Source organism: Rhinolophus sinicus, chromosome 8, assembly GCF_057876585.1.
Source record: "Rhinolophus sinicus isolate RSI-liver-muscle chromosome 8, RSI-T2T, whole genome shotgun sequence".
NCBI classification, from domain to species: Eukaryota; Metazoa; Chordata; class Mammalia; order Chiroptera; family Rhinolophidae; genus Rhinolophus; species Rhinolophus sinicus.
Window position 1 is genome coordinate 44,054,850 of NC_142508.1, and position 277,003 is coordinate 44,331,852.

General features: G+C 49.2%; 18 protein-coding genes, 3 long non-coding RNA genes and 1 other non-coding gene across 41 annotated transcripts; 11 read left to right on the plus strand and 11 right to left on the minus strand.

Moving 5' to 3' along the window:
* Positions 1–918: 918 nt before the first annotated feature.
* DLL3 (delta like canonical Notch ligand 3) lies at positions 919–14,446 on the minus strand. Of its 2 annotated transcripts, none has more exons than XM_088800162.1 (9): positions 10,068–14,446; positions 9,659–9,934; positions 8,745–8,802; positions 7,420–7,662; positions 6,148–6,365; positions 4,992–5,214; positions 2,985–3,576; positions 2,670–2,745; positions 919–2,324 (listed from the first exon to the last, which is right to left on the minus strand). In XM_088800162.1, the coding sequence occupies exons 1-9, from the start codon at positions 10,134–10,136 to the stop codon at positions 2,319–2,321; spliced, it is 1,761 nt and encodes a 586-aa protein (XP_088656288.1). In that variant the 5' UTR covers positions 10,137–14,446; the 3' UTR covers positions 919–2,318. The 2 variants fall into 2 exon arrangements, with proteins under 2 accessions (XP_088656288.1, XP_088656287.1); XM_088800161.1 differs by having other exon boundaries at positions 2,661–2,745.
* Positions 14,447–14,583: 137 nt separating this feature from the next.
* On the minus strand, positions 14,584–21,678 carry TIMM50 (translocase of inner mitochondrial membrane 50). Its single transcript, XM_019751500.2, has 11 exons — positions 21,523–21,678; positions 20,450–20,606; positions 19,866–19,897; positions 19,628–19,649; positions 18,106–18,164; positions 17,894–18,013; positions 17,369–17,473; positions 17,172–17,270; positions 16,139–16,295; positions 15,731–15,837; positions 14,584–14,796 (listed from the first exon to the last, which is right to left on the minus strand). The coding sequence occupies exons 1-11, from the start codon at positions 21,628–21,630 to the stop codon at positions 14,695–14,697; spliced, it is 1,068 nt and encodes a 355-aa protein (XP_019607059.2). The 5' UTR covers positions 21,631–21,678; the 3' UTR covers positions 14,584–14,694.
* Positions 21,659–22,364, plus strand: LOC109458025 (uncharacterized). The gene is made up of 2 exons (XR_002139134.3): positions 21,659–21,888; positions 22,038–22,364. It is a non-coding gene; the product is annotated as an uncharacterized LOC109458025 (long non-coding RNA).
* A 593-nt stretch (positions 22,365–22,957) lies between these two features.
* Positions 22,958–54,060, minus strand: SUPT5H (SPT5 homolog, DSIF elongation factor subunit). 4 transcript variants are annotated; one of them, XM_019751457.3, is made up of 30 exons: positions 53,956–54,060; positions 53,596–53,673; positions 48,916–49,081; positions 44,874–44,939; positions 44,313–44,324; positions 43,741–43,810; positions 43,545–43,613; positions 43,373–43,438; positions 43,038–43,068; positions 42,581–42,649; positions 36,464–36,715; positions 35,275–35,364; positions 35,110–35,180; positions 33,559–33,664; positions 33,231–33,324; positions 33,001–33,137; positions 32,353–32,508; positions 32,103–32,249; positions 31,104–31,250; positions 30,894–31,019; positions 27,468–27,552; positions 27,014–27,124; positions 26,827–26,929; positions 26,617–26,744; positions 26,422–26,527; positions 25,807–25,965; positions 25,522–25,690; positions 25,213–25,416; positions 23,451–23,546; positions 22,958–23,379 (listed from the first exon to the last, which is right to left on the minus strand). In XM_019751457.3, exons 2-30 carry the CDS (start codon positions 53,668–53,670, stop codon positions 23,236–23,238), a joined length of 3,255 nt encoding a protein of 1,084 aa, XP_019607016.1. In that variant the 5' UTR covers positions 53,671–53,673; positions 53,956–54,060; the 3' UTR covers positions 22,958–23,235. The 4 variants fall into 4 exon arrangements, with proteins under 4 accessions (XP_019607016.1, XP_074170434.1, XP_019607018.1 ...); XM_074314333.2 differs by having other exon boundaries at positions 53,596–53,678; positions 53,956–53,978; XM_019751459.3 differs by lacking the exon at positions 53,956–54,060 and adding an exon at positions 53,845–53,935.
* Positions 54,061–61,338: 7,278 nt separating this feature from the next.
* On the plus strand, positions 61,339–63,483 carry RPS16 (ribosomal protein S16). The gene is made up of 5 exons (XM_019751364.2): positions 61,339–61,498; positions 61,631–61,732; positions 62,902–62,998; positions 63,108–63,155; positions 63,286–63,483. The coding sequence occupies exons 1-5, from the start codon at positions 61,451–61,453 to the stop codon at positions 63,429–63,431; spliced, it is 441 nt and encodes a 146-aa protein (XP_019606923.1). The 5' UTR covers positions 61,339–61,450; the 3' UTR covers positions 63,432–63,483.
* Positions 63,484–67,696: 4,213 nt separating this feature from the next.
* Positions 67,697–77,854, minus strand: PLEKHG2 (pleckstrin homology and RhoGEF domain containing G2). 8 transcript variants are annotated; one of them, XM_088800171.1, is made up of 18 exons: positions 77,053–77,854; positions 76,248–76,377; positions 75,211–75,479; positions 75,032–75,132; positions 74,200–74,266; positions 74,043–74,089; positions 73,664–73,814; positions 73,190–73,327; positions 72,820–73,020; positions 72,249–72,341; positions 72,073–72,159; positions 71,684–71,717; positions 71,492–71,593; positions 71,313–71,360; positions 71,195–71,233; positions 70,696–71,036; positions 69,661–70,588; positions 67,697–69,580 (listed from the first exon to the last, which is right to left on the minus strand). In XM_088800171.1, exons 2-18 carry the CDS (start codon positions 76,354–76,356, stop codon positions 68,010–68,012), a joined length of 4,326 nt encoding a protein of 1,441 aa, XP_088656297.1. In that variant the 5' UTR covers positions 76,357–76,377; positions 77,053–77,854; the 3' UTR covers positions 67,697–68,009. The 8 variants fall into 8 exon arrangements, with proteins under 8 accessions (XP_088656297.1, XP_074170436.1, XP_088656294.1 ...); XM_074314335.2 differs by lacking the exon at positions 77,053–77,854 and having other exon boundaries at positions 70,696–70,872; positions 71,020–71,036; positions 76,248–76,496; XM_088800168.1 differs by having other exon boundaries at positions 73,190–73,814; positions 76,290–76,377; positions 77,053–77,192.
* A 393-nt stretch (positions 77,855–78,247) lies between these two features.
* TRNAI-UAU (transfer RNA isoleucine (anticodon UAU)) lies at positions 78,248–78,340 on the plus strand. Its single transcript is given in 2 exon segments — positions 78,248–78,285; positions 78,305–78,340. It is a non-coding gene; the product is annotated as a tRNA-Ile (tRNA).
* Positions 78,341–81,176: 2,836 nt separating this feature from the next.
* Positions 81,177–85,312, minus strand: ZFP36 (ZFP36 zinc finger CCCH-type). The gene is made up of 3 exons (XM_019751360.3): positions 85,173–85,312; positions 83,605–83,715; positions 81,177–82,790 (listed from the first exon to the last, which is right to left on the minus strand). Exons 2-3 carry the CDS (start codon positions 83,626–83,628, stop codon positions 81,837–81,839), a joined length of 978 nt encoding a protein of 325 aa, XP_019606919.2. The 5' UTR covers positions 83,629–83,715; positions 85,173–85,312; the 3' UTR covers positions 81,177–81,836.
* Positions 85,313–85,980: 668 nt separating this feature from the next.
* On the plus strand, positions 85,981–93,706 carry LOC141567451 (uncharacterized). The gene is made up of 4 exons (XR_012490091.2): positions 85,981–86,097; positions 86,750–86,877; positions 89,749–89,840; positions 93,576–93,706. It is a non-coding gene; the product is annotated as an uncharacterized LOC141567451 (long non-coding RNA).
* MED29 (mediator complex subunit 29) lies at positions 90,339–93,603 on the minus strand. The gene is made up of 4 exons (XM_019751363.3): positions 93,300–93,603; positions 92,763–92,821; positions 92,404–92,488; positions 90,339–90,654 (listed from the first exon to the last, which is right to left on the minus strand). Exons 1-4 carry the CDS (start codon positions 93,513–93,515, stop codon positions 90,412–90,414), a joined length of 603 nt encoding a protein of 200 aa, XP_019606922.1. The 5' UTR covers positions 93,516–93,603; the 3' UTR covers positions 90,339–90,411.
* Positions 93,707–93,766: 60 nt separating the features above from the next.
* Positions 93,767–103,801, plus strand: PAF1 (PAF1 component of Paf1/RNA polymerase II complex). The gene is made up of 14 exons (XM_019751359.3): positions 93,767–94,045; positions 94,576–94,605; positions 100,053–100,145; positions 100,458–100,579; positions 100,673–100,739; positions 100,825–100,926; positions 101,009–101,114; positions 101,210–101,278; positions 101,362–101,465; positions 101,549–101,665; positions 101,765–101,893; positions 102,817–102,922; positions 103,043–103,133; positions 103,212–103,801. Exons 1-14 carry the CDS (start codon positions 93,999–94,001, stop codon positions 103,646–103,648), a joined length of 1,620 nt encoding a protein of 539 aa, XP_019606918.1. The 5' UTR covers positions 93,767–93,998; the 3' UTR covers positions 103,649–103,801.
* A 1,001-nt stretch (positions 103,802–104,802) lies between these two features.
* SAMD4B (sterile alpha motif domain containing 4B) lies at positions 104,803–140,236 on the minus strand. The gene is made up of 13 exons (XM_074314342.2): positions 140,102–140,236; positions 127,365–127,767; positions 117,331–117,801; positions 112,569–112,808; positions 112,147–112,256; positions 111,902–111,988; positions 110,900–111,239; positions 110,119–110,204; positions 109,483–109,601; positions 108,722–108,920; positions 108,423–108,546; positions 106,352–106,435; positions 104,803–106,141 (listed from the first exon to the last, which is right to left on the minus strand). Exons 2-13 carry the CDS (start codon positions 127,558–127,560, stop codon positions 106,113–106,115), a joined length of 2,085 nt encoding a protein of 694 aa, XP_074170443.1. The 5' UTR covers positions 127,561–127,767; positions 140,102–140,236; the 3' UTR covers positions 104,803–106,112.
* Positions 140,237–144,020: 3,784 nt separating this feature from the next.
* On the plus strand, positions 144,021–149,042 carry GMFG (glia maturation factor gamma). 3 transcript variants are annotated; one of them, XM_019751301.3, is made up of 7 exons: positions 144,021–144,175; positions 144,610–144,706; positions 144,863–144,912; positions 145,733–145,782; positions 147,987–148,069; positions 148,574–148,647; positions 148,855–149,042. In XM_019751301.3, the coding sequence occupies exons 1-7, from the start codon at positions 144,173–144,175 to the stop codon at positions 148,924–148,926; spliced, it is 429 nt and encodes a 142-aa protein (XP_019606860.1). In that variant the 5' UTR covers positions 144,021–144,172; the 3' UTR covers positions 148,927–149,042. The 3 variants fall into 3 exon arrangements, with proteins under 3 accessions (XP_019606860.1, XP_019606859.1, XP_088656298.1); XM_019751300.3 differs by having other exon boundaries at positions 144,150–144,199; XM_088800172.1 differs by lacking the exon at positions 144,021–144,175.
* A 5,356-nt stretch (positions 149,043–154,398) lies between these two features.
* Positions 154,399–166,872, plus strand: LRFN1 (leucine rich repeat and fibronectin type III domain containing 1). 6 transcript variants are annotated; one of them, XM_074314349.2, is made up of 5 exons: positions 154,399–154,618; positions 157,127–157,159; positions 159,393–159,479; positions 159,885–161,327; positions 165,079–166,872. In XM_074314349.2, the coding sequence occupies exons 4-5, from the start codon at positions 159,922–159,924 to the stop codon at positions 165,983–165,985; spliced, it is 2,313 nt and encodes a 770-aa protein (XP_074170450.2). In that variant the 5' UTR covers positions 154,399–154,618; positions 157,127–157,159; positions 159,393–159,479; positions 159,885–159,921; the 3' UTR covers positions 165,986–166,872. The 6 variants fall into 6 exon arrangements, with proteins under 6 accessions (XP_074170450.2, XP_074170445.2, XP_074170451.2 ...); XM_074314344.2 differs by having other exon boundaries at positions 159,425–159,479; XM_074314350.2 differs by lacking the exon at positions 154,399–154,618 and adding an exon at positions 154,665–154,925.
* A 5,884-nt stretch (positions 166,873–172,756) lies between these two features.
* On the minus strand, positions 172,757–181,185 carry IFNL1 (interferon lambda 1). Its single transcript, XM_074315895.2, has 5 exons — positions 181,017–181,185; positions 174,240–174,314; positions 173,333–173,473; positions 173,144–173,227; positions 172,757–173,046 (listed from the first exon to the last, which is right to left on the minus strand). The coding sequence occupies exons 1-5, from the start codon at positions 181,179–181,181 to the stop codon at positions 172,948–172,950; spliced, it is 564 nt and encodes a 187-aa protein (XP_074171996.2). The 5' UTR covers positions 181,182–181,185; the 3' UTR covers positions 172,757–172,947.
* A 32,123-nt stretch (positions 181,186–213,308) lies between these two features.
* LOC141567675 (interferon lambda-3-like) lies at positions 213,309–214,779 on the minus strand. The gene is made up of 6 exons (XM_074315898.2): positions 214,770–214,779; positions 214,485–214,666; positions 214,100–214,174; positions 213,677–213,820; positions 213,494–213,577; positions 213,309–213,407 (listed from the first exon to the last, which is right to left on the minus strand). Exons 1-6 carry the CDS (start codon positions 214,777–214,779, stop codon positions 213,309–213,311), a joined length of 594 nt encoding a protein of 197 aa, XP_074171999.2.
* A 2,776-nt stretch (positions 214,780–217,555) lies between these two features.
* On the minus strand, positions 217,556–219,389 carry LOC109458007 (interferon lambda-4-like). The gene is made up of 6 exons (XM_074315886.2): positions 219,305–219,389; positions 218,960–219,135; positions 218,454–218,525; positions 218,206–218,349; positions 217,892–217,966; positions 217,556–217,654 (listed from the first exon to the last, which is right to left on the minus strand). The coding sequence occupies exons 1-6, from the start codon at positions 219,387–219,389 to the stop codon at positions 217,556–217,558; spliced, it is 651 nt and encodes a 216-aa protein (XP_074171987.2).
* Positions 219,390–228,213: 8,824 nt separating this feature from the next.
* LOC141567670 (interferon lambda-4-like) lies at positions 228,214–230,046 on the plus strand. The gene is made up of 6 exons (XM_074315887.2): positions 228,214–228,298; positions 228,468–228,643; positions 229,077–229,148; positions 229,253–229,396; positions 229,636–229,710; positions 229,948–230,046. The coding sequence occupies exons 1-6, from the start codon at positions 228,214–228,216 to the stop codon at positions 230,044–230,046; spliced, it is 651 nt and encodes a 216-aa protein (XP_074171988.2).
* A 2,617-nt stretch (positions 230,047–232,663) lies between these two features.
* LOC141567676 (interferon lambda-3) lies at positions 232,664–234,491 on the plus strand. The gene is made up of 6 exons (XM_074315899.2): positions 232,664–232,828; positions 232,932–233,113; positions 233,424–233,501; positions 233,781–233,924; positions 234,024–234,107; positions 234,193–234,491. The coding sequence occupies exons 1-6, from the start codon at positions 232,819–232,821 to the stop codon at positions 234,289–234,291; spliced, it is 597 nt and encodes a 198-aa protein (XP_074172000.2). The 5' UTR covers positions 232,664–232,818; the 3' UTR covers positions 234,292–234,491.
* Positions 234,492–259,280: 24,789 nt separating this feature from the next.
* Positions 259,281–260,740, plus strand: SYCN (syncollin). Its single transcript, XM_019751332.3, has 2 exons — positions 259,281–259,703; positions 260,575–260,740. Exons 1-2 carry the CDS (start codon positions 259,303–259,305, stop codon positions 260,582–260,584), a joined length of 411 nt encoding a protein of 136 aa, XP_019606891.2. The 5' UTR covers positions 259,281–259,302; the 3' UTR covers positions 260,585–260,740.
* Positions 260,741–261,433: 693 nt separating this feature from the next.
* LOC148757560 (uncharacterized) lies at positions 261,434–262,901 on the plus strand. The gene is made up of 3 exons (XR_016022227.1): positions 261,434–261,971; positions 262,267–262,572; positions 262,775–262,901. It is a non-coding gene; the product is annotated as an uncharacterized LOC148757560 (long non-coding RNA).
* Positions 262,583–267,603, minus strand: NCCRP1 (NCCRP1, F-box associated domain containing). Of its 2 annotated transcripts, XM_019751351.3 has the most exons (7): positions 267,510–267,603; positions 265,360–265,706; positions 264,705–264,767; positions 264,569–264,620; positions 263,842–263,937; positions 263,143–263,281; positions 262,583–263,008 (listed from the first exon to the last, which is right to left on the minus strand). In XM_019751351.3, exons 2-7 carry the CDS (start codon positions 265,655–265,657, stop codon positions 262,868–262,870), a joined length of 789 nt encoding a protein of 262 aa, XP_019606910.1. In that variant the 5' UTR covers positions 265,658–265,706; positions 267,510–267,603; the 3' UTR covers positions 262,583–262,867. The 2 variants fall into 2 exon arrangements, with proteins under 2 accessions (XP_019606910.1, XP_088656835.1); XM_088800709.1 differs by lacking the exon at positions 267,510–267,603 and having other exon boundaries at positions 265,360–266,047.
* Positions 267,604–277,003: the final 9,400 nt, after the last annotated feature.

Sequence of the window (277,003 nt, forward strand, 5' to 3'; positions counted from 1 at the left end):
TTACCACCCAAATGTGCCTTTCTGACATTACAGTTTAGGTTTTTGTTTATCTTTCTTTTTCTTTTTTTTTTTTTTTAGATTTTATTGGGGAAGGGGAACAGGACTTTATTGGGGAACAGTGTGCACTTCCAGGCCTTTCTTTTTTCCAAGTCAAGTTGTCATCCTTTCAATTAGTTGTAGAGGGTGCCGTTCAGCTTCAGGTTGTTGTCCTTTCAGTCTTAGTTGTGGAGGGCGCAGCTCAGCTCCAGGTCCAGTTGCCGTTTTCTAGTTGCCGTTTTCTAGTTGCAGGGGGCACAGCCCACCATTCCTTGCGGGAGTCGAACCGGCAACCTTGTGGTTGAGAGGACGCATTCCAACCAACTGAGCCATCCGGGAGCTCAGCGGCAGCTCAGCGGCAGCTCAGCTCAAGGTGCTGTGTTCAATCTTAGTTGCAGGGGGCGGAGCCCACCATCCCTTGCGGGACTTGAGGGATTGAACTGGCAACCTTGTGGTTGAGAGCCCACTGGCCCATGTGGGAATCGAACCGGCAGCCTTCGGAGTTAGGAGCAGGGAGCTCCAACCGCCTGAGCCACCGGGCCGGCCCTTTGTTTATCTTTTAAGTCTCTTTTCATTTATAGGTTTCCTTTCATTCTTTTTCCTCCCTTGATAATTATTTGCTTTTTTCTAAAACAACTTTATTGAGAAATCATTTAAAGACCACAAAATGCACCTGTTTTAAGTGTGTATCTCCAAGCCATTTAGTAAACTGACCAAGCTGGGTACCATCACCACAACCACTTTGGAATATTTCCACCACTCCAGCAAGATCCCTCCTGCCTATTTAGTTCATTTCCATTCCCTCCCCCAGACCCAGGCAACCACTCATCTATGTCTCTACAGACATGCCTCTTCTGGACATTTTATATAAATGGAATCATACGACATAAATGGCACATTTCATTCAGCATGTTTTCATGATTCATCCAAGTGGCAGTATGTACAGTACTTCATTCTTTTTTATGGCTGAATAATATTCCACTGTAGGGTGAGACCATATTCTGTTTATCCACTCACCAGTTGATGGACACTTAGGTTGCTTCCACATTTTGGCTATTCTGAATAATGCTGCTGTGAACATTTGCATGCAAGTTTTTATATGTACATATTTTTTCTCTTGGGTAGATACCTAGAAGTAGAGATGCTGGGTTATATGGTAATTCTGCTTAATTTTTAAAGAAACTGCCAAAATGTTTTCCAAAAGGGCTTCATCATTTTACATTCCACCAGCAGTGTATGATGGTCCCCGTTTTTCTATGTCCTTGCCAACACTTGTTGTCTGTCATTGTGATTAGTCATTCTAGTGGGTAGGAAGTGGAAGGCTCCTTCTTCAAGAAACCAACTACAGAATCCTCAGTCTGGATTTTGCTCATGCCCATGGTGTTACGTAACATGTCCTTGTGTCCCCTGAATGTCTTGTAAATAGGTATCCAGTGAGCTACATCAAATTGCCAATAACCAAAATTTTAAATCTGAACAGATATCAGTGCACCTCAGGAATAACAGAAGGAATCAGTCTGCTATTCTCTGTGCAATCAGTGAGAAAGGAAAAGTTGTTACCTAGTGATGTCACATGGGACCTTTGTGAAGTTCTCCAAAACAATATATATACATGGGAAAACTTTTAAAATAGAACAAAGGTGTACACTGAGAAAAGGCATTCTTCCCAGGAATTCTTATACACCATGGTGGGAGTGTGGGCTGAGGAAGCAATCTGTTGATTCTTGGTGAAATTGATAGCTATGCCCCATAACCAGGCAATCTCTCTCCTGGGTATATATCTGTGACAGACTCTAGTCTATTCAAAATGTTCACTGCCCCTTCCTCACAGAGGACTGACTTACTGCTCTACAGATACCAGGCTTAGCCATGTGACTTGCTTTAGCAAAAGAAATGTGAGCAGCAGTGTTAAGAGCCTCAGACATGGTTCACTACTTCTTCCTCTCCCCCAGAGCCTGGCAATGTACCAGACAGAGAGGCTGCTCTGTTAGCCTCAGCCTGGGAGTGAAAACACGTGGAGGAGCCCCAACAACACAAACAAATCACACCGCCTGATCAGTCAAAGCTGACCAAAATAAGGGCCTTTATAGAGGTCTCTGGAGAGGTGGGGAGAGAAAAAAATATAGGATATAAATAACCATTATGTACAACTTCCAGTGGTAAAACTCTCCCAGCCACCCCTTCCAGCTTGAACTCCAAAGTCTGAAGCAGAAATTGGCACCACCAGGTAAATATAAAAGTCTCCAGGCTCTGTCTCCAGGCGCCGATGAAGATGGGGCAGGTCAGGCCTAGAAACAAAGTGAGTAGGAGGCATTAGAAAGGGCTGCCCCTCTGCTTCCTCCCCCTCTCCCCAGGGAGGGGAAATCAGTAGAGAATGTCTGGCTGAGGCTCCACACTCTGACCTCTTCAAGCCCACGGTCTTGAGAAGGTAGCAAGTAGCTCAAAATGACAGCAAGAGGAATTACAGATACAATTAAATTGAGTCAGAACAGAAACGTAGATTATGGACCTTCCAAAGACTCTACCCTCCTCATTTTACAGATATGATAATGTAGGGCTACAGGCAATGCAGGTGTTGCCCAGTGTGCGCAATGTGTGCAGAGGAGGTAGAGGGGAATAGCTACCTCCCGTACATAGACCGAAGGAGCAGATATGACGTAAATCTCGCGAGAATCTCCATCTTCAGGATGACTCCAATCTGCGGATGAGCTGCGGAAGAAAAAGATCGAGGCTCTTTACATTCTCAGATCTTATGTTCCCCACCCACCGTTGAGGGGAACCCAAAGCCAACTAGGGGGACTGTGGAACGACCCAATCGGGAGAGAGCTGGAGCAGGGATAAAAGGGACAATCAGGAACGCCCATGAAGGAATCAGGCGAATTGCATTGTAGAGATAGATGCAAGCAGCCAGGAGGAATAAGGCACACGTCTGCAGCCCAGTGCCTCACCTTGGGCCATCGCCGGAACTCTCCGGCGTCCTCATGTTGTTGAGTGCATCAGGGAGCGCGTGGACAGATGGCTCCGGGGTCCCAGCCAGCAAGCGAGACCCAGTATCCCGGCCATGCCCACGGCGTCGCACGTGGACCAGCAAGAGCGCTGCGCCAGCCAAGCCCGCGGCCACCAGCAGTCCCAAAGCCGGCGGCAAAAGAAAGCGCTGTGGGTCGCCCTGCCTCAGGCCAGGCAGGGCCGCGGGCACGTCACCTGCACCGTCGTCGGCGCTGTCGGGATGGACCCGGAACTCGCAACGCGTGCCCATGTAGCCGGGTGCGCAGGCGCAGACGAGGCCGGAGAAGTGGGCGTAGCAGCGGCCGCCGTGGGCGCAGGGCCGCGCGGCGCACGGGTCGGCGCGCTCGCGGCAGTCGCGACCGCCGAAGCCCAGCGCACAGGAGCAGCGGCGCGCGCCGCCACCCTCCAGGCACGTGCCGCCGTTGGCGCAGGCGCGGCCGGCGCAGTCGTCCAAGTCGTGCTCGCAGCGCGGCCCCGCGAAGCCTGCGCGGCAGCGGCAGCGCAAAGCGTGGCCCAGGTCCAGGCAGAGCCCGCCTGTGGGGGGCGGGGCGTCAGGGGTGCGGCCTGGAGGAGGGTTCCCCTCGCCGGCGTTTCTCTTTTCTCTGTTCTGTAAGCCCCCCTCATCTTGTCTCTGGGTTCCCCCCTGTCTCCAACTCCAGGGCCAACCTCTGGGACTGTGCCTGGAGCCCCTCCCTGCTGGTGAAGTCGTGGATTAACCCAGTCTTCACCAGCAGGCAGGTGCCTCTCTTTTTCTCTCAGCTTCAACTGTACTTAAATAGCTAACGGTTCCAGAAGGATGGGTTTGGACCACTTGGCCTTTGCCAAAGGCTTCTCCCATTTCACTTCTTCCGTTTCTCCCATTCTTTTCACCTTTTCTCTTCCCAAGCTTAACCTTCAGGTCTCTGCTTAGATGTCCCCTCCTCCAAGAAGCCCTCCCGGACTCTTCCTCCATACCAGCTCTGCACTTCCCCAATCACAACCCTGACCACTCTGGGCTCTGTCTAAGGACGACTCTGTGTTCCTCTCTGGGCTGGTACCCCCATGAGGTCAGAACCTAGAGCTGACCTGGTCACTGCTGTGTCCCTAGTATCACTCAGCCCAGAGTAAACACTCAGGGAATGCTTTGGTGAGAATTAGTATTATTATAATACTGCACTGAGCCCTTTACATTCATATTTAATCTATTAATCAGGTCTCTCCACTGCTCAGAACCTTACTGTTGCTTTGTCTTCCTCAGGGTAAAACCAAAATCCTCCCCATGGCCCATTAAGGCCCAATATGTCCTGGTCACCTCCCTGACCTCATCTCTCACCACTTTCCCCTCACTCACTGCTCCAACCACACTGGCTTTCCTGTGATCCTCAACACACCAGGCACATTCCTTCCTCGGAGTCTTTGCACTTGCTGTTCCCTTTACCTGGAACACACTTTTCCCCCAGGTGCCCACATTGCTCCCTCCTCACTAACTTCACCAAGGTCTTCCCTAACCACTCCAGCTAAAATGTCAACATGTCAACCTGTCCCCCCGCCTCCCCAATATGCCACATCCCCTTTCTGGCTTTATTTTTCTTCTTAGTTTTTATCACCACCTAACCTCCCACATAATTTACTTCATCTTATTTATTGTCTACCTGCCCCATCATCTCTGAGGGTAGGGGTTTTGGTATTTCATTCCCTGCTGTATCCGCAGTGCCTAGAACAAAGTCTGGCACACAGTAGATGGTCAATTAATATTTATGAGATAGGAATATCGCCTCACCCATTTTACAGAAGAACAAACTGAGGCTGGGCAGAAAGGGTGGTTCACTTCCCCAGGTCTCAGGGCTAAAGGAGGCAAAGCCCGGATTCCCATCCAGGACTGTCTGAGCCAAGCCCTCCTCTTGCCTACTGACCATGCAGGGACCCCACCCCCACCCCCATCCCTGATTGTTCTGGCCTCCCCACCTCACCATTCCGGCATGGCTGCAGGCTGCACCGGTCCATCCTCTTCTCACAATTGGAGCCTTGGAAACCGGGTGGGCAGTGGCAGATGTAGGCAGAGTCGGGGTCTGCACCTCCCACACACAAGCCACCATTGAAGCAAGGTCCATCTGCACATGTCACCCCGCTCACCTCACATCGCAACCCGTAGAACCCACGGGGACAGGTACATTCGAAGGACCCCAGCGTCTCCTGAGCAGGGGCAAGAGGACTTCAGACTGGGGTCTCCTTGGAGCAAAACCCTATCTCCCTCCTCAGTCTTGACCATGGGGTGGAGGTGCTGCTCCTTGTCGGGTCCTACCCCCCAGCATGCAGGAACCTCACCTGGGAAGTCCTCCCCAAACAACCCCTCACTTGCTCCATGTTTCTGGGTCTGCCCATCCGACCCACAGGGAGGAGGGTCTGGAAGCCCAGAGACAGCCCATTCCCCCCTCCACTCCTTTGTCTACCAAACGCTGCCTACCTGGTCTGCCCTCCCTGATTCTGTCCACATAGCCAAATCCTACTTTAAACTCCTAGCTCCGAGCCCCTCTCCTCCATGGAGACTTCTCAGGCCCTCCCCCTAATTTGAACCCTGAGTGTCTCCCTGTCCCATGCTGGTAATGTCCAGATGTCCCACTCTGGGCTCTACATTATCCCAGTGCACACCCGGCTCATTCCTACAGCCACTCTTTTGCTTACCCAAGCCACTCACCCGGTCTACCCTCTCCACTCACCTCCCTTCAGCCAAATCAGACTTCAGAAGCCCCAGCCCTGGGCCCATCTGCAGGAAGCCCTTTCTGATGCCCCCCATCCCTAATCCACCTGGCCCCACCACACCCTACCTTGAGCTCTGAGTTGTTCTCTATCCCAGAGGAGGGGCAGTTTGTTGCGCCCACAGGACTCCTCATCATTCCCACACCACACCTTTATGTGCCACACACTAGAGCTGCTCTCCCAAATCCTATCTCCATCACCTAATCCTACTTCAAGGCCCCAGATGCAGGCTGGACACCTCCAGGAAGCCCTCCCTGACAGCTACCCCAGGCCCTCCCCAGGCTGTTCTCATGGAACCCCTATCAGCGGGTGGTGGGAGCTCCCAAGGCAAAGTACTCATGAGGATGAGGTGGGAGGGGTGATACTAACACTACAGCTGCCCCCATTGGCACAGGGATTCCCATCACAGGGCCCAGGACCCGGTATGAGGCATCCAGTGGCGGCAGAGGATGGGCCCCTGGAGCTGAGACAGCTGCTGGTGGAGACAGGGACGGTGCAGAGGGACCCAGTCCAGCCCTCCAGGCATCGACACTCATCAGGCTGCTCACAGAAGCCGTGGTCTGGGCTGCAGCCAGCTCGACATGCCGCTGTGTGGGGCGGAGAAGCAGAGGGACGGAATACTAATGAGGGCAGAGTCAGTAAGATAGGAATAGAGAAGTTTCTGAGAGTTTTCTGTGCACCACCTGGTTTTGTCCTTGCGACAGACAATCTTCTGGGCTAGATGGTATTGTGACCCCCAGTTTACAGACAGGGAAACTGAGGCCCAGAGAGCAGGGGTGACTCGCCCAACTAGGAAGAGGAATGAGGATTTGAACCCAAGCCACTGGACTCCAGAGTCTGTGCTCCTGGAAAGAGAATGGAGTGGGGGCTCGCAGGTCTGAACTTGGAGAGTGGAGAATGAAGCTAGAGCATTGGGGATTAGGCAGGGACCCCTGGCCTTTCAGGGGAGACAGGAGGGCCTTGGATTAGGGCCGGTCTGGGAGGATTTGGATAAGCCAGGGAATCCTAGGGACTTGGGAGGGGCTCAGAAATTTGGGGAAGAGTCTGAGGGTACCCAGGATAGAGGATGGATTCCAAGGTTTAGAAAGTAATGGGGTCTGGCTTGCATTTGCAAGGAGGGAGGATGAAGGATTCCTTGGTGAAGGAAGGGGGGTGGGGGGGACTACGAGGAGTTTCCAAAGATCCTGGATGGGGGTAGGGAGGGCCCCAGAATTAGAATAGCTTGGGGGTCATAGCATCTCGAAAGGGGTATGGGTTAGGGGAGGAGGTGGGAGGGTACCGCCAGCATGAGAAATGGGTGTGGGGTTTCTATTTGGGGTGACAAGAGTGCTGGAAAGAGTGAAGGGGGCTGGAGTGCACAGGCAGGGCTGGAGAGAAGTCTAAGGTCCGCAGTTTCCCTGGAGGGGTAAGCTGGATCGTGGGAGGGAGTTGAGACCTGTGAATGGAGTTGGAGCACGGCGTGGGGTACAGGGGCAGCGTCATTTCCAAGTTTCCTAGAGGGGGGTGTCTGGGGTACCTGGGGAGGGCTCTGGGGTCCCCAGGTCCCTGAAGAGGGTAACCGGGTTGCAAGAAAGGGGCCCGGGGACCATGAGGGGAGCTAAAGAAGGGCGGGGGATGGGTGGTGCTGAATGCAGGACTCACGCGGCGCCTCGCACTCATCTTCCACCGGGGTGCAGGGGCGCAGTCCGGGGCCGCACCGCGAGGGGGCGCTGCGCGAGCGGCAGAGGCGTGCGCACGCGGCCCCGACGGCGGGCAGCTCACAGCGCGCGCGGTAGGAGAAGCGCAACTCCCAGGCGCCTGCGCGCTGCATGTCCCGGGCCCACTGGCCCCCGGCCGGCAAGCGGCGCCGGCCCGCCACACGCGCCAGCAAGCTCCAGGCGGGTCCTGCAGGGAGAAGGGACCGGAGCTGAGGTGGGCCCCTCCTGACCGTGGCCCCAGTCTAGCGACAGAGGAGGAGCGCGCAGACTTGCACGGCCCCCGCCCCACTTAGCGAGGCCAAGATACCTCTTTTCGAGCCCTGAGAATGGCAGTTACCCCTTAGCAAGGCTGTAAGCTCCCCTAATGCTCCCAGGGACCTTTGATGTCATGATCCCATCTAGTACCCAATGACCGTTACGATGATCACAGTTCTCCCATAAAAGCCGAACTACCCCAATGTTTGGCCCCAGAATCTTTGCATATTAGAGTAGTGATGAAACCTCAAACACCCTGTGACTTTTGATATCTCGATATGGCCAAGGAGCAGTAACAGGTCTTTTGAAGTGAGGTCATAATACCCCCAAACTGTGCCATATCAAAATGGTGACGGAGACCCCAATTACTAAACCATAAATTACCCTTATTGCCTGAGGCCTTGGGATACAGGGAGAGTAGTAAGTTTCCCCCAGCAAGGCTGCTAACCCAATATTGTGCCACAGCTGTCTATCTCAAAATGATGACAACCCCCACTGTGGGCCTTATATGGCACCAAAGTTCCCTCCAAGGAAGGATAAGATCACTCAACGTCCCTCCCTGAAATCTTTGCTCAATATTCTCTCTGGTGAAACCAACATCCCATAGAGCTCCCTGGGACCTCTGTATAGACATGTCACAGAGCTTCACATACAAGAACTATGTTGTACCCTGGGTTCTCAAAATCAGATGGTGACAGAGCAAGAATGTCACTGTGAGATGCTATATCCTATCTTTGGTTCCAAGATAGTAAGAGTTTCCTCCACTTCGCCTGGTGTCTGGACCACGGACTTCTACATCCAGTACCAGGACATTTCTGTACTGACATGTCAAGAGCCCTGGAGCTGTCACCACCCAGCACCTCTCTCCAGGAGCTGTGATTACATCATGGGTCCAGCAATCCCGCGCACTCCAGATGGCCCTATGACACTCTCCTGGACCTCAACTCACATCAGGGCCCAACTCCCTGGAGCCCCCACACTCTACAGTGCAGTCCCAAGACTGAAGATACTCACCTCCAATCTGCTCTCCTAACTCCTCTCTCCAGGCTTCAATGATGAAAGAGAAGGTGCCCTGGTTGGGTGGAGGAAGGGGGAGAAAGAATGTAAGACTGGGCAGGGCAGGTACTCAATGAAGGCCAGAGTTTAGGGATGTTTACCATTCTGGGGACCAGACAGGCAAGAGATAGCTAGTTCCCAGAGGGGCTAGTGCAGGGAAGAAATAACAGTCTGGGCTTTCTTTATTGAGCACTTACCAAATGGTAAGTGCTATACTCAAGATACTTGGTTGAATCCCTCAAAAGGGACCCTCGTGAGGTACCATGATGACCTCATTTTACAGATGAGGAAACTGAGGCTAGAAAAGGGAAAGTTACTTGCCCAAAAGGACAAGGCTCTAAAATTCAAATATAGGTCTGTTCACCTCTGTGATTTTGGGGTTGTGGGGTGGGAGATAAGATTTTAGAGGTGAAAGAATCATGAATACAGACCCCAAATGGAAGATCTAAGAAGGGATAATGTAAGAAGGGGTTGGAGTACCCAAGATAGGGTGTGGGAGGGCCTTTAGGTGCAAGAAGATTTGGAGATAAAGATAAGAATCCCAGTATTTAGGGATTCACAGAACAGAAATAGGGTTCTATGAATTTAGGATTTGCAGGTGGGTAGGGGTTCCAGGAATTTGAGGTCCAAAGAATGCAGGACTTGGATCAGAACGTTCGGGATCCCTAGAGAGCAAGGTGGAGTTAGAAAATTTGGGGTCCCCAGTGGGTAGCGTTTATGGGTCTGAGAATGCGGGGTTCCAGGTGGTAGACTTACTGGTCTGGGAACTTGGGATGGGGGGCAGGGCTGGGGTCTTGGAAGTTGGAGGGCATAAAGAGGGCAAGGTTTGGGTAAGGTCCCCAGCACCGGGATGTCCTGGGGCCGGGTCTCACCGGCCAGACGTCCCGGAAGGGCACGCGCATGAGGCCATCTGGCAGCGGCAGGTCGGGCGCCCGGGACTGCTCGGTGTAGACCGGTCCGCGCGCACTCAGCGCCGCGCCCAGGGCACACCGAGACTCAGCGACCTCCTCGGAGACCCCTGGCTTCAGGCAGACCCTGAAGAACAGGCGGCAGGGGCCCCCGGCGCTGCAGGGGGACCGCGGGATCCCCGGGCCAGGTCCAGGCCCGAAAGAGTGGATCTGCAGCTCGAAGACGCCGGCCAGCCGTACCTGGGACGGAAGGGGCACGGGGTGAGGGGACCGCGGGGATCCAGGTGTCTCGCCCCCCTTGAGGCCCCTCCACTCCACCCCCACCCAGATCGTTGGGTCGCACTCCCATCATCCCTTTCCACTCCACTCTGACCTGGGGAAGGAAAAAGTGTGCCAGGATCACCGTCCGGGACAGGAGTTGGAGCATCCACGAGGCGACCATGGCCTTTCGGAGGTCTGGGGAGCCGCAGCTGCTGGCTCTGGAGCCTTATATCTGAGGGGACGGCTCCGCCCCTTCAGGCAGCTACCCGGCTCCAGGGACCCTAGGGGAGGAGGTCGAGGGGAAGGGAAGCATGCTGGAGCCACAGTGAGATTGTGTCGTGGGCACAGGCAATGTAGTGAGTGTATGATCTTGTGTGTGGTTGGAGGCGCAACTGTGTGTGGCTACGTATGGGGTGAGGTTAGGCGGTGAAGCCTGTAGGTGACGGTGTATATGATGCTAAGATTCTGTGAGAGTGTGTGGTGTAAGCAAGAGCTACTGGACCAGTGTACAGGACTTTGTGATTGTGTCTAGGTGAGATTATGTGTTATGTGGATCCACGTGTGTCTCAAATTGGATACGGTTTAGCCAGTTTGTGAAGCTGTAAATAATTGTAAGATTCCGTGTGGACGCATGCACACCTGCATAAGGTGGGGGGGTGTATGTGATTTCATGACTGTGACTGAGATTGTGTACTCGTGTGCACGCTTCTCTGTGCATGTGTAGTAGATACATGTGAGGGCCTGGAGCACTGTGTGCAGTCGTCTGAACCTGTGACTTTGTCATCCGTGCAGGGGCCTTTAGGAGGCTGGATGTGTGTGTGTGGGGAGTGGGTAGGGTCTGTGCACGGTTGTGAATGACTGAGGGTGCATGTGTGAAGGAGATTCGGTATGGGAGGTCCATGGCTGAGCTGTGTGTGGATACGATTAAGATCGGAGTTCTTTGTGGACGTGTGTGTGTGTGTGTGTGTGTGTGTGTTTCCCCTCCCTAAGACAAAGCAACCCTCCCAAACCCGCATCGCGGATGCACCAGACGCCAGGGCGAGCTCTCGCCTCGGAGGGGGTTCCCAGCTGTATGTAAATGTCGCCATCTGCCGGGCGGCGGCGCCCCTCCCCCTTTGGGCCGCAGCTGGGCTGCCCGTTTGGCCTCCGGAAGGTGTGAGGAGCAAATGGGCAGGAAATTCCGTCTTCACATATCAAGGGCCTGATCCCTCACTCCAGGATGGGGCGGGGGGCGGGGGTGAGAGGCACCCCTGGGGCCTCCAGAAGCCGCTTAGTATTCCGGGACGATGGCAAGGAAAGCCAGTTAGGAGCAGATGTTCCAGCCCTCTGGTCATAATCACTGTGCCAGGTGCCAAGCAAAGCCCTTTGGATGGAGCAATCTTTTTTCCTCCCCAGTATAAAAAATGTAATACTTACAAGCTAGTAACTATAGGGAAAAATACAGGTTCAACTTCTATACATATTTTTCTTTTAGGGAAGATAGAGTGAACAATAAAGCCCAGCCTAGCAGAGCCAGGCATACTGTGCTGTGTCATTTTTAATAAACCAGAGAATTCAATCTAGTTTTCTCTTAATCCTGAGGACGGGAGTTGTGGGTTTTGAGCAGAGGGCCATAGTCAAAACGTGCAGAACATCCCAGGGTCCTTTGCACAGGTTTTCCCTCTACTTGTTCTTTCCGCCCCCTTCTCTACTTAATTGTTCTCACCATTGACTTCACGTCCTATGGGAAGCCTTCCCTAACACTCCAAGCACCTCCTCTCAGTTGCCACAGCCCTGATTCCTCCATCCCAGCCCTGACCACTGTGGTCTGTGGGGTCTTTCTAAGCACAAATCTGCCCATGTCCCTCTTCTGCATAGACTCTCCCATGGCTCCACAGTGCCTTGAAAATACACTTTGAGATTCTAAATTTGCCATTTGAGACCCTCCTTCCACATTCTGCTTACTCCAACAGGTTCTGTGGCCCCAAAGCATGGAGCCAGACCTTGTGGACCAGTTACTAGGAGACAAATGAGGCCCTGTATTGGGGTAGGTAGAGTGAGCTTCCCATCATAGGAGACATTCAAATAGGATTTGGACAGCCATCAGACCAGCTGTGGGAGAAGGCAAATTCCTGCCCTGGATAATTATGGGAGGGTATCTCAAAAAATGTAAAGATCATAAAAATAGCCAGCCTTTATTGAGCGTCTGTGCCAGGCTTGATAGTGTTTCACATGAATTCTTTCACGTGTGTGAAGTACTTTAAGGGATTTCTAAGCATCTTTTTGGCTATTCAGGACTTTTCCTTATGTGCCAACCTTAGAGCCCACAGAAGGCGATGATGAGGTGATATGTGAGCAAAGACCTAAAAGAGGGGCAGGAGTAAGCCATATGGATCCTGGAGAAAAACATTCATGGCAGAGAGAATAGCGAGTGCAAAGGCCCTGAGGTGACCATGCCTGGGCGCACTCCGATATCCCCATAACTATCCTTATTTCATTCTGGTCTCGGCTCAAATACACCCTCCCAAGCCCTTCCCTGACTGTTCCATCCCATCTAAAACAGCCCCAAGTCCCCAAACCACTCCATCTGCTTACCAGACTTTTTCTTTATGCATCTGTTACCCCGAGAAATACCTGACCATTGTCTGTCTCCTCCAAGAGAACATCAGCTGCATCAGGGCAGAACTTTTCACCTGATTTGCTCACTGATGCACCGTAGTGCCTAGAAAGAGGCCTGGCAGCTGGTGCCTAGGAGATACTGAATGAGGGAGGTTCTATCATTAACCTCTTATGAGGAAACTGAGAAGCTTGAGACCTTGCCCAGGGCGACCGGGTTTGCGAGACGTGCGAGGTGGGAATTCAGGCTCTGTTGGGATATGCCTTTAATGCTGGCCCAGTCCTGCTCTTCACATGATGCTGCAATGCAGCCCGAGGGCATTTCAGAAAACCATCTTTGGCTATGCCGAGTAAGCAATGTCACAAAGTCGCAGAGGCTGCCAGTGCACATGGCAAACCCTCTCCTTCCCTCTTGGCTTCTAGCCTCGAGCAGGCGTGGCCTGACAGAGCACCATCATTAAGCCAGCACTGAGGTGGGTGGAGAGGCCTGGGGGAACCCAGTGGGCACTGAAGCACGTGCCACCCAGGGTGCCAGAGCCTTACTCCCTAGGGGCCACTCTTGACCACTGAGGGACAGGGGCCAATGGATCCATTTCCTCCTTTCCTGCCTTGTGGGTGGGCATAGTTGAGTCACATTTCAAAAGCCTCCTGAGAAAGGTCCGCGTGTCACCTGTGTGGTAGGCAAGCACACAGTTGTGGTTCTCCCTCTGTCAACAACTCTCTCTCCCCAGGATCAGGATCACACTGTCCAAACACATAAGCCTTGGCCTCCATGTTTGCTTTCAGTTAAGACAGTCTCCAATTCTCAAAGCTACATGCAAAAAAAAAAAAAAAAGCCCAAAACAAAAAACACCAACAAAAAACCCCTCAATGCTGCGGAGGTCCTCAAGCTAGGGAGTCCTGAGGACTTCAGGAGACTGTCCCCTGCATTATGGACAGTACGCCTCAGGGTTGAGGGCGGGGGTACAAATCTAAATCCTCCTTTGTAGATGTCTGTGAGCCTTTTTAAAAACCTAGAGTTCAGAGGTTCGATCTGGCCCATACAGTTTCAAATACATTTTAATTATTGCAATTACCAGAGGTCTCTTTAAAATATTTAACTAGCACTAGCATTAAATGCAGGCTAGAGCAGGAGAGGCTGGGGCAGCCAGGGTAGCAGCTGCCAAACTGGTACAGGATATTTCAATCTGCGAATAACCAGCCTAGTAAGCCCCATGTGAATACACATATGGCTTGAGTATGAATTGTCCCATTTACTCCACACAAGCACTATACTAAGCTAGGTACCATCCCCTCCATTTTAGAAATGAGGAAAGCTCATCCTCTTGAGTAATACACAACTGTGCTGTCCAGTAAAGGAGCCAGGAACCACATGTGGCTATTTCAATGAAAATTAATCAAAATAAAATAAAATTTAAAAATTCCATTCCTCAGTTACCCTAGCCACATTTCAAGTATTCAATAGCCTCCTGTGGCCACTGGACGGTGCGGACATAGAACGCGGAATAAACATCGCAGGAAGTCCCGCCGCAGTGCTGCCATGCAGTTGGCCTGTTTCAGCTAGAAGCCAACATTAAAAATTGGGAGATTTAATATAAAAATCCCAATTGCTGGCTTCTATTGAAAAATCAGAAGCTCAAACAATGCTACACCCACCTTCCCATGGGGCCACAGGTGGCAGAGCTGGGCAGAGCTGCCCTCTTGAGATGGGCCAATCCCTGTCCACCAGAGCCCACACTTCACATATTTCCACAGCTGCCTGGCAGCTACCTGTCTTTAAAACCCCCAGGGCAGTCCTCTCTTCTCTTTTCCACAGATGGAGAATCTGTGGCCAGAGAGGGAGATGCACTTTTTGCAGATCACACAGCACTCAGGAAGACACAGTCAGAGCAGGGACCCAGGTTTTCAGATTTCCAGGCCAGAGTTAAAAACCAACCCTGATTCACCAAAGCACTTAGTCTGTGTTTGGCAGCCCATGAGCCACTTGGACCTCACCCCGATGCCCCCATCTGGAGACTCTCCGGACACAGGAGTATGGCGTCTGGGATGGACTTTATTGGACATGTGGCTGCCCAAGCCGTGGTCTGGAAGCACTGCGGCCTGGGGCCTGGGACCCAGGCACTGAGTTTGAGGAGGCCCAGAGGTCAGGGCTGTTTGGAGCGAGGCCACAAGCGGCTGGTGAGAGAGCTGAAGAAGAGGTTCTGCTTGCTGGATTTGGAGAGTTCAGCCAGGCGCTGCTGCTCCTCCTGGGGTTGGGGGACACATGGAGGGGGAGGGTCAGCTGGGGTGGGCAGAGTCTCCTCCCAGACTTCCAGGTCCCCAGCCCTCAGCCCAGGGGCCACCTTCTTAAACCTCTGCCCAGCCCAGACCCATTACCCCAAACCCTTAGAATACCAGCCAAGACATAGGAGGAGCCCAGACTCCAGGGATCCAGCCCAGACACTGGCAGGAGCCAGCTCTGAGCCACAGGAGCCCAGACTCCAATCCCATCATGGTCATGATCCCCTTCCCCAGATCCCAGGGGGGTCCCTCCCCTCACCACTGGCAACCTATGTACCCTACCCTGGATGCTGGTGAGACCCCCAAGCCCTTCACCAGACTGCATCATCCTGCCCTCTGAGCCCCTAGTGGCCAGCCTTGAGCCCTACGGCCTCTGTCAGGATGCTGGGGGATGCCAGGCCCAACTCTCCAAGGAGCCCTGCATGGGCACTCAGGAGCTCCAGCCCTACTCCAGGAAGCCAACCTAGAATCTGGTCAACCCCCGCCTAGATCCCTGGGAATCTCTTCCCCAGACCCAATCCACACTCAGCCCCACTTCCAAATCACCAGGATCCCACCAGAACTCCTTCCCTAGACCCTGGGGCCAAGTGTCCGTGGATCCCCCTTCTCAGACCTGATCCAACCCACGGTCCACAGAAAACCAGGGCCCACACATCTGCTGGAGACCATGAAGAACAACCCCTGTCCCAGACCTAACTCAAATGCTTGGTGTTTCCTGCCTCCTTTTCTCAGAGCACAATCAACCCACGCCTCAGGGGGCAGGGGGTGTGGAGAAAAGGTATTTGCTCCAAGTCACACAGCCTGAGCTGGACCAGGCTGCTCCAGGGCTCCTCCTTCAGGACCCTTAGGAACTGCCACGATGTCCGCACCCTGCCTCCCCACAGGGACCTGAGCACCCACCTGCTCCAGCCGGTTTTGCCGCTGTTTGAAGGCCTCCAGCGGGTCGTCCTCCAGGGCATAATGCTCCAGCACGGTCCGGACGTCCTCCACACCATTCAGTGCGATGGCTGGGGGCACAGCAGGTGGGGGTCAGCTAGGCTGAAGGCCAGAGGCAGGAGCCCACCAGGGCAAAGGTCAGCCACTGGGGGGGGTCAGTGCTACCTGGAATGCTTCTCAACACTCGGAAAGGGCTCCGGAAGAGCACCCCAAACATTCTAAGAAGTTTCTAAAGACTGCAAGAGGCCTTAAAAGCCCCAGGGCAGTGGACCTACTGCCCAGTTATACATGAAAAGTAAGCCAGAATCAATCTATCATTCCTCTTGAAGGTCAAGGGCTGTGGGGTCAGAGGCCAGGTCAGGGGTGACTCACTCTTGAGGAAGGCAGACAGGTCCAACAAGACCCGGTCATCAGAGTTGCCATCCCAGGGTCGCAGGGCAACGCCATTGTAGGGCTGTAGGCGGAAGGCTTCCTTCTTGCAGTCCACGACTACTACACGGGCTGGGTCCCGATTCAGACACGAAATGTCCTGGAAGCGGGTGATGGGTCAGGTCAAGGATGTTCCTTCCATTCCCACCAGGAACTCACAGAGGAAGAGAGAGGGAGAAAGACAGAGATACACAGACAGCACCGCATGCTAGGGTCACCATGACAGGGCTGCCCAAAGAGCAGGCTGGGATGACAGCATTAACCCGCCCTCCCCAGGGAGCTGTGGAGCTTGTCACATAGATTCACACAGACAGGTTAACCTGGAGGTTCCCTGGGGAGGGGGCAGGCATTTGAGTGTTCAACCACGGCCCCAGATGATTATGACATGTTGAAAGTTTCTGAACCTCTCATCCAGATAAAGAGGTACGGACAGATCTACAGCCACACAGGGAGTCACTCAAACAGGTACCCAGACACAGACCCTTCAAAACCCTCAATCACAGCCCATGTCCTTCTGCACCCTGAACCATGCAGACCCCCCAAGACAGTCAGAAACCCAACAGACACCTATAACACATGGAAACTTGGACCAGACCCACAGACTCCTGAACCCCTGGATATACTGCTGGTGACAGCAATAGACCCAGGTCAAACAAACCCCCAGTCTCATGTAAGTTACTACAATTACACAGTCCCAGAGACACTCAGTTCCAGGCAGAGACAAAAACAGCTTCCAAACCTCATGTCCCTACCCCTTACCCCAAGTGTCTTCTTTAGGGGGACTCCATTTCCCCCCGCTCCCATTGCCAGATTCTGGGGAAGGGAGAAAGGCCTAGAGGCCTAGCCCAGACTGTGGCAGGCTGGTGTCCTGCCACAATCAGACCCGGGGCAGGGTTGAGGCTGGGGTCAGAGCTGGGCTCTCTTTCTCTCAGGAAGTGCCAGCCCCCCACCAAATCTCATCGCCCTCACATGGCACCTTAACATGGTGTCCATCCATGTATCGCGTAGCATCCCGGAAGAGGCGGTAGGAGATGAAGCCGTGGGGGTCCACACTGTCAATGAGTGGAAATGCAGTCTGGGGAGAGAACAAGGGCAGGCTGAGCACTAGCCCTGCAGCTATCCTGCATCTCCCTTCACACCACCAAACATCCCTCCCCTGCCCCAGGGCCTTACCATGCCAGTCTCTGATGTAAAGATGACGATTTCATACAAAGGAGCAAGCTGCTGGAATAAGGTCTCAATGCCTGGACGCTTCTTAAACCTCCAGCCAGTGGCCAGCTGGGGAGACAGTGAGAACAGTGAAACACCGAAACCCAGACATCCCCAGAGAACAAACCCGCCAAGAGAACAAAGACCCAGCCTGAGGGAGCCCCAGAACCGCAGTGCTCTCCCTCTGTCTTTGTGGCTCTTGGGGGGTTCAGGAGTACATGGCTATGACTGAGGGCCTGGCAGCCTGGAGGGTCTGGGTCCCAGAATAACAGCTGGCTCCTCTATAGCACTTACTGTGTGCCACGGCACACTTACAGCCACCTACGGGGTGGGGAGTATCACAGTTGAGGAAAGGGAGACTATGAGAGTGACACCTGCAGAGCTGGGGCTAAACCCCAGCCTGCCTCCAGAGTCTCTGCTCCTAATCCCATCATCTAGTCACCCAGGTCTATCTAGTATCCCCAACTCGCTGCCTTCCCCAGGACACACCGACCACTCAGGGTGCAAGAGGACGCCGGTGAGCTCCAAGACCAGTGTGTAGGGCGGCTGGTAGTATGGCTCCCGCAGAGGGTCTGGGAGAAGGCAGGGGCTTGTAGGCTCGATGATCATCTGTGGGACAGGGACAGAACGGGGTCGCTGAGACAAGGAGGCAGGGAGCTGGGGACGGAGGCGCGGGGACTGGGCCCAGGGCTCTTGCTCACCTGTCTATAATCTTTGAAATATTTGTATGTCCGGCGCAACTGCTGTACCAGAACTGGATCTAGGAGAACACCAGACACAAAGGGATTCCAAGATAAGCCGCTGCTCAACCTCCGGACAAATCAGGGCTTTACTTATCGACCAGATACAAACCAGGTCCACACACCTACCTGGTTTGAACCAGCTCATATTTAAGTCCAAAGGTAGAAGGTAATGACATGACCACCAGACAGGAACAAATATATTTATTCACCTGCCCCGTTTTAAGTTGAATACTTTTATTCACACACCACCCCAGATATAAAATAGAATGTTTATACATCTGCCCACTTAAAGCCCACATACATATAACCCTGCTGACATGACACCGGTATATTTACTCCATTCTAAACCACTAGGCGCCCAGATGTGCCCACTGTAAGCCAGCATGCTGGGTCTAGTGAACCCATGATGAACATATACACACCTGTGTGCTTTAGACCAGCGTTTCTCAACTAGGAGCAATCTTGTCCCCACCTTCCCAGGAAATGTGGCAATGTCTGGAGACATTTTTGATTGTCAGGATACTGGCAACTAGTGGGTTGAGGCCAAGGATGCTGCTAAACATCCTGCAATGCACAGGGCACTCCCCCACAACAAAGAATTATCTGGTCCAAAGTAGCAATAGGGCCGAGATTGAAGTATCCTGGTTTAAATGAATATAGTGAATCCAGTTTAAAGAATACTTACATGACTGCCTACTTCAATACAGTATTTTCAGTTTTAAAAACCAAAACATTCAAACTAGTTAAGCTAGTAAACACTCACATTTTAAACCTACGTGTTTACCTGCCCAGTTTAAATCAGTATACTGATTTGTTTAATCCAGAATGATTATGTATCTGCTCAGTTAAAACATCACACCTGCCCAGTTTAAAACAATCAATGTATTAACATGCCGTTTTGCAAACTTCCCCAGTACAAACAACAGGTGGCTTTCTGGACCTATCAATTGTATTTTTCTCCTGGGAAGGGCCAGGTGTGACAGAACTGACAACTACTGTCTACTATCCAATTTGTCAGAAACTCCCCACCAAAAGTTGGTTAACTAAAAGGGGGAGGGAGGAAGGAGGCATTGTTTTGGAAACGAGGAGCTGGATGGGGTAGGGACTTGGGGGGGAAAAAGAAGCTGTCCTACAGAGGAAGGGGTTAGGGGCTGCAGATGCTCAGATCTAAGGCACAGGCAGCCATGTGTCTGGCGATGGTAGACAGCCCCCTCCCCCCAAGCACTCCCACCCCAGACTCCCCTCCCCCATCAATCCCTGACCATCTGCTACTGGGTTGAGAGGCCAGGGAAAGGGACTGGGGCTTTGTAATGCCCCTCCCCCCAAATCCATCCAGCTGTTGACTCCATTACCACCCCACCAGTGGAAGGAGGAGGGGCAGGGGAGGGGGGACACTAGATGGGGAGGGCAACATCCCATCCCTACAAATGCCAGAACAAGGAGGGTCAGGGGACTCCGGAATCTATGCTTGTTTACTCACCATTGTCGAATTCATCAGGGATCTAGGAGGTAGAGAGAAAAATGGAGTGTTTGGAACAGCAGGGGCAAAATCCCATCATACCCAGAAAAGGAATCTCCAGGACCCTGGGAGGAGTAGGCAAAGGTCCCTGGGAAGGAGAGGCTCACCCCAGACCAGAAATGTGCCTCAACAGACCAAAGGGGCGGGCACCCACAGGATGGGACCCCTGGCAAGGCCTCTGGGTCTCTTTCCCCCTCACCTTGGCACCAGTTTCATCCACAGAGTTGTTTCCTGCAAGGAAGACAGGGATGAATGAGAGGAATTGAGACCCAGTCTCCTGGGTCTTGAGGGAGGACGAGCAGGGGGCCTGGACTCCTGAGACTAAGGGGAGATGGCTAGAGGCATGGTCTCCTAAGACTGAGAAGAAGGGGCTGGTAGCTGGGATCCATGGGTCTTTGAGAGATGAGGGGCTGGGGCTGGGTCACCTGGGTATCTGAGGGATAAAGGGACTAGGGCGAGAACTGGAGCTTTGGGTGCAGAGGGAAGAGGTAGCTTAGGAGGCTGGTCCAGGCCTATCCTTCCCCATCGTCCCCTTTTCCAATTGATTTCCTATAGCCTAGTGCAGGACCCAGTTAGAAGGAATGTACCCTTAAGCAGAGGTGGTGGAAGGGAGAAGAAGGAGGCTTCCCCCTTTCCAAGATAGAACGTTCTAGTTGACTGTCCTATTATGGGAGAAGCCAGGGAATGAAGATGGGTGAAGCCCTTAGGGAAAAGAGGGGGAGATTCTGCAATGGAATATAGAGCCAACAGAATGAAACTAGGGGACAGGGATATGTCCCTCACCGAAGATATAGACGACACTCACGGTCCCACCGGCCCCAAGCAGCCCCGCAAGCCAGAGTGCAACTTTTTTGGCGTAACTGGGACCCTCCGTGCCCCGCTGCTGCTGTGACCCCTGGGCCTGGGCCTTACTGCTGGCACGGCTCCCAATCTCCTGGGCCTGCAATTGAGAGCGGGTAGGATAGCTAAGTGAGAAGAGAAAGATCAGGGTGGTTCCAGCACTCTGAAGAATCAAGGTCCGTAATCAGGAAGCAGAAACCCACATAGCCTTAGGGGTTGTGTCCCTGCAGATTGAATGGGTCTCCCAGAAAGATAAAAAATTAAGACTGGCTAGTGCCAGGATCCCAAGAATTAAAGAGCTGACAGGCCAGGTGCCCAGGATCCTGGAGGCAAAGCACTGGAGAACTTGGACCCCAGAAAAGCAGGGCAGGGAGATAAGATCAGGGAGCCTGGCTGGGCGTTGGGGTGCAAGGTAATGGAGGACATAAGACGGGAGAGAATGGAGAGCTGAGGCATCCGATGTCTGGGGATCAGGGTATAGAGGAGAAGAGATGGGAGCGAGGGTGGAGGGGCAATCGCTTGTCTGGGGATTGGGGAAGAAGGACACAGAAGTGATGGACCTGGAGGTAAGAAAGGCTGGTTCTCTGTCAACATGGAGGAAGGTCGAATCAAAAGCCCAAACGTCCAACTCACCACCACCACCACCACCAACACCACCACAACCACCATCACCGGGAAAATACCCCTAAAGCCAAGCTGGGACCCCAGCGTCCCGATCCCTTCCCCTCAAATTATTACCTGAACAGTCACTGAGATGGGAAACAGGTGAACCCTCCCCCGGCACCCACGTGGTGTCCAAAGGAGGTGGAGTCCAGAGGACGTACTTGAGCCCCCAGCATCTAGCCCGAGGGAGCAAGTGTCGCCCACCCTGGAAGGCAGGGAAGCGCCCCGCAACACGGGCGGCGTTCCATTCAGCACCCTAAGGTGCTGCGTCCCAGGACCCAGGGGCAGCAGCGGTCCGCCCGCAACTCCAGGAAGGGGCCCACGCAGCCGGGGCCCACCCGCGTCCTTCTCACCTGGTCCGAGGCCCGAGGGGGCGGCGTTGCCAGCCTCGCGCACAACCCCCGCGAGCCCAGCCGGAGCCTGCTCCGCAAGCGTAGGACCAGCGCCACCGAGGCCGCCATCTTGCGCTGACGCCACGCGGCCCCGCCCACTCGCCCCTCTCCCGCCCCGGCCTGGGGATGCAGCCAATGGGGGCGCAGAGGCGGAGCGGGTGGACGGGAGCCCGAGAGAGACAAAGGGCTGCGAGCCGAAAGCCGCAGGCGTGCTCCTCGCTCTTGGCGCTGTGGCTCGCCCCTGCGCGCCAACTGGAGCCCGCCGGCACCACGCCGCCCTCTGGCCCTAGGGTGCGCCAGCAACAGGCCGACACCCATTGATCAGAGGTAAAGCTGAGGCCGTAATGAAGGAACCCAAGGGCTGCCTGACTTGTCCTAAAAGCGAAAGCCACAAGTCAGGTAGCTCGTTGGTCCTTGAGGGGTCTGCCCGGGAAGCGGGCTGGAAGCCAGCCCTCAAAACTCGCTTCCTCACGCAGAGCCGGGAGGCCCATCTGTCCTCGCTCCTGTTCTCAGAGCCCTTTCTTGCCCCACCTCCCACGACCATCTTCTAAACGGTCTCGAAAACCAACCGTGTCATGGGGAGCAGCCAAAGAGCAGCGGCAGTGTCTGGCGGAGTCGGTCGTGTTGAGAGACGGAAATCAACGAATTAGAGGCCGCTGGTAGCCACGAAGGATCTCTCTCAAATTATTTTGAGGAAAAAATGCCTGAATAGTGTTTATGTAAACTTTAAAAACTACCATGTAACAACATAACAACATTTAGGGATAAAAACTAGTAATAAAAGTACAATTAGGCAAAAGACACATGGAATTCAGCGGTGTGGCTACCTCTGGAGGGAAATGGACAGGGGGTGCTGTTCAAGTGGGTACATATTGTTTCCTAAGCTGGGTATTCCTGGTGTATCTTTTTGAACATGTGAAATATTTTATAACACATTTTATATTACATTTGTATAAAGACATGTGACTATCAAATGAGGAAGGCGAAGGAAGGTCAAGGTACTAAGCCCCATTCTCTACACTGCTCCCCATCCCCAGCCACCCCCTAGCCATCAGACAAGCTACAGTAATTCTGGTGTCACTGCTATGTGGGATCAAAAGAAGGGACCATTAAATGCGTCGGGCACCACAGGAGGAGCTTGGGTTTCCTGGGGGATACTGATTTTCACGTAACTGAAGCATGAGAAAGACGTAAGCTCAATCACATGTCAGGCTCTGTTCTAATAATTTCTTTCCGATGTCTTCTCAGACATTCCTTTCCAGGGCCGTCTGGGGTAGGCAGTGTCATCTTCTACATGGGGAGACTGAGGCTTAGGTAGGACCCGGTTATTTATTTGCCTGAGACCACATAGCAAGGAAGTGGGGTTTACAAATGACCTCACAACCAGACACACACACACACTTTGACCAAATAGGTTTTTAATGAAAGACTGTAACATAAAAGCAAGCTGGGGAAGGGAGGATACAAGATGGGAACCCTCCCCCAGACTCTATTCTGATTCCCATGAACATCAGGGAGGAAAACAGGAACCCGGAAAGGAAAATAAAAGTATTGAACAACCAGGCCAGCTAGCCCTGATCCAGGCCCGGATACTGTGTCAGAGCCAAGGGCCAGGCAAGGCAGGAGGGACACTATCTGCCAGATAGCTGCCAAAGTCCATCCCTCTGGCCTATCTCAGGCCTCCAGGAGCTTCCCCAGGAAGCGGAGGTTGAGGATCTTGAGCTGCTCGTCAAGGTCCATGCGGACGATGCCATCCTCACCATCAATGCTCAGCAGGACACCTGTGGCTTCCCGATCCTCACCCAGGATCACCTTCACCTGGGGAGGGGTATGAGGTCAGGGTCCACGTCAGCAGCCCAAAGCCCCCACAGCCCCTTGCCCCCCCTTACCTTGTTGTTCTTGGTGGGGGTGATGGGCTCCAGGTGCTCACTGGAGATGCTGACAACCTTCTCACTGTCCTTCAGGTACACGGAGCACATGCCTCCCTGGGGGTGGGGACAGCCTGGTCAGCCCCGCCTGCTCCCAACACAGGCTGATGCTCACACATAGGGGACATAGGTTCATTCCAAGAAGTCACTTTCCCAAGGTGAGACATAGGAAAGGCCAAGGCTCAGCCTGGTTCCAAGGCCTGGAGTCTGTGGTGTGTGAGGCCAGGGTGACCAGCGCAGCAAGGGAAGCACCAGAATGAAGCTAACTTAGGCTAAAAGGGAGACTGCTCCTCAGGCACTTGACTCTTCGTTTCTCAAACCGGCTTCAGCTTCTTCCCCACACTTGTCCCTCCCCCTGGGCTCATTTCTGGGATGGCCCTATGGTCCTGAGTCCCCAGCCAAAGCTCTGGACCTTGTCTTGGTCAGCTCCTTCTGGACAACCTCCATCTCTGAGGCCTATCCATTCGACCTCTTAAGGGTCCCTCCCTCCTCCCCTTCCCAGGCCCTGTAGTGCAACCTGACCTCCACCGGGCTCCCAGCCCCATCCCTGATAGAGCAACATAGTGAATTAATTCCAAACCACAGAGGTGATCCCTGCTGAGATTCCTCCATGACCCCAGTGCCCTCATGACATAGTAGTTGGTTCCCAGGCTGGCACGTGACCTGGCCCCAGCCACTTCTCTGACCTCATCACCTTCTACCTTGGTTATTTCTATTCCACCCACAATGAACATACTTCAACTCTCCAAATGTGCCAGGCTTTCCCTCACCTCTAGGCCTTTGCAAATCCCCTTTATCTGAAACATACTTAACCCCTTCCCTAGCCATTTCCTTTGGCTTACTCCTATTCATTCTTCAGGCCTCGATGTAGATGTCTCCTCCAGAAAGCCCTTCCTGGTCCCCTCCAAAGTTGGTTTGCATAGCTCCCTTCGCCCTCTGGGCTTCCCGCATGCCAGCTCTGGCCACTCAGGCTGCCACTGTCTGGGGAAATGTCTCACTGGAATGTGAAATCTGTGAGGGCAGGGCCTGGAGCTGTCTTGGTCTCTGATGTTTAGTTAATTCAAATATTTACCAGAGAACCAACAAGGTGCCAGTCCTTCATTTAGGAACTGGGATTACTTAGGAATAAAACACAGGCTTATAATCAAATAATCACATCAGGGTAAACTTGAAGCTTTTAGGCAGAGATAGATAACAAGAAAAAGAATTACATGGACCTATAAAAGACAGATCTGAAATAGCCTAGATGCTTCCCTGAAGGATGAGTAGGAGTTAACTAGACAAAGAATGGAAGGAAGAGAGTTCTAGACAGAGGAAAGTGATGAGCAAAGGCCCTGAGGCTGGAGGAAACTCAGTGACTACAAAATGGAGAGGCCAATAGTGCTGGTGTGGGTGTGTGGGTGCCCAGTGCTAAGCCGAAGATTGGCACAGAGGAACACGCAGTCCATGTTACTGAACTAATCTCAGAGGAGTATGTCACAAAGTAACCACACTCCTGGGTGCCAGTTACCATTCTAGGCAGCTGGGGCCCAGGCCTGAGCACAATAGGCAAATCCCAGTTTTGTGGAGCTTGCACGCCAAACTTTTCCACTTCTCTTTTTCCAACCATAACCATACTGGAAGATGTGGTTTGATAGTTAAAAAGAAAAACAACAGCAGTAACCACAGAGACTGGGGATCCCAAAGGAGATCCTGCCCCACCAACAACCTGAGCCCCACTTACCGTGACACTGCGGATGACACCTGTCTGCCCCACCACCTGCGTATCCAGGTAGGTGTCCCGCACCTTCACCTGGATGTCAGTGGTTACCCAGTCGCTAGAGTTCTGCTCAATGCCTGAGCCTGGTGTGTGTGGGTTGTAGCCACCAGGGGAGGGGGCTCCAGGTGTCATCGGACTGTAGCCAACGGGGCTCGGGCTGGGGCTGGCCTATAGGGGAAAGAATTGGGAGTAGGTCATCTGGCCTGGCTGGGCTTCTAGGTCCGAGGCGCACCCTAGCCCACCACCCTCAAGGGCATGCCAGCTGGCCAGCACCTGATAGGCCATGGGCGAGGGTGTGGGGTGGTAGCTGGCCGGAGAGTGGGTGTTCTGGTAGCTGGCTGGGCTTGGCGCCACCTGGTGGTAGCTCTGGGGGCTGGGGCTGGGCTGGTAGGAGCCTTGCGGAGAGGGGGCCGCATAGGGGGAGAACTGGTCTGTGTTGTACCTGCAGAGACAAGGAGCGAAAGGGGCACTTGTTGGGGTGGCCGTGAAGAGAAGGAGGCGGTGGCAGTAGGGAGGGCTTGGGCAGGGGCTAAGCAGGGCTAGCCCCAGTGGACTCACATGGCTGGCGTCCCTGGCGTCTGCGGGTTGTACTGTGGGTTGACCTGTGGGGACGAGGGGTCTGGGTAGCCAGGTGTTTGAGGATTGGGGGTACCCCCGTAGGCCTGTGGGGATGGGGTGGGCTCGTCATCAAAGGCATACTCGTATTCTTCCTCAGCCCTGTTGGGGAAAGAAGTCTGTTGAGAGTGACTGTGGTGATCACAATGTAGCCAACGCTTCCAAAACAGCACTGCAGCCGGGCAAACCAGGGAAACGTCATCCTCACAAACATCCCTTCCAGAGGCCTCCATTTCACAGCTGAGGAGACTGCGAGGCAGACATGAGGTTGCCAGTGCAGTCACACAACCTGTCACATGACCAAGGCCACACAATCTGTTTCCAGGCCCAGGTTTTAACCCCAGCCTGCTACTGTGGTCAGTGGAGAGGTTATTTTGCCGCCGGCCACACTGCTCCTTCACAGACCAGCCTGGGACTGTGACCAGCCTGACCAGCAGAGAATTCAGGGTGGGCTATACAGACGTCGCCACTCCCCCGGACACCCAGCATAACCACTCACACAAGGCACGCACCCCCGGTGGCTCAGGGAACCCTGCACCCCCAGCTCCTGGTCCTCACCGTGACGGCGTGTTAGGGTTGTTGGGGTCCCAGGCTCCACTCTGGGCAGGAGTGCGGCTGCCATCATGCAGGGGTGTCTGCGAACCATAATGCGGGGTGCGGCTGCCTGGGATGGGAGATGCGTGTCATCAGTTCTGTCCTGTCTCCAGCTTCCCCCACAGCCCCCATCCCCCCCGCCCTCTGGGAAGCACTCACCATCCTGGAGAGGTGTCTGAGAGCCATACATGGGCGTGCGGGAGCCAGAGCCATACATAGGTGTCTGGGAGCCATACATGGGCGTTCGCCCGTAAGTCGAGGTCATACCACCTGGGCACCGTGAGCCCCTGTGGACAGCAGAACTTAGAGGGTGAGCAGGGCCTTCTCACCACCTGCCAACCCCCTTCCCAGCCCTGCCCTGGCCCGTACACTGTGGTGAGCCGCTGACGGTCCACAGAGATGGTCTGGCAGGTGGAGTGCAGCTCCACACGGGCCGTGGACTCCGTGGCATCCTTCACCACACCAATGTAGCCTGGTGGGGAGCAGGAGGTCAGGCCGGGAGGGGTTCTCCTTCACCACGCCCCTCCCCAGGCCTCCACATAGCCTCACAGGTCACCTTTGTAGGGCCCCTGGGAAATGCGCACAGTCTGGCCAATGAGCTCGTTGTCTCTCCGCCCTCGGCCCCTGCTCATGCCGCCGCCGCCTGGGCTGCCAAAGCCATGCTGACCTGGAGAAGGAGGAGAATGTCACCAGTCCCCAGGGCTGTTCCCTCCCCTCACATGCTGTGCCCACAGCCAAGCACCCCCAACCCCCCTCTTTACCTGCTTGACTCTCCCCGTCCCCTGCTGGGTTAGAAGCCTCCTCTGGGCTGCCCCCCTCCCCCAGAGCCTTGGGCTTTCCTATCACAGCCCTGACCACCCTGGGCGGTCACTGTGGAGGGGGGTCCAGTCTCCTGTGGACTGGGAGCGCCATCATGGCTGAGCCATCCCAGAGCAGGCACTCGGTGTGTGGGCTGAATGACCTCCCTTCCCCCACCCACCAGACACCTCCCTGCCCCAACTCCCCCTCACCTCCAGCGCTGGGGTGCATGGGGCTGCTGATCCGTGGGCTCATAGGACCAAAGCCACCCACAGTGACGTTCGTCACATCTCGGGGCTAGAGGAGGGGCAAGAAGTGAAATGGCAGGGTCTGGGTGACAGGCTCCCAGGCCCTGTGCCAAACTACCCACCTGCATTTGGGAACAGTTCCTGTTTGATCCTCCTGGCAGCCATTCCCCCACCTTCTGGTGACAATGCCTCAATTCCCCTTTGGGGAAACTGCCCCCATCCCTATGCCACTGTGGGCCTGTCAATCAAGACACCTGACCCTTCCCTGGCCAAGGAGTGGGTCTGAAATATGGTAGTCAGGAATTAAACCCCTAGCGCCCCAGAAACGGCATGCCACGGAGTTCATCATCCCATCTGCAGGGCCTGGGGAAACCACCTCCTGGTCCCAGCTCCCAGACCCTGGGCTGATTTCCTCTGATAGCTGGTCTGTACAACCTTCCTACAAGTCCCACCTCAGGGCCTTTGCACTTGCTGTTCCCCTGGGCTAGTCACGTGGCTCTCCGTCCCTTCTTTCAGGTCTCTGCTCAAATGTCCCCTCCTCAAAGAGGCCTTTCCTTAACCTCCTCTATCTAAAGCAACAGCCTTCATCATTCTCTGTCTCCTTATCCTTACCTTTTATAGACCACAGTACTACTGAAAAAATAAAAATAAAAAAAAAAAACTAAGGGGAAAAGCTAAGAAAACTTTCATTATAAATGCCAATTAGACCTATTGCTCTTCAGTGCCAACAAGCTTCTTTTGGGTTTTCTCACACACATAAAGAACATAATGTAGGGTGAAAATGAAATATGTCATACTAACAATGTATGAACGTACATGTTAAATCATTTTTAAAACTGCTTTACCAGTAGTATTTGGTCGTTCAACAGTAAAATATAGACTTACGAATTCATTACACAAAATTAACAAGAAAAAAATAGTTTTTTTAAATTGCAACAAGTTTGATATCAAGTTTATATACCACCCATATAAAACATAAAAATTGAACAGACGGAACAAGTTTTCATCTGTTAATGGTTTAGAGCAGTAGAATAAGTTTAAATTTCAAATTCCAAGTAAAAATGTGAGAACGACCCATGCGATTCTGTATTCGTTTTAAAATAAACACATCTCCAGTAGAGAGAGTTCCCTCTTTTGCAGCCCCCCTTCCCGTCCTTACTGCCTCCCACACGGGCAGCATGCACACAGTTCTAGCAGAAAACACGCAATTGAACCTAACCAGTACATGTGATCTCTGCTCAGGAAGGGTGCTCTCCTCCAATGACAGGAGAGCAAAGTTGTGCCGTGTTGCCCGAAAATAAAACCGGGTCTTATGTGCATTTTTGCTTCAAAAGACGCATTGGGGCTTATGTTCAGGGGATGTCATCCTGAACAATCATGCTAGGGCTTATTTTCTGGTTAGGTCTTATTTTCGGGGAAACACGGTACTACTTTTAGATAATTGTTTTTGGTAACGAGGTTTTATAAAATTTTAAATAGGTATTATGTTGCCTCTAAACTATTTTGGGTCACCTTACAACATTCCTAAACAAAACAGTATCCAAGGTGTGATCAAACAATATGGTGACTGTTTAAGTAAAAATAAATTCTTACAATAAAAGACACATTGCCATTAATCTCCCTCAAAATACTCCCCCTCACTTCGAACACACCCCATCATTCTTGCCACTTTCTGAAGCAGTTCTGGAAGTCCTATTTTGTGAGTGTCTTTAGTTGCACTGTCGTGGCTGCTTCAATATCCTGAATTGATTCAAAATGTTTACCTTTCATGGTCATTTTGACTTTGGGGAAGAGCCAGAAATCACATGGTGCCAGACCCAGTGAACAGGAAGAGGACACACCATGATGTTTTTATTTGACAGAAATTGCCATATACCAGAAGCGATGTGTGACACGGAGCCTTTCTGTTGTGATCAGAAAATATGGTAAATGCTGCTGCCAAGTGCCATCCAACAGAAAGGCAGGGATCTTCAACACAGGAAGCAGCGCATGGAACCTTAGTAACAGTGTGTGACAAGTTGCAGCTTGTTCAGTGCTGTCAGTCAGTGGTGAGCTACAGTTGAGAGAAGGTGTGCTGTAAATCATCCTCCATCATGACAATGCTCTGTGTCACACTTTGTTCTGGTTCGGCAATTTCTGTCAAATAAACACATCACGGTGTCCTCATCACCTTATTCACCGGACCTGGCACCGTGCATCTTCTGGCTCTTCCCCAAAGTCAAAAGTGGTTCAGGTATCGAGGCAGCCACGACAGCGCAACTAAAGACACTCATGAAACAGGACTTCTAGAACCGCTTCAAAAAGTGGCAAGAACGATGGGATACGTGTGTTCGAAGAAAGGGGGAGTATTTTGAAGGGGATTAATGGCAATATATCTTTTACTGTAATAATTTTTAAAATTTAAACATTCACCGTATTTTTTTATCACACCTTCTATATTGACCCAAGACATAATTCACTTCAGGAAAAAAATCCAAATTAGAGTAATGCAGTGAGAGGAACTGAAGCAGGAATTATAAGTAGCATGTTCAAAACCCAAGATGTAACCCCAGCCACACACGCAGAGTAAAGAACATCATATTAAGAGGGACATACTATATCATCATTAGTTAAAGACAATCACAAACGTCAACTATATAGACTATGGAACAAAATTAAATACTTATATTTGACTATGGCTGCGTTTGATCTTCTCACAACTTACTGTATTTTAGAAATACTACTGCTGGCGCTGCCACATTATATCCATTTGCCTCCTATTCAACCAAATCCTAAGACCCTTCCATTAGGTGAATGAATTTACCAGATTACTGAAAAGTATAAACCAGCAGATCTGTTCCCTCCCTTTCTGAACCAATCCTTCTTTAAAACACAGCAATAAATAAAATGCTTAGACTTCAAAGACATTCCCTGTTAGGCAGCAGTGATCATATTTACTAAGGAGAATTGAAAGTAAGGCATGAGTATAGCTCTGAAAAATAAGGATAAAGATAACACATTTATTTTTAAAATGGATAAATAAAAGAAAGCAGTCCCCGTCGTTCTCTACCTCCTCCTGTTTTATTTCTCTGCATAATGGTTGTCTTCACCTCCCGTTGCATCCTCTGCCATGTATGTATTTATCTATCTGTTCGTCTCTGGAGCAGTAGCTCCAGGAGAACAGAGCTTTGTCTCTTGTTCACTGCTGGCACCTAACACTTGCTGAATAAAAGCGATTTCGTAAACAGCTCAGAATCGCAATAAACCTTTTTACATACTTTGCCAAGGACCTGACCCTGACATTTGTCTCCTAATCCTCCATAAGCCCATTCTTGTCACTTCTGGGGTCAGGGAAACCCGGAAAAGCCAAGCCAGGTATTCAACAGATGGGTGCCACTATGCCCACCTCACCTTTGAGCCCCCGGCCAGTACCAGGTGGCGGGTCTTGCAGACAAACATGCCCCCATTCTTCACCAGTTTTTTGCAATGCAGGAAGGCGAAGCTGCGGTAGAGATGGCGAATCTCGCCTTCCCGGCCCTGGAGGGGAAAGGACGGTCACTTGTGGCCACACCCTAGCTGTCCCCTTCCAGACACAACTGATGGGCAGGAGCTCATACTCACTGAATGGGGGCCATCAATGACCTTGACGATGTCTTTCACGTGGATGTTGTTCTGTTCCGAGTCCAGGGCCACGGCAAAGCGGTTGTCCTTCTTCCGGGTCACAGCCTGGTGCCTGACAGTCACCACCTTCCCGTACATGTTCAGGACCTACAGAGGGAGCGGGGGCATGCTGAGGGGGTGAGAGTGGCAAGAGTGGGGTGACATGGGTCAGGGCGTCCCTGAAGTGGGACGATCCTGCCTCAGGGGAGACTGCAGGACGCCTAGACTCCCTGGCTCTGGGGCAGGCAATGTCAGTGCCACCTCCTAGGCACTGGCTCAACCAAAACTGTTCCCAATTATCTGGGAAGGCACTGAATCCCCTGATTGAGCATCAGGGCCCCAAGAGATGGGTGGAGGAGTAGATATTAACATAACAGCTTATGTTAACCCATTACTCTGTACCAGGCCCCACGCTAAACTCTTCATACAAGATTTCACTGAAGCCTAAAAACTGCCTTCTGAGATGGATGCTGTCATGATTCCCAACTTACACAGGGGGAGTCTCAGGCCCAGAGAGGGCAAGTCAGCAGCCCAGGGTAACACAGCACCAAAGCAACAGAGCTGAGATGTGACTCCAGAGTCCAGAATCCTAAGCACTATGCTGTGTGGCTCCCACATCCTTGGCGAGGGGGGGAAGGGGAGGGGGGCACCTTTAGCAAGGGTCCTTTAGCAAGCACTGAATGCCAGCATGCATACCTGACCTCAGAGATTCATTCACAACTAAGTCAGTAGATGCTGCCAATACCTCCATTTTACAGGGTGGGAGAATGAGGCACAGAGAGGGTAACTGACTTGCCACTTGCCCAATCTCACATATCCAGTCGTGGGTAACAGAGGCAGGTCTGCAACCCAGAGAAGTCTGGGTTCTCAGCCACCATGCTCTGCCACCTCCCAGGAGGAGGAGCTCGAGGGAGAGGAAGCCCCCTAAAGTAAGCTCGCCACTGAGTACAGCACCCACACCTGGAAGGTCTCCCGCTCCAGCCGCACGATGACGCCCACGGTCTGGGGGTCCAGATGCACCAGCTCCCCCCATTCATGCTGACCCCCGACATCCACACCTGATGCCGTCTCTGAGCAGAGCTGCAGGTCCCGGGGGAGCACCTTCAGCTGCCGGGAGAGGGGGAAGGAAGAGGTGAAGCAGAGTCCAAGTGGCTTGGCTGCCTGCATCTCCTCTGGACAAATCCGCGCTACTCCCACCCTCCTAACCCACCTCGTGCATGGTGAGGTCGGAGAAGAGGATGACGAAGTTCTCCTCCACTCGCACAATAAGGCCTGTGTCGCCCTCGAATCGGCCAGCAATCACCTTCACATGGTCCCCCATCTTGAAGTATTTCCGAAGTTCCTGGGCCGGGAACTCCAGCATGTCCTGTGGATTGGGTGAGGAGACGACGAGCAGGTGAGGGGGACGCTATCACAGCTCACCTGCCCTACCTGTCTTTAGAATCCACTTGAGTTGCTGGAAAAGACCCTGGCCAAGACCCACTCCAGGCTGATACTCCCCAACCACAGGCTACCTTAGGCCACCAGGACAACCCTCAGACCTCCCCTGAGACAGCTGACTTCAGACAGGGTATCAGCCTAGACTACCCATTACGCCACAGAGAGCCAGCCTGTCCTCAGACACGACACAGACCAGACACCACCTCAGACCCGCCTGGAGACAGCCTCACCCCAGACACGCCATGCTAGCCTGGACAAGCCCTCGGAGAGGGGGAGTGGGAGAGAGGGAGGGAGGGAGGGAGGGAGGGAGGGAGGGAGGGAGGGAGGGAGGGAGGGTAAACCCGGCAGCCACCTCAGATTACTCATGGTTACATCACGCTCTCAACCCAGCACATACGTGCAGGCAGTGGGCGCCCACCTTGAGGTCCTCGTGCTTGGGCATGATGGTGATCTTGTTGCCGTCCACGCTGAGGATCTTGCCCTGCAGGTTGATGAGCTCACCCTCACACACCTCCACATTGTCCCCAGGTTGGAAGTTGTGCTCCCGCTCCTTCCCTGCAAGGGCAGACGAAGGGCTGACTCAGAGCCACCCACTGCCATGGGCCACCCACCCCTCCTTGGCCTAAGTTACAGATGGGGACCAAATACCTGTGCTTTCAGTCACCACCTCCAGGTCAATGCCCTCTGGCTGGTCCTCAAACTTCTCCAGCTCAGAGAGTGTGGGCTTCACACCCTCCGTGATCTGAGCCCCGAGAGACAAGGGGAAGAGGAGGAAGTGGACGAAGGTCAGTGTCACAGCCCGGCTGAGCAGGCTAGAAAGACGGTGAGAATTATTCCCCAGGTACACTCCTGACTCGAGGATAACACGGGACAGACCCAGGTAACCCACTGCTCTGGGACCTGGGCTGCAGGAGGGAGAAAGCTTGGCCTCCCCATTCCCTGTGGCCATTAGCACGACCCCCTCTGGGACCCTTACCACAGCAGACATGGCGAAGCTCTTGAACAGAAAGCCCTTCCGGCTGTAACGGTTCCCCTCAAAGATGAGGAAGTCGCCATCAGAGGCAACATCGCCCCCCAGGGACCTGAGATTTTGTGAAGGAGAGAAGATGGGAAGGGGAGGTGAAGACGACAATCTGCTGTACTGTCTCCTCCACTGGCAAAGGGGGAAGAGGAGGACTGACCCAGCCCATCCCAACACACGCACTCCTGGCGGGAGGGACCTCACAGAGCCCAAGGACCCGGCTTGGTGGAGGGGCACACAGCCCCGTACTCCGCTGCCCCTTCCCTGCCTTCTTTCTCACCACAGCACGCGTCACCCACTGATGAGCTACTGCTGGACCTGTCTCCCTAAGTAGAATAGCAGCTTGGAGGTAAGGCGCGTAACGTCTTTGATTCACTGTTTCCCCCGTAACAGTGCCTGCACAGCACAGACACTCAGCACGGGTTCGACGAAGTATCGGACAGTTAACCTTCACGGAGCACTCGGCCTGTGCCTGGCCTGGACACAGCCCGCATCACCGACGCCTCCCCAACGCCTGTCACAGCAGTCATACGTCCCTTGTTTCCAGGGAAATAAGGGGATCGGCTTGGAGAGGGCACAGCACATGGCCTAGGCAGTGAGTCTGAGTCAGGATTCTCTACTGGACCTGCCTCTGCCCCTTGCTTCCACAACAGGGAGGGAAAACTCCCCCAGTCCCCGAAAAGGAGCAGGTGGGGCTCTCATGCCACTCACTCGATACAGTGTTGTCATTCACATGCTCAGTGTGGTGTGGAAGGGGACAAGCGTGCTGGGCATGTCAGGGTGGGCATAAAGGGCCACTCTGATTTGCTCTCTGCCACACAGCAAGGGGTGGTCCAGCTGGGTGGAGACCAGTGCTGTAAGTGGGTCCAATTCAGACACGGGAAGTATTAGCCAGGTCTTTAGGTCCAGATCGGAAGGCACGTTCTATAATCCAGACAATGAAAAACTGTCTGGCTAACTCACAATGGGTTCCAGAACAAGACTTGAGGGAAAGCATCACCGGCAGCTCTTGTTTTTCCATCTCCTCCTCTCCTGCCCTCCCTGTTAGAGCTCCTGCTAGGCCTGGAATGCTGGAATCCCCGGATGCTCTGAACTCTATCCAGCGGGGAGGGTGAGGGAGACATTCTGAGAGGAAGACGCTCTATCCCCCCATCTTGGCTGCCCAGGCATCACAAGATCAGGGAGAGACTTTATAAAGCCTGATGTGTTAATAAATCCCATTTCAATATGTGATACCATGAATCACACTTACTACATGCAAAGCGCTACTCTGGTACACATGCGTATTATTTAATTCAATTTTGACTACAATCTTTGGAAACAGGGATTATTACCAATCTTTGTAAGCAGAGGAAACTGAGGCACAGGAATGTTCAATAACTTGGCTGAGGCTATACTTCCCGCTCACCCCTCACAAACTGTATCTGCCAGGGGTCCATCCCTGTGAGGGCACATTCTGTACCACAGGTCTGGGGACCCAACCCAGTCAAACGCCAAAACACTCACCTGATCTTCTCGGCGTCAAATAGCCTCTGTGGAGGTCGCTTAAACTTCTTCCTTTTGGCAAACCAGTCTTTCTGTGGAGGAAAAGGGGAACGGGTAGAAAGGGCGAGGGAGGAGGGCTTGGCCACCAGCATCCCCCTCCCTGCAGGCAGCAGGTCCCCCCGGTACCAAGCTCATTCGGGCCTTGATGCGGTCGTAGTCGATGCGCGGGATCATCTTCAGGGAGATGGTGTTCTGGCTGGGCTCCACGTAATCCACCTGCAATGGGGCGCCATCAGGAAGGGCCCGCCCACCCAGAGCCCACACACAGGACGGACAAGGAGACGCCAGGCAGAGTACTGGACCCAGGGTGACGGGGAAGACATCAGACGGCAGGCCACTCCCCAGTTCTCTCTCTGGCCTCTTTCCTCTGACTAGCCGTTGCCTGTTTGACAGCTCCACTTGGATGTTTAAAAAGGTCCCTCGAATGTGGCATAACCACGACCAACCTCCTGATTTGCCCCAAACCTGCTCCTCTCCCAGTCCTCCCATTCCGTTCTTCCTTCTGCTCAGGCACACAACCTGAGGGTCATTCTTAACTCTTCTTTCTCTTAATATCTATATCCAATCTGCCAGCAAATCTTGCCAGCTCTGCCTTCAAAAACTCCAACCTTGGCCTTGCCCCACCATCACTGGCCACCTTGACTACGGCCTCACTGGTCTACTCACTGGTCTCCCTGCTCCTGGGGTCCCCTCCAGTCTATTCAAGGGTTTCTCAGTAATGCTTTGTTGTGGGGGCTGCCCCAGGCATTGTAGGACGTCAGCAGCATCCCTGGCATCTACCGACGAGATGCTAGAATCAACTCTCTTTCCAGTTGAAATAACCAAATACGTAGCCATACATTGCTACATGTGACCAGTGCTTGAGAACCAGTCACCAGAGTAAACCTGTTAAAATCAAAGTTATACTGTATCCCTTAGAGCCCTCCCACCTTACTCCAGTAAAAGCCAAAGCCCAGTGATGGGCCTCTGTGAGCTCATCTCCTCCCACTCTTACCCTCACTCACTCGGCTTCATCTGGAGATAGTCCTAGCTCATGTGCTGTTCCTTCTGTCACAACACACTTCCCCAGTAACTCCACACAGCTCACTCCCCCCAATCTTTACTCAGTACGCTTTGATCATGCACAGAAGATGGTCATTCACTTCCTGTGCTCACAACCAAGTCCAGGCTCTGCTTCCCCTAACCTGAGTGGGGTGCGGCTCTGCAGGAAAGGGGCCGGGAAGGACAAAAGGCGAGGAGAGGAAGACAGAGCAGAGGAGCTGACGTGTGAACGTGAGTCCTGGCCCCCCTGGTCATCCCACCCTGCCCCAGGCACCTGTGCGATGTCGTCCTTATAGATGCCCCGCTTGAGGCGGACCCAGGATTTTGGTTTCAGGTTGGCCACCTCCTTCACCACTTTGAGCACGTCCGTCATCTCCTTGATGGGCACCATCTGCTGGTTCCAGTAGCCGAGCCGCAGGTTGCCCACGCCCTCAATGGCCTGCTTCACGTGTGTCTGCTTGTAGGCCTCCACGTAGATGTAGCCCTTCACGTGCTCTGGAGCCACCACCGACTTAATCTGCAGGGGCTGTAGGACCGAGCCCATGGAAGGAGGCAGTGAGACACACCTGCCAATAACAGTAACAACTGCCACTTCGGCAGTCTCTCCTCCAGGACTTTATCCCACAGACACGGGCTGGCTCAATGACATGGACACAACAATGTTCACAGCAGAGTTATTTATTAGAGCAAACAAACAAGATTGGAAATTTTAAAATGCCCCAAAAGAGGGAGCTGTTAAATTACAGCTTAACCATACCATGAAATATAATGCAGGAGTTAAAAAAAAAAAAAATGATGGGGAAGGGGGTTTATCACTTTGTGAGGGGTATAAATGTCTGTTACATTGTTTTGTACACCTGAAACTAGTAAAAAAAAAAAAAAAAAAAAAAAACCTGAAACTAATAAATAAAATTAAATAAAAAACAACAACATGAACCTATGTAGTAACACAGAAAGAAATCCAATATATTTTGTATATAAAACGCAATGAGAACCAAAGAGAGCTGGAGTGGCTATACGAATAGCAAACAGAACAGATTTTACGACAAAAATTGTTACCAGAAATAAAGGACATTTTATGATAAAAAAGTCAATCCATCAAAAAAGATATAAGAATTATAAATATATGTGACCCTAACAACAGAGCCTCAAAATACACTGAAACAAAAATTAACAGAAATGGGGCCGGCCTGGTGGCTCAGGCGGTTAGAGCTCCGTGCTCCTAACTCCGAAGGCTGCCGGTTTGATTCCCACACGGGCCAGTGGGCTCTCAACCACAAGGTTGCCAGTTCAATTCCTCGAGTCCCCCAAGGGATGGTGGGCTCTGCCCCCTGCAACTAAGATTGAACACGGCACCTTGAGCTGAGCTGCCTCCCAGATGGCTCAGTTGGTTGGAGTATGGGCTCTCAACCACAAGGTTGCCAGTTCGATTCCTCGACTCCCGCAAGGGATGGTGGGCAGCGACCCTGCAACTAAAATTGAACACGGCACCTTGAACTGAGCTGCCGCTGAGCTCCTGGATGGCTCACTTGGTTGGAATGCGTCCTCTCAACCAAGGTTGCCGGTTCGAGTCCCGCAAGGGATGCTGGGCTGTGCCCCCTACAACTAGAAATGGCAACTGGACCTGGAGCTGAGCTGCGCCCTCCACAACTAAGACTGAAAGGACAACAACTTGACTTGGAAAAAAAGGCCTGGAAGTGCACACTGTTCCCCAATAAAGTCCTGTTCCCCTTCCCCAATAAGAAAATCTTTAAAAAGAAAAAAATTAACAGAAATGAAGAGAGAAAACTGACAATTCAACAATATTAATCAAGGTGGCCCAGTGGCTCAGTTGGTTAGAGCGCAGTGCTCATACCAAGGTTGCCGATTCAATTCTCATATGTGCCAGTGAGCTGCGCCCTCCACAACTAGATTGAAAACAACCACTTGACTTGGAGCTGATGGGTCCTGGAAAAACACACTGTTCCCCAATATTCCCCAACAGAAAAGAAAAAAAACACACAAAAAAAAACAACAACAATAATAATCAGAGGCTACAATACCCTACTTTTAATAATGGGTTGAACAACTAGACAGAATATCAAATCAGCAAGGAAACAGAACACTTCAGTAACCCTATAAACACCCAGCCCTAACAGATGTCTACTCGTACAGATAGAACACTGCAGCGAACAACAGCAAGATGACATTCCTCTCAAGGGCACATTGAGCACTCTCCAGGATAAACCACATGTTAGGCCATAAAACAAGCCTCCATAAGTGCAAAAGGGCTAAAACCATATTTAAAGTATTTCCAACCCCATGAAATGAAAGTAGAAATCAGCAATACAAAGAAATTTAGGAAATTCACAAATACGGGAAACATACTTCTAAGTAACCAATGGGTCAAAGAAATCAGAAAGAAATTCGAAAATATTTTCAGGGGAATAAAAACAAAAACACACATACTAAAACTTATTGGAATGCGAAGAGAGCCATGCTCAGAAGTAAATTTACACCAACTTAAAAAAAAGAAACGCCAACTTAAAAAAAATAAAAAATAAAAATCTCAAATCAATAACCTAACTTTCTACCTTTAAAAAACTAGAAAAGGAAGAGAAAACTAAACCCAAAGCAAGCGGAAGGAAAGCAATAATAAAGATCAGAGTGGAAATAAGTGAAATAGAGAACAGAAAACAAATAAGAGCAGCACATTACAACCCAATGTTGGTTCCTTGAAAAAAAATCAACAGATTTGACAAAGCTTTAGCCAGAAGGACCAAGAAAAAAGAGAAGACTCAAATTACTAAAATCAGGAACGAAAGGAAAGACATTACTACCAATCTTACAGAATCATAAGGCAATACTATGGACAACGGCCAGCTAACAAATTAAGTAACTTAAATAAAATAAATGTTTTTCATAGAAAGACATAAACTATCAAAACTACCTCAAAAAGAAATAGAAAATCTGAGTAGACCTGCAAGAAGTAAAGATACTGAATTAGTAATCAAAAACCTTCCACACACAAAAAGCCCAGGACTACGTGGATTCACTGGTAATTCCACCAAACATTTAAATAATTAACACCAATCCTTCACAAACTCCTTTTATAATAGAAGAGAAGGAAACATTTCCGAATTCATCCTATGAATCCAGTATTACCCTGATACCAAAACCAAAGACATCATAAGAAAACTACACCACTATCCCTTACGATAGAGATGTAAAAATTTATAATAAAATAGAACACAGAATCCAACAACATATAAAAATTTTATGGAATGTGAATTATATCTCAATTTTTTAAAAAGCAATTAGTTTGCTTCAGCATTGGTTGTGATCATGAAAAATGGAAACAACCTCCTATTTACTGAGCATGGAAAGATAATTATGGCACTGACAAAAGGCTCACTGCAGAATGGTACATATGTAACACCATTTTGTGTTTAAAAAAAAAAGACAGTTTTTCAATATGCAGAGAAGACTCCTGGAAAGAAAGACACACACACAAACCAACAGTAATTACTTGTGAAAAATGGGACTGGTATAAAGAGATTTGGGATTTCACAATATACATGTACTACTCTGAACAAGAACAATAATCAGAGTCATAACTCCAATGAAGTCACTAGACTTTTGCCCAGGGCACAACACCGAGGTTTGTATACATTAAAAATCGTGATTTGCAAATCCTGCAACTGTCCACTTGGTCCCACTGACACACACCCATTACTTCAGCAGGTAAAAGCAACACACTCAGCCGAACACAAATCAAATGAAGTGAAAAAGTTACCAGCCAGCACAGTTACTAGCAGACCTAGGTTTCACGAATTTTAAGGACACCCTTCATAAGGTTTGCCCTAGTTTCAAAACTGAGAATTTTCTGACGTCAACTACATTTATTAAACACAAGCTGCTGGACAATTCCTGGCTGAGAGCTGGACATGCCCAAAGCTATTTAATCTTAATGATGCTGAAGGGCAAGCAAGGGGTCCAGAAAGGGGAAATGATTTGATCAAGGTCACACAAGTAGGAAGTGGCAGAGACAGGATTCAAACCCTGGCAGTCTGAAGAAGAATCTGTGCCCTTAGTAGAGATCACGGATGGCAGAATAGATGAAAGCTGTACTTGCCTCCTTCCGTGAACACATGAAAATTCTAACTAAATTATAGGACAATTACCCTATTGTTCCATCTGAAGAGAACCATCTGAAGTCTAGCTAAGCAGAAGTTTTATAACTGCCATGTTGAGACTGGTATGATGGGCAAAGACATAGAACTGGCAGCTCCACATCTGTGTGTGGTGGTTGAGAATCAGGAGGGATATCTTGGCCTTGGAGGCTCCCCCTAGAGGAGTGAAGGACCCCAGCCCCACACCAGGCTCCCCAGCCCAGAGTACTGGTGCTGGGAAGAGGAACGCCCACAACATCTGGCTGTGAAAAACAGTGAGGATTCTGACCATCCAACTGGGACAGAAGGCTGAGGAAAACCCAGACATCCTCTTAAAGGACCTGCACACAGCCTCTCTCGCTCACTCACTCACCCTGGGCCCAGCAGAGGGATAGTGACTCACGGGGTATAGGAGACATACGGGGAAAGACTGACTTGTGTGGCTTTGGTCTGAGGACTGAAGGGACTGAGGAGTGAAGGGACTGAAGTTGCCATTTTCTATGTGTGGGGTCCTGCTCCCGTGCAGCCAGCAGGTAGGCACCATCTTTCCTATGCTGAGCCCTCCTCCCACGCCCATGGCCAAATCTGAATCTGAGTTGGTCTGGTGAGCTCTGCTCGCTCCATCCTGGTAATGGGACCCCACACCATCCAACTCCCACAACGGTGGAGGCACTTTCTAGGCCAACAGCCAGCCCTGCCCACATTGGACTCTTTCTTGGAAAGCTATCTGGGTTCGCAGACCCCAGTCAGGCAGCGACTGGCCTCAGTGTGCTCTGAGACATTTGCTGAGAAGCTCCATGCTCAGCACTGGCACCAAAACAGAATCTACATTAGCCTGGTGAATCTACATTAGCCTTTCCACACTAGTGACTCCCTGAGACCCCACCTCACCCATCTTGAATACCACAAGAGGTTTTATCAGTGGCTGAACCTTAAGGGAGCCAGCGGGTGGCAGCAGGCTTCTCGGTGTCCTGGCTTTTTGTAGAGCTACCCCAGACCCGGTACTGGTGGGAGCCAGCCTTGGTTCTCAGCGTGGCCTCTCCCATGACCCTCCAAGTTTAGCACAGGCAGCAAACAACCACAGATTGCTTTGTAGCTCCTACCAGGTAGTCCCCAGTTGGTCACAGGCAGTATGGTGACCTGGGCCTGTACTAGAGCCCCTCCCAAGAGACCCCAGGACCAACATACTTGGAGGCTGGCTTCAGACCACAGCAGGGCACCACCAAATTAGCCCCACAAGTGGCACACACAAAGGGCAGTCTCAACAGGCACCAGAGCCCACTGGGGTGAATCCCACTCAGTAGGATAAGCCGTAAGCTGTGGATATGGCCAAACCCCACAGCCAGTCAGCCTGAGGGTAAATTCCACCCACCAATCAAGGCTCAACTATAATAGAAGGACACACAACCCACACAAGGGACACTCAAGGAGCACCTGGCTCAGGTGAGCAGGGAGACTGTGCCAGAGGTCCACAGGGCACCTACTACATAAGGTCACCCAACCAAGACGGGGAGATGTAGCAGAGCTACCTAACACATAGAAACAAACACAGACAGGCAGCCAAAATGAGGAAACAAAGAAATACATCCCAAATGAAAGAAAAGGAGAAAACTCCTGTTGAATAACGACGGTGTACACTTGAAAGTAATATATTGTACATTAGCCATATTTTTAATAGAAAATCTTTTAAAAAAAAATCTGTGCCTTTAATGCAGCATTTGCTGCCTTGCATGCAGATAGCATCTCTTCATGTTTTGTGTGCTAAGTGACCCCGAAGGGGCAGGGACCATCTCTGGCATGGTCACCGCTTATCCTCAGTATCTCCCAGTGTAGGGACCGGCCCAGAGGAGGGGCTCAGCAAATGTTTGATCACTGCATGAAAGGGAAGGAATTCTCCTCCAGATAGCTTTGTTCTTGACCCCCTTAGCCACACTGTCCTGTCATAAGACCCGCTCCCAAACAGTGACAGGGTTGGTGAATAGGCAGAACTCACTCTCAGGCAGAAAAGGCTCAGGAAGCTAGATGGCTGACGTCCAGAGGGCTACAGGGGCTAGGGGACCCAGCCGGAAATGCAGAGAAAGCAGAAACAATACCTCTGACAGGCACAGAAGAACACTTCAATCCAGGAAATGGTCATTTCTCAGTAGAAGTAACTTAACAGGCAGTGGTACCCTTGAACCTATACTGTCCCTCCCTCTGGGTTCTGGCCTATCTCTCCTTCCCAAACTGCCTAGACTTACTGTGTCTGTGAACTGGTAGGCGATGAACTTGCGCATCAAGGAAATAGCTGTGGCCCGTTCCTCCCCAATCTGGAAGAAGAGGGGAAGACTTAAGAGATGATGAGATGGAGGGCAGGACAGGGGAAAGAGGGCTGAAAGAGCAGCAAGAAAGACAGTCATTAGGCAAGAAAGGTAAAGGAGAGAGGGGAACAGGAGAGATGGAGAAATACAGAGCAAGATGAACAGACAGCAAGAAAGACAAAGGTGGGAGACAGTGAGTAAGGAAGGGCCAGGACGGGATGGGGAGGAGAGGGGCGGGAGAGGGTGAGGGGGGCGAGAAGGATGGAGAGGCAGAAAGAGAAGGACCAAGAAGCTGACAGGCCAAGACGACCCAGGACAGACACATGGACGGTTCTCCCCTACAAGGCCACCTCCCGCATTCCCCTGCCCCCCCAAACCACGAGGCCAGAGCACACACCTTACATTTGACAGTCCACAGATTGGGATCCCTAGACAGGAGAGGAAGAGAAAGACCTTTAGCAAAACTGTCTCCTCATCATGAAACATACAAATAATCACACCTATCCTTCTTCCCTTCACTCCACACCCTCTCCCTTATCCATCCTTCCATCCATCAGCAGAAGGAAGGAATAAAGTGGCATCATGCTCTCCCTCCTTCCCCCTCTCATCCACCATTCTGCCTGTGTGACTGACTCTGTGTCCTGATTTATTTCACGGAGTGACCCACGTGAGCACATCACCCAAGTACACTACAAGAGTCCCACCTCAGCCCCCCTGTCCCATTCCCCTTACTTGACTCCCGGGAGCAGCTGCTGCTGGGTGATGTCATCGGAGAGCTCATCAGATCCTCCATATACCCTGGAGAGAGGGCAGTTGGAAAGAAGAGGTGAAGCCCCATCAGACCCCTTTCCCTTCCCACAAAGGGATCACCTGCTCCCCCCCACCCCCCATCCCATGTCCTTACGTCTCTCCTACAGATGACTTGGCGTATTTCTTCATGTAATACTCGCCCAGTTCTTCTTCTCGCTGGTCCCTGTGGTGTGTGGAGGGGGGGTGGAGGGGAGTAAACATGAACTGAAGGCTGAAGAGAGGAGGTGGGCTGACTTGCCCCAAAATCTCCCATGGGAGCCAGTCTCACCCCTTTTCCCCTCCCTGCTCACCTCCAGAGGTTCTGTAGGCGGCGAGCCCCAGAACGGTCTTCGTCCAGGACAACATTATCGATGTTAGAGGCTGTAAAAAAGAAAAAAGGGGCAGATGGGGTGAGTAAGGGGAAGTGAAGAACAGGGGCCTGGAGAAAGTGGTGGGGCTAAGAGGACCAGAGGCAGGCCCTGGGGAGCAGACACCTTACTGAGGAAACCCCCAACCCTCACCCTCCTACTCTGTCCTGCTCAGCATTCTCCTTCTCATGAAAAGACTTGGGGAGGGGGCCTAACCGTTGGGGACATCCAGCTGTTTTCATCTCACAGCCACTGTCTAAGCACGCCCTGAACTCCATCCCACCGCACTCATGCCTGCATCCCTGTCCCCAACAATGCTCACACGCATAGGTACACACACACTTTCCCAGGCCAAGCACTGCTGGAGGCCTGGCCCCCCCGACTCTGGACCCTAACATGAGTCAGAGACCCCAGGGCCGGACAGGATGGGGGTGAGGGAGGGTGCCAAGGGCAGGAAGGAGGAGATGTCAGGATATGGGAAGCGGGTTGGGGAATCACACTTTTCAGATTCTTACCTTCAATCTCTTCTACTTGGAGGAAGAGGAGGTGGTGGTGGTGGTGGTGGTGGTGGTGGTGGTGGTGGTGGGCGAGGGCAGACAAAGTATGAGCCAAATTATAGCAGCAAAATCAACCAATGGTTGTGGGGAGGGGAAGGGAGGAACACAGGAAGGTTGAAAATCAAAAGTAAAGGTCAGGCACCAGGTGGTTGGGGGACAAGCCGAAATGTATGAGGCGCACAGAACGGAAAATAACAGGGAAGGGGGGCACTGGCCCAGGAAGTGGGGGGTATCTTGGGACACAGCCCACCCACCCTACAACCACCAGAAGGGATTCATTGGGCCCCTGGGATCTCAGATCCTCTCCCCACAACACCAACCACCCCACGGCCCCCGCCCCCCAACTCATGGGCCTCAAAGGAAATGGGTGCGGAGCGGATCTCTCTGGCAACGACAGAAAGAAGCAGGTGAGGAGGGTGGGGTTGGGGTGGTGTAGGGCATGGGGGTGGGAAGGTGGGCTCTCAAGACCTTCTCGGTCCCGTCTCCCAGTGGTTTTCCAGAGGTGGGGCCCACACACACCTTTCTCTAGGATGTCCTCTGCCCCGTCCTCCCACTGGTCCTCGTCTTCATACTCATCGTCGACATCTGAAACAGGCAAGCCAAGTGGTCAGGGGGCAGCAGGGACAAACGGGACATCCTGACAACAGTTCCAGGAAACTGCCTCTAGGAGATGGACACAACAAACCCTCACCTTACAGGACACTGAGGATCAGAAAGGTGAAGTTCTCGCCTGGGGCCACGGAGCTGCTCCAAGCAGCAGGGTCAGGTCTCCCAGGTAGATCCACCTGAACCTAAGTCATCCCTTCCCCCAACCCTAGCCACAGATCCATCTTAAAAAATAAGATCTAGGGCCACCCAGGAGACTCAGGCGGTTGGAGCTCCATGCTCCTAACTCCAAAGGCTGCCGGTTCGATTCCCACATGGGCCAGTGGGCTCTCAACCACAAGGTTGCCAGTTCAACTCCTCGAGTCCCGCAAGGGATGGTGGGCTGTGCTCCCTGCAACTAAAATTGAACACGGCACCTTGAGCTGAGCTGCCGCTGAGCTCCCGGGTGGCTCAGTTGGTTGGAGCGCGTCCTCTCAACCACAGGGTTGCCGGTTCGACTCCCGCAAGGGATGGTGGGCTGCACCCCCTGCAACTAGAAACGGCAACTGTACCTGGAGCTGAGCTGCGCCCTCCACAGCTAAGACTGAAAGGGCAACAACTTGACTTGGAAAAAATCCTGGAAATACACACTGTTCCCCAATAAAGTCCTGTTCCCCTTCCCCAATAAAATCTTTAAAATAAAATAAGATCTAAGTAAGCAAGCAGAAAAGTTCCCTTTCAATTACCAAGAGAAGACAGGTATATAGTTTTTAAAAGACAGCATTCATGGTTTGCTGGTTTTACCATTATTCTCTTACATTTATAATGGCTAACACTTACAGAGATCGTATTAGGTGCTCTGCGCTGTTCTGAGCACTTGCTACACATCCCTCATTGTATCTTCTTGGCAACCCTAAGGGAGGCACCATCATTGTTCCAATTTTAAAGTAAGGGCTCTGAAGCCCAGAGAGGTATCTAACTTATCCAAACATTCTTAGCTGGTACCTGAAAGGCAGCCTGGCTCCAGGGTCCATCACTTAACCTGTTCACTATATTATATATACTCTTCTGTATGTATCAAATATTGTATTAAAAACTTAAACAACATTAATACCAGCACGAGGTACATGTGTATACATGTGTACACATGATGTTCCGTGTACAGCAAGTTTCCCTCCCGTTTCTGACCCCCAGTATCTCAATCATGTTCCCCAGAGGCAACTGACATTTCTTGCCTAGAGATAATCTGTGCATATACAAGAACTGTATATAACCCCCCCCACTATTCCCACCCACCCCACCCCATGCCATTTTTTAACACGCTGTTCTGTACCTTCCTAGTTTTCTAAGCAATAATACTAGCTTGGAGCTCTTCCATAGCAGCACATGCCTCATATGCTACCTGATTAGCTACCCCCAAATTCACTTTACTAGGCCCTTATCATCAATGGACATTTAGCTCACCAAACACTTGCAACTGCAAACAGGATTGCAGCAAGCGTCTTTGTTCTCATGTCTTTACATGCAAGTTTAATTGTAGGGTGAATTCCTAAAAAAGGAATTGCAGGGATCAAAGGGTCCCTGCATGTTAAGCATTGATGGGCACTGCCACATATGCAGCCTTCCAGCAGGCAATACTCAACACTCCCACCACCAACACACAGTGTCCCACATCTTAGTCAGATGACGTTATCCATTCTTTCCATCGCGGCCCATGTGTTACCTAAGACCTTTTCTCTACTAAGGCCTCCCTGCCCCCTCAGCCTTTGAGAAAGGGCCAAAGCTCTCCGAGAACCAGGGACACCCAGAGCATTTCTTGCCCCTCTGCTCCCTTGTTTGCCCCTGGAGCAAGGGGTTCCCTAGAAAATGGAGGATGGTGTTCCCCTTTAGTCACTCCCCTTTACATGGGTGCGGAGAAAACGAGCACTCTCATGAACGGTGGGAGCTGGTTGGTGCATCAACTAATGTGACCTTTCAGGGGCCAACATTTGACCGCAGATTTTAAAAAGCTTTAAAAATATATGCATCCTCTTTGCCCAGCAATTTGACTTGTAGGGATTTACCATGTAGGAAATCTGTCGGATCCATCTTAGATGAGAAAAACTATACCTTCATTTCCACTAATCTCTGATTGAGATTTAGCATTTCTTTCAATTAGGAACAATGGCAAGAACCACAGCAGTGTTAGCAGTGAAATCTGATTATTTTCATAGCACAGCTCAGCTGCAGATATCTCAACATAGTCACTTACTGCTACTTCAAAATTAGTCTCACCAGACCCTCCACTAAATCTTGTTATTTAAATGTGTTAATAAAGAATCACAGGGGCCGGCCGGTGGCTCAGGCGGTTAGAGCTCCATGCTCCTAACTCCGAAGGCTGCCGGTTCAATTCCCACATGGGCCAGTGGGCTCTCAACCACAAGGTTGCCAGTTCAACTCCTCAAGTCCCGCAAGGGATGGTGGGCTCCGCCCCCTGCAACTAAAATTGAACACGGCACCTTGAGCTGAGCTGCCGCTGAGCTCCTGGATGGCTCAGTTGGCTGGAGCATGTCTTCTCAACCACAAGGTTGCCGGTTCGACTCCCGCAAAGGATGGTGGGCTGTGCCCCTGCAACTAACAACGACAACTGGACCTGGAGCTGAGCTGCACCCTCCACAACTAAGACTGAAAGGACAACAACTTGAAGCTGAACAGCACCCTCCACAACTAAGATTGAAAGGACAACAACTTGACTTGGAAAAAAAAAGTCCTGGAAGTCCACACTGTTCCCCAATAAAGTCCTGTTTCCCTTAAAGTCCTGTTCCCCTTCCCCAATAAAATATCTTAAGAAAAGAAAAAAAAAAAGAAGCATATACTTCACAATGTACTTCTAGTTTTGATACTGTTTCAATATAATCGTTCTTAAAATCCTCTGTTTTATGCATTTCAGAACATGACTCGGAGAAGGGGTCCATAGACTTCACTAAACTGCAAAAGGGGCCACAAAAAAGGTTAAGAACCCCTGGTCTAGATAATAACTTGCTTATGTGTGTGTAAATACATGTGAAGATGTTCACAACAGGGCTGCTTATAATACTGAAAAATATAAACAACTTCAATGTCCAACAAGAGATTGGTTAAATACATTACAGAATGGAACACTACACAGCCATTGGAAAAAAATAACTGTTTCAATGCTGATGATAGCAGATAACGTTTATGAAGCACTTAGGTGCCAAAAGTTGTTCAGAAAACTCTTCACACGAATTAACTCATTTAACCTACGCTATCTATGTTATATCCATCTCCACAAACGTTGAGTAAAAAAAAACAGTTTATAGAACAGTAAATATAATGTGGACCTACATAACATAAATAACCACCCTGCTTTCTGAGGGCCTACTCTAAGCTGGCATTACACTTTGCGTTGCCTTCAATTTAATGTGCTTTAAATGTATGGTCCCCCAAATCCTCAAACTATCCCTGCTGAAATAGGAAGAACTGTTTGTCCGCCTTGTAGAGAGGGGGCAAGAGGCTCAGTCAGACAGGAGAAAAGAGTAGAGCCAGGCCAGAAGGGACCCACATCTGTCAGCCTCCACTACCATGGCCTGTTGTTTATTTCTAGGTCACCTGAGCTTTCCATTATAAGTACAAATCACTGTCAGTTTTTTAAAGGGTCATAATGGTATTGTGATTGTGTTTTAAAAGGATCTATCTTTAGGAATATATGCAGAAGTTTTGGGGGTAAAATTATGTATTTGGGATTTGCTTCGATGTCATCCAGTAGTGAGCAGGAGTTAGGAGGAATAAGCAAAACAAGCTGATACTAAGCTGGTAACTGTTGACACTGGGTGATGGTACATGGGGGCTTTACATGGTATCCTATTATTGTACGTGTTTGACATTTACCCAAATGTTTTTTGAAAAAGTACATTCAAGAAACGGGACTAAGGGTGAAAGTCCAGCCTCTGCTTAGCACCACAGCCCCGTGACATACCAGCCTCATCCAGAATGAAGCCACCGTGGCGGGGTTTCTTGGGGGGCCGGTCATCATCTTCCTCCTCCTCTTCCTCATCATATTCCTCCTCTTCTTCCTCCTCCTCTTCTTCCTCGGGCTCCTCCTCCTTCTCACTGCCTGCTGCACTCCGCCGCTCCTCCTCTACCTGCAGGGTCAGTTATGGTTGGGACAGCAGGATTGTGTACCCCAAAACCCGGACACCACGCTCCCCATCCCCAAATCTGACCTCAGCTCTGCCTGACCAATCACAGGCCCCTCTGCTCTGCGTACATCCCTTCCCTTCCAGCCAGGCCGCTCTGGTACCATGTTCCCCCGAAAATAAGACCGGGTCTTATATTAATTTTTGCTCCATTAGGGCTTATTTTCAGGGGATGTCTTATTTTTTTCATGTACAACAATCTACATTTATTCAAACAGTCATGTCATCTTCTGGAACACTGTCATAACATACTAAATGCATCCGTCTGGCTGATCTTAACTGGGGCTTATTTTCGGGATAGGTCTTATTTTTGGGGAAACACGGTAGCCATCCTATCTCAGCAACAGCACCACCAACCACCCAACCAATACTGGGAGCTGACCTGGCCTCCCCCTCCCCCAGACTTCCTTGCTTGCACCTCCATGAGGTGCGGCCCTTGTCTCTGCACTCCACAACTCCCCGGGCCATCCCACCCACTTCCTCGGCTGTGGAAGACATCGCTGTGACAACGACTCCCACGTCTGTTTCCAGTCCACAGTGCTCATCAAGGTCATTAACGACCTCTTGTTGCTAATTCTGTGGATGTTCTTTGGGCCTTACTTACAAGACATCTCATACCACTGACCACGCCCCCACTACGGAAACGTTCTTCCCTTGGTGTCTGTCACACCGTGCTCTCCTGGCTTTCCTCCAACCTCTCTGGCTGCTTTTCCGCAGGCTCCTCTTACTCTGCTCTCCCCTCAAACACTGGCTCCAATCACCAGGGCTCAGCCAAGGGCCCCCCCCCATGCTTCTCCCTCTATGCTCTCTCCCTGACCATTTTACCTTCCACAATCTCACTTCCTCTCTCTGCAGTCAATGCACCCATCTGTCACCAGTCCCCCTTTTTTCCAGAACTAAAGATCCCCATGTGCCAGAAGCCTCCTAGATGCCTCCCGATGTCCTGAGCCCTTCACACCCACCGTGTCCCAAAGTGACCTTCGTGCCTTCCCCTAGAACTCTGCTGGCCTCCTCTAGCTCCCATCAGGCACCAAATTTGTGACTTTTCTGCTTTCTGAATCTTATCTCTCCAATCCATACCTTCTTCCCTATCTCATTCACAGCCCCTGGCCTGGGCGAAAATATTCCCCTCTAAAACCTGGATCCTTGCCTCAGCCTCCTTTTTGGTCTCCTGGTCTCTAATCCCTTCCCAAACCAGTCACAAAAAGGCAGCGATCCCTACAAAACAGTGTTCCCCCAACTGCAATCTCTTCCTCATTAACTTGATGACTTCTTGCCATGTCCCCATCAGTACAACCCATTTATCTGACATTTTCTTTAAATTCACTCACAAGTTCATTTAATTTAAAAAGAAACTTTCCTGTTTTGAAATATTTCTGAAGTAAAAACTTTTTAAAGGTTAGCTTGTCATAAATAGAAAATGACCAGAAAGATACAAGCAAAACAATGTTGTGAAGTCCCAGCATGATAACATTGCCGGCTGCAGGCTCTAAGCCTGTTCTCCTTGATACACAGAGAGACTAGCACATTTCAGAAAGGTGTTTGAGACACAGTAGCACCAAAGTGAAACTTTCCCTGACCCAGTCAAAAGACAGGATGTGGAATGAACTTAAAAGGAAATAACTTTCTCAGTAAATGATCCAATGTGGCTGAAGGTCTTATCCTTATTCCACCTAAAAGCACCTCCCCTCGCCCAACCTGGAAAGCATCTGGTAGTCTTGGGAAGCCATGTTCTAAAACATGAATCTGATCATTTGGTCCCCCATTTAAAACAGCCACAACTCCCCTGAGCTCTCGGATAAGGAGCAAGCTCCCCAGCAGCCTGGACGAGAAGCACACTCTGCCCACTGCCTCTCCTCCCACCTCTCTGGGCTCCCTCTTCAAATGCTAGGTCCCAGCCACACTGAACCACACACTCTTAGCACAGTCCATCATCCATGCTGCTCCTCTGCATGAAGAGCTATTTTGCTCTGCCTCTCATTCACAGTTCAATGAAAATACCCCTCTTTCAGGAAGTCATGCCTGCCCTCTCCCCACCAGGCAAAGGCAGGCACATCCTCTGCATTCACCTCCCTCCGGGCTTCCTCCACCAGCGTGACCACGGTGAGATCCCTGAGAGCAGGGACCAGGCTACTATCTCAGGCACTGCTGGGTCGCCAGCCTCACCCAGCCCATGGCCGGGAACACAAGATGACTTAAGAAATATCTGCTTCATACAGAATCCTGACTAGCTCTCAAAATCCACATATGAACAACTCAAACTACAATGGGATCACATCCTGATTTCTAAAAACCTTGTCATCACCCTCAGGCCCAGCATGGCCTTCTTTCCACACCCGGCTCCCCAACCCCCGAGGAGAGAGCTCCCACTACTATGTCTGTGTGACCTCAGGACGTGCACGTGCTCTTACACCATCCGTCCTCAGGATTCCCCTCAGTACCGGTCCCTCTGTTTATGAAACTCTCCCCGCCGGACAGAGGTCTCCACGAGGGAGGCTGTGATCCCAACACGACAGGAACTGAAGGAACACATGTCGGATTAGTGAATGAGCAGGTTACTGGGGCTGAGAAGAGTGAACCGAAAAGTGGCTCACTGTGTACCATCCCCTGACTGCCTATCCATGGGACCCAGTTCTTCAAGGGCCATGCCAACATCTGGCTGTCTGAAAAACCCATCCAGTCCCATCTCTGGCAGTGAGGGTGGGCTTCACACCGCCCTCATGCCTCACCTGGTGACAGCAGACAAGCCAGCCTGGTGTGGTGTTAAGAGTGAGACTTGCACAGTGCAAAGCAGACTACCCCAGCCAGGAAAAGGACGCAGGGATCCTGGTCTCATTACCACCAGGCTTTAACCACAAGCAAAGTGTCCTGAAGCCATGAGTCAGAGACCAAGGACTCTTGAAGCAAAGGCCCTTCCTGGCATCCTCCTACTTGCCCCACTTCCCCACCACGATATCCCAATTCCTCCAACTCTTCACTGGAAGCTGAAGACTCCCCAAAAGGCACAAGGCTTGACAATCAAATGCCTCCAGAGGGCAAGCAGGCAACATAAATAAGCTCAAGGGAATCCCACGGCACTCTCCGTCTGCCTTGTGTTTTCCATAACACAGGTATATGAAATCTTGCCTTTTCTTAAATCTGCCACAAGACAGGCATGATGATAGATGGCGATTTATGTATCCTGGAAACTGGAGAAAACGCCCAATTCTAAACAGGGCTGCCACTTCTTGAGCAAAGAGCTACTATATGGAACAATCCTGAGTCCCAGTTGCTGGCTCCTCGCATTTCCCCAGAAAAGCAGGAAATGTTGATTTTTACACGAAATCACCCTTACAAGTGCTGGCAACTAACTTACAAAATAAATTCCCATTTCTGTAGGCTAAATGAAACCCATGTAACCATCGTGTCATCTCTTTGCTTATTCCCTTGTAACTGCTGCCTACTAAACTCCCTGAAAGGAAAGATTTGCCTTGTTCCACTCTCTCCAACACCTGGGATGTATCTGCAGCACAACGTAGATGCTCAAACATTTGTTCAACAAATGAGGAAATCAAAAATAAATACAAGAGGATAACAGTGAGTGACAATATTTGAAATCAGATGTGTCCCAGGAAATGTTTGATATTTAGTTCCTGAAATGGCGACATTCAACAGACCCAAAGCCGGAGTGATCCTTTCAAAACATTAGATCAGATCCCTCCTTTGCTCAAACGTTCTCATGGTTCCGTCTCACTCAGTTAAGGATAAATTCCTCACCACAGTCTTCAAGATCCTGTGTGATTGGGCTTCTTTCTGTTACTTCTTTGCTGCACTCTCTCTGATCCAGCAAAAGTGGACTCCATGTTACTTCTTGAACACCGCAGACGTGCTCCCAACTTTGCACTTCCTGTTCCCCCTTACTGGAACACTCTTCTTCCCTCACCTCCAACAAGTCTTTTTTCAAATGTCACCCGCTCAGACTCACCCTGATTACCCTATTTGAAGTGCAATGAGGTCTCCCTATTCCCCTTCTCTACTTTCCTCCAGAGTAGCTTCTAACACACTAATGACTTACTTACTATTATGTTGACTTACATTCACAAGGCAAAGATTTTTAAAATCTGCTTTGTTTACTGGTGTAGCTCAAGGGCAAAGACTTGTGCGTAGCACATAGTAGGCAGTAAAAACATCTTTCTAGAATGACTGAACATACCTAAAAATAAAAGCTAATAGTGAGGGCTCACTACATGGCAGGTCCTTTCACCACATCGCTTGTTACCTACCTGTACCTGGGGCAGCCCTGGCCTCCAGCACCTGTCCCCTCTGCTTAACCTGGGCTTCCCTACTTCTCCATCTCTCCCGACAACCTGGAAGCTCCGAGAGTCCAGAGCTCATTCTGATCCGCTCTGAGCTCGCACAGGGGCCTTTCTGCTTTGGCCCTGTCCCCAGGCGCCATGCCTCCCAGTGTCCCGGCCACTGACCTCGGCTTCCTCGCCGTCACTGCTGCGCTCGCTGTCTTCCTCCTCAGAGAAGTTGCTGTCCTCGCTGTCCGACATCTTCTGCTCTTGCAGGAAAAGACGGCGGCCTCAGTGCATCCCCCAATCCCGAACTCCACCCCGAGCCTCAGTATACCCGCCGGTTCCCGGGGAGAAGAAAAGCCCCTTAGCGCACTTCCGGCAGCCTCGTTCTGGCAACCGTGAACCCGAAAGGAGACCCGCCCCCAAAGCCACCTGCTACACCTCCAGAGTCCTTGAATCCGGTCTCTACACCCCCCTGGTTCCCGGCGACCCCTGGGCCTGCTACGTCGGCTTCCAACCCAGCCCTCACCGCTCCGGCCTCACCTCCACCTTCGGCACCGGTTGCTGTTCACACGACGCCTGGCTGGGAATGACGTATCCTCTCGCGATAACCTACCACATGTCCTCGCCTAACGCGAGATTTCTAGGGCTCCTCCTACTCACTTCCCGGATACCGTCTTGAGAGTGGCAGAGCTATCTTTAGGTAGCGCTTGGAGCTGACATCTTGGGAAGGTCAAAGAGGGGGGAAAGTAACCTTATATTGCTGTGTATAATACGCACTTTTTTGCCCAAATTTGTTTGTGTATGTGGGGGGGGGATAAGGATGCGCATTATACATGGGTAGTACTAATTCGGTATCTACATAAATGTGTTTATTTTACTTATGCTTATGAGTTAAAAGTGTAACAGTAGGGGTGGCCGGTTGGCTCCGTTGGTTGGTGTGCAGTGCTCATAACACCAAGGTTGCCAATTAGAACCCCACATGGGCCCCTGTGAGCTGCGACCTCTTTAAAACACACACACACACACACACACACACACACACACGCTAAAGAGCATGGCAACAGAGCTGCCAAGAGACACTTTGGACCTCCTCCCATAGACAGTGTCATCGGATTGTGGAGGCAACAGGAAGAAAAGCTTCTTCAGATGCCGAGATAGAAGAAGGCAATGCAAGGGAAACCTCCAAAGTGGCCGGTTTGGAGCAAGAGGTAAAGACCTGGATTCTGGAGGAGCATCAGACTGGAATCTCTGTGTCAACCAAGATGATACAAGAGGGTAAAGAGATTGCACGAGAAAAAAAATATTGATGATTTCTCAGGGACACCTAAATGGTGCTTTAACTTTATCAAGAGAGAAGGTTTAAGCATGAGGACATGAGTGAAACTTGCCCCAAAAACTTCCAGCAGCCAATGAGAAGCAAGTTTTGGAATTTCATTTTTTATGTTATCAATCTTCAAAAGACTTACAACTTTGAGCTGTCCCAAAGCGCCAATATGGATGAGGTCCCACTCACATTTGATATGCCATCTAACAGAACTGCAGATGTCAAAGGAGTAAAGACCACTAGTAAAACTAGTGGACATGAGAAAACACATTTCACTGTTGTTCTAGCCTGTTGTACAGATGGGACAAAGCTACCACCTATGATCATCTTTAAAAGAAAAACGTTTCCAAAAGAAAAGATTCCAAGTAGAATTATTGTCCACGTACATGAAAAAGGATGGCTAAATGAAGAAGGCACAAAAATCTGGTTTAACAAAGTCTAGTCACAAAGGCCTGGAGGATTACTTAAAAACCCAGCTTTGCTTGTTTTTGATCACTTCAAAGCCTATGTTACACGAAGTGCAAAAGCAATCACAGCGGACTTGAAAACCCAACTCGCTGTGATACCCGTTAGGCTCCGGCCAACTGCAATCTCTTGATGTGTCAGTAAACAATCCCTTAATGGCCCTCATGAAGAAAGAGTGGATGTCGTGGATGCAGTCAGCTGGTAATGATTTAACACCTGCAGGCAGAATCAAGAAAGCATCCATCTCCCAGGTTTGTGATTGGATCCTAAGATCGTGGAACGGTATCAAGAATGAAACTGAGGATGATGAAATTTACTGGATGAGGAAAGTGACTAACTCTTCAGAAAACACCGGTAATGTAGAAATTGAGGAAGACAATACTTCTGATATTGACAGTGATGAAGAGTTTTTGGCCTCCTATGATGTGTAAATATCATAAATTTGTTACCAGTACATATTAATAAAATTCTTGTACCTTGTATCTGTTCTTGTCTTTTGTAATTATTTGTTACATAAAATTTCTTGTACCATATGTTAAAAAATGCTAAAATTCCTTTATAATACAAAAAAGTACCTAAATATAAACAAATAAAAATTTGAATTAAAAAATTGAAAGGGGCCAGCCTCGTGGCTCAGGCTTTTGGAGCTCCATGCTCCTAAGTCCGAAGGCTGCTGGTTCGATTCCCACGTGGGCCAGTGGGCTCTCAACCACAAGGCTGCCGGTTCGACTCCCGCAAGGTATTATGGGCTGTGCCCCTGCAACTAACAACAACAACTGGACCTGGAGCTGAGTTGCGTCCTCCACATCTAAGACTGAAAGGACGACAACTTGAAGCTGAACAGCACCCTCCACAACTAAGATTGAAAGAACAACAACTTGATTTGGAAAAATGTCCTGGAAATACACACTGTACCCCAATAAAGCCCTGTTCCCCTTCCCCAATAAAATCTTTCAAAAAACATTTTTAAAAAATTAAAAGATTTTTTTCCCCCTAAAAGTTTGGGCCAAAAATGTGGGTGCACATTATACACAGCAAAATATGGTATTCCTCATTGGACCTGGCCTTTTCCAGCCAGGAATAAGTACTTGAATTTAGGTCAGATCACTAATACGGTGTGCCACGCCGTGAGGAGGCAGGGGAATTAGCAAATAATAATAATAGCAAATTAGCAAATAAGTCATACTTTATCTCATAGACTCTCTAAAACATTCCTAGGAGATAGGTACCTCCATTTTGCAGACAAGGAACCTGAAGTCAGAAAAATAAACTAAGTGGAAAGTGGCAGACCTATGATCTCTCCCCAACCCCGGGTGACTCCAAAGCCTTTGTTTTCCTTTGCAGTGTCCCTAAGTTTATTTAAATGTGAACTTATGTATTAGTACAATAATTATTTGTCAGAGAGATGGCAAACAGAACCAGGCAGGAGGGAGAGATATGAAAAATTAACCTGATGCAGGAAAAAAACATTAGAAGCTTTTAGAACACATTGCTAAAGTTTCTCGCATAAGCATTGAGACACCTGAATTCAATTTACAGAAATTTAATATACACCTAGTTAATTGCAGGGAAATGTGGGGTGGTTGGGCTCACAGCAGGTTCAAAAGGCAGCTACCAGAGTGAATATACACAGGTGCATTTCTGCATAAGCACACACTCCCCCATCCAACAATCCCTCAAACTGAACTCAAGACAGATTGGGGAAGGGAAGGACACCCTATAGAAATATTTCTCCTTCTACAAGCTTGCTTCCTTTACACAGCAGCTCTTTAAAATAGGATTCCACATACAAACTGCCTATTGACACTTCTGCAGAAAGATATTTACTCCAGGAAAAAGAGGGAACAGTCATTTTCTCATCATGGAAAGTTCTTTCTTGGTGTACCAGTGGTTCTCAACTCTCAACCCTGGCAGTACATTAGAATACTTAAGATGATAAGAGAGAGAGGCATAATAGCCCCAGACAGGAAACAATCAATGTCCACCATCGAGAATGGATAAACAGGTTGCGGCATATCCATGCAATGGAATAGCAACAAGCTACTGATGCACACATAATGAGTTTCAAAATGTTACGCTGAGTGAAAGAAGCCAGACACTAGGATATGTGCCATATGATTCCATTCATATGAAACTCTAGAGGAAGCAAAACTAACCTATATGGACAGAAAGCAGATCAGTGGGTGTCTAGGACGGGAGGTAGAGATTGACTGCAAAGGATGTGAGGGGATGCTTTGGGGTGATGGAAATGTGGGGCCTGTTATAAATTCAGAACACATTGAAATGCATGCTTAAAATTGTACCTCAATACAGTTGATTTTAAAAATACAGATACTCAGGATCTACCAGAGAGCAATTACCAAATTCTCTGAGTTGGAACCTGGCCATCAGTATTACTTGCAAGTTCTCCAGGTGGTAATTATTTGCAGCCAGGGATGTGAACCTCCCTGTCCTCAAGGGGAAGGTATGAGGTTAAAAGACACTTATGCAATGGTCTGTCCCTTTCCTAGAAGAGGAGAGAGAAAGGAGTATCTGAAAGAGCGGGGTATCAGGGGCAGGTGGAGGCAATTTGTCCAACCCCCTGCCCCAGTAGGTCAGAGACTTCAGGCTTCAGATCTCACCTTATTTTCCTCCCTCTCTTCTTCCCCCTGGCTTCTCTTCCCCAGGGGTGTCCTCTGGCCTAGGAGAAGGCTTAGGGTTTGGGACTAGAGACCAAGTCTCCTCTCTCTTTCTCTCCACCCAGCCTCTCCAGGAGTATCAGGGAGTCAGCGTCCTCTGAGGCTCATGCTGAGGGCAGGTGCCAAGCACAAGCCTCCTGTAATAACTCCAAGAGTTTGGCCAGGAAGGGAGAGACAGGTCTGTGGGGATGTTCTTCACAGGGTGGACAACGGCCCAGGGCTGTGACCCACAGCTGGGATCCCAGGGTATCCAGCAAGCGCTGTAGCCGGAATACAGCAGTCCCCACAGATGGGCCCTCCTCGAACCCAATCAGATAGCTCCAGCCGGAAGCAGCCTAGAATCTCAGCAGGACACAGCCATAGGGATAGAGCGACCTGATGTCTCTGGGCAAGGGCCTGATCCCAAATCCCCAACCCTAAGGTTGCTGACTTGTGGGCTGGGACAAACCCCTTCATCTCTTTGGGTGTCAGTTTCCTCATCTGTAAAACAGAGCTCTGAATAATGCCTATCTTGAGGGCTGACACTAGCCCATACCGTACCTGTGTAAGTTAGAAAAAGACACTCCTTCCTTAAGACATTTCTACCCCGTCTTTCCCCGAAAATAAGACCTAGCCAGACAATCAGTTCTAATGCGTCTTTTGGAGCAAAAAGGAATATAAGACCTGCTCTTATTTTAATATAAAATCATATTGTATTGTATTATATTATATGACCAGGTCTTACATTAAAGTGAGACTGGGAAAACACGGAAGTGCTATTTTGTTAGAAAAAGATACTTTACTGCCATCTGCTGGAAATTGACGAATATGTCCAGGATGTGAACCCTGTACTTGCAGATGGGGGATCCTTGTGCAGTACACAACCTTTGCATTTATACGCCGTGGCCCTGTCTACTTCATAGGGCCAGTGTGCAGAGTAATAAGCTAATAATATACTTAAAGCATTTAGACCAGTCCCTGGCACAGGATAAGCACTATTTAAGTGTAGCTATAATCATCACCATCCTCCTTTGTTGTTATTATGTGCTAACCACTGTTCTAGGTGTTGGAGACAGCAGTGAACAAAATATATTCATCAGGGCTGGAGGCTGGGTCAGGGACTGGCCAGAACACTGGCCCCACAGCCTCCTGCCCCTAATATTCATTCATGAATTCCAAGCCTAGTAGATTCTCCCTAAATTTCCACCTTGGCTAGTGAGCTAATGAAATACTCACTGAGAGATCATCTGGGATGTAGAGAGTGCCATCATTTTTGTTTCCCTACAATTTGGGGTTAAGGAGGAGAATCAGATCTTGGAGGAGGAGAGCCTGACCTTCCTCAAATATGCCCCCCACCCTAACCCCTCCCTACCCCCCTGCTGGCTCTCCCCTCTCCACTCCTCAGCTGCATCTTAATGATGGCAACCAGGAAGTAGAAAGGCTTCCTGGCAGAGGGGTGGCCCTAGGCCCGAGGGGAGGGCCTTGACAGCAGGAGGATGGTCCAGAGAGGCCACGTGGGCACCCTGCCCACTCTGAGGCTTGCCCTGGCCCAGGGTCCTGGAAGCCAGAGGTACAGAGAGAGGGAACAGTTTTGAAGACTGGAGTGGGTGAAGGAACTGCCCCTGCCCCCTCCCTGTCCAGCTCCACTCAATCTAGATACTCAGGGTATGTTCTTCAAAAGGCAGGGAAGAAGGTGATCCTAGAGTAGGGAGGGCCTAGGTCAGAGGGCTCCCTGACATAACCCCCCAAGGGAGATAGGAGACTTAGCAAGAGTGTGAGGATCAGTCCGAAGACACTGGAGAGTTTGAAAGCCTCCCCGACACCCCCCCACAAAAAAAAAAAAACAAAAAACAAAAAAAAACAGGCCCATAAAGCAATACAGAGTATGTTGTGAGAGTGTGTGTATTCTGTGGCCTGTCTTCTCATTGGAAAACACTGCTAACCTTATCTGGGCCTTCAGGTGTATAATTGGAGGTCTTTGCTCTGCTTTCTACTATTAGTGTCTCACATATCTTGGGATCTCCATGCCTGCTTGTACCTGTCTGTCTCATTATCTGAGGGTTGGCCTCTCTGCCTCTGAATTTCTGTCACTTGTGACTGTTTTCTGGGCCCATCTCTGACTGACCTGGTGTCTCTCCTTACTTCTCTTCGTCTCCATTGGTCCCTTCTTTGTCTTTCTCCTCCATGTGTGCCTGTCTCTCTCTTGTGCTGTGTATCGGTCCCTGTGTCCCTCTAGATCAGGTTCTGGGTGCTCCCTTCTCCTGCCCCCTTCCCCTCTCCCTCTCTCATCCTTTTGGAGGATCCTCCCTCTGGCCCCAGATCCACCTACCAACCTCAGCCCTATCTCTGCCCTCCAGGCACAAGGTGAGCCACCACACCCTTTTTGAACCTGGGACCTACAGACTCAGTGCTGCCGGAGAAACTGAGGCAACTGTGGGCTACCTGCAGCCCTGAGAGAAGAGCCTCTTGGCTGGGAAGGGAGCATCCTGAGTGGGGCGGGAGTAAGGGGGCAACCCAAACCTGAAGCTGCTCAGGTGGGATGGGGGTGGGCGCTGGGGATGGAGAATTCTGTGGGGAGGGGCCTGGAGAGGAAGTGATTTGAAAGAGAGACTGAAGAGATGATTTGGGGACGCTGTACAGAGGGATTCTAGGGTAGAGACCCTAAAGAGGGGGATTCTGGAGGGAGGGTCTCTAAGGAGTGGAGGATTCTAGCAGAGACAAATTCAGGGGAGGCATTTGCTAGGGAAAGGGGGCTCTGAAGGTAACAAAAATTCTTGGGAGCGGTAGATTTTGAGGGAGGGGGCTCCGAAAGGGAGGAATATTTTGTGAAAGGAGATTCGGAAGGAGGGGGATGCTAGGGGTAGCGGGTCCTGAGGAGAGGAAGATTCCGGGGGAGACGACTGGGTGAAGAGGACCCTCGAGTGGAAGGACATTCAGGGAAAGAGGGAATCTGAGGTGAGGGATCCCAAGGGGAGTTTGGGGGTGGACTTCTGAAAAAAAGATTCTAGGAAAAGGAGGAAAATTCTAAAAAAAAAAGGTAGATTCTGGGGGAGGGGGTTTTAAAAGGAAAAGGATTCTGGGAAAGGACTGTTGGAGGAGGTGGGTTCTAGGGGGTAGGAAGACAACGATTCCTGAGTCGAAATCCTGCCTGACTTCTTGCTGTTGGTTCCAGAGGGCAGACTCTGATGGAGGAGGCTTTGGGGAGGAGGGAGGAAGGAGGAGGGAATCTAGAGGAGAGAAAGACTGCCGCTGGTGAAAGGTCAAGAAGAGCCTCTTTAGAGGCGGGTGAGAATCGATTTTAGCGGGATGGAGAGGAAGGGGCGAAGCAACAACATCCAACAGGCGGAACGCAAAGGAAAACCGGCGGTGACTAATGAAGGCCCCACCCCTTCGCTCCTGGGACCCACCTTCCTCCGCCAGCCCGAAGTCCCGCCCCCTGGCTGCAAAGTGAGCCGTAAAGCTCCCTTCTGTCGCGACGCAGCGCCCAAGGCGCCTGCGCAGACCCTGAAAAGCAGCTGGGGTGGCCCTGCGTTTTCCTTTTCCGGTGTCGGCGCCGCGCGGTTAGGTTCTCTTGTCTACACCCGCAGCCATGCCGTCCAAGGGTCCTCTACAGTCCGTGCAGGTCTTCGGACGAAAGGTGAGCCGGCGCCCGAGGAGGGGCCAAGGGAGGCCCGGGCCTAGGAGAAGCCGATGGGCAGGGGTGTAGGTTCGACATAGGAGCCGGGCCCTGAGCTCACGTGTTTCTGCTTTTCCCCCTCGCTTTCCGCAGAAGACGGCCACAGCCGTGGCGCACTGCAAACGGGGCAACGGCCTCATCAAGGTTAACGGGCGGCCTCTGGAGATGATCGAGCCGCGCACGCTGCAATACAAGGTAGGGGGACTGAAGCTGGGCGTTTGGGTTGCGTGGAGGGCTCTGGGACAGAGATATTGAAATAAGCAGATTTCTGGAATTTGTTGAGTTTAGAAACTAAAGGATCTGGTATCAGCAGTGGGATGTTTAGAAAGCTGAGTTGGGGTCAGATAAGATGGGTTTGGGGGTTCAGAAGATGTGATAAAAGCTTGAACGAAAGAACGTGCATGTCGAAGGTTAAGAGGATGCGTTGAAAACTGGGATATTTGGAAGCTCGCTCGATTGGGGACTAGATGGCCAGAGCATTACCAGAGTTTTTGCGGCATGATTTTTTTGCAGTTATTGGGGGATATGTGTCATGTTTACAACTTACTGTCAGTTTCCACTCCTGCACCTAATAGGTCCCTGGGAGAGGAATCAATGTTTTGTCTTGTAAAACATTGTGCCTAACGTAGGGTCTGGAAATTGTAGGTACTCAATAAGTATTAAAAAAACAGGAATGGAATTTGGATTAGTTGTGCTTGGCTGTGAAAGGGGTTCTTCTCATCCGTGTGTGGGACTAAGTTTCTTTGGCTCACAATGGAAAGAAATGGGAGTCTGATTTCTACCTCTTCTAGTCTATGTTACTTGAGGCAAGTCACCTCACTTCTCTGCTTTGGGATCATCATCTGTAAAATGGGGTGATTAATACCTTTAATGGCTTTTGTGAGGATAAATTAGATTCTCCCCTAAAGTCTGTTACTTTTAAATGTGAAGAATAACGTCTATGTTGCAGGGTTACTTCGAATTTAATAAGAGGGTCTGAGATTCTTGGTATACCAGATACTGAGTATTATGGCTTACTTAGTGATTGTCAGTTTATTTTAAGCTTTTCCAGAAGCCATCACTCTGAAGGCTTTGTATGTGGAGCCTGTGTTGAGAGCTGGGGACACAGCAGTGGCCCCAGACCCCTACCCTCAGAGCTCCCAGTCCAGTGGGGAAGATGGATTGGGCCCAATACTGGACACTGCTTCAGAGTAGTCACAGATGGGATTGGGGAGCCCAGAGAAGGCTTCTGACTGTGTTGAGGGCCTTGGCAGTGACAGCCTATAGTAGAAGAGGCCAGTGGTGGCTAAGCTATGTGGAGAGAGAGAAGGGTGCTCAGCTGCCCAGGTTGCTGTGTAAAATCCTGTTGTATCCCATTCCTCTAGCTACTGGAACCTGTTCTGCTTCTGGGCAAGGAGCGATTTGCTGGTGTGGACATACGAGTTCGTGTGAAGGGTGGTGGTCATGTGGCCCAGATTTATGGTGAGTCCCAGGAATTGGATACAGGTGGGAGGTGGCTCTGAGACCAAGGCCCCCCCACTCTTAGACCTTCACAAAGCTGATGTACTCTTTCTGTGTGTCTTCCTCACAGCAATCCGCCAGTCCATCTCCAAAGCCCTGGTGGCCTACTACCAGAAATGTGAGTGAGAATGGGTCCTTCCCATTGGGTAGATGGGGGCCAGGTGAGGGCCAGCTCTGGTATTTAGATCCAGAGAGTGTAAGGATGCTTCTGTGATTATCTAAATTTCTACCCTATTTGTCATCCTCAGACGTGGATGAGGCTTCTAAGAAGGAGATCAAAGACATCCTCATCCAGTATGACCGGACCCTGCTGGTAGCTGATCCCCGTCGCTGTGAATCTAAAAAGTTTGGAGGTCCTGGTGCCCGTGCTCGCTACCAGAAATCCTACCGATAAGCCCATCAGGGTCTACCTTTGTAATAAACAGGGGTCGTGGGATTTAAAGTTCCGAAGATTGTGCTGTCTTTTGTGGTGGGTCTTTGACTAAAAGGAATGCAGGAAATGCCCCGAGCCCACTGACAGTTTGGATTTTATGCCTTTCCTGAAGCCATCTCTCTGGAGTTTGTGTGGATGGGTGGGGTGGCAGGTGGGAGCAACCTGGTCTCTGTCTCCCTGCAGCTCCAGTAAAATCCATCGTGGGCACAGCCAACGGGGATGACTCTGGGCCATTGGTTATAAACCCGACCCGGTTGTGGGTGTGGGTGGGAGGGGTTCCCCTTGACTGGCTTCTTCCTTCTGGATGTCAACACTACCTGCTGGGGAAAGGCCCCCTATGGCCTCCTTAAAGCAGATCCCAGTTGTGCTCAATGTGGTGACCACCCTTATGGGGCTTGGAACACAGCTCTGAGGACTTGAACTCTTCTGTTGTGCCTGCCATGTAATAAAAGTCAACATATAGTGGGTTCTCAGCTGTACCGTTGGGCTACATGTAATAGAACATTGCCATTGTCAAAGACAGTTTTGTGGGATGGCGCTAGAATAATGTTGGAATCCGCAAGGGATTGGTTCCAGGACCCCCTACAGATACCAAAATCCAAGGATGTTCGAGTCCCTTAATTGGCCCTCCATATCCAGTGTGGAATTCTGCATTGGCCAGTGCAGAACCTACAGATACAGAGGGCCAACTGTAGGGAAGCAAAGTGTTGGCTTGTGGATTAAGTTACCTTTAGGTTTTTTTCCCTTTTTTTTATAGGAAGCTGGTGAGCTTCATTGCCTTGGGAAGGGCATCTTGGCTTCCATACCAGGCTTTGCAGCCAACCTGTGTATCTCAGCCACCTGTCAGATGGGGTCCCACCCTATTGCCCCTGCATACACTGGCTGCCATATCATACCACTTGAATGTTGCTTGAGGGAGAGAGTTATACAAGTTTTCTTTATAATAGAAGGAACTTCAGATTTGCTGTCCAATTGCCCTGTTTGTATCTCTGCCCTACCCAACACAAGTAACATGTGTCTACCAAGCTGGCCTGACAGGTGAGAACAGTTTCCTCAGAAAATTCTATGGGACAGCACCAATACATAGGGAATGCATACAAATATGGATTCAAAGTCACGCACCACTTAATGATGGGAATACATTCTGAGAAATGTGTCATTAGGCTGTTTTGTTGTACAAACATCATGGTGCATTTACACAAACCCACATGGTATAGCCTACTACACACCTAGGCTATTGCCTTATGGGGAGGAAAAATAATTTTCCATCTACCCTTCTGGGTTCTTCGCTGAGACCCCTGTAATAAAAGAATGACAGGAGAAAAAAGTTTTATAATGTATACTTCCTGTATACATGGAAGAGACCCAGGAAAGCTTAGTAACTCACCAAAATGGCTGAAGTCTCCACCTTAAATACCCTCTTTAGCTAAAGACAAGATAACTAGAAGTGGGGGGAGTCAGTTATGGGAAATTACCAGGAAAAGTACAATAACCAAGGGTAAGGTTGTTAGGCATATATAAGTTCTTGTGCATTGATGAAAATTTCTAGAGATAATGACCCCCACAGCGAGGGAGACCCAGGCCCCTTACAAATAAATATACATGTCTTTTACCAAGGGTAACTTAATGGTTTTCAGAGCTGCTCCCATGTCCTTAAATTTAACCAGCCTAAAATAATCCTTATGCCAAATAGACATTTTGGGGTGACAAATTCTGTTGCCCTACAGCTCCTACGCTACAAACCTGTACAGTACTGTTACTGTACTGAATAGTGTAGGTGATTGCTACTCAATGGTAAGTATTTGAGTAATGTGCTGTGCTACATTGTAAGGGCTGTCATTGGCAACAGGAATTTTTCAGCCTCATTATAATCTCATGGGACCACGATTGTATATGCAGTGCATGACTGAAGTTCTTACAGATGGAGTGAGGTTGACAGCACCAGCGAGGTGCCAGGCTAAGCATTGTTGGACATATCTTCACAATATCCCTGCCAGGTTGGTGATAGGCGAGTTCACATTAGCAGATGAGAAAAAGCCTAGGGGCCAAGTGAAATGCAGCTCACCAAGTTTTGCATGGGAGCTGGAGTTAACGGGTTAACTGGTTTGGCTGGCATTAACCTAAAACGTCCCAAGGAGGGCAGCAACCAACCACCTTTCCCTTTTTGAACCTGATTTATGCATCATAGTTCTAAAGACGGCTTACAATAAACCTGCAAGACCTTTACAATACACCTTACAGATTGGACTATAATAAACCTGCAAGAAAGGTATTTCTGAAGAGGCCACGGAGCTGGGCCACGAAGCAGAGGTAGGAGTTGGGCAGGCAGGAGAAATGGAATTCAGGGGCAGAGACGAATCTGAGGCAAGCCTGGTGCTCATGGTTTGCCCACAGGGTCCAGAGACCCCCTTACTGAGGCTCTTGATTCCCTCCCACAGGCACAGCTGGAACGCATCTAGAAAAGCTGAGGGGGCTAGCCTCTCCTTACCCCGCTCCAGGCCCAGGCCTTGGAGTAGACGGTCCCTTCCTCCCTCCCTGCCGCCTCCTCAAATACCGGGAATTCCGGCGCTGCTGGAGCCCAAGCCAGGCTGGGAACTTTCCTACAGTTGGGAATGTACAGCTGGGGGTGGCTGGGAATGTGCAGCTGGGGGTGGAGGAGGGGAGGGCCAGCCTGTCCTGACCTTGCAGAGGCGCAGTGGAGCAGGCCCGGGTCCTGGTGTAGGGCATGGAATCACTCTGAATGGAAGCCAGCAGCTAACATTTAAAGAGCCAGGCCTTGTTCTGCCTACCTTATTAATAGTGACCTAAGTTCCTCGAACACCAGGCTGTAAGCCTCAAGCGGGCAGGGATGTGTTCTCTCCGTTGTGCTGCCTGGCACTGGGCTGGGCCGCAGGGATGTGAGTTCCAGCTCTGCCCCTCCCCGTGACTGGCTGGGCAAGTCCCTTATTCTCGCTGGGCCTTGGTTTCTTCATCACTAAAGTAGGGATTAAAAACCATCGTCACTTGCCTTTTAGGGCTGTTGTGAGGATTCAAAGTTCACATAAAGTGACTAAATGCCTATGGTATGCAGTTAGTACTCAACAAATCTCAGCCTTTTTTGTTATTGTTAGCCAATTGCTAAAACGTCAGATTCCTGGGCTCCTGCCCTTGCGGTTCTAATTCCATAGATTGGGACTAGATCCTGGAGGATCTGGGACTTGAATTGTCCCAGCAAGTAAGAGGCTCCAACAGCTTTGGGAAGTGAGGATATGCTCACTGAATCTTTACAATGATCTTACAAGGCAGGTACTGTAGTCCTCGTGTACACGAGAGGGCCCAGGTTAAGAGGGATGTTACATACCAAGTAACTAGAAAATTCGGGACTTGAACTCGGCCATGACACTGGTATGCCTGAGAATTCCAGGGAAGGTTAAACGAGATAATGTGCTAAAGCACAAGAGGTTGTGTTCAGTTCTCCCTGGGCATGCCATGGCTAGGAGGGGGCAGAAGGATCCTAAAAGCCTTTGTTTCTACAACCTGAATTTTCTTCTTGGTGGGGGGGGGGCTCACTGAGGCACTGTAGAGGTCTCAAACTGGAGAAAGGGGGTAAAGGGATCTGGTATGTGTGGGTGGGCACAAGAATTGGAATATTCATATGGGTGGAGTGGCTGCCAAGAGAAATCAGACAGATGGGGGACAGGCTTTTCCCAGAATCTCAAACTTCATCCACACGTGTTAGCATGGAATTGTCTGAAGTACCAAGACTCAGCAGGATCCAGTTAGGATGGATGGTGGTTGAGATGGTTAGCTTGACGGATTAGGAGATGGTTGTGGGAAAGAGATGTACAGTTGAATAGACAGATAGAAATATGGAAGGACAGATGGATGAATGGAGAGGGTTGGATAAAGATGGACAGGTGAAATGACAGATTAATGGATGCTAGATGTGCGGGTAGGATGATGGATAGATGAGTAGGGTAAAAATGGTTAAATAAATCAAGGCATATGGGTGGGATGATGGATTGGAAGATGGATAGGTGGAGAGATGGCTGAGCACATGAGATGGATGGATGATGGACACGTGAACTGGTTCAATTGCTAAGGGAATGAATTTCTACTTGGAACAAAGCTTCTTAACTTGGCTTTCCCAGATGGGCATCAAGCAGTTCATAAACCCTCTGAAATCACACACCAAATTATAATGGGTCCAGTTTCCAGTAATTCTCAAAGGAGTTTGAGTCTCCAAATGTTCAGAACCATTGATGTGTTGTGCCAGACCTTCCCCATTCAATGTTGTCTACTGTTATCCACCACTATCTCCAGAATGGGAAGAGAGACATAATTGCATAATATTAACAAAATATTAATGACATCCCCTTTCCCCATCCCTGTTGAGTTAATCAAGGTTAATAAGGACCACTCGCCAAAGCAGATCCTAGGAGTTGGAAAGCTGCAGCAATTTTGAGACCTGCATTCAGTGTCTGGACTTCCGGGTGAAGTTCTGAGGGTCTGTGGCATCGGGTTGAAGTCTTTGCTTTTCAAGAAGCCTGATATCCTGGCTCACATGTGGAAAGGGGCATCAGGAGTCCCCTGGGCATTTCGAAGGCTCACAGATTCATGGGTGGAGGCCAGGAGAGCAGGGTGGTTCAACCTGACTTGGGCCTTGGCTGGCCGTAGCCGCCCACCACCCCCGACCTGGATGTTGACAGTGGTGGCATAGCTGAGCCTCCTGGCTGGGGCCGGTGGGGGCTGGGGCTGGGGTGGTGGTGAAGGTGCCCGTGACGTGGGGGCAGAGGAGGACCAGGGACCCCGGGAGGCTAGCAGGGCCTCTCCCCCAGGCCCTTGCCGTCGAGCCAGACTCTGGCTGATGTATGAGGCTGCCAGGTATCTTGAGAGGGCAGCTGCATTGGGGCCCAGCAGTTGACGGGTGGGGGGTGGGGGACTGTGGGGTGGAGTCAAGTCTGAAGACTCTGACCTGGCAACATGAGAGTCCGAGGGGCCTCCTGGTTTGGACAAAATCACGGTGGTCTGCACTGGGGCAGGTAACAGGCCCTGAACGTCCACACAGCCTCTTTGCTCAGGCAGAGGGGTGGCAGCTGGAATATGGACACCTGTGAGGCTCTTTTGCTCCAACAAAGGGGTAGAGTTGGGGACCTGGAGGTCTGTGAGGCTTTGCACCTGAAGCAAAGGATCAGCAGCAGGTTTCTGGATGTCGGGCGGGCCTCCCGGCTTGGGCAAAGGTGGGAGGGCCTGGACCCAGGTGTCCGTGAAGCCTTGTGTGTGGGGCAAAGCTGTGGTGGCTGGAACCTGAACGCCTGGGAGGTCCTGGGGCCCAGACAATGGAGCGCTGGCTGGGATCTGACGGTCTGAGCGGCCTCCGCATGCAGGCAAAGGTGACGTACCTGGAACCTGAATGTGTGGAAGGTCATGTTCCAAGGGTGCTGGGGTCTTTTCTGGAATCTGATTGTTCAGGCTGCTTCCATGCAGAAGCAAAGCGTCGACAGCCTGGCCACAGACAGTGGCTGGGAACTGAACATCCCTGGAACCTCCTTGCTTAGTTAAGGGGGTGTTGGCGGGGCTCTGGCAGTCTAGGTGGACTTCCTGCTTTAGCGTAGTAGTGGTAGCTAAAGCCATGACATCAGAACAACTTCCCTGCTTGGGCAAAGCTGGGGTGGTTGGAACTGGGGTGTCCATCTGGCATCCTTGCTGAGGATAAAAGGTGGTAGCTGGAAGCTGTATATCCACTAGGCCTGTATGTTCAGGCAAACGAGCGATCGCTGGAACTTGCACTTCCAGGTGGCCTTCTTGACCAGGTAGATTTGTAATAGCTGGGCCCTGGACATGTGGGGGGACTTCCTGCCCGGGCAAAGGTGTGGTGGCTGGAATCTGGATGTTCCAGAAGCTTCCTTCCTCAGGCAAAGGGGTAGCGACTGGAACATGGATGCCCCGGTGGTCTGGCTCAGGCAAACTGGAAACATCTAGACCCTGACCATCCAAGCAGCCTCCTGGTTTAGACAGAGGTGTGGCAACTTGAACCTGGGCAGCAGGGACCAGGGGGACAGATTCCTGGGCCAAGGTCAGCGGAAAGGCCAGTTCACACACCAGCACGTGTCCGAAAGCAGGCAGGGGCCCTGTGTGTGAAGAAAGGACGGAGTGAGGACTGGTGCCCCAGCAATGGGTGACCTCTGATGACCACATACCTGGACCTCACCTGGCTCAGCCTGCTCATGGGGCAGGCAGGGGGACAGCTGGGGTTGGGCCAGAGCCCGTGGCCGGCGGCGGGGGGCGTTGGCGGAGGCCCGGGTCTCAGCCCGCTGCAGCTGCTGTATCCGCTCGCTGTAGAGCCGGGCCAGCTCTCGCACTCGGGATGCTGCCCGCTTTGCATTTGGGGCTCCGGCCTTCCCACTCCCACTGCCTCCACCCAGATCTGAATCTTCCAGAATTAGCAGTGGCTCTGGGAAACCTGGCCGGGCCAGCTGCCCCTGCTCCAGAGCCTGCCAGGCGCTCCGGATTTCTGAGCAAGAGCGGAATTCCAGCTCATCCTGGAATCCCCGGTCTTGGGTGCCATCCTGGGGCTGGAAATCTGGGAATGACACCCCTTCTTCATCCTCCTCCTGACCTGCCCTGCTACCTGAGGAGGCCTCTCCCAGTTCTCCAGAACTGCTTCCAGGGAACAGTTCTCTCCTGGTGGCCAGAGCCTCATCCGGCTCCTGCAGAGGTCCTTGCAGCCAGGAGTCACAGGGAAGGGCGGGAGAGCTGGAAAGACCAGGAATGTCAGGGATACTAGGCATAGCTGGAAGGCCAGGCATTTCAAAAACACTGGAAATGTCAGAGAGACTGGGAAGGCGGGGAGTTTGGGGAATTTCAGAAAGGCTGGGAATTTCAGGGAGGGTGGGCACAGCAGGATTTTTGGTAAGGCCAGGAATGTCAGGAACTTCAGCTGCATTGGAACTTTCGAGTCCCTCTAGCACGTGGAGTGGGGAAGGGCCCCGTTCATCCATCTCCAGCTCTTCCTCCTCCTCCTCTTCTGAAGAGTCCCGGCTGGGCAGGGCTGGGAATGTGAGGCTTTCGCTGTCACCTGGCACCTGGGTGTCTCCGGGGAACTTGGGAAGGTCGTGAGGGGATGGCTGTAATGGGCACTGGGGAAGAGGCCAAAGGTGTCAGGGTGGTGGGCTGCCCTGGCCCCCGGTCTGTGCCTGCCCAAGCCGAGCGCCCCAAGGAGACTGTGATGGGACGTCCAGCTCACCCCCGCATCCCGGAGGCCTCTTTGGCTCAGCAGTTCCAGGATTTCTTCAGTGATTGAGGTCCCGGAGGGGTCCAGTGTGGGGGGTCCAGTGTCTTCCAGGTCCTCAGCGGGTTCAGAGGCTGGACCTGGTGGCTGAGGCTCTAAGGAGGGGTAGAGCTCCCCCTCACTGCCAGCATGCTGTGAGGAAGAAAGGGATGGCGGGCAAGTGCCCAGGGCCCCAGCCCTCTCCTCCTTCAGATGGAGGACTCCAACCAACCCCCAGCCCTCTCCTTCATCAGACCCCGGAGTCTGGCTCCCCAGACCCTGTCCCAAGATATTTCTTACCTTGAGTCTAGGCTTAGCTGGGGATGGAGAGATGAGAGAGTGAGATGTAGAAATAAGTGTTACTCCTTGTAACTGATGAGCTGCCCCTAACACCCCTCCCCCGTGAACACTGCGCATCGTATGGGAAGAGACAGACAGACAGGGCTGGACCCAGCTGGGCTGCACGGTCACTTACCATTCTGTGGAAACATGACATAAGGGTCCTTCACTGGCTCTGAGGGGGCAGACACAGTGATGTCAGGGCCCTGCTCTCATCCCAATCCCTAGCTGACCTTTAGGTAGAGGGAACTCACCAGACTGTCTGCGGCCACGGCGGGTAATGGAGGGGCCTGGAGACGGAGCTGTGGGAGAGGCAGGTCAGAACCCCACATGAGCCCAGCTCCAGGCTCCTGGGGGAGGAGGGAGTGGGGGTACAATTCCTGAGTCCTGGGGGGGAAGTAAGGGGTGGGACTCAGGATTCCATCTCCTTTACCTGTGTTCCTTCGTCCAGGGGTGAAACTTCTAGCATCTCGAGGTCGGGGAGACCCAAGTGGGGGTGTCACAGGCTCTGGGATAGGCTTACTTTTAGGAGCACCTGTAGAGAGAGATTTGGGGCTAATCATCTACTTTCTCTTGGAGGTAATTCCTCTACTTCCATACCTCCCAACTGAAGGCCCCAACTCACAGTGCAGTGTGTTTTCAAGGAGAACTTGTTTTGCCTGAAAGAGACAGGATGTGGATTGAGGGGGCCAGTCTCTGAGCACCCCAGTTAAAGTCCCCTTAATGGGTGCTGCTACATGGCAGGTGGGTTACGTGATGACAATTAATTCTCATCACAGTCCTATGAGGTCAGTGCTATTCCTCCTGGTGAGGAAACTGGGGCCAGAGAGGTTGTTACTTGCCCCAGTCACACAGCAGGAACACGGTGGAGGTGGGATTCAAACCCAGGCAGCCTATTCTGCAATGTAACGATCATGTTCTAAGAGAGTGCCCCTGGACTGAGGGTTTCCCAGTACTGAGAGGGTTGGGGATCTCCAGCACTCTGAGGGTCCCCAGCCGTGGCAGGAGCTGTACCTTGGCTGGGATGGAGGCGGGGTGGTTCTCAAAGAAAAGGCGCTGGAGACAGTGAATCCACAGCCGCTTCTCTTCTTGGTTCTTGGCCTGGGGGTGGGGTGAGGGCGGTCAGCAGTCAGATGTGCGGTTGAGGGGCTGGAGAGAACCCTGCCCTCCCAGCCCCACCCTGTGCTCACCTGGAGCAGGTGCCTGTGCTTGGGAATGGTCAGATCCGCCACCTTGAACCCTAGAGGGTCACGAGGACTCTCACTCACACTCAGGTTGCAGCACTGGATGGGGGAGCAGAGAGGGGCGGCAGGCTCAGAGGCCCTGGACTCGGCAATGGGTCCCTTGTATCTAGGTCCCTACCCCCTAGAAAGATGTACCCTGTATGGTAGTATGGTGGGTCCCTTTTCCCCCGTTGACCCTCCTCACCAAGCTGGGCTCTGTTCTCCCTCACCAGCCAGTCCCCCATCTGGAGCATGATGTGCTTTCCCTATGAAGATGCTTGCCTGGTGGGCAAATCCAGGTCCTCCCCTTTCAAGGTCTCCACCCCTCTGCAACCTGCTGGCTTCAACCCTCCTTATCACACCTTGCCCGGTCCTCAGACTCAAGAAAAACGTAGCCTTTTTAAGGGTAGCCCTTTTAAGTCAGGTCGTCCCTCCTTGCAGACCCGGCCCCCGGCCATCCCTTTAGGTCTACGGGTATTGGTATATAAAATACAGCTTGTAGGTAACATTCCAGCCCTGTCCCCAGCCCCGCACTCACGAAGATGTGGCCCTTGTAGGTGTATTCTGGTCCCCGGCGCTTGGCCACAAGCAGCATCCGTGAGAACAGAAAGAGCAGCCGCTCACCCCCTCGAAGTCGGGGGCCGCCCCCTCCGCCACCTCGGAATGAGCCCTCCAGCACCAGCTCCCCGAAAGCAGTGAGCTCCGGGCCGGTCCAGCCACCCAGCCGCCGCTGCACTTCCTGCCAAGACCCCACCAGGTGTACCGGGCGCAGAAACACACCAGTGGATGGCACACATGCACCAAGACAGGGGGGTTAGCAACCGGGCCATGCTAAAGCACTGACCACCCGCCAAAGGCCCTCATGCCCACTCCTCCCATCCATCGGCCCCAGCCCATCCTGAGGTCACCTGGAGGCGTGCAGCATGCTCCTGCTTGCGCTTCATGTCGTTGATATACCAGGCGACCGCTGTCATGGACACGATGGCCTCCTCCACCATTTCGCGGCCCCCGGCGCCCGGGCCCTCTGCCCAGTGCTTGCCTAGCTCCTGCCAGGGAGCCACCGGGCACCCAGAGAGGAGAATAGAAACAGACAAGGAGAATGAATGATAATGACAGGAAACAGAAAAATTTAAAGGTAGGGACAGGGATGGGGACCCAGAGATGGAGACAAACAGGCAGAGACACAAAGTGGAATCAGCTGGTGCCAGTCCCCATTGCCAACAAGACCCTACCCCAAGCGTTGACCCAGTTTCCAGGGGCTGGCTGCCTCCCCGGGTCTCGGCCAGCTTGTCCTGCGGCCACTCTCCAGATGCACGATCAAGTGGTCCATGGGCAGGGCCTTGCCACTCCCCAAGCAGCCCCCCCACAGGACCATAGCAAACCTGCAGCAACAGATGGTACTTGAGGATGCGCTGAACAGGTTTCAGCAGGAAGCTCTGCAGAGGCAGCGAGTGGTGGAGCTGGGCCTGGCGCTCCTGCAGCCACAGGGCTGCTGGCGGAGACAGCGATAGCTCCCGGAGCAGGGCCAGGGAGCTGGGGGCACAGCATGGGTCAGGGGGGCCAGTAGCTCTGGTGGACAGGGCTGGGAAGAGTCAGGGAGTGGCCAGGGTTTGGGAACGGCCAGGGGCTGGCAGGGGTCAGAGACAGGTTAGGGAGAGGTCTGTTACTGTCACAGCCTGGCAGGGGTTAGAGCTGGATGGGTCAGGGTGAAGGGAGGTTGGCTGGCACTTCAGCTGGTTGGCACGGCCTGGGGCCCCTCACCTCGGGTAGTTCATGCAGTACAACGTATAGATGTCAAAATCCTCGCTCTGTGGGTGACACAGGAGGCAGGAAGACCTCAGATCCCTCCAGCCTAATGCAGGCCTGCTTCCTGCTTACCCAGGCGCCAGCCCAGATTGAGCCCTGGACCTTGACTCACCCTCTGCACAAAGCACTCTGCAATGCCCCCTGCACTGCTGCTGCCCTCCAGGTCCTCCAGGAGCTCGCTATGGGGAGAAGGAAGAGTGAAGGACTGCGCTGCTCCCCAGTGCCCCCCAGGGGAGGACTCCAGAAGGCGGGTAGCTTGGTGGCTGCCAATGTCTCAAGAGGATGTCATGTCCAGAGGAAGGTTCTTCTGATTGCTACATGGGATATGGCAGCCTGCTCAGACTTCCTTGGACAGTGTCATACTCCTCAGCCTGAAATCTTGTCACAGTTGGCCTGAGCCCGGGTGTCATGACCCAGGGAGAGCAATGTCATAACCCTCAGAGCTGTGATGATCTTAAAATCCTGTTGTGATCCTGCCATCTTGTCAGGATCTCAGACCTCCTGCAATAATCTTAAAACATCGTCAAGACACTCAGATGTCCTGATTCTTGGAGTCCAGCCTTCCTCACTGGGGACAAACCATCCTGGTTTGTCTGGGACTGAAGGCTTTTCCAGGACACAAATGCTCACACTGTCATGTTCTCCAGGCCCCACCTGAGTCTTGGAGTCATGCTCCCAGGCCTGACACAGTGCTAAGACCCATCCAGAGGCCTGGACCTGTCCCCGGATGTGGACTTCACTGGGGTCTTCAGGCTCCATCCCTTCACTCTTCCACCACTCTGGGTCCTCACTCCCCATCATGATCCCTGCCCAATGTCTCGACACCCCATGGACCAGCCTGGACAGGGCCCTATGGGGCTCCAAGCTTTGGGTTAGGATATGGTCTGCTTCCCCTGGCCCACCAGCCAACACCTCTGCCCATCCCACCTTCCCCTGGTCCTGACCTGCTGAACTCATAGATGTCCTCGATGTTAGCAAACAGCGTGCCCACCTGCTCCGTGCTCAGTCCCAGGACCCCGCCATCCAGCAGGGGGCCTAGGTAGTCCTGTGGGGATGATTGGGGTTATGGGGGTGGAGGGGGTGGCCTGGGTCCCCACTGCACTCCAGTGCCCTCCTGCCTCACCTCCACAATGCTGCGGAGGTCCCGGACATAGGCCCGCTCTGTCTCCACGATCTCACGGGCCACACGCTCCAGCCTTGAGGGTTTCGCCGAACCCGGGGTCCCCACAGGCGACAGATGCAGGCGGATGGGGGGCCCTGGAAAGGGCTCTGGCCTGGAGGCTGAGCAGGCAGGGGTGGGCCCCGGGGCCGGGTCCCCTTCAGAGCCCACTGTGCTCAGGGATGTGGAGCTCCCAGAACCTCGGGGGGAGGCCATGGCAGGGGTTGTGGAGGCTGTTAGGGGTGTGGAGCAGGAGGTCAGGGCGTCTCCCCCACTGGTCAATGTCTTTCCTACAGCTCCCTTTTCTCCCCACTGTGCTGCCTTGGTCCAGTCCTATCCTCTCCCATCCAGGTCCTCTCTGGGCTTCTGGCCTCCACTTCTCTAATCTACCTCCATGGGAAACCTTTATTAATTAGCCCATCTGACCTTGTCATGCCTATGAGTATAACCCCTTCATGCCCTAAGGATAAAATTCAAACTCATCAGGTCCAAGGGACCTGTGCAAAGTGGCCATTAGAGACCTTTTCAGTCTGCTCTCTTTCCACAGACACGCCACTTCTTATACTCAAGACTCCAGTGACACTCAGCTTCTCTTAGTCACTTAAACAGCCTCCTCTTATCTCTGGGCCTTTGTATGTACTGTTCCCTCTATGTGGAATACTCTTCCTTGCTTTTCCCAACTCATTTCTCCTAATCTTTCAATTCTCAGTTCAGATGTCCCCTCCTGCAGAAAGCCTTTCCTGACCTCCCAGACTAGGATCCCACAGCCCCCTGGGCTTTCTTCATCCCAGCTGTGACCACTCTGCCCTGGCCTACCTCCTCTGGACTGACACTGTCTAGGGATGGGTCCATGTCCGCCACCAGACTAGCTCTGTGCAGACAGGGCTGGGGCTGTCTTGGTCACCCTGTGTTGCCAGCATTGGGCCAACCACAAAGGGCTGCACAGTCTTTAATGAAGGAGTGAATGCCCAGCAGACTCCACCCCTCCCTTGCACGCTCACCTGTCTGAGTCTCACACACAGTTGAACAGTCACACACTTCACCTCTGCGGCGCGAGCCAAGGCGAGGGCTGGGTTTGGGCAGGCTCAGTCCACGGGCTCCCTCGGGCATGGCTGAGTGGCTCAGCGGCTTCTGCAGAAAGACCTCCTTCTTGGATATCAAGACCCCATAGGCCTCCCTGCCACCCACATTCACAGATTGGGGGCTGAGAATTAGGAGTGTGGTCTAAATCCAGGGAGGGGCCCCTGAGAGTAACTCACGGAACAGACAGAAGCAAAGCGATAGAAAGAAGGAAACAAGGACAGATAACATAGAGAAAAAGATGGAAAGATTGAGACAAAGAAGGGTGAAGAGAGCAAGAGTCGCCGAAGCTAGGAGTCTGGTCTGTCTGGGGCCCGGAGGCTCAGGGAGGGATCCTGGGAACGGTTGGGCTCTGGCTGGAGCCGAGGGCGAGGGGCAGGGCTGGGAAAAGCCGTGGGCGGGAGGCCGCGGGGTCCCGAGGGAGGGCGGAGGAGGCTGGGGGACCGGATGCCAGGGTCCTGCAGACGGCTCCCTCCCCCACACCGAGGGCGGCGAGTTGGGCGCTGGCCCTGAGCCCTCGACCTCCCCCTTCCAGCCAGTCCCTCCGCGATCCGCTCACTGTCCCCACCGCCACAGACTGGGTCCCCAGCGCCTTCCCACACTCCGCCACCCCAAACTCCCGCCGGCGCCTCCGCTCGCCCCCCGCCGGCACGCCCCCTCATTGTTCAGCGGCAGCGGCACCGCCCCCTCCCCCAGCCAGTCGGGGCCCCTCGCCTTCCCCCTCACCTCCCCGGGAGTCTCCAGCCCCAGACCGAGGCAGCCTGGTTCTTATTCGACCGTAGCACGGTTCCCCCCGGAAGCTCAGAGCCGGGACTCCTGGGTCTCTGCAAGTCAGAGTCGTGAACTTGGGGCTCTCAGGCTCAGGGAACCGGAATCCGGATCTCTTGCAGAATGGGGTGCAGTGGTCCGAATTTCTTGGTTCTCTAAACAGAAGATGCTAGGAGACTCCACTCTTTGAGTCTCAGATGGGGGTGCTGGGGACCCAAATTCCTGAGACTTCTAGATAGGGCCGTGGGCAGCCCGGATTCTTGAGTTCCTCAGCTCTAGGAGCAGGAATTAAACCACCTCCAGGAGGGAATGCAGGGGAGTCCAAAATTCCTGGGTCCCCTTCAGGTAGTAGGCACTTCTGCGCAAAACAGAGTTTGGGGAGCTAGGAGTCTATAACCCAAGTTCCTCTGACCCCGTTAGTCTTGAGCTGGGATTTCTGGGAACCCCTGGACAGGATCTCCGGTCTGGATTCCTAAATTCTTCAACCCGGGGTGCAAGAAGCTCGCCCTCCAGGGTCGCGTGGGGCTGATGTCCCGGAGTCCCGGCTCCTCCAGGAGGGGGCGCTGGGCACCTGGATATCTAGGGTCCTCTACCCTGGACGCGGGGGCCTGTGCTTCATTCAGGGTCTCTCAGGACGCGGTGCAGAGACTCGGGAAGCCGGAATCTGCGACTCTGGACCCCTCAGGTTCCAAGATGGGTGGCACGGGGGTCGGGCGGCAGCGGCAGCGGCGGCGGCGCCACATCTGCGGCTGGAGAGTCTGGTCCCAGCTGTGGGGCGGGGGGCGGTCGCCTGGGGCTTCCCCTTCCCCCAACCGCCTGGGCTCATATCCTGTTCCCGCCCGCGGGGGGGAGGGGCCACCTTCCGGCCACCCAGCCAGCGAAGGGTTAAAACCCCTGCCCCCCTGGGTTATGAATATTCATGAGAAGGCGGGTCGTAGGCAGGCTACACCCTCACATTCCAAACGCCTCGCGGACTTTTCCCTTTTACAGCAAGGTCCTTCCAGGCGTGAGAATCCGGAGCTGGTCACGTACTTTCTCCTATTGGCCAACCAAAAGCTTTTTATTTGTATATGCAACCAAAGGAGGAACTAACCGGCGAGGTCACATATCTATGAACGACTGAAGGACCCGGTGGCGCAAGGGTGCGGCCGGAGCTCCAGTGGCGCAATCGGTTAGCGCGCGGTACTTATATGACAGTGCGAGCGGAGCAATGCCGAGGTTGTGAGTTCGATCCTCACCTGGAGCACTTTTAATTTTTTCTTTTCTCATCAGCTTTTATAAACGTACACATTTTATCAATCAGTCAAAACATCTGCATCACTTAGAGGAGTGACCATTTTCATCTTGGAATTTTCGGACTGTAAAGACTCCAGGGACTCGCGTTGGTCGGTTAGGGAGTGTTCTGTATCACGGAGGTGCCGTTTCCATCCTGGGCGCCAGAGGGTGGTATCGCCTGTTCGATGCCTGGACAATTAGGTCTGCAAATCTCAGTTTAAGACTTGTGTAGATGTGTCAGGCTGTGGGACCTCCGCAAACCTGTGTATGGCACTCGGCCTTTTTCTCCGTCTTTCTCTGTCTTGGTGTCTTGGATTGTTTTCCGTTTCATTGAGATATAATTGTCATTTAACATTGTACTATATTAGTCCAAGGTAAACAACATAATGATTTACGTATAAAATGTGAAATGATTATCAGGTTAGGTTTAGTTAACATCAGTCACCTCATAGTTACTAATTATTTTTCGACTATGTCTTAAGAGTTTTCACTCTTTCTCTCCTCATTTCTGAATTGTTTTGTTTTTTTCAACAAGTGCTGAACATCCACTCTGTGACCAGCTCCTATTTAGGGTTTAGGCGTGAGAAAGACAAAATCCCTGTCCCTGAGAATTTGACATTCTAAGGGGAGACAGATTCCTATAAACATAGGAACTAAGTACATTTTATATGTTTGATGATAAATGTCATGGGAAAACTACAGCAAGTTAGGGAGGATGGCGGAGTGGGAAGTGGGATGTGGATTGCAAAAGTCAGAGGTCATCTTACTGAGGACACATTTGAGCAGAGACTTGAAGGAGGGGAGTGAGCAGTGCGGATACCTGGGGGAGTATTCCAGGCAGAGGGCACAGCCAGCACAAAGGCCCTGTGGCTGAAGCATGTCAGATATATTTACTGGTGGAGCAGCTAGGAAGCCAGTGTGGCTGAGCAAGCCCATGTGGGCTGGTGAGGACTTAGGACTTTGGCTTTTATGTGATCTCACTCCGGTGTCAGGACAGGCTCCCTTTGGTCGTCTATGGGAGAGTGGGGACAGACTGAGGGCAGAGGCCAGAGCAAGGAGACCAGGAAGGGGCTGTGATGGTTCAGGTGGGAGATGATGCTGGATAGGCCCAGAGTGGAGGCCACAGGAGGAGACAGGAGGGTGGATTGTAGATCTATTTAGAAAGTAAATCGGACAGGATTGTTGTTGGGCTGGGGTGTGGGTTTGAGAGAGAGGAGTCAAGGGTACTCCCAGGTGTTTGGCACTGGTAGCTGGTGATAGGTACCATCCTCTTTAATGAAGGTTTTTTTGAGAAAGGGCAGAACATCTATTCTTGCTAAGGGAAGGACCAGCGATAGCTATTTCTTGTTATTTCAGTGTCTGTAAATGTCTCTGCAAGGCTTGCTCTTCCTCTCTGCCTCCCCAATATCTTTAGATCTCTGCGTTTCGATCTTTCCCAATTATCTTTTCCTATGTACGTGGTCCTGAGTGAGCCTTTTCCTACAGTTTCCAAGAAGGGATCAATGGTCAGGGCCACGGAGGCCTGAGAAGGGGAAGGGAAGAGGGAAAGGAAGAAAAAGAACTGGAGGGAGACCACTTGATGGAGGGAATGGGGTGGGGAGGGGAGGTGGAACTAAGGGGACTAGGAGTGAGAGAGCAGGGAGGGAGGGAAAGGTTGGAGAGAGAAGGAAGGGAGGGGGAGAAAAACTGGAAAGAAAGGGGAGAGGGGGGTAAAGACAGGGCTGGGGGGCTGGAAGGGAAAGATATTAAAAGGGGAAAGAGAAGTACCGGGGTAGGTGGGGAGAGTTGGAGTGGGTGAGGAAAGACAGGAGGAACTGAGGGAGGGGTGAGGGTGGGGAGAGCAGAGCAGAGGGAAGTGGGGGGGAGGGGAGAGGAAAAAGGGGGGGGAAGAAGGAAGAGGGGTCGAGGAGGAGGAGGCTGTGACAGAAGGGGGGCGGGGCGCGGGCACTGACGCGGGGCGGCTTCCGGGCTCCCCGCCCCAGGGTGGGTCCGACACGCCGCCTCTTGCCTTGTATGGTCCGAGGACGCCGCTGTCCCGGGCCCCGCCCCCACGCGTCCGCGACCCACACACCCGGGCCTTGCGTTTCGTGGGCGCGGAAAGGCCAGAATCCCGCAAGCCCAAATTTTTCGACTCCCGACCGGCCGAGGTGCGGTACTTCCGAGGCTCTGAGGTCCCGGAAAGCCAGAAGCTACAAGTTCGCCATTCCTAAACGCAGACACACCAGGGTCTAGAATTCTAAACGTCCGGGAAACTAGCTCTGAGATTCCAAAATGTAGCGATTCTAGAAGCCTGAAGCTTAATTAGTGCTACCTCCCCCAACGACTGCGAGAGTCTGAATCCCCCAACCCCTCAGGTCCTGGAAGGCCGGGTGGTGGACCCCAGGCCACCCCGGCTTCCGGGCTGACCCTCCCCCCGCCCCCGCCCGCCCTGGGCTCGCGCCCCGGCACATTCCGTCCTCCCCGCACCGCCCCGCCTTCCTCCCTCAGCCCCGCGGGGATGGAAACATCCCATCCGCGCCCAGCTGAGAGCTGTGTCAAGGAGCCCGACAAGAGGGGAGCGCCTGCGCCCCCCACGCCCCGGGAACTGGCTCTCCGGGTTCCTACCGGGTGACCTCACCTGGCCCCGCCCCCTCAGGTGAACGGCCGGGTCAGGTGACGTCACTTCCTGCCAGGTAAGCGCGGCTGGTGGCTGTGGCTCCGGGAAGGTTTGAAGGAACTGTGGAATCGACTCAACCCGCTTCTAAAAAGGGCCACACCATCCTCCCCACTCTCACTGCCTCTAGATCGCAGGAAAGCCAGGATTCCAGTTTACACATAGATGCCTTTTATTTAAAAATTCAAAAAAAACCCACAAAAATAAACTTTTAACAATATATATTACTTAATATATTATTATAGTACACTTACAACAATAATTATCCATCGTTTCCAATATTACAAAAAGGAGGAAGAAAAATACAAGGGAAGCAGACGACCCAATATATATAAATACTATAAAATCTATTAGAATAAATAAAGTCGTCATAAATAAAGGGCCCAATGATTGGGGGAGGGGGGTTGGCAACGCTTTGGCTACTTGCTTTTGGAGGGAAACTTGAGCACCAGGATTGCCCCTCATGGGGAGGCTCGTCACACCAGAACCTCAGGGTCTAGGCAAAACCGGGAGGGGGCAGTGGGGGCCTATTTATTCACAGCATTGGGCAGGGGAGAGGGTGCGGGGAAGAGGCCTCACTGCCTCCCTTAAATTTGCTACATCTTTTTTAATACAAAGACTTCAGAATACACTCCTTCCCCCAACAACATGAACACTGAGCTTGCACACTGGGGACCTGCCCCAGTATGGGGCCAGTGGAGTGGGTTAATGCACTTTGGAAGACAGGGGGGCTACTTGATTATAAGAGTTCCCCACAGTACAAGAGAAATGGCCCCCCTTAAGATCCAGCTGATCTGTACTGGGCAGGCACTTGTCACTCAGACACGGAGATGCGATTGAAGATGGGGAGTCGCCGAGAGGCTGCAGGTGGCTGGGGTGGCCCAAAAACCCCAGTCTCAAAGACTGGTGAGTCGGACCCTCCCAGGCTGCTGCCACTACTGGCATATTCATCGGGGTCAGATCCCAGGGAGTGTGCAGAGGGGCTCCGAGCCAGGCCACCCACGGGTCCCCAGACGCTGCTGGGTGTGGCCCTTCGGCAGGAGGGACAACAGGCTGGGGTAGGGTCTCTTCGGGCCACAGGAGTCCCAGGGGCAGCAGAGAAGGCAGAGGGTGAAAGTGGAATGTCCCCAGATGGTGGTGGTGGGGAGCTGGAGGGCGAGAAGGAGCATGAGGACAGGGAAGGGCCTGCCAGGACTGCTGGTGGTGGCGAGGCTCGGCGGCCTGAGGGCAGGCCTGAGAAGCTGATGCTCTGGCGCAGGACATGGGGGTGGCCAGGGGCAGCTAGGTCCTCGCTGGGGTTGTGAATGAAGTGGCAACGCGAGCCATAGGGGCAGCGGCCCTGGAGGTAGAACTTGTGGCAGAGTTCCGTCTTGTACTTGGGGTGGCGACTGGCTTGGCGCAGCTCACCCAGGCCATGAGCAAACTGGCACTTAGCCCCATAGCGGCAGCGTCCACTCTCTGAGAAGGTCCGACAAAGCTCAGTCTTGTATCGGGATGAGGTGGTGGGGGTCGCTGTAGGTGAAGTGGGTGAGGGCGACAGCTCAGGGCCTGGGCGGGGAGGCAGGGGTGCGAAGCCTGGGGGTGGGGGCACCCAGCCACAGCTGCGACCCTCCACCAGGCTGGTGGAGCGGCCGGGCAGGCGGGCAACAACCCCAGCCGGGCTGGAATCAGATGAGCTGAGGCTCCAGAGTCCCGGGGAGGCCCAGCCTGGGCTGGATTCAGTGTCTCCGTGGTCGGATGGCAGGTCAGGGCTCAGCGACAGGAGGCTCTGTGGGAACAGGGATCGGTTAAGACACCGAGAATGCAGGGTGACGCCTCTCCTCAGCTTCAGGGCACCTAGGAGCTTGCCAGTCCGGTTTGTGGGCTCCTAGCCTTAGCCCCACCCTCCCGCAGAAACTCATAGGTTCCGGATCGGAGGGACCCCGAATTGCAGGTTGAGTTTATTAGCGAATGAAGCCTATCTCGAAGGACCCAGGAATCCTGGGTCCCCCGGCTGGATGGAGGCCCCCAAACTCAGGGCACACCAATGTCCTCCAATTTTGAGCCTTCGGGCCTCTCGGGATTTGACCCCCGCTCCTTGTGTTCTCCGGTTTCACAACTGGAGGAGCCGGCAAAGTTAACCTAGCAGTTGGATCTTTTAGGTTTTGAGTCCCAGAGAACTCCTCTGGATCAGGGAGTGGAGACAGAAGTCGCCTTTCCATCACCCCGAGACTCCAGCCCCAGAAACGCCTCCGCGCAAAACCGCGCCCTCAGCAACTACTGGGGGGAAGCCAGGTGTGGGGCCATTTCCGCCTCCACACAGCCCTAGTCTGAGAAAACTCCTCCCGCTTTCCATCTCCAAGGGTCACCCCACCCATGTTTGGGCAGAGACCCTAAAGTCGCAGGCTCCATTTTTCACCTCTAAGGAATCACACTAGTCTGAGAAGGAAGGCAAGAGCCCGGCCGGAGAGTACGGCGCTAAGGAGTTCCACTTTGAGAAGCGAGCCAGGGATCCCGGGCTGGAGTTTGCGGCGCTAGAGAGCCCTAGTTTGAGAAGGAAGTCAGGCATTGGGACCCCAGGGTACCGATCGGAGGGGACTCACCTCATAGATGGCGCGGAGATCCATGGCGGCGCGGAGGGCCGATCAACGGTGAACCCGGCCGAAAGTAGGAGACGCTGGAGTGAGACTACCGCCGGGTGCAGGAGCCGGTGCCTTTTTGAGACAAGTGAAGGCGGGGCCATGAGGGGGCGGGCTTGATGGGCGGAGCCACGACGGGGCGCTTCCCGGACGCGCGCCCCCAGCGCAGCCCGCCGAACCTGGGAATGGTCCCCTTCCGCCCGGCCCCCAACCCGGATGCGCCTAAGCTGGGCCCGCAGACGGCCGCGACCCAGTGGGGAGTTCGTGGGGTGCGGGTATCCACCCAGTTTTCAAGGCTGGAGACTGAGGCGCGAGATAGGAACTGGGACCGAGGTGGGGGCAGGGTTCTTAGGAGAACTGACAAGGGCAGAGGCCGAGGCAGTGGGAGTGCGTGTGAGAGACAGACGGACGGGGGCGGGGAGAGGCGCGGAGAGCCAGAGACGGAGAAATGGAGAGAGGCAAACAGAAAAACACAAGAGACACAGCAGAGGGAGGGAGAGAAATACACAGGGGCGGAGAGAGAGAGGGAAGAGAAGAGAGACTGGGTAAGGAGAGGAGAGGAGGTAGGGAGACAGACAGAAAAGACGTGACAGAGACAGCCCCAGAGATAAATTCAGAGAAGTGAGAGGGAGGGTCAAATTCAGAGAAGTGAGAGGGAGGGTCACATAAAGAAACAGAAAAAGAGGTTGAAAAAAGAAATAAACACCCTTAGACAGAAATCCGCAGGAGCAAAACAGAGAAAGGCAACCAACAGGCTTGGCAGGGAATTCTCTCCCGAGACCTGCCGGCCTGGCTTCGTCTCGTTCAAACATCCCAGATCCGGAGACCTTGACCGCCCTCCCTGCCCCCACTCTCCAGGGGTGGGGTCCTGGATATTTGGCGAGGCTGGAAAGGGGCCTCCTTTCCCAATTCCAGAGCCACTGTAGCCTCTCGCACTCTCACAGATAGTGGCACTTCTGATCGCTTCCTTTGGGCTAGGCACTGTTGTATGAAAGTGCTTTACGTATATACATACATTAACTCAAGGAGGGGTTACTGTGATCATTTTATACACGAGGAAACCCAGGCATAGAGGTCAAGTTACTCGCCTACTCTCATTCAATAAGTGGCAGCAGCCCAACACCAGGGCTTTAAATTATGTTGAGTTTGCCTTCTCAGAGAACTCAAGATCGGAAAGGGCAAGATCTTTCGTTGTGGTGGAGGGTTACCTTGATGGAAAGCTGTTTGAGATGGAAGTAATGGGTCATCCCCAAGTGATAGCCCAATGGGTATCATAAAGGGGTGTTCCTTGAGGGAATTCTAAACTTACGGGGATCACTCCCCACATAAGCAAGCCGTTTACTGTCAAGCGATTGCTCTTCGTAAAAACATCAAGATCTGGGAAGAAAACTCGTTTCTTAAGGGAGTCTTGGTGAGCTGGCTGCCCTGAGTGAAAATATGGGAGCAGAAACCATTGCCATGGAGTGCTGTTATAATAGTGCAAAGTTCATTCTTGCAGATTTAAGTGGGGAGATTCGGCAAGGCACACCAACCTGCCTTGTCGGACAGAGCTCGGGGAAATCCCTGGTGCGGCACCTTCTGGGGCTGAGGGGGCCTTCCCGACCAGTCCCGTGAGCTGGGTGGCTGCGGGCGGCTCTGGCACGGTTGCAGCCTCCCGCTCGCCCGTGACTCACTCGCAAGGGGCGGGGGAGGGGGCCTTCCTGGAAGCCGTGACGAGGAGGCTCAGCCCGGACGCCAGGGTTCTTCTTCTGTAACCAGGGCTTCAGTCGCCTGTAAACAAAGCCTCGAGGACAACGGGAAAAGAGGGAAAGGGGAGGTGCCTGGCACCCGTCTCCCGGTTGGGCTCCAAATCCCTGTGCCGCTAGTAGGACGAAGGCAGCAGGAAAACGGGAGGTGGGGTGCACCCTGGGGTCCCCGGAGTCCGGCTTGGCTCCAACCTCGATCTGGGAGGAGGGATTCCAGTTTCGATTCCCTGGAGACAGGGAACATTTCCCATCCCTGAGTCAGGCTGACCCCCTCCCCTCTCCCATTTGCTGAGTCATCGGCCCAAGAGCCTGGACGCTTGGGATTGGGCGACTCTCGAAGAGGCTGGAAGGGGGTGGGGGGGCTTTGCACCGGAAAGGACCGACCCCGAAACTCGGACGGGTGGGACCCAGGAGCCCGGGCCTCGACTCTTCCTTGCTCAGATCTAGGGGTCCAGGTCTCCAAGCCACCTCTGGCTCAGACCCAGAAGAGCCGACCTCCAGTCCCTCCTAGGTTAGCCCCTAGAGTCCGAACCCCCAGCCCCTCCTCCCTCCGACTTAGAAGGCCAGCTCTCCACCCACCTCCCACCCTATCCTGGCCTTAGACGTCCCAGCCCAGGAGGAAATTCAGGGCAGGACTCCTCCCCACGCCCCACGTAGCCAGCGGGAAAATCCGTGGCCCCAGCGGCGGCCGGGAATCCCCTCTGGAATGACGGTGGGGAAGGGGATGGCCGGGGTCCCCGGCGGGGTTCAGGGGGCAAGTCCTGGGCGGGCAGGAGCTGGGGGAAAGGGGCGGAAACCAGAGAAGCTAAAAATACAGCGAGAACTTCCGGCCTAGGGGGAGGGGAACGGAGAGTAGTTTCCAGAAAAACAAGCGGGGACGGGAAATGCGGGGGTGTGAGAGCCCGGGCGAGTGCGCGGGCGAGCGGGGGCCGTGTACTCGCAGCGGCACGTGTGCCCAGGCCGAGTGTGCGCCTGGTGTGATTGGGCGTGAGCGGGTGCGGCCGGCTTTGTGCAACTGCGTGGGCCTAACTGTGTGTGTGTGTATGTGTGTGTGTCGGACATTGTGTGAAATGTGCGCTGCAGGTGCGAAGGTGTGTGCCCCGACGTGACTGGGTGTGTAACACCTGGGGTGCCTGGGTATGCCATTGGGCAAATAGGTGTGGGACACGAGCGGGCCCACTTTCCTGTGTGAGGGCTGTGTACTTTCAATCCCACTTGACATGGCTGTGAATAAATTGTGTGAAACCGCTTGGGCCTGTGACTGATTTATACTGTTTTTACTTTAACCATCTCTGGGTGTGGGAGTGTGTACTCAGCCTTGTCTCTGAGGTGGTGTTGGTGTGACTTACAAACCCAACCTGCAGGTCTCTTGTACCTCTGAACCACTGTGGGATCTGGAGTGACTAAGTGTGTATAACTCCATGAGAGCCTGGTGAGGGTATGACTGCCTGCCCTCTGCTGTGACGAGGATCTCTGCATACACACTTCCAAGGTGAGTATGTATTAGCATCTGTGAGACGATTGGCAGTTGGGGCTGTGTACAGGCGCCTGCAGCTCATGTGTGTAATGAATAGTGTTTTTATATGTCTGTGTCCTTATTTGGGGGTGTCACTGAGAACATACGAGGCCAGCATCTGGATGTGGTTCCTCTGTGGCCCAGTCACAAGGTAGTGAAACTGGTGAACTTTGGTTCCTGACGTCTACAACTGGCGCATGATGGGGAGGCTGTGGGCGCACTCTCCACTCCGTGTCTCTGCCAGCCTGTATGGGCAGAGCAGACACACACAGGCGCACACACTGGCACCTGGGAAACCTTATCTCTCCCCAGCCAAGGCTGCTTTTGATAATGTTGAGCTGAGGGCATGGCTGAGTCAGCCAGTGATGGGCAAAGTCTGCGATGGGGTAAGAGATAGCAGGTTAAGTAGTGGTTAGAGTGTTGTTTGTGTATTCACATGGATTGTTCCTTTAGTCTGTTGTGGGTTTGTCACTGGGACTGAGAGCCTGGGGACACCATGATTATAGGATGGTGGGTTATGCTATTCTCTGCTGGGGTGCGGTGGGGTGTTGTATGTGCCTCTGTCCCCCAAAACAGTTTGCTGTGTGGCAGTGCATCTCATGTACACCCTTCCCTGGAGAGTGTGGTCGTGCAACAGGCTGTACGTTGCCCTCTGGGTCAAATAACCTAGTGAAGATCTAAACCAAGGGCCTCCATAACCTGCCTGGACTTCTGTCCCTGCCTCTTCACTGTGGTCCAGGACTCCATGTTATTCCATAAACACACTGTCACTTTCCTGCCTCAGGGCCTTTGCACTTGCCACTCCCTTCCTGGAACCTCTTTCCCCCAGTGTCCACAGTATTCGCTCTCCAAGTCTGCCTTCTCAGCGAGGCCTTCATGTCATGTCAAGGATTTTAAAAGTTAAAAACAAACAAACCCACAAATCTTGGTATATTTAACAAATACATGTAACATCTATTTACAGACCATAATGAATACCCATGAACCACTACCCAACCTAAGCTCTAACTTTCTCAATAAAGTAACATAATTCTCCACACAAGTCTTGCATGTTAGATTCCTAAGTACCTTTGTTATTTTTTTCTATTAAAAATCTCCACTTCTGATCCAATTTTTCTACTTTTAGTTTTCTTCTTGGAACTTCCGATATACTGTTGACCCTTGAACAACAAGGTTTTGAACTGGGCAGGTCCACTTATATGTGGATTTTTTTTTCAATAAATACTGTAAATGTGTTTTTCCTTATGATTTTCTTAGTGGTTTTTGTGTTGACTCCACCTCAGGACTAGCTGTACCTCAGTCTTTGGAGTGTGTTGTGCCTATGGTCTGACACTTCTCAACTGCTATGTACCCTCAGGCTGGAAGCTGGTGGGTTCTTCTGGGGAAGGTGCCTTTTTGGTTGTACACAGATAATTGCATCATGTTAAGTGGGAATATGACTTTGTTCTTGTATTTATTTGGAGATCACTATGGTTGAGGATGTGCATGGTGCTAAATTGACAAGGACTAGATTATAATGGTCAGTGCTTTTTTTATTTAATTAGGAACAGTGTGTTTCTCCAGGGCCCATCAGCTCCAAGTAGTTGTCCTTCAATCTAGTGGAGAGCGCAGCTCAGCTCCAAGTCCAGTTGCATTTTCAGTCTTTAATTGCAAAGGCCGCAGCCCACCATCCCATGTGGGAATTGAACTGGTAACCCTGTTGTTGAGAGTTGGTGCCCTAACCAACTGAGCAATCCGGCCGCCCCTCCGGAAGCTCAGTGGAAGATCGTTGTCTTCAATCTAGCTGTGGAGGGCGCTGCTCACTGGCCCATGTGGGAATCGAACAGGCAACCCTGTTGTTCAGAGCTCGCGCTCTAACCAACTGAGCCATCCGGCCACCCCTACTGGTCAGTTTTATGTGTCAACTTGGCTAGGCTACAATATCCAGTTATTCAATCAAAGTCTATTCTAGATGATGCTGTGAAGATACTTTGTAGATATGGCTGAAGTCCATTATCAGTTGACTTTAAGTAAAGGAGATGATCCTACATCTGGGGAGTCAGGTGAAAGGGCTGCTTCAGTCAAATAAATGGACAGAGCGGTGGCTTCCCTGAGGAAGGAATTCTACCTGTGGACAGCAGCTTCAGCTAGTGCCCCAGTCTGCTGCCCTCCCTAAGGGCCTGCCCTATGTGCCTGGCATGTCAAGGAAGGACAGGGAGAAAGGGAAGGAACCTCCTGGGATATATATGTGCACGCACGCACACACACACACACCGGCTGGCCATTTCCCAGGACTTCAGTGTGGGGACTTGGGCTTTGGGTGAATCACCAGGTCTACATGGTTCTGGGGTTTCCTTGCAGATGTGGGGTCCAGGACAGGAGGCGTCTGGGCAGTGACAGAAGGTGTTGGGTGGGGCAGTCCCCCAACCAGCCTGAGTCACTTGAGCCTTTCACACCCCACCAGCTGGGCCTGGGCTGGGAGCTCCACCCTGCACTTGCCCAGGCCTGAAGGCCGTGGCTGAGCTCCCCAAAGCTTGCTCTCAGAGAAGTGGAGAGCCTGGTGGGGCACTCCCTCCCTAGAGCCCCCTCCCCAAGGCCTGCTTCCCGGAGGAGCTGGGGCTCAGGCGCCTGGGTTCTTCCCCAGGACTGATGATTCACACTTTCTGGGGCCTTTTCACTTCTCCTTTGGGGCTAAAAATATAGGGACCGAGGCATCCAGCTGGGCCAGGCTTCACCACGGATTGCACAATGCCCTTAGTCGGGGTGCTGCTGACGCAGGCCCAAGCCTGGTACGGGTTGGGGCTGAGGTGCTCCCTGACCAGGCATGCTGAAGTCAGGGCTTAGACCCCTCCACTTCCCTTTTCCTAGACCAAGGACACTGGAGGCTGGGCTGAAATGGGAGGTGCTAAGGATCCTCGGCTTGGCGGCTGTAACCCCTGGAAATGAAGGTCCCTCTCCAGGTAACCCAGGGGTTCTGGCTCCCAGAATCTGGCCTCCTTCACAGACAGAGTCCCAGTGAGGAGCTGGGGACAGAACACAGCAGCAAAGGGGAACTGGGAGAGAGATGGTCAGCGACAGGGAGACACAGGACCACAGAGCAGAGACAGACATAGGGACAAAAAAAGACTGAATGAGAGACAACAGACACACCCAGCAGACACACAAAGGCAGGCAGGCAAGGTAGAAAAAAGGGCAGACACAGAGATCATGCTTAAATTGGGACAGAATCAAGTAAGGATAGAGGGAGAGGGGCCCAGTGAGGGCTTCACACCCAGGCCAGGTAGGGGACGTGCCCCTCAGGTCATCATCAGGCACAGTCCAAGGTCCACCCTTGGAGGGAGGAGAGCAGGCCGCCAGCTGAAGCAAGGCCCCGCCCCGTGCGCGCTCTGCTGGCCTCTGCTGCCCCCTGCTGGCTTCGGCCCCAGTACTCAGGCGGGAAGAAAAGTCAGAGACAAGGCTGTTTTGAGGCCACTCTTCATTCCCTCCCTTTCCCTCTCCCTGACAGCCTGGTCCATTCCCAGCCCTGCCAGCTCACAGGGCACCCCCAGGGCCCGTAGGTGGTGCAGGAGTCTTGCCCGTGACTTTGTTGGCACAGTCCAGCAGAGCGGTGTGAATGTCCTTGGCACAGGCAATCTGGGCTTTGATGACTGCCAGGTACTGTGGGTAGGGTAGGCTGTCAGGCTGCACTGCGTCGGGCTTGGTAGCGGTGGGCACCAGCGTTGGAGAGTGCTTGGCACTGTCGCAACTCTGTGACAGGCACTCATGTGCCAAGCGCTGTGGATGGGCAGGCAAGGTGCAACATCAGCCTCACTCTGGGTACTCCCAACCCCGCCCCAAAGACCAGCCTGAGGTAGCCTGCTGGGTCCCTGGACTCCTGGTCTGGGGGTCAGATCCTAACCCTGCTAAACACTTGCTGGGTGAGCTCAGGTGAGCGGCTGTGCCCCTCTGAACCTGTTTCCTCTTTTGGAAAATGGGTTTAATAACTATCTCTGCAACTCATAAGGTGAGAATGGTGAGAACAGGGTGTGGGACAGACACAGGTTCTGGCACATCACTTAAGTGCTAACGAATGAGTGTTAGCTACTATGACTGTGACTGTCCTAACCCCAGGCTTGGTATTGGCAGTGGCTTCTCTGATGACATCTGCTCCCAGTTTTCCTCCTACTTCTTTGGTTGTTCCTTCTAGATACTTAAATGCAGCAACTCCCACATCCCATCTCCTCCTTTAATTCTCAAGTCCTCTGGCGCTGTCTCATTCCCGTATGAGTGCCCACCTCAGCACTGTGACGACACATCTGTGTCCCCAGCCTCCCCTGACATTCCAGAGCTCTCACACTCCCCGCACCCCCAACGGCTCCTCTTTCTAGGTCCCTGTCTTACGGATGGCACTACCATTCCAACTGGAGCCCTGGGACTCATCCTGGAGGCTCCTCCTCTTGCAACCTCTCAGTTCCCATGGCCTCTGAGTTTCTCTCCCTTCGGCCCTTCCCCCCTTCCTCAGGGCCTTGTCCTGGTGGAGCCTCGCCCATTGAATCCTGCCCTGGCTGCCTCCTTGGGTTCCAAGCTTCCACTCTTGGCCCCTTTAATCCATCCCTCATTTGGCAGCCAGAGTCATATTCCTAAAAAAGCAATGGGTCCACGTTCTTCCCTGCTTGAAACTCTGGATGGCTCCCCAGCACCCTCAGGACTATGTTCAAAATTCAGCAAGCCCCAATCCCAACTACACCTTAGCCAGACTGCATTGCATGATGTTCCTAAAGGGAACTTAAAGCAGAAGCTGTTCCTTCTGGCTGGAATGCCTTTCTACCACTATCAGGCTTCTTGAACTCTGACTGTTTCTTCAAAACCCAGTTCAAAATTATGATGGCAATGATAATACTATGGAAATATTTGCCATGTGCCCAGTACCATGTTAAGTACTTTACATTCATGATCTTGCTGAGTGTTTCCCGAAAATCCATTTTCCAAAGGAGGAACCCTAGGCTCAGATGTAGAGGTTGGTGGTCCATCTGATTCCAGAGGCTGTGCTCTTAGCCACTTGCCCTCCTTTGGATTCCTGCCCCACCTCCATTTTTGTTCCTGCCTCAGCTCAGATGTGTTCTCCACCAGTAGCTTTCCCTGAGTCACTCTCTACCTATCCCTAACCCAGGCAGGGTCAGGTTCCTTCTCTGGGCTTCCACAGCCCCCTGAGCTTCCCTCATTTCAATCCTGACTTCTTTAACTGTGCTCCCAATCCCCTATCCCAGCCCTGATCTCTAAGGCCTGGGCTTCTCCATCACAGCTCTGAGCACTCTGAGGCATCAATGATTGGGCATGTGTGTCACCCCACTGGGCTAGAAGCTCTGAGAAGGCAAAGATCAGGGCAACACTGTGTTCCCAGCTTCAGATGAAGTATAGGTCTGGCCCTCAGGAGGTGCCAGTGTGTGTGTGTGTGTGTGTGTGTTAACTGACTGAATAAGGGTTCCTGAAGACCCAGGGATTGAGGGAAGATTGTGGTCACCCAGTGTCTAGGAGGCCCCTTACCAGGCAGAGCTCCAGCTGGTCACAGAGTGCGTAGAACTCCTCCAGACACTTGTCAAAGCGCTGTATGGGTCCATCACTGCTCTTTCTATAGCCCAGGAGAAGGAGACTGAGAAACGGGTTTTCAATCTCTGGGACATCTACCCAACTAAGTAACCATGAGGAAACCAGGTATAGGCCCAGGAGCCCCGAGGCAGGGCCTATGGAATTGTTAATAGTAGAAGAGGCAAAAAGAGCAAGGCCCTACGGAGCCCTTCTTGAAAATAGGAGGAAAGGAGGGTGGGTGGGCGGGGCTTGGGGGATGAGTTTCTAAGATGGGGTGGAGATAGGGGTAACATCTTAGGATATGGGACTATACTCACTGTCCGTTGTCAATATTAGTGTTCTGAATCAAGTTCTGGGCTGCAACCTTCATCAAAGTCTAGTTTTAAAAATAAAGGTGAGAAATGGAGAAACAGAAGGGGACACTTTTGGTAGTCTACACTCTTCCTTAAGATCTAATCAATCTCAGGCCTCTTCACGTGACACCGTCTGTCACTCCAGAGTAACTCCCGTTTCCATTCCTCTATAGCAATAATCACCCGTATTCTCTCCAATGACCTCCCGGACACATCTTAGAGTCCTCACCCACCAATCACAAGCAGAATCTCTGTCTGTACAAGCCGTCCTTTCTCAGGCATTAAGGACCAAAGCTCGGTTTCTCCTTTAAACTCCCTCCCACTTGAATTCCGGCCAATCCCAGGCTCAACATCCGCGCTGCTCCCACTAGGACCAACTCTCACTCCTTTTCCCTGCCTAACGCTTCTTTTGCCCGCTCCCAGCCTTAACAGCCCCTCCGCCCACCCCTTTAAGTCTGACAGCCAAACCCCGCTTGCTTAATGAAGCTCCCGGCCAATCACCTGAAGACTCTCCTTTAGCTGTGGGATGAGCATCTTATAGCGTTGCACGGGATCGAAGTCCTGTTGTTGTTGCTGCAAAAGCCCGCTCTGGGCAGGCCCCACCAGTTGTGTCGGTGGTTGCGGCTGCTGCTGGCTACCCGGGCCACCAGCCGAACCTGGGCCAGACACACCAGCAGCTGAGGATGCCGCTGAAGCCTGCTGCTGGGACGCAGCCATCTTTCTCACTTAGCGCGCCGGAAGTGCGTTATAAGCGTGTCTCTCCGGTTTTCCTTACAGCGTTTTCGTCTCTAGGCCTTGTTTGCTTGTTAGCTCCGCCTCTCAAGCAATTCAGCCAATGGAAGGAAAGGCACCCCATTCTCCAACACCAGACTGTCAAATCCGACGTCCAGTCTGACCCTTACTCAGCCGTTGGCCAATCCGGGTGTGGGTTTAATCTGGACTCTATTTCCCAGAAGGCCTCGCAGCTTGAGGCGACCAGTCTGAGCCTCACTGTCTTGGCGGCAGTTGGTGGAGCCGCAGCTGCGAGTTTGCGGCTGCGCGTTTACCTGAGAACTCTTATCAACCCACCGGGCTAAACCCCCGGACAGGGGCGCCAACCCGAGCGCTGCGTGGGATTTCGTGTCCGCCGAAGTCTGCACGCTCCACCTTGTCTTTCTGCGGCTCAGCAGAATCCAGTCGGACTGCCATCGTCTCGTCGCCATGGCGCCCACCATCCAGACCCAGGCCCAGCGGGAGGATGGCCACAGGTAGGCTTCACACCTCTTGGCTGTACCGCTTTCCTCTGGGTCTGTCCAGCTTTCGGGGAGACGGGGGTCAGGGTCGGGTGTCTACCTATAACGTCACTAGCCCCCCAGATCTGCCCGTGACGTCACGGAGTGCTCACGTTTGAGGAAGGCAGGTTCCTCATCCCTGAGTTCCTTAAGGGATGGGATGTTGCCTCCCGGCCATGGAGTTCGGGGATTAAGCTCTTGGAGACTTTTCATAAGGGATTGAGCTCTTATTCCTCCAGTCAAGCGTCTGGAGACCCCTTTTTCCAAAAACAGTTGAGTACGTGGTTCTTTTGATTACACTTGAAGACACCCTTTTCAAAAGGAATTGAGCATTTTCTCTAAAAGGAATTGAACACTTGGTTCCTTCCATTAAAGCACTTGGTGCACCCATACCGAAAGGATGAGCATTTGTCATCCCCTTCTTAAAAGTTTGGAGAAGCCCCCTTCACTCTCCTGTCAGTCTCCTTTTCTTCATCGTTTACCGATGTCTCTCTCTTACCCACCAGGCCCAATTCCCACCGGACTCTGCCTGAGAGGTGAGCCCCATTATATTTTCCTAGGAGGGGTGGTCCAAGGGGGGCAGGGAGCAGAGGTGGGGCAGCAGGGGCCGGTTTCCACCCCCTACCAATATTATCAGCGTATTTTATGATTCCAAACCCCCCAACACCCTCCCCTTTGGCAACCATTAGCTTGTTCTCTATATCTGTGGGTCTGTTTCTATTTTGTTTTGTTTGTTTTGTCTTAAAATTCCACATGTAAGTGAAATCATGCATGTTATGTTGTCTTTCTCTGTCTAAAGTATTTCACTTAACAAAATAATCTGTGGGTCCACCCATGTTGTTCCAAATGGTAACATTTCATTCTTTTTTTATTGGTGAATAATATTCAATTTTACACACACGTCTTCTTTATTCATTCATATATTGATGGACATCGATCCTGGTTGCTTCCATATCTTGGCTATTACTAGTAATACTGCAGTGAACATAGGGGTGTGTATGTCTTTTTATTTTTTTGAGGAATCTCCATACTGTTTTCCATAGTGGTTGCACTAATTTACAATCCCCACAGTGTATGAAGGTTCCCTTTTCTCCACAACCTCACCATCACTTGTTATTTGTTGATTTTTTTTTTTAAAGGAAAGCACATTCTTTTTAAAATTTTTTAAACTTTTTTTTTTTTTTTTTTTTTGTAATAAATTTTGTTGGGGAACAGTGTGTTTCCCCAGGGCCCATCAGCTCCAGGTGGTTGTTCTCCAGTTTAGTTGTGGAGAGTGCAGCTCAGTTCCAAGTCCAGTCGCGGTCTTCAATCGTTAGGTGCAGGGGGCACAGCCCACCATCCCATGCGGGAATCGAACCTGCAACCTTATTGTTGAGAGCTCGCCCTCCAACCAACTGAGCCATCGGCCGCCCCTCTGGAAGTTCAGCAGCAGCCCGCTGTCTTCAGTCTAGTTGTGGAGGGCACAGCTCACTGGCCCATGTGGGAATCAAAACGGCAATCCTGTTTTTCAGAGTTTGCGTTCTAACCAACTGAGCCATCCAGCCGCCCATTTGTTGATTTTGATGATAGCCATTCTGACAGGTGATATCTCATTGTGGTTTTAATTTGCATTTCCCTGATTAGTGATGCTGAGGCGTTTTTCATGTCTGTTGGCCACCTGTGTGTCTTTGAAGAAATGTCTGTTCAGATCCTCTGCCCATTTTTAAATTGGATTGTTTGGGGTTTTTTTGGTGTTAAGTTGTATGAGTTCCTTACATATTTTGGATATTGATGCCTTATCAACTGTATCATTTGCAAATATCTTCTCTCATTCAGTAGGTTGTCTTTTTGTTTTGTTGATGATTTCCTTCACTGTACAAAAACTTTTCAGTTTGATGTAGTCCCATTTGTTTATTGTTTCTGTTGCCCTTGCCTGAGGAGATATACCAAAAAACAAAATACTGCTAAGAGCAATGTCAAAGATTTTACTGCCTATTTTTCTTCTGAGAGTTTTATGGTTTCAGGTCTTACATTTAAGTTTTTAATCCATTTTGAGTTTATTTTTGTATATGGTGTAAGACATTGGTCCAATTGAATTTTTTTGCATATATCTGTCCAGTTTTCCAAACACCACTTATCGAAGAGACTATCTTTACCTTATTGTACTTCCTTGCCTCCTTTAGATTAATTGACTATAAAGCGAGGATTTATTTCTGGGCTATCTGTTCTATTCCACTGATCTATATGTTTTTATGCCAGTACCATATGTGTGATTATTGTAGCTTTATAGTATAGTTTGATATCAGGGAGCCTGATACCTCCTACTTTGTTCTCAAAATTTCTTTGGTTATTTGGGCTCTTTTGTGCTTCCATATAAATTTTAGGATTAGTTGTTTTAATTCTGAGAAGAATGCCATTAGTGTTTTAATAGGGATTACACTGAATCTGTAAATTGCTTTAGTTAATAAAGACATTTTAACAATATTAATCCTTACAATCCATGAGCAAGGTATATCTTCCATTTCTTTGCATCTTTAATTTATTTCCTCAATGTCTTACAGTTTTCTGAGTACAGGTCTTTCACCTTTGGTTAAATTTATCTCTTGGTATTTTAATACTTTTTGATGCAACTGTAAATGGGATAGTTTTCTTAATTTTTCCTTCCGATAATTTGTTATTGGTGTATAGAAATGCAACAGATTTCTGTATATTGATTCTGCAACTTACTGAATTCATTTATTCTACTAGTTTTTTTGTGGATTCTTTAGGATTTTCTATATACAGATCATGTTGTATTCAAATAATGAGTTTTACTTCTTCCCTTCTGATTTGGATGCCTTTTCTTTTTCTTGTCATTGCTGTGGCTAGGATTTCCAATACTATGTTGAATAGAAGTGGTGATACTGGGCATCCTTGTCTTGTTCCTGATCTTAGAGGAAAAGCTTTTAGCTTTTCACCATTGAGTATATTAGCTGTGAGTTTATTATATATAGCCTTTGTTATGTTGAGATATGTCCCTTCTGTTGAGTTTTTATAAAACGATGTTGAATTTTATCAAATGCTTTTTCTGCATCTGGGACAATCAAATAGTTTTTATCCTTCATTTTGTTAATGTAATGTCATGCTGTTTGATTTACGGATGTTGAACCATTCTTGCATCCCTGGGATAAATCCCACTTGGTCATAATTTATAATCTTTTTTTTTTTTTTTTAAAAAGATTTTATTGGGGGAGGGGAACAGGACTTTATTGGGGAACAGTGTGTACTTCCAGGCCTTTTTTTCCAAGTCAAGTTGTTGTCCTTTCAATCTTAGTTGTGGAGGGTGCTGTTCAGCTTCAAGTTGTTGTCCTTTCAGTCTTAGGTGTGGAGGGCGCAGCTCAGCTCCAGGTTCAGTTTCTAGTTGCAGGGGGCACAGCCCACCATCCCTTGTGGGACTCGAACCGGCAACCTTGTGGTTGAGAGGACGCACTCCAACCGAGCCACCCGGGAGCTCAGCAGCAGCTCAGCTCAATGTGCCGTGTTCAATCTTAGTTGCAGGGGGCGCTGCCCACCATCCCTTGCAGGACTCGAGGAATTGAACTGGCAACCTTGTGGCTGAGAGCCCACTGGCCCATGTGGGAATCGAACCGGCAGCCCTTGGAGTTAGGCGCATGGAGCTCCAACCGTCTGAGCTACCGTGCCAGCCCCTATAATCTTTTTAATGTATTGTTGAATCTGGTTTGCTAATAATTTGTTGAGAATTTTTTTTTAAATTTTATTGGGGAATATTGGGCTCCCAATATCCCCCAAGTTGTTGTCCTTCAATTTAGTTGTGGAGGGCACAGCCCCTGTGGCGATAGAACCAGGAACCCTGTTGTTCAGAGCTTGCGAGCTAACCAACTGAGCCGTCCAGCTGCCCCTATTGAGAATTTTTGTGTCTATGTTCATCAAGGATATTAGCTTGTAATTTTTGTTGTAATGTCTTTGTATGGTTTTGGTATCAAGGTAATGTTGGCTTCATAGATTGAGTTTGGAAGTGTTCCTTCCTGTTCCAGTTTTTTGAATTAGTTTAAGAAGGATAGGTGTTCATTCTTTGAATGTTTGGTGGAATTTACCTGTCAAGCAGTCTGGTCCTGGACTTTTATTTGTTGGAAGTTTTTTGATTATTGCTTCAATTTCATTGTCAGTAATTGGTCTGTTTAACAGATTTTGTATTTCTTTTGGTTCAGTCTTGGAAGGTTATATACTTGTAGACATTTATCCATTTTTTCTAGATTGTTGAATTTGTTGGCATGTAATTGTTTATAGTATTTTTTAAATGATTCTTTGTATTTCTGTGGTATTGGTTGTACCTTTTCTTTCATTTATGGTTTTATTTATTTCGGCTCTCTTTTTTTCCTTGAAGAGTTTGGTTTAAGGTTTGTCAATTTTGTTTATCTTTTCAAAGAAACGGCTCTTAGTTTTATTGATCTTTTCTATTTTTAAAAATTTCTATTTCACTTATTTCCACTCTGATCCTGTTTTCTTCCTTCTGTTTACTTTGGGTTTTGTTTGTTCTTATTTTTCTAGTTCCTTTAAGTATAGACTTAAGATTGTTTATTTGGGATTTTTGTTGTTTCTTGAGGTAGGCTTGTATAACTGTGAACTTTCCTTAGAACTGCTTTTGCTGCATCTTATACATTTTGAAAAGTTCTTTTCATTTTCATTTCTTTGAAGATAGTTTTGATTTCTTGTTTGATCCATTTGGTAGCATGCTGTTTAGTCTTCACATATTTGTGTGTTTTTTCCAGTTTTCTTCCTGTAATTTCTAGTATTTATTCCTATTGTGGTAGGAAAAGATGCTTGATATGATTCCAGTCTTCTTGAGTTTGAGGCTTGTTTTGTGGCTTAGTGTGTAACTAGTCTGGAGAATGTTCCATATGCATTTGAAAAAAAAAGTGTGTTCTGCAGCTTTTGGATGAAATGTTCTATAATTATCTATTAAGGCTATCTGGTCTAATGTAATATTTAAGGTTATTATTTTCCATCTGGATGGACTTATCCATTGATGTGAGTGGGGTATTAAAATCCCCTATTATTGTATTACTGTGGATTTCTCCCTTTATGTCCAATATTTGCTTTACATATTTAGGTGCTCCTGTGTTGGGTGCATAGATATTTACAATTGCTATATTTTCTTCTTGGATTGACCCCTTTATGATGATATAATGTCCTTCTTTGTCTTTTACATTTTTTGTTTTAGTCTATTTTAAAGTCTGATATGAGTATTGCTATTCTACCTTTAATTTCTATTCTCACGGAATATCTGTTTCCATCCCTTCTTTCCATCTGTATGTCATTAAATTTGAAGTGAGTCTCTTGTAAGCAGCCTGGGTCATGTAAGTAGGTGGGTCATTTTTTTTTATTTTTTTTTTTTAAAGATTTTATTCGGGAAGGGGAACAGTGTGTATTTCCAGGACTTTTTTGGGGAACAGTGTGTTTTTCCCAGGACCTATCAGCTCCAAGTCAAGCTGTTGTCCTTCAATCTTGTGGAGGGTGCAGCTCAGCTCTAAGTCCAGTCACCATCCCATGTGGGAGTCGAATCGGCAACCTTGTTAAGAGCATGCACTCTAACCAACTGAGCCATCCAGTCGCCTCTGGGTCATGTTTTTTAATCCATTCAGCCACCCTGTGTCTTTTTATTGGAGCATTTAATTCATTTACATTTAAAGTAATTATTGTTATATACGTATTGCCATTCTGTTTGTTTTGGTTGTTTTTATATTCGTCTCTGTTCCTTTCTTCTCTTGTGGTTTCCTGGTTTTTAATATTTTGTTGGGGTTCCTTTCTCTTTATTCTTTGTATATATTTTGTAGGTTTTTGGTTTATGGCTGCCATGAGGTTTATGGATACCATTAGCAGTCTGTTTATGTTATCGTGTTTTCAGTCTTTTTGTGTTGTGTATATCCTTGCTACTTACTGTAGTTTGATACTTTTTTCTTTTGACTTTCATAGTAGCTTTTTAAATGAGCCATTGTGTTCCCAGGTCTGGAGTGGTCTGCCGAGTCAAGTACTGCAATAGCCTCCCTGACATCCCCTTCGACCCCAAGTTCATCACCTACCCCTTTGACCAGAACAGGTGAGACTAAGATTGGGGATTGGAAACAACTGAGTACGAGCTCCTTGAGGATAAGGATTGTTTCTCTTGTTGACTGCTCGCCTCAGGGCCTAGAACAGTACCTCACATACTATAGTAGTAGATGCCTGATAAATGTTTGTTAATGAGAAAGCAGTGTCCAAGTCTCTTCCCACTGGAGAGCCAGCGTTCTGACTCAAACATGGGGGACACTCCGCTCTGAGCTCCTCCAGAGAAATTTAGCCTCTGTGAAGCAGGGATGTGAGGGGCAGAGCTGGAATCAGCAAACCATAATGGGCATGTGTCCGCACCCAGGTTCGTCCAGTACAAAGCGACTTCCTTGGAAAAACAGCACAAACATGACCTCCTGACTGAGCCAGACCTGGGGGTTACCATTGACCTCATCAACCCCGACACCTACCGCATTGACCCCAGTGGTAGGTAGGGAGGCAGGGAGGGCCTGCTATCGGCCAGCAAAGGCCAGGCCTGGGTCTCCCTCATGGTCCTCTTGCCGTCTTGCTCTTCTCTAGTACTCCTAGATCCAGCTGATGAGAAGCTTCTGGAAGAGGAGATTCAGGCCCCCACTAGCTCCAAGAGGTGAGGGGGCGGTGAGTGGGGACTGGGGACTGGCTCCAGTGGGAGCAGGACGGTGGGGTCCTAAGTGCCTGACCCTCCACCCCAGGTCACAGCAGCACGCGAAGGTGGTGCCATGGATGCGGAAGACAGAGTACATCTCCACCGAGTTCAACCGTTACGGTATCTCCAACGAGAAGCCTGAGGTCAAGTAAGTCGTGGAGGGAAGGGAGGGAAGGTAGAAATTTCAGGTATGTCCAGTGGCCCCTAAAGGCCTTTCTCTTGACCCCTAGGATTGGGGTTTCTGTGAAACAGCAGTTCACTGAGGAAGAAATATACAAAGACAGGGATAGCCAGATCACAGCCATTGAGAAGACTTTTGAGGACGCCCAAAAATCGGTGATTGAGGGACTGGGATGGGGGAGGCCGACAAAGGACAAAGGGGTGGCTCTAGAGCTCTTCATCGTCCTCCTCACCGTTTTTGCCCCCGCCAGATCTCCCAGCATTACAGCAAGCCCCGAGTGACACCAGTGGAGGTCATGCCTGTCTTCCCCGACTTTAAGGTCAGATGTGGGACAGCAGGCAAAGGGGATGGACAGCCTGCCATCTCTGCCTGTCTGTCTGACCCGTGCCCTCCACCCCCCAGATGTGGATCAATCCATGCGCTCAGGTCATCTTTGACTCAGACCCAGCCCCCAAGGACACAAGTGGTACAGCTGCTTTGGAGATGATGTCTCAGGCCATGATCAGGTAAGTGGCCCTGCTGCCCCCCTTGGCCTGCTCCTCATTATCCTTTGTCCTCACTTCATTCTTCCTCCTCTTCCCCCAACCAGGGGCATGATGGATGAGGAAGGGAACCAGTTTGTGGCCTACTTCCTGCCTGTGGAAGAGACGTTGAAAAAACGAAAGCGGGACCAGGAGGAGGAAATGGACTATGCCCCGGATGATGTGTGCGTGGCTTGGGGTTACACTTTGGGGATTGAGAACTATGTCTCCCTTTGTCTCTCATATGGAAGAAACGGGCCTAACCCTGTCCTCCTCCCCCTCAGGTATGACTACAAGATCGCTCGGGAGTATAACTGGAATGTGAAGAACAAGGCTAGCAAGGGCTATGAGGAAAACTACTTCTTCATTTTCCGAGAGGGTGATGGAGTTTACTACAATGAGCTGGAGACCAGGTACTCAGCACACTCCTACCTCAGATTAGCCTAGGTCTGTGCTTCAGGGTCAAGATCCTGGGGTACGCCACCTTGGAGGTCATTTATACCTAAGGAATTGTCATACACATTTGTAAGCAAGAGCAGCAGACGCCTTGTTTAACACGAGAACCCAGAGAGAAAATCTTTATGTAACGCTGGAGATATTTAGAGCTTTTGTGTAGGGTAGATAGCCAAGTCTCCCGATATTAAGAGACTTCATGTAAAAGTAAACATAGCCAAAGTATGGGGTCATACACCTTAGCATATTTTAAACAAAACAGTGGATACACACGTTTGAAAATGTGACCCCTAAAATTTTTCCATGAAGGCTAAAAGTTTACTGATGGCTGGGGCATTTGGTATAAGGGTTGGGGGAAAAAAGGGTGTCCTTGAATTTTTATTTGAAGCAGAGATTACAAATTCTGAACCCATAAACAAGGCTAGGCAGGAAATGTAAAAAAAAGGCACAGTGGGCTGGTGGGATCTGGGTGACCTAGAGCTCTTGACAATCTCCAAGGGGGTGCCATGACCCAGCCCAACAAAAGGCTCCAACCCATTGCTGATATGCTGTAGGAGAGAAAAAGGCCCAGTGGGGCTGTAGACTCTTATTTTCCAAAAACCAGAAATCTAGATTTTGTGTTTTTATGTGTTGGTAATTAATTCTCATTAAAATCTCTATATGCGTGTGTATACACACACTTCATGAAGTGCAGAGCATCCAAGCTGGTATCTTGGGAGCTATCATCCTTCCCTTCCCCTGCTCCAAAGCAGAATTTGGTTACCCTTATTCAATCTGTATTTATTCTGGTCTGTTCTGGACTAAGAACCAAGTCAGAGCAGATCCCTCACGGGGGGTTTTTAACTGCATCTTCCACACCCCTCCCCCAACTTGCCCACTTCAGGGTCCGCCTGAGTAAGCGCCGGGCCAAGGCTGGGGTTCATTCGGGTACTAATGCCCTGCTTGTGGTCAAACACCGCGACATGAACGAGAAGGAATTAGAAGCTCAGGTAACACGCACCTCTGGCCCAGGGCACCCATGGGGAGTGTGGTGGTGGGTGAGTGAGGAGGGGAACAGAAGCCTCATAGATTGAATACACTCTTCTTTCCCTCTATCCTGCTGCTTCCAGGAGGCACGGAAAGCCCAGCTGGAGAACCATGAACCCGAGGAGGAAGAGGAAGAGGAGATGGAGACAGAAGAGAAAGAAGTTGGGGCCTCAGGTAAAGCTACAGAAGCCAAACCCTGGGAGCCTTGGGAGGGTGGGAAACTGGGTTTCACTTCTCCCTGTTCCCTCACAGATGAGGAGCGAGAGAAAGGCAGCAGCAGTGAGAAAGAAGGCAGTGAGGACGAGCGCTCTGGCAGTGAGAGTGAACGGGAAGAGGGTGACAGGGATGAGGCGAGTGAAAAGAGTGGCAGCGGCGAGGACGAGAGCAGTGAGGATGAGGCCCGCGCCGCCCGGGACAAAGAGGAGATCTTCGGCAGCGATGCGGATTCGGAGGACGCGGACTCTGAGGACGAGGACCAAGGACGGGCCCACGGCAGTGACAATGAGTCCGAGAGCGGCAGCGATGGCGCGGGCCAGCGGAGCCCCAGCCCCAGCCCGAGCCGCAGCCCCAGCCCCAGCCCGAGCCGCAGCGCCAGTCCCTTCCCCAGCGGCAGCGAGCACTCAGCCCAGGAGGATGGCAGTGAAGTTGCACCTTCTGATTCCAGTGAAGCCGACAGTGACAGTGACTGAGTCCCAGGACCTTCAGGGCTGGTGCAGCCGTGATTGTTATGTGATTGTTACGCGCAGGAAGGCACTTTCCCAGTGGTCCGTTCGTGAGCCCTTTTGTTTCCCTGCCTCCCTCCAAACCTTTGCTATTAATAAAGCCAGCTCCTCCATTCCCTCCCCAGGCCTATGGTCTCATTCTTCTGACATCTTCCCGCTCCCACCCCCGCCCTTCCCGCACCCCTTTCCCCCAGGCACTAGGTGGCCTCCGCTTAAGGCATAAGAAGCAAAGTCCACAAAGGCAGGACCATTAGGTTTTCAATGAAATGTAGCATAACAAAGGTCAGAATCGTTTTTCGTTGTTTTTTTTCCAAAATAAGCCCAGACCATTAAACAAGTGAAACTCCAACAAATAAGTCTTCTCCAACAGCGAGAAAAACTGTACAGTTACTCAAAGCTGATCTGCCAGTGGGGCTGAGGATAGAAGGGAGGGTGAAATCATGGCGGAGGGGCCCGTGGGGGCACTGGAGCGGGAGAGGGTCAGGGTCCTGCCCATCAGAGTGGGGCCGCCTGCGTCCTGCACACTCTGCTGTCAGGTGGAAGGAGGGGGGCAGCTCTTGCCGCCCACTGTGTTGGGGGGGGATTGTCCCTTACCACCTCCCAGTGCCAGGAAGAGCCAGCTCACTCTGATGGCTAGTGAACAAGATGGGACTGGCTGGGAGGGGGAGGGTCCTGTAAGAGGGACACCCTGCTGATTCCAAACAAGGTGGCCCCTGTCCATCCCACTTCCCGGGGCTGGTGGGAGAGGGATTGGAGAAGCCCTGGGAGTTTGAGGGGAATGAGCAAAGGCACAGAAACATGGAGGGGCCGGGGTGGGGGACTTGCATAGGTTGATGAGTGTGCAAGAGGTACATAAATAAACCTGACACCCCACCCAGCCCGGCACTGGGAGAGGAGGTGGGGACCTGGAGCAGGTCCCCAGGGCTACACCACCCCCTGGCTTCCTCCCCCTCCCTGGGCTCAGCTGAGGGAGGTCCAGACCAGGAGGGTGGGGGTAAAAAGGTCAAGGGAATGGGTTGAGAGTGCAGGGAGGGCGGTGGTTTTAATTTTTTTTTTTTTTTGGTGTTTTTTTTTCCCCAACATTTTGTATCTTTAATAACATACACAATGGTTACCAGCCATATTCATAACAAAAGTTATTCATAAAATGTATCTAAAAATAACATTTTTTTTCCTTTTCGGTGTGAAAAGCTTGAGAATGTCCCAGTGGGGAGGGTGAGGGAGAAGGGGGGATTGGAATAGGGCACCCTGGCTTCCCCACAACCTGAACCCCTAAATTCCCTCCCTCCACCTGAGCCCCAGCACAGCCCCACAGTAGGAACAGGGACCAGAGGGTCTGTATGACTCTGGGGCTGGGACGAATCTCTGGGTTATGATAATAGTGTTCCACTTAATGAGGTCATGACATAATGGGGGGTGGGGGGAGGTTGAAAGAAAAGGGGGGTGGGGAAAGAAACCAAAAACCAAACAATCCCCTTTCCCTTATTCCTCACCCCCAAGTCTTTCAGCAACTAGACCTGGGAGTGGAGAAGGGTGTCTGTTGGTGGGGGAAGGGGACGTTAAGGCAACAGACTTCCTGACCTCACTAGCTGCCCTGGCTCTCCACCTTCAGCCTCTGCATGTGGGGAGCCAGGGCTAGGGGGACATGGGGAAGGGCTAGGGGGTTTGGAGGAGGGGGCTCTGCCCCTCTCCCCTCGTAAAATTCAGGCTCCCCCTGCCACTTTCTTGGCTCAGAGAGAGGCCTGGGGATTCTAAAAATGAGAGGGAATGATCAGAGAAAAACCGTTAAGAACTATATAAATATGTATCTTAAATAGGCCTAAGAAATTAATTGTAGAGAACCTCTGATAAACAGGGCAAAGGAGGTGAGTGAGAGGAAAGCAGCTCCTGTTCTCAGGGAATGACGGGAATGGGGAAGGGGAAGAAGGTGGCAAGGAGAGGCTCCTCTCCTCACCTGCCTTCTTAGCGCCTCTCAAATAACATCCAGGAGAGCAGGTTATCTATCCCGCTTGTCTCTCCCCAAATGTCACCTGGTTCTGGGCAGGCCCCACAAGATAGTGGGTCAGTGAGTCTCTGAGGGAGGCTGCTCCCTTGGGAGGGGCAGGTGACGGGTGGTCCGGAGGAGACTGGGGTGGGATGGGGCCAGGTGAGAGATGAGGGAAGGAGAGGGCAGGCAGGCTGGCCAGTCCCTGCCCCCTTTATTCTGGCTGCCCCCTACCTCCCCGGGCCTCAGCAAAGATCCCTCAATGGGCCTGGGAATGAGCAAGGCATTGCCAATGTTAAACAAAAGTTAAAAGGGTGAGAGAGTAGAAAAATATTAGAATGTATAGCTGAGCCAGCCCACCCTCTCGCTGTCGCGGAGAAGCCCATTGGGGGTCGGCCCCCGCCCGCCGCCCGGGGAGCCTATGGGTGCGCTGGGCTGTGGGTCCCGTCAGATGGTGGAGGTTTTGTCTGTCCCATCTGTGGTAAGAAAGGGAGGAAGGGAGGAAGATCAGGAGCTAGCAGGAGGCTCGAGAAAAGGTGCTCAGGTAGCCTGTCATCCCAGTCAGGCCCTCCCTGGAGTCCGGCCTCCCCTAGGGACCCCTCAGGATGACTCTGAGTTGCTCAGTTCAGAGGTGGAGACGCTGCTGGGTAGGTGGGAGCTGGGTCAGGGAAAGAGGAAATGCTCACCACCCAAGGCGTGTTCTGTCATGCTCAGACACAGAGACTCCAGAGTGGGATTGATCTCCAGGTCAGGCCCAGGGACCGGGCAGTCTGGGTGGGAGAGAGGAGAGTGAGAGTGGAGGTGAAGAGCAGAGCCGGGAAGACAAAGGACGGGATGGGTGGGCACTGGGGAGAAGCTGAGGGACGAGTGTGAACAGGAAGGAGGGAGAGATAGAGCACAAGAGACATACACACACTCGGATGGAAGGTGTGACGGCAGAGATGCAGGACAAAGACAGGCCTGGGTGTGTCACAAAGTAGGCAGAAGCGACAATGGCAAGGGCAGAGAGGCTGGGCGACACAGAGAAACCCTGACCTGGAGACAGAAGAAGTGATGTGAAGCGGAGGGAGCTTCCTGGAGGCCATACACAGGCTGGGACTATTTTGGACACACACTGCATGTTGCCTTGGGCACAGTCTGGGCATCTGCTGGGGGTGCTGGGTTCCCCCGTGCTGCCTGACGGGTGACCTGCTCTGTACTTGGTGTAGAAGCTTAATTAGAAATCTTGCCATCCCCACTTGGACTTGCTCCTCTGGGCAGGATTCGATCTGGGCAGGCTAGGCAGGCAGGGCAAATCAGGACAGCAGCCATGGGGCTTGTCCTCAAACCACCTCTCAAAGGGCCTCCTGTTCTGGAGTCTGGGAAACAGCCCACCTCCCTGGGCAGACTTACACCCACCCTACACTGCTGAAAACCCTTCCTGGGCTCCTCACTCCTGTCAAGAGGAAGTCTGAGTTTTTTACCTGGGTTTAGAAGACCCTGCTGCCATCTTCAGCTTCACCTCTCATCACAACCCCTCTGAACTCTGAGCTCAGACCATGTCAGACCACCTAACTGTCTCTCCTTAACAAAAAATGTTTATGCCTTGGGCAAGGCACCTTTTTGAGTCTCAGATTCATAACTAATCATATGGGCATAACATCAGCGCCCTCACATGTGCCGTTGGGAGAGTTTGCTACGACAGTTCAGGAAAGCTGCCTGACACACAGCCTGGCACACAGCATTCAGGTCCAAAGAACCGTTCTTACTTTGCTCCCGCAGTCCATCCATCCAGTCTTTTAACACCATTTACAGATGCCTGCACATGCCCAGCTCCGTGCTCGGATGAACACGACGGATGCGGTCTCCTGCCTTCAACATGCGGCAGTCCACACAACCTCATTAGCTAAGAAGCCCTAATGATTAGGCAGTTTCACATGAAAAGCTTAGGGTCACCTGCATATGTAAGCTCTCTCCAGAGGCAGCCCATTCCAGACTAGCCTCATCTGCCTCTGCAGCCTTGGTGCCCAGCAGTGGGCCTGGCACAGAGCAGAGGAGGTTGTCCCCAGTCGCTGAGCAAGGTAGGGCTAGTGCTTCTCTACCCTGCCTTCCGTCCACTTTGCCCTCATTCTGATCTCCCATCTCTAGGCTGGTCTGTGAACAGAGGGAAAACAGCCCTCGAACCTCCAACACGCTTTAGAGTAAAACCTGATCTCAGAGCTGAAGTCTAAGGGTTGCTGCCTGGTTACCCGGCTTCTGGAAGAATGCTAGTGGACTGATAAACGGGACTCCCCTCCATAGAAACCTCGCTGCTTTGACTCTCTCATCCCCTCAACCCCTTCCAAAGAGATGGTGATAGAGACCAAATGAGATACTAAGATTATGACATAGGAGGGAGAGAGGTGGGCATGCAGGGGTGGAAGTAAGAGGTGAGAGAAGATACCGTGTTTCCCCGAAAATAAGAGTGGGTCTTATATTAAGGTTTGCTCCAAAAGACGCATTAGGGCTTATGTTTAGGGGATGTCATCCTAAACAATCCCTAGGGTTTATTTTCCGCTTAGGTCTTATTTTCGGGAAACACGTTAGAGAAAGGAAGGCAGGACCTGACATAGAAAATTGAAATGGGGGTAAGGAAGAGTACAGAAAAATCCCATGATGCAGGGAGATGGGTGCAGAGTGGTGGGAAGTAGGGTAGAGGTGCTGGAGCGTACGAGACCCAGAAGAGAAAGGCCAGCCAAGTGTTGTGGAGGCAGAATCCCACGGGTTGAGGCACCTTACCTGGAGGGAACATGAGAATGGCCTGGGGCGACGAGTGGACTGGGAGCGAGTGGGTGCGCTGCACAGAGCTGCGGCTCTGGCTGGGCATGCTGTTGCTGCCTCCGGGGTTGGCAAACCACAAGTTCTGCAAAGGGCATGGGAAGAGAAAGAAAGTCAGTGACTGGGGAAGAGGCCCAGGCCCCGGAGTGGTGGAGCTGGCAAAGGAGCCCCCGCCCCTCTAAGCCAGGCGCAGATGCAAAGACACGGACACACACATCCCAGGCACCACCACCCCAACTCCAAAAGCACCAGCCACTCACCTGTCGGCCCTGGCCCCCAAGGCTGGGACTGGTGAGGGCATGTCGGGGGGAGATGCCCCCAATGCCCGAGGGGCTCAGAAGGCCCATCCTGCCAGGCGGGAGGGCCCGGGGAGGCATTGGGAACTGCCGCTGGGTCCGCCGGGCCACCCCCATCCCCACAGAGCCAGCTATGGGGAGTGAGTTGGAGCCAAACGCCCAGCTGCGAGAGAGCAGAAGGCAGGGCGTCAGTGTAGGTAGACAGGGCCTATGTGTCTGTCCCTTCCTTACCACCCCCCACAATCCCAATGGGTCGGACACAACACAGACCTGCTCTGAGCAAGGATTCCCTGTCCAAGTCCCTGCATCACACATTCTGTCTCCTGCTCAAGGGGACCCCTAAGCTGGAGATGGGGAATGTTCCTCGTGTCCACGCAAAGAAGTTCTCCTAACTTCAATACTCAGGTGTGATAGTTCTGCTTTTTGTTTGGGGTGAGAAGGGACCTCAGAGCCCTCTGTACACAGGTGAGGAGAACAAGGGACAGGCAAGGGGCCTGCCATCAGGACATAAGCTGGTTTTGCCAGCTCAGCACCCTATTCTAGCGGTAAGAACACCCTGATTTTCTTCTGGGAAGTCTTCACTGGGTGAAGTGTGTAAGTCACCCAGTGACCGAATGAGTATCACTGGATTCCCAGCTCAGAATGCAATCACCCCTCTAAGCACTAACTGTGCCCCAGCCAGGGCCTAGGGAGGGAAGGCCCGCTTGCCCTGAGCGCCCACCTACCCTTTCTGCTGCCGGTAGTTCTGCATCTCTAGTGCTGCTTTGCGTGGGAAGGTCCGGAGGAGCTTCAGCACTTGCTGTTTCCAGGACAGCAGCCGTTTTTTCTGCGTCTCCGTGAAAGCCTAGAATTAGAGAAGTAAAGCAGAAAGTGGGTGCTTCTTTCAGATTTACCTTCTGTTCATTAGCTCAAATGTTTATCGACGGCCTGCTCTGTCCCAGGCAATGCTGGATCGCAGAGGTGACCTGTGCACGTGGAGCTTACAATTGAGGTGGGGAGAAGATACACATGCGATCATAACTGTGATGAGTGTTGTGAGGGAGAAGCACAGGAGGCACAAGAAACCCCATCTAGTATGAAGGCCGGTGAAGCTATCCCTGAACTGGGAGGGAACCTCCCAGTTTGAACTGGGAGCTGAGGGGCCAGCAGGAGGGAAGGGGACTTGTTCCCGAGAGAAGGAATATGTCCAAAGGCTCCGAGGAGAGCTCAGGGCATCCACTGAACCCAACACTGGTGAGATAAAGGCTGGAGAAGTGGGCAGGAGCCAGCCAGGCAGGGCCCTGTTGGCCACACAAAGAATATTGGTTCTGCGAGAGAAGTGGCTGCCTTTCCCTTCTTGGCAGGTCTAGAGGAGGCCTCACCTCATGAGTCAGGCACTTTTCGATGAGCTGGAGGTAACTGGTGATGTTCTCCTCGTCTGGTCGGGACACCAGCAGCTGGGTGCACACTGGGGAACACGGGAAAGGTGGGGAGGTTAGCCCCCAGTGTGCCCTCTGCCGCAGAAGGAGGGACAGGAAACTCAGGCTGGACAAGTACTAGCTATGTGCCAAGCATGGTACCTGGCTTATCATGAAGATACACAAAATGCCCACCATAGTGCACTGGCATAAGGCAGATATGAAGTCAATGATACCTTTTCTCCTTTTAACAATCTCATCAATGTGGGCATTTTCAGCCTTAGGAACTTGAGGCTCAGAGAGGCTGATTCACTTGCCCCAGATCACACAGCTAAAAGGATCTAGACCCAAGTATAAAGTCTGTTATGCCATGCTGTCTTAAGAAAGGCTGAGCCCTTTAAGAGCTTCACCATACCCACCCTGTGGGCTTCAGTCCCCCCGAGAGAACCAATGGATTGCAGAGTATTTGTTCACCCTGTACTGTATGCAGTTTCCACTGACATATGTCCTGTCTTCTCAGGCTGAAGAGCTTTCAGGGTAAGGGGTGTCTCCCACCACCAGTCCTGACACACCTGAGGGCAGGGCCCTTGCCACCCTCAGTCTCAATTACTCTTTGCCATGTTCTAGTCCCCAGGGTGCTTTAAAAAGCTCTGCTTCCACCGTTTAACTTGCATTTGACCCCTAATGCCTAGGTTCACTTGGCTCCCGGCCCCAGAACTTCCTGCTGGGCCTTGGGTGGTCTCACCTTTGCCCATCACCCGTGTAAACTGGCTGGGGATGTCTCCATCAGCGACGGGAGCCGGAGCTGGCTCACTGCCATCAGTGGGAGCTGGAGCTGGTGGAGGGGGGTAGCTCTCTGCAGCCGGAGGGTCCTTGGCCTCAGTGCCCTTGTCTGTGCCGGGGTGAGCCAGGGGGGGCTCGGCACCTGGCTGCAGTGGCTCCCCTTGTCCCCCATCCTTGGCAGTCGGGGTGGCAGCGGCGGCGGCCACGGTGGCCTGGAGGACACTGTAGGCCTTGATGGGGGTGATGATGATCTGCTGCAGCTCCTGCAGAGCGTTCCGCAGGTTCCCTCCTTCCAGCACATCCTGGGGGCGAGAACACGGCTGGGGCCACATGCCGATCCCACATCTCCATGAAATGGCTACACACATGGGGTCAGACAGGGCTTGGAAGGGGCTAGTGGACTCTGGTTCAGCACACAGAGAAGACAGGTAAGGCACCACAAGCCGACACACACATTCCCTTTCCCCTTTCAAGATGGGAGTCTGGAGAAGGTGGGCTAATGCTGGAGCCTTAAGGTCCTACCCAGGATGGAACCAGACTCAGACCCAGAGACCTGGACTAAGGCACCGAGGCTGGGGAAACCAGAAGGCAAGTGGCAGGGAAGGGCAAAGAGAATGCAAATCCAGGCAGGTACAAAAGGAGGGTGAGGAGGTAAGAAAGCAAATGGAAAGTGAGACCATACACACAAGGAGACATTCTATTCGACCAGAAAGACCAGTCAGAAGTGGAAAAGCAAAGGAGAGAGTCAACTGACAGAGTTTGGAAACACACAGCGGGACAGACAGAAGGGAGCCTTTTAACCACAGGCAAGTGCATGATCCGATGTGCACTTGGTCCCCAGAGCCTAGGGCTGGGGCAGTCCCAAAGGGAGGCCACAGGGTAGCAAGAATGCCCCAGAGCCTTCGGTCTTCTGGTACCGCTGGGCAGCCAGCTGACCTTGGAGATGAAGATACCAGGTCCTCACCTTCTCCAGGGACTTGAGGACGCTCTGCCTCTCACGCAGCTTCTGGATGCTCAGGGCTATCTTGTGGCGGGCACCTTTGGTGACATTCTGTAGTAGGACAGAAGGGGACAGGAAGCTGGAAATAGGAGGTAGAGGTACTTGGGGCGCCCCAACAAGGCCCGAAGAGATGGAGCAGTGTCAGGTCCCAAAGGTAGTGTCACAATGGTGCTGCCCCCACCCTGCCCTGATGGTCCCCTCAGCTTTACCTGAGACTCCAGATGCTGCTCGGTCAGTGTCATCATCTCCTCGTAGCTCATCTGTGAGAAGAGGGCTGCGTACTTGTGTAAGCGGAGGCTCTTGAGCCACGAGGGCACATCTGTAGAAAAGGAGGGAGGGCAGAGGTTCTGTCACTTACCTCTGTGTCCCGGCTTTCTGGTCAGACTGGAGAGTCCAAGGGCAAGGACTTCTCCCCATCAGACTGGGCTCAGTCGGGGGAGTCTCTCTGCTCAGTCTGAGCCCTAAGGACAGGGATTGTCTACTCCCCTCCGAGTTTTCCCCTGCTCTCGAAGGTGGGGGGACAGGGGAGGTGGGGGGATGGGACAGGTCAGGCGGCAGCCAGAAGCTCTCTCCTGTCCTCTAAGCTCTGCAGAAATCTCTGGAGGGTCCTAGTGCTGCCCTCCCGTTGTACCTTTCATGCCACTGCCATCCTCCTGGAAAGTGTTTCGGCTGGAGCCCTGCTCCTCCGTCTGCTCACTGCCAGAGGAGGCCACGCTGCTCTGGGGCGAGAGGGGTGCGTGGTCGGGCGTGGTGAAAGCAGCTCGGGCCCCAAGCTCCTCTGGACTCGGCCACTCACCAGGGGCCTGAGGGCTCGTGGGAATGAGTGACATGGAGCGTTTCAGCGGGCTGGGGTGGATTTGGCAGGGGAGACCTGGCCAGAGGGGGGAGAGAGGCAAGAGGTCAGGCGCAGGGATCTGACCACAGACCATGCCCCCCAGTTAGTGCCATGGATGGCAGCTTAGCCCCAGAATCTGACAGGGAGAAGGGACCCCAGGGTCTGAAGGGAACTTCCAGATACTGTTCCTTCCCTCCCTCCCCACCCACTCCCAGCCCATCAGTAAGCTGTCAGCCACTTCTCCGAACCTCTCCACTTCCTCTGCTGGCACCCTGGTCTGAGGCAATGGTGCCCAATGGTGCCCCTTACTGAAATTACTGCCACAGCCTCCTAACTGGTTTCTTGCCTTCCCTCTTGCCTCCTACAGTCTATTCACCTCACAGCAGCCGCAGTGATCCTTCTAAAAACGCAAATCTGAGCAAGTCAGTCCCTGCTTAAATCCCACCTGTGGCTTCCTTTCACGCTGAGAATAAAATTCAAACTCTTCCACACACTCCCTTCCACGGCCCTGCTCATCTCTGACCTCTCATCTCCCACAACTCACCCTTTGGTTCAAGCCTTTCAAGCCTTTGCCTCCCACTCCCATTTGTTCCTGGAACATTCAAGCGTGTTCCCGCCTCAGGACTTTGGCACTTGCTTGTTCTTCTAATCCTGATCTTAGCAGTTGGCTTCCTCAGCTCTCATCTCAGCAAGCGTCACAGTCACCTCTTCCATGGCCTTCCCTGAACCCTCCCTCTGAAGTAGCTGTCCCCACCAGTCCTGGTCACTCTATCATGTTACTGTCTTATCTTTCTTACATTTATCACCACCTGAAATGATCGTATCTAGTTGTTTGTTTACTTGCTTATTAACTATACGCCCCTGCTGCAATGAATGATCTGGGATAGCAGGGACCTGTCCTGTCTCAGACATCATTAATCCTCAGCAATTACAGTGGGGCCTGGAGCAGAGGAGTTTCTTCAGCAGTACTTGTAAAGTAAACGAAGGAGGTACATAAACTGCTTCCTTCACATCTCTGTCTTTGGGCTTTACCACCTCCCACAAATTTTTCCTGGACTGACCCCAAATCAGGGTGAATCCAGGCCCTCTTCCACAGGATGTATCTATCCATCCATCCATCCATCTATCCATCCATCCATCCATCCATCCCATTTCCTAAGGTAGGAAGAGGGCTCCAACCTGATCTTTAACCATTCTATGGACAGGGCAGGCTCCCACAGTTTCTAGATCTTTACACATGCTATTCCCTCTCCCTAGCTCACCGCTCGTCCACCCTTATCTGCCAGCCACTTCAGCCTTCGCTCCTTCTCTGCATTCCCTGGGCCCCTGTGCTGCTGCCACTTCAAGCCCAGCACTCACTGCCCTCTTCACTACCCTGCCTCGCTCGCGCACTGGACTCTGGGCTTGTGTAGGATGGCAACCCTGTCCAGTCATGTCTGCATCGCCTGCACCAGGAGCAGGGCGTAACACACAGGAGCCCTCAAAGTTTCCTACATGTCTAAAGGAGGGCGCCCATGATCCTGAGTGCCAACAGGGCCTCTGAGCTTCACACAGGTAATTGAGAGTACCCTGAATCAAAGAAAAAGAAACAAAGCCCAAAACCTCAACCTTGGTAGGTGAGAACATCAAGGCCCAGGGAACTAAAGCCCTCTGCCCCAGTTCCCACAGAGAGTTGGGAGGCAGAGGCAGAAGGACCCCAGCCTTGTTTCTGATGGAACGGCTCGGATTTCTGCTGGTGCTCCACCGACATCAGCCCAGGGAGGACCAGCCAGTCCAGGCCCTAAAGCACCTTCCCTCACCTGTGAGAGAATCTACACTCCTGGACAGAAGTCACCAGAGGGCAGTGCACTGACCCACCCATAAGGCCAGTCTCTGGCCCTGCCCGTGACCTCTGGGGTCCTCTGCTCAGGGATCCTTCCAAGCCTCTGAGCGCCCAGAAGAAGCCAGCACACTCTGGGCACTGGGGGGCTGGGGAGCCCTCAGCATAGGCCTTTATATGCCTGTCTTGGTGCCTCTGGCCTCCTCCCTCCTCCCTTCTCAGCCATGAAGGAGACAGGCAAGGCTGAAAGGACTGGCAGTGACCCTGACTGGACTGAGCCTGCAGCTCCTGAGGAGTCCTGCTTGGCCCCCTGGGGTGGAGGCTCACCACAGCATGAGGACTATAAAAACAGGAGTGCGGCCGGAGGTTCGGGGCCTCACACTCTCTAAGAAACCCTGGTCTGTCCTGGGCAGCACCGCAAACCCACCCTGCCTGCCATTACAGGCCAATCCTTGCTCCCCATTCAAAAACATTTTAGTAATTTCCTGTTTCCTGCAACTGCTTGAAATTGAACAGCTTCATCCTATCCTTCAAGGTCCCCCCAGAATGTGGCCCTTACATACTGAGATCTGGGAGTCAAGACAGACCTAAGTTTAATCCTAGCTCTGCAGGTGGCCAGCGTGAGTGGCCGACAGCTGGCGAGAGCTGCCGACTGACAACCGGTGACCGACTGCCTTAACCGGGGGAACGCAAGGCTCATAATACCAGCAGAACAACGGCTGGAACCGGAGGTGGAGGGGGAGCTAAAGGGGGAGGGGGGAGGGGAAGAAGGGGGGAAAAGAAAATACAAAAATCCTGGCTCTGCTATCTATTAACTGCATGATCCTGGGCAAGTCAGTTCATTTGCCCCCTGCCTCCATTTCCACGTGAAGTCCTTGGCACAGGGGCAGGCACACGGTAAACACAAATGTTTGCTACTGCTCTTATTTAAATCCTTGCCCCTCTCCAGCCCTGCCAGACCTGTCTGCACACTGTCCCTCCGCTAATTTGCCACCCCTATACTTTCAATTCATGCTGTGCTCTCCCCTTGGAATGCCAATTCCTTTCTCTCTTCTGGCTCACAGCCCCTGTCCGACACTGTTCCAGCTCGGTCCTGCAGTAGCTGCTGTCCGCATCATGGGGAAGAAGGGATGTATGGGCACCCTCCCCTTTATGAGGTCTGAGCATCTTCGGGAAGGTCACTTGGGGGTGAAGGCAGTGTAGCATGGTAGTTAAGATTATGAGCTGTGAAGCCAGACTACGTGGGTTTAAATTCTGGCCACACCACCTTGGACAAGTGACTTTTCTGTGACTCAGCCAATAAATTTAAAGGTATAAAGTTCTCAGAACAGTTCTTGGCAAAGCCTAAATGCTCAATATATTTTAGCCAGAATTATCATTATTAATAAATCCTCCCACCCTGGACCCAGAAATTGTCATGATCTAAGACTGGAAAACACCTTGGGTTGCATGAATTCCCAGAAATGCCCCCTATCTCTTTATCTTTCCTGATTCTCATCAGTACCTGGGAGAGAGGCAGGTGACCAGGACATCCATATTTAACTAGAGAAGAAAGAGGCTCAGGGGGTAACTAATGTGTACCAGGTGCCACAAAGCTGGGCACCGGAGACCCAGGGTTCACCCCACTGGCTGGCACAGATGACATTTTACTGCCATTCTTTCCTGGCCTGTTTAGCTCATGCCCACCAAAGGGAGCCGGCCACCCTGAGGATAATCTTAAAAACCTCATGCCTTGAGTCAAGTCATGGCACTTCACCAAGCCTTGGAAACGCCACCATCTCTTCTGTTCACCTCAACTAACATTTCAAAAACTTATTGGAACACAGTTCCTCCTGCTCACCTTAGCCTCCAGGGAGCTTACAAAAAGGGCCCTTTCAAAACCACTTAGTTGGAGGCTGGTGTAGTGGTCAGAGGCAGGTTCTGGCAGAAGACTGCCTGGGTCTGAACCTTGGCCAGTTCCACCACTTGTTCCGTATGTGACGCTGAACACATGACTTCATCTCTTTGAGTCTTGGTGTCCTTGTCTACAGAATGGGGTTAATGATATGTTGCCATGAGGATTAAATGAGAGCATGTGTGAAAAGTGCTTATAAAAGAGTATCCAGCACAGTCAATGCTCAACAATGTTACCTACTGTCACTAATGCAGTGTGAATTACATCTTATATGAACAGGCTTACAAACACAGGTTTCTCAGAAACGATGCTTTAAGTTGAGGCCAGATACAAAAATCCAGAATGTCTGAGCTGGAAGGGACCTCAGATTGTGGTCATTAACTCAATGCCTTCAGAGGCCAGGCAGGTATCAGGCATGCCCACGGGCAGGGTGGTAGGGGCAGAGGCTGACTGGGAAACGTGTAGGATTTAAAAGGGGTGACCAATACTAAACCCCATCTTACTATTGCCTCCAAGAATATAAGCCTTGAGCCACCAGATCTTTTGACATTTCAAGAAAAGCCAAAATGTGGATTTTTAAGGAAAAATTCCTGATTCCTTACATCACCAAATTTATTAAAAAACACAACAAACAGAATCAAAGTTTTGTTGAGTTTGGGCTCGGTAAACATGTCTGTAGGAGAGATATGATTCTGGGAATGCCAATTCACAACATCTGCACTGCCTCATAAAGCTGAGGCCCAGAGAGGTTATGTGACTTGCCCAGGGCCACAGAGCAAGTGAAGAGAGCCTAATCTGACCTTTTTCAAGTAGGCACTGCCTCCTGGGACTCTCTACCCCCTCACCTGTGTTTGCGTTGCTCCCAATACTGTTGATGGCTGGCGGCACCGAACTGGATGGGTGGAAGGGCACATGTCCATTTTCCCTGGGAGGCTTGTCCTGCCAGCCTGGCCCTGCCTCCCCAGGGCCCAGATCTGCAGGGCCCCCCCACTCATCTGAGCCCTGGCGTGAGTGGTAAGTGGGCTCGGACCGGGTGCGGAAGCCGCTAGCCAGCCGCTCTTCCAGGTGGCTCAGCCAGAGGGCTAGCGAGTTGCGATCCTCCAGGGTGGTGGCCGGGTGGATGAGGGCGTAAGAGAGCAGCTGGCGGCTCTCCTCGATGAAGGCATTGCTCTCGATCGAGTAAGCCAGCACTTTCTGCAGCAGCCTCATGTACTCCGACTTGGCCTCCGTGTTGCGTGGCTGAAGCAGGGGCAGGTGGGACAGCAGGAGGGACACCACCTTCTCTTTGGACTCCTGCTGCCACTGGCTGACGATGGCTATAGAGGGGACAAGCGGGAATGTTAGGGGCATGGAGGTGGCGAACTTCTATAAACCCAGGAGAGGTGCCTATAGCCTGCTCCCTCAGCTCCAGTCTCCTCTCCCTTCTCCTTTCATGACCCGCAACCTTGATCCTCATATAGGTGAGACCAAACACACGCACCCTGCTTTCAGAGTAACTTCTCCCGGTTTCATCAGTCCTACTCTCAAATACCTGCTGTGGCTCCCCATCAGCCACACTTGCTACCCTGGAATCTGAGCTCCTCTTGCTGTCTCCAGGCCTACTCTTCCTGCTGCACCCCTGCCCTTATTATCTTCATGGCCTCTAACCCCTTCCCCCATCAAAACAGCCTCTTTCTTGACTGGGGAGGACAGTGGAATATGTGGTTAAAAGCTTGGGCTCTGGGGGCCAGCCCGGTGGCTCAGGCGGTTAGAGCTCCATGCTCCTAACTCCGAAGGCTGTCAGTTCGATTCCCACATGGGCCAGTGGGCTCTCAACCACAAGGTTGTCAGTTCAATTCCTCGAGTCCCGCAAGGGATGGTGGGCTGCACCCCCTGCAACTAGCAATGGCAACTGGACCTGGAGCTGAGCTGCGCCCTCCACAACTAAGACTGAAAGGACAACAACTTGACTTGGAAAAAAGTCCTGGAAGTACACACTGTTCCCCAATAAAGTCCTATTCCCCTTCCCCAATAAAATCTTTAAAATATATATATATATATATATATATATATATATATATATATATATATATATATATATAAAAGCTTGGGCTCTGCAATCAGATAGTCTGGACCTTACTAGCTGGACCTTGGGTAAGTCATCCTGAATCTCACCTAGCACTGATTTCCTTACCTGAAAATTTTTGGAGACTCAGTACCCAATTCACAGTGTTGCTCTGAGATTCAAAGAGCTAATGAAGAATGGAAAGTGGCCTGGCATACAGAATATATTTAATAAATGCTCACTGTTGTTTTTTAACTGGTCGCTGCCTCTATCTCTCCCCACTCCAACCTGTCCCATAAGCCCAGATAGGTTTATCTTCCTAAAGTACACCAGGACGTCATGTTCTTGACCAGGAGCTTATAATGGTCACCAGCAACAACGGACTCAAGTTCAGGAACTCCTAGCCCAACATTCCCATCATTTCCAGGACACTCCCCACCTCCTATTCCTCCCAACAGAGACTCAGAGCAAGACACCCCTTCTTCCCTGGGGCTGTCTCCATGCTGCATTCATCCAAGCTTCTACATTCAGGCTGAGCTTCAAGGCTACAGCCTGCAACAGTCCCCCTCTTCCTATCCAATTCCCATGTCTTCTATGACTGCCTAAACCTGCCCTCCTCTGGGAAGCCTCCCCTGGCTACTCCATGCTGTAGTGATCTGGTGACGTCTCCTTCCAATCCCATGGTCTGAGGGCCTGTGGAGATGAGCCAGGTTTCCCCTCCTGACCCAGAAGGGTGCTCCCTAAGAATAAGACCCCAGAATGGCTACAAAAGGAAGCCTTGGGAACAACTGTAACAGGTCTGAGTGTCCTCCTTGAAAAATATGTTACCTCTTCCATGACTAGCTCAATGGACTAGAGGACTGGGGGGTAATGCTGACGGGGCACAGGAAAGAGACCCAGAATACCAATACTTGAGAAAAGAGGCAATGATCAACCACTGGCGCCAACTCTGCCCTCACTCTCGGGCAATGGAACTCATACTTGTAGCCAAAGTGACAATTCGCAAACACCTAATGAGGTTGTTCTGAGAGATGAGCTATTGGTGAGGTCCTGGAAAGGGGCAAAGGAGGTTAGTCTAACTGACAGAGCGAGGACCCCAGAGGGGTGGGCGATGAAAAACAAAAGGGAGAGATGTGGCTTAGGTCCCTCCTCTCCCACTTACCGACCATGTGCCTCTCGGCAAATACGATCAAGTTACTGAGCTCTACTTTATCTGTGAAGTGGGGCTCAGAATCATGCCTGCCTGACATGGCTGCTGTGAATTAAACGAGACCACAGCACAAAGTAGAGCACAAAGTAAGTGCTACTTTTAGCATCACAGTTATTATATCTTACAGTAGCTCCTTCTTTTCAAATCCCCACAGAGATTTTTAAAGGCACAACACAACTCTTGGCCCAGGAAAACAGAGAGGCTGTGAATGGGCACATGCATAAGGGGAGCCTCAGAACTCTAGGCATCCGGATTTAAAGTGAGCCCTGATCTGGACCCCTCGGCATCTGACGGTGTCTCAAACCAACTTCGTTAGGGTTTAAGATTCCAAGAACCTCTGGTCGCATGCGCCCAGACTACAGGCCAACACAGGGCCACTGGGAGACTTGCATAAAAACCTGAGAATACATCTTGTGCACCTCTCTTTCTTCTAATGACCTGTTTGGAAATCTATGGCCTAGGAATTCACACAAACTTCTAATTCTGCTTCAATTTGTAGCTCTACGAAAATAATCACACACAACTCCCAACTCTTGGCCATATAACTGCACATTTTCTTGGCCTGGGCCTCTCTGCTACAAGCTTCCTAGAAAACGTCTGTTGAAGGGCTAGGGATGTATCTATTTATTCAGGGTCATCAACTCATGCTATGCCCGTAGTACTGGCAAAAACAGAATACTAATACAGTAATCCCCCCGTTATTCATGGGGGATATGTGATGCCTGAAACCATGGATAGTACCAAACTCTATATATACTATTTTTTCCCTGTATTGTAAAGTTTAGTTTATAAGTTAGGCACAGCATAAAATTAACAATTAATAATAGATTATAACAATATGTTGCAATAAAAGTTATGTGAATGTGGTTTTTCTCTCTCTCAAAGTATCTCATGACTGACCTGATAACTGAGACAGCTACTAATGGACTAGTGGGCAGGGAGCGCGTACAATGCAGATACGCTGGACAGAAGGATGACTCACATCCCAGGTGGGGTGGAGCGGGACGGTTCGAGATCTCATCACACTACTCAGAATGGAACACAATTTAAAACTTATTTCTGGAATTTTCCATTTAATATTTTCGAACCATCATTGACCATGGGTAACTAAAACCATGGAAAGCAAAACTGCGCGTGAGGGGTGACTACTGTACTATACAATAATAGAAATAATGGATAGTATTTATTGAGCACGTACTATGAGCCACACACTATTCTAAGAACATGCTGATTTTCATCCTCACCTCAAGCCTGTTTTAGCATCCCCATCTTGTAGATGAGGAAATAGATCTGAGAAGGTAAAGTCACTTCCCTAAAGTGACAGAGTGGAGATCCGAACCCAGCTCTGTCTGGAGAAACTTTACCCACAACCCTCTGCTATCTCTCCAGTATCAATTCTCTTCTTCTCTCTGTCCCTGGCTTTCTAGATGCCCTTCAGGACTTGCTACGATGAGGCCAGGAAACCTCATCCGCTCCATCCGTTTTCTCTTAAACCAGCTCCCCACGACCACAAAGTTGTCTCTTATCTTAGGTCATCTCCATGTTCACAGATCTTCCCAAGGTGGGACAGGCCTTCCTGACTTTAGAGTCTTCATCTTTCCCATCCTCCCACCTCCGTCTGCCACTGCATCACATGGGATGGAACTCCCTGGTACCCCATTTCCCTGACTTAGTCCCTGAGATTTTAGTTCTTGGTGAGAGAAAGAATATAGCGATTAAGGTTAGGGACAGATAGTCAAGGGCTTGCATCCCAGCTGTGTCATGAAGTTGCAGAGACAACTGCTTCCTCCTCCATAAGAGGGATTCCAGGGTTGCCGAGGATTTAGGGAGACAATGCATGGAAAGCACCTGACAGAGTCTGCCCAGAGGAAGCACTCAGTTTGTGACTCAATGATAGGTGTTTTTCTCCCTTCTCTAGCAGTTAGCCTCTGCCTTCAGCCCTACCCTGATGTTCTCCATCACTGCTGTTTAGGCCCTGCAGGGTGGCCAGAGGCAACTGGAACAGAGAGAAGCCTTGTCTAGTCCCTCCCCCACCCCAGAGTACTGCCAGGACCCCAGGGCTAAGGGACACAGATTCTCCTCTGGTACTGCCAGGGGACGTGACAGACCAGCCCCAAGGGTCAGGCTCAATGAAGGACCTTGTTCTACTGTGGAGAAAGGGGAGAGTGGTTTTGGACGAATAAAGGCTGACCCTAGGGAAATGTGTGTTCATGTGTCCGTGTGGCGGTGTGGTGGGGAGGGCGGGCCTCCCATAACTGGGAAGCATCACTGAGCACTGGAACTCTTCCAAAAAATTAGTGCAGCCTCAGGCCCCTTGGGGTGAGCCTCCAGCTGGGGCTGCAGATGACGGGTGGGGATGGAACTTCTAGTTTCCTGCCCAGATCAGAAGAGTCTGGCCCAGAGCTGAGGCATAGCAGGGGCCTAACAAATACTGGGTACAACTGGACCCAGACAGGTCCCCTGGAAGGTAAGGGTGTCTATATGTATATAATGTGACTTCTCTAGGACCCCCGACCTCAAGTCATTCTGTCTTGTGTCCTAGCAGAGTATACTGAATAAGAGAGCACAAGTGCAACAGGCAAACTTGCCTGGATTCGCAATCCAGCTCTGCCTCCATGACCTAGGTCAACATAATTGTGGGCCAGTCCTTTAACCTCTCCGAGCCGTGGGTCTCTTCTTCTGTACAACAGGGGTAGTAAAAGCCCTTTTTGTCACAGGATTGTTGTAATGATTCAATGAGATAATTGTGCACAGCACCTGTGTTAGGTGCTCTATGCATCTGACCTATTATTGCTGCTCCTGGTTGAAGCTGTAGAGCCCATGCTGTTCCCAGGCTAGGGGGAGCAATTCACATAGGAGAGCACATCTGGGCCTCCCCCTTAAGATTACTAACAGTGGGGAATTTCACGCAGTTATTTACCAAAAACAGACACGATGCTGGTTTCTCTGAGCTAGAGGTACAACAAGCAATGATGAAATTCTGGAGGTGGGCGGATGGGGGTGGAGGCTGGGGAATGCCGTGATGCCAATGGCTGCTTCTGCCCAAGCTGCAAACCTGGATTCCAAGGCATGGAGAAGATTAGGGAGACTGGGAATATGAGTGCCCTCTTGGCCAAGTGACCAGAGCTAAGTAGGTCACGACCCTGGGTCCTGGCAAATCACAGGAGCTAAATATATCTTGGAGACTGCCATAAGAGCAAACCCATTTTTATGTGCTGGGCTGTTGCAACAAATCGTGGCAGCCTCAGGCACCAGTCAGAGGGACTGGGGTTTGGCTCCAAATACGCCCTTCTCTGCCTCACTCCAGCTCACACAGACGGGGAAGGTCAGGGGCTTACATTTTTGTTTGATGAACTGTGTCAGTAGAGCTTGAAAGGGGAGGGTGGAGGCATCAGAGCTGAGCTCTGGTGACTCACTCAGCCATGGCCCCCTCCTGATCTCAGTTTCCTCACCCGATTCAGTGAGCCAGAGAGGGAGGGGCTTAAACCTGCTGGATACAGGGACACTGACAGAGGACAGGAGGACGAAAGAACTACAGGAAATGTGGCCCAGGAAGCTGTAGGACCAGGGAGGGAAGGGGATTTCAGCTTCCCTGGCCCCACCCTTCTGCTGCAAGTAAGAATCAGGGAAAGAGAGAGACAGGATTAGTTATAGCTCCAGACAGGCAGGGAAGACAGCATTGGGAGAAGGAACAGGGATGACCACAATGGGAATCCTGGGGCCTCTCCCTGCCTGTTCCAGGGTGTTGTCTCAGATTCTGCTTCAATGGAACCAACACTAGCTGCCTGGGCTGGGGGACTTCCCTAGACCCTCCCAGCTGCTTGAGGAAAGGACAGCCCAGAACAGAGCCACTGTCCACAGCCCCCACTCCTTGCAGGTCACATGACAGTACCCTCACCACCTTCCTGGGCCCACCCAGAATCAGTATCAGCATCAAGACAAGTGGTTCTCCACTAGATGCACAGAGCCAATTATGGAGCTTAAAAAAACATCAGAGTCTCTGGGGATAGGACGCAGACCTCAGGTTCTTTTTATAAAGAAACTGGGTGATTTCGACATGAAGCCAGAGTTGGAACCCACTCGCCTAGATCAAACCCTCTGCACTCCCCACCCTTCCTGAGGAGGTGGGCAGGTGGGCAGCTCTGCCCCAAACCCAAACCTGAGCCCAGGGTCTCCTTGGGAGAACCGTAGGAAGTAGCAGCGTTGGGTGGGTGGGACATGAAGTACAAACCCAGAAAAAGGTAGAGGGAACTGCCTCACTGTTCAGTCCTCCTGACCTGAAGGGATCTGAAAAGATGAAGAACTTCAGACCCTGGAATTGGCAGCTTTTACTGAGGAATTGGTGGACTGACTGAAATCAAGATTTGGTTTCTGGGGTAGGTGTGCATCTTAGTGGGGAGGAGGGACAGATTTGGGGGAGGGGCATCCCATAAAATAGTAAGAACCACTGCTGTAGAAGAATGTGCTGGATCCCCAAACAGAGCAGTATGCTTGGCTGTAACTCTGCCTTTTTCGGCATATTCTTTCAGAGCCCAAGAGATACTGGGAGAGTATCTAGAACTACGCCCTGACTGTCCAGATGTGAACCCTCAGGCACAAGAAGGGTGGGGCTGGCCCAAGTCTCAAGAGGTGTTCGGTGGCAGAGCTGGATCTAAAACTCCTGGGTGTCCCGACTCCTGTTCTCACGTCCTATGACAAATGAATCATCCAGCAGGCACCCTCTTGCAAACTGCCTGCTCAGCAGAAGAACCCGGGTACTTGTTCCCAGGCCCAGCCCCTCAGCATTCTAACTTAGTGGGTGTGGGTAAGGGGCCCGGGAACCTGGCTTTTAACAGTCACCTCTTCTGCCACCAGGTGATAGTGACGATGATGTAAGTTTGGGAAATACAAGGGAATGGGAAGGGCATAGTGAACAGAGGAGGCGAAACAGTCAGAGGATGCACAGCTCCTTCCACAAGGCAGGCGCCCCAGCCCTGGAAGCAGCTGCTTCCTTCACAAATAAGGCCGGGCGGGGCTTTCTACTTGAGAGTGGGAGCGAGTCAGGAGACACAGGCCTCTTAGTCTTGGAGCCCCCATGTCTTCCAGGGAAGAGGCATTCAAGGCCCTACAGAATTGCTCTCCGGTCATGCTTTGCTCTCTAACCCTAGCAGGGTGCCTGTTGACTCTGGAGCACACCATGGCCTTCCCTCTCTTCTTTCTAAGTTTTCCCTACTTCTCCATTTATCTAAGTATCAGCTTGCTATATTCTCACCGTCTCACATGCGACTGTGGATAAAGATCTTGATTCATACATGCACTCACTAGTCAATTCGCTCCACAGCAATTCCCAACCCTGACTACGCATTCCCTCCAACATCCCCATGCAACCATCTGGGACGAGCCTCGGGTTCTTGGCATAAAGTGTACCATGTCTTTCAAGGGCCATGTGGTAGGAACAAATACTGTAAATGCACATAACTTCAAACTAGGAGTCCCAGAGAATTCTAGGAATTTATCCTAGAGATGCTTAAAGGGCAGACATTAGAGAATTGTTTATAAGAGTAAGGCTGAACATACCATGCGGTTAGAGCCTACACTGGTCAAGAGCAAGAGTTTTAAAGTAAATTCCAGCCCCACCTCTGAGCAGGTGTACAACCCAGGGCAAGTCACTAAATTCTCCAGGTCTCTGAAATGAGGAAATAGTAAGACCTACCTTACTATGCAGGTCGGGCTCCATAAACGTTACCTATTCTTACTACTAAGCAGCCATTAATAACACCGAGGTATACATGTATGTGCTGAATACTGAATGATCTTCAAGTTATACTGTTAAGTTATATAAAAAGCACACTGGTTAATATGCACAGTGCTTTGTTCTATGTGTTAAAACAATCAAAACAATGAAAAGGCTAGAGGGAGAACATGTATGTGCTCATACATGCACAGAACATGTCACAAAATACACACAAATTGGGAGCATGGACGTCTGGAAAGGAGACCTCACTTTTCACCTTTCACATGGTTTGATTTTACTACAAGTTCTACAAACAAAAGCAAAAACTAAAAATGCTCCAACAGCCCAAAGCGCTACTGGGGATGACATAGAGCCACAATTGGCTCCCAGTGCTCATCGAACTGCCTGCTCAGGACACGGTGGTCGCTGAGAATGTGGGACAAAGCCGCGTAAGACACTGGCCTGGCCCAAAGGAGCCCCCACTACGGGGCACAGCCATACCATGACCACAGAACTCCTGTCCCTGGTGCTAGAGCAACGGGGAGCCCTTCCTGGTTGGCAGGGAGGGAGGGTATGAAACGGCTGAGCCGAGCCGGGTTCTTGCTGCTCATGGTCAGCAGACCGGGACTTAAGCCGGTGTGACTGCGGGCCTGAGGAACCTCCTTCTCCGGAAACCATGGGGCTTTTGTGACTTGTACATAAAAACTGAGCAAAACGAAGGTGACTGCTGCTGAGACAGGGGGGCCTGGGGAGATGAGAAAGAGCCAGGCAGCTCTGTGGCTCCCCAATCCAAACGGCCCACGCTGATTTCCTCACCCATAACAATGAAAACAACAATTGACATTTACTGAGTGTTTACTACCTGCCTGGCACCAGTCTCAGAACTCACAACCACCCTGGAAGTTACCAACTTGATTTTAAAGATGAGGAAACCAAAGCTCAGAAAGGTTAAGTTACTTGGTTTTATGGCAAGTGACAGAACTGGGATTTAAACGTAGAAAGTCTGACTCTAGAGCCACCAAAGAAAACTGCTTTCAAAGTTACCACACAAGTTACAGCCAGTACTTAGCTTGTCATAAGGGCTCAGTATGAACTGTATTATGCAGAAGAAGGTGGGAAGGGTCTGGAAACACTTTCCATGGGTCCCGGCTGCCCTCTCCTGCTAGTTTTCAGGTGTGAACAACTCGCCCTCTGCTCTGGCCTCCACTTCTCCCCCCGTCAGCGAGGACAGCAGCTCTCCCCCAGCCAAGCTGCTGAGGCCCAGAGGCCAGAATCGCGTCAGCGGTGCCCTTTGAGATGGTGCTCGGGCCTGACGCCTGTTTATGTGTTGGGTCCTAAGGAGAGGTTCTAGAAAAGTCTGGCTTAACCATCCGAACGCCAACGTCATGAGACAGAACGTCTCCCTACTGAGGACTTAGGGAGCTAATATGGGCTGTATCTAAATTCAATCCTCTCTTGAAGCTCTTTATGCTTTAAGTCCAACCTACCTTTGAGAAGTGAAGAACAGTGTAAGATAACTTGTACATTTGGAAGTTTCTAAAATTCCCTCCTAGCTCTGATTTCCTAGCGCTTGAAAAATGAATCAGTGCTCACCTTCCACCCGCTTTCACAGGAGGTAACGACTTTAGCCTGTTCCTTTCAGCTGCCCCGATAAGCCCCTCTACGTGATCCTTCCTTTGCTATGGGCAGTTTCCAGTTTGCAGCGCCCTCCCCCAGGAGTCCCCATTCCATGCCTGAGGACACCAGGCAACAAAGCCCCAGGAGACCCAAGGTGATGACTTGGGGGATCAGGGACTGCCGACAACCGACAAACGTAGTGCCTACATGTCTTAGCACCGTCGCTGAGTGGGCCTCCCTGTTCTTGCTCCAGGTACCCCTCGTGCTGTGCTCCCATCTCTGGGGGTGGACTCACCAGCACTGTTGGCCTCCGACTCCAGCAGGTGGATGTCATTGCAGTCCGCCAATGAGTGCTCCAGGCAGAGCTGCAGGAAGCGGGCCTGGGTGCGGGTAACCCGCTTCAGAAGGGACAGCAGGGCCACCGTCTGCTCACACTCATTCCAGCCCTTGAACCAGCCAGCGAGGATGCCCACCTGGTCTCGGAACATCATGGTGCCGGGCCTGGGGCCAGGGTGGGGGGGACGGCGGTGGCGAGGGCCAGCGCCGTCACATGGTCTCGGCTCCGGGCTCCTGTTACCTCTCCCCTGAAGGCCAGGGCTTGAGAACGTTCCCTGGCGTGGTGGCAACAGGTGGTGGTGGGAGGAGGACACCTGCTCACATCGGGGGAGGTCTTGGTCCAGCCACACCTCTCCAGGCTCCTAGAACAGGAAGCAAGGGGGTCAGACAGGATGAAGGGGCAGGAATTGGCCTGGTGAGCGTGAGGTGAGAGGGTAAGGAGGCCTCCTGCCTTCCTCTTTCAGGGTGCCTTCTTTAGAATGTGCTGAGCTCTTGGGAGGAAGGTGAAACCACCACCAGATACTAAAACAATTCTCCCTCCAATTTCCAGATCCAGAGAAAAAGCTTGATTGGAACTCAAGAGACCTACCCTAGGCGAAGGAGAGCGCCCCTCAGGCATGGCTGGCAGAGGGCCAAAGGAGTGTGGGTTTAAAACAGTGAGTAAGTTGGTGAGATTTTCCAGGAATGGGAAATAGAAGAGGCCACACACTATAATAAAAGGTCTGAATTAATGGAGACCTGGCCCCAGGTGACATGACTCAGCAGACATGTGACCCCAAGCACATGCCCTGACCTTGCTGGTCTCTGGCCACCTCCTCCGAGGGCTGGACAGACTGCTCACCTGCTAAAAGGATCCCATGGGGTCTTTACATTATATTTCAAGCTAAGACTCACAAAGCTAGGATGTGGGTGGTGACCCCGAGTGGAGATCTCAGGTGTGTGGCTAGCTCCCTGATCAGTTAACTGTCTGGGTGCCCAAGGGTAAGGGCACGGACAGGGACCTTTTCAAATACCTCCAACAGGCTAGGCAGATCTCCCCTCCTCCAATCCAGCTCTCCCACTGTGGAAAAGGTGCAGCCCCGATGTCTAAGGTCCCACTATCTTTACTCTCCCAGTCTTCTTCTTCATTCCCCTGAGGGCCAATTTTGACCCAAGCAAGTCCAGTGGGTTGGGAACTCCCCTTGGCTACCAGAGATCCCAGCGTGTCATCCAGATACCTAAGAGCCAAGAGGATGTCAACCTGAGAAGGGGACACATCAAAAGTCAAAAACTCCAGAGAAGAAAGTATCCAAATTCCTCTCTTAGGCAGGAACTACACATAAGCTGTGTCAACTGAGCAGACAACAGGCCTCTTCTGCAGCTGACTGGTTTCTGGACACGACTCTGAAACCTTTTCTAAGTGTCTCCAGCTCTAGGTCTCCACTCACATTTCCTGTCTTTCTTGCAACCAGTGCTCTTGGCTCCATCTCCAAACCACATTCGGCTCCACCAACCTCTGGCTGCCAAGAGGACTGAGAACTCCATACAAAGACCCATTGAACCTGCTGGGCTCAGGTCTTAAGGAGCTACTGCCATCTCCCTGAACTTCTATGCTCCTGCTGAGGAGGGCTGGGAGGTGCTCCTGACAATGGCCGTGACTCACCTCACCCATTCTTTGTGGGACACCTGAACAAAGGGAACTGGCCTGGCTGTCAATCCCTTTGAATATAAGAGGCAAGTGTGGGGGAAAGTGAAACACTGTTCCAAGTTAAACAGGCCTCCAAGAAATCTTTTAAAAAGGGAAATCACATGTTGCCTCCTTGGCTTAAAATCCTCCAAGGACTTCCCATAGCACTTAAATAAAATCTACACTAAACCCAAATTTCTTATCTTGTTCTACAGGGCCCCACAAGACTCCTGTGGCCTCTCCATCCTCTTCTTGTACCAAGTTTTTTCCTGTTTACCTATCTGTGGCTGGCTCCTACTTGTCACTTGTCTCAGCTGAGTGTCACTTCCTCAGAGATCTTCTCTAACCAATCTAAGGAGTGTCTCTCTGTTAACTCTATTATGTTAACAGTATTTCGTTTCTTTTATATAATTAAACACCCTCACATATCATCTTATTTATGTTTGGTGTTTCTCGCTTCCCATCAAAATGCAAGCTATACAGTCACACAGTGCCCAGAACTGTGACTGCCACATAGAAGATGCTAGTATGTATTTGTTCAGTGAATGAATGAATGAATGAATGAATAAAAAAGGTAAGCATGGAAGAAGATAGAAGGAACAGTAAAGGGATTTGGAAATCTTGTCCTAAGAGAAAAATCTGAAGGCATTGAGGAAGTCTCCCCTGGGGGAGAGAAGACTCAGGAGCAATGGCATAACTGACTTCAAATACCTGAAGGGATAGCACACAGAAGAGGAATTAGATTTATTTATTCCAGAGGAGAACCAGGGTAGACAGACAGCTCTTAGAGAGAGGCAACATGGGATATGGGAAATGTTGATAGTCAAGAAAATTCAGTTCTAGTCTTGCCCCAGCCACTGATTCACTTTGATCTTCGAGCTAGTTTGCTTCTCTTCTCTAGAATGTGTGCGATAAGGAGCCAGACTGGATGAGACATGACAAATGGGTTTTATCTCACAGGCTAACTCCAATCGATCGGTAGTAGCTGCCTGTGGTAGGAGCACGATGGTGAGAAGGATCCTGAAGAAATGAAGCAATGAGGAATGATTGATAAACTGGGGCACACCTCTCAGAATCGGATATCATGTAGCTATTAAAAACATGCTTGATCCTGATAGCAAAATGAAAAAAAAAAAAATCTGTTATCTACATACAGTGTTTGATGTTTAAACACTGACCTGGTGGGATGTCCATAAGCTGCATAACAATATGTACAATATAATGACATTTTGTAAAAAGAAAAAAAAAGCCATATACAAAAATGCTTATATATCTTATATATGAATATTTATGTGTACATGTGTATAGAAGTGTATAGAACAGTATACCCTAGACTATTCACACTGGTTACCTTGAAGAGGAGGAAATAATAATAAATAACACTCTCTACATAACTTGTTACTGTTTCACTGATAGTTACAACTGAACACATACTTCTGTACATTTTCAAGGAATTTAATTTCAAAAATTTTAGGGGTACATTCTACTTTCTGGCTCAATGAGAAAGAGTACTGTGACTGATTATCAATATTTGCCCTGGATGCAGGATAGATGAGGGGTAGCTCACACACCTGAAAAAATCAGTTTCTCTTCCCAGCTCCAGCATTTTGTGGCTTTTAGTCCCAAGGAAACCACTGCTGTCTCAACATAAGGAAGAATTTTAAAATAATGTATCTGTCCAAGAATGGAACTGGCTGCCATGTGAGGAGGTAATAAGCTCTCTGGCTGCTGGAAGTGGTCAAGCAGAGGCTAGATGAACATCCCTTGGGAGTGGGAGGGATTCCTTTGCTGGGTGGCAACTCATAAGACAGAAGGACATGTTACTATTTCAGAGGGAATATTTGAGATGGGAGATTTGATATGCCAACAGCATTTACGGCAAAAGTGACCAAATCCACAAACAGACCAAAGTTGTGCACACTCTTACCCATAAACTCTTTTATTGGGTTGTTATTTTTTCTAAGCAACAGCACTGTACTCCCCAAATAAAGTGCTGACTAAACATTAATCCAGCTTCTTCCTCTAAGCCAAATGCTAGAAGCAAAGACATAGGACAGAGCGGGGTCTCAAACACGATGCTTACAAGGTTTAGACAAAGCAGGCTGGTGAAGACTATGGTGAGCTGGAGTGCACCTCCCTGTCTAAAGGGAGAAGTCACAATTTAGCTCTAATCAACTGCTGCTATGTGGGTCCAGTACTACTAGGTCTTAGACTTTTTTTTTTTTCAAGTGGAGCCAGAAATCTGGAATTTTAAATAAAATTCCCCTATTTTTAAATATTGGAAATTAATTCACATTAATATAGCAACAATGAACTACTACTTGTATACAGAACAAACAAAAACTGTGGCCTGTGGTCCTTAGACCAGATGGACGGACACACACTGGGAAAAGACCAGAAGTCTGAAAACTATCCCTCCGTCGGGCCTCTCTGGTTCACACCTTCAAGCCACCCCACTGCTCAGGGAACATGACTGACAGAGAGGATCTAGTGCTCAAGGATGGTTCACAGTCCTCAGTAAACAATGGGTTTTAGGTAACAGTCCACTTTAAGAACGCATTGTTAAAAAAAAAAATTACCCCTAGAGGAAGGGATCCTATGTTCTGGACCCGAGAAAGATGATGGATGCTTGGTCTGCACGGTAACTGCAGAGGACTGGATGGCTTTCTTCCATCAAAGGACCAGAGGCCCTCAGCTGCCTCTTCTGGGTGCGTGGCAGCCGTGAGAAAGGAACACCTGGCTTGGTGAGAGAGCCAGGGCAGAGGCATCAGCACTTACTCCAAGGCATCTTACTGTGGTGAACCTGACGGATTTGCCTGCCAAACATCCATTTCTACCTTCTAGTACCAGCCCCACAAGTTCCCTTTGGAGGATTAATTAACTCTTTCTTGGATCCAAGAGTAGACAAGGAGTAACGCCTGGACGAGGAAAAGTCCTCCCTGAACCTCTGCTGGAAGTAGTGGGGAAAATGAGCTCTCAGTGCTGCTCAGATTACACATCTCCTGATGTTACTGGCTGCCACTTCAGCTACCTCACAGTGAGTCGGCCTTAGAAGGAAGCCGACACAGGTGAAGGCAGAGTCAAGAGATGAGGGGAGAAAAAGGGAGACCTGTTGCCATCATTTGAAGACCTGGATCTAGCCAGCCTCAAGCTCCCCCAACCCACCTCCTCCACCCCAGCCTTTTCAGTTACACGGACCAATAAATGTCTTTTTTGACTGAGGCCAGTTTGAGTTGGGTTTCTGTCACTTAAAGTTGAAAAAGCCTTAACTGCTCCTACACAAAACAGAATTCACCACTGCTCTGGTCTTTGCCCTCATGTCACCAAAAATGACTCCGTGTCTTTGAGGAAAGACACGGAAGGGGAACACCTATAGCAAAGCCTCCCAAACAACCCAATAATATTGCTGCCATATGTGGTCTCTAAGGGACCAAGTAACCTTCTTCAGAAGCATCTATCAACACTGGAAGGTGGGAAACAGAGACAAAAGTTGGCTAAGGTGTTCCAGGAAAAGCTGCCCACTAGGCTCCTTCGTTGGCCCCAAAGAGTGAGAAATGGCCCACAGACAGAAGGCACCTTTGGAGGTCAACTCTCCTCATTACGCAGCAGCACTGTGGAGTCAGTGAGACCTCGCTGAAACCTGGGCTCTCCCGCAGATACTTACTTGCTATGTTGACCTTTGGCAAGTAACTCAGTTTCTTTCTCAGTGAAGCTTGCAAGAATGAAATGAAACAATGTATATAAAAATACCTAGCATGATGCTGAGCATGTCTTCCTACATCACACATTCAGTGTCATTTGCTAGACCCTATGCTAACAGCTTTCCATGGATGAGCTCATTTGATTCAAAAATATATATTCTATATCTATCTCATATATATGTATATAACATTATGCACATTATATAGATGGAGAAACTGAGGCAGAAAGGGTTAAGTCAGTTATCCAAGACTGCCCAGAGATGAGATTGTTTAAGGCCAGGCAGTCTGGCTTTAGAGCTCTTGCTTGTTCCTGAGAATAATGCTACAGACTCCTGTAAGTTCCCTCTCACTGCCTAGAAAGTTGGGCTGAAGGGTACACCCTTTAAATGCCAACATCTCTGGATAAATAATGGGGTCCTATTAGCCTTCCTACCCATTCCTAGCCCTTCTACAGCACCCACCTAGGCCTTTGAAGAATTCACACTTCATGAACAAGGTAATAGGCTAGTTACCTAAGGTTAACTCACTATCCTGACCTGAGAACAGGACAATGTCAGAAGCCAAGGGAGCCCAACTTCTCTCTTGTAAAATCCAACCATTATTTTCAGAAACTCCTGAAATATGCACACAACATATATACAGGTATAGTATTGCCTCAGCCAAGAATGAGGCTTTCATATGAATGGTCCTGGGGATGGGAGGGAGGTGAGGTGAGAAGCCAGACAGGGCCTCCTGTAAGATAACAAAGCCTAGAGAGCGCTGAGAAACCCTGGAGTAGAGAAGCTGGTGTTCCTCCCGCCACCCCCAACCCCCATCTGCCTCCCCACAAAGTATTGCTGTCACTGTTACTCTTCCCACGTTCAAATGTGTGACCCCTCCCCTCTAAAACCCTATCTTTGGCTCTCTTTCCTTTCTCCATATATGTATTCTCTCACTTAGGAATGTAATCAACTCCTATAGAATCAACTATCACTTCTCTACGGACAACTCAGTACTTGAGTCATCTTTGACTCTTTCCTCTTCTATAAGACCTTGTCATCTAGTCTTGATAATTCTTTTTTCTTAATGTCAGCTAAACATGCCCTCCTTTTTCTTTCCCCAAACTCAAGTGGCTTTGGGACCAGACTGCTTGGGGTGGAAATATAACCCTACCACTTCCTACCTTCCTTAATTTGGGCAAGTGATTTCACCTTGCTGTGCCTGTTTTCTCATCTATAAAATGGGTTTAATAATAGTACCTAGTCTCAGAGTTGTGAGGCATAAATACTCTGATAGAGTTGTTAGCTATTATCATCATTTTGGATTCCTCTCTTTCTCTAATGACACCATTAAGTCCTGTTTTCTCTATACCTAAAATATATCCACGTCTCTTCATTCTTACTACCATCACTATGTTAAGTCATGATCCTTTATCATCTGGACAAATGTACTGTGTCCTAATTTGCCTCCTACTTCCACTTTTTGCCCCTCTCTATTCCTTGCAGAAATCAGTTAACTTTCTAAAAAGAAAAAAAAATCAGATCATGTCACTGTCTGGTTTTAAAAATCCTCTAATAGTTTCCCAATCCTCTTAAATGAAAATGTAAACTCCTTGCCATGGACCGCAAGGCCCCCCATGATTTGGCCTCTGGCAACCACCTCTCCATCCCCTGCTCCTTCTACCTCACTATGCTCCAGCCACACTGGTCTCCTTGCTGTTCCTTGGACACATCCAGGGCTTTTGCACTTGCTGACCACTCTGCCTGAAATGCTCTTCCCCAGAAAATCACATGACTGTTTCCCTCTCATCAACCAGACCTGGGTTCATGTGTGCCCCAAACTTCATCATCTCCCCAGTAGGAAGGAGCCTTTGGTCTGATATCATCAAAAGGTATTTCTTCAAAGGCTACAGCTCTTCCAGAAATGCCCAGACTGTAAGACCCACATGGGAAGGGAATGCTGTGGCTGTATTATTATCCACTGCTGCATTTTCAACTCCTAGCACAGCACCTGGCATAACAGACCCTCAATAAACACCTGTGAGAATTCCCCCACCTTGCAGTCCCTCCCCACATGTCACGATGCTTGGATTAGAATGCCCCACTACCAGATCTTCAAGGTGGTGCCTTCTCATCTTTCATGGTATCGGGCTCAATTGTTACCGCTTCGAAGAGGCAATTCTGACCTCCTGTGTATAGCGGCCACCCCCACCCTCTTTCCCACTACTACTTTAATTCTTTCAGAGCACACGTCACTACCTGATTTCTTTTGTTTATACGTTCTCCCCCCCCCATTAGAATGTATGTTCCATGGGTTCCAAGACCCTGACTGTTTCATTCACTGCTGCATCTCCAGTACCTAGAGAAGTACCTCCATAAATTATTTAATTGCTAGAGACATTTGAGACTTGCATACTCTATACACCGCTGTTCTGTGACTTGCCCTCAACCAGACTCTATTCAACACATTTACACGAAAACAAACAGAACAAAACTACTCACAGTAATCTACTTAACTCCCTTCCAAAGTTTTGAGTCCGGAAACCGAAAGCTGAGGTAGGGAACTGAATATCAGTACTCTTCCCCCCTAAGGCGACCAAAGCGAGCCAGTCAGCTCATTCCTGTCTCTCCCAGTGAGAACCCAAAGGAAAATCTGATTGGGTCAGACTAGCCATAAAGTCTCTCTGGATGCAAACAATCACAGATTAGGGCTGGGGAACAGTGAGGGGAACTATTATCAATGCTCAGAAAGGTCATGGGATGGAATCATAGTCTTACCTGGCTCAGCAAGTGAGAGAGTTCTAGGGTAAAGAACCCAAAACAGGTCTCTAAGGATCTTCTGTCATCATCTCACATTTATTCAGGGAAAAAACACTGTTTTCAAACTGGGGCTCTCAGGAAAGAGTTCTCTTTCCATTGAGGATGCTAAGGCTAGCTCTGGACTTTTCAGTAACACGAGCCAATTAATTCTCATTTTTGATTAAACTAGTTTGAGCAGTTAAGGTTCTATCACTTACATCTTTAGAGTCCTGGCTGATATGAGCTATTTATTTATTTTTTTTGCTAACACTAAGAACTTATGTGCAGGGTACTGTTCTAAGTACTTTATATGTATTAACTTATTTAATCCTTAGAATAATTTTATGAAGCAGGATATCATCACCTTCATTTTTTAGCCATGGCAACTAAGGACCAAAGAACTTAAGTTACTTGTCTTGGGTCACAAAACTGGTAGGTGATTAACGTGGGACGCAAATCCTGTCTGGCTCCAGAGTCTGCACACTTAACCACAACACTAAAATGCCCCATTGCTGCCAACCCTATCTGAACAGAAAATCCAACTCTGACTCCAGACACGACCATCTTGGCATGGACAGGGCCAAGAGAGCTTCTATTTGTGCCACCTGTCCTCAATTTCACCCTTTGTAAAATGAGGATAATTGTAGTTTACCTACCTCATAGGGTTCCTGTGAGTGAGATGAGACAATACATGTGAAGCACTTAAACAATGATGGCCACATAATAATTACTCAATAAACAGTAGTCATTAATATTATTACCCTTTGGGTCACTAAAGTGCAGCTGGCAAAATACAATGCAGACAGAAGAGATCTCTTTTCTTTTATCTCTGTCCTTTAAGGGGAGAAGACATGCCACAGGTGAGAGGTAAGGAGGCTTTTTTGTCTTTGACCCACTACATAGGCTGTATCCTTTGCCTGGAAGGTTACTCATTGTCCCAACTCCTATGGAACACCACCCTGCCCAAATACCACCTTTTCTATAAAGCATTTCCAGATAGAATGTTCTTTCTCTCACTGCTGAATTTCTACAACATATAATTTGTACCTCATGTTCTGCCCCATGTACCCACTCAAACCCTCTACTGCACTGTGAGCTCCCTGAAGGCAGGCCCAAGCCTGTGATCTGTGTTTCCTCTTCTCGACCCCAGAGATAAACAGAATCCTTTGGAGCAAGTTGAGAGCCCTGTGGAAGGCTGAGAAGCCAATCAGGCTGGGGTGAGACAGGTAATCAGAATAGGACTTGGGTAGCTGAGAATCAGGAGAAAGCACAAAGAAAAGTCTCACAGGTAGGAGCAGGTGGGGCAGACAGGAGAGGCAAAAGGGGCTGGGGAGAGAAGAAAGGAGGGGAGAGGGAAGGAAGGGGCAAGAAGGTGTGTTGAACCTGAATGAGGAGTGAGATCTGAGGAACTTAGAGATTTCTGGTCAAACCAAGAAGAGCAGCCCATTCTCCAATGATTCCCAATAACTTACAAGATGACAGACCCCTTGTGGGATTCAGAGAGGTACAACACACATCTCAGTACTTTCCAAACTCCCAGTCCAGTGAGGATGAGTGGTCAAGTACATAAAAAATTACTAGGAAGGTGAATGTGCTCTAAGAAATACAATGGAGGGCTCTGGGCAGTAAGACACAGAAAATGAAAATATCTGCAGATGCCTACGTGAAGGGTAGATGAGGGACAGATGAGAAGAACTGGACATGGGCGTTCGAGGAGGTACCAATTTGAAGCAGAAGCTCCAAAGGCTAGAAGACGGTGTGGAGGGGAAGTCAGAAGGAGAAAGTGCTGAGGAAGATGTGAAAGGGAACCATACAAAGGAAGAATGTGAAGTAACTGCTCAAAGGGTGGGGTAACCTTGTGGAGAAGCCAGAAGCCTTGTGAGGAGAGTAAGGAGTCTTTCTGGAGGATGACTACTTCACAAAGGGTACACCCAGGAAAATGGGGGTGGGCAGTAGGGCACAGAAGTACACCCTGAGGCATCTTTCGAGGGCTTTCTGTGGGGAAAGGGAAACCCTCCTAGAGGGCAGGGGTTCTCAAACTTGCACATGCATCAGAAGCATCAGGAGGGGTCCTAACAGGTTGCCGGTCCGAGCACCAGGTTTTCTGATTCAGTAGGGCTGGGTTGGGACGCAGGAATTTGCATTTCTAACAAGTACCCAGGTGACGCAGATTCTGCTGGTGCAGGGACCACACTTTGAGAAGCACTGCTATAGGGGAAGAGATTCTTTGTGAGGAGGCCCCCAAAGGGGAAAAAGAAGGAGAAAGCTTCTGAAAGGAAAGTGGGAGGACTCCTCAAACAGTCTCTAAGGACGGTGTTAGGGTCTCTCAATCTCTGAAGGGAGGATCTGAAGGAAGTAGGGGGGGGATCTATGAGGACGGAACCTAAGAAAAATGGTCTGAGAGAAAGGTCTCTGAGGGTTAGGATTTCAAGGGGTGAAGGTGTCTCCTGGGGAACTTTTTATTGAAAGGAGACATGGAGCCTGTTGGGGGGGGGTGTTGTTTGGAGGATGATGGAGGCCTATGAAGGGACAATGGGGGAAGGAGGTTCAGATCTGCGAAGGATCTCTAAGTTGATCTCAGGGGAAAAAGAATGGAGATGAGCGGGTGTAAACAGGGGTCCTAAAGGGGTAAATCTGATAGGGTCCTGGATAAGGTTTCTTGCAGATATCAGAGGGGGCTTCTGCGGGAGAGTTCTGAGGAAGTCTCATGAAGTTGCTCCAAAGGCTAGAAGTTTGGGTTGTTGATGCAGGGCAATTTTGGAGAAAATCCTTTAAAGGGTATCTGGGAGGTGTGGCCTTCCGAGAGAGATCTTCCTTCCATGCGCTGGAGCAGGGTGACAGAGGTCTATTAGGAACAACTCTGAGTAAAGTCCTCAAAAGGGTGTATGGGGAAGGTAGGCCTTCTGAGTGGAACGTGGGAATGTCAGAGGAGAGGGTTTTTCAGAAAGAATTCTGGGACTTTCTAAGAGCAGGAGCTCTAAGAGTTATTTTGAGGGAAGATTGCGAGGGGTGGGCGGGGAGGTCTTCTACAGAGGATTTGAGGGAAGCTGTAAGGGAGAATTCGAGGAGGAAAATCTCTAGGAAAAGTCTCTTAGTAAAGGCAGGAGGTTTCTGAGTGGTGATTCAAGGGGTTCTGGGGAGTGTTGGAAAGGTCTCTCAAGGGCACACCTCAGGAGGGCTCAAGAGAGGTTGCTGGATCTCTGGGAAGATGTGAGATCTTGAAAAACTGTATCTCAGAGGGATCATGAAGAGGGTCTTAGGGCTGACAGGGGTTGTGGGGAGGATGTTTAGAAAGTTCATCAAAAAATCGGTCTAGAAGGGGAGGTTGTAGAGAGAAACTATAAGAGGACTTTTTGCAATCCTGAAAAAGCAATTTTTGGAACATTTGGTGTGGGTTACTGGGTAAGATTTGGTGAAAAGGGGTTTTGGAAGAGGCTTTTGGAACGTGGGAGAAGAGTTTGCCATAGACTTCAGGGAATCTCTGGAGAAGATTTTTGGGATAAGTGAGAGGGGTCACAGAGGAAGATTTTTGGGGTGCATGGGGGTGATCTCTAGGTCATTTCAGGGTGGTGAGATTTAAGGGACATGAGGTCTCTGGGAGAGATTGTTGGGATCTGTGGAAGGGTCCAAAGATATAACTTCAGGGATATGTGAAGGGGGAGTGTATATGGGAGATGGCTGCTGGTGGGGGGTCCTCCAGGTGGGTTTTGGGGATCTGAGGACATTTCAGTCTCTGAAGAGGATTTTTCTGGGCACATTAGGGGCATTCTGAAGGATTTGGGGGAAGGGGTTCCGGGATTTGGGGCCTCTGAGTGGAAAATCTCCCCGGCGATTTCTGGTATGGGGGTAGGCGGGAGGGAAAATTCCTGGGATGTGTGAGAGGGAAGTCTGGGGGAGACTGTGGGGCAACGTAAAGTAGGTCTCTGGGGGAGATTCCAGGAATGCTGGGTCTGGAGGGTATTTGAGGGAGACTCTGAAGGAGGGTTTCAGGGCTTCCGAGGGAGGCTCCTGGAGAAGACATCTGACACATATTGCTGGAATATCCGAGGAGTGGCCTCGGGGAATATTTCTGGAAAGAGGAGGAGGATGGAGGACTGGGGCCAGAGCGGGGGTTCTCTGAGGCCGATTTCGAAGACCTAGGTCGTCTCTGGAGAAGCCTGTGGGAATGGAAGGGGTGGGCTCCCAGAGAGACCTGGGACCGAAAGAGGGGGTGGGATGGGGGCTGTCAGGGGGTCTCTCAGGGAGATTTGGGGGGGCCGGGGACCGCCCTCCAAGGAGATGTCTAAGGTAGACATGCGGGGTCGATCCCGAGGGTGTGAGGGGGATCTGGAAGGGAAGCTTCCGAGGAGCCCTACGAGGGCGATTCGGGGAACAGGGTAGGGGCTCCTCTCGGGGGCTGGGACCCCCGAGGCCCGCGCTCCCCGCCCGCCCGCGGCTCGGGGTCCCTGAGGGGGCGGGGCCGCCCGCGCGGCGGCCTGGGGCGCCCTGAGGTGAGCCCCACGCGCCCCGACCCGCCGCCGCCCTGGAGCCGCCCGGCCTGCCCGCGACTCACCGCCTAGGCCGCCGCCGCCACCGCCCGGGCCTCCTCAGGCCACCGCCACCGCCGTCGCCCCCTCTCCGGCCCGCAAGCTCCCTTCCCTCCTCCCTCACCGACCACCGCCGCCGCCACCGCCGCCGTCGCGCTGCGTCACCGCGCTGTGCGTCACCGCCCCTGACCCCGCCCCGACGGGACCGCCGCGCGTCGGTATTAGCAGGCGCCACTGTGACGAACAGCGCGCCCGCCAACGGGCGGCGAGGGCAGCGCGAAGGGCGGGCGGTGAGTGCGGAGGAAGGCGGGGTCCTGGTGGTGAGGGGAGCGACGGGGGCTGGACGAGGCCCGGAGGCCCGCCCCCAGCTCCGTGTGATTGGTCGGTCAGGGGGCTGACGGGCAGGCGACCCAGCGGGCGGGGAAGGGGCGGGGCGCGCGCGGCGTTGCCACAGGCAACGGGCCGATAGAGCCGGGGATTGGGCCTCCCCTCCCGCAGGGGGCAGTCTCGTGTTCGTCTACCTCAGCAGCCCCACGCTAAGTCACAATTCCTGATTCTGGCGTTCAAGGCCCGCCCCTCGGCGCGCCCTGCCTAAGGCCTTGGCCCAACTGTGTCCCGACAGTCCGGTTTGGCTCTCAGGCCTCTGGAGTCTTCACTTTCTCAGCGCACCTCTCTCTAAGCTTGTTGCTCCTTCTCTCAAACGGAATAGGATTGAAAGAGACGATGCGTGTAAAGCGCTGGGCACAAAGCAGGCGGTAAATAAATGGGAGTTGTTGCTCCGGCTACTGTAATCTGTCCGTTCATTCCGCAAACTTCCCTGGCTCAGGGTGAACTAAGCAGAGTGGGTCCTCACTCAGAAGGTTCTCAGGTGACAGAGACGTGGCTTCTTAGAGGAACTCAGGAAATACTGTCGGGATGGACTGTAGAGTTAAGGCAGGGAATGGTGGGACAAGAGCTGCAGCCAGATGTTTGGCCACTTGAGGGAGATTGGACTTGCCCCTTGAGCACTAGTCTTCGAGCTGGGAAAAGCCATGGTGAGTTGGGTGTTTGGAAAGCTGTCTCTGGCTTCTATATTGGAGGGAATAGTACTGGGGGCGTGAGTCCAGGGAAGCAGCTGGGATGGGAGAGGAGCGTTTGCACTAGGGTGGGACTGTGGGAAGGGGAGGAGGTGCAGGTGGGAGAGGAGCCCAGGAGGCTGTGTGAACTGACCATGGGACTGGCTGGCTACGGAGGGGAATAGAGAGAGAAATCTAAGACAAGGCCCTCTGGTTGGGAGATTGGAGGTTTGGGGGGGGGGGGTCTATCTGAAAAGGAGACCCAGAAAAGATGCAGGTTCTGCAGAGGCTGAGCCCAGTGTGGGCCACCCAGCAGCAGGGTCTACGAGGCTGTACAACCTCTGGGTCCAAAGCTTACGAGAGAAATTGGGGCTGGAAACCAAGATTTGAGCATTATCAAAGATGGTAATTGAAGTTGTGGGAGTTAAGTGACCTATTCTGGGGAGGGTATGCGGGATGAATGGAGACAAGGACCCTACAGAACTTCGAGAAAAGGGAACACGGAAGGTTTGAGCAAAGCAATCAACATACCTTGAGAAAGAGCAGCGAGAGAGGAGGAAAACCAGGAGAGTGGCATCACAGATGCTGTGAGGAAAGGCCATTTCAGGCCAGGGGGGGTGATGGCACTAACCCCCCATCCACTACCCCCTATATTGAAGCAACAACTTTCACACCATATAGAGTGATTGTGCTCTATAGATGCCGGTTCATTTACTCATTTAATAATATATTTTAAGTACTTAATATGCACGACGCACTGCTCAGGGTACTAGAAATTCAACAATGAACAGGGCAGACAAACATCTTTGCCTTCGCAAAGCTTACATTCTAGTCTGGGGGACACAAACAATAAATAAACACAATGTACCTTGGTGATCAGTACTATAGAGAAAAAGCAAGCTAAGGGGATGGAGAGATGGTGTCAGCACTGGTTTAGATGGGGAAAGGCGTCTTTGATCAGGTGAAATTTGAACAGGTGAAACCTGAAGGAATGAAGAGGTGAACCATAAGGGAAAGAGGGTTCCCAAAAGTGGAAATGGCAAGTGCAAAGGCCCAGTGGCAGGATCATTCACAGAACCACAAAAAGGCTAGCGTGGTTGGAGGGAGCAAAGAAGAGAGTAGTGGAAGACAGGGTCCTACAGGATATGGAGGAGGGGTGATGGCATATAATTTAGTTTTACAGGCCACTGGAAGGACTTTCGCTTTTACCCAAATAATACGAGAGCCACGGAAGGGTTTTAAGAGAGGAAGTATGTCATTTGACTTGAGTTTTATTAGAATTCCTCTGGTAGTCCTCTGAAGAATGGAGTGTGGGGCGGGGGAGCAGGGAAACAGTACAGAGGCTCTTTCATGAGTTCAGGCAGGAAATGAAGGTGGCAGAACCAGGATATGGGCTGTGGAGAGGGAGAAGTAGGCAGGTTCTGGTTATATTTAGAAGTTCAGGGCTGACAAGTTCTGGAAAGAGAAGTGTTCAAGGATGACTCCAAGACATCCAGGTGGAGATGTCAGGTTGGCTGACGGATGTAAGAGTCCCAGGCTGGAGAAAGAATTAAGGTATCCCCTTTGAAAGGCAAGAGACTGAGGAGATCAGGAAGAGGGGAAAGTAGATGGACAAGAGAAGGGGACCAAAGTCTGAGTCCTGGGACGCCCCACTGTTAAAAGGAGGAACAGCCAGAGAAGTCAGAGGAAAAGCTGGCCAGGGTGGCGCTCTACAGGCCAAGTGAAAAACATGTTTTAGAGTGCAGGGAGCTATGGATGGTGTCAGATGCAGCTGACAGGGCATGGTCGATGAAAACTGAGAATTGACCATGAGCTCTATCCAGCCCTTTAGAGGTCATTGGTGGCCTGGTCAGTGGACATGGACAGGACTGAGAGTCTGCTGGGAGAGACTAGACGAGAAAATTAACAGAAGAAATTGGAGGCAGCGAGTGTAGATGATTCTTTCGAGAAGTTTTGCTGAAAAGGGAAGGAAATGAATGGGCAGTGGCTGGGCAGGAGATAGGGTTTTCAGTTTGTAAGGTGGAAGAGAGAACACTGTAGTCTGAGGGAAAGATCCAGCAGAGACAGAAACATAGGTAATGCAGGGAGAGGGAGAATAGCTGCAGCCATGCCCTTGAGTGGGTGACAGGGTGGCATCTAGTGCGGAGCAGAGGGGGACGAGAAAGATTTATCCACTACTATGGAGAGAAGCCAGCCATTGTGAGTCTGGGACTTGTGAAAATTCTCTTTTGTGTGCTTATAAATTCTCAGTGAAATACATATAAATTTTCCTATAAATTACTTCCTTCTTATTTCTCCTTTATATGACAGTAAGGACATTGTATTGATTTTTTTTAAAATCATGTATAAGTAGGTTACATTATCTAGAAATTTCATTTCAGTATGGGATAGAAAGCAATACAAAATGCTCTTAATAAAAAGGGGGTATTGGTCTGACAAGGTTGAATACCAAGATTGAATACTATGGGTCTATTATAAAGCCCATGAGGCTGAATAACACCAGGAAAAAAATCACCATTACCTGGGTGCTGTGGCGTCTCCTCTCTTGTCTCCCTTTTCCCATCAATATAACAGGTGGCAGTTTGACCAGCAAACATCTCTAAGCTCCTCTTTTCAGCTCTGGAATTAAAATATTCTGAATTGGGGTAAATGCAGGAAGGCTTCCTGGAGGAGGGTAGGCGCTAAAGAGCTCATTATATAGCGTATATGGAGTGTGTCCACCATGCCAGGAGACATGTGAAGCTATTATATCCTCACAACAAATCTTAAATCGGAGGGGTAAAGTTACTTAGCTAGGGTCACACAGCAAAGTAGCATTTGAACGCTGGTCTAGGTGATAGCAAAGGCTGGGAGGTCTTGGCAGATGAAGGGAAGGAAGAAGGGGGAGGAGCCCTCTGTGACAGTTGTCTCAGAATGGGCATAAACAGGATGTGGTGTTGGATGAAACCTTTCCCCTACCCCACACCCCGCCCCCCAGCGCTGGTCCCCACCCCTAGAAGACAGCGGAACTGAGTAAAGAAGAGGCCTGCGGACAGAAAAGCCATGGTCAGGGGGCCAGGGGTCTATGGGGTGGGTCTGGGGCTGGGAGGGCACCTGGGTGAAGGTCAGGCTGTGGGTTGGAGGTCAGGGGCTGGGAAGGGGACCCCACTGCAGCAAAGGTTCAGGCTGGGGGAAGAGAGATGGTGGTTCCGGGTTTAGCCCCAGGCAAGCAGATCCCTGGGTCTCCTTGAGTGTTGCCCAAGGGTTCCCCTTAGGAGGGCTGGAGTCCAGCCTCTGCTCTGCATCCCAAGTGTGTGCCCTGGTGAGGGTAGTGTCTGCCCAAGGAAAGGGTGCCTTTTTCTCATGTTCACAAAGGTCTCGTATAGGCTATCGGGGTGCTCCTTTTCCTTAGTAGATGGAGAAACAGGATTGGGGTGTGGGGGTGATGGTGGCAGGGGCCTAGGCCAGTCCAGCTCAGCTCTTACTGGGCTCCTCTACAGTCGGACTCCCTGGTGGTGTGTGAGGTGGACCCAGAGCTAAAGGAAAAGCTGAGGAAATTCCGCTTTCGAAAGGAGACAGACAATGCAGCCATAATAAGTGAGTGTCATTCTCCCCGACCCTACCCCCCCACTTCCCCATCCCCCCACTCCTGTGGAAGGATGGGAGGGGGTTGGGGACAAATGAGGAGGGCTGGGCAAGTGTCACCAATGGATGGGAGGGGGCAGCTAACCCCTGTATGCCATCCCTCCCCAGTGAAGGTGGACAAAGACCGACAGATGGTTGTGCTGGAGGAAGAATTTCAGGTGAGGGGCTGGGGTGGATGGCACCCCCCAAGAAGCACAGGGTGGGACTGAGAGATCCAGGGGCTAGAACTGATGCTAAGAGCATGACATTAGAGACCAGAAAGACCTGGGGGTTAAGTCCCAACTCAGCTGTGACCCTAAGCGAGAGATGTCGCCTATGTGGGCCTCTGTTTCCTTGTCTGTGAAATGGGGATAACAACTCATAGAGTTGTTTGTGGATTCAATGATTTAATCTTTGCAATGGGCTTAGAAGAAGCCCTGGCACATAGTATATACTCAATAAAATGATGATGATTATGATGATGATAAATGAAAGAGTTTCCAGACAAGTTATCAAAAAGTTAGCGGAAATCCTTTATAAAAGGGTAGACCTCACCCTCTCCTGGCCTCCCTGTCTTCATCAGTAACATGGGGATAATAATAAGGCTTAGTTGCTAGTGTTGTGGTAGGATTTAAGGGGAGTCCATGGAGACTGAGGCTGGGACTTTGAGACAGGGGAGGAGAACTGACTAGGAGCTGGGCTCCCTCGGGTTCTCTGAAATGAAGTGTAGTGAAGTGGTTACAATTTAAACCCAGATTCAAATCAGAACTCTGCTGCTCAGAGTTGCTGTGCAATCTTAGGTAAGTGTCTTAACACCTCTGGGCCTCAGACTGCTTACCTGTAAAGCAGGGATAATAATAGGACCTACACCACAGGGTTAGGGGAGAGCTCAATGAGTTAATCCATGTGCGTTTCTTAGACCAGTGCGTTGGCACATGGTAAGTGCTTATTTAATGGCAGTATTTTCTTCTTTCCTGTTTTGTTCCCCACCCCTCCCAGAACATTTCTCCAGAGGAACTAAAAATGGAGTTGCCAGAGAGACAGCCCAGGTATCCTGGGGAAGGGATGGGAGGGTCAGGCCATGGGGAGAGGGACGATAATGGAGGTGGAGACTTGGGTTCCAGTCCTATTCACAGGCTTGAGATCTGTGTTTGAGGCCAAGAGTTTTTACCCTAGGACTTTTGGTACAGTATACTAATATGTTAGTGCAGAATTTTATACTGATAATCATGCATGGTATTTATTAGAGCTTGGTTTTTAAAATACAAACTGTCAGGTTTTGGTCTCAACATTGCACATGTTTCATTTTTTAAAAAATGAAAATTTCCTTCTTTTTCAATGCTGAGGGATACCTCAGATAGCAAAAGAATGATCTGACCTTTAACGATTGGAGAGAATCCTGTGTGAAGCCACATGAGCCTGGTGCTTTCTGTGTGTGCAGGAGCTCTTTGACACTTCTATGAAAACTGGTCTATTTAGATTTTCCATCTCGCCTGGGGGGAATTTTGGGTGCCCAAGGATTTTGAGCCTCCATCCCAGACTCTAGTTCTCAGCCAGACCAGCTTCCCTGGCATCTCACAGGGCCCCATACCTGGAAGGGTACCTCGAATGGGTGGGGGTAGGGGATGGAATGCTCTGCAGCTGCCTGCTGTCTGGAAATTCTTGATAATTTTATCTTTGAATTTGTATTTTGTGTGAAGTCTTCTGGGACCATGGAGCATGTGTTGGGGGCTTGGAGCCTTTCTTCGCTCACGTGGGGTCCCAGCTCCAGCCCTGGATGGGTTCTCAGCCACCCACCGCCTGCACTGCCCAGTGGCAGCTGCTGTCCTCTGCCCCAGGCAAGGGGCCTGAGTGCAGATTCAGAGAGGGTCAGGGTCAGGGCCAGGGTCAGCACACACCTCCTGCATGACAAGTGCCAGGGTTTGCCTGTGAGAATCCACACTTTCCCTGCAAGTGTCCCCATGCCCAAGACAGCATGGCTTTGAATAGCAAATTAAAAAAGATTAGTCTGGAAAAAAAAAAGGTTAGTCTGGGGAGAGACTGCTGAAGAAAGGAAAAAACTTCTCCGGCCTTTTGGACAAAGGGCTCCACATTTTCATTTTGCACTGAGCTTGGCAAATTATGTAGCTGGGTCTGGTCTCAGCCTGGGGTTCTAGAGTGTTGGACACTAGTAGTAATGGTTGAGCACTTACACGCTAGAACCAAATTTCCTGGGTTCAACTCTATCCACAGAACCTTGGGCAAGTGACATCACATCTCTGGGCTTCAGTTTTCCCATCTTAGTATGAGGATAATAACAGCACCTATGGCACAGGGTTGTTGTGAGTCAAATAATTTCTTAAGCCATTAGGTTTTTCTTTTTAAAATTTTTTATTAATGTATATTTGACATATAACATGACTGTATATTAGTTTCAGGTGTACAACATGAGTCAATATTTGTATATATTACAAAATCATCAGCACAGTAAGTCTAGTCTGTCACCATACATAGTTACAAAAACATTTTTTTCTTGTGATGAGGACTTTTAAGATTTACTCTTAGCAACTTTCAAATATACAACACAGTATTATTAACTGTAGTCAACCATGCTATATATTAGATACTCATGACTATTTATTTTATAACTGGAAGTTTGTACCTTTTGATATCCCCTTCACCCATTTGGCCCACTCCCAACCCCTCCCACTGGCAGCCACCAATCTGTTCTCTATCTGTGAGCTTGTTTTTTTGTTTTTTTAAATTCCACATAAGTGAGATCATACGGTATTTGTCTTTTTCTGTCTGACTTCATTTCATTTAGCATAAGGCCCTCAAGGTCCATCCATGTTTTCACAAATGGCAAAGTTTCATTCTTTTATATGGCTGAGTAGTAGTCCATTGTGTATATATACCACATCTTTATCCATTCATTCATCGATGGAGATTTAGGTTGTTTCCATATCTTGGCTATTGTAAATAATGCTGCAATGGACATGGGGGTGCAATATATATTTTCAAATTAATGTTTCATTTTCTTTCGATAAATACCCTGAAGTGGAATTGCTGGGTCATATGGTAGTTCTATTTAGCACTTACTATAATTGTTATTTTTGATCACTTATTGTATTTGAGACGAGAACCCTGGGTCTTAGTTGTTAACCCTAGGATCTCAGACTGAGGCAAGATTTCAAGGTTGGAGACTCAGCTAATAGGCATCGGGCCTGGGCTCCAGGCTGAAGGCCTCAATTTGAATTCGCTTTCACTGGTGTAGGTTCGTGGTTTACAGCTACAAGTACGTGCACGGAGATGGCCGAGTATCCTACCCACTGTGTTTCATCTTCTCCAGTCCTGTGGGTAAGACACAGCTCTACCCATCCTGAGAAGAGGGTCTTAGATTCTGAGTGTGGGGTGTATAAGAGTGTGTTTGTGAGTGCAGGTGTATGTGACTGTGTGAATGAGTGTAGGTGCCTGTGTGTGTGTGTGTGTGCGTGTGTGACATGGTGAGTACCTGAGTGGGTGAATATGTGCTGTGTGTGAGTACTGGAAGAGTAGTGGGGTAGAGGTTGGGGCACAGATTCAAGAGCCCACCCATCTTTCTCAGTCCCCAGAGGTGTAAGCAAACTTCCTTCTTCGTTTTACCTAGAAACTCTTGTCTGGCCCCTAAGCCATCTCCAGAGACCCTGAGAATAACTTCAAGCCCCTAGACAAAACTGGAAACTGAGTATAGCCTCCAGGAACTCCTTAGAACAGCTCCTAGGACACTTAGAAAACTCCACGGCCTGCAGGACATTACTGGAGCCTTAGAGAACACCCCAGGGCCCCCCAGCACTGCTCTCTTTTCTTTTCTTTTCCATGCAGGCTGCAAGCCGGAACAACAGATGATGTATGCAGGGAGTAAAAACAGACTGGTACAGACAGCAGAGCTCACAAAGGTCTGGGCCTGTGTTAGTTTTGGGGAGGAAGGGTCTGGGAGTCTGGGCTCCTGGGTCTGAGGGAGGAGGGGTTGGGGGACCAGTTCCTGGGTCTGATGGGGGAGGGTTCTGGGGATCTGGACTTCTGGTCTGAGAGAGGAGGGGGCCAGAGTCCTCGCTGTCTCAGTTCCTGAGTGGATCATAATACTGAGCACTCTCCCTTCCCAGGTATTTGAAATCCGTACCACTGATGACCTCACGGAGGCCTGGCTCCAAGAGAAGTTGTCTTTCTTTCGTTGACCTCTGGGATGGGGATCTGAATTCCTGATGTCTGAGTTCCCAAAGGAACTGGGGACTCGGATCCCTAGGACTTGAACAGCTGAGACCCTAAATAAATTAAAATGCAAGAACTCAGAGTTCCTCCGTTATGGCTCAGTTTCTGTTTCTCATGGTGAGCGCGAGCGGACAGTCCCTGCAGTACCAGCCTTGGGCCAGCAGAGGGCAGGCAGACCAAGTGGATGCCTGACAAGTCCGGGGAGGAAAGAAGGATGGATACCTGTTTCTCAGAAAGAAAGGGAGGGGCCTGAGGGGTTTCCTTGGGAGGGTGGTGGTGGTGGTGGTGGCGGAAGAGGTCGGTTTTCCTGAAGGAATTGTGGGAATATTTGAATCCATGGAGGAGCCACTCCCAAGGGGCATAAAGACACCGGGGTGGGTGCCTGTTTCCCCTCCTCCTCCTTCTCGTCCCAGCTCTAGGGGCTAGCAGGCATTAGCTTGCACTGAATGCTACTTTTCTCAGTGAGCCCCCAGGCAGGAAGAATTTAAAAGCCGAAAAGTTGTTAAAGATCAAACATAATTGCTTGAGGGGCTCAGGAGTTGCTAGGGTGGGTGGTTTGTGTGGTTGGGTAGGTCTGAGGGCCCAGGGCTGGGAAGGCAAAGAGGATCCAGGTTCCTCAGTGGATCCGTGAAGGGCATGAAGTTGAGGGGACAGGAAAGGGACATACTACTCATCTCTGTCTAGAAATTCTTTTTTTCTCCTGGCATCTCTGGGCACTTGACTCTCTCAGCCTCCCTGTTTCTATCTCTAAGGGACATTTATTGAGCAGCTATAGTGTACCAGGCTCTAAAAACTCTGAGATGGGCAGGTCTTCATAGATATAAATCACTCTTTCAGTCTCTGCTTCTCCATGTCTCAGTTCCCCTGTCAGTCTGCAGATTCAGGGAGCTGGGAGCTCCCTCTCTCCCACCCCTTTCCAGGTTCCCTGTAGAGACGTGTCCGTTGCCACGGAAACAATGGCACTGTGACCTTGGGCCTGGGCTGCCTCTCCCCTAGCCCTGGCATTCCTGGGGGAGGGTCCACAAGCCCAGCTCTAACCCTCCCCCAGCCCCCCCAGCTGGAACACACCATCCGCTCACCACCCCACTCTGCCCATCCCCAATCAGGACAAGCCCTTGCATGAGGGATTCAGGATAGACTCATTCTACATCGGGCATAGAGAAATTCCCCCTGGGGAGGGGGGTTTGGGTTGAGCTCCTCTCCGCTGACACCTGTCCTAGTGTCCCCCCCATCTCTCTGCCAGGCACATCTCCAATCCCCCGCCCCTCACCCACCCATCATAGCCTGAGTCCTGATGGCTAGAGATGGAAGAGGAGGATGGGCTGGAGATAGGAGAGGTCATTCAATTAACAGGTCAGGCAATTCCCCACCTGCAAAGGTCAGAGAGGTAAAAAGACTTGTCCAAGGTCGTGCACTCACATGATCAAATTAATAATAATTGCTAACTCTCTGATTGAGGGCTTCCTACGTGCCAGGTACTGCTATAAGCACTTTACAGGTATTAACTCATTTAATACCCCATGACGAAGGTACCATTATAATCCCCAATTTACAGATGAAGAAACTGAGGCCCAGAAGCTAAAAATGGTTCCCTGAAGTCCCACAGCTGGGGTCTGTATAGTGACAACTTGAACCCAAGGCTATCCTGTGGCCAATGGCCACTCCCTCTCTTAGGCATGGGATTTAGGGAACCATCTCCTCCTCTTCCTCTCCCTCCTCTCCCTCTTCCATTTCTCCTCCTCCCCAATTGTAGAACTTCTGTCTGCATCCAGGCTTATGGTTGCAAACAATCCAATTAGAAAGAGGCATGTACAAAGATTTATCCAATCAGGAGAAGGGAGTTTGGAAAGCAGGGACCAATAAGAGAGAGTGACTCTGAGGGGCAGCCCAATACACAGTAGGTTTGGCTAGAGGGATTATGGAGGGACCAATCAGCGAAGCCAGAACAGAATACATTATCCAATGAAGAGTCAGCACAATGGGGTGTGGCTTTGGGTTTGAGGCCACGCCTTAGAGGGGTGGTACAAACTAGGGACCACCTCCTCTCTTTCCCCCAACCTCCTCTCTAGGCTGGAACAGATCCAAGCTCCCTAATTTTTATTTTTATTTTTTTTTTCTTATGGAGGGCGAAGCTCACAGTGGCCCATGCGGGGATCTAACTTGCAAGCTTGGTGTTATCAGCATTACGCTCTAACTAACTGAGCTAACCGGCCACCCCAAAGCTCCCTAATTTTTGAATCCCAGCCCTTGGCTTTCCCTGGGGCACTTCTCCCTGCTAACCTAGAATGTAAGCAGGGCTTAAGTTGGAGAGGTGGAGACTGGATTTTAGGGGGAGCTGAGAATGAAGGACTCAGACTAGGCATGAAGGGCCGGCCAGTCCGTAGGCTGAAAACTATATGCTTATGGAGTGGAGCCTAAGATAGAGGAGTGGGGCTGGGGCTGAGGAGTGGGGCTGAGACTTGCCCCTGGGGGCAGAGGCTGAGGGAGTCTGAACAACTATTATATACTCTAGGGTGGTGTCTAAGGGGAGGTGCTCAGGCTTGGGGGTGGGTCCTACACTTGGGCTTTGCTTAAGTCAGATAAAGCTGGAGTTTTTGCTTTAGGGCAGAGCTTTAGAGACAGAGGGTGGGATCTAAGTTGTGGTTTGGGGTAGGAATTAGGCCCCTAGGGAAACAATCACATTACAGACTTACATCTGTTGTCCTCTTTTTCCGGCCAACTCACATTTCCCTAGCCGCTGGGGTGTACCCTTTCCCTTTTAGTGACCCTAGATTGGGAGATGATGTTTATTCCTGAGTATGGCCTCTGCAGGGAGTCTGCAGCAGACGGAGCTCGAGGTCCTCTCCCAAGAAGCATTCAAGAACACATGTTTACGGGTGCTAATTGGCCTTCTGGACACTGGAGAAAATTGGTGCCTCTGCCACTGCCCTCAGGAGGCTTACATTTCAATGACTAGACAATCAGCAATAAACAAATAAGTAAACAAATAAGCAAACAAGATCATTACTAAGAATGACAAATGCTATGAAGGAAATAAAATGAGGTGATATGATAGAAGTGATGGGACCTGTTTGGGCCTTTTTTTTGTTGCCTCTTTAGTCTCTAGAGGAGTCCCCCGGCTTTTTTTTTTTTTTACTCCCAACATTTATTATGAAAAATTTCAAACTTGCTGCAAAGTTGAAATAATTTTCCAGTGAACACCCATCTACCCACCATCTAGATACAATCATTCATATTTTACTGCACTTGCTTTATCACATATCCATCCATCAACTTATTTTTTTAAGTATTTACAAGCAATTTGCAGACATCAGGACCGTTGGTGGGGGTGGGGGTGTCAATTGGAGAATGGGAAAGGAAGGCTTCTCTGAAGAGGTTACATTTGAATTAAGACTTGTATGAAGAGAAGGAATCAGACATGGAAGCGGAAAAACTGCCAAGGCCCAGGGGCTGGGATGAGCTGGAACAGAAAAGTCATCGAGGCCAGAAGCTAAGAGTGATCAGGGATTAGGCCAAGAGCTCGCAGGGCCAGATATGCTCTGTGAGTGAGGCCGCCTCTGCCTGGGTTCAGGCTCTTTGTTTCTCCATTTCTATATCTCTGCCTCTCTTATTATTATCTTTCTCCTCATCCTCTCCTTTTTCACTCTTGTCCTTCCCAGGCCTGCCCTCACCCTCTTTCCCCTTCACCTCCACTTTCCCCTCTATTCTATTCTGCCACTTACGATCTGTGTGACCTTAAACAAGTAACTAAAGCTTTCTGTGGCTCAATTTTCCTCATCTGTAAAATGGGGATAGTGATGACACCTCATCTGGCTGCTGTGAAGAGTGAATGGAGTCATCTACTTGAAGCTGTAGAACGTTTTCTGACACAAACAATGCTGGACATGTGTCCACTTTTGCTGTTGTTATTCTCCCACTTCTGTTTTCCTAGCTCTGGACCTCCATGCTCTGGCAAGGAACACCAGGCACCAGGGTGGGAGGTGTTGGTAACAGTGGTGGTAATGGTGGAATCTGGAGACTGGGGGTGGGGGGATTGTGAGTGTCCCCGGAGGGTATCTCATGGTTGTGAGTGGGGTCAAATTTCACTTAGAGGGAGGCTGTGCAGAGATACCCTTGATCTGAGGGACAGGGCAGTCTTCGTGTGATGACAGCAAGGGAGAATTTAGGGAAGGGGTTTGGGGGAGGACCTTGATACAGTGGGATCCAAAATTGAAAGGGCTTAGGCATCCAGGGATCTGGGGGACTGCCATAAGACAGATTTTGAAGTGAGGCTTTGCTGGGTTTGGGGGCCAAGTGAATATCTCAGAAAGAGGTGAAGAGTGGCCTGAGATACTCAGTGGGCTTGTTTTTCTTTTTAAAAAAATTTTTCTTTTGTTTTATTTAGTTTTATGTATAGATTGTTGTACATGAAAAAATACTCAGTGGGATTTGAGAGAGGAGTAGGGGGTCATTGGGTAGGAGTTGGGCAAAGGCATCTGAACAAGGAAGGAACGAGGAATCCTGGACACCACCGAATTCACAGGGAAGGGGGTAGGGTCTACAGGGTCCAAGAGAGAATAGGAAAAGGGAAGAAGCAGGAGCCTCACTACAGTAGGACTAGTGGGGAGGATGGGAAAGAATCTGGGGCAAATCTGGGAGTTTGGAAACCAAGAGGTTCCTTTGAGGGGAGGATGTCTGGGTTTAATGGGGGTAATGGGAAAGTTTAGGGTCTCCTCATGGGGACAAGAGACATATTTGGGACTCTCAGAATTTAGACATGGTCACAGGTCCCCAGTGGAAGTCAGGGAATTGTTTGAGGTCTTAGAGTGTGGAAGAAAGAAGTGGGAAATGATTTGTGGTCCTGGGTGGCTGTAGAACATGGTCTGGGTCCCCAAAAGGAGTAAGGCATAATCTGGGTCTCCCCGGGTGTTGACATATGGTCTGGATCACCTCTGGATGTTGGGGTTTGGTCTGGGGTCCGTGAGGGATGGGGTGTGGTCTGGGGCCCACCCGAATGTTGGTGTATGATTTAGTGTCCCTGATAGGGGTTCTCTGGATTCCCTTGGATGTTGAGATATATGGTATGGGGTCCCTCTGGATTTGAGGGCATGTCTGGTGTTCCTGATAGGGTGTGGGGCAGAGTCTGAGGTCACCAAGGAGAGTAGGACGTGGTTTGTGGTCCTGGGTGGCTGTAGAACATGTTCTGGGTCCTCAAAGGAGGTAAGGCATGGTCTGAAGTCCCTCTGGGTATTGGGACATGATCCGCGGTCTCTATTGGAAGGTCCCGGGTCCCTATGCTAGTCGGGGCGTGGTCTGGGGGTCTCTTGGGAAGCCTGCGAGGCTGGAGGTGGGGCTGGGGAGAAGTCGGGGGCGGGCCCGCGGCTCCGCAGTGGAAGGGGGTCTGCGACGGCCCGGGGGCGGGGGTCTGGGGTGTGCAGCCGCCGCGCTGCCAGCCCGCCCCCTCCGGTTGGAGCCCCCTCCCCCTTGCGGCGGTGGTGGCGGCGGGCTCTGGCGGCAGGCGGCGCGGAGGGCGGAGCTCGGCAGCGGCTCCGGAGGGAGGGCGGGAGGCGGGAGGGAGGCGGCCCCGCGGCACCGCGCCCCCTCCCCTGGCCCTCCCCCACCATGGCGCGGAGCGAGGCGGCGGCGGCGGGGCCGGGCCCGGGGCCCCCCCGGGGCTGGGTGAGCGCGGCCCGCAGCGGCCCGGGAGGAGGCGGGCGGGGGTGCCGGTGTGAGCGCGGGTGTGAGCGCGCGAGCGTGTGAGTGTGTGTCCGCGGCGCTGCGGCGGGCCCGGCGTGCGCTCGCGCGGCCCTGTGTGTGCCCGGCGCCGGCGTGTGCGGCGCCTGCTTGTGTGGCCATCCGGGTGTGTGCCGAGGTTCTGGGTCCAGCCGTGCCTGTGTCCCCAAGAGTGGCTGCCCCTCCGAGTGGCTGCCCCTTCGACTGTGTGTCTGGGGGGCTGTCGCGTGCCCATCGGAGGGGCTGTGTGCAGGTGTGTGTGCGTGGGTTGTGTGCCCAGGTGTGGGTCCCCCCCCAGCCAGTGAGCGAGGCTAGCTGCGTCGGGGGTTTGTGTCCCGGCTGGATGTCCATCTGAGGGTCTGTGTAGCCGGGTGTGCCTGCTTGGGTGTCCATTTGTGTGTGTGTGTGCGCGCGCGCGTGTGTCTGCGGGTTGTATGCTCCGAGGGTGTGTGTCTGTGTGACCACGTCAGGTTCCCGGCCGGGGGCTGGGGCTCAGCGCCTTGTGGCTCCAGGCCTCTGTGGGTTTGGCGGAGGGGAGTTTGCTGCTCCCCCGGTCCATGTTAACTGGATGGGGGGCTCCTCAGCGGTCCTCGGGGGAGACGGCCATGTCTTCCCCTTCCCGGTGGCTGGGAGGGGGGGATGGGCAGCCGGTAGGTGGACAGATGGAGGGATGAGAGGCCTAGGGTTGGACAGATGGGCCCGAGGGGAGGCACGCAGACCCGGCCTTTCCCCACCCACCCCACCCCAATGTCCCCACCGGCCAGATCTCTGCAATGGGGCCAGAGTTGCCTGCATCCAGATGGTCAGGCTGGGGGACCTTTGGGCTGCTGGTGGGAGGATCGCCTTAGACTAGTGCTTTAGGACTCAGCCCCCCAACCCTCTGAGATTCGACCTGCTGAACTCTGACCTCTCGCCCTGGCTTGTGCTCTGGTGAGGGGACCTATGGTAAAAGGAGGGATGTTAGGATTTCTTTGGCCAGCTATGTAGGTGGGGCCAGGGTGCCTCCGGGCTGGGAGGGTATGTCCATACCTGCGTGTGAGTGTGAATCTGTGCCTATCTGTTGACTATGTCTGTGGTTCAATATTTTGTGTGCATTTGTAGGTGTGCAAATCCCTTAGAGGGCTGTTGTGTGAGCATGTGTCTGTTACGAGTGAACATCTCAGAGCGTCTGTGCAAAGGTGGATTTTTTTGTACCTGTGTGTTTGAGTGTATCAGCCTTGTAAAATATCTGTATATGCTTGTGGTTCTGTGTATGTGTGTGAAGTGTGTATCAGCTAGTGTGTGCATTTGTGCATCTGTTGGTGTCAGAATGTATCAGCTTTGTGATTGTGCATCATGAGGGTATGTGAAGGTGTCTGAGTGTGTTTGGGCATTTAAGAGTATGCACCTGTGTATCTTTGATTGTGAGAGTGTGTTATATGTGTGTGTCCCTGTGTGTTGGTGTGTGCAAGGGTATCTCTGTTATAGGTGCATATACCTGGTTGTCTGCAAGGGGGCACATGTGTGTGTGCATCTATGTGTGTGAATGTGCAAGGAAGTCAGTGTTGTACACGTGTGGATGTATGCCAGTGTGTCAACCTTGAGGGTATGTGTCTATGTTGTGAGTCCATTTTTGCATCAGTGTTGGTCTCTTGGGAGTGGTGTTATATGTGTTCAAACACATATATGCAGGGTTGTATGCACAGATGTGCCTGTGTCCCCAGAACAAGGCTGACCTTGCTTCTGGGCCCAGTGAGATTGGGGCCCATTTGGCGTGACCTATAGTATGCCGAGGACCAGTGTGGGGTCCATGGACACAAGTGTGTCCACATCCCAGGCCTAGGGTCGGTGGAGGGTGGGGGGTACAGAGCTCATGCTGGTGTGTCCATGGAAATCCAGATGTAGAGACTTGGATTGTGAGTCCACGTGTGTTTTGGCATGTCCACACATGTTGGTGTGATAGTGGTGTGATGGCAAGCATGGGAACCTCTGGTCCTTCCCCAGCCCTCAGATCTTTGAAGTTGGGGGACTGGGATGTGAACTCTGGAAAGAGGAGCCTGGGAGCCTAGAATCCTGGATCTGAAGGAGAAGAAAGCTGGGGTGGGGTCCAATTCTTGGGTCTTGAGAAAGGAGGGGATTGAGACCTGGACTCTTGAGTCTGAGGGAGGGGGGAGGAGGGTCCCGACTCTAGGGTCTTGAGGGAGGAGGGGGCTAGAGTGACTAGCCCCTTGAGACCCTAGAGGACGAAGGGCTAACGTCCTGGACTTGTGGCTTTTGGAGGGTGAACAGTCCTGAGGGCCAGACTCCTCAGTTTCCAGAGATGACTTCTTGGGTCCATCTGAGATTATGCAGAGCCTCCAGCAGGAGGGCTTAAAAGAGGGAACACACCAGGGACTTCCTTGGCTGAGATGGTCTCCGAGGTAGGTCTCCAGAGAGGAGCCAGAGGATGCTAACTGTCGTTTTGTTTCTTTGCAGGTACTGGCCCAGGCCCTGACTCCCTGAAGAGAGGTGAGTGGGAAACCTCCGGCTGGGGATAGAGACATGGAGTGGTCGGGCTTGCTCTGAGCCCACTGGAGGCCTGGAGCCCTGCCTTGTATGGATTTCAGTGTAGGGTATGGCAGTGTCCTGAGGGGCCAGGTGTCCTACATGCTGGGTGTGGTGACAAAGTCATGAGCACCATGTTTGGGTAAGGGCTCATAGTAGAGCCAGGACATGGTGAGGCAGGTGGGAGTGTCAGGCCTGGAGGCATCCTCTCTCAGGATGGGTAGGTAGTTGGGAAAGGGGAGTTTCCTCAGGATATCAGTAAAGGGTCCAAGAGAATTTCATAACCTGAAATGACTCTTGCATTTGGAGAGTGGCATGGATGTGGTTTACCGTTTTGTGTGTGTATGTGCATGTATGTGGGAAGATCTAATAGTTCAGCCTGCTAGTGTAGTGGCTGAGAGACAACCAGAGAAAAAAATAGTGATGATGATAATAATGATAATAATAATAATAATCGCAGCTGACATTTATGTAGTGTTTACTCTGTCAGGAACTATTCTAATCATGTTACAATTCATTACCTCATTTAATCCTTATAACAGCCCTATGAGGTAGGTGCTCTCATTATCCCCATTTTACAGAGGAGCACACTGAGGCACAAAGACAGGAAGTTACTTGACTAGAGTCAGGCAGCGGGCAATTAGGGTGAACCCGGGCAGTCAGGTCCAGATTCTGTCCCGCAGTGCTGCACTGCCTCTCAATAAATGTTAACTGTTTTCATTCCTATTATTATTCCTTCAACTTGAGTCCCACCCAGCTGTGGGAGGCGAAGCGCTGTACTTCCATTTCATAGATTGCGGTTCTTAGCCTTATAGACCCCACAGTCTGGCAGGTACAGAGCTGAGCCTCCTAACTCAGGCGTTCTGCCTTCTAGGCCAGGGTTTTCTGTCCAATAGCGTCCCAGAGGGAGTGCAATACAAAGTAGTTGGGGACCTCAGAGATGGTGGGATGCCCTAAGCCTGCCTCTTTTTCTCTTCAGCCCAGTCACTGCCCCGCAGCCTCTGTCTTTCTTCCTGTCTTTGTCTTTCTAACACTCTTATTTTCTCCTTTCTCTCTCTCTTTCTTCCTCTCTCCACCGTTATGTCTCAATCTCTCCTTTCTGTATGTCTCCTCCACTCAGTTTTTCTGTCTCTCTTTACTTCAGTCTTGCTCCCTGTCTCTTCACCTTTCTTTCAGATTCTTTCTCTTTTTGTCTCTTAGTCTCTGTCTCTCTGAATCTGTCTCTGTTTCTGCCAGTCCATCTCTTCCGCCCCTTTTCTCTCCCTGTGTCTTTACCTCTCTCTCTCTCTGACTGTCTGGTTGCGCCTCTCCAGGCCCTCAGCCCCTCTCCCCACAGGCTGAAGGATCAAGGCCACATCAGGCCGCAGCCCTGAACTGCCAGGCAGGTGGGCCAACAGGGGTGCGGGATGGGATGAAAACAGTTTCAGGGACGCCCCCTTCCCATCCTTTTCTCTTCTCCCCCCCACCCACCCCATGTTGTGATGGGAGCTGACACGTCGTGGGCTGCAGCTGCCGCAGGGGGAATCCCTGCCGGAAGGTTTTGCCTGGAGCAGAGGCATAGCGTGAGTGTGTGTGAGTGAGTGAGTGTGTGTGTGCATGTGTAGGCATGTATAGGGCCTTATGTTTACCCATGGATGTGAGCATGGAAGTCTGCCCCCTGCTTAGGAGCTCAGAAGAGCCCAAGATGAAACCAGGCTCAGAGAAGGACTTCCCAAGGCTGAGCAGGGAGACTGATGTGATTTTCTCAGCTCCTCCCACCTGCAGACTCCCTTTGCCTCTGACAGAGTGGGTGAGGGTGTTATCCTTACCATTTATTGCATATTTACTGTGTGCCAGAACCTGTGCTCGGGGGCCCCCATGAATGAGCTCACTGAACCCTTGCAACAACCCAGTGAAGATGGTACAATTATCATCCCATTTTATAAAACGGGAAATGATGGCCTAGTGAGGGGAAATCATTGGTTTGGGGCCTCAGAACTAGCAAGTGGGGGAGCCAGGACTTGAACCTGCGTCTGTTTGATCTCAAAGCACTTGCTCTTAATAACAGTGCACACTTCTATGCCTGGCACATAATGGGCACTCGATGATGATGATGATGATGATGACAGTGATTACCAAAACGTTTTGAACATATTTTATGTGCTAGGCTCTGTTCTAAGTAGTATACCAAGCTCATTAATCCATTTAATCCTCACAGAGGTAAGGCCTGTTTTTATCTCCATTTTACAGATGAAGAAACCGAGATTCAAAGAGGTTCAGACACTTGCCCGAGGTCACACAGCTAGTAAGTGTCAGAACTGGAATTTGAACCCAAGAAGCATGGCTTTGAAATCCATGACCTTAAACCCTAGTGAACAGTGATTTTTAAAAATGTTTAGTGGGTGCTGGAAGGCCCAGGCTGGACCAGTTGTCACCCCTCTGGTGAGAAATCATGAGAGAGGTCTGGGAGCTCCTAGAGGAGGGGCAGAGGTGGGGGTGGGGGGCAGTGGTAATTTGCCAACCAGCCTGAATATACTGTTATTCATTAACCACAAGTGCATGCCAGCTGATGGTCAGGCCTGTCACTGTCCTATAGGACCTGGTTGTCAGGAAGGGAGGGATCTGGGTCAGACTCTTATCAGGACATCCCACGGTGGGCAGGCTGGCAATCCAGCTCTATACCTGGGTAACCCCGCTCCTTCTCCTGCAGGTCTCGCTGCCCACGCCTCCCGCCTTCCCGCTGCACCATGGCTCCGGGGCCCTTCTCCTCGGCGCTTCTCTCGCCACCGCCTGCTGCCCTGTCTTTTCTGCTGCTACTCTGGGCCGGGGCATCTCGCGGCCAGCCGTGCCCAGGCCGCTGCATCTGCCAGAACGTGGCGCCCACGTTGACCATGCTCTGCGCCAAGACCGGCTTGCTGTTTGTGCCGCCAGCCATCGACCGGCGCGTGGTGGAGCTGCGGCTCACCGACAACTTCATCGCGGCCGTCCGCCGCCGGGACTTCGCCAACATGAGTAGCCTGGTACACCTCACCCTCTCCCGGAACACCATCGGCCAGGTGGCAGCCGGCGCCTTCGCCGACCTCCGCGCCCTGCGCGCCCTGCACCTGGACAGCAACCGCCTGGCCGAGGTGCGTGGCGACCAGCTCCGCGGCCTGGGCAACCTCCGCCACCTGATCCTCGGCAACAATCAGATCCGTCGCGTGGAGTCGGCGGCCTTCGACGCCTTCCTGTCCACCGTGGAGGACCTGGATCTGTCCTATAACAACCTCGAGGCCCTGCCCTGGGAGGCCGTAGGCCAGATGGTGAACCTGAACACCCTCACACTGGACCACAATCTCATCGACCACATCGCCGAAGGTACTTTCGTGCAGCTTCACAAACTGGTTCGCCTGGACATGACCTCCAACCGCCTCCACAAACTGCCCCCTGATGGGCTTTTCCTGAGGTCCCAAGGCCCTGGGCCAAAGCCACCCACGCCGCTCACAGTCAGCTTCGGGGGGAACCCCCTTCACTGCAACTGTGAGCTGCTCTGGCTGCGGCGGCTGACCAGAGAGGATGACCTGGAGACGTGCGCCACCCCCGAGCACCTCACTGACCGCTACTTCTGGTCCATCCCCGAGGAGGAGTTTCTGTGTGAACCCCCACTGATCACACGGCAGGCAGGGGGCAGGGCCCTGGTGGTGGAGGGCCAGGCGGTCAGCCTGCGGTGCCGCGCCGTGGGTGACCCTGAGCCCGTGGTGCATTGGGTGGCACCCGACGGGCGGTTGCTGGGGAACTCGAGCCGAACTCGGGTCCGGGGGGATGGAACACTGGATGTAACCATCACCACCTTGCGGGACAGTGGCACCTTCACTTGCATTGCCTCCAATGCCGCCGGGGAAGCCACGGCACCCGTGGAGGTGTGCGTGGTGCCTTTGCCTCTGATGGCGCCTCCGCCTGCCGCCCCGCCGCCTCTCACTGAGCCTGGCTCCTCTGATATCGCCACGCCCGGCCGACCTGGTGCCAATGAATCCACTGCTGAGCGCCGCCTGGTAGCGGCTGAGCTCACCTCCAACTCTGTGCTCATCCGCTGGCCCGCGCAGAGGCCGGTGCCCGGCATCCGAATGTACCAGGTGCAGTACAACAGCTCTGCCGATGACTCCCTCGTGTACAGGTAGGTGCTGCTGTCCCAGGACCTCCTCCCACCCCAGGGGCCCGCCCTTCCATCTGCCCCTTGGCCTGTTTGCTTGGCTGGGGTTCTAGACGGCCATGCAGAGTTGCCTTATCTTCTCTATTTCTGTCTCACTGTCTCTGTTTTTCATGCGTTTTGCAAATCTTCGTTGAGCACCCATATGAGCCAGAGCAGGGCTGGACAAGGGAGTTATAACAGTGAATGTGCCCAACGTGATCCTCACTCCCATAGGCCTCATAGTCCACAGCCCTGCTCACCAAAGGTGTCTGATTGTGCCGTTTGTCAGTTATTTGGAACATGAAATATACATACACATATATTTACAGTTACATTTATATTTATAAATTATATACTGTGCTACTGTATCAACACATTGGGTACACTATAGCACACAAAACAGAAAGTATCAGAAAAATATGTGTTATTCCCACCGTCCACTGGGTTAGAAGCTATTGCCCTGATGGGGACACACCTATGTGGTACAGACAGCATTAAAGAGTCACTTTCTCTCATCACCTCTCTTGTTCTCTTGCTCTCGCCTCTGTCTCTGTCTGTCTGTCCCTTCTCTACCTGCTGCCCTCATTAGGCACTGAGCCCTTCTCTGTGGTAGGCCCTGAGCTGGGCGCTGGGGACACAAGGAGACCAAGAGACAAGGCCCTGCCCTCAGGGAGCTCACAGCCCAGAGGAAGGAGGCAGCAAGTACATGCTGAATTATTGTCTTGGCCTTGCAGTGTCCTCCATCTTGGGAGCTTTTAAGTATAGCTCACCGCCATGGACCTGGTACACAGACTTGATAAGTGGTTGTTGGCTTTGTGAACATGTCTTTCTTCCTGGCCCTGTCTCGTTCATGCACATTGTAGAGTGACTGCTGAATGCTTATTCCTTTGTTTGACTTCATTTGGGAATGCTGGGGGCGGGGACGCTAAAGCCAATTTTGGGAGCCCCAGCTCTTGGGGTGCTCAGACCTGCACCAAGAAGCCTGCTTATTGTCCTCCATCTCCACCTTTCCCAGTGTTCTCTTGGCCACAGTTCTGGCACACAGTAGGCACTTTTCCTCTCTTGGCTGAATGAGTAAATGCCTCTTTTTTCCCTTGTCTCTGTCATCCTCATTTTCTGCTCTTTTAGAACCTGGTCCCCAAATCATGAGTAGATGCCTACCATATGCCATATTCCATGCTGGGCCCTGGGCCCACCAAGATAGAGCAGACATTGGCCCAGTCTTACAAACATTAGGGCAAACTAATAAACAAAACAAAAATCTTTATAAGGTACTACCAAGGATGCTACCTCATTCGATCTTCCCAACTCTGCTGTGAAGCAGCAATGATACCCCATCCCATTTTATAGACAGGGAAACTGAGGCTCAGTGGAGGGAAGTCACTTGCTCAAGGTTACACAGAAAGTGGCAGAGCCAGGATTCCAGCTCTTACTCCTTTAACTCCTAGTCTAGACATTTATTGAGCACCGACTGTTTGCCAGTCAGGGATTAGGGGAGATGAATAATACATTTTTGTAAATAACTCTTGGTTTGTGATTCTCTACCTCTCTGTTTCTCTTTCCTTCTCTCTCTAACCCATGGCCAATACATGGTGGGGTGGGAAGAAGTTTTCAGGCCCCCAGACCCTGCATGTATGCAGATGTTGACAGCCCCCTGTTCCTAGCTGGGCAATAGACCCCTGGGGCGCTTCCCTTCCCCTTAGGGCCACAATTCCAGTCCTCCGTCCCCCATTAGAGATGCTTGTGCTATGGTGCTGCATGGGTTAATTTCCTCACTGCTGCCATGGGCGGAGGTGACATCCAACCAGAAGCCTGCTCTGCTGCTTGCTTAGGTTGCTTACAGCCAATTAAGAGACACATGGGCTCAAGCTTTCTTAAGGAGCCAGCCTCTGTCCTTGAAAATGGGGGATTCCGTAGCAACTGGTTATTTTGGGGGAAGGAGCAAGAGGAATCCAAGGCTGTCTGAAAGGGGAGATGAGAGGAAGAGGAGGACTTACAGCCTGGAGCACAAGGTTGGGGGGTTGGGTGGGAGGTACAGTGGTCTGTGAAATGGCAGGTAGGGGGAGAGCTGGAGAAGTGGCTGGGCCTGTACAAGGGGGTGGGGCCCTTGCTTGAAGTCTCTTGGTTTGAGGATGGTTCTTGTGGGTGGGGGAAACTCCAGGAGCTGGAAAAACTGAGGTGGGCTTCAGGACCAGAAGGTGGCCTGGCTGGAGGGAAGGTGAAACTTCTGAGAGGTAAGAGGCCTATGGAGATGGGGGCAGGGCCTCTCCGAGGAGGTGGAGCTCCTGCTGCTTGGTTTCATGTAGATGAAGAGGTGGTCCTTGTCTCCGGTGACCCATTAAGAGCTTTGTAGGAGAGGAGAGTTTGTGAGGTTGAGTGCTGTTGCAAATCCATGTGGATGTGGCTGTTCCAAGTTACCCAAGGCTGAACCTGGCCAACAGCGTGGAAGGGGTGTGTCCTACGGAAGAGGGGCAAGGCCTAGTGGGAATGGTCTTATAGATGGGGAGGGGTGCAACTGGCAGTAGAGTATGAGCCACAGCAAGAGTTACTGGTCAACAAAGGGTGATATGCAAGTAGTAATGATGAAATTATTAAGTACCAGGCTTTGGGTATGTTAACTCATTCATACTCCATACCATCTCTATGATGTAGGACTTCTTAATATCCCCATTTGGGGGAAATGAGGCACAGAGTGGTTAAGAAACTTGCCTAAGGTCACAGAGCTGGCAAGTGGCAGAGGAGAGACTCAAGCCCAATGCAGTCTGGCTCCCAGACTTTGTCAGCTTAACCACTTCTCTAGAGCAAGAAAGGGGCGTGCTTGTTTGGCTCATTTGACCCAATTATGGATGAGACTTACCTGGGGGTGTGATTTGGTGACTCCTGGGTGGTACAGGATACAGCATGCACATAGAGTAGTTTCAGGACATGCAAAGAGTGGATGGCCCACTGGGGATAGTTCCCTAGGGCCACAGGGAACCATATCCAAGTGGGCCACTGTGGGGTGTGGCTTGGAAGCCAATGGTCAATCAGAAGGGGAGTTGCCTGTAGCCATGGCTTCTTCATGGGCAGGAATGTGTAGTTAAGGGGCTTGGAAATTATCCCAGAAGCTAGGAGTAGCTAGAAGATAGATTTACCGGAAAGTGGGACATACAGATGAGGGGAGTGGCCTACATCATTGTTTCTGAGAAAGGGCAGGGATATGTAGAAAAGAGGAAATAGAAGAGCATCCATTGTCCTAGTAGGGTTAAGACAGGGGGTATGAGTCGAACTCAGTGTTCACTTGAGTTAGGGTGCGGCATACACCTAACACTAGGGGGAGTGGCCTAGTGTGGGGTGTGGGGAAGCCCCTTAAAAGGTGTAGATAAGAGACCTTAAATGGCCATTGTCTTAAGAGTGAGACACTGCTAGGGGGCGTGTCCCTCGAGGGCAGGGCATAAAATCTATAGTACTCCTCCCATGCAGGGGCTAGGATATGTAGATGAGGGAACATGAATGGCAGATATTGTCCTAATAGGCAATGAGACGGAGTGGGTCTGAGGGCGGGGCATGCAGATAAGGGGCGTGACCTGTCGTAGTGGTCCTGAAAAGCTGGAAATTTGTTGCTTGAATAGCGGCCATTGTCCCAGTAGGGGGTGAGATACCCGTAGGAATGCATGATTTGGTCCCCGCTGGTCACCACGGGTAGGACATGTAAGTGAAGAGGCTAACCCCGCGCTGATCCCGCCCCCTCCTGCAGGATGATCCCCTCCACCAGCCAGACCTTCCTGGTGAATGATCTGGCGGCGGGCCGCGCCTACGACCTGTGCGTGCTGGCCGTCTACGATGACGGAGCCACGGCGCTGCCAGCCACGCGAGTGGTGGGCTGCGTGCAGTTTACCACGGCTGGGGATCCGGCGCCCTGCCGCCCGCTGAGGGCTCATTTTTTGGGCGGCACCATGATCATCGCCATCGGGGGCGTCATTGTCGCCTCGGTCCTCGTCTTCATCGTTCTGCTCATGATCCGCTACAAGGTCTACGGTGACGGAGACGGCCGCCGAGTCAAAGGCACCTCCAGGTCGCCCCCGCGGGTCAGCCACGTGTGTTCGCAGACCAACGGCGCAGGTGCGCCGCAGGCCCCACCCCCGCCGGCCCAAGACCGCTATGAGGCGCTGCGGGAGGTAGCGTCCCCCGGTGCTGCGGCGGTGGCAGTGGAAGCGAAGGCCACGGCGGTCGAGAAGGCTTCCGCGGAGTCGGAGGCGGTCCTTGGACGCTCCCTGGGCGGCTCGGCCACTTCGCTGTGCCTGTTGCCGTCTGAGGAAACCTCTGGAGAGGAGTCCCGGGCAGCGGCGGGCCCTCGAAGGAGCCGTTCTGGGGCCCTGGGGCCGCCAGCTTCGGCGCCCCCAACTCTAGCTCTGGTTCCTGGGGGGGCCCCGGCCCGGCCGAGGCCTCAGCAGCGCTATTCGTTCGATGGGGACTACGGGGCGCTGTTCCAGAGCCACAGTTACCCGCGCCGCGCCCGGCGGACAAAGCGCCACCGGTCCACGCCGCACCTGGACGGGGCCGGAGGGGGCGCGGCCGGGGAGGACGGAGACCTGGGGCTGGGCTCCGCCAGGGCGCGCCTGGCCTTTACCAGTACCGAGTGGATGCTGGAGAGTACCGTGTGAGCGGCGGGCGGGCGCCGGGATGCCTGGGTGCCACGGACAAACGCCCAGCTGCCCGGACGCTGGGGCAGGACTCCGGGGAGAAAGCACAGCATCGAGACATCGACTGGAGGGGAGACGCGCCCTCCTCCTTACTGGAGGGGGTGGGGCACCCTCAGGTTGAGGCTTGAGGCCACGCCCCGGCGCCCTGGGGGGTGAGGGGCGGGCCGCCAAGCTCTCCTCCCCAATGGACTCCTAGCCCTTCTGCTCCTCCCCCCGCGCGCTCGCGGACCTCGCTGGAGCCGGTGCCTTACACAGCGAAGCGCGGGGAGGGGCAGGGCCCCCCCGACACTGCAGCACTGAGACACGAGCCCTCTCCTCCAGCCCCGGACCCGGGGCAGGGGCGAGGGGCCCATTTCTTGTATCTGGCTGGACTAGATCCTATTCTGTCCCGCGGCGGCTTTCAAAGCCCCACCCCCTCCACCCCATTCACCTCCCTGGTTCCATCAGGTCTGGCTTGGGGTCCCACCCTTCTCTGTTCCCCTCGTTTGTCTCTGTCCCGCTCTGTCTTCTGTCTTATGTCTTTGTCTTTCCCTATTTGTCTCTCCTTCGTCCCGTCGTGTCTTAGGTCTTTGTTTTTCCCTGTCTCTCCTTTGTCCCGTCGTCTCTTCTCCCCCTGACCTCCCATATTTTGTCCAGTCTCCCTTTCTCTCCGGATTACCTCTCCCCACTACACATTCTCCGGGGCAGGTCCCACTGGAAGGACCAGACTTTCCCCTATTCCTTCCTGTTTCCCCAAGTAAATCCCCACATGAACAAAATCCAAAACCAAGTCCTCCTCCCTACAGGAGCCAGGACCCTCCGCCGCAGCAGAATTAAACTTTTTTCTGTGTCTGAGGCCGCTCTGCTGACCTCTGTGTGTGTCCTTGTGTCTTGGAGGGTGGGAGGGACAGAGGTGACCTAAATTACAGCACAAAGACTAAGTGAGACTGAAGGAAGGATGGTCAGCAGACCAGGGAGGCTTGCAAACAATTTCATATCCTCTGGGAGACTTAGAGGTGGGAAATAATAATAATAAAATGATAATAGCGAACATTTAAGTGAGTGCTTACTATGTGCCAAGCACTTAAGTCATCCAATCCTCACAACAACTCTAGAACACAGTACTGTTGTCCCATTTTACACATGAGGAAATTGATGCCCAGGAACGTTAAGCAACTTGCCCAAGGTCACATAACCAGAAGGTGGCAAAATTGGGATTTAAAAAGGCAGGCAGCCTGATTTGAGTCTACTGAACTATAGACCTCTACCGCTGAGCAATTAGTGAATATTCATTCTACACATGGACATTGTACAAAGCAAAGCTCATCTCTTTGAGGTTGGACAACTTGCCCAAGGACCCCCAACAAAGAAAAGTGGGAGCTGGCAGTTTGACCTCAGTGTCTATCTTCCTTATCACTACTCTATGTTGCCTCTGGTGTCTGGAGGCTGGGTAATGGCCCCAGTGACCTTAGCTGAACATGGGTATCCAAAGCCAGCCTGGTGGTGGAGGGGAGGCTGGAAAGAGCTCATTGGTTACTCTGGAATCTAAGGGATCTTAGGTGGAGAAGGGGGGTCTGCTGGGGACACAGGATAGTGTGGGGAAGGGAGTTTCTCAGGTGAGGCTGCGATTTGTGGCTGGGGAAGGGAAATTGGTTTGGGAGGCACCTCAGCCCTTGTTGGGGGCCCTGCAGTGAAAACTCCTTCCTGATCCTGGGGAGGAAGGAAGAAGGTTTAATGCCAGCCAGAGGCTCCCTGAGGCCTGGGGAGAAGGAAAGACAGAAATAGAAACAGAGCAGGAGGGAGGAGAATGGATCTGGGCAGACAGGGTGGGAGGCAGCAAGGACAGATATCAGAGAATCACAGGCCAGGAGGCTCTCATCCAGTGACCCAGTCACACCTATCTCAGTTATCACGACGCCTGGGTACTGAGGGCTTCCCACACGTCAGGCACTGTTCACAAACCCTCCCTGATGCAAGAATAGAGAGCATGTAACCCAGCTCTGGGCATGTAATGCTCACAAAATGGAGTTATTTGGATATTAAGCATGATTGCATTTATACTCTGCAACAGATGTATAGTGTGTACACCCACTTTCCTAGATGAGGAAACAGTTCAGAGACGTTAAGAAGCTTGCTCAAGGTCATAAAGCCAATAAACGGCAGAGCCATCATTGGAAAGTTTACTGCCTCCAAATCCTGCACACCTAACCATATAACTATACTGTCTCTGAGTCACCCAATACAACTTTATTGAGCATGCACGATGTACCTCTGCGTAGGAGATAGAGCAGTGAACAAAGCACACAAACAAAAAACGCCTGCTCTATAGTGCTTATATTCTAGAGGGGGGAGACAGTAAACAAGCAAGTAAATACATTATGAGTGCCTGGTGGTAAATAAGTGCCATGAAATGAATGAAAACAGGGTGATGGGACACTAAGAAGACTACTTTAGATTGGGGAGGTGATGTTGGAGTTGACGAAATCCATTGTGGGAAGAGCCAGGGAAAGGCATGCCTAACAACGGAAATAGTATGTGCAAAGGCCCTGAGACAGGCGTGTGCTTGGTGTGTTGCAGGTAGTATGTCTGGACTAGAGTTAGGGGGAGGGTGGGAAGAGAACAGGTGGAAGAGGCAAGCAGGGAGCAGATTCTGCAGAGACTTGTCTGTAGTTAAGAGTCAAGATTTTGTCCTCAGAGCCGTGGGAATTCAATGGAGGGTTCTCAGCAGGGGTCGTAGATGGTCTGATTTTTGTGGAGACCCAAGTTCTGGAGGGGATGTGCCTGCCTTCAAAACAAAACCAGGAACTGCTATCTCAGAATCTGGCATCCACTTATCGACATATTTGGGGCCCTTATGGTCCCTGGTTTAGCCCTTTGGAGAACACCTACCACTTTCCTTCTCTTGTAACCCTAGGCCCTTCATTTAATAGAGAAGTATTTAGCAAAGCCAACGAGATGCTTGTTTTTTTCAAAATTGGGAGCTTTAAACCCAACAAAAAGGTATACCAGTGAGAAAGCACATGGTCTCTTCCAAGGGGAATGTTTGAACATCTGCTCTGTGCCTGGCCCTGTGCTAGGCTCTGCAGACCCAGCAGTGACCAAGACAGACCCAGTCTCTGCCCTCCTGGAGCTCAGACAGACAGATGGCAATAGGGCTGCAATGGGAGAAGAAAAAGAGGCTGTGGGAACCCAGAGAAGCTGTCTGACTCCGCCCAGAGGTTCAGAGACACGTATTAGAGTCTTGGTAGCAAGTGACGGAACACAGCTTAACCAGATAGGTATAAAAAGTGGGCGTTCATTGGCTCATAGCTGTGAGGCAGACAATTAGAGTAAAGATACAAGGAATATGGCCTTAGAGACAAACCTAGATTCAACTCCACAAAGACACTCTCCTACTCATTTCTCTCCTTTGCTTGTCTCAGCTCGGATTCATCTCCTTCACTGCATGTACTAGAGAAATGGCCATTTATTTACAGACACAGATTCAGTCCTTCCAGCACCACAGGCCAGAGGGAAAATGGGGAAATCTCCAGTCTTAAACGAAAAAAATCCCAGGGAAGGGCTCTGATTGGCTTGACTAGAGTCACATCCCTGTACTGGTTGTGGCATTCAAGGAAATGGAATGCTTTGATTGGCCAAGTGGGCGTTGGTTTAGCCCTTAATACCCAGGTGTCCAGGTTGGGTAACCTGGGGGAGGGGAGTGGCTAAAAAAAAAAAGTTACCATATGAAATTGCTAGTTTTATAGGTCAGAAATGGCGGAATATTGGCAATTTCATATGGGCTATGTTAAATACTCACCAGAAATGTCAAATGGGAAAGATTGTGGGCCTATAAATGCAATAGAAACTCCAGTGGATCACTTAGAAGTGTGTTTGGAGGAGGAGGTGATGTTAGCTGACACATAGAAGGTGAGTGGAAATCAGTCAGGCAAAAACGTGGTGGGGGCAGAATAGTGGGGCATGTCCCATGCAGAGGGAAGGGTTATGCAAAGGCTGTCTGTCACGACAGAGAACCAGGGAAGGTTTGTCACTGTGATCTAGAGATGGAGTGCTCTGACTGAGCAAACCTGAATTGTGTGTCCAGCCAAATGAGGGATTGGGAAAGGGAGCTTTCCAGGAGAAATGGATGCTGGGCAGGTAAAACCACAATATGTCCAGTCAGAATTTCTTTGTTGGGCCTTCACTTCTCCAAGCAGAGATTTACAACCTTATTTCCGTTACAGCAGTCATATGCCTAACTCAGTCATGACCTATGTGATGCAAATTTTTATTATCAAATATTAATTGACCACCTTCTCAGGGTTCTGTGCTGGGCATACAAAGATGAATTTCCTATTCTGTTGTTTTACCTTCCTGAGAAGGATACCTTCATATTCTAGGCTTGTTGCCTCATGGTCACAAAATGGCCACTACAGCTCCAGGTCTCACATCTTCTTACCAATGAACTAAGCAGGAAGGAAGGGAACAAATGGAAGTTTTCTTCGTATCAGGGAAGAAAAAAATTCTAAAATAATAAGAGTAATTGTGACAAACACATATATGGGGCTTAAGCTGTTTCAAGAACTGTTTTAAATTCTTCACATAAGTTTACTCATTTAAGAAGCCCTTTAGTTATATGGCCACTCCAAACCACAAGGGAGTCTGTGGGAGCAGGTGTTGGGCAAGGGGAGAAGAAATTCATGCCCCGGGCTGGGTACCTTGCTGCCCTTGTCTAATCTGTTCCGTCTCTTGCAAATTGTATAATGAATACTGTGAGATTGTGTGTAATTTCTAGTGTATGGCTGTACTCCAGCCTTTGTCTCCTAATTGATAAAACACGAGAATGTAAAGGAGTGAGAGTTATAGAATTGTGGGGATGATTCTGAAACTCTTGTAATTTGACAAAAACTCAACCATTCAGAAACTTCAATGGGTTACTCTTGGTAATAAATTTCTTGTGACATGCCTCACAATGGATTGTGATGTGCTGGTGGCTGCCACACTTTTCCAATTATCGATTGCTCATAAAAAAAAAACTTAGTGGCATAAAACAAAAATTATTTTATTAGGTTGGTGCAAAAGTAATTGTGGTTTAAAACAGTAAAAAAAATTGGCAAAACCGCCATTATTTTTGCACCAACTTAATATTATGTTCCCAGATTCTGTGGGTCAGGAGCTTGATCATGACGCAGTGGGGATGGCTTATCTCTGCCCCAGCTGGGAGCTGGGATCATCTGGACACTTCTTCACTCACGTGTCTGGTTACTGAGCTGGGATGACTAAAAAACTGAGTTCAGCTGGGATTGTCAACCGAAGTATGTACATGTGGCCTCTCCATATGGTTTGAGTTTCTTGCAGCGATTGGGTTGCAAGAGGGAGAGTCTGAGAATGCGTGTTCTGAGGGAGTTAGATGAACGTGGTGTTGAAAGTCACAGGGCTTGAGTTCCACGGCACTCTATTGATTAAAGAAGTCACACGTCCAGGTTCAATGAGAGGGGAACATTGCCTCCACCTCTTGAAGGGAGGCATGTCAAAAATTGGTGGCCACTTTTAAAAAACCACAATACACATGGGGATGCCAGCAAGCTATTTAACAACTAGCATTGTTGCTAGAATCAGAATGCACGCTGGCCGCACGTTGGAGCAGATCCTAGAATCCCCACCTTGCCCCCTCTATATCAGGTACTAACTTTTTCATTTTTGAACTGTGGCGAGGTCTAGGGGCTTCAGGGGGAGGGCTGGGACAGTGTAGGGGGAACAAGTTTGTTTAGGGGGACCTTGGGAAAATAGCTATTTGCCAACTGGTATGAAAGTATTTCAATATTTTAACAACAGAAATAGTGCTATCATTGGGGACCCACTGGATATCAGTCCTGCAAGAGATTCACAAACTTGGAACCTCCATTTTTAGGCTGCTCCCTAGGTCCATCTCCCACCTTTTTCCTGATGGTAGAGCTCTAAATTTATTCAGGTATTCACTCTCCCTGGGGTATATTTTCCCTAGCCTTAGAGGTAGATCTTGGTTAGTCTAACACTATCTCTGTAATTACCTCTTCTTTGCCAGTGATTGGGTTAGGCTTGGGCATGTGACTAAATTCTAGCCAATGAGACAAGCATGCACATCCAATAGGGAGTGTCTCTGAAAGGTTTTCCTTGCTTTTAAGAACTGCGGAAGAATCAAGACCCTAAACATTGTGGAGCAAAGGCAAGCTATCCACACAAAGCATTGTCCAAATTCGTGACCCATAGAATCTGTGAGCATAATAAGATGGTTGTTGTTTTATTCCATTAGGTTTGGGGTGGTTTGTTATGACTTGGAGGATGTTGTTCATGTGTGACAGCTGGAGCTGTGGCTGCCGTCTTGAGACCATGAGGTAACCAGAGTAAGAGTCAGTCAACAGAAATAGGAGGAACCTAGTTCCCCAATGACATTATTGAATGAATGAATCAGTCTTAGAACTTCCCTGCCAACTGAATTTTTGTTATGTGGGATAATAAACTCATTTTCATTCTACTTATTTGAGTTTGGTTTCTGATACTTATTATAGGATAAAGTATCCTGATTGATACAGACTTCCATCTATCCTACGTATACATGGAAAAGAGAGATATGCACCTTCAGTTAGACTCATTTTCAAGCACGTTCACTTGGATATATATACACATAGTCACAGAGGTCAAGCACATACAAATATACACAACCAGTCACAAATTTTGCCTGCACCATACAGCTATCCACAGTCACACATATACTCAAGGATTCACTAATCACAGAAGGTTCCAATTCTTTGTTGTTTATTTGAACATATTGTATAAAAGTAGAAAAATAAACATTTCTTTCAGGCCCGAGTCAGGGCTGCAGCTCCATAAATAAGGGGTGAAGGGAAATAACTTAAGGCAGGGGTGGGGTTTAGTGCTTAAATAAGGTCTGGGCTCCCAGATGAGCTAGGGGTGGGTCCAGGTTCTCAGACACACAGATCTCCCTTGGCTACACAATTCAGGTCCCGTGTGAGGAGCCGGAAGAGGTTGAATGTGACAGTGCATTGAAGGCATTCTTGAGACACCTGTGAGAGAGATCAGAACATGGTTTCCCATTGCCCGGGCATCAGCCTCCTTCCTTATCCAGAGCCCAGACATTCATCCTCCTTCTGGATAACTCACCTTTTTGGGGACCTTCTGGAGCCGGTGTAGCCAGTGGTAGAGGAGGCCATGGGGCCTGGAGTCTGTTGCAGGCTGAGGTAAGATCTGTGGGCAGAAGAGGGTGCTGTGAGAGGCAGGGCCTGGGACAGAGGAATGAGATCCCATATGCCCAGAGCCTACAGACATGGCCTAGGTGTCCCGAGCACTCACACAGGCCTGGAGCTCAGAGTGGATGTGGTGCAGTGTGTGAAGGGGCTGGTCCAGGATGTCCCCTAGAGATGAGTCAGGCATGGTCTCCAGGACCTTCAGTGTCAGGGCCAGCTCCGCCTCCAAGGCCACAGGGCGCTCCCATATCTGAGGGTAAGTGAGAAAGAACAGGTGAGGAGGCAGGTGAGGTGTAATGGTGAGGAAGGATAGGCGAGAAGGTCCAGTTAAGTGGGGACAAGTAGGAAGTACAGGAAAGGAGGGCAGGTGATAAGGGCACATGTGATGGGGACAGGTTATAGGACAGGTGAGAGGGAACACATGAGGAAGGATGCAGATACAGAGGATATAGGTAAGGCAAAAAGATAAGGGAAGAGAGGCGAAAAAGTGAAATGGAGACTAATGAAAGGTGATTCATGGAGGTCACAGAGGTTTGAGGGACATGGAATGGGGACGGGTGAGAAGATAACAGGTTAGGGAGGCAGGTGAGAGGGGGACAGTTAGATGCCTCGGTGAGAAGGGTGGATGAAGGAGGAGTGTACGTTGGGAAAATCTCAGAGGAAGAAACATGATGAGGGACATAGGTGAGAATCAGTGGTGAATAGGACAGGTGAGAGGGGAAAAGGGAATCACTATTGAGAGTAGACAGCGACAAGTTGGGTGGGGGAAGGGGAACAGGTGAGGGGACAGACCCCAGGAGAAAAAAGAAGAGAGAAATGAGAAGGAAAGTAAGATGGACAAAAGGGACCCAGGGAGGGACAGAGTCAAAGGAGCATTTGAAGATGGACAGGGGCACAGGACAGGTGAGATGAGACCAAACAGAGGGAAGGACAGATGAGATAAAGGTGGGGGGGGCACTTAAGGAGAGACGAAGAGGGGCCAGGTGAGGGTAAGGGTGGCCTCAGTTTCAACTCACTTGCAGCTGTGTCAGTTCCCAGTTCCTGGGGAAGAGGCTGAAGCAGCAGCTCTGAGGTTTCAGTGAATTTTCCTGGAGAGCAAGAGCAGAGGTTAACCAAAAGTAGGATGCTAGCCCATAGGAGCAAGGATGAAGGTGTAGCAGGAGAGCTTGACTTTAATCTATGGTAGAAATGATAGAGATTAACCATAGCTGAACAACTAAATGCTCACCCATACGAGGAGGACAGAGGTTAGTTCACAGTAGCAGGGTAGCAGCTTGGCCAAAGTAGGAGGGGTTGGGGTTAGCCTACAACAATAGCTCACAGATCCAAGATGGTGGCAGCATAGGAGGATGCTGAACTCTCACCCTTCCAGGAGCACACTGAAATATACACCTATATATAGAATAATTACTCTTGAGAGACAACTGAGGGCTGAATGAACAGCTTCTAAACAATAAATGAGGAAAAGAGACTGAATAGAAAATGCTAGGAAACTGTGGGAACTCTCTGGGATTGGAGGTGCAAGTGAGAGCACCATTGTTTATGTTCCCCTCTGTCTCAGTAGGGTAGGCAGGAGCTCCATTTGGGTGCTCTGGCCTACCTGCAAGGTAACTGCAGCATGTGTCCAGCCACACTGCCTGGAGCCCATTTCGGCTCTGAACAAAGGTAGCAAGCAAGATCAACAGGGCATTACAACAGGCACCTAGCCTCCCACCTGGAGCAGCTTTAGCTTGATAGGCGAGCACTTTAGATGCTGTAGGCACTTGCTTGGCTCCAACTGGCCTGCCAAAACCACCCAGCACAGACAGCCTATACAAAGTTCACTTCTACACAAGGCCATTTTTTCAAGACTGGGAGAGAGCTATTTTGTCCAATTCATATAAACGTAGAAAATCAAACAAAATGAAAATAAAGACAGAAAAATATGTCTCAAATGAAGGTACCAAAAAAAAAAAAAAATCCCTGGGGTGGGAGGCGAATAAAAACCCTAAGGAAATGGAGATAAATAATTTGCCTGATAAAGAATTCACACACACACACACACACACACACACACACACACACACACAGTCGTAAGGATGCTTACCAAACTTGAGACTGGAATAGAGGAAGTTAGGGAGAATTTCAACAAAGAGTTAAAAAGTATAATAAAGAATCAAGCAGAACTGAAGAATACAGTAACTGAAACCAAAAGCAAATTAGAAGGAATCAACACCAGATTAGCTAATGCAGAAGAATGGACCAGCAACCTGGAAGACAGATTAATGGAAATCAATCAATCAGAAGAGCAAAAAGAAAAAAGAATTTTAAAAAAGAGGACAGTTTAAGAGACCTTGGGGACAACATCAAGCTCACAAACATTGTCATTATAGGAATCCCAAAAGGAGAAGAAAGAGAGAGAGAGGAACAGAAACTTTTTTTGAAGAAATAATGGCTGAAAACTCTTTTAAACTGGGAAAGGAAAAAGACATTCAGGTCCATGAAGCACAGAGAGTTCCAAACAAAATGAACCCACAGAGACCCACACCAGGACATACTGTATTTAAAATGGCAAAAGATAAATAGACAATTTTGAAGGCAGCAAGAGGAAGGCAACTAGTTATATGTAAAGGAAATGCCGTAAGGCTATCAGAGGATTGCTCAGCAACTTTACAGGCCAGAAAAGAGTGACAAAACACCTTTAAAGTACTGAAAGAAAGGAACCTTCAACCTAGAATAATTTACCTAACAAGGTTATTATTCAGAATTGAAGGAGATATAAGGAGTTTCCAGGACAAGCAAAAAACCAGAGTTCATAGCCATTAAACCAGCTTTACAAGAAATGTTAAGGGGTCTTTAAGCAGAAAAGGGAAAGCCATAACCAGAAATAAGAAAATGTGAGGAAGGGGGAAGAAAATTTCACAGGTAAAGTCAAATATTTAATAAATACAGTGTATCAAAAGACAGAATTACCAAACTCAACTCAAACTACAATAAACACTTAGGAGATACACAGAACAATCTAAAATGTGACCTCAAAAACATAAAGCATAGAGGGGGGAATAAAAATGTAGTAGTTTTATAATATATTTTAACTTAAATGCCTATTAGCATAAAATAGACTGCTATAGACATAGAATGATATCCATAAACCTCATGATAACCATAAACCAAAAACCTATAAAAGATACAAAAAGAATAGAGAAAGGAACCCAAACAAAACACTAAAGAAAACCAGTAAATCATAAGGGGAGGGATTAAGAGAAAAAGAAAGAAACAGAGGAGAACCATAAAAACAATTAAAATACAATGAACAAAATGGCAATAAGTACATACTTATCAACAATTATTTTAAATGTAGATGGATTAATGCTCCAGTAAAAAGATATAGGGTGGCTGCATGGATTAAAAAACATGACCCATCTATATGCTGCTTACAAGAGTCTTGCTTCAAATTGAAAGACACATACAGACTGAAAGTGAAGGGATAGAAAAAGATATTCTATGCAAATAAAAATGAAAAGAAAGCTGGGGTAGAAATATCAGATACAACAGACTTTAAAACAAAAACTATAGACAAAGAAGGACATCATATAATTATAATAGACATAGACATATAATGGACAAAAAAGGACATCATATAATTATAAAGGGGTCAATCCAACAAGCAGATATAACAATCATAAATATCCACACGCCCAACATAAGAGCACATAGATATATAAAGCAAATATTAATGGACATAAAGGGAGAAATTCACAGTATACAATAATAGGGGATTTTAATACCCCACTCACATCTATGGATAGACCATCCAAACAGAAGATTTATCATATAAGGAAATAATAGCCTTAAATGTCATATTAGATTAGATTGACTTAACAGATATTTATTGAACATTTAATCCAAAACTGCAGAATACACTTTTATTTTTCCAAGTATTTCCAGGACAGATAACATATTAGGTCATACAATAAGCCTCAGTAAATTTAAGAAGATTGAAATCATATAAAGCATCTTTTATGGCCACAATAACTTGAAACTAGAAATCAACTACAGGAAGAAACTTGGAAAAAACACAAATACATAGAGACTAAATAACATGCTACTACACAACCAATGGATCAAATCAAACAGGAACTCAAAAACTACCTTGAGACAAAGGAAAATGAAACACAATTTTTCAAAATTTATGGGATGCAGCTAAAGCAATTCCGAGAGGGAAGTTCGTAGCTATACAGGCTAACCTCAAGAAATGAGAAAAATTCCAAACAAACAATCTCACTTTATACCTAAATGAACTAGAAAAAGAAGAACAAACAAAACCTAAAGTAAACAGAAGGAAGGAGACAATTAAGACCACAGTGGAAATAAACAAAATAGAAATTAAAAACACAGTAGCAAAGATCAATGAAACTAAGAGCTGGTTCACTGAAAAGATAAACAAAATCGATAAACTTTTAGCCAAACTCATCAACAAAAAAAGAGAAAGCCCATGTAAATAAAATCATAAATAAAAAAGAAGTTACAACAGATACCAAAAATACAAAGACCCATTAAAGTATAGTATGGACAATAAATTTGATAGTCTAGAAGAAATGGATAAATTTCTAGAACTATATAACTTTCCAAGACTGAACCAGGAAAAAATACAAAATCTAAAAGACAAATTACTAGCAGTGAAATTGAAGCAGAAAAAAAACTCCTAACAAATAAAAGGACCACATGGCTTCACAGGTGAATTCTACCAAACATTTAAAGAAACATTAATGCCTATGCTTCTTAAACTGTTTCAAGTAATTGAAGAGGAAGGAATACTTCCAAACTCATTTTATGAGGCCAGCATTACTCCTATACCAAAAAACAAAGATATTACAAAATGATAATTACAGGTCAATATCCTTGATGAACATAGATGCAAAAATTCTCAACAAAATATTAGCAAACTGGTTTCAGCAATACATTAAAAGGATCATACACCATGACCAAGTGGGATTTATCCCAGGGATACAAGGATGGTTCAATATACATAAATCAATCAATGTGATAAATCACATTAACAAAAGGAAGGATAAAGCTATATGATCATCTCAATAGATGCAGAAAAAGCATATGACAAAATTCAACATGTTTTTATGATTAAACCTCTCAATAAAGCAGGTATAGAAGGAACACATCTCAACGTAATAAAGGCTATATATGATAAACCCACAGCTAATATTATAATTAATGGTGAAAATATTAAAGCTTTTCCTCTAAGATCAGAAACAATACAAGGGTGCCAACTATCACCACTTCTATTCAACATAGTATTGGAATTCCTGGCCACAGCAATCAGACAAGAAAAAGAAATAAAAGACATCCAAATTGGAAAGGAAGACATAAAACTCTCATTATTTGTAGATGACATGATACTATATATACTAAAGAATCCACCCCCCCAAAAAAAAAAACTATTAGAACTAATAAATGAATTCATTTTTGCAGGATACAGAATCAACATACAGAAACCTGTTGTGTTTCTATACACCAATAACAAATAATCAGGAGTAATTAAGAAAAAAATCCCATTTACAATGCATCAAAAAGCATAAAATACCTATGAATAAATTTACCCAAAAAGGTGAAAGACCTGCACTTAGAAAACTGTAAGACACTGAAGAAATAAATTGAAGAGGATACAAATAAATGGAAGGATATACCATGCTCATGTATTGAAAGGATTAATATTATTAAATGTTCTTATTGCCTAAAGCAATATACAGATTCAATGCAATCCCTATTACAAATACCAATGACATTCTTCTCAGAACTAAAACAACTAATCCTAAAATTTATGTGGAAAAGATCCCAAATAGCCAAAAAAGAAAAAGAAAAGAAAAGAAAATTTTGAGAAAGATCAAAGTGGGAGCTATCAGACTCCCTGATATCAAACTGTACTACAAAAGTACAATAATCAAAATAGTATGATGCTGGCATAAAAACAGATATATAGATCAATGGATAGAATAGGTGTCCCAGAAAGAAATCCTTGCTTATATGGTCAATAAATCTATGACAAAGGAGGCAAGGATATACAATACGGTAAAGATAGTCTCTTCAATAAGTGTTGTTGGGAAAACTGGACAAATACATGGGGAAAAAAATGAAAAAGGCACGGAACAGGTGGCTCAGGTGTTTGGAGCGCCATGCTCCTAACGCCCAGGTAGCCTGTTCCATTCCCTCATGGGCCAGTGAGCTGCGCCCTCTACAGCTAAGATTGTGAACTGACAGCTCTGCCTGGAGCTGGGCTGCGCTGAGCAGCTGGAGGTTGGCATGGGTCGTTGTGTGCTGCCGCAGGCTACAGTGTGCTGCCATGCGCTGCTGTGAGTGAACCATCGATGACTGGAAATCAGCCAGGGGAGTGCAAAGCTCATAATACCAGCATGGGCCAAGGGACTGTGTCCTACACAACTACACTGAGAAACAGTGGCTTGAACTGGAGTGTGGGGGGAGGCAGAAGAAAGGGGGTAAAAAAAGAATGCAAAAAAAACAAAGAAAAGAAATCAGACTACTTTATTATACCATGTACAAAAATAAACTCAAAGTGGAATAAAAGCTTAAATGTATGACCTGAAACCATAAAACTCCTAGAAGAAAACATAAGCAGTGAAGTCTTTGATATTGGTGTTAGCAGTCTGTTTTTGGATATATCTCCTTGGGCAAGGGCAACAAAAGAAAAAATAAACAAACAGGACTACATCGAACTAAAAAGTTTTTGCACAGCAAAGGGAACCATCAACAAAACAAAAAGACGACCTACTAAATGGGAGAAGATATTTGCAAATTATATATTTGATAAGGGGTTAATATCCAAAAAAATATAAAGATCTCATACAATTTAACACCAAAAAAATTAAAACCCACCAAAACAATCCAATGAAAAAAATGGTCAGAAGATCTGAATAGGTATTTCCCCAAAGAAGATACACAGATGCCAACAGACATGAAAAAATCCTCATCGTCACTAATCATCAGGGAAATGCAAATTAAAACCACCGTGAGCTATCACCTCACACCTGTTAGAATGGCTAGCATCAAAAAAATCAACAAATAACAAGTGCTGGTGAGGATGTGGAAAAAAGGAAACCCTCGTATGCTATTGGTGGGATTGTAAATGAGTGCAGCCACTATAGAAACAGCACAGAGCTGCCTCACAAAATTAAAAACAAAGCTGCCATATGATCCAATAATTCTGCTTCTGGGTATTTATCCAAAGAAAACAAAAACCCTAATTTGAAAAGATATATGCACCCCTATGTTTACTACAGCATTAATTATAATAGCCAAGATATGGAAGCAACCTCAGTGTCCATCAATATATGAATGGATAGTGAAATATCACTTTCTCCCTGAGTTCGGGAACAAGACAAAGATATTCACTATTCTCACTTCATTTAACATGTATTAAGGTTCTAGTCAGTTTAATAAAGCAAGATAAATAAGAGGTATAATGAATGGAAAGGAAGAATAAAACTCATTTGCATTTGACATGTCTATTTATGGAGAAAAACTAAAACAATCTATGGCAAACTATAGAATTAGTAAGGGAATTTAACAAGAAAGTTAAATGCAAGACTGAAAGAAAAAAGTTCTCATCACAAGAAAAAAACAATTCTGTAACTATATACAGTGAGGGATGTTACCTAGACATTGTGGTGATTATTTAGCAATATATACAAGTATCAAATCACTATGTGGTACACCCCAAACTATTATAATGTTGCATGTCAATTATATCTCAATTAAAAAAAAAAGCAATAGATACTCACCAAGGTATCTTTGGCTTTCTTGAAGGCTTTCCATTCTGTTGGCAGCAGAGATTTGAACTTTCCAATGTCACAGCCCATCCTGGTTGAGGTGGAAATAGGGACAGGGCCTGCTCTGGCCAAGCCCAGCTCTAAGGCTACAAGCACGAGGAACCAAGTTGCAAGCATGGCAAAATCGCAAATGCTTCCTCGGCTGCATGGCTTGGCTTTTTAACCAAGCTGAATGAGCAATCCTGGATGATGTGTGTAAAGTGAAAAAGCAAGTGGAAATTTCAATGTTAACGTTGGGTTGAAAAGGCATGAGTGGGTGGGGCCAGCTGCTGAGCCAGGTGAGCTCACAGGTGTGGGTGGGGCCAGGTGAGCACAGAGCTCTGCCTTGAAGGAAAGGGAAACTGAAATCAATCCCAGGAGGGAGCCTGAGAAATTCCTGAGCCTAGTTTAGGAGTCTTTGGGACTTTGGGGAGCTGTGGCAGGTAGACAGATAGGCAGCTATCACAGCGGGGCAGGGGCTGGGCGGGGTGAGTAAGGGTGAGCCTGCCTGAGTGGCAGAGAGGAAGCTTCCTCCCCTGTTTTAAGCATGGTTTATGCTTCGAACATTCCTGTGAGGACAATAAATCCTTACTTAATGTCATTGGCAGGTTCTTGGAACCCATCTAACGAAATCAATTTGACTGTAGGCTAATTGATATAAACAAGAGTTAAATTGCTACGGCATATTTCTGGTCACAAAAATATCACCAAACTTGTAAATAAAGATCCAAAACACTTCTAATATATATATATTTAAAACTTTTATTTATTTTAAGTGTGTTTTTCCAGGGCCTATCAGCTCCAAATCAAGTAGTTGTTTCAATCTAGCTGTGGAGGGCACAACTCACAGTGGCCCATGTGGGGATCGAAACTACAACCTTGTTGTTAAGAGCACCACTCTCTAACCAACTGATTTAACCTGCCACGCCAAAACACTGCTAATATTAAACATTGAAATAAATGTGAGCTATCCATACATTAAAGAAAGGTTAATAAAAACAAGTAAAATCATGATTTTCCGGCCTGCTTTTGCAGGGTCACAGGTGGCTGGAGCCTCTTTTGGCAGCTCAGGGTGCAAGGTGGTACCCACCCTGGACAGGAGCCCTTCATTGCAGGGCCACTCACACACACCCACACTTACTCATACTGGGAAAATTCGGACCAATAGTTGGGAGGAAATCAAAGTCCCCGGAGAAAACCTTTGCAGACGTGGGGAAAACGTGCAAACTTCACACAGACAGTGCCCCCAGCTGGGAATCGATTTTGCTTCTCAGTGACATTATAACGCAATGACATTGAATAAAACAACATTATTCGAGGAACTGCTGTAGTTATTTTTATGATCATCTCTATTTTACCTGTGAGGAAACTGAGGCACAGGAAGGAAAAGTGTCTTGCCTTAGGTCTCACAGCTGGTTAATGGCAGAGCTGGGGTTTGAAGAGCCCCATGTGAGTACCTCCCTATTCTATATACAGCCAAAGTAGAAGCTGGGCACCTCTGGGAATCACAGACACCCAGCTCTCCTTTCTCTCCCGCTGGGTAACATGACAGGGTAGGGAGCTCCTCATTCACTGGGGCAAGAACATTTGCTGGGGACCCGAGGAGCTGCCTGGTATGAAGGCTGTCAGGAGGGCTTCCAGAAGGCAGGCAGAGTCTGGTTGCTTTGCTATCACCACCACCACCCCCCAACCCCCGCCCCACAGTAATAATATTTGTGTAGCAAACAAGGAATTGCTTTGATGTTCAGGCACTTTGTATTTTTCATTATTTTTTCCTTGGCCCTCAAGTACAGCAAGTTATTAATCATATTCTTCAGATCATAACAGAATCGCAATTGGCCCATGAAAGACCCTCTAAGATTTTACCGGTGCCCCCATACCCAATCTCCATTCCCAGCCCTCCCCTTCACAGGCACCCTCTTTAATACACTTGATATATCTTTATAATTTGTGGTTTTGTGTGTGTATATGTGTTTCCAATTTACATAAATGGGATTGTGCTATAAATCTTCTTCTATCGCTTCCTTTTTTTTTTAACTTAACAGTACATTTCTGAGATGATGTATAGCTGTGCACATTAAGTCCTCTGCTTCTAATTGCTGCATCGTATTCCATGGTGTGCCCACAGCACTTTCACTTTTCCGTTCTTATCTAGTCTCCCAGTGATGGACACTTAGGTTGCCTCCAGCTCCCCATCACCATAAGGCTCTCACATGTCCTCACTGTGGGAGGTTTTCTAGGATATACCAGAGCACCCCAGCTAATGCCCCCATCACAGCCCTCAGCTCATTTTCTTGCTCCTGTTGAAATGGTGGGTAGTTTCCACACATACTGACAGCTTCCCACCTCACGTGCAGGTATTGTTCTGCTTCTGTATGAGCTCTTTCTCCTGTCTGCGTGCACAACACACCGGAAGTGCCAGGATTAATTCTTCAGGGGCATTCCTCAACCAGGGAGAGTCAGAGCCGGTGAATAAATACTCTGCGTCCCTTTTCCTCAGTGTATCAGTTCTGAGGTGTGTTCTACATGATCCCTTAAATCCTCAAAGGGTTCCTGGAACAAGGAGCTTCATCTAGCTGCTTACAGCATTAACCCTTTCAGGGCAGGGACTAAGGAGAGGAATCCCACGTGCCTAGTGTGCAAAATTTAAGACGGCGCTCACTCTCAGATTCACGCAAGTGCCCTAGATGCCTCAGCTGCCTCACTGTCGTCCAGACCCTGCACCATTTATTGGCTTTTTTCTCTTTCAGTCCTAATTTCCCCACTCTCTTGTGCTTCCTCGGGACACTTCCCAAATAAACCAACTGCACCCTCGGTTGAGGGCATGTTTTTGGAAGACCCAAAACTAAGACATATTCAGGAGTAGGATGTCTGGGCCGCAGGGCATACCTGTACTTATATTGTCTGGTCTGCGTTATTCAACAGGACTTCCTGCCATGATGGAAGTGTTCTGTATCTGAACTGTCCAATACAGTAGCCGCTAATGACATGTGGCTGTTGAGTGCTTAAAATTTGGCTGTGCAATGGAGGAACTGAATTTTCAGTTTCTTTCATTTTTCTTTAATTTAAATTGAATTGCTTTATGTGTCTCGTGGCTACCAAAATGGGCAGTGCAGTTCTAAGTACTCATCTATTGCTCTTCCAAATAGCTGCACCTGTTTCCCTTCCTCAGGAAGTGCTCAAGAGTTCCTGTATCCCCACAATAGTGTGGCCTCCTCAACACCTGGATCTCATTTAGATGACGTGGTCCTGGACCTTGTTGGTGAGCCTAATGCAAAATGGATGAGACTTTTGGGACTGTGGAAAGAGAGGTGTGAATTTGCACGTGGAAGGAATGTAAATGCTTTGTGGCAGAGAGGGTAGGCTGTAGTAATTTAAAAATAAGTCTTTGACCCTTCCCCCACTGAGAAGTGGGTCTGTCCCCTTCCCTTGAATCTAGGCTGCCCTTAGTGACTCATGTGTAACTATGGGTGCTGCACGGCCCATGAAGCTAAGTCAGAAAAGGCAAGGCGACTTCTGCTTGGTGCTCTTGAGACTCACTCTGGGGAAGGCACCCACCGTGATTACCCTGAGATCATGCTCCCACCCTCACTCGGCGTTGACTGCCAGCCATGTGAGTTGGCCACTTCAGCCATATAGCCCAGCTCTCAGATCCCTTAAACTATGGCTGGGTTCTATCACCTCTAATTCCCACCCTACCTAGGATCCTACGTAGCCATTTTTACTCTACTGCCTCTGGAGCCCAGGGAACAAAAGAATTATATATGCACACATATATTCATAACATACAATCTCCCCCTTTATATACAAATGCATGTACATACACGTGTGTGTGTGTGTGTGTGTGTGTGTGTGTGTCTGGTTACCATGTAACAAATATATAATTAATATGTAACAAATTATCCAAAATTCCAAAACGTGTGATTCGGCTATTGTGCAAGGTGACTGGCCCTGGGTATGTGTGAACAGAGCTCTAATTATTGCCCTGTCAGTGACAAGATTTAAAAAGGGACTAGAATCTCACAATATAATACTCCAAATGTCTAGGATACAAGATAAAATAATTCATTATACTCATCATCTCAAAAACCAGGAAAATATTAAATAGACTGAGAAAAGCCAATAAATAGATGCCAACACCAAGATGACACAGATGTTGGAATTATCTGATGAGAATTTTAAAGTAACTATTGTAAAAATGCTTCAATGATCAATCATTAAAACTCTTGAAACAAATTAAAAAATAGAAAGTCACAGCAAAAAAATAGAAGACATACAGAACTGAACTGAAATTTTAGAACTGAAAAATACACTAACTGAAATAAAACTCACTGGAAGGGCTAAATAGAAAAATGGGATAAGATAGAAAGGAACCAGTGACCTTGATAATAGACCAATAGAAATTATCCACTCTGAACAACAGAGAGTAAATAGATTGAAGTGTGAACAAAAGAGAAGTAGATTTTTAAAATTTAAAAGGGACCTTTTGGGACAAAAGGAGCTTTGGGGACCTTTGTGATGATAACAAAAGATCTAACATTCACATCACTGAAGTTCTAGAAGAAAAACAGAAAGAAAGTAGGTCTGAAAAAATATTTGAAGAAATAATGGCTGAAAACATCCCATATTTGGCAAACTGTATAAACCTACAGATTTAAGAAGCTGAATAAATTCTAAACAGGATAAATGCAAAGAAATTCATATCCAGGAACATCATAATCAAACTTCTGAAAATGAAGGACAAAGAAAGAATCTTGAAAGGAACCAGAGAGAAATGACACATTACATTTTATAGGGGTTGAACAATTTGACTGTGGATTGGTCCAGGAGAAAGTGGCACATTTTTTAAGTGCTGAAGGAAAAGAAATGTCAATCCAGACTTTTTTATCCAGTGAAAATATTCTTTAGGAAAGAACGTGAAATAAAGACATTTTAAAATGAAGAAAACTAATAGAATTTGTTACTAGCGGACTTGTATTAAAAGAATTGCTGAAGTTCTTCAAACAGAAAGAAAATAAAAGCCAGAGGAGGCTTAGAACATTAGGAATGAGGAAAGGCTTAGGGAACAAGTAAATATATAGGTAAATATAATAGACTATCCTCCTCTGAAGTTTTACAAATAATGTTTGATGTTTCAAAGCAAATTATACTACTGTCTGATGTTATTCTCAACATATTAAAAATATATATTTATGTATTTATAATGCAGAGAGGTTAAAGGGACCTAACTAGCAATAAGGTGTCTACATTTCATTTGACATGGTAAAATGTTAACACTGTCACAGAGAGATAAGTTATATGTATATTGAAATCCTAGAGCAACCACTGAAAAAAGCTATACAAATAGATATACTAAAAAACACTATAGATAAAGCAAAATGGAACACTAAAAAATGTTCAGGTAATCTACAGGATGGCAGGAAAAAGGAAACAGAAAAATGAAAAATAAAAGGAACAGAAAGAAAAAAGATGGCAGACTTAAGTGCTAACGTATCAATAATTACATTAAATGTAAATGGCCTACATGTAGACAGAGATTGGCAGAATATGTTTTAAAAACTACATGTTGTCTACAGCAAATTTATTTTGAATATGACATAGGCAGAATAAAAGTAAATGGATAAAAATATATAACAATCAAGAGAAAACTGGAGTGGCTATACAAATACTAGGTAAAATAGGCTTTAGGAAATAACTAAAGAAATTTTTCAGAGACAGAGGACACTATATAATGATAAAAGGGCCAATATACCAAGGAGACAAAATAATCCTAAATGTGTGTTCCAAATAATAGAGCTTCAAAACGCATTAAGCAAAAACCAACAGAACATAAAGGAGAAATAGAAAAATGTGCAATTAAAGTTGAGTACTTCAATATCCCTCTTTCAGAATAACTAGACAAAAAAATGGCATGGATATAGTAGACCGGATAATCAACCAATGGTATCTAATCATCATTTGCAGAATAGTTCACTCAACAACTGTAGAATACATATTCTTTTCACATACACATGGAACATTCAACAAGATAGACCATATCCTGGGTTATAAAACCAATCTTAACAAATTTAAAAGAATTAAAATAATATAGAATATATTGTCTGACTACAATGGAATCAAACTAGAAATAAATATAGAACGACAACGAAAAAATCTCCAAACATTTGGAAATTAAACAATGCATTCCTGAACTATCCATGGGTCAAAGAAGAAAGCTCAAGGCAAATAAAAAATATACTGGTCAGATGAAAATAGACCATATAAAAAAAATTTAAAGCAGTATTTAGAGAGAAATTTATAGCATTAAATGCTTATACTGAGAAATAAATAAAGGTCTTAAATCAACAATCTAGGCATCCACCTCAAGTAACTGGAAAAAGAAGAGCAAATAAACCCAAAGCAAACAGAAGGAAAGAAATAAGATAAGAGCAAAAATCAATGAAATAACCAGAAAGCAATAAAGAAATTAACAAAATCACAAGCCGTTTCTTTGAAAATGTCAATAAAATTAATAAACTTTTAGCAAGACAGAATAAAAAAACGAGAGAAGACACAAATGACCACTATTATGAATTAAAAAGGAGCTATCACTACAGACCTCCCAGACATTAAAATGGAAATAAGAGAGAACTAAATAATTCTATGTATATATATTCAACATTTAGACAAAATGGACAGATTCTTCAAAAACCACAAACTACTATACCAAAAGCTCACCTAAGATGAAATAGATAATATGAATAATCTGTTAACTATTAAAGAAATTTAATCTGTTATTTAAAAGCTCCTAAGGAAGAAATATCCATTCTTTGGTAGAAAGAATTCTACCAAACATTAATTTAGGGAGGAATTAACACCAATTCTTTGCAACCTCTTCCAAAAAATAAGAGTTGGCAGCACTTTCCAATTCATTTTATGAGGCCAGCATTACCCTCATTCCAAAACCAGATAAAGACTGAACAAAAATAAAGAAAAGGAATCTGTAGACCAATATTCCTCACAAATATAGACAGAAAAACCACCCCTCCAAAATTAGGAAACTATACCCAACGATAAAACTACATAAAATGTTAGTATATACTCAGAAGAATTCAAAACAGGGATTCAAAAACATACTTGTATGCCTTTGTTTATAGCAGCGTTATTCACAACAGCCAATGGTGGAAACAACCCAAGTGTCCATTATTCAACCATAAAAAGGAATAAAATGTTGATACATGCTACAACACAGATGAACCTTGAAAACATTATGTTAAGTGAAATAAGCCAGACACAAAAGGACAAATATTGTATCTTTCTACTTATTGGAAATATATTGGATTGACCAGTTTATAGAGGCAGAAGTAGAAAAGCTGTTACCCAGGCCTGGGAGGATGGGAGAAGGAGGAGTTATTGCTTGATGTGTACAGCGTTTCTATTTGGGGAGTTGAAAAGTTTTGGAAACAGATAGTGGTGATGGTAGCACAACACTGGATCTACTTAACGCCTCTGAACCATACGCTTAAAAATGGCAAATTTTATGTTACATATAGTTTACCACAATTAAGGGGTAAAAAGGCAACCTCATTGGAAGTATTGTAGTCCAAAACAAATAAAGATTTTTTATATATTGTGTATATATATTCTTACATATACTGGAGGTGCCAAAAAATGTATACAAGTGGACACTTTGGTCAGCGTTGCTCAAGCAGTAGTTCGCCATAATCAGAAGTGTCTGGACGCCAATGGTAACCACTTTGAGCATCTCTTGTAATTGCAGAAGTCAAACATGACTTGTATTCATTTTTTGGTATCGGTATATATTGAGTATTACAATTTTAATAGTTATTTTCCTTTCTTAAAATATGTGCTTTTTTTGGCACCCTTTGTATATATATTTAAAAATCATATACCACGAGCAAGTGAGGATTTACTCAATGAATGCAATGCTGTTGAAAAGTTTTGGAAACAGATAGTGGTGATGGTACCACAACACTGTGAATCTACTTAACGCCTCTGAACTGTACACTTCTAATTATTTCAAAATCTATCAATGGAATCCACCATTTTAACAGGCTAAAGACAGAAAAGCATGTAATCACACTGATCAATGCAGAGAAGGCATCTGACAAAAATCTCACATCCATTATCCATTCCTGATTTAAAACTCTCAGCAAACTAGAAGTATAAGGAAACTTCACTTGATAAAAAGAATCTACAAAAAACTTTCAGTTGACCTTATAATGGTGAAATACTGAATGCTTTTTTTTTATCCTAAAATCAGGAACAAGGCAAGGAAGCCCACTTTCACCATTCTTTTTATTTGTATTGTGGTAAAATACACACAATGTAAAATTTACCATCTTAACCATTTTTAAGTGTACAGTTCAGAGGCGTTAAGTAGATTCACGGTGTTGTGCTACCATCATCACCAATTATCTGCAGAACTCTTTTCATCTTGCAAAACTGAAACTCTGTACTTAGTAAACAATAACTCCCCATTCTCCCTCACCCCCAGCCCCTGGCAACCACCATTCTACTTTCTGCTTCTATGAATTTGACTACTCTGGGTACCTTACATAAGTAGAATCATACAGTATTTGTCCTTTTGCTTATTTCACTTAGCATAATGTTTTTAAGGTTCATTCGTGTTGTAACATGTGTCAGAATTTCCTTCCTTTTTAAGGATGAATACTATTCCATTATATATATCACATTTTGCGTATCCATTGATTTGTTGATAAATACTTGGGTTGTTTCCATCTTTCAGTGATTACAAATAATGCTATTCTGAACATGGGCATATACAAGGTTGGACAATCAAGTTTGTGAACTCATCCTATAAAAAGTGCTACATACTGTGTTTCCTGAAAATAAGGCCTAGCCAAACAATCAGCTCTAATACGTCTTTTGGAGCAAACATTAATATAAGACCAGGTCCTATTTTACTATAAGACTGGGTGTATAATTTGATATAATATAATACTGGGTCTCATATTAATTTTTGCTCCAAAAGACGAATTAGAGCTGATTGTCCGGCTAGTTCTTATTTTCAGGGAAAAACGGTACCATTATGTTTCATCATTGTTGAATATCACTATGGTCACCTTTGAAGTACTCCCCTTGGGAAGCTATGCACTGACGCCAGCACCTAGTCTACCCTTCAAAGCAATTTTGAAACTTTTTCTGGAATGTCCATCAGAGCTGTCGTTGTATTACTCTTGATGTCCTGAATGTCATCAAAATGTCCTCCTTTCAATATTTCCTTTTTCGTCAGGTAAAGAAAGAAGTCATTGCGGGCAAGATCAGGTGAGGGAGGGTGATTCAATATAGGTATTTATTTACTGGCTAAAAACTCTCACAGACAGTGCCATGTGAGCTGGTGCATTGTCGTGATGCAATAGGCATGAATTGTCGGTGAAAAGTTCAGGTCATCCAACTTTTTCATGCAGCCTTTTGAGAACTTCCAAATGGTTAACTAGGTTGGTACAAATTCATAATGAATAAGCTCTCTGATACAAAAAGAAATAAGGTTAGCAACATCATTGCAACAAGTTCACCAAATTAATTGTCAGACCTTGTAAACATCTGTTTGAATACCTGCTTTCAATTCTTTTGGGTATACACTCAGAAGTGGAATTGTTGGATCATATAGTATTTTTAATTTTTTGAGGCATCATCATAGCGGCTGCACCATTTTACATTCCCACAAACACTGTACAAGGATTTCAATTTCTCCACATCCTTGTTCTCACTTATGTTCTGTGTTTGTGTGTGTGTGTGTGTGTGCATGTGTGTGTGTGTGCATGTGTGTGTGTTTTAAATAGTAGTCATCTTAATGAGGCCTCACAACTCTTACTTAACATAGTACTGGAAGTCCAGGGCAGTAAAAAGCCTAGCTAGCTAAATAAATAAATAAATGGCATAGAGATTGGATGGAAAAAAATAAAACTCCTTATTTGTAGATGGCATGGATGTCTATATATAAAGCCACCAGGAAACTACAAAGAGCCCTAGAACTAATACATGTACGTGAGTTTAGTGAGATACAGGATATGAAATGAACATACAAAATCAATTACATTACTTTATATCAGCGATAAACAATTGAATGCAAAAGTGAAAATACAATACCACTTTCAATTGCCAAGAAAACCCATGTTAGGTGTAAGTAAACAGACTACGAATAGGATCTGTATGTGAAAAACTACAAAATCCTGATGAAAGACATCAAAGGAGATCTAAATCAAGGTAGAGACATACCATGTTCATGGACTGCAATGCTCAAATCCTCAAATTGATCAATGGCACATCTATCAAAACCCCAACAAGATTTTTTTGTTTTGGTAAATACACAGCTTATCTTAACATTTATATGGAAAAGAGAAAGAGCTAAAACAATAGTTTAAAAAAGAAGAAGGTAGAGGAATAACACAACCTGATATCAAGACTTATTGGATAGCAACAATAATCAAGATAGTGTGGTACTGGCGGAAGCACCAACCCGTAGGTCAACGGAACAGAGTAGAGACCCCAGAAACGGAGCCGCATAAGCACACCCAAATGAATCTTGACAAAGATGCAAAAGCAATTCAATAAAGGAGGACAGTCTTTTCAACAAATGGTAGTGGAACAATCAGACATCAATCGGTAAAAATATGAACTTGGACCTAAACCTCACACCTTATGCAAGAATTAACTCAAAATGGGTCATAGACCTTCATGTAAAACTATAAACTTTTAGAAGAGAATGTAAGAGAAAATTTTCATGACCTAGGGTTAGGCAGAGTTCTCAGATTTGATCCCAAAAGCATAATTCTTTGAAAAAAACAAAAAGGGTCAGTTGGACTTTATCCAAAAATTAAAATTTTTGCTCCATTAAAGACCTTGTTAAGAGGAAGAAAAAACAAGTAACTGACGGGAAGAAAATATTTGCAAACTCTGTATCCAACAAGGACAATAATACTGTGTGTCCACTGTGATTGAAAAACTTAAAAAATTATTTTAAAAAGAATATATTTAAAACTCTCAAACTCACATAAAAAAATCCAAACCATCCAATTGGCAAATGGGCAGAAGACATGGACATTTCACCAAAGAGAATATATAGGTGGCAAATGAACATAAGAAAACATGCCACTCTAGATAGCCATTAGGGAAATACAAAATTATGATAGTGATGAAAACCATTCCACACCAATTAGAAGGGCTAAAAACACTAATAATACTGATAGACCCAAATGCTGGTGAGGATTCGAAGAAACTGGAACTCTCACCCATTGCTGTGGAAATGTAAAATGGTACAGCTACTCTAGAAAACAGGTGGCAGTGTCTTAAAAAGTTTAAGAAACTTACTTACACCATATGACTCAGCAATCACACTCTTGGGCATTTATCCTAGAGAAATAAAAACATACGTTCACACAAAAATCTGATACAAATGTTCATAAGAGCGTTAATAGCCCATTAAAGTATTTAATACTAGCTAAACTATTCCATATTAATAGTTTGTAATAGCCCCCAAACTAGAAACCATCCGTATGTCCTTCTACCAATGAATAGTTAAATATTCCATTCTAGGCACATCCATCCAATGGAATAGGACTCCGCAATAAAAAGGAAGGAACTAGTAGTATACACAACTTGGATGGACTTTGTGCTGAATGAGAAAAGCTAATCTCAAGAGGTTACGTGTTATATGATTCCATTTACATAACATTCTTGAAATGACAAAATAATAGAGATTAGTAGTTGTCAAGGGTAATGGAAGAAGAGGAAGGGTGTGACTGTAAAAAGGGTGGCACTTGGGTGTTTCTTTGTGGTGAGGAAACAATTCTGTATCTTGATTGCAGTATTTATACATGTGATAAAATGTCACCGAATAATACACAAAGACATACAAAATGAAATGAGTGCGTTTGAAAGCTGGTGAAGTCTCAGTAATTAGGCTATAGTCTAGTTCATTGTATTGTGACAATGTCAATTTCCTAGTTTTGAGAATATGCTATATTTATGTAAGGAAGGATACAGGGAGCCTCTCTGTAGTATTTTTGCAACTTCTTATAGGTCTATAGTATTTTTAAACAAGAATTTTTAAAAAGCTAAAGTAGATAAAAATGTACTAAAAGAAAAAAAAAGACTCCATGTCTATTTTTCCATTCAGCTTAGTCTATTTTCCCTTTCTTTCTTACCTCCCTTTCCACCTCTTTCTTCCCCACTCTAACCCCCTTAGAGAACCATTGTTAATTCACTGCTTTCTCTATACACTCACATCAAATGCAGATTCACGCCCATATTCTTGTTGGTTTTCAAAAGTGGCGTCAATCACACAGAATATATATTTCTGCAATTTGCTTTTTTCGCTTTGTAATTCTCCTGCAAATGGCTGAATTTGTGCTGGGTGGTTGGAGTATGTCAGGCAGAAAGAATACAGGGTACAGGTTTCCAGGTGGGGGTGGGAGAAGCTGAGTCAGGGGACCCTGAGTCGGGTTTCAGCCCCCCTTCTATTGCCCACCCCTCCCGAGTTACACTGAATTCTCTGGTGAGACTCCCACTGCAGTGGGGGTGGGGTAAGGGATGCTAGAGGCAAACACAGGGGCACATCCTCAAGGGCAGAGGGTGGCAGAAAGGGGCACGTTGGTTCAGCTGGGGCAGAGGAGGTGGACTGGTCCCACTGGCTTGCCCTGCAGAACCTCGGATCCCACACTCAGATCTCAACCCCACAGGACCTCCATCTCCTACCCAGCCTTCTCAGCATGCCCTCCCCACCTCTGGCCCATCCATCCCCACACGTCTGAGATGTCTTGATGCCCCACATCTCTTCCCTGCCCTGAGGTCCACAGGCTGCCCCCCTCCCCAGGGCGCCCAGAAGCCCTGTGGGCCATTGAGGGACCCTGGGTGGGAACAGACAACCCTGCTAGCAAAAAGGATACGGAAGAGGGGACAAGAAGAGATTAAGTGAAGGGGGACAAATGAGACAGACAGAGGCTGAGGATTAAACATGAAGGGGGAGATCTGTGAGGAGTGACTCAAAGAGACAGGTGGTAAAGGCAGGTGAAGGGAGTGACAGCTGGATAAAAACAGTTGAGAAAGTAGAGGGGTGATGGCTTTTGGGACAGGTGAGAGAGTTGAGGGAAAGTAAGGGAGGGAGAGAGGTGATGGGACACAGGTTATAGAGGCTGGGGAAGAGAGCCAGATGAAAGGGCCAGGTGAAGTGGCTAGGTGAGGCTGGAGAGTTAGGACCCCCATGGGACCCTTCACCTTCTCTCCCCGTTCCTGTGTCTGCCACCTGGGTTACTCAATTATGTCTGCTCACATGTCTCTCTTCAACCAGACCTTGTGGGTCTCCTTCTCACTAATCACCTGTTTCCCATTACCCAACCCCACTGTCTTTCTCACCTTTGCCCCTAATATGTACCTGTCCTTTAAGCCTCCCAGCTCCTCCCTTGCCGCAGCAGGTCCCAGGTTTCAAGTCATGTGGAGGGACGGAGCCATGGCCCACCAAGTTTCTAAGAAGTATCGCATGAAATATTAATGAGTCCCTACTGTGTGCCTGGGATGACCAACTGTTTATTGCCTTGGTCCCTCAGGGGGGAGTCCGTCTAAGGACAGTGGCAGAGATGGAGGGTAGACCTCAATAGTAAGAGCTACCTCTTATCTGCCAGTGAGGGAGATTGTGAGTCCACAGAGAACCAGAGAGAGGCATGCCTGGAGGGGAGTATGAGAGGTGAGCCTTTGGCAGGTGTCATGCGGGGTCTCTGGTCCCGCTCCCCGCACAAGAATGCAGGATATGGTGACGCCAAAAAGGAACAACAACGGAGCCATAGATAACGGAGTCACACGACTATATTCTCGCTGGAGGCTGCGCAAAACACAGGAAGCAGGAGCCACACGATCCCGCAATCCACCGTTCGCTTCTCTGCCAGCCGACCAACCAACCAACCCCCGTAGCTTAGCCACGGCAGTTATATTAGTGGCTAATGGCTAACCGGTAACAGCCGATGGCCACCCAGCCACAGCGGATGGCCATCTGATTACAGCTGATGGCCATCTAATAACCGAGCCAGCACCTTTCCACGTGAGGTCGAGAGCCTGGAAACTGCTCTCTGGGACTCTGTCCCGACAGCAGGACAAGTGGGAAATCATAAACCATGGTGGCTATATTTGAATGCTTACCTTATCTGGGCACTGTTCTAAATATATCACCTGTGTTAGTCCCCTAAATCCTCAGAAATGTCTTAGGAAGTCAGACATGTTATTTATGGTTCCCATTTTTGAGGTGAGAAAACTAAGGCACAGAGAAGTATAGTAATCTGTCCCAGGTCACACAGCTAGTAGGTGGTAGAGTCAGAGTCAAACCCAGGTCGAACTGACTCTAGAGCTTGCCTTCTTGATCACAAAGAGGAGAGACTCACAAAGGTGGTGGCTCTGCTCTCTTGGATGCCTGCTGACTAGAGCCTTACAATGTAGCAGTCTCTCCCACGCACCCTGAGGGTGCTACCAGGACCAGGATTGGACCCGTGGTCTCACCTGTTGGATGGGCAGACTGAAGGAATAAGGACATGGCAGGGGGAGGGGATCAGGGCTGGGCCGTGAGTTGGGGAGGATGGATGGATGGATGGATGGATGGATGGATGGATGGATGGATGGATGGATGGACGTTGATCAGGAAAGAGAGGTCTGCCTCATCTAGCTTTGCCTCTAACTTCCGACTATGGAAAGGGCTAGTACTTCTCTGAGAGTGTATTTTTCTTGGAGTCTCTGTTTCCCCCGTTGGGTCACTCTGGTTTCAGCTTTTGATTTCTTGGGTCCCAGTCCCGGGCACTTTGCCGCTGTTTTTTTGGCTCTGGCCTCTATCTTGGTGTCTGCATCTCCAGGTGAGTCTGTTTCCACACTTTTATCAACATCTTCATGGCTTCTGGGGCCCTACGGGTAGGTTCCAGCCTTGCTAAGTGTTTTAGCCTCAGCTGCACATCAGAAACACCTGGGGACTGATAATAATAACAAAAATAGCTAACCTTTTTTTGGTGCTGTGGATGAAAACAAGGAGTTCTATGGAAAGTAACTGCACAGGGTGATCTGATCATAAATTCCTAACTGGGCAGGTCATGGTGGGTAGTCACACAGAGGTATAGACCTTTTTATTATGTTGGTGCAAAACTAGTTGCGGTTTTTGCAATTATTTTTAACCTTTGAAACCGCAATTACTTTTGCACCAACTAATAGTAAAAGGTTTATCTTTGCCTTAAGCAAGCCCTGTCCATTGTTTCTATGCATCTCAGTTAACACACCTTTGAAATAAACATAACCACCCTCAAGAGAACACACGGTCTTAACTATCCTATAATCGAATCCCTGCCTTGCTTTCTCCCACCTTCATGGAATCTTCCTTACGTTCCCTCCTTAATTTCAAATGTATAAAAGAAGCTGCAAAACTGTTATTCTCTGGAGCATTTGAGACCTTGCTCCCCATAATATGTTGTCAGTTTGGCTCAAATAAACTGTTATAAAAATTCCCTACAGGCTTGGTCATTTCTTATGTCAACAGTGCATATCCTATACCAGGCACAGCTATACTTATGCAAACTCATTTATCTTTATGACGACCTTATGAGGTAGGTATTACTATTACCCCCATTCTACAGATGAGGAAACTGAGACCTCAAGAAGCCGCTTCCAAATAGGCAGAACTGGGAATGAACCCCATGAGCCTTAAACTTGAACATGTGTATGAATTGCCTGGGGATCTTGTTAAAATGCAGATTTCTGATTCAGGAGGTCGCAGGTAGGGTTTCAGATTCTGTATTTCCAACAGTCTCCCAAGGTGATACCAATCATCTGTTATGCATGACACTTTGAGAAGCACGAGTTTGAGCCATTCATGACATGTAACTGCCTCTTGGTCCAGAGCAGGGATTCTCAAAGTGTGGGCCTCAGAGCAGAAGCACCTGCTTCACCCAGGAACTTGTTAGAAATGCAAATTCTTTCAGCTGCCGAATCAGAAATTCTGGGCCGGGTCCAGCAATTATGTTTCAGCAGGACCTCCAGCTGATTCTGATGTACAGTAAAGTTTGAGAAGCACTGATAGAGTGTAATGAGACCAATCAAATCTCTGGGACTGCAGCCCAGACTTTGTTATCTTTAGAGTTCCCCCGGTGATTGTAAAGCAAGCAAAGGCTGTCAGCCACTGGGTTGGCCAGAGGGACAATCCCAGTTTATGTAAGTAAAGCAAATATAACACCTGAGTTTGGAATTTGCCGCAGGGCTTGAGTAGGACAGGGGAAATCCACGTGGGTGGTGGCCAGGAGATGACAGATAGGAGGCTGAATTTGAAAGAGAAACAGAAAGGAAGGGAGAGCAGGGACCCTGGAATTCTGGAAAGAGATCCCTGGACTGGCAAATCCTTAGAACCCATGGATTAGTGGGAGAGAAGGAAGTTGTCCTGAGTTACCCCTATTTTTCTTGTGAGGGGCACAAAACAAGGAGGCAGATGTTTTTGAAGAAATTGGGGCTTGGCAGAGGCCTTTCTTGGAATCTTATGGGACACACGTAGTGTTTTGGGGGATGCCAGAACAAAGATGAGGGTCTTGGATGAGTTGTCTCAAACACACCGCATAATAGTGATGACAGTGGTACATGAAATGTGCTAAGTGCTTTATACCCATGATTATGTAGAGTCCACATGATGACCCTATGAGGTAAGTATTGCTCTCCTCTTCCTGTTGGTGAAATTGAGGCTTCGTTGTACCCATCAAGTTATCCTTGATCTCTCTCTCTCTCTCTCTCTCTCTCTCTCTCTCTCTCTCTCTCTCTCTCTCTCTCTCTCTCCCTGTCTCTGACTCTGTCTCTCTCTCTGTCTGTCTGTCTTGCTCACACACACACCCCATACTATTTTCAATTCATCAGCAAATTCACCCACTTCTCACTCTTTCCACACCCCCATCCTGGACCTATCTCTGATCACCTCCTGCTTGGAAGCCCACAGCAGCCTCCACCGTGGTCACCCCCTGCCCAGTCTGTTTCCCACATACAGTCAGAGATTATGGCCCTCCTCTATTCGAATTGCTCTCTTGGTTCCCATTTTACTCAGAATAAAATCCAACCTCCCTGCTGTGCCTTTCACAGCCCTTTGAGGTCTGGCCCCTCCAAGCATTCTAACCCCTGTCCCTCTTCACACCCCCTCCTCTAACATATGACCTCATTGCTGCCTCTTGAACAAGCCCTTCCTGCCTGTATCCATCAGGGCTCTTAGTTGCACACAACAGAATCCACACTGGCTAGTTGGAGTGGTAAAGACATCCAATTAAAGCCATTGGGAAGCTCATAGATTATCAGAGAGGACAGAGAGGCAGATTATAAAGCTAATAACCTGGAATAATCCCCAATCACACCACAAAGGCATCTCTCGGCGGGAAACCCTGTCCTGGCTGCTTAGAATCTCTGATGGTCAGGGCCAGACTCCAGGAACCTCCTTCACAACCTCCCGCAAAGAACTGGGGGCTTCTATTGCAGAGGCCACCAGCTGACTGCTCTCCATTTGTGTGGCCATCTTCTCTCGTAGCTCACTTATTTATTGATTTTTTAAACAACAAAATCCAACATTTGTTGAGCCCTTATTATCTCCCAGCTACTGTTATTCATTTCATTTAATTCTCACAATCTTTCCATGAAGTAGGTATTATTTTTATCCCAATTTTATAGATGAGAAGACTGAGCATCGGCAAGGTGAATCCATCTACTGAAGGTCAAACGGTTCGTAAGTGGTAAAGCCAGGCTTCATACCCAAATGTGTCTTATGTATTTTATATTCCTTATTCCTACTTCACATTATATTATACATTTTGGGGTAACAACTTTATTGAGATATAATTCACATACCATATAATTCACCCACTGAAAGTGTATAATTCAATGGATTTTAATATAATCACAGAGTTGTGAAGCCACCACCACAGTCAATTGTAGGACATTTTTATCACCCCCAAAAGAAATCCTGTATACTTTACCAGTCACCCCTCATTTCCTCCCACCCACCTCCCAGAAACCAGCCTAAGGCAATCACCACTAATTTACTTTCTATCTCAATGGATTTACTTATTCTACATATTTCATACAAATTGAATCATCCAGTATGTGGTCTTTTGTGCTTAGCTTCTTTCCCTTCGTATGTTTCAAGGCTCATCCATGTCGTAACATGGATCAGTACTTCACTCCTTTTTATGGCTGATGATATTCCATTGTAATGGATGGACCACATTTTGTTTATCCAGTCATCAGTTGGTGGACTTTGGGCTTGTTTCCGCTCATTGGCTGTTATGAATAATGTTGCAATGAACATTCGTGTACACGTTTTTATGTGGATATTTGTTTTTATTTATCTTGGCTATTGTGGCTCACTTTTCGACTCAGGGTTATATGGATGCATCTGATTGCTGGAGCCCAGAAGGAATCTTATGGGACCAGAGGCTGTCAACTCCTTGAGGTCAGAGACTGATTCCTTGGGCATTCTGACCTCATTCTTCCCCTTCCCCAGCTTCCGCTGGGACCTACAAGACATGGGGCTTCAATAAATAGTTAAGGAATTTAATTGTCTCTTCTCTGTATGTTTTCCTCAGGTCACTTCCTCTGTCTCTGTCTGCCTGTTTCAGTTACGTACTGATTCATGACAAATGACCCCAAAGCTTGGTAGATAAAAACAACAGTGATTTCTTCTTTCTCAAGACTCTGAGTTGAAGGGGTGGTTCTCCTCCTGGTTTTTCCTGTGCTCACTCAGGAGGCTGTAGTCAGCTGGTTGGCTGGATGGGTGCTTGGGGCAGCTGAGATGCTTGTATGGGTGGGTCTCTGTCTTTTCTGGTGGTCTTTCATCATTCAGTAGTCTCTGCTGGGCTTCCATGTATGGTGGTGAGAGCATTTCCAAGAGCCCAGGCCCCAATACACAAGCACTAACCAAGCTTCTGCATTAATGTTCCATTGGCCAAAGCCAGTCACATGGCCAAGTCACAGTCAGTGTGAGAGAAGACCACACTGGGGCTTCTGGAAAAAGAGGTCGATCAGGGCCAGCCAGGTAAGCCCACCACAATGCCCCTGGGTTCCCTCTTGTTTGTGAGGCAATGTAGTGTGCTGTAACAGAATGGGCTCAGGTGCCAGATAGCCTGGCTCCACTTTGTTAGCTGTGTGACTTGGATGAAGTGATTCAACTGCTCTGTGCTTCAGTGTCCTCACCTGTAAAATGGGTCGATATTCATCTATTTCAGAGGGTTGTTGTGAGGATTAGATAAGTTAATGCATGCAAAATACTTAGATCAATGCCTGGCATGTTGATAGCACTCAATAAACAATGGCCATTATCATCACTTTCCCCTACAACCTCTGGCTGGTTTGTCGGTGTTCCTGCACGCTCTCCTGTCAGTTGTAAATGATATTTGACTGTTAGAACAGAGACCATCTACAAGATAGAGGTTTGTTTCTTTCCCATGGAAGACAAATTCAGAGTTAGCGCTAGTATTTCAGCCCCACGGGGTCACCCGGGATCCAGGCTCCTTTCAGGCCTCTGCTCTGCCCATCGCAGCACATGGATTCTATTCTCAAGATTCGCTGTGGCTGCTGAAGCCCATGCCATATTTAAAGCAGAAATTACATGGAAGAAGTCAAGAGCACAAAGGCACCTGCCAGCTGCCTATTTCCTTTGAGAAACTTTCCTTTCCTGGAAGCCCTACCCGATCACTTAAGGGTTTGGTTTTGTTTCGTTTTGTTTTGTTTTGTTTTGTTTTAATCTTAGCTATCCTAGCTACAAGAGAGACTGGTAAACATCTTTTAGCTGAGTGCATTGCCATCTGCAGTTAGGTCAGGGTTCTGTTACTAAAGAAGTGGAGAAGGGATATAGGCCTACGCCACCAGCAGTCTTTATCACACACCAATAGCTGGATGGTGAGGGTTATGGTCGGGTGGAGAAGCATTTTCCACTAGAATGTCAGTTTTATGAGAATAAGGACTTTTGTGTTTTCTTCACCACTGCTTACTTACCCAGGGCCTGGAACAATGCCAGCGCGCACTAGGCACTCACTAACTGTTGAATGAATTACTGAATGTACCTCTGGCTAATACTCTAAGGAACAGAAAAAAAAAAAAAAACACACGTAATTTTTGGAACATGGTACAAGTTTTAAAAGAAATACTTGTTGATTTGCCCCCGATGTTTTATTTTGAAAATTTTCACTCTTATGAAAAAGTTATAATAGTAGTACAATACATATTTAAGTACCCTTCACCTAGATTCACCACCAGTGCTAACATTTTGCCTCCTTCTCTTTCTCCCACTTCAAGGTAAATTGCAGACATTACAATACCTCACACCTGAACATTTCCCATGAATCTCCTCAAAACAAGGATATCTCCTACATAAATCACAACACACCAAAATTTTAACATTATAGTAACGCTATCAACACTATTTTATCTAATATGTACTCCATGTTCAAATTTATCTAGTTATACCAATAATAGCTTTGTTCTTTAAAAAAAAAAATATATATATATTTACATATATATACATACATATATATACATACATATATATACATACATAAATATATACATACATAAATATATACATACATATATTTCCCCACAGCCTGAGTCTATGTGTCTGTCTCTGTTCCCTTTTTTATTCCTATTGTCTTTTCCCTTTCCTGGTTTAGAATTCCTTGGAAAGACTGGCCAAAAGTCCCTGTATCCTAGCATTTGGAGAAATCATTAAGCTCAAGTGGGCGGTGAAGCTTCAGGACCACAGATAGGTTATGATGAGGATGATGATGGTAGATAACATATATTGAGCACTGATGATGTATCAAGAATTATTCTAAGTAATGTATATGTATGAAATAACTGCATTGTTTAATAACCTTGTGAGTCAGGTGCTATTTTTATCCTCATCTCAGAGGAAAGTGAGTTAGAGAGGTTAGATGATTTGATCAAAGTCACATACCAAGTAAGTGGCAGCTCTGGGACCTGAACCCAGTGAACTCACCCCGGGTTATCTATCTGACCCCTCTTGACTTTAACAAAGAGACTTTGCAAAGAGAAAGACTTCAGATATCTTGCCAGAAGACGAATATTTATATTTGTCAGGGTTCATTTATAGGAGAATTAAACCATTCTAATTACTCTAAACAGAAAGGGGTTTAATAGTAAGAATCAGGCATTTACTCTGATGATTAATTTTATGTATCAACTTGGTTGGGCCACGGTGCCCAGATATTTGATCAAGCATTACTCTACATGTCTCAGTGATGGTGGTTTTGGACGAGATTAACATTTAAATCAATGGGACTTTGAATAAAACAGATTGCTCTTCATGATGTGGGTGGGCCTCATCCAATCAGTTGAAATCTTGAAAAGAAGAAAAGACTGACCTCCCCTGAGCAAAAGGAAATTCTGCCTTCAGACAGTCTTTGGACTTGAACTGCAACATTACGTCTTCCCAGAGTACCCAGCTTTCCAGTGCACTCTGCAGATTTTGGACTTGCCAGTGGTCACAATCATCAGGTGAGACAATTCCTTTAAAGCTCTATCTATCATCTATCTATCTATCTATCTATCTATCTATCTATCTATCTATCTATCTATCTATCTATCTATCTCTATCTTCGTATGTTCCTATCTTGATATCTACAGATCTCCTATTGGTTCTGTTTCTCTGCATAACCTTGACAATGCACTTATAAAGTCACTGAAAGGCTCAGAGGAGAAAGCTGTTAGTTTGGCCTCCAGAAATGACTCTCAATCAGTGCTGCAGAATTCACCCACCGGGGGAGCTACTCCTTCTGCCATAACCAGGAGGTGCGAATTCTGAAGGCTCTTGTGGGATTGTTGAATTCAGGAGCAAATTGGGAGGACTGATTATTCTTCTATGGTCTCAGCCCCAAGCTCATTTGTCTCTATTCTGCCCTGTGATTAAATGGCTGAAAATCTACAAAGTCCATTTTCCTAGACTCCTTCGCCATCTTCTGATGAAGTCCTGCCAATGAGAGAAGAAGGGAGCAGGAACTTTCCTCTAGCTTCTAGCCCAGGTTGGCATCCTTCCAGCAGCAGTGTGTCACAGCTGGGACTCACAGGAAGCAGATTCTGAGATGAAGATTAGTGTGTAGGCCTTTTATCAGGGAGGGCTCTTGGGATCGACTCAGGGAAGGGAGGGGAATGAAGCAGGATTGTTTTCCCATAAGATTGAAAACAAAGCAAAGATGTCCACTTTCACCACTCCTATTCAACATTGTACTGAAGCTTGTAATCAGTGCAGCAAGGCAAGAAAAAGATACAAAAGACATACATATTAAAAAGGAAGAAATAGGGCCGGCCCAGAGGCTCAGGCGGTTAGAGCTCCATGCTCCTAACTCTGAAGGCTGCCGGTTCGATTCCCACATGGGCCAGTGGGCTCTCAACCACAAGGTTGCTGGTTCAACTCCTCGACTCCCGCAAGGGATGGTGGGCTGCGCCGCCTGCAACTAAGATTGAACACGGCACCTTGAGCTGAGCTGTCGCTGAGCTCCCGGATGACTTGGTTGATTGGAGCGCATCCTCTCAACCACAAGGTTGCCGGTTAGATTCCTACCATCCAATGGATGGTAGGCTGCGCCCCCTGCAGCTAACAATGGCAACTGGAGCTGAGCTGCGCCCTCCACAACTAAGACTGAAAGGACAACTTGAGAACGGCACTCTCCACAACTAAGATTGAAAGGACAACAACTTGACTTGGAAAAAAGTTCTGGAAGTACACACTGTTCCCCAATAAAAGTCCTGTTCCCCTTCCCCTTTAAAAAACACACACATAACTTAAAAAAAAAAAAGGGAAGAAATAAAGCATCTTTATTCACAGACAACATGATTGTCTACACTGAAAATCCTGAGCGATATACAAAAACAGCTGAATACATTTAATAAAGTCACAGGAAACAAGATCAATATTAAAAACTAATTGTATTTCTATATGCTACCAATTAAACATTGAAAACTTATAAGTCCTACTTACAGTAGCATCAAAATATGAAATATTTGGGAATAAATCTAACAAAATGTGTGTAAGATGTGTATGCTGAAAGCTAAGAAATAATGGCAAGAAATAAAAAAAGATCTAAAAATGGAGAGATATGCATTTTTATGGATTGTAAGATGCAAAATTGTTAAGATATAAATTCTTACTGAATTGATCTATAGAGTCAATGAAATCCCAATCAAAATCATAGGATGCTCTCTGAGTGGAAGAAACTGACAGATACTTAAATTTATATAGAAAGCAAAGAAAACAATTTTGAAAAAGAAAAAATTGGAATATCTACACCATCTGATTTCTAGACTTATGATAAAGCAAGAGCTATTGAGAAAATAGTGTAGTATTGGTGAAAGATAGATATGTAAATCAATGGAACGGAATAGAGTCTAGAACTGACTCACACATACGTGGTCAATTGATTTTTACAAAAGGTGCCAAGGTAATTCAACGGAAGACAAAAGGTGCTGAAATAATTGAGCATCCTGTACCAACAAACAAACCAAACTCCTCATGGCATACTTCACACCATCTACAAAAATTAACTCAAAATGAATCATGGGCCTAAATGTACATTTTAAAACTATGGAGATTCTAGGAGAAAATCCTTGTGATCCAGGGTTAAGCAGAAATTTCTTAGGACACAAAAATACTATAGAAAAAGTGAACATCAGAATTTAAAACTTAACAGACACTGTTAAGAAAATAATAAGACAAACCACAGACTAGGAAAAAATATTTGCAAAACACATATCTGATAAGGGACTTAAATCCAGAATATATAACGAACTCTAACAACTCAATAAAAAGGGTGGTAGGCGGAATGTTTCTGCCCAAATGTCGATGTCCTAATTCCTGAAGAGGTTGAGTTAAGTTTGAGCAAAACTAGGTTGGCTGGAAGATGAAGCAAGGCCCGTGAATGAGAAGACAGATGTGAGGGATTGAAGCACATCACATGGCAAAAAAAATTTTTGAGGATATAATTAAGGCTCTGAGAATAAAATAGGGAGATTGTCCTGAGTTAAGTTCGTGGGCCCAATCTAATCACACAAGCCCTTAAAAGTAGAGGACTTTCGACACACACACACACACACACACACACACACACACACACACACACACACACACAAAAAAAAAAAAAAAGTAGAGGACTTTCTATGGCTGGAGTCAGAGAGCTGTGAAAGAGGGAGAAGTTAGAGAGATTCGACGTGTGAGAGGGGTTCCACCCAGCGTTGCAGGAAGGGGCCACATGATAAGTGTGAGAAGGAATGTGGGCAGCTTCTAGGAGTAAAGACCCATCCCTTCCATATCTCGGCTATTGTAAATAATGTTGCAAAGAATATAGGGATGCATGTATCTTTTCGAATTAATGTTTTTTATTTCTTCAGATAAATACCAAGAAGTGGGATTGCTGGGTCGTACGGTAGGCCATCGATAGACGAATGGATAAAGAAGAGGTGGTACATATAACAATGGAATGCTACTCAGCCATAAAACAGAATGAAATCTTGCCATTTTTGACAACACGGCTGGCCCTAGAGGACATTATGCTAAGTGAAATAAGTCAGACAGAGAAAGACGGATACCTGTATGATTTCACTTACAAGTGGAATCTAAAAAGCAAAATTAATGAATAAGCAAAACAAAACAGAAACAAACTCAGATACAGAGAACAAATTGGTGGTTGCCAGATGGGAGGGGGGTTGGTACTGGGGGAAAAAGGGGAGAGGGATTAAGAAATACATACTGCCCATTATAAACATACTCATGGGGATATACAGCACAGCATAGGGAATATAGTCAATATTGCAGTAACTATATATGGTGCCAGATGGGGGCTAGATTTACCAGGGTGATCACTTCATAAAGTGTATGAATGTCTAATCACTATATTGTACATATAAAACTAATATAATATTGTATGTCAACTATAATTTTAAAATAAATTTAAAAAGATTCCAAACCATCCCTGTTGGACACCCAGCAAGAAACACGGATTTAGCCAACAACGTGGTGAGTTTAGAAACGGACTCTTCCCTGGAGCCTCCAGTAAGGAAGGCAACCCTCACAGCACCCTAATCTGGGCCTTGTGAGACCCATTTGAACCCAGTCATATTTCTGATCTACAGAAATTGTAAACCAATAAATTCATGTTGTTTTAAACTGCTCAATTTATGGTAATTTATTAGGGCAGCAATAGAAAACTCATAAAATAAGAGAAAAAAGTCCACAGGTGGGCATTCACTCTGCCTGATGACCTCCATTTATGTCACTGTCAACTTGCAGAATAAGGATTGGCCCAGTCTGAGTTGTTTCTGGGACCAGGGTGGACCAACCCGGAACATTCCTTGGCGGTCTGATCTGACTTCTGTCTCAATCATTCTCCCTTTTCCAGAATGTCCGATACATGGAGTCATACAGGATGTGGCCTTTTTCTGTCTTATTTCAGGAGAGGGTTAATAAGCAAGGAAAAGCAGGAGAGAATTACAAAGTAGCATGAGGAAACTTTAGGGGCCATTAAATATGTTTATTATCCTGATTGTGGTAATGGTTTCACAGATGTATTCTTATGTCAAAATTGATCAAATTGTAAACTTAAATATGTGCAGTTTATATATGTCAATTATATCTCAGTAAAGCTGTATACATAAAATAGACAAGGTTAAGACATGAAAAGACAAGCCACAGATGGGGAGAAAATATTTGCAAAACAATGATTTGATAAAGCCTTATTTTTCCAGAATATGTTTTTTAAAACTTGCAACTCAACAAGACAAAAAACCAATAATGAACAAAAATTTTGAGCAGACACTTCACCAAAGAAGATACATGGATTGCAAATAACAATATGAAACCATGCTCATCATTAGTCAGGAGGGAAATGCAAATTAAAATCAAGAGATACCATTACTTGCCCAGTTGAATGGTTATCATTAGAAAGATTGGAAATAAATGCTTTTTAGTTTGAGAGCAACTGGACTGGGAACTCTGGGAGGGCAGAACCCGGGCTGTCTTTGTCATCATGGTGTCCCATTGCCACCCAGTTCAGGGCTTAGCACAGAGTAGGTCCTCAGTATATATTTATTGAATAAATGGACGAAATAATTTCAGAGGACATTTCTTGATGATGACTGGGGTCCCAGGCAGTTGGACCCGCTCTCCTGGGGGATACCCTGAGATAATGTCGCACCTCGGGGGTGATGGCCTCACAATAGTTGTTGGTTAACTCCTTTCTTCATTCATCATGTATTTCTGCCATCTACAGAGTCCAGGCCTTGGTCCTTAATGCTGGAATCCAAAGGGACCCATTGTCTCAGCCCTCTCAGGGCTTAGAATTCACATGAACAAAGAGCCCATACCCTCGGTAAGTGTCCTGGGCAAAGTGTGTAGGAAGAAAGGTAAACATGACTTACTGATGAGGCCACTGAAGGCCTCTTAGAGGAAGGGATGACCTAATTAGATCTTAAGGGACAAAGAGGGGTATCTGAAGCTCTGTGGGGACAAGAGGGGTCTGTCTCATCATCACTGTATCTTCAAGTGACCAGTGCAGGGACAAATGCAAACTAGTAAACATTTACGTAAAAGAACTATGTTATTTTGACACGAAGCCCTTCTATTTCCACACAGAAAATATGCCTGTGTCAAGTCACCAGGATGCTTTGCCAGCAGATAACTGGAAACCCAGTCTCACCTGGGACCTAGCATTAAGGAAAATGAATTTTGTCATAATTAAGGAGTCTTAAATGTAGGTGGCTCTGGAGGGAGGATAGAGCATTTTAGAGGGTCAAGGAAGTGTGGAGAGCTTAGATAGCTTCTATCACTCAAGTCTGCTAGTCTTAGAGGGTTTGCTTGTTCTCAGACCCTCATGGTTCCAAGATGGCTGCTGTAATTCCAGGCATCATATAGAGACACAGTGACATCCAGGGTAAGAAGGGGATCTCAGTCATCATCAAGAAGTATCCTCTGAAAATAGTTTGTCCATTCATTCAATAAACATCTACTGAATACCTGCTCTATGCTAAGTCCTGAACTGAGTGGCTATGGGACACCATGGTGACAAAGAGAGCCCAGGTCCTGCCATCACCGAGTTCCCAGTCTGGTTGCTCTCAAACTCCAGCACTTGCTCTTTTCAATCTTTTTAATTATAGCCGTTCAACTGGATGAGTAACGGTGTCTCCTATTAACAACCAGGAAACTTGTCCTGAATATGATGGGTGGGTGCTCAGCATCCATTTCAACTTCACTTTTATCTCCCGTCCTGCCTGCAGGGGCTGAAAAGCTAAAAACTACATTTCTCGGACTACCCTGCAGCTAGAGTCTGCCAGGCAGACTCTCACAAGATTTGCCTGGTGGATGTAGGGTGGAGGCCACGCTTCTGGCGCCATCACGGTGGAAGGGTCCATTTTTCCGTGGTGATCTTTCTGATCATAGCAGTTTCCTGATGGCAGTTGCCCCCAATGGCAACCAAATCCTGATTGTGCTGCCTTCCTGACCATGGTGGTGGAAGCCAAGTCCTAACTAAGCAGCCAAGATCCGGCTCCTAGAAAGGAAGTGGGCTTTTAAAAAGCTCAGGTTTATGGTTTGGCTCTTGAAGTTGTACCCGAATGGCCAGCACAGAATGTATTTGTTTAACCTTTCTGACACTTCTGTAAACCACTCAACACACTATAATGAATCCTTTTCTGCAAAAATTAACTAGGCTAGGTCCTGGTCTCTGTAATGAACTGTGTAAGTTTGCTATAGCTACTATGACAAATTACCACAAACTCTGCGGCATAAAACAACAGAAATTTATCCTCTCACAGTTATGGAGGCCAGGAGTCTGCAATGGGTATCACTGGGCCAGAATCAGTGTCAGCAGGGCCTCCGTCCCAAAGCTCTAGGGGAGCACCGGCTCCCTGCCTCTTCCGGCTTCTGGTGGCTTAGCTTGTGGCTGCATCCCTCCAAGCCCTGCCTCCTCCTCTTCTGGGTAGATAATCTCCCTCTGTGTCTCTCTTATACTGACACTTTGCCATAGCATTTAGAGACCACCCTGATAATCCAGGATAATCTCACCTCAAAATCCTTAATTTAATCACACCTACAAAGACTTTTGTTTTGCAAACAAATTCACATTTACAGGTTCCGGGGATAAAGACATAGATATTTTTTTGGAGAGCCATTTTTCAGCCTGCCACATAAAAGGACACAAAACTTCTCTTAGAGTACCCCCTCTCCCCAAGCCTGTGTCCCCTCGTCATTGGCCAGCGTGAGATCCCTGTGAAACATGTCCTCTTTTTCCCTTTGCGTTGCTCTAGGTCAGGGAATTGGGACTATGTCGGGTGGGACTCCTTGCCTTCTATCTTCCAGCTGGGTGTAGCCAATGAGAGGTGTTAGCAGAAAATTGGAGGGGGAAGAGAGCAGTTGGGTATTGTCAAAGTAAAAAACATCCAAACCTGTAGAGAATTTTTATGAGTTTGTTTGAGTCATCCTGACAACATATGCCAGGGAGCAAGATCTCAAATGCTCCAGAAAATAACAGTTTTGCAGCTTCTTTTATGCATTTGAGATTAAGGAGGGGACATAAAGAAGATTACAGGAAGGTGAGAGAAAGCAAGGCAGGCATCGGATTACAGGATAGTTTAAAAGATTATGTGCTTTCTTAAGGGGGATTATGCCTTCCAGGGGTATTACTTCTGACATCTCACTCAAAGATGTGTTAACCTAGATGCACAAGAACAATGGACAGGGCTGGCTTCAAAACCTCTCACTAAAGAAGTTACATGCCTGGGGTGTGACTACCCCCCATGACCTGCCTAGTTAGGAATTTTTCAGATCACCTTGTGAGGTTACTTTCTATAGAACCCCCTTTTTTTCCCAACCAATATTTACTGTCTACTTCCCTGCTGGGCTGTGGGCTGGCAGCAGTGGTGTTCCAGACTCTCTGCCAGGGGACTGATAACCATTTGCTCCTGTGTCCCTTCTGGTTTAGGAATGGCAATAGCTTCTGGCTGTTAGTTGGGCCTGGGCTGCTTCCTTTTGCTGGTGTCCTGTAACTATGTGCCACATCTGTACATTGTTACGTAAGTAAGTCCCTTGCCCCATTGGACAGTGACATTGGTCTCCTGCAGGGATCCTGGCTGATGCAATCACACAGTCGTACCCACATTCATCTCTAGCAGGAGGAAGGGGAACCCCATGATTGGTTTAGGTCAATCAAGATTCACCAAGAATGACATGGGGGAGGGCCTCTGCCAAAAAGAATGGCCTGATAAATTTTTGTTTGGCTGGCAACAGCTGTGAGTCTCCTTCATCTATTTTAGAGACAGGGCCCCAGGATAAAGCTTCCTCTTATTCAACAGTTCACCCATTAGAGCTTTCTAAAATGATAATAAATGGATTTAATATTGAGTTCTATTTTGTGCCAGGGACTGTGCCTTAGCACTTGACATGATTTAACACATCTAATTTGCACAACCATCCATTGAGCAAGGATAGTGTAACTATTTTGCTGACTGGAAACTAAAAGTTTAAGAGACTTGCCAAAGGTCACACAGTAATTAAGTGAGCAGAAGTTGGGATTCTAAGAGTTCTCTGACCTCAGAGCTCACATTTTTAACCACAAAACCATACTGTCTCCTTTGCTGTACTTTAGATAGTTCTACCTATCGGGTGAGATGTTATTGTTTTGCATATATTGTTTCTAATCCACAAATATATGAATACATATCACTCTTATCTCTGCCTCATTTGAGGTCGAACTCACAATCAGCTCGCACCTAGACTCCCTCACCCACTCCTGGGCACTCCAGTCAACTCTCTGCTTATGAGGCCTGAACTTTTAGAAACAGAGATTGGAGCAGTTGCTCCCTTGCTTAAAACCCTGCAAGGACTCCTCCCTCTGTCTTCTCCAGGAAAATCAAAATGCTTTAAAGATCTCACAGGCACTGTGGGACTTGGCCCCTGTCTAACCTCGCTCCCGGCCATCCCTCTGTGAGCTCTGGATGCAGCACATTGGTCTCCTTTCCATTCCTCAAACTTCAATGTCTGGCTCCCTCTCCAGTCTGCAGCTCCCTGAGGACAGGGCCTATGGCTTTGTATCCCCAATACCTGGGCAATGACAAGGAAGCAGGTAATACCACCCATGTAAGATGGATGGATGGATGGATGGATGGATGGATGGATGGATGGATGGATGATTAAGTGAAACTTTCCAAGAGAGGTACCACTAAGTTATTTTCAGGTGAAGAAAACGGAAGGCCAGAAAAGGCAAGTATATTACTAAAAGTCACTTGGCAGATGAATGTCCCATTTGAGTATCAAATTAAGGTCTGAGTTCAAAGTCGGGCCTCCTCTACTTCATACAAAATGATTGTTCTTGCTACTAAGTGTGGCACTGTCATGCAGGGTGGCATGCGGGATCTCTAGTCCCGCTCCCCACATAAGAATGCAGGATATGGTAAGGCCAAAAAGGAACACCCACGGAGCCATAGATAGGGGAGTCTTACCACTATAGTCTCACTGGCGGTTGGGTTGGAGACACAGGAGGCAGGAGCCACACGATCTGCAACCTGCTGTCCGCTTCTCTGCCAACCAACCAACCCCACTGATTAGCTGCAATCTGCCATGCTAACTGCAATCCGCGTTTGCTAGCTCAGCCACCATCTTCTCAATAGCCCCCATTTTTTTCTGCTAGCATAGCCATAGCAGTTATATTAGTGGCCAATGGCTCACTGGTTACAGCTGACGGCCAACTAGCCACAGCTGATGGCCATCCAGTCACAGTTGATGGCCATTTACTACCTGAGCCAGCATCCTTCCATGTGAGGCCGAGAGCTTAGAAACTGCACTCCTGGCTCTGTCCCCACAGGCACCATTTAATAAATAAAAATAAATTAACACCAGGATAAACAAAACACCACAGGTGCACCAGTGGTACAAGCACAAGGGACACATAAATAACAGAATCCCAAAGTATCACAATACAGTCGTGGGCTGCATGATGACATTTTGGTCAACAACAGGCTGCATATAGAACGGTGGTCCCATAAGAATATAATGGAGCAGGATCATACCTCTCGCCTAGCGACGCTGTAGATGTTGTGACCTCCTAGTGCAACGCATTGCTCACATGTTTGTAAACATCCCCAGTGCGCTGCCAGTCATGTGGCAGTATAGCACATTACAATTCTATACTGTACATAATCCTTGAAAATAAATGCCTCTGTTACTGGTTTCTATATTTACTGTACTATACTTTTAATCATTATTTTAGAGCGTACTCTTTCAGTCTCTCACACGTCTCATTTTTACACTGTCTCTTGATTGCATCATTTTCTCTAGTGCTTGATTTAATATCGTGTTATTTTATGAATTGAGTGTAGCCCAAGTATACAGTGCTATAAAGTCTATAACAGTATTTAGTAATGTCCTAGACCTTCACGTTCATTCATGACTCCCTCACCCTGCAGCCTCCATTTATGGTACGTGCCCTACACAGGTGTACCATTTTTCCTTTTATACTGTATTTTATGGTACCTTTCTATGTTTAGATACACAAATACCTACTATTGTGTTACAATTGCCTGCAGTATTCAGTATAGTAACGTGCTGTACAGGCTTGTAGCCTGGGAGCAACAGGCCAGACCATACAGCCCAGGTACGTAGTAGGTGAGACCACCTAGGTATGTGTGAGTTGACTCTGTGACATTCCCATGATAGAATCGCCTAACAACACATTTCTCAGAACAAAGCCCTGTGGTTAAGGGGTGCGGGGTTGTAACTAGGAACTTTAACATCTATGATCCCGAATACCTCAGGAATGAGACCTGCTCAGGTGGGGAGATCCCAGAGTCAGAGATTCATAGAATCCTAAAGGAGGCGTTTGGAGTTCAAACCAGAGGTCCAGCCCTGTATAGGTCAGGGGAACCCAGACAATGCTGTAAATAAGACTGCTCCATTGTACACGGGGATCAGAACCAAAGTGGACACAGGGATTAGACCTCTTCCAGACCAATTATATGGAAGATCTAATCTACAGAAACACACACCCAGTCCCACAGCACAAAGAGGGTCTTTTCCTCATTGTTTATTTGCGCATTTTTTACAGGAAGTAGAAAAATAAACATTTTAATGGTCTGAATTTGAGAATTCACACATAAATAGAAAAACATAAATACATAAATAGTGATTGGGTGGCAATAAGTTAAGAAAAATACATAAATAATATCTGAAGTGCTGGGACAGATTCCAGGTGAGTCTCAATGTCAGACACACAGGTCTCCACTGGCAACACATTTCAGGTCCAGGGTGAGGAGGCGGAAGAGGTTGAATGTGACAGAGGCTTCAAGGCAGTCATGAGACTCCTGTGGAGAGGAAGGGATGGGTCAGTGGTTGTCCCTTGCCTGGGCTCTGAAATGTCCCCAGAGACTGGGCACTTCCATTCACTCACCATCTCCTCGGCCTTATGAATCCTGTGTAGCCACTGGCGGAGGAGGCCCTGGGCCCTGGGGCCTGTTGTGGCCTGAGCTGGGACCTGTGGGGAGAGGAAGCTGTGTGAGGCAGGGCCTGGGACAGAGAGGGACTAAGTGTGGTCAGAGCCCACAGACATGGCCTCGGTGCCCCAAGCACTCACACAGGCCTGGAGCTTGGAGTGGATGTAGCGCAGCGTGCGGAGAGGCTGTTCCAGGGTGTCCCCCAGGGTCGAGTTAGCCATGGTCCCCAACACCTTCAGCGTCAGGGCCACCTCAGCCTCCAAGGCCACGGGGCGCTCCCACACCTGAGGAGGGAAGACGGAAGACAGGTGAGAGTTGTACAGGAGAGCAAACAGGTAAGAGGAACAGGTGAGGAGTATCGACAAAGGTACAGGTGAAGGTGAAAGTCAGGTGACAAATGAGAGAGCACAGCCTATGTGGATGGGTGAGGGAATGAGGTCAGGAGGACGGGAGGGGAGGGCAAAGAGACAGGGACAAGTGAGAAGGAGAAGGTGAAGGGGCCACCTAAGAAGCCAGAGAGGGGCCAGGTGAGGGCAGGGCTGAGTCTGACTCTCCCAACTAACCTGCAGCCGCCTCAGGTCCCGGGCCTTGGGGAACGGGTGGGAGCTGCAGCTCCAGTTCAGCAAGAGCGACTCTTCCTGGAGAGCAAGGGCAGAGGTCAGCCTACAGCCTGAGGGCTGGAGGTGAGAGCACTGCAGGGGGACTAGAGGATGGCTAACAACAGGAGGAGGGGAGGTTAACTTGGACAAAAATGGGAGAGGCACCTCCACTGCAAAGGCACATGGTCAGCTCCCTGCAGTCAGAACAGGACCTAGCCCACTGTGGGAAGGCTGGCGGTTAGCCCAGTGAAGGAAGGGTGCTGGTCCAGCTTCAGTGGAGCGTGCATGGTAACCCACAGAGGGAAGGGGGAGGTTAGCCCACAGCAAGTGGGGCAGTGGGGAGACTCACCAAGGCGTCCTTGGCCCTCCTGAAGGCCTTCACCTCTTGTGGAAACAGAGACTTGAACTGGGACATGTGGCAGCCCCTTGCACCTGGGAGGGTCCTGAGGGGTGTGGGGACAGGAACTGCCCCTGTGCTGGTCAGCACCGTGGTCAGCAGCATGAGCACCAGCCTGCAACCTGTGGCCATGTCTGTGTTATGGAAAGAGAGACAGATGAGGGGAGGGAGGGTGTGAGGGGCTGAGGATGGGGGCTGTGGGGAGGCGAGGATCATGGATGATAACGTGGGGCTCACCCAACTTCATCCTGGTCTCTGGTCTCTGGTCTGTCAGCAGATGGGGATCCAAGTGTCCACACCTGGGTCTGTCACTCAGTCTTGTTTGGTGTCTGATTCAGTCTCCTCTTCTGGATCTCAGCTCACTGCTCTGTCTTGAAGTTGAAGAAGGAATTGTGTTGTAATGCCGGCCTGAGCTCCATGCTGCGGCTTTTAGCCTGGTAGTGGGGGCAATCCCAGGCTGACGTGGGAAAAGTGAAAACACACCTGCCACCAGGGGAGGCGCAAGACTGGGGAAGCCCGTGCAGGGCAGGGCCATGAGCCAGGTGAGCGGCCAGAGCGAAAGAGAAACGGAAGCTGAGTCACCTTCTCTAACAGGAGTTCCCAGCATGAGCCCTCAGGATAGGGGCAGCTTCTACCACGCAAAGAGGGGTCAGGGCACCCTGATAGGGCTAGAGCCAGGACTGGGTGAGGAGGGGACAGAGGGACTTGCCTTTCTGCAAGATGTCCTATTGTAGGGACAGGGGGGAAAGGCACCCCTGGGGTGTGGCCACGAAGAACCTGGAACTTCCAAGAGGGAGGCTATTCAGGGGAGGGGAGAGGACCCAGGGAGAAGGCTGCTGGGGGCAGGAGAGAGTCAGAAAGGCAAAGCAGCCAAGAATTTAGAGGCGACCAGCTCTTCCTCCCCTTCCCCACTCAGTACTGAGAGAGAAAGATGGGAGAGAAGGGGAGCTTGACTAACATCTTCTTTCATTGTCCAGGCACAGAGGGGCCCAGGAACAGGAGGCTCTGCTAGGGAATTATGGTGTGGCCAAGGACTTCAAGGGAACCAGCTCAGTTTGTGACAAACGCCTTTCGTTCATTCACCAAGTATTATTCAGCTTCCGCGTTGTGTCAGGCACTGCTCTAGGTGCCAGGAATGGAGCACGGAGGGGTCGGGGGGACGTGAAACAATTCTCCGTGGAGCTTTTCACTGGACAGGAGTAATGGAGAGTATGGGGGGGTAGTTAAGCACGTGGTGTGTATGACATCACGTAAAGGAAAATGAAAGAAGAAAACAGGCATGAAAGCAGTGGGTTTGCACTTAATGAGGTAGCCTGAGAAAATCCCATTTGAGCAAAGACCTCAAGAAAGTGAGGAAGGAAGTTATGTGAAGATCTGAGGGGAGCCTCTTAGGCAAAGGGAACAGTCAGTGCAAAGGAAAACGAAGACCCCTCTTCTTGGAGCACTTTATGTCTCGCCCCATCGCAGAGGCTTTGCCACGATGTAGTATTGGATCCACTTTAACATCAAGGGCGAACCGTGCTTTGTCTACATTTTCCATACAGACTAAACTGCAGGGACTCAGAGAGGTGAAGAGACCTACCCAAGGTCACACAGAAAACACATGGTGAGGGCAGGATTTTCATGGAGTTTTGTCTGAACCCACACAGTAAGCACTGCACCCTCCAGCCTCTGTGCAGCTAAAGCTCCTGGACTGGCAGCTGACGATCTGGGACAGCGGGTGCCGAGCCCTTGCTGACTCCCACCCCGACCCCTTTCCCTTCATTCATAATTCCAGGGAGACAGTGGACAGAAGTCCTCAGCTGGGAAAATCTTTGAGCTCTGATACACAAAAATGTTTCAAAGCCAAGAGCAGGGACGTGCCCAAGTCACTTTCCAGGGCATTGGTCAGTTTCTGTCAATTGTAGGGGACCTTACCCCAGGGTAGGAGACACTGCATCAGGAGTGAATTCTGAAAATGGACATATGATCTCAAAATTCCTAAACTTCACACTTAGAAAGGAAGTTCAGCATGGGCTCTGGAGCTAGAGGGTCGGGTTGAAACTTGGCTCTGACCTTCACTAGCTGTGTGACCTTATCAACAGCGAGGGGTGCAGTTAGAACAGAGATCCCCAGCCTACACTGTGGAACAAATAAAAAAGTGCAATGTTTCTGCATTGTGTGTGTGGTGTTAATTAATAGAGACCATTAATTAAGACCATCCTATGACCTCAGCTGCAAGCTTTATAAACACTATTTCAATGTACGATGACTCATTTGCAAGGGAAGGATAATAACGCCATTGGATAGAAGAGAAAACTGAGGCTAGAGAGAAGTAATTTCCGGGTTACACCATAAATCAGTGGCAGGGTCAGACTTGAAACTCAAGTCACCTCATATCCCTGGCTCAGCATTGTTACCTGAAAAGTGACCCTCAAAATGATCACAGGGGTACAACCATCATAGATGCAATAATATTTATTAACGGCAATAAATTAACATCGGAAGAGCACATTACACATCACAAAGACAAAAGACACATGGGTAACAGAATCCGAAAACTACATTCACTTGAGGACATTTGGTCCTTTCACTGCCAAATCCCTCAGGGATGAGGCCTCCCCAAGGGGAGATCCAAGGGTCACAGATTCACAGAATCTCAAAGCAGGCGCTGAAGGTTCAAATCGGGGCGTGGACCTGTCATGGGAGAGGGGCTTCTGGTAACCAGAGAGGTAGAAACTAGTCCACGGCACGTGGCGGACTGAGTAAGGTCGACCCAGGACTCAAGTTTTCCTGCCACACACGGACCCTGGGAGACCTTGGGGAAACGCATCCCACGGAAATGTTCCTTCTTCCGCGGGACACGTTCTGGTCCGTGGAAAAGTGCGCGCGCCTTGTGCACCCAGCGCAGGCGTCGAGTCCGACCCGCGGCGGCACAGAGTCTCCCGAGGCTCAGCGCCCACTGGCTGGAGATCCACCTGGACCGAAGGGCAACACAGGGCCACGCCTGCAGAGTGGCGGGTCCCCGCGGAGCAGTTGCGGGATCAGAGACAAGGTCCCGGGTGCGCCACCAGCCTCAGGTCCCACGTGAGCAGGCGCACGAGGTTGAAGATGACGGTGGCTTCGTGGCACCGAGGCGAGTCCTGGAACCCGGGAAGGAGAAGAGCGGGGCTGAGGCAGGAATTTCTTCCGGAGAAACTCCCCTGGGTCCCTCACCGCCCCAGCCTCCCCTCCAACCCTCACGGCCCGAGCCTCGACTCCAACCCTCACGGCCCGAGCCTCGACTCCAACCCTCACGGCCTGAGCCTCGACTCCCGGCCCGCTCCACCTCACACGGTCCCCGCTGGCGTCTACTCCCTTTCCGGGCCCGCTCCACTCACAGCTCTCCGCGTTTTGGGTCGCCTTCGGGGTGACCGGAGGGACTTCCTCCAGGAGCCTGGCCTCACAAGCTGGAGCTGGAGAGAGGACAGGACGTAAACGAAAGAGGCGGAGATCTGAGTCTCCCAACCACCACGACCGCGACCCTCCCAGACGCAGACCAAACCCCGGATCTGGGGACACTGAGAGGACGCGAATCGTGTCTGGACGGTTTGGGGGCTCAGCGGGCCAGATCTAGAATCCTGCGGCCTGGCGGTGGGATGGAGCGCGCAGAGCGACCACGGGGGGTGGAGGGGCCGAACCCGCAGATACTCACGCAGGCCGCCACGTCCCGTCGGGCGGCAGCCAACAGCTCCAGGGTCGGGGGGACGCCGGGGAACAGCTCCGGGCTCGGCAGGCTCTTCAGCACCGCCTGGGCGTCCGCGAGGCCCCGTGCCACGAGGCGGAGCCGGGCGCACGACTGAGGGGACCCGGCGGAGTTAGAGACGGTCGCGCCCCTGGCCTGCGCCTTCCCCGGGGACCCCCACCCCCGCCACTCCCCAGCCGCCGGGCAGCGGGCCTCACCGAGGGCCGCGGGGGATCCCTCCTTGGGCGGAAGGAGCAGTTGCGCGGCCTCCAGCTCAGCGTCTCTTCCTCCTGCCAGACAAGGGCTAGGGTGAGGCTGGACCTCCTCGCTGGGGTCGCTGAAGCGCTGGCCCGTCGGGGATTCCGGGACGTGGACCGGGACGTGGACCGGGACTGGCCGGTACGGTTGCGCGTGTTGTGCACCCAAGCACCGAGCTCTCCCAAGGCGTGAACGTGGCCTGAAATGCAGCCCTTGCGGAGCGCTGCTCCCCAGCGTGAGCGGTATTCTCCAGGAGGGGCCGCCCTCTGGTGACTGGCACGAGGGCGTGTCTGTGCCTCGAGCTCCGGGGCCCGGAAGATCTCGTGCTCAGAATTCTGGACCCTGACATCCGAGATGCGCCTGGCGGACGCTTGGATGCCGGGCCCCTCGGGACAGGGACCGGCGTCTCCTACCCCGGCGGGCCCAGGGCTCCTGGGAATGGGGCAGGGGTGCTGACATCACTCACGTAGCGGTCTCTCAGCGCCTTGACCGCTGCCAGCGCCCTGGGGTCCAGCGAACGGTAGTGCGAGAGGATGCAGCGTCGGGGCGCAGCCACGTCTGGGCCCGCCGCCACGCTGACTGTCACCGAGAACCACAGCCCCACGGCCACCGCGGCTGCGCCTTTCGGCCCCATCTCTGCTCCTGCATGAGGCGCGGGACGTCAGGGAGGCCGAGGGGAAGCCCCCTGACTCCAGCGCCTGCCTCTGGTTGGGACTGACGCTCAGCGCGCTGGCGCTTAGCACCCGCAGGGGAGAGGCGCGGGTGGCCCCTCCACCCCGCCAGCCTCAGCCTGTCTCCCCTCGCTCCTCACCTGCAAAGTGCCCTGGGTGCCTCGTGCTGGAGCGGGGCCTGCCTTCCACTGTCCCCTGAGAGGCGTCCAGAGTTGTGTGGACCATCGGCAGCTGTGCCTGCACCCTTCATGGTGGCTTTTATGTGCGGGACGGAGACCTGGGGAGCGGGCGGGCTTCCCCGTGCAAGTTCAGGTTTCCGAACATCAGCGCTGGCCGCTGGCCTGGGAATGAGGACTTTACTCGCCCGAGGGACGGTGCCAGCCATGGCTCTGCCCCAACTCTCTGTCACCAGTTGTGGTCTCTGTCTTTCCCTGTATCTTCTCTTTCTCTTCGTCATCCTCTGTGTCTTTTTCTGTGTTGTAATATAATAACGAGTTTTTACATAATGCTTACTGTGCGCTAGGCCCTTTTCTAAGTAATATATGTGTCATTTAAATTTCAAAAAAGGTCACTACAAGGGATGTCCTGCCATTACCTTCATTTTACAGACGGAATAACTGAGGTACTGTAAGGTGAAGGAACTTCTCCAAGATTCACAGTTAGTGTCATAGGGAGGATTTCTACCTAGACACTGTACAGCTGCAAAGCTTGTTCTCTATGCCATCATTACCCCTAACTGTCTGATTCAGTCTCCTTTGCTCTCTCTGTCTCTGTCTTCATTTCACTCCATTTCTCCTTCTTCCCTCTGTATATGCCTGCGGTTTTGTCTTTTCTCTTGTTCCTCTTTCTCTCTCTCTGCCTTTGTCTAACTCCATGGGTCTCTCACTCCTTTTTTCTAGCAAATATCCAGGCCAGGGTCTCTCAGTCTGTCTGTCTTTCTCTGTTTGTCTGCTTCAATCAATCTCCTTCTTTAGCTTGAAAATAAAATCGACTTCTTTTTCTTATAAAATTAACAATGCAGGCTTATTGCTAAAGCTTGAAAAAGACAGAAATGGATAAAGGAGAAAATAAACCCCACTTATAACTTCACCACCCACTTCTCTTTCTTCACCCAGGTCTGGAACAATTTTTCCAATGTGCAGAAATTTTACACATATTTATTAGTGCCTGTGTTTTCTGATTTCCAAAGTAACACATTAATTGTAAAAATTCAGTCAATACAAAAACATACAACTTGGAAAATTAAAATAAGCCTTTAATCCCACTTCCTGGAGGTAATTCTTTTCAACAATTAGTAGTTATTCCTCCTCTCCTCCCCCCCTCCCCGCCCCTTTTTATGATCAATTTCTCCCCAAATGGAACCAGGCTATACAGAGTTTGGTAGTCTGCTTTTTATGTCTTACCATTGTCTCTCATTTGCATTTCCCCACACCTTTACTTATACACTACCAGTTAGTGCCCCAGCAGAAAACAGATGAAAACAGATGGCCCAATCAATTTAGGATAATTTGGGGTGGATTTAATACCAGGAGTATTTACAAAGGGATTGGATAGTGAAGGGAAAGGACAGGGGGTAGTGCAAGACCTTGGGGCCTTCCTGGGGGATGGTCTGTCATCCCTAGTCCAGGAAGGGGGTATGGGACTGGACGGAGTGGTTATCTGGCCTGGGAAGGAGAGAGTCACAGGCACAGGTGAAGGAAACAGACCAGTTGTGGTGGCATCGAAGGGAGGAAGCCTGGGAAATAAATACTCTGACCTCTCAGAGAATAAACAGTCTCCTTCCCCTCTCCCTGGCCCTACTGCGATCATTGGGGTATATCATTTTATCAATAATATTTTAATTTCTTACAAGGAGAAATAATTCTATCTGAGTAATTAAAAATTAAAACAACAAACTCATTGGATATGGGGGAAATGCTAGCTCATTGATTCCTTAATTCCTGGTAGAGTGAACAATTTTTGAGAGCTTTCTTGGAGTTAGAGTATGTTGGTCTGACTACTCGACATGATGACAATGGCTGAGTAAAACACTGGATTTGCCCTATGCCACTCTGCCGCTGTGCTGGTGACCCCTCCAGATTGATTTGTGGCCCCCATACTGGGCCCTCAGATACTTCATCTGTGAGGCTCTCCAGCCTTCTGGTTTATGGTTGGGTTCAGCCAATGGGAGGTGCTGGCAGGAGATTGAAGGGAGGGAGAAGAGCAAGGCTGGGATATTTCTTCTCCATTCTCCTGATTCTCTCCCTCCTGGGCTGGGGTCTGAGAATGGCTGTGTTCCTGGGTCTCTAGCCACTCTCTGCCTGGGCTCACCTGGTAGGACAGTAATAGTTCTCCATGCTGTTAGCCTCTGGGTACATGACTACCTTGTTGGTTCTCTTAACCCCACCCACTTTTTAGTAGGTCACCTGTTGTCTGCACACATGGTTTTCTGAGTTGTTTGCATTGAAATTTTTATTGAGATAGTTGTAGATTTGCATTCTGCTCTCTAAGAAATACTGCAGACAGATCTTGTGCACTGCTTACCCAGTTTCTCCCAGTGGTTACATTTTACAAAATTATAGTACAATATCATAAATGGGATATTGACATCGATGCAATCCACCCATCTTATTCAGATGCCCCCAGTTTTACTTGTTTTCATTGTGTGTGTGTTAGTTCTACACAATTTTATCACATGTGTAGGTTTATGTATCTATCACCACAGTCATGACAGAATGGTTCCATCACTGCAAGGACCCCTAGGGTTCCCCATTTAATAACCACAGCCATCTTCCTCCCTCCACCGTCCACCTTGTTCCTATCCCATTGTAACCACTCATCTATTCTCCACTTCTAAAATTTTATCACTTCAAAAATATGATATTAATAGGACCGTGTGGTACATAGTAGCCTTATGGGGTGGGCTTTCTTCACTCAGCATAATTCCCTGGATATGCATTGAAATTGTTGCGTGCATCAATTGTTTATTCCTGTTTCATGGTATAGAAGTACCGGAGTTCGTTTAACCATTCACTTTCTGAAGGACATTTCTAGTTTTAGGCTATTACGAATAATGCTGCTGTGAACATTCGTGTTCAGCTTATTAGGCAGATGTAAGTTTTCGTTTCTCTGGAACAAATGTCCAGCAGTGCAATTACTGGGTTGACTAGCAGTTTCATGTTTAGTTTTATAAGGAACCGTCTAACTGTTTTTCAGAGTGGCTTCACATTCCTACAGGTAACGTAGGAATGATCCAGTTTCTAGATCATTTTTGAATGGTACTTACAAGTAAGTGCTCCAGAGCTTTTGTTGTTCAATTCTGGAAGCAGTTTTTGTAATACAGTAGGCATTCCTAGCAGGGGCTCCCAGGAAACCTTTCTGTAACGATATATGTCTAGGTCTAGGCGGGCTGCTATAACAAAATACCACAGACTGGGTGCCTTGTAAACAACGGAAATTTATTTCTCACTCTTCTAGAGGCTGGCAAATCCAAGATCAAGGTGCCAAGTCAGGCGAGGGCCATTTTTCAGGGGGAAAGTTTCTCATTATGTCCTCACACGGTGGAAAGGTGCTAGGGTGCTCTGTGCCATACTTTTAAAAGAAAGCCCTCCCATTCTTGAGGGCTCCACCTCCTGACTTTACTACCCTCTAGTGACCCCTCCTACTATGTCCGTTAGGATTTCAACACATACATTTTGAGGGAACACACATTCAGGTCATAGCAGTATTAAATGTAATATTTTTATTGTACATAACTCAAACCGGTAACCTGCACTGTGGTGCTCAGAGTTGAATTATTGATTGTCAGGAATTTGCTTTTGGTACTTTCCTGTGTCCAATCCCACAACACACCACTCTTCCTGCCATTACCAATTTTGCTTCTAGTTCTTCGGTCTTTGAAGACTTGTGGTTTCATTTCAGCCCCATGGTGTATATCAGTTTGGACACTTGGGTGGCAAATAACCAAAACCCCAACTCAGGATGGCTTGAACAATGGAGAATTTATAGACTTATAAAAACTGAGAAGTCCAGAGTGAAGGTGAGACTTCAGGTAAAGTTCGAGAACCTCCCAGTGTTGTTTTGTTCTATTTTGTTTTCATCTTTCAGGTCTTCCATCCACTGCTGGATAGGCTGTTTACCCTTATAATTCCAAGATGGGTGCTAGCAGGTCCCCCGGCTTTACACTTCTTTCTTTTCTAGCGTTTTTCCCTCAAGATCTTCAGGATTGAGATTCACTCTGATTAGACTGGCTTAGTTCATATGCCCACCCCCAAACCCAATTACTGTGATTAAGGAGACAAACTGAGGTAAATGGCTACAGCCAGGAATGGTGGTGGGGAGGTCAAGTCACCTTCCCAAAACTATTTGGAACTACAACTACAATGGGGACTGTTGGGAAGGGTGGGGGAGAAGTAATGGAAGCTTGGAAAATATGTTGCCTGGACATTTTGGGGGATCTTTCCTGATGTTTCAGTACAATTTCTCTCAGGATCTTTCAGAGTTCTTATGTTTCAATCATTTTGATGTTTCTTAAAACCTCTATGCGGGGGGCGGCTGGATGGATCTGTTGGTTAGAACATGAGCTCTTAACAACAGGGTTGCTGGTTCAATTCCCACATGAGATGGTGGGCTGCGCCCCCTGCAACCAAGATTGAAAACGGTGACTGGGCTTGGAGCTGAGCTGCGCCCTCCACAACTAGATTGAAGGACAATGACTTAACCTGGAGCTGATGGGTCCTGGAAAAACACACTATTCCCCAGTATTCCCCAATTAAAAAAAAAATCTCTATGCCTTCTAATTTATACACCAAAAAACAAAATATTTTTTTCATATTAATGCTGAAAAAGACACACATCTTAGAAACAGCCACAACTTGGCTGTAATTAATCAATATTTGTTAATGAACTTAATTATAATTAATTAATGGTGGTCTCACGTAGGACGCTTGGCTGAACTTGCCCAAAGCATACTTAAGCTATTCTGTACGTGGATAGATCAGTCTATATAGATGAGAGATGGCAGACATCATGGATAATAACCCAGAAGACCTAGGATCAAAACCCAAAGCCACATTTACAAGGTTTGTGAGCTTGGGCAGGACTCATAGCCTCTCTGTGCCTCAGTTTCCTCATCTATAACATATCAGCCAATAAGAGGACCTATGTCACAGTGTTGATGAGGAGAATAAAGCAGTAAATATAAGAGAAGAGTTTCAAGTTGGGCCTAGAGTGTGAGAAGTGTTCAGTACATGGTAGCTATAATTATTAACAATGATTGAGAAAAACATGTCTGTAATTCCAATTTTCAACAGCAAACTACAATACTTATATACAGTCATGGACCACATAACATTTCAGTAAACCATGGATCACATTTACCATTGTATAAAAGAATAATGGAGCTGAAAAATTCCTATCACGTAGTGGCATTGTAGCCATCACGACATGTGATGACACTGATGTTAATAAACCTACTGCGCTGTCAGCTGCCGGTCATATAAAAGTGTAACACGTACAGTTATGTACAGTCTATAATACTTGATAAAGGTAATAAATGACTATGTTACTGGCTTATATATTTACTATACTATACTTTGTATCATTATTTAAGAGTGTACTCTTTCTACTTATATATAAAAAAGTGTGATGTAAAACAGTATGAATGTTACCCCAGCAGCAGCCTCATTCATACATCTTGTGTTTACCATGTCTCTTGATTGCATCATTTTTCTCTTGTTCTTAATTTAATCTCAGTTGTTTTGTTCATCATGACCCCTAAGCATACAAAATTCACTGCTATGCTGCTGATAAGAGGCCACGTAGAGTGACTGACCTAGAAATCAAATTAAAAGTGATTAAGGGGAGGTGGCCGGTTAGCTCAGTTGGTTAGAGTGTCAGCTCATAACACCACGGTTGCCGGTTCAATCCCCGCATGGGCCAGTGTGAGCTGTGCCCTCCACAACTAGACTGAAACAACTACTTGACTTGGAGCTGATGGGCCCTGGAAAAACACACTTAAAATAATTTTTTTAAAAAAGTGTGTTTTAAAAAGCGATTAAGGACTACAAACGTGGAAAATCGGTGATGGTTATTGCTCACTAGTCCAGCATGTCCCATTCCACCACAGCTACAGTCTTGAAGAACAAGAATGAAGTGATGGAAACTGTTAAAGGAGCTATTTCATTGAAAGCAATGAAACTAACAAAAATTCAAGAAGAGTCTATATCAGACATGGAGAAACTTCTAATGACCTGAACTGAAGACAAGACACAGGCAAATTATTTTCAGCACCATGACGATCACAATCAAAGTAAAAGTTTTATTTGCGATGTTGAAAGAAAAGGCTGGACCTGATTATAATGTTGAATTTACTGCTACCTCTGGGTGGTTTAAAGGTTTAAGATTATTATTGATTATATAATGTAAAAGCAAATGATGAATCTGTGAGTGCTGATGTGAAGGCAGCTGAAGAATTTTTGGAAACTCTAGATAAGCTGATTATGGAGGAAAACTACTGCCAGAGCAAATATTTAATATGGATGAAAACTTCCTCTTCTGGAAATGGGTGCCTGAAAGGACTTTCATCCATAAGGAGGCCAAGTCAATGTCAGTTTCCAAGGCTTTTACAGACAGGATAACAGTCTTGCTTGGGGGCAGTGTTGCAGCTACAAACTGAAACACTTTGTGACCTGGCACAGGGAGAACCCGGAGGCCGTCAGGCCTGTCAATAAGCACACACTGCCAGTGTCCTACAGTGCCAATAAGAAGTCATAGATGACCCAGCTCCTCTTTTAAGATGCCCTTCCAAATTGCTATGTCAGCAAAATGGAGAAGTACTATTTGGAGAATAAGGTATCTTTCAATATTTTGCTTATTATTCATAATGCTCCCAGACAGCCTCCTTTTATTGGTGCTCTGTATCTGAATATCAAAGTCAAGTTTCTCCCTTCAAATACCACCACTTTTGTCCAACCAACAGATCAAGGAGTTATAGCAGTTTTTAAGGCCTGTTACCAGAAGAAGACCTTTGTCCAGGGTATTCCTGCAACTGAGGAAGACACTGGTGCAATTTTGGAAGGATTACAATACCTATGACAGTATCAAGAACCTTGCTTGGGCTTCAGGTGATGTCACCAAGGAGTGTATGAGTGTCATCTGGAAGAAGACACTCAGAAGGTTTATCTATGACTTCAAAGGATTATTCAAGGTTGAGGGGGTTGCAGAAACCCTCAAGGCTGTGGTTGAGACAACAAACAACCTTAACCTGGGGGTGGGTGAGGATGACACTGGGGAGCTCCTGGAGGTGGTTCCTGGGGAAGCAACTAATGAGGAGTTGTCAGAACTAGGACAGGAACTCATGGCTAAAGAGGAAGCAAGAGAAAAGGAAACTGCAGGAGAAGAAAAAGAAGAATCCCCAAGAAAATCCGCAGTGAAGGTTTAGCAGAAGCTTTTGCAGACCTCACCAAGCTCCTTAAAAAGTCTGAAAACATGAATCCCGACACCAAAAGGTTTTCAATAGTAGAGAAGAACGTTCATGGTGCATTAACTGCTTACAAGCAAATCTCTGATGAAAAAACAAACCAAGCACAGCACCATGGACATATTTCTGAAAAAAGTGACACCTCTTGAGGCAGGAGAGCCTCAGGCTGGTCCTTCAGGAGGTTTTCCAGAGGAGGCACTGTTGTCAGAGGAGATGGCAGCTCCACACGTGTTATTGCCCCTGAAGACTGTCCAGTGGGAAAAGCTATGGAAGACAGTGCTATAGATGATCCTGATCCTGTGTAGGCCTCGACTAGTGTGTGCTTGTGTCTGAGTTTTTAACAAGAAAATTTAAAAAGTAAAACAAAAAATAAAATAAAATTTAAAAAGCTTAGAATAAGGATATAAAGAAAGAAAATATTTTTGTATAGCTGTACAATGCGTGTTTTAAGCTAAGTATTCTTCTGAAAGAGTAGAAAAGTTAAAAAAAATTAAAAAGTAAAAAAATACAAATTAAAAAGTTTATAAAGTAAAAAGTTACAATAAGCCAAGGTTAATTTATTGCTGCAGAAAGAAAAATATTTTTGAATAAATTTAGTGTAGCCTGAGTATACAGTGTTTACAGTCTACAGCAGTGGACAATAGCGTCCTAGACCTTCACTGAAATTCATTCCCCACTCACTGACTCACCCAGAGCAACTCCCAGTGCTGCAAGTTCCATTCATGTTAAGTGCTCCATACAAGTGTATCATTTTTAACCTTTTTAAACCATGTTTTCATTGTACCTTTTCTATATTTAGATATGTTTAGATACATAAATACTATTGTATCACAATTGCATGCAGTGTTCAGTACAATAACATGCCGTATAGGCTTGTAGCCCAGGAGTGATAGGCCAGCCCATGCAGCCCAGGTGTGCGGTGGGCTGCCCCATCTAGGTGTGTGGAAGTGCACTCTGTGATGCTCCCACAATGACGAAATTGCCTAATGATGCATTTCTCATAGTGTGTCCCCGTGGTTAAGCGGCACAGGACTGTAATTGGTAAAGGAATAAATATCATTTAATGACAGACTAAGAAAGCTAGAGACAGTTTGTCAAAGACTCAAATGAGGAATAACCAGAGAGTAGAAAAGGGGAAATGTTCATGCAGAGAATGATAGAAAGACAGGGAGAGACAGACAGGAATGTAATGAAGGAGAGTGAAGAAAAAGAGAGCCCTAGAAACCCCCATTATGAACTCCCCAGGCAGGCCGGTGTGTGGGGACCGTGGCCAAGTTTGCATTTTCGAAGAGAAGTAAATGGTGTGTTTTCAGTTCATTCCTAGAGTGCAAAAAAAAAAAACAAAAAACCAACAAGGCATTTGAAAGACAAACAGATGTTGGAAAAACTGGCAAACCAGCTGGCTCAGGATAGAGAGTTGGGGCAGAGCCATGGCTGGCACCGTCCCTCGGGCAAGTAAAGTCCTCATTCCCAGGCCAGCGGCCAGCGCTGATGTTCGGAAACCTGAACTTGCACGGGGAAGCCCGGCCGCTCCCCAGGTCTCCGTCCCGCACATAAAAGACGCCATGAAGGGTGCAGGCACAGCTGCCGATGGTCCACACAACTCTGGACGCCTCTCAGGGGACAGTGAAAGGCAGGCCCCGCTCCAGCACGAGGCACCCAGGGCACTTTGCAGGTGAGGAGCGAGGGGAGAAAGGCTGAGGCTGGCGGGGTGGAGGGGCCCCCCGCGCCTCTCCCCTGCGGGTGCTAAGCGCCAGCGCGCTGAGCGTCAGTCCCAACCAGAGGCAGGCGCTGGAGTCAGGGGGCTTCCCCTCGGCCTCCCTGACGTCCCGCGCCTCATGCAGGAGCAGAGATGGGGCCGAAAGGCGCAGCCGCGGTGGCCGTGGGGCTGTGGTTCTCGGTGACAGTCAGCGTGGCGGCGGGCCCAGACGTGGCTGCGCCCCGACGCTGCATCCTCTCGCACTACCGTTCGCTGGACCCCAGGGCGCTGGCAGCGGTCAAGGCGCTGAGAGACCGCTACGTGAGTGATGTCAGCACCCCTGCCCCATTCCCAGGAGCCCTGGGCCCGCCGGGGTAGGAGACGCCGGTCCCTGTCCCGAGGGGCCCGGCATCCAAGCGTCCGCCAGGCGCATCTCGGATGTCAGGGTCCAGAATTCTGAGCACGAGATCTCCCGGGCCCCGGAGCTCGAGGCACAGACACGCCCTCGTGCCAGTCACCAGAGGGCGGCCCCTCCTGGAGAATACCGCTCACGCTGGGGAGCAGCGCTCCGCAAGGGCTGCGTTCCGTCCACGTTCACGTCTTGGGAGAGCTCGGTGCTTGGGTGCACAACACGCGCAACCGTACCGGCCAGTCCCGGTCCGCGTCCCGGTCCGCGTCCCGGAATCCCCGACGGGCCAGCGCTTCAGCGACCCCAGCGAGGAGGTCCAGCCTCACCCTAGCTCTTGTCCGGCAGGAGGAAGAGACGCTGAGCTGGAGGCCGCGCAACTGCTCCTTCCGCCCAAGGAGGGATCCCCCGCGGCCCTCGGTGAGGCCCGCTGCCCGGCGGCTGAGGAGTGGCGGGGGAGGGGGTCCCCGGGGAAGGCGCAGGCCAGGGGCGCGACCGTCTCTAACTCCGCCGGGTCCCCTCAGTCGTGCGCCCGGCTCCGCCACGTGGCACGGGGCCTCGCGGACGCCCAGGCGGTGCTGAAGAGCCTGCCGAGCCCGGAGCTGTTCCCCGGCGTCCCCCCGACCCTGGAGCTGCTGGCGGCCGCCGGGCGGGACGTGGCGGCCTGCGTGAGTATCTGCGGGTTCGGCCCCTCCACCCCCCGTGGTCGCTCTGCGCGCTCCATCCCACCGCCAGGCCGCAGGATTCTAGATCTGGCCCGCTGAGCCCCCAAACCGTCCAGACACGATTCGCGTCCTCTCAGTGTCCCCAGATCCGGGGTTTGGTCTGCGTCTGGGAGGGTCGCGGTCGGGGTGGGTGGGAGACTCAGATCTCCGCCTCTTTCGTTTACCTCCTGTCCCCCCTCCAGCTCCAGCTGGTGAGGCCAGGCTCCTGGAGGAAGTCCCTCCGGTCACCCCGAAGGCGACCCAAAACGCGGAGAGCTGTGAGTGGAGCGGGCCCGGAAAGGGAGTAGACGCCAGCGGGGACCGTGTGAGGTGGAGCGGGCCGGGAGTCGAGGCTCGGGCCGTGAGGGTTGGAGTCGAGGCTCGGGCCGTGAGGGTTGGAGTCGAGGCTCGGGCCGTGAGGGTTGGAGGGGAGGCTGGGGCGGTGAGGGACCCAGGGGAGTTTCTCCGGAAGAAATTCCTGCCTCAGCCCCGCTCTTCTCCTTCCCGGGTTCCAGGACTCGCCTCGGTGCCACGAAGCCACCGTCATCTTCAACCTCGTGCGCCTGCTCACGTGGGACTTGAGGCTGGTGGCGCACCCGGGACCTTGTCTCTGATCCCGCAACTGCTCCGCGGGGACCCGCCCCTCTGCAGGCGTGGCCCTGTGTTGCCCTTCGGTCCAGGTGGATCTCCAGCCAGTGGGCGCTGAGCCTCGGGAGACTCTGTGCCGCCGCGGGTCGGACTCGACGCCTGCGCTGGGTGCACAAGGCGCGCGCACTTTTCCACGGACCAGAACGTGTCCCGCGGAAGAAGGAACATTTCCGTGGGATGCCTTTCCCCAAGGTCTCCCAGGGTCCGTGTGTGGCAGGAAAACTTGAGTCCTGGGTCGACCTTACTCAGTCCGCCACGTACCATGGACTAGTTTCTACCTCTCTGGTTACCAGAAGCCCCTCTCCCATGACAGGTCCACGCCCCGATTTGAACCTTCAGCGCCTGCTTTGAGATTCTGTGAATCTGTGACCCTTGGATCTCCCCTTGGGGAGGCCTCATCCCTGAGGGATTTGGCAGTGAAAGGACCAAATGTCCTCAAGTGAATGTAGTTTTCGGATTCTGTTACCCATGTGTCTTTTGTCTTTGTGATGTGTAATGTGCTCTTCCGATGTTAATTTATTGCCGTTAATAAATATTATTGCATCTATGATGGTTGTACCCCTGTGATCATTTTGAGGGTCACTTTTCAGGTAACAATGCTGAGCCAGGGATATGAGGTGACTTGAGTTTCAAGTCTGACCCTGCCACTGATTTATGGTGTAACCCGGAAATTACTTCTCTCTAGCCTCAGTTTTCTCTTCTATCCAATGGCGTTATTATCCTTCCCTTGCAAATGAGTCATCGTACATTGAAATAGTGTTTATAAAGCTTGCAGCTGAGGTCATAGGATGGTCTTAATTAATGGTCTCTATTAATTAACACCACACACACAATGCAGAAACATTGCACTTTTTTATTTGTTCCACAGTGTAGGCTGGGGATCTCTGTTCTAACTGCACGCCTCGCTGTTGATAAGGTCACACAGCTAGTGAGGGTCAGAGCCAAGTTTCAACCCGACCCTCTAGCTCCAGAGCCCATGCTGAACTTCCTTTCTAAGTGTGAAGTTTAGGAATTTTGAGATCATATGTCCATTTTCAGAATTCACTCCTGATGCAGTGTCTCCTACCCTGGGGTAAGGTCCCCTACGATTGACAGAAACTGACCAATGCCCTGGAAAGTGACTTGGGCACGTCCCTGCTCTTGGCTTTGAAACATTTTTGTGTATCAGAGCTCAAAGATTTTCCCAGCTGAGGACTTCTGTCCACTGTCTCCCTGGAATTATGAATGAAGGGAAAGGGGTCGGGGTGGGAGTCAGCAAGGGCTCAGCACCCGCTGTCCCAGATCGTCAGCTGCCAGTCCAGGAGCTCTAGCTGCACAGAGGCTGGAGGGTGCAGTGGTTACTGTGTGGGTTCAGACGAAACTCCATGAAAATCCTGCCCTCACCATGTGTTTTCTGTGTGACCTTGGGTAGGTCTCTTCACCTCTCTGAGTCCCTGCAGTTTAGTCTGTATGGAAAATGTAGACAAAGCACGGTTCGCCCTTGATGTTAAAGTGGATCCAATACTACATCGTGGCAAAGCCTCTGCGATGGGGTGAGACATAAAGTGCTCCAAGAAGGGGGGTCTTCGTTTTCCTTTGCACTGACTGTTCCCTTTGCCTAAGAGGCTCCCCTCAAATCTTCACATAACTTCCTTCCTCACTTTCTTGAGGTTTGCTCAAATGGGATTTTCTCAGACTACGTCATTAAGTGCAAACCCACTGCTTTCATGCCTGTTTTCTTCTTTCATTTTCCTTTACGTGATGTCATACACACCACGTGCTTAACTAACACCCCATACTCTCCGTTACTCCTGTCCAGTGAAAAGCTCCACGGAGAATTGTTTCATGTCCCCCCGACCCCTCCGTGCTCCATTCCTGGCACCTAGAGCAGTGCCTGACACAACGCGGAAGCTGAATAATACTTGGTGAATGAACGAAGGCGTTTGTCACAAACTGAGCTGGTTCCCTTGAAGTCCTTGGCCACACCATAATTCCCTAGCAGAGCCTCCTGTTCCTGGGCCCCTCTGTGCCTGGACAATGAAGAAGATGTTAGTCAAGCTCCTCTTCTCTCCCTTCTTTCTCTCTCAGTACTGAGTGGAGAAGGGGAGGAAGAGCTGGTCGCCTCTAAATTCTTGGCTGCTTTGCCTTTCTGACTCTCTCCTGCCCCCAGCAGCCTTCTCCCTGGGTCCTCTCCCCTCCCCTGAATAGCCTCCCTCTTGGAAGTTCCAGGTTCTTCGTGGCCACAACCCAGGGGTGCCTTTCCCCCCTGTCCCTACAATAGGACATCTTGCAGAAAGACAAGTCCCTCTGTCCCCTCCTCACCCAGTCCTGGCTCTAGCCCTATCAGGGTGCCCTGACCCCTCTTTGCGTGGTAGAAGCTGCCCCTATCCTGAGGGCTCATGCTGGGAACTCCTGTTAGAGAAGGTGACTCAGCTTCCGTTTCTCTTTCGCTCTGGCCGCTCACCTGGCTCATGGCCCTGCCCTGCACGGGCTTCCCCAGTCTTGCGCCTCCCCTGGTGGCAGGTGTGTTTTCACTTTTCCCACGTCAGCCTGGGATTGCCCCCACTACCAGGCTAAAAGCCGCAGCATGGAGCTCAGGCAGGCATTACAACACAATTCCTTCTTCAACTTCAAGACAGAGCAGTGAGCTGAGATCCAGAAGAGGAGACTGAATCAGACACCAAACAAGACTGAGTGACAGACCCAGGTGTGGACACTTGGATCCCTATCTGCTGACAGACCAGAGACCAGAGACCAGGATGAAGTTGGGTGAGCCCCACGTTATCATCCATGATCCTCGCCTCCCCACAGCCCCCATCCTCAGCCCCTCATACCCTCCCTCCCCTCATCTGTCTCTCTTTCCATAACACAGACATGGCCACAGGTTGCAGGCTGGTGCTCATGCTGCTGACCACGGTGCTGACCAGCACAGGGGCAGTTCCTGTCCCCACACCCCTCAGGACCCTCCCAGGTGCAAGGGGCTGCCACATGTCCCAGTTCAAGTCTCTGTCTCCACAAGAGCTGAAGGCCTTCAGGAGGGCCAAGGACGCCTTGGTGAGTCTCCCCACTGCCCCACTTGCTGTGGGCTAACCTCCCCCTTCCCTCTGTGGGTTACCATGTACGCTCCACTGAAGCTGGACCAGCACCCTTCCTTCACTGGGCTAACCGCCAGCCTTCCCACAGTGGGCTAGGTCCTGTTCTGACTGCAGGGAGCTGACCATGTGCCTTTGCAGTGGAGGTGCCTCTCCCATTTTTGTCCAAGTTAACCTCCCCTCCTCCTGTTGTTAGCCATCCTCTAGTCCCCCTGCAGTGCTCTCACCTCCAGCCCTCAGGCTGTAGGCTGACCTCTGCCCTTGCTCTCCAGGAAGAGTCGCTCTTGCTGAAGAACTGGAGCTGCAGCTCCCACCCGTTCCCCAAGGCCCGGGACCTGAGGCGGCTGCAGGTGAGTTGGGAGATTCAGACTCAGCCCTGCCCTCACCTGGCCCCTCTCTGGCTTCTTAGGTGGCCCCTTCACCTTCTCCTTCTCACTTGTCCCTGTCTCTTTGCCCTCCCCTCCCGTCCTCCTGACCTCATTCCCTCACCCATCCACATAGGCTGTGCTCTCTCATTTGTCACCTGACTTTCACCTTCACCTGTACCTTTGTCGATACTCCTCACCTGTCCCTCTTACCTGTTTGCTCTCCTGTACAACTCTCACCTGTCTTCCGTCTTCCCTCCTCAGGTGTGGGAGCGCCCCGTGGCCTTGGAGGCTGAGCTGGCCCTGACGCTGAAGGTGTTGGGGACCATGGCTAACTCGACCCTGGGGGACACCCTGGAACAGCCTCTCCGCACGCTGCGCTACATCCACTCCAAGCTCCAGGCCTGTGTGAGTGCTTGGGGCACCGAGGCCATGTCTGTGGGCTCTGACCACACTTAGTCCCTCTCTGTCCCAGGCCCTGCCTCACACAGCTTCCTCTCCCCACAGGTCCCAGCTCAGGCCACAACAGGCCCCAGGGCCCAGGGCCTCCTCCGCCAGTGGCTACACAGGATTCATAAGGCCGAGGAGATGGTGAGTGAATGGAAGTGCCCAGTCTCTGGGGACATTTAGAGCCCAGATGAGGGACAACCACTGACCCATCCCTTCCTCTCCACAGGAGTCTCATGACTGCCTTGAAGCCTCTGTCACATTCAACCTCTTCCGCCTCCTCACCCTGGACCTGAAATGTGTCGCCAGTGGAGACCTGTGTGTCTGACCCCTGACACCCCCTGCTACCTGTTCTGTGATTGTAGATATTATTTATGTATCAGCCACTTTTCTTAATTTATTGCCACCCAATATCTATTTGTATATTTATATGTATTCATTTGTGTGAATTCTCTAACTCACACCCAATAAAATGTTTATTTTTCTACTTTTTATAATAATTGTACAAATAAACAATAAGAAAGATGCTTTCTGTACTGTAGGACTGTGTGTATTTGTACGGGTTACTTTTCTTTTGCTTCCATAAAAAATTATCATACCTTGTCATCTTAAAACATCACAAATTTATTTATCACAGTTCTATAGGTCAAAGATCCAGGGGGCTCAGTTAGTTTCTCTGCTATGGTTCTCACAGGGCTGAAATGCAATGTGGTCAGTAGGGTTCTTATTAAAAGACCCTGGGAAGAGTCCACCTCCAAGCTTGGTCAAGCTGTTAGCAGAATTCTATTCCTTTCCGTCATAACACTGAGGTCCTCATTTCCCTGCTGTCAGTGAGGATCCTTATTTTAGCTCTTGCCAGCCTCTCTCTCATTCTTGTGCATGGACCCTACATCTCAGAACCAGCAACGGTGTGTCAAACCTTTCCCTTACCTAGAATCCCTATGACTTTTTCTTCTACCACATTTCTCTTTTGCCTCCAGCCCGAGAAAGTTCTCTGCTTTTAAGGACTCGTGTGTTTAGATTGGGCCCACTCAGATAATCCAGGATAATCTCCCTATTATAACGTCCATAAATCTTACTTCCATCTGCAAAGTCCCTTTGCCACATAACATAAGACAGGCAGAGGCTCCAGGGATGGCGGTGGACATCCTACCACAGTATGTGTGTGATTGTGTATATGTGTGATCCCTCTGAGAGTGTGTGAGTGAATCACTTAGATGCATTCTGTTATAAGTAAAGTAATATGAACTAAAAATGCCTTTATAAAATGAACATTTATCATTGTACATGCTGAGAAGTCTAGAACAGCAGGGTCCATATAAAGCTGTATTGTCCAGTATGGTCCGCAGGCCACATGTAGCTACTAAGTACTTGAAATGTAGCTAGGACAAGCTGAGCTGTGTTCTACATGCAAAATATACCCCAGAATTTGAAGAATTTTTATTAAAAAACTTTTTTTTTTTCGGATGGTGCCTGTCAAGCTTATCCCTGGAAAGTTACTATTTTTTTCTTAGTAATAAATATGCGAAGAGACTTTGAGACTTTGTAAATACCTCTCAAACTTTGGCCCATTAACTTTAGCATCCACAGATGGTATTTACCTGACTGTTACTGTATGTCAGTCACCAAATAATTTCATCATTCTTTTTACATTTATTCACATTTATTCAGAGCTTTTCTCCCCTCCCTCATTTATGTATTTACCAATGGATTTATATCAGCATAGATTCCTGAATTCTTATTTTATTTAGTGTATTATAATTCCTTACTATCATTTATTTTGATGCTCAAATTGTCCCAGATTAAGCCAATGGAAACTTTTACAAGATTGTCTGATGCTCTTCTGATGTGTCCCTGTAATTCTTAGAGTACCTCCTTGCTTTCTGGAATAAGCAGAAAGATGTTCCAGGCTCATCTTGTACTTTCCCTGCCACAGCTCTATAACCAGCCATTTCTCCAAGGAGATCTGCTTCCTTTTAGTGGATAACAGTATTTAAAAACCAAGATCTGGGTGCTAGGTGGGCTGATTGCTACAAGGCTATCATTGCTTCTACACCATCTCAATGGACAAAGTTAGGGAATAGATGGATGTATGTACAAAACTTTTTTTTACTGTTAAAAAAGTAAAATCTCATTAATAATTTTTATATTGATTATATGTTAACATAATATAGTAATATATGATAACATTTTGGATATATTGGGTCAAATAAAGTTTATAGAAAAATAATTTCAGGGCCTGCCCGGTGGCTCACGTGGTTGGAGCTCCGTGCTCCTATCTCCGAAGGCTGCCGGTTCGATTCCCATATGGGCCAGTGGGCTCTCAACCACAACGTTGCCGGTTCAGCTCCTCGAGTCCCGCAAGGGATGGTGGGCCTGTGCCCCCTGCAACTAGAAACGGCAACTGGACCTGGAGCTGAGCTGCGCCCTCCACAACTAAGACTGAAAGGACAACAACTTGACTTGGAAGAAAAGAGAACTGGAAGTACACACTGTTCCCCAATAAAGTCCTATTACTGTTCCCCAATAAAGTCTTGTTCCCCTTCCCCAATAAAATCTTTAAAAATAATAATAATAATAATAATTTCATATATTTCTTTTTACTTGTTAAATGTGGCTACTAGAAATTTTAAAATTACATATGTGGCTCACATAAGATTTAGACTGAACAGTGCTGGTTTAGAGAGCATGATGTCATAGTGGATCCAAGCTCTTTCCATCTGGCTGATCCTCCATTCTCAGTGCATTAGTACCATCTGCCCTCATGATCATAATGTGACTGCCACAGCTCCAGCCATCACACAATCACATAACTGTCTACAAAGCAGGAGTGGCAGAGATTCCAGCTAGCTGTCTCTATATTTATTCTCCTCTTCTTCTCTTACTTAGAGAATCCCTGAATTGTATGTGGATTCGGGAATGCTCTACTAAAGACAATATTTTCCAACTATTCCTGCACCTACAGCACTAAGTTCTGGACAATGTGTATGAGTGAAAGTGAACTGAGCACCTTATGAGTTCCTTTAAAGGACATAGAAAATGCTCTCCTTATCTCCTTTCTCCTTTCTTGCTGAATGACAGAATTAGAGCAGCCATCTTACTTTGCCTTCAATTTTCTAGGATATTTTCAGTGGGTATAGAATTCTGTGTTGATAGTTTTCTTTTTTTCTTTCAGTACATTAAATATTCAGTAGGTAATTTAGATATAGACTTAGTTCCTCTCCCTGTGGGGCTCCCTCCATATTGAGGTTTCTCCTCTCAATTTCCGACTTCTCTGGCAGCCCAAATTCTGGCATCTGACACCTCAAGTCAATGATTGGTTTTCTGCTTGAGTTCAATTTGTCCCTTGCCACATGGACAGGGGTGTGTCTCCAGAGGAAAAGCCATATAAACTTAGATCTCACACAGTGTGTTCTGTTCTTTAAAAGGTCAAATCCACGCCAGTTTCTTCCTGTTTCTGGTTACTCTCCAGGGCTTTCATAATAGTACTTTTAAAAAATATTTTGTCCAGAGTTGGTAATTGTCCATAGGGAGGTTAGGCTCTACCCTCTCACCTGTCTCTGTCTTACTTTTCTCATATGGCCTCTCTCTCTTCCACTCCATTGACCCACACCCTCACTGTCTCCTACCCTCATTCTAGGGAGAGATTGGACAGGAGTTGGCAGTGTCCAGGCTGTGGAGAAAGCACTGGACTCTAGTGTTATGGCTGCTGTCTACCTATTCATTCATTTCTTTTTTCATTAAAACTGGTCAACAGAAGATGCCACAGTGGATCACTTAAGTGTTAAACATATTCTTCCCTGTCCCCACTGTGCATCCCCTATATCTTCCTGACAACCAGCGTCAATTATCCCTGCCAATATGACCCCTTTCCTTGTTCCTTGGTCTTTTGGCAGAAGAGCATATTGAGTGGGTGATAATCAGAGATTAATGGGATTCTTTCTGTGTTTCAGGTGGAAAGGACCACTCTTGGGAAGCAGTGTCCCTAAATCTGCAGAGCTTAAACTTTTTCTGGCAGGAGGCACACATTTCTAAGGTGGGTCAGTGGAAATGATGGTAAGCAATATCGTTTTGGCATTCATCCCTTGGTTCTCGGACTCATTTTTCTAACTGTCAGGGACTCAACACCCTATAGTGATGGCTGATTTAAGGTGTATACTGCACGCCCTGTAAAGTACTCTGTCCTTGCAGAGTTTTGATTCCAAGCGGTGGCCTACACTGCATCAAGAGGCCATTTCACTGCTCTGTTAGGCCAGGAGCTTCTGCGGAGTGGGGTTTGTAATGGAACCAGAGGATCCTGTGTTTGTATGCCCACTGCTGCATCTCCTTTTCTACGAAGTCCCTTGATCTGTGGTGATGTTTTGCAGAATCCTTTGTTGGTGGATCAGCGTTCTGAATTTCCTCAATAGTTCTGGCCGAGGTTTTAAGGTCAGTAAAGGCAAAGCCATGGCTGGATTATCCTAGTCAAGATAAGTCCCTGCCCCATCCAGGGTAGGAGGGATCCAGTGTACTCAACTTGCCACCAAACAGCAGGTTTGTCTTCTCAGAGGATGGTGCTTCTGGCTGGCAGGCTTGACACTCAGCAGTGGCAATAGCCAAATCAGCTTTCGTGAATCAGAGCTCACGCTGTTGGGCCGCATGTATGGCCTCCATCTGCTCCCATGGTGGCTCTATTCATGTACCCATGGTGCCAGACTGGGAGGGCTGATGATAGAGGCTGTCTGATGTCAATTGGCCAAATCATTATTTCTCTTTGGTTGATTAGTGCCACTTCAGTAGCTGATGCTCTCTGGTGGCCATTGACATGAAAAAAAATCTGCTGTGTGTCCCCTGACATATGTCCACCCACCTACCTCTACCTCAAATGTTCTCATCTGATCTTTTTCAGGCTAACTTCAGGCTGCTGACTAAGCACCTTTTACCGCTGCTCATAACTTCCGGTATCGCTACCTCAGGCTACTTCTCTTTCCACACAGTAGATGATCAGCTCTGCCTGTTGGGATGATTTCCTCTCACTGTCACCTTTCAGGGTCACCCTTGAATTGAGCTGTAGTGAAACAAAACTCTTTTTTTCTTCTTATACCCACATACTCAACCAACCCACCCATGGACCAAGCTTAGCCTCTTTGTTTCATCATCAGCCAGTCATAAAGGACCCCCTGCCATAGGTGTGATCAGAGGAATAGGCACTGGTGCAACAGTGGCGATGACATGGACGCGGGGACCACCTGTTCGTGAAGCTGGCTTGTCCTCTGGCCCTGCCTGCTGGATCCTGCGTGCACCACTCCCATCTTCTAATGAACTGCTGCTTGGCTCACTGACTTTATGAATCGGTGGGTCGTATAGCTCATAACCGGTCACTTGATGTCTTGTGGTCCTGTGCTTCCTCTCTACCATGATGCAGAAACACTCCAGGTACTGCTTTACGAATGGCGTATGCTTTTCTGTAGAATGCTGTGACCTTGAACCCTGCTTCTTCTATTGAGGTTTATGTAAACTCCACAAAGGGTCTTTCCTTCTCAGCCTGGACCTACTGCCGAGGGCTTTTCTGTTCTGTACCCCGTTCAAAGCTGACACCTTTCCATGTTTCTGGCTTGAAGCATTATTCCCAAGTATGGAATATGCTGTCTGCTGAACCCAGAGATACCTAACAAGCCTTATGCTTTTTTCTTCGTAGTGTGAGGCGTGAGTTGCAATACATTTATTTTGGAGGGGGTGTTCTGACATACCTCAGACCACTGGATGCCTAAAAACTTCACCCATGGGGTAGGTGCACAAGTCTTTAAAAAGTTTCTCTCCAGCCCTCTGGAGCATGTCTTTCAATGTCCTCCTCACTTCTTCCTCATACAATCTGATTAGCTTGTTGCCTCCAAGCAGTCGGCCAATATAAAGATCTGTGGAAGGGCTTTGCAGTTAATGTTATGACAGAGGGCAGGACTGCTAACATATCCCTGTAGTCATCTTCTAAATGTGCATCTCGGCCATCCTGAGTAAATGTGAACTGCTTCTGCTCCTCCTTTCTGGTGGGGACAGAAAGACTGCATTCTCCTGATCAATGGCCACATATGACATAGTGAGGCTGCGTGAATCCTCTCTGGCAAAGATACCACGTTCAGCACGGCACCTGCAATTTGGGCTACTACTTGTTAAATTTGTACGTCCACTGTCATCTACCATGATCCATATGGTTTTTGAAGGGACCAGGTGAATTAAGTGGGGGACATGACAGGGACCACCATCCCTGCATCTTTCATGTCTTTGAGGATCACACTGATCTCTCCCATGGCCTTTGGGAAGTGATGATTTTTAAAAACCATGATGGCCAGAATGGGAAGGGGCCCATGTCAGAGGTTTCTTTTTGGCCTTTCCCCATTATAACAGCTCTGTAAGCCAGACCTGGGTCAGGACTCCATTTATCACCTGCCTCCACATGCCCCCCAACTTGAACAGAAAGGCCAGGAAGGTACTCTGGGCTCTGAACATCAATATTAATCCAGACCCTGTGTTCAACAGTTATCCAAAGGTCTACGTTTTCACCTTTCACCAGTGTGCTGTTCATTACCCGAGGAAATTGCCATTGGCAGCAGCTTCCCAGCACGTGTTTAATAAGTGGCTCTCGGAAAAGAAAAGCTCTAATTTGTGGCATTTTCCAGTTTCGATGGTGGAAATACCACCACCATAGGTTGATATCAAGCTGCCAATATGCTGTCTCACAGCATGGGCAGTAGGACATTATTGTTTAGTATTTTTATGTAGATATAATAGACAGAATGTTTTCCTTTCCTAGTACTATCATAACAAAGTACCACAAACTGGGTGACTGAAAACAACAGTTCGTCTCACAGGTCTGGAGGCCAGAAGTCCAAAATCAAGGTGTCATCAGCAGGGCCACGCAGGTTTCCCTCTGAAACCTGTAGGGAAGATCCTTCCTTGCCTTTTCCAGCTTCTGGTGTTGGCCGGCAATCCGCAGCACCACTCCATTCTCTGCCTCAATTGTCACTGTCACATGGCCAGCTTCTCCTGTGTGTCTCTCCCTCTGCGTCTTCTTCCTCTTTTACAAGCATGCCAGTCTATCGGATTAGGGCCCGCTCTAATGACTTCATCTTAACTAATCACATCTGCCATGACCCTTGTCATGCGTGGCGTCAGGCGGGGTCTCTGGTCCCTCTCCCCACATAAGAACGCAGGACATGGTGAGGCCAAAAAGGAACACCCACAGAGCCATAGGTAGGGGAGTCACACCACTATAGTCTCACTGGCAGCTGCGATGGAGACACAGGAAGCAGGATCCACACAATCTGCAACCCGCCATCCACTTCTCTGCCAACAAACCAACCCCACTTGCTAATTGCAATCCACTCTTGCTAGCTCAGCCACCATCTTCTTGCTAGCCCCCATTTGCTGCTAGCGTAGCCACAGCAGTTATAGTAGAGACCAATGGCTCACTGGTTACAGCTGATGGCCAACTAGCCACAGCTGATGGCCATCCAATCACAGTTGATGGTCATTTACTACCCGAGCCAGCACCTTTCCACGTGAGGCCGAGAGCCTGGAAACTGCACTCCTGGCTCTGTCCCCACACCTTATTTCCAAATAAGGTCATGTTCTGAGTACTGGGGGTTAGGATTTCAACATGTCTTTCGTTTGGGGGGGACGCACTTCAACCCATAACACATAAATAATCTCAAGAGTATAGATACTAGGAAAATGTGGTAAAATATCCAGAAAGTGATTTGTGAGTATTTACTTTTGTTTTAATACAATTTTAAACTGTGAGTTTCTATAATTTAATTTTTTAAAAAATTGTTTTATTGGGGAATATCGGGGAACAGTGTGTTTCTCCAGGGCCCATCAGCTCTAAGTCATTGTTCTTCAATCTAGTTATGGAGGGCGCAGCTCAGCTCCAATTCCAGTCGCCGTTTTCAATCTTTAGTTGCAGGGGGCACAGCCCACCGTCCCATGCAGGAATTGAACCAGCAACCTTGTTGTTAAGAGCCCACGCTCTAACCAACTGAGCCATCCGACCGCCCCTCTGGAAGCTCAGCGGCAGCTCATTGTCCTTCTGTCTAGTTGTGGAGAGAGCAGTTCACTGGCCCATGTGGGAATCAAACCGGCAACTGTGTTGTTCAGAGCTCACGCTGTACCCAACTGAGCCATCCGGCCGCCCCAATAATTTAATTTTTAACGGCTTTAACAATCGACTAAGAAAATTCCCGACAATTTAACAATCTGCTCTTGTGTGTTGGTACAAGCCAGCTCCAACACACCATGGGTCATGGGTCCCCCTGGGAAGGACTGGGGAAATCACTAATGAACACACTTGCTGTGGCATTGCAGGGTCATTCCCCACAGGGGGCCTGGCCTCCCCCTGCAGTTTGGGATCAGAAAACCGACTCAGGTCTGGAAACTGGCAAGGGATCATGATTTGTCATTAGGGCCGCTGCCCTTAGGCTCTGAGTTAGTCACATAGAAGAGAATGTGATGTGAAGGTGAGCAGGGAGAGATTTGGAGATAGAGTGATATGGCCACAAGCCATGGAATGCCAGCAGCCAGCAGAGGCTGGAAGAGACAAAGAACGGATTCCCCAGAAGGAGGGGGGCCCTGCTGACACCTTGATTTTAGCCCAGTGGTACTGATTTCGGACTTCTGTCCTTCCGAACTGTGAGAGAATACGTTTCTGTTATTAAAGACACGCAGTTAATAGTATTTGCTAAAGCAGCCACCGGAAACGACTCCAGTTGTCTTATAAGCACTTGTGTCATTTGAGGTCTTTAATGATCTTCAAGCTTCTCTCTGCATCTGTTCAGATATTCCCATCGAAAGTCTCCCAGTCTCACACTGGCACAGGGGACTTGCGGACCTGGGTATTCAACCTTCCCTGAAGCTCTGCACCCTTAGGAAGATCTCTGAGTCTGCTTTATCTGCCACCAAGGTGGATTCTTGGTCTTTAAGTTCTGCTTTGAATTGGTGATTAACGACCTTTGACTGTCGTTATCTCTTGTCAATGAATCAGTGGTTTCAGCAACAGCCACCCAATTCCACGGTCATTATTTCCATTTCCATGGTGTCACTCCAGTGCTGTGGATATGGCTCTGGTCCAGGCCTCCTCTTTCACTGGTATCTCATCGCCATTCACAATAGGTACACATTTTAACTATTGCACCGCTAAGTATGGCACTGCTTCACCTGCCACCAGGGTGGGGTCCCCACTGCCAGCCAACCAGCAAGTGAGTCCATTCCAAAAGCCCATTGCAGTCAGCTTGCTAGGACCACCTGTGATACAAATGGCCTTAGATTCGATTTGCTGGAAACACTCTGAGACAGAATTGCAGGCAGAATTCCTGAGACTGGGGAGCAGTCTCAGGAAAAGCACCTGTAAGTACATGGGGAAGGCAGGATTGTGGAGGGGGGGCAATGCAGTTGCAACAGAGACGTTAACCCATCCTACAGAGAGCACTGCACCTGGGAGGGCCCTTCAGAGAGACCTAGGCTGTGATGTCTCTATGTTAGCGAACCATTGGCCAAGGGCAGTGTCCTGGGAGGGGGACTAATTTTGAGGCAAGGCAGTACCCTGTGGCCGACAGCACTTCCCCCACGAGGGGTGTAGCCTGGAGCCATCAGCATCAGCAGCCAGCTTTCCCAACAGCTGGGGCGAGTGTGGGTCCTGAGCACACGTGTGGGTCTGGGTGGAGCGTCACCGAACCCACTACACAGCTTAAGCTTTAGGGTCTCGCCTTTGCATGGCCCTTCCCAGGTCTGGGATGGAGCCCTGTCAATGTCTTCACATGGTCATATATTTTTGTAAAATAAGCAAAATAAAGTATTTTTTTGCATTCTGTTTCTTAAAAGGAGCCCCTAAGTAGTGTAAGCTTAAAGCTCTACTAATCCTGAATCTGCCCCTAAAAGTGCAAACAACACAAACCAGTCCATCCATGCTGAGTTAGGTTCACATAGAGGCTGAGTGGATGTAACAAAGAGAACCTCAAAATCCATGGATTGAAAAACAGAAGTGGAACTCTCGGCCTCTTCGCAGTCCCAAGGGGAGGGGTCCAGTTGGCAGGACAGCTCTACTCAGTCAGCCAGGAACCTGGTTTTGTGCCCCACAATCCCCTAGGGCAGGCATTCTTAACCATCTTCATGCACTGGATTTCATGGCAACCTAGCAAAGCTTCTCAGAATAAAAGAAAATACACAGGACAAAGGAATCCAATTTCTATTGTAAGGCAGTTATCAAAATATTTTTTTTAAAGTGTGATACAGTAATTTTTGTGCTTCTTCATTAATACATTAAATAAAAAGTCACTCGTGGCAGCTTTGATAGCTCCTGTAACTTCAAAGTGGAGCTGAGCATACATGATATTTCAAGATGCCTGCTAGAAAATAACGTAATATGAAAATATCTGTGATTTCTTTTGGTGACAAAGTCACAAGTTCTGCTAACACTGTTGGGGTTTGTTGCCTACATTTGTAGCAGATGTGTGGTAGACTGAATAGTGGTCCCCCCAGAAGTGTTCCTAATTCCTGGAAGCTGTGAATAGGTCCCCATATGTGGTAGAAGAGACTTTGGACGTGACTGAGGGTCTCAGGATAGGACGGTTATCCTGGGTTGTCCAGGTGGGCCCAGTGTAAACACCAGGGTCCTTATTAGAGGGAGGTGAGAGGGTCAGTGCCAGTAGCCCTGCTCTTACAGGTTCACAGGCCCAGCCTGTAAGGGAGGTGTGACACAAAAAGCAAGAGATTGGAGTTATGTGAGGAAGGAAACATGAGCCAAGGGGTGCAGTTGACTTCTAGGAGCTGAAAAAGTAAAGGAAGTGGATTCTCCTCAGAAGTTTCCAGTAGGAACCAACCCTGCTGATACCTTGATTTTAGACTTCTTACCTCCAGCACTGCAGGAGTATAAGAGTTTGTGGAGTGTTTTTGTTTTGTTCTTTTGGTTAGGTAATTTTTTATTTTTTATTATGAAAAATATTTATAAAATTGATCATCTTGGCCATTTTTTGTACGTGTGATTTCTTCCCTCCCCTTTCTTTCGCCTCCCCTCCCCCACTCTGGTTCAAGCCACTGTTTCTCAGTCTAGTTGTGTAGGACACAGCTCCCTGGCCCACGCTGGTATTAGGAGCCTTGTGCTCCCCCCGGCTGAGGCAGTCGCCCATCATCGCCAGTCGTCGGTTGGCCGCAACACTGAAACTCGGTAACTGTTAATTCCCCATCCTCCCTTCCCCCAGCCCCTAGCAATCACCATTCTATTTTCTGTCTCTATGAATTTGCCTACTCTAGGATCTCTTATAAGTGGGATTATACAGAATTTGTCCTTTTGTGATGGACTTATTTCCCTTAGCATAATGTCCTAAATTTCATTTATGTTGTAGCATGTATCAGAATTTTCTTCCTTTTTAAGGGTGAATAATATTCCATTGTCTGTATATACCACATTTTGTTTATCCAATCATCATGTGATGGAAAATTTGTGTTAAGTCACTACGTTTGTGGTAATTTGTTAGAGCAGCCATAAGAAGCTCGTACAGGAAGGAAATGTCAAATTTCAGACAGAGGTTAGTGAAAATAAAGACGTTTTTTTCTGCACTGTGAAATCTGGTTCTCAGACAGACCCAAGTTCCAGGTTGTGGGAAGGGGAAAGAGGGGGACAACCTGCTCCATGTTGGAAGACCTAGATGCTGGTGAGTATGAGGTCACGTGGCCACACTCAGTGTAGAAAATGCAGGAACTGTCATCTTAGGTTTGGGGCTCATACCAGCCTCCATCTCTAGTTCTGAGGAAGGAGGAGTGAGAGGAGTTTAGTGGACAAGGCAAAGGCAGTCCTGAGGTCCCCTCAGGGGACTCTGGGTGGGAGGCGTCAGGTGACAGAGAGCACAGACAAGTTTCCTCAATAAACCCAACAATTCTGAAGCAGAAGGTGCCAGGGTTAGGCCTGGGTGTCTACCCTTGGAACCCATCTGCTGTGTAAACTTGGCCAGTCTCTTAGCCTCTCTGAGCATCAGCTTTTTCATTTTCAAGGTGGGAGAAAGCAAAGTACCTACCACAGGTGTTTTGAGAATTCACTGCTCTTGTGTGTGAAAAGCTTCCAGGACAGGGAAGTGGCAGTGAGAGAAGCTCTTCATTGTATTCACTTTGCATTGGCTGTTCCCACTGCCTGGAATGCTGTTCCCGCAGATGTCCTCATAGTTCCTTCCCTCCCTCCTTCAGGTCTTCAATCTGCTGTCACCTTCTCAACTGTCATGCAACCCCTACTCTGAACACCTGACTCCATCTCCAGCTTAATCTTTCTCCAGAGCACTTCTCAATAGCTGACATTATATGTATTTAGTTTGTTATTTTCTTCTTGTCTGACCCCACTGGAATGTCAGCTCCATGAAGGTCAGGGAAGTCTGTGCGTTTTGTTTACTGCTGGATCCTCAGTGCTAAGAACAGTGCTGGCCTATAGTAGCTGCTCAATAAATACATTCTGGAATCAATGACTGACTGAATGAATAAATGGATGGGTTGGTCATAACCAACTGGTTCTTTGAAGACCTCAGCCATACCTATAATCCTGAGCAGATTCTTTCATTCCCATCTCATATTGGTGGCAGGTGGGGAGGGGTGGGACCTGTCCTGTGCTTTATACTCTGAGGTGGTGGGTGGTGGCCTTGCTGATTTTCTCTTGTCACCCCACAGTGGCTCTCTCCCTGGGTTGTCTCCCCTCCTCTAAGCAGCTTCCCCCTAGGAGCCTGCAGCCCCTTTGTGGAAATACTTCCTGGGTCTCCTGTCACCATCCACTTCCATATTTGAGCAACTTGTTGAGAGATGAACCCCTGCCCCACCCCCAGCCCATCTGGGCACCTACAACCCTGTTCTGTGGGGCTGGATCTGTACAGTCCTGAGGATTGCTCCATTCAGGAAGTCACCTTTCCTTGTCAGTTTCCCTTTCCCAGGCTTCCCTGGCCCCGCCCTGCTCCTGGCTTCCCAGCCCCAGGCCACCCCGGTGCAGTGCCAAGTTCAGCCTGGACCTTCTGCCTGTCCCGGCTAAATGTTTCAACGTGGAGCTGAGACAAGAATTAAATCCCAGACGCAGTCAGGGACAGAGCAGTGGGGAGACTGAGGCCAGACAAGACTGAGCCTGCGTGGTAGATTTGTGGGCAGATGTGCATCCTCCTTTTGGTGAAAGAGGCTCAGGAGCCAGGAATAAAGCCTGGCGAGGGGCCTCGACACGGTGAAAGGTACCTTCGTGAGTCTCCCCAGTGTCCCTCCCTTGGGCTGTGGACTGACCTTTGCCCTAGCTCTCCAGGAAGAGTCGCTCCTGCTAAAGAACTGGAGCTGCAGCTCCCACCCGTTCCCCAAGGCCCGGGACCTGAGGTGGCTGCAGATTAGTTGGGAGAGTCAGGCCCAGCCCTGCCCTCACCTGGCCCCTCTCTGGCTTCTTAGGTGGCCCCTTCACCTTCTCCTTCTCACTTGTCCCTGTCTCTTTGCCCTCCCCTGCCGTCCTCCTGACCTCGTTCCCTCACCCACCCACATAGGCTGTGCTCTCTCATCTGTCACCTGACTTTCACCTTCACCTGTCCCTTTGTGGATCCTCCTCACCTGTCCCTCTTTACCTGTTCTCTCTTACGCACAACTCTCACCGGTCTTCTGTCTCCCCTGCTCAGGTGTGGGAGCGCCCCGTGGCCTTGGAGGCTGAGCTGGCCCTGACGCTGAAGGTGTTGGGGACCATGGCTAACCCGACCCTGGGGACACCCTGGACCAGCCTCTCCGCACGCTGCGCTACATCCACTCCAAGTTCCAGGCCTGTGTGAGTGCTTGGGGCACCCAGGCCATGTCTGTGGGCTCTGACCACCCGTATGTCCCCCTCTGTCCCAGGCCCTGCCTCACATACCACCCTTCTCTGCCCACAGATCCCAGCTTAGCCCATAGCAAGCCCCGGGCCCCAGGGCCACCTCTGCCACTGGCTGCACTGGCTTCATGAGATGTGTAAGAAGGTGAGTGACTAGGGAAGGAAACTAAACCAAGGTTGCCTGAAGCCTCTGTCACATTCAACCTCTTCTGCCTCTGTACCAGGGACTTGATATGTATCAACAGTGGAGACCTGTGTGTCTGACCCCTGAAACCCACCTGCAAACTGTCCCAGCACCTTAAATATTATTTATGCACCAGTTACCTCCCCTAGATTATTGCTTCCAGATTCCTACTTGTTTATGAATCCCACAAAAGTGTTTACTCTTGCACTTTCCATACAATGTGTGAAAATAAACAATTTGTGACATTGACCTTGTTTATATGTGACTGTATAAATGACTGCATGACTGCATATGTGACTGTGGCCCTCTGAGTGTGTGTGTATGAGTGGGGGAGGGAGAATAGAAGGGGAGGCAGGGATGGGGAGAAGGAGGGCAGGAAAGAGAGAGGAGGGGTAAAGAGAGAGAAGGGGAGAGAGGGAGGGGGAAGTGAGACAGGGAGAGAATATGAAAGAAGGAAAAATGAGTGAAGGGATCACTGAGGATGCTTTCAGCTACAGGTAATGGAAGATTTCATTGTAAATGACTTAAACATCACAAGCAGTTGTTACACCATGTAATAAGATGCCTAGAGGAGGCTGTGGCCAGGTGAGGTCAGTGGGACAATGGCTTTATCATGAACCTAAGGTCGGTATCTGTATTTCTAAGGATATGTATCAAACGTGGGTTTGTGGTTCATTCATCTAAACCTCCTGTGGTTGTAAGCCTGGAGTGACTATTGTCAGGGTGGAAATCTGCTGGGAGGAATGAATCATCACGAAAAGAGTTGTCACCAAAATGTCATTTAAGTTTCATTGTGGGCATTGTTCTTTGTAGACAATTGTGTGAGCTACAGTTTCATTTCTTTTTTTCCCCAATCTATATGCCTTTTATTTCCTTTTCTTGCCTTATTGCACTAGATAGAACCACAATACTATGTTGAATAAAAATGGTGAGAGAGGACATCTTTGCCGTCTTCCTGATTGTTGGAAGAAAACACTCATTTTTACCATTTAGTGTAGTGTTGATTGCAGGGTTTTTGTAGATACTTTTTATCAATTTGATGAACTTCCCTTCCATTCCTATTTTTCTAAGTTTTTTTTAAAAATCATGAATTGGTGTTGAAGTTTGTCAAATGCTTTTTCTGCATTGATTAATGTAATCGTGATTTTTCTCCTGTAGCCTGTTTTGGTGGATTATACTGATTATGTTTCAAACACTGAACAAGGCTTGCATCCTTGGAATGAACCCCATTGGGTCATGGTGTATAATTCTTTGGATCTATTGCTGAATCTATGTGTCAATATTTTGTGAAGGAGTTTTGTGTCTGTATTCATTACTTATTTTTGTGTGAGATAATCAATTTACCTCAATGTTTAAGCTAGTTGAGTTAGGGCTTTCTGTTACTTGCAGCCAAAAACATGCTTAATGATACACATGGAAAGGAAAGGTAAGTTTCCCTCGAAGCTGTATGTATTATTCTGCCTCCACCATTCTCTGGCCTGTCATTGGTATGAAGCTGCAAAGCATCCTTGTATCAGTATTCCCAGAGGGAGATGGGAAGATGAGTAATCTGGGGTTGCAATCCAGGGAACAGGCACCTCTGCCTACCCCCATCTATGTGACATCACTATTTCTTCAAACCTCTGTTTCTTGAAAGTTTCACTTCAAGTCTTTCAAATCTCTGCTTCTTCATATCCACTAGTCCATCATGCCCCTTCTCTCTTCAGAGAGATTACTTTGCCTTTTGCCTCAGAAGCTGCCAGGTAGAAATTCCTCATCATCTAGACCACTCTGCTACCTGCCCCCACCCGCCCCTTCTCTCCTGTCACCATGGATGAGCTGTCTTTTGTCCTAACTTGGGCCACTGCCTGATCATAGCCCCTCTTATGTCATTCCGCTATAAATTAACCCTCTCTTCCCCTCTATTTCTCAAAACTGCCTTTCTACAAATCAGCAGTCTCCTCTTTTAAAAGTCCCTTTCTTAATGTATATTCTTCAACTACTTCTCCATCTGTCTTTTCCACTGGCTCCACTTCCTCACCTGCTCCAGTCGCCACAGTCCTGACAGCTAGCTTCTGCCCCCCCCCCCCGCAGCTCCACGCAACACCAACAATCCTTTCATAGCTAAATCCTGTGATTGTTTCCCCAGTTCTCACTCCAGAAGACCTCTCAGAAGCATCTAACACATTTCTCACCAACTCCTTCTTGTAACTGTCTCTCACTTTGACTTAAGTGATATCACACTCTTCTTGTCTCTCTCTGGCTTCTGGCTGCTGCTTCTCAGTCACATTTTCTGGTTCTCTTTCTTCTTCCCACTTCTTAAATACTGGAGCTTCTCGGGGTTCGGTCCTGGGCTCTCATCTCTCTTCCCTCTTTATCCTCTCTCTGGGTTTATCTCAGACATCCCTGGGGATAACCTGAAGCATGAGACCAACCACCTTCTCACTGATTACCCTTGTACTAGTGCACTTAGGGTGGACTATGCTATAGTAACAAATGAGCCTCAGATTTCACTGGCTTATAACAACAAAGGTTTATTGCTCTCTCATGCAATGGTTACCTTGGGTAGGCTGAGTCTCAGCTCCTCATGGAATACAAGATAAAGGTGCAGACCCAGGATATGTCTGGCCTTAGAGTAGAGAGATAAGAGCACATGGAGGACTATGCATCGGCTCTTAGAGCTTCTGCCCAGAAATAATACACACCACTTCGCTTACCCCCATTTCATTGGCCCAAACGAGTGACATAGCAAAGCCTGAGGTCAATGGGGCAGAGAGTTATAATTTCTTCCAAGAAATGGATTCCTTACTTTGGAAGAGGAGAAGATATTTTGAATGATAAGGCAGTCTAACACATCCTAAATTCATATCTCCAACGCTGATCTCAAGAACAAGGACAAATTTGCTTTATTCGTGTACACAAAAACCAACGCAAGAGCCAATTCAGACTGGACCACCTGGTAAACCGATAGCAACAAAGACTCTGGTCCTAATAGTTTCTTTGCCATCTTCCGAATAATGATCCACAGAAAGGGAATGGCAAGTGGAACCCCTCCTAAGAAGAGCTAGTCTACAGTGTGGAGAAGGCAATGTCAGGGGCTCTCCATGGTTCTGAACACCACCGTCTGCTTAGAGCAGGGTAGTTTCTTTCATCCCTGGGACCCTGTTAACATCTTCAACACTTAAGATTGTTTTTATTTTTTCAAATGAAATATTGTCACATCACATATGGTTGTAGAACCAACAGAACTATCCTACTGTGTATGAAATGCAAATACGTGTATCCGGGATTTTTTTTTTCCCTTAAGTACTGGAAAACCCCAATTCAACTTGCTTAAAGAATCAGGAATTTGTAATCTCATATAACAAGAAGTGAGGGTAATATAGATCAGGATCTGGCCAATTCAGGGCATCACAATAACATTATCAATAATCCAGATTCTTCCCATCTTTCAGCCTGGCCTTCCTCAGCATTTCAGCCTCATCCCCAAGTTAGGTTTAATGGTCACAAGGTGGCTACCACAGTTCCAGGCATTACATCCTCTTGGTAATGTCCAGAGGAAGAAAAGGGACAGAATCTTGCCATGTGTCCTTTTTTTCACCAAGGAAAACCTTTCCCAGGAACCCCCTGGCAGACTTCCCTTCAAGCCCGACTAACATCCCATTACAAATTACAACCTTCCTAGTCTCCTCATATCCAATACCCTGCTCCACTTTTTCCCCAGAGCACATATCACCTTCTAACATACCATAAATTTGCTTATTTATGTTGTTGTTTGTTACCTGTCTCTCGCTGCTAGAATATTAAGCTCCACCAGGGCTGGGATGTTTTATTTACCTGTGTCCCAACACCCAAAACGGTGCCCTGCACATAGTAGGTGCATATTCAATATTTATTGAAAGAATGACTGTCACATTGGCCAGAACATGCCTCGGTCTAGATAATTTGCTGGCAAGGGACATGAGACAACTATGATTTGCTCAGAGCAAAGATACTTTGCTCACTTCATGGAGTGAGGCTGAGGACCACTTCCCCTGAAGGCTCAGGCCATAGAAAAGAGGACAGATTTAAAAAACAAAACAAAAAACTGAAGTGCTTTCAGGCCCCCATAATTTGTTATAATCCTCCAACACCTATTTCAAGTTATCTCCTCGCTCCTTAAACCTCCCACTCCCCCTTCCTCACCTTCATGGATGGCTTTGCTTCTTCCACTGAAAACGTGGAAGCCATAGACGTCCCATGTGCTCCCATGACTACATCTGCTCACCCACCCGCATCCGGGCCTACGTACTCTGCTGTCCTCCTTCCTAGGTCCAACTTCTTTACTTGGGCCCTGGATCCTACCCCTTTCTCACTCCAGAGCACCCGCCACGATCCTCGCCCTTACCCTGCATCATCACTTTTCCTCTGTGTATTTCTATAATTTCTATTAAAGAAATTTTATCCTAATTCCACATTCCCTCCAAGTACTACCCCATTTCTCGGACTCCCTGCATTAGTCAGGGTTCTCCAGAGAAACAGAACCAACAGGAGCTACATCTACTCGTATATTATATAACTCAATCACATTTGCAAAGTCCCTTTCACCAAATAAGGTCACATTTACAGGTCCCAGGATTAGGACCTAGATATCTTTGAAGGCCATTATCAGCCTCCTACAGACAACCTTCACTCTACTATGCCCAGGTTGTGGAAAGGATGGATTTCCTCCCCTCCTTTCCCCCCAGATATCTGTGTCTTTTCTCTCTGTCATCCCTTAACCTGCCTCTCACCCAAGCTTTGTGACAATACCTGAGTACGTGTTCTTCCTTCAGTAACAGGAAACTTGACTTTTCATCAGGCAGATGGTTAACCTGAGTCAAGACTTAGCTTCTAGTGCACCCACCTGTGTCTAAGTTCGATACACAAAGCAGTATCATGTGGCACTTCTGGGAAGGGCTCTTAGAGGGTAAGGAAGTCCCTTCTTCTTCTCCCCACCCCCTCCCATTCTTCACCTGTTGTCTAGGATGTGGATATGAAAGATGGAGCTCAAGCAATCATCGTGGACCATGAAGAGGAAGACACACATTGATGAAGGAGCAATAATATAAAAGAAGCTTGGGCCCTGACACTGGAGCCCCAGACAGCTGGGGCATCCACCTCTCTTCATATAAGAGAGACGACTATTCTTCATTTATGGTAAACCTCCACACTAATTTGTGGTAGGCAGACTAATGACACCCTCTCCCCCCCAAACATGTCCATGTCCTAATCCCCAGTCCCCATGAATACGTTGTTACATGGCCAGGGGGAGTTAAGGTTGCAGTTGGAAGAACAGCTGCTAATCAGTTGACCTCAAATAAGGAAGTTATCCTGGGTTATCTGGGTGAGTCCAATGTAATCACAAAGATCCCTTAAAGTGGAAGAGGGAGGAAAAGAGGAAATCAGAAGCAGAGAGAGGTTTGAAGATACTATGTCGCTGGCTTTGAAGAACGAAGGATCCATGAGTCAAGGAATGCAAAAAGCCGCTGGACATCAGAAAATTCAAGAAAAATGGATTGTCCCCTGGAGCCTCCAGAAGGAATGCAGCCCTGCTGACTCCTTAGTGCTAGCCCAAGGAAACCCATTTTGGAATTCTGACCTCCAGACCTATCAGACAATAAATCTGTGTGATTTTTAAACCACTAAGTTTGTAACGCTCATGGTAGCAATCGATCCAGGCTTCTTCCCCCAATTCTTTCTGTGTCTTTAAGGCCCTTGATTAACAATAATAATCAAAACCAACACCAACACTAACAGTTAACATAATGAGCACTTTCTGTGTTCCTAACACAATCTCAGCATGCTACACATATTATCTATGGAAGCCACACAACACTCCTACAAAGGAAGTAGAAAACCTTACAGACAAATATGGGAAAAGACAAAAGGCTGAAAGTTAGCAAGCTAAACACCATCTCAAATGTTAGGACAAGAACAACAATAAATTCAAAGAAAGTAAAATGGAAGAAAATGCACAATAGAAATGCACAATAGAAACTAACACTATTTATTAATACTAATGAAATAAGATCAAACTAAAGGGAAAATATACAATAGGATGTGCAAAGCTAAATATCGATTATCATGGGTAATTTGAAAAGACTAATAAAACTGTTGCAAGTATATCTTAAAACTGGTAAAGAAAAAAAAGAGAACGTATCAATGACCAATATAAGCAATAAGGAAACAAACTTCCTTTACAAGCCTCAAAGCTAGAGACTACAATCTTGCGTGTATTATCCCCACTTTACACAGGAGGGAGCTGAAGTTCACAGAGGTTGAGTAACGTGCACAAGTTCGTGGAGCATATAAATGACAGAGTTGGGATTTGAACACTGGGTCCAGCACGCTGGAACGTACTTGCTGAATCTCTGTGCTGTGGCGCCACCTCGCGAGCACTTCCAGCCTCCCCTAACCCATCCTGCTACCAGAGAAAACACGTCCCCTCTCCGGGTTTAGCTTAGGGTTCCCACTGCCCACCCGCAGGGACACTTGAGGCAAAGATATTCCAGCCCCTAAGACCTTCAGACTCCGCTTCCTCCACAGGCTTTCTTCTGAACTTTCATTTGCGTTTCTCTTTCAGTCTCAGCCACTATCCTGCGTTCCCTCCCCACCCCCAACCCCTCGCCCGGCCTCGCTCACCTCTGAATTCCTGCCACACCCTCTTGGTGGCAGGTTCCGGATTGGGAGCTGTATTCTTACCGTATCTGTCTCAACTGGGGTGCAGTCTGTGGAGAGCCGCTTACTCAACGGCCCCCGGCAGCCCTGTATCACCTGGGAACTTGTAGGAAATGCAGAACCTGCAACCTACCCCAGACCTGCTGAATTGGAATCTGTATTTTAACAAGACCCTCCCCCACCTCCACCCCCATGTGATCTGCAGCACACTGCTGGTTGAGTACCTCTCGCCTAGACCACAAGGGGGCCCTGGGACCCAGGGAGACGGGAACAAGGTTCCTCAACTGGGGTAGGGGTATCTGAGAAAAACGGTCTTCAGCCCTGTCCTCAAGTTAGATGATGACTGACCTATTGTCTATGTGGGAGAGTTCAAGTTCATTCCCAGCATTTGGGTTCCAGGCACTGTCTTATGAGGCTCCACGTGGGACCCCTAGAGAGGTCCTTCTTTCTTTTGCTTGTGGAAGTTTTTTTTTTTTAATCAGGAAAATTACATGAAATAAACTTTATAGGAGCTGAGCAAATTGAAGTATCAATGCAGAAAATTCTAGATGTAATAAACAGCTAGTGACATACGAAGCCTCAGAAGACCAGTGGGTGGCAAACTGCAGCGCATGTTTCACCAGGAAGGAGGGCATGTGAAAATCCAGATTGTTGGGTCTCCACCACTACAAGTTTTGATTCAGTAGGACTGGGGTGGGTCTGAGGATTTACATTTCTAACAAGTTCCCAGGAGATGCTGATGCTGTTGGCCCAGGACCACACTTTGAGAACCCCTGTTTCCAAACCACACAGTTATGGCTACTTTGGAGGGTCATGTTAGCCCTTAAGAAATAATCCCATTCAGTGACATCATTACAGAAGTGAAATTAATGAGTTCTGATGGTCCAGTGTGAGCTTACGTACTGATCTGAATATTTTCCTGTATTTATGCAACACACGTAGCATTTTTTATTTAAATTGTGTGTCACCTGTAATGTTGTTTATGTTGAAGTACTACCCTGAGTAAGACTAATACTTTCTCTTTTCTTCTAGCGGCAATTCCACGTGTATACCAATCTCCTTTTTTATGGTCTGGTGAAAAATGTCGAATCAAGGTTGTGAGATCTGAAAAGAAGATTTTTTTTTCTTATTATACGAATCAGAATATATCAATGGATTAAAAAAAAACCCTGCTATTCTTCCCACTGCACTCCCAGAGTCCTTTGAAATACCTCTGTTATAACTCTTCTCACACTGTGTTCAAATTATTGATTTACTGTCTGACTTTCTCAAGGGCTCATGGGTTCCTCAAGGGCAGGACATTCTTCCATTTGAAAAAAAAAAGTGTAATAAAGAGATATTTATTTTTCTACTATTTGTCCAGTTTGTGTTAATAAACAGTGAGAAAATTGTTTCTGGATGAAGATGCCATGTGTGTGCCCATACAGGCATGTCAGTATTTTTGAGATTGAAGTTTTGTGGGGTGTAGGGTGGGTGTGATTGAGGGCTAGGGGCTTGCTGGTGGGGTACACTGTCTGGGACTGTGTTTCTCTGGGACTGTGTAGGGAGCATGTGTCTACATTCGATGGGTACTGTTCTCTAGAATTCACCAGTGAGATTCAGTGATCTTCAGTGTCTGGGTGTGTGAACAGGGATCCCTCCTCCCTGCCCATGTGTGTGTCCCTGGATTGGGGATGCTGTGATCTCTGTGGGTTCTCTCTGACAGTGGCCATGTGCTGTGGCCCAGTGGGTCCTGTGTTCCTGTCCCTGGGTCTGCCTTCCTCTTAAGGTCTCCTTGCTATCCCACGTTGCCATCCATGTTTGAAGCTCAGGGCCCTTCTGGGTGGGTGGGGCTCTATGTGACTGTGTCCAAGCATGCTACACTTACCTGTCTCCATCGGAACCCAGGCCCTTGCAGAGCTGGGTGGGTAGGGACTCTGTGTCACTGAGGTCAAGGAGGCCCTCTGGGAAATTAGCGGCTGGAGATTAGATTTCTTGTGGTCATGGGAGGAGAGGAGGGAGAAAGATCCAGGTCTGGTCTGGGGCAGGGCCAGGCCAGGGTCCAGGGTCTCAGAATCATTATAAGAATAGTCATAATAACTCCTTTTTATTGAGCATTTACCATGTGCCAGGCACTGTACTTCACGCTTTATACAAGTTCTGACAATTAAGTTCGTGAACTTGTTGCAACGATGTTGCTGACTTTTTTTTATATCAGAGGGGTTATTCGTTATGAATTTGTACCAACTGGACAAACAGTTAACCAAGTTTACTATTTGGAAGTGCTGAAAAGGCTGCATGAAAAAGTTAGACGACCTGAATTTTTTGCCAACAATCATGGCTCTTGCATCACAATACACCAGCTCACATGGCACTGTCTGTGAGGGAGTTTTTAGCCAATAAACAAATAACTGTATTGGAACACCCTCCCTACTCACCTGATCTGGCCCCCAGTGACTTCTTTCTTTACCCAAAGATAAAGGAAATATTGAAAGGAAGACATTTTGATGACATTCAGGACATCAAGCGTAAAATATGATGACAGCTCTGATGGCCATTCCAGAAAAAGTTCCAAAATTGCTTTGAAGGGGGGACTAGGCACTGACATCGGTGCATAGCTTCCCAAGGGGAGTACTTTGAAGGTGGCCATAGTGATATTCAGCATTGAGGTATGTAGCACTTTTTCTAGGATTAGTTCATGAACTTAATTGTCACACCTTGTATTTATATTTATGCTGTTGTTTTATCCAATATGACATATTAAGTATATTATATTTATAAATAACAATTATGTGAGTTGTTCATGTTTATGAATACTTTAAATCAGTTATAAATTACTTTATAATATAAATTGATTTTATATTACCATTTTCTATTTATATTATCTTATTCTATTATCCCATTGAAGATAGGAAGAAATTGAAGCTCAGAGAAGTGAATTAATTTGCCCAAGGTCACACAGTAAACGAGGTCACTCAGGAAGGTGATCGAGTCAGAATTTGAACCCACTTCTGTGTTTCCAGCTTTTGGCTCTTTCCAGACATTATTGCCATTACCCCAGTCAAGATGGAAGACAGAAGCTGAGGGGACAGGCGGGAGTAGGGTTAGCTGAATGACCTTGGATGATAGCACATTGTTGTTGATGTTGTGTTGTGCTGGTTTACGTTTATTGAGCCCTTATCGTGTGCCAGGTACCACGCTAAGGGCTTTCATAATAATAATGATGGCAAATGCTCCTATGGCACTTAGTGAGGGCCCTATTGTAAGTGCTGCTATGTGGATTAATCTATTCACTCCCTCTGGGGTGGGTACCACTGTTGTATCCATGAGGCCCAGAGGTGGAAGCATGTGCGAAAGTTCATGGAGGAGCTAGGATTTGGTCCCAGACAGCCTGGCTGCATAGACTGTTCCTTTAACCCTCAAACTTTCTGTTATCCCTTATAATCTTCACAATAATCCTATAGTATAGGAGAAAATATTACCCATTTCACAGATGAAAAAACTGAGGTCCAGACTAACCTGCAGAGCCAGAGACTTGAACTACTGTCTGTCTGAGCAGCTCATTCACACTCTTGACCTTGTTCTTGTCTGGCAGGAGTCCAGGAACTTCAAAGAGCCTCTGAAGGGCTTTGGCCAGGCTCCCAGATGCCCAGGGCCCTGTCCCACCCTGAGATCCCAGCTTCCCTCCCCTTCCTGTGTTGCTCCCTAATTTTTCCTTTGGCTTGTGTTAGTTCTGCTTATTGATTGGTAAGTGTTCATTGCATGTTACAAGAACTGTCTATTTCCCGCCAGATTAGGTTTGGGTTTGTTTCTTGCTAATCAAAGGTTTTATACATTTCAATGGATACTCTTTATTTTATAGATTCAAGATTTCTAGCCTTTTGGAAAATCTCCTGGCTCCTAGACAGTGGTAGTGAGGAGTAACAGCCTCCTCTTCCCTCCCTCTCCCCCTCCTAGGACTTAATTTTCTTGGAATGGGGGGGAGGGTTGTTTGATACCTTCTTGTCAGTTTGTAACCACTCTTTATATATTATAGCTATGTCCCCCAAGCCTTTTGTACATTGCCTTACAGTGTATTTAAGTGCTATACAAGTAGGTCTATCTCATATTTCACAGATTCTGGGTTTCCAACCTTGATTAGGAAGATCTCCTGCTCCTGAGGGGAGAGGGGGAGAGGGAAGCTCCTCCCCATCTTTTCTGCCTCACCCTTCCCCTCAGGGCCCCTCTCATGTCCAGCTTCTTTCCCAAGGTCTTGGGACCTGCTCTGCCTGGAGGCCCAGCTCCCCCTCCCTCTTTCCCCTCCCTCAGCCTTTCCTTATGTGGAGGGAGGATTGTTCCATTTCTTGTCAACTTTTTGAGTTCTTCCTGCCTATTAACCCTGTTACCCTCTGCATTGCAAGTGACTAGCCCTCAAGTCCTGGTTAGTCCTGTTTATTGACTTCCTTTATAAGGTTGTTTGCCACATACAATCTTAACCTGCTAAGGTTTATACAAATATGCCCGTCTTGTATTTATCAGTTGTGGGTTTATTTATCTGGGTTATGAAGGTCTCCTGGCACCTGGGGGAGGGGGAGCTCTCTCCCAGCCCTTATCTGGCAGCTTCTCCCTTCCCACGGGTCAGGCGCATAAAAGTTAAAAGCGTGCAGGGGCTTGGCCCTGCAAGTGTCACCATGTCTCCGCTCTACTCGCTGCTGCTGGTCCTGCCCCTGGCCCTGGTGGCCATCCCTGGCATCCAAGGAGCCTGCCCAACTGCTGCGGAACTCAAGAACCCCAACGGGACGCGAACATGCGCCAGGCTCTACGACAAAAGTGACCCCTACTACGAGAACTGCTGCGGGGGCGCCGAGCTGTCTATTGAACCGGGCGCTGACATACCCTTCCTGCCCTACAGCTGGACGAACGTCGTCTCCTCGCTTGTGGTGGGCCAGCGCTGCGAGCTCACCGTGTGGTCCCGCCGGGGCAAGGGCGGCAAGTCGCGCAGGTTCTCCGCAGGCGCCTACCCGCGTCTCGAAGAGTACCGCCGAGGCATCTTTGGCCACTGGTCCAACGCCATCTCCTCCATCTACTGCAGGTGACCCCTTGCCCATGCCCCAGGGTGCACATCCGCGTTCGGAGCTCCAAACCTAGCACCCAGGCCCCAGCCCCACCCGCCCCTCTGTGCTTGTCCAGACCTCTGAGCCTCTGATTCAAATGAGGAGTCCCTAGAATCAGTCCTGGAGGTCCCCTTTCTCACCCGCACCCCCTCCCGCCATTCCATACTCCTTGGATCTCTCAGACCCCTTGGGGTTCCCAGAATCAGAAGCTGACCCAATCCCCGACCCTCCATTCTGAGAGCATCTCCTTCCAACTTTCCTGAATCCCCACCTGCCTACCCACCCACAGCTGTACTCTTCAGGGAGGCCCAACTAACTTTGGAGTTGCCAAGCCTAGCTTAGGCATTGGGAGCCATCAACCCACCCCCACCTTGGAGCCCCCAGAACCAAAGCCAGTTCTCTCCCTCCCAAAATCATCAGATTCCAGAGCTCCCAGACCTCAAGACCCCAGACCCAGTTCTAGGAACACCCTATCTAGCCCTCATCCTCTCCACCCACCTAGAGACCCTCTAGATGAGCCTCTCCTCTGCCTTGGAGACCAGTCCCAGAGCCCCTGCTAAAGTTCTAGAGCCCCCAGACCTGACTTTGGAGGCCCCTGAGCCCACCCTGCCATCATGTGTCCAAGCTTAGAGACCCTAGATCTATCCACAGCACCCTCCAAAACCACCCCACCTGCCCTTCTCCCCCAAGAGCCCCCAACCCTAAACTCCCAGGCTAGGACACCTTGCTCCTGAAGTTGGGGCCCAGCCCCAGCCCCCAACCTTATCTCTAGCTTCTAGAACCCCCACACCCTGGGTCTCTGAGCCCCTGGCACTCTCTCCCTGGTGATAATTTTTTATTCTGTTGCAGATGCTACTGATGCCTCACAGGTTCCTCACCTCCAGCCCCCCCAGAGTGCTGAGCCCCCCACCTGGCCTTGTGTCAGGGGCCTGCTGAAGGCCCCAAGTCCCAAAAGGAAGAGCTTTCTGCCTGCGCCCCACCCTGCTTTCCCTGCAATACAATCCTTGTGAACTTGTCCCTGTCTGCCATCTGACTGTGCTTGGGACCCAAGTCCACACAGGATAGGGGCAGGATGGGGAAGAGAGCAGGGTAGTCAGAGGTGGATCAGCCCATACGGGGGACAGTGCTGTGGAAGGGGACACTCCTAGATAGATTCTGGCATGATTTCTATGTGCATAAAGACACATCCGTAAGACGTGGTAGCATGCAATAGTACCGCTGGCTGATTGTTAAACACTGATATGCTTCCCACACTTTTTGGTAGAGAGCCCTTCCCTGAGTGCCCCCCAGCTATACTAGCCTGCCAGGTAACTCCAGACTCAGGATTCGTCCGTGGGACAGCAGGAGGCCTTCAAGGAGCGGCCCCAGGCTAGGCCCGGGGTCTGACGTGGGATCTGGCCAGAGCCCAGGACTTAGGGGTTGTTAAATACTTTCAACGTTTCCCTCCCCAACACATGGAGGACATTTTAGTTCGAATTTGCATATTTCTGCAAATTTGAATTTGCAATTTGTTCCCAGCCCCCCTCTCCCCAGGGATGAGGGCCCTTGCTGGAAACCTGGGTTTGGGGACCCTGGCGGAGTTAGAGAAGAAATGAGGGTTTGGGGAGAAGGAGAGGTATGGGGACAGCTCTGGGGGGGATGACAAATTGGGGATGGAGGGAGGAGGGGAATTCAGGGAGATTCTGAGAATTAAGAAATATGGGAAATGAGGTAGGTGGAGATGTGAAGGAGCCATAAATTGGGGCTATGTGAAGAGATCAGAGGTCACAGGAGGTGCAAAAGGTAGAGGGGTTATGAGGTGCTGGAGGATCAGGATTAGAGGATGTGTGAGTGGGACATGAACTCCCTGAAGTTCTAAGGGGTAAAGGTCGGGGAAATACTCAGCATCCTTGGGCACATTCATTCAGTCAACAAGAATTTATTGAGAACCTACTGCCAAGCACTGACTCAGGAAGAAGTGGCCCCTGCCTTTCTGGAGCCCAGAGAGTTCAGGTGAGATGCCACAGAGTCAGACATTCAAGGATGTATGAATATGTGAAATGAGAAGCCAAGGACCAGGCAGGAGCAAGGGGGCCTAGGTGGTGGTAAGTGATCAGGGAGAAGTTGAGGTGCCATGCAGGTATCAAGGGAACAGGGTGCACTGAGCATCAGGGAAGTGCTAAGGGAACGTGGCAGTGCTAAAGGGTCAAGGAGGTGCTAAGGGTTAAGGACTTCTAAGGGTTAGGTTGGTGCTAAGGGTCAGGGAGGTGCTAGGGGGTCAGGGAGGTGCTAGGGGGTCAGGGAGGTGCTAAGGGTCAGGGAGGTGCTAAGGGTCAGGGAGGTGCTAGGGGGTCAGGGAGGTGCTAGGGGGTCAGGGAGGTGCTAGGGGGTCAGGGAGGTGCTAAGGGTCAGGGAGGTGCTAAGGGTCAGGGAGGTGCTAGGGGGTCAGGGAGGTGCTAAGGGTCAGGGAGGTGCTAGGGGGTCAGGGAGGTGCTAAGGGTCAGGGAGGTGCTAGGGGTCAGGGAGGTGCTAGGGGTCAGGGAGGTGCTAGGGGTCAGGGAGGTGCTAAGTGTTAGGTTGGTGCTAAGGGTCAGGGAGGTGCTAGGCGTCAGGGAGGTGCTAGAGGTCAGGCAGGTGCTAGGGGTCAGGGAGGTGCTAGGGGTCAGGGAAGTGCTAAGTGTTAGGTTGGTGCTAAGGGTCAGGGAGGTGCTAGGCGTCAGGGAGGTGCTAGAGGTCAGGCAGGTGCTAGGGGTCAGGGAGGTGCTAGGTGTCAGGGAGGTGCTAGAGGTCAGGCAGGTGCTAGGGGTCAGGGAGGTGCTAGGGGTCAGGGAGGTGCTAGAGGTCAGGCAGGTGCTAAGGGTCAGGGAGGTGCTAGGGGTCAGGGAGGTGCTAGGGGTCAGGGAGGTGCTAGGGGTCAGGGAGGTGCTAAGGGGTCAGGGAGGTGCTAAGGGGTCAGGGAGGTGCTAAGTGTTAGGTTGGTGCTAGGGGTCAGGCAGGTGCTAGGGGTCAGGGAGGTGCTAGGGGTCAGGGAGGTGCTAAGGGGTCAGGGAGGTGCTAAGGGGTCAGGGAGGTGCTAAGGGACCAGGAAGTGCTAAGGGCTAAGAGGGGTGTCAAGGGGGTAGATAGACGAGACAAGGGTCAGAAGAGGCCTGGAGCCAGCCAGTCACTCTCTGAACTGCACAGACACGGAGGAGTCAGTCACCCTTGTCCGCCGCAGCCCACCAGGCTCCCTCCGGTTCTTGGTCTTGTGTAGGAAGTGGACAAAGCGCACACCAGGACCATACTGGCGGAATACGTGGGATACCTGTGGTCGTACCCAGGATTAGAAAGAAGTCCTTATTAGGGAACTACGAGCCCTGCTCTCCTCCCCTTTCCCTCTGTGAGGTCCTGGGATGTGAACACAAGTCTGAGGGTGGTGGCTGGGGAAGGGAGTGTCACCTGGATCCAGCAGCCAGGGGAACCTTTCCTTGAGGTCCGGGGGGCCACATGGTGCTGTGCAATGACTGTGTGGCGATCAGCTGCCAGCAGCCAGACGTGCAGCTCATAGACACACACGTCCAGCCGGCTGTCCTCGTACCTAGGGGTGGGGTCCAGGTCTTCAGTTGCCACCACAGCCCAAACATCCTCACCCCAACCTCTAACCCTAATCGCAATTGAACACACACTCACTGGCCCCCACTCTGTGCACTTGGGCTGGGTGGTGCTGGTGACACAGCAGTGATCAAGGTAGCCCATGCCTTGCCTTCATGGGATTCATAGTCCCGGGGAGAGGCAGACCTGTCTGTCACCAGGCAGTGACCATCAGGAATGGTCAGGGTCAGGATGGGGGAAGTCTGGGGCACTGTGACATAGCGCCTCTGACCCAGCTCGGGGGTGGTCAGGGAAGGCTTCCTGGTGGAGCCATGTGTAACTGATTCCTAAAGGATAAGGAGGAATTTGTCTCGAGAACAGAGGGCAGCAAGCATGTGAGGAGGAAGGAATAGCATTGGGCCTGGCACATCTCCAAAACTGAAAGTGTCAGAGAGAAGAGGCCAGAGAGGTGGGCAGGGCTGGAGGGTCCTTGTGGGGAGCTCAGACCAAAGGGGAGCACAGGGCGGATCTGGGGCTTTGGGGACCTGGTAGGGCAGAGGCACATACCAGTCCATGACCGTGATGTCTGGCTGCTCATCATCAAGCAGCTCCTCCCACAGGCCCTCGGCCAGCAGATTCACACACTGTTGCTTCACAGTCCAGCTGTGAGAGAGAGCACAGGGGAGGTGGGCTCTGGGACCTGCTGCCATTCTTGGGCATCTCCCAGGTTGGCCTGACCCCAGGGAGCAGGAAACCCTGATTATGGTATCCTCACATGAGTGTTCACTTGGCACCTTACAGTCTTGGTTCCCACTATTCCCTGGGAGGGTGACGCATTCTGAACCCTGTGTTTCACATGGGGAAACCAAGGCTCAAGAAGGGAACCGATTTACCCAAGGTCAAGCAGCAAAGAAGCGGCAGAGCTGCCATCCCATCCTGGGACATGTAGGACTCCGAGCCCCTGAGTTACACCAGCTAGCTCACTCACCGTGTAGAAGGGGGGCTCGGTTTCATCTAGACAGATGGAGGCCTTGGGGAATGTCTCCCTCCCAGGGAAAGAAATTGAAAAGAGGAACAAATAACAGCTGCTGTTTAGTGAACACCTACTATGTGCAAGCCAGACTCGGCCAGACCCTGTCCTATGTGTTTTATGAGCATTCTTTCTGATGACTAACCCTGTTTACAGAGCAGGAAACTGAGGCCCAGAGAGGCAAAGTCAGTTTCTCTAGGTCCCACAGCAATGAAGTCAGGAGGAGGGAATCAAATGCAGGCCACCCTAGTCCTAGCCACTCACCTGAGGTTATGCAGGAGCTTCTCAGTCTTAATGTACCACCCGTGGAAGTTGCCTGTCACATGGAGGGGCAAAGAGTTAGAACGTGCCCATTCTCCAGCACCCCCCCCCACCCCCGACCCAGCCACCAAGCACTCACCCAGAGTGTCCAGGGGCTGCTGTGTGGGACCGGTAGCCGGTGCCGGCTCATAAATGTTGATGCCTGAAATGGGCAGTTGATGGAGCCTCAGACGGGCTGAAGCTGCCCCTCTCCACATCCTCCCTGCTCCCTACCCGCAGGGCTCCTCTGGAGGGGCAGGAATCTGTGCCCCACCTGCCAGGCCTGACCAGCCTAGCAGGGATGAATGAGTCAGGGCCCAAGGACAGAGAAAGTCCTGGGGGAAAGGGACCATGCCGGAATGCGGACGGGGAGGGCTTTCTGGTGAGACAGAAAACAGGGACAGAGAGAAACCAAGAGAAAGAGACTTAGAATATAGGCAAAGGGAGAGAGAGGGAGGGAGGGAGGGAAAGAGAGACCCAGGGTGAGACAAAGAGACACAGGGAGCGATAGAGGCACAGGACACAGAGACAGATAGAGACAGAGATGCAGCCTGGGACCAAAAGAGAGACGCAAGGAGACAGAGAGAAGCACAAATGACAGAAAAAGAGACAGATAGAAACAAAGAGACAGAGACAGAAACAGAGATAGAAAGACAAGGAAACGGACGGTCTGGGTAAGGGAGCGTGAGGGAGGACAGAGCCGGTGGTGGCGCCCTGGCGGGCGCTCCGCTCGCTGTCCGCTCCGCTGTCCGCACCTTCGGGGTTGGGCGAGCGGAGCAAGTTGCGGTAGAGCGGCCGCCGCAGGAAGAGTAGCTTCCAGGTGAGACCCGGTGGCAGCTCCAGGCTCCCGCCCGGCGGCCTCCACTCCTCCATCAGCAGCTGCCGCGCGTGGGCCTCAGATGGCTGCTCCAGCGTGGGGAGCCCGGGGTTCTCCGGGGTCGAAGGCGATGGCGGCGACGGCGGTGGGGGCGGCGACGGCGGCTCCTGGGGGCTCCCGGGCTCTTTGGTCTCCATCCCGCCGCCGAGCGCGTGTCCGTCCCTCACCTCCTCCATCCGTCGGGTGTTGGCGACTGTCCCCGCTCCTTCTCTGGGCTTGTGTTAACTGGGGGCGGGAGGGGGCGGGGCGCTCTATCTGTCGTTTAAGACGGGTGTGTTGAGGGAAGGATCTGGCCCCCTCCGTCAGTCCTAGATGTCCAGGTCCTCTCCTTCAGGACCCAGGAGTCCAGGCCACCAGCCCCTCCCTCAGACCCAGGAGCCCAGAGCCCCAACCCTCCCTCAGTTTCCCAAGCCTCCTGCCCCAATTTTCCCAGGGCGAGCTGAGATCCCAAGTACTGGCCTGGGAGAGGGGTGTGACAAATAAGTTAATGCCAGGGCTCCCTGCTCTCTAATGAGGCTCATCCACCTCTTTAAGATCTGGCCTGGCAAGACTAAAAGGTTAATTAATGAAGACCCCTCCCTCAGCAAAGGGGGTGGGGGTAGAGGGGAGAGATCCTGCCTCTGCTACTTCCTCCTCTGCCCTCACCTGGGACACACCCTTGGGACCCTGACATTTCCTGTTCTAGAAACCAGTGTGAGGGGGTGGAGGGCAGAGAGAGACCCAGAACCAGAGATTGGGAGTCACAGAGATAGGGGACCCCAGGGAGACACTAAGATAGCAGCTGGGAAGGAAGCAGCAACCCCACCTAGATTTTTGAGGTGTCTGTACCCCTTCCTGGGGCTGAGGCAGACAGCACAGGCTGCCAAAGCCTCCTCCGTCAGAGGTCACAGGGAGTTTGGAGTGAGGGATGATGGGGCGATGGTGGGGACAGGAGGTCTGGGTGCGGAGGAAGTGGGGTGGCGGAGAAACCTGTAGAGCCAGATAGCCACGCCACATCCCACACCTGGCCCAGGTGAGCACAGGCGCAGAGTTCCACACAGATTACAGCTACCACAGGGAGTGTTTTCTGCTTGCTAGGAGCTGGTCTAAGTGCTTACAAGTTCACTTCATCCTCTAAGATGATAAGGAGGGAGGTGCTGCTAATTCTAAAGGAAAGGTAACAGCAAACGGTGTACAGCTGTGTGCTGCCGGATGCCCTCCAGCCCCGTCTCACCTGCACACCAACCCTGCGTGGAGTCCTGCTGTTATCCCCATTTTACAGATGAGAAAAGAGGCCACCCTCACAGGCCCAGTCCCTTACTGCCCCCAGATAACCCCACGGGCTTCCACAGGCACTTCCTGCCCCAGATTCTTGGAGAGACACATGCTGCAGACGCTCAGAGTTGAGCTCACACCCCAGTGATGATGCTCGTGTAATTGAGGGCTGCCTGTGTGCCAGGCATTGTCCTAAGTTCTTTTGGTGGGGTAGTTAATTCAATCAACACACCCTCCCTAAAAAGAGATACTATTGCTATACCCATTTTGCAGATGAGAAAACTGAGGTGCAGGTGGGGTCTAGTAACTCATGCAAGGTTACATAGCTGGTATGTGGCAAATTGGATACACAGAGCCTCAGATGAGATACACAGGGACACAGATTCAACTTGCCCCCAGGGAGAAACACAGAAGCAGATAGGAGATAATGTCATATTTACTGAGTGTCTGTCTTTAACTCACTGAACCTCACAACAACTCCAGATGGTGGAACTGGTAATAGTAACTCCATTCACAGATCAGAGGCAAGAGAGGTGAAATGACTTGTTTTGGGAAAGTTGGGAACTGGCCAGGTTTCTGGGGGGCAGGGAGGACCCATGGGAGGGAACAGCCCAACTAATGCATACCAGAGCCTAGCCCCACTGCACTCAGAAGTCCTAGGAGATATCCAAATACTGGTAGAGCCCTCAACATATGCACAACTGCACAACTGGAGACACTCCCCCGGCCACAACAAGCACACAAACCCACACCTGTATCTGGTCACCTGCCTACCTGTCGTCATTGGAAGAGGAGGAGGAGGAAGGCGCAGAGCCAGAGCAAGAGTGTGGTGAGTGGAGTCAGAGTTGTCCCCAGGTCAGAATCCAGGGCAGGGAGTGGCCAGAAGCCAGAGGCCTAAAAATAAGGACAGGGGAGAGTCCGCAGAGTAGAAGTCACCACCCTTCCTCTTCCTGCTCACGGCCTGCTGTGGTCTACACATACACACACACACACACACACACACACACACACACACACACACACACACACACACACACACACGGCAGCCAAGGGGTCTTGTGAAAGCCTAAACCCAACCATTCACTCCCCCACTTAAACCCTCCAGGGCTCCCCATTGCCCTCAGGAGAAAAATCCCAGCTCTCTGGCTGGCATTTGAGGCCCTGGTCCTTGTCCTGTGACCTGTTCTCTCCCATCTCAGGGGTTTTGCTCATGGAGTTCTTTCCACTTGGAATGCCCTGCCCGCTCACCCACATCCCTACACTCACAGGTTCCCAAACATCAGATTCACCCAGGGGATTTATTTTAAAATGTGCATTTTCAAGCCCCACTCCCAGGAGTTTGATTTAGTCCCTCTGGCCCCCAGAATCTAAAATTTAAGAAGCACTCACCCCCACATTCCTATTATGAGAAACATTTTTTACCTAAATCTCAGAGATTCAGGAACAGAATTGGGGCCCTGTAAAGCCAAGTGGCTTTCAACATTACATCTCAAACTCTCCACCTTTCAAGTGGTAAAGGTCCCGGTGTGGGGACTTGACCTCTGACAGGCTATTTTCCAAATAGTCCACCCAGGTCACCAAAGCCTGGGTGACCAACATGTTACCCTTCCCCAAAGCCACACTTCACATGTCATGAAATGTTAAAAAACATGAATGATGGTGTGACCATGTTGGGAAACAATTTGACAATTTCTTATAAAACCCACTGTGTTCCCGCCCTACCACCTGGTGATCCCACTCCTAGGATTTAGCCCCAAGAGGGGAAAGGATGTGTCCTCACAGAGATCTGCACATGTGCTTTCTCGTGATGCAGTTGACCCTTGAAGAACACAGGTTTGAACTGCATCGGTCTACTTATACATGGTTTTTCTTTTCCATAAATTACTGGAAATTATTTTCTCTTCCTTACGATTTTCTTAATAAGTTTCTTTCCTCTAGCTTACTTTATTGTAAGAATACAGTATTTAGTACATACGAGGTCTGACAATCAAGTTTGCAAGCTTACTGCAACAATGTTGCTAACCTTTTTTTGATAGCAGAGGGATTATTCATTATGAATTTGTACCAACTGGGCAAACAGTTAACCAAGTTTGCTATTTGGCAGTGCTGAAAAGACTGCATGAAAAAGTTAGACGACCTGAACTTTTTGACAGCAATTCATGGCTCTTGAATCACAACAGTGCACCAGCTCCCACGGCACTGTCTGTGAGGGAGTTTTTAGCCAGTAAACAAATAACTGTATTGAAGCACCCTCCCTACTCACCTGATCTGGACCCCAATGACTTCTTTCTTTACTTGAAGATAAAGAAAATATTGAAAGGAAGACATTTTGATGACATTCAGAACATCAAGGGTAATACGACGACAGCTCTGATGGCCATTCCAGAAAGAGTTCCAAAATTGCTTCGAAGGGTGGACTAGGCACTGGCATCAGTGCATAGCTTACCAAGGGGAGTACTTGGAAGGTGACCGTAGTGATATTCAGCAACGAGGTATGTGGCACTTTTTCTAGAATGAGTTCGCGAACTTAATTGTCTGACCTCGTACAAAATATGTGTTAACTGACTGTTTATGTTATCAATAAGGCTTCTGGTCAACAGTAGGCTATTAGTAGTTAAGTTTTGGGGGAGTCAGAGTTATATGTAGATATTTGACTGTGGGGGGGGTTGGCACCCCTCATCCCTGTGTTGTTCATGGGTCAACTGTAGCTCCAAATCAGAATAACACATGTGTCATCAACAGGTGAATAGTTAACGTAGCCACTCCATCCATACCACGGAATACTCTGAGTAAGGAAAAGGCCTGAGCTATCGAAACACGCAACCACATGGGTTAAACAAAAATTGTCTTGTAGAGTGACAAAGGCCAGGCCAAAAGAAACAGAAGAGCACATATTGTGTTATTCCATTTATATCAAATTCTGGAAAAGGCAACAGTAACCTAGAGTCAAAGAAAGTAGGTCGTTGGTAACCTGGTCTGGAGGGGATGAACTGCAAAGAGACATGGGAATGGACTTCCTGGGGTGACAAAAACATTCTGTCTTGGGGCAGCCGGATGGCTCAGTTGGTTAGAGCAGGAGCTCTCGGCAGCAGGTTGCCAGTTCAATTCCCACACGGAATGGTGGGCTGCGCCCCCTGCAAGCACAGATTGAACACGGCAACTGGACTTGGAGAAACACCCTGTTCCTCAATATTCCCCAATAAAATTTATTTTAAAAAAAAGAAAAAAGAAAAAAAAAACATTCATTAAAAAATAAAAAAAAAACACAAAACCACAGTCTGTCTTAATTGTGGTGGTAGTTATATGGGTGTAGACATTTATGAAAACTCATCAGACTGTGCATTTAAAATGGATGTTGTATGTAAATTATACCTCGATAAGAAACAAAATGAAAACCCTATAGCAACTCTGTACATACTAATAAGGAAATATCTGCACGCCTATTGTGTGAAAAAAAGCAAGATGTAGAACAATGGGCCTCATGTGCGAATAAAAAAAATTTAAAAGTATTTGTCAGACACCTCTGGAAGGAGGCCCAAGGAAGCTTCTGGGGCAGTGACCGGGCGGTGACCCGGACACACCAGGGGGAAAAGTGACTTTTCACTTTATGTGTTTTGTACCTTTTGGATTTTGTACCACTTGTGTGTACCATCTCTTTTAAAAATATATAATAATTTTAATGAAAGAAACAATGATCCTGAGCTTCCCATTGTCCTTTTTACTCATTATTCTTTCAAAAAAATGCTTATTAAGCATCCACAGTTGCTGAGCCCTGGCTTTGGGGATATAATAGCAAAGAACAGACAGATTCCTGCCCCATGGGGGTTTCTGGCCTCGAGGAGGGAGGGATGGGCTTCAATAAGTCAACAAGTAACTAGTTAATTGACAAACAGGACTAAGTACTTTGAAGGTGACGAACAGGCTATAATGACAGAAGAGGAGCAGGTGGGAAGCTTGTTTTAACTGGGGTGGTCAGGGAGAGCTTCTCGGAGGACGTGACACTTGAGTGGAGACCTGAAGAAGGCAAGGAGATAGCTGTGCAAAGGGCGAGGGGAGGAGCATGTCCAGGCAGAGGAAAGAGAAAGTGCGAAAGCCCTGAGGTGGGACCAAGCTTGGTGTGTTAGGGGAACAACGGGGGACCAGTGTGGCTGGAGAGGAGGGAAGAAGGGGCAAGGAGGTCAGAGAGAGGAATGGGGCAGCTATGTAAGGTTTTTCTAAGTGTAATAATTTCTATGTGAAACTATGGGGAAGGTTTCAGCTGGGAAATGAGTAGATATAACTGACCTTTGGCTGAGTGAGAGCAGGGAGGGGGCGGGGAGACAGCAAGAAGGGAGATGAAGGCGGATGAGACCAGGGTGACACCATGGAGTGGCTGGCAGAGGACAGATTCAGGGTCTCTTCTGGAGAGAGAGAGGAAAGGCTTGGTTGGTCTTGAGGGTGTGAGCAAGGGGCAGAAGGTGGCACCATTTGCAGAGAGGGGAAGATAGAGGCCAGAACATATGGGGGAGGGGCAAGAAATGAAGCATTCCATCACAGATGTGTTAAGTCCTGGACTTCCAAAGGGGCCATGCCAACGGGTGACTAGATAAAAGAGGGGTCATGGGTGAGACACAAATCCGGGAAGCGTCCCCACGTGGACAGCTGAGGACCTGAATGAGGTAATAAAAACAATACAGGCAGACCTCAGAGACGCTGCGTGTTTGGTTCCAGACCACCGCAATAAAGCGAGCATTACAATAAAGAAAGTCATGATCTTTTAGGTACTAGGGGTCTTGCCTTCAATTTGTAAAAAACACAACATCCGTGAAGCACAATGAAGCAAAGTGCAATTTAAAAAAAACGAAGTGCACTAAAATGAAATTTGCCTATAATAGCAATTGTGGAGAGCTCACTGTGTGCCAGGCGCTACTCCATGTGCTCCATGCGTATGAACCAAATGTGCCCTCTAAGGGAGGTCATTAAACCCACTTTACAGATGGGGAAACTGAGCCACAGAGAAGTGAAGTGACTTGCCCAAGGTCACACAGCCAGGAAGTGGCAGACCTGGCATTTGAACCCCGGCAGTCTGGCCCAGGTTAGAGTCCAAACTCCTCATGCTAGTATCTGACTTCCAGGATGATTCCTACCCCCAGCCATCTGGCCCTGGCGCTCCTCTGCTTAAACCTTTCCTGGCTCCCCAGAGGCCTCAGATCAGATTCCAATTTGCAGCCCAATTTCTAAGTCATTGAGTCGGTCCCAATCTACCTTGACACTGCCCCTGCCCCTTTCTTAACATCCCAGCAGCTCCAAGTGCCATTCACAAGAAGATTCAGAGCTCTCAAGAAGAGGACAGATGAAGCCCGTGCCAGATGCTGGTGGGCTCTGTCTCCTGTTGCAGGTGGGCAGTTATGCCGGGGGTTGTTGCGCTATCTCTCCCATCGGACACTGGATTAGTTTCCTGTGGCTGCCACAACAAATTAGCACAAACTTGGTGGCTTAAAACAACAGTATATTCTCTCACAGGTCTGGAGGCCGAAAGTCAGAAACGCAGAATTCTTCCTCACCTCTGCCAGGTTCTGGTGGCTGCCGGCACTCCTCGTAGCCACATCACTCCAATCTGCCTCTGTGGTCCCTTTGCCTCCACTCTCAAATTTCCCTCTGCCTCACTCTTGTAAAGAATTTGTCATTGAATTTAGGGTCTACCGGGGTAATCCAGGATGACCTCTTCCCCTCAGGTCCCAAACCTAATTATGTCTACAGAGACCCCTTTTCCACATGAGGTAGCATTCATAGATTCTGGGGATTAGGATGTGGACATATCTTTTTGGGGGACAACCATTCAACCCATGGTGGACAGGAATCTCTCAGAGAGCAGGAGCAAAGCTTGGGGAGGCAGGAGAGCCTGGTTCAGTGGTTCTCAAATCTGACTGCATGTCAGAATCCTCCAGAAGGCTTGCCCCCACCCTGTTTCTGATTCGGTAGTTCTGGGTTGGCGTCAGATGCTGATCCTGTTAGTTTGCGATCCCTCACTAAGAACCTGGTGGTTAAGAGCATAGAGCTACCTGAGCAACAGTCCCCACCCTGACCTGCGTGTCCTTGGGCAAAAACGTTCCTTAGTTTCCCATCTATAAAACAGGACTAACTCTTCCCCACATTACTTCCTGAGGTGGTCCACACTCTCCCCCACACTCACGGTGTCCCACAGTTTTGCTGGTCTGGTCCTTGACCTACAAATTCCTTCCACCTCAGGGCCTTTGCACATCCTGCTCCTCCTGCCTGCAAGGCCTTCCACTCCACGCTTCCTTGGCTGCCTTCATCTTCATTCAAATGTCACCTCTTCATAATGCACACACCCTTCTGGCTTTTCCCCTTGCTACTTCCTATTGCCACACCGTTCTTTCTTTCTTAAACTTAGTATGATTTATAAATACCTATGAGTATGTGATTATGTTCACTTTGTCATGAACCGTGAGCTGTGTCACCCCGTGAGAATGTCAGCCTCACCAGGGCAGGGCCTTGAGCAGGTTTGTTTGTTATTTGTCCCCGGCTCAGGGCTGACACAGACTGGTTGTTCTCTGCTGAGCCGCAAGGGCAAGAAGGCCGGGCCCTGGGCAGGAGGATGAGCCTCTGCCCAGCCAAGGAACCAGGTCCAGCGCACCCGCGTCTAGCTCTCACCATCCCTGCTGCAAAGCCAGTATCAGCCCCAGGAGTGTCAGCATGTCCCCAGGCCCTCTCTGGCTCGTACATACAGAGGGTGCCAAAAACATTTTAAGAAAGGAAAAATCTATTAAAATTGTAATACTCAATATATACCAATAACAAAAGGTGAATACAAGTCACATTTGACTTCTGCAATTACAAGAGGTGCTCAAAGTGGTTACCATCAGCATAATTTCAATACAGTTTTTTCCTTTCTTAAAATGTGCATACATTTTTTTTGGCCCCCTCTGTATAGAGAAAAGCATGGGTCCTGGATGATGGCCATGGGGCTTGGAGGAGCAGATAGGGGGTCTCTACCAGGGCTGCAGGCGATGGGAAAACCCAGCCAGGTCAGGATGGGGCTGAGAGTGAGAAAAAAGGGAGCTGGGTTTGGTGTTGCCTTCCCCAATATAAACCCCAGGGACGGGGAGTGAGGGTGATCCAGCTTCAGCCTGTAGGGGGCGACAGAGAGGCAGGAATGAGTTGGGGTAGAAGGAAGGTAAGGAGAGGAGGCAAGACAGACAGAGAGACACAGATAGAGAAAGAGAGGTAGAGAGATCTAGAGAGTCTGAAGCATCGAGGCTGACAGAAAGAGACAGAGATTGGAGTGGGGTTGACCACAGCCAGGAAGGATCCCGAGTATCTGAGATACCCAGAAAGCATTACCTGGCAGAGGGCAGATGGGAGTCCTACCGAAGGCAGGGGAGGAGGCAAGGCGTATGCATACAGGAGAAATGTGCCCACGTGCCAAATATAAAGTACATGCTGGCCTCTACCGTGGCATTGATTAGAACAGTAGACCACCGCCAGCTTCCTGAGCAGCCATCAACAGGGACGTTCAATAAATCATGGTTTCAATAAATCCTCTTTCATATGCTCCATGGACTAGTACTCAGCCATTAATAGTTTGCTTCTTATGTACCACCACCAAGATACAATGTTAGGTAGAAAAAAACAAGGCATGAAGGAGGTGTACGTTATGTTAACATTGGTGCAAAGTAGGACATGTATCTGTATATGCCTGTGGGTGTTTCCTGGTACACGCGTGCATTTCTTGAAGGAGACACAAGAAGCTTGTACCTGCCTCTGGGGAGAGGGTGGAGAGCCGGGAATGGGGAGTGAGGGAGGGAGGTGGACATTGCAAATTCTCCCTTGGGAATCTTGTACATATTGTGCTATGAGCTTGGGTTACCTGTTCAAATACTAAATAAGATTAAACAATTGTGGGGACAGAGCCAGGAGTGCAGTTTGCAGGCTCTCGGCCTCACGTGGAAAGATGCTGGCTCAGGTAGTAAATGGCCATCAACTGTGATTGGATGGCCATCAGCTGTGACAAGTTGGCCATCAGCTGTAACCAGTGAGCCATTGGCCACTAATATAACTGCCGTGGCTAAGCCAGCAAGGGCAGATTGCAGCTAGCAAGGGGGGTTGGTTGGTTGGCAGAGAAGCAGATGGCGGATTACGGTTCTTGTTGATCTTACTTCCTGTGTCTCCAACCCAGCCACCAGTGAGACTGTAGTGGTAAGAACCCCCCATCCATGGCTCCGTGGGTGTTCCTTTTTGGCCTCACCATATCCTGTGTTCTTATGTGGGGATCGGGAGCTGAGACCCCGCATGACACCCTGCATGACAACCGTAGAGTAAGAGAGAGATAAAGGAATAGGGAAGAGAGAGAGGAAGAAAGGGAAAGTTTAACTTTGTTTAACCCAGTGGATCCCAAACTTCTATAGATGCCTCTGGCCTTCCGGACAAAGGCTCTGAACTGTCTCTACCTCCCCAAACCACAGGCCAGGACCTTATTTACTGTCCCATCTCACCCCCCCAGCCCCAACAACTCTCAGCCCCTTTTCTCCTTGAGCAATCGTCTCTCTACCAGAGCCCCCTTTCTGGGATTTGGACCTAGAAGAGTTGACTGGCTGCCCGGTAAGACAGAGGCTGAGGCTTTTCTGTTCAGACATGTGGTCTCAGGCCGGGAAGCGGAGGGAGCCCTGCCCCACTCCGCAGGAGGCTATGGCATGGTGATGGTGCGCAGAGACTTCCAGGCCAACTGCTTGGGTTCAAACTCAGCCTCTACCCCTTCCTTACTGTGCAACCTAGTTGGTGACTTTGTGCCTATTCCTTAGTCTTCCAGCTGTAAAATTGAACAAGGAAGGTGCCTCCTCAGAGGGCTGCTAGGAGGGTTGTATTCGTTTCCTCTGGCTGTCACAAGGAATTACCACAAACGTGGATTCTTAAGACAGCAGACATGTATTCTCTCACAGGTCTGCAAGCCAAAGTCTGAAATCAAGATGTCAGTAGGGCCCCGCTCCCCCTGAAACCTAGGGGAGAACTCTTTTCTGCCTCCCCCGGCTTCTGGTGGTGTGTGGTGTGTGCGGCTCATGGCCATGTCCCTCATCTCTGCCTCACTCTCACACGGCCTTCTCTGCGTGTCTCAAATCTCCCTCTGCTTTTTTCTTATAAGGACACTTGTCACTGGATTTCGGGCCCACCCAGAGAAACCAGAACCATCTCATCTCAAGATCTTTAGTCACATCTGCAAAGACCCTTTTTCCAAATAAGGTCACACTCACAGGTTCCCCAGGGACTTAACTTTTGTTGGTGGGGGCACCATTCAACCCACTACAGGGTGAGAGAGGTTGAACTAGGAGCTCTGCAAAGCCTGGACACAATACGATCTTGATGAATGCTATTACCTTGATTTTGCTCGGCCCACGCGATATTGTTACATGTTTTGAGTGAGTTGCCTACCTTTAAGATTTAAGAGCTTTCACATGAAAACGGTGATTTCTTGGGGAAAAAAATCAGAACATTTGGCATCTCGGGGCCAAATTCCCACAGGCCACCGTGGCCTAAAAAGTGCCCTTAAAAAAGCATGTGTGCGGCCATTTTCCGCTCCCAGATATCACCTGCCTGGCCCCAGGGGCATCAGAGATTGAGTCTCCTGGACCATATCTGTCCGGGTGACTCTTGCAGCCCCACCACACAGCTCAAGGCCCGGCACAGAAAGCCGACGAGGGACGCAAGGCTTCCGGCCTGGCCCTCCTCTGCTGGATGACCCTGGGCAGGCCTTTCCCTCCATGGACCTCAGTCAGTCTCCACATCTGTGAAATCGAGGAAGATGTGAGATGATTCCATGGGCCCTTCTCAGTAAGTTGTGGGGCGCTGGCAGGAAGCAGGAATGATGTTTGAGGTCAACATGACTGCAGCAGGCAAACTACCGTTCTCCCACTCTCAATCCTGGCTGCACGTTAGAATCACCTGGATAATTTTCATTTTAAATACCTGTGACTGGGCCCCAATCCACACCAAAGGGGTTGCCCTTTACTTATAGAGCAGAACTTCAAGGCGTTTATTCCTCCCAAGAACCCTCTCGTTCATTCATTCTTTCCCTTGATCTCCCTCCCTTCCCACGGGGAACCATTCTAATATGTAAATGGGCCTCTTTTTGGGGGGTCTTGCAAAATGAGGTCTGTTTTATGTCCATAATTTGTAATTTATACACCTGGCCTGGTATTATAGCTCTTAATTTTACTTTTTCCATCACTGGTTTGGCTCCCACTCCCCATGGGCACACTTGGTCCCTGACTCCT

Excerpts from the sequence above, each read along its gene's own strand:
- DLL3 (XM_088800161.1), bottom strand. The coding sequence starts at position 10,136 with ATGGTCGCCTCGTGGATGCTCCAACTCCTGTCCCGGACGGTGATCCTG. Across the intron at positions 3,577-4,991 it reads CCTGCAGCCATGCCGGAATG|GCGGGCTCTGCCTGGACCTG; the intron begins GTGAGGTGGGGA and ends CGCCCCCCACAG. Across the intron at positions 2,746-2,984 it reads AGTTCCGGCGATGGCCCAAG|CTCATCCGCAGATTGGAGTC; the intron begins GTGAGGCACTGG and ends TTTCTTCCGCAG.
- TIMM50 (XM_019751500.2), bottom strand. The coding sequence starts at position 21,630 with ATGGCGGCCTCGGTGGCGCTGGTCCTACGCTTGCGGAGCAGGCTCCGG. Across the intron at positions 20,607-21,522 it reads CCCCTCGGGCCTCGGACCAG|GCCCAGGAGATTGGGAGCCG; the intron begins GTGAGAAGGACG and ends TCTCAATTGCAG. Across the intron at positions 19,898-20,449 it reads GAGTGTCGTCTATATCTTCG|GAAACAACTCTGTGGATGAA; the intron begins GTGAGGGACATA and ends TCTTCCTTGCAG.
- SUPT5H (XM_019751457.3), bottom strand. The coding sequence starts at position 53,670 with ATGTCGGACAGCGAGGACAGCAACTTCTCTGAGGAGGAAGACAGCGAG. Across the intron at positions 26,528-26,616 it reads TCAGACACCTCTCCAGGATG|GCAGCCGCACCCCGCATTAT; the intron begins GTGAGTGCTTCC and ends CTCCCATCCCAG. Across the intron at positions 25,691-25,806 it reads ACGCCAGGGACGCCAGCCAT|GTACAACACAGACCAGTTCT; the intron begins GTGAGTCCACTG and ends TTGTCTCTGCAG.
- RPS16 (XM_019751364.2), top strand. The coding sequence starts at position 61,451 with ATGCCGTCCAAGGGTCCTCTACAGTCCGTGCAGGTCTTCGGACGAAAG. Across the intron at positions 61,733-62,901 it reads CGCGCACGCTGCAATACAAG|CTACTGGAACCTGTTCTGCT; the intron begins GTAGGGGGACTG and ends CCATTCCTCTAG. Across the intron at positions 63,156-63,285 it reads GGTGGCCTACTACCAGAAAT|ACGTGGATGAGGCTTCTAAG; the intron begins GTGAGTGAGAAT and ends TGTCATCCTCAG.
- PLEKHG2 (XM_088800166.1), bottom strand. The coding sequence starts at position 76,356 with ATGCCCGAGGGAGCCCGTGGACTGAGCCTGCCCAAACCCAGCCCTCGC. Across the intron at positions 72,160-72,248 it reads AGCACAGGCACCTGCTCCAG|GCCAAGAACCAAGAAGAGAA; the intron begins GTGAGCACAGGG and ends CCCCACCCCCAG. Across the intron at positions 71,361-71,491 it reads CCCTGGACGAAGGAACACAG|CTCCGTCTCCAGGCCCCTCC; the intron begins GTAAAGGAGATG and ends CCTCTCCCACAG.
- ZFP36 (XM_019751360.3), bottom strand. The coding sequence starts at position 83,628 with ATGGATCTCCGCGCCATCTATGAG. Across the intron at positions 82,791-83,604 it reads ATCTCCGCGCCATCTATGAG|AGCCTCCTGTCGCTGAGCCC; the intron begins GTGAGTCCCCTC and ends CTGTTCCCACAG.
- MED29 (XM_019751363.3), bottom strand. The coding sequence starts at position 93,515 with ATGGCTGCGTCCCAGCAGCAGGCTTCAGCGGCATCCTCAGCTGCTGGT. Across the intron at positions 92,822-93,299 it reads AGCTAAAGGAGAGTCTTCAG|ACTTTGATGAAGGTTGCAGC; the intron begins GTGATTGGCCGG and ends TTTTAAAACTAG. Across the intron at positions 92,489-92,762 it reads ACTAATATTGACAACGGACA|AAAGAGCAGTGATGGACCCA; the intron begins GTGAGTATAGTC and ends CCTGGGCTATAG.
- PAF1 (XM_019751359.3), top strand. The coding sequence starts at position 93,999 with ATGGCGCCCACCATCCAGACCCAGGCCCAGCGGGAGGATGGCCACAG. Across the intron at positions 100,146-100,457 it reads TACCCCTTTGACCAGAACAG|GTTCGTCCAGTACAAAGCGA; the intron begins GTGAGACTAAGA and ends GTCCGCACCCAG. Across the intron at positions 101,466-101,548 it reads ATGTCTCAGGCCATGATCAG|GGGCATGATGGATGAGGAAG; the intron begins GTAAGTGGCCCT and ends TCCCCCAACCAG.
- SAMD4B (XM_074314342.2), bottom strand. The coding sequence starts at position 127,560 with ATGATGTTCCGAGACCAGGTGGGCATCCTCGCTGGCTGGTTCAAGGGC. Across the intron at positions 112,257-112,568 it reads GGATGGCAGTGGCATGAAAG|ATGTGCCCTCGTGGCTCAAG; the intron begins GTACAACGGGAG and ends CCTTTTCTACAG. Across the intron at positions 108,547-108,721 it reads TTGGGGGCCAGGGCCGACAG|AACTTGTGGTTTGCCAACCC; the intron begins GTGAGTGGCTGG and ends TGCCCTTTGCAG.
- GMFG (XM_019751300.3), top strand. The coding sequence starts at position 144,173 with ATGGTCAGGGGGCCAGGGGTCTATGGG. Across the intron at positions 144,200-144,609 it reads GGGGGCCAGGGGTCTATGGG|TCGGACTCCCTGGTGGTGTG; the intron begins GTGGGTCTGGGG and ends GCTCCTCTACAG. Across the intron at positions 144,913-145,732 it reads TGCTGGAGGAAGAATTTCAG|AACATTTCTCCAGAGGAACT; the intron begins GTGAGGGGCTGG and ends CACCCCTCCCAG.
- LRFN1 (XM_074314349.2), top strand. The coding sequence starts at position 159,922 with ATGGCTCCGGGGCCCTTCTCCTCGGCGCTTCTCTCGCCACCGCCTGCT. Across the intron at positions 161,328-165,078 it reads GATGACTCCCTCGTGTACAG|GATGATCCCCTCCACCAGCC; the intron begins GTAGGTGCTGCT and ends CCCCTCCTGCAG.
- IFNL1 (XM_074315895.2), bottom strand. The coding sequence starts at position 181,181 with ATGCTTGCAACTTGGTTCCTCGTGCTTGTAGCCTTAGAGCTGGGCTTG. Across the intron at positions 173,474-174,239 it reads AACTGACACAGCTGCAAGTG|TGGGAGCGCCCTGTGGCCTT; the intron begins AGTTGAAACTGA and ends TACCCTCAGATA. Across the intron at positions 173,228-173,332 it reads ACTCTGAGCTCCAGGCCTGT|ATCTTACCTCAGCCTGCAAC; the intron begins GTGAGTGCTCGG and ends TTCTGCCCACAG.
- LOC141567675 (XM_074315898.2), bottom strand. Across the intron at positions 214,175-214,484 it reads GGAGGGCCAAGGACGCCTTG|GAAGAGTCGCTCTTGCTGAA; the intron begins GTGAGTCTCCCC and ends CTTGCTCTCCAG. Across the intron at positions 213,821-214,099 it reads GGGACCTGAGGCGGCTGCAG|GTGTGGGAGCGCCCCGTGGC; the intron begins GTTAGTTGGGAG and ends TTCCCTCCTCAG.
- LOC109458007 (XM_074315886.2), bottom strand. The coding sequence starts at position 219,389 with ATGGTCCACACAACTCTGGACGCCTCTCAGGGGACAGTGGAAGGCAGG. Across the intron at positions 219,136-219,304 it reads GCACCCAGGGCACTTTGCAG|GAGCAGAGATGGGGCCGAAA; the intron begins GTGAGGAGCGAG and ends CGCCTCATGCAG. Across the intron at positions 218,350-218,453 it reads GGGATCCCCCGCGGCCCTCG|TCGTGCGCCCGGCTCCGCCT; the intron begins GTGAGGCCCGCT and ends GGGTCCCCTCAG.
- LOC141567670 (XM_074315887.2), top strand. The coding sequence starts at position 228,214 with ATGGTCCACACAACTCTGGACGCCTCTCAGGGGACAGTGAAAGGCAGG. Across the intron at positions 229,397-229,635 it reads GGCGGGACGTGGCGGCCTGC|CTCCAGCTGGTGAGGCCAGG; the intron begins GTGAGTATCTGC and ends TCCCCCCTCCAG. Across the intron at positions 229,711-229,947 it reads GACCCAAAACGCGGAGAGCT|GACTCGCCTCGGTGCCACGA; the intron begins GTGAGTGGAGCG and ends CCCGGGTTCCAG.
- LOC141567676 (XM_074315899.2), top strand. Across the intron at positions 233,114-233,423 it reads GGAGGGCCAAGGACGCCTTG|GAAGAGTCGCTCTTGCTGAA; the intron begins GTGAGTCTCCCC and ends CTTGCTCTCCAG. Across the intron at positions 233,502-233,780 it reads GGGACCTGAGGCGGCTGCAG|GTGTGGGAGCGCCCCGTGGC; the intron begins GTGAGTTGGGAG and ends TTCCCTCCTCAG.
- SYCN (XM_019751332.3), top strand. The coding sequence starts at position 259,303 with ATGTCTCCGCTCTACTCGCTGCTGCTGGTCCTGCCCCTGGCCCTGGTG.
- NCCRP1 (XM_019751351.3), bottom strand. The coding sequence starts at position 265,657 with ATGGAGGAGGTGAGGGACGGACACGCGCTCGGCGGCGGGATGGAGACC. Across the intron at positions 264,768-265,359 it reads CCGCTCGCCCAACCCCGAAG|GCATCAACATTTATGAGCCG; the intron begins GTGCGGACAGCG and ends TGCCCATTTCAG. Across the intron at positions 263,282-263,841 it reads GACATCACGGTCATGGACTG|GTACGAGGACAGCCGGCTGG; the intron begins GTATGTGCCTCT and ends CCCCACCCCTAG.